Source organism: Elephas maximus, chromosome X, assembly GCF_024166365.1.
Source record: "Elephas maximus indicus isolate mEleMax1 chromosome X, mEleMax1 primary haplotype, whole genome shotgun sequence".
Taxonomy (NCBI): Eukaryota; Metazoa; Chordata; class Mammalia; order Proboscidea; family Elephantidae; genus Elephas; species Elephas maximus.
Genome location: NC_064846.1, coordinates 38,300,915 through 38,585,020, shown reverse-complemented (window position 1 = coordinate 38,585,020; position 284,106 = coordinate 38,300,915). Strand labels below are relative to the sequence as shown.

General features: G+C 40.0%; 1 protein-coding gene across 2 annotated transcripts; it reads left to right on the top strand.

The window, feature by feature from the left end:
• The first annotated feature begins 67,358 nt into the window (after positions 1-67,358).
• DOCK11 (dedicator of cytokinesis 11) lies at positions 67,359-257,710 on the top strand. 2 transcript variants are annotated; one of them, XM_049872651.1, is made up of 54 exons: positions 67,359-67,736; positions 119,692-119,808; positions 119,891-119,980; positions 120,393-120,475; positions 123,274-123,343; positions 123,978-124,073; positions 140,159-140,293; positions 142,985-143,162; positions 143,554-143,633; positions 144,916-144,999; positions 152,573-152,713; positions 153,937-154,149; positions 160,016-160,138; positions 161,571-161,653; positions 164,018-164,140; positions 164,325-164,401; positions 167,566-167,750; positions 167,844-167,909; positions 170,481-170,573; positions 172,756-172,879; positions 176,333-176,454; positions 177,152-177,238; positions 178,094-178,183; positions 184,415-184,533; positions 186,096-186,165; positions 186,247-186,372; positions 187,637-187,708; positions 188,575-188,721; positions 189,805-189,888; positions 190,711-190,822; positions 191,333-191,371; positions 192,973-193,151; positions 199,145-199,261; positions 200,288-200,363; positions 200,957-201,066; positions 203,228-203,339; positions 209,494-209,560; positions 210,901-210,948; positions 212,333-212,475; positions 214,005-214,120; positions 216,615-216,752; positions 221,090-221,272; positions 222,246-222,359; positions 227,930-228,145; positions 228,238-228,295; positions 235,236-235,342; positions 240,041-240,163; positions 245,000-245,113; positions 245,647-245,793; positions 248,140-248,350; positions 248,635-248,825; positions 249,291-249,391; positions 251,306-251,444; positions 256,220-257,710. In XM_049872651.1, exons 1-54 carry the CDS (start codon positions 67,635-67,637, stop codon positions 256,340-256,342), a joined length of 6,264 nt encoding a protein of 2,087 aa, XP_049728608.1. In that variant the 5' UTR covers positions 67,359-67,634; the 3' UTR covers positions 256,343-257,710. The 2 variants fall into 2 exon arrangements, with proteins under 2 accessions (XP_049728608.1, XP_049728609.1); XM_049872652.1 differs by lacking the exon at positions 191,333-191,371.
• The last annotated feature ends 26,396 nt before the right edge of the window (positions 257,711-284,106 follow it).

Here is a 284,106-nt window from a genome sequence, read left to right as displayed (position 1 = left end):
TTTATTTATCCATGTATGAGTTGATGGACATTTTGGTTTTTTCCACTCTTTAGCTATTTATGAATAGTGCCGTTACGAACATTTGTGTACAATATATTGTATGGACATACGTTTTCATTTCTCTTGGGTATATACTTAGGAGTGGAATTGCTGGGTCATAAGATAACTGTATATTTAACTTTTTGAGGAACTGCCAAGCTGTTTTATACAGCAGCTGCACCATTTTGCATTTCCACCAGCAATGTATGAGAGTTTCGATTTCTCCGCATCCTCGCCAACACTTGTTATTGTCCATCTTTTTGGTTCTAGCCATGTTAGTGACTGTGAAGTGGTATGTCATTGTGGTTTTCATTTGCATTTCCCTAATGACTTTTTAATGATTGCTGAACCCTATGGGACAGTTATACTCTGTCCTATAGGGTCGCTATGAGTCAAAATCTACTGCAACAGGTTTTTTTTTTTAATGAGTATCTTTTCATGTGTTTGTTGACCATTTTTATATCTTTGCAGAAATGTCTATTCAAATATTTTGCCCATTTTTAATTTGGGTTATTTGCCTTTTTATTGTTGGCTTGTAATTATTCTGGATATAATTGTAATTATTGTAGATAGAATTCCCTTATCAGATGTATGATTTGCAAAAATTTTCTCCAGTTCTGTAAATTGACTTTCCACTTTCTTGATGGTGTCCTTTGATGCACAAAACTTTTGATTTTGATGTCTTCTTTTTTCTTTTGTCACTTTTGCTTTTAATACAATATCTAAAAAACCGTTGCCAAATTCAAGATCTCAGAGACTTACTCTTAAGTTTTCTTCTAAAGTTTTGTGGTTTTATCTCTTACATTTAGGTCTGCGATCCATTTCAAGTTAATTTTTATGTATGATGTATGGAAGATGCCAAACTGTATTCTTTTGCACATGAAAATCCAGTTGTCTCAGCAACATTTGTTGAAGAGACTATTCTTTTCCCATTAAATGGACTTGGCACTCTAGTCAAAAAGTCTGTGAGAACCAAGTTTGAAATAGCTAATTTAGGCTAAAAACAACATAGAAAAATTTCCAAAGCAAATGTTTTTTAGATAATCGCCTTGGTTGCCTTAAACCACTTACACTATGCTTTGGATCCTGGAAATTCACCAAGGAGTTACAATTATGAGTTAAATCATTGTATTACATATTTTCTGAGTTCCAACTATACTGAGTACTATAGAGAATAGAAAGATGAATAGGGTATGGTCTTTCCTTCAAGTGTCACATTCAGAACACCTTTCATTGATAGAAAGCTTTTCCCACTATTAGAATCAGTAAATAAAGCCTATTCAGATTCATACAAGGACATAAACAGCTACTCCACAGAAGAAAGACCTGGAGATATGCTTCCATAAAGATTTCAGCTTAGAAAACCCTAAGGGGCAGTTCTACTCTGTCACCAAAGGTTGCCATGAGTCCCAATAAACTTGTTGGCACCCAATAACAACAAAAGTGAAGGAAAGAACATTGCAGCAGATGTCAGTGCATTGCTTCTCTTAGGACCAGAGGCTTGAGCCAAACAGAAAGGGAACCAAGCAGCTGGAATGAATTGCACTGATCTCCTGAACCCCAAAACATTTTAAATATTAAAATTTTATTGAACCACGAAACTCACCTGTTATTCACAAAACAAAACATTTAGTAAAGCAATGCAAACCAGAAATGAACCTACCTGTTTGCTAAACCTATTGAACATGAGTAAAACTCAACCATTAAAAAACTTAAATTGAACCTAGCTTTAATAAGTCAGAGTCTAGTTAGGAGAGTCTTGAAAAGTGACTTTCAGATGAGACAGAAATGAAACTTTTTGGCAAGAGTAGTGAACCCTGAAATGAGAGAGGGCCAGTACAGACAGACACAGGTGGCAAAACTGGGAATCAAGTTGAAATAGATACAGAAGACAGAAAATAATCATTCCACTTCTTTTGTTGATTGTTATGGCTTGACTTCGCCCGTAGAATGTATGTGAAAGTTGACCACAGAGCCTTGTAAATATCAGGTGCTTAACAAATGTTCAATCTGAATCTGAATTGAGTCTGCTGCAGTGCTCAGTACAATGAGAAAAAGGTTAAAGGAAGAAAGATTGGAAACTATGTGTGACTTCATTGGCTCAATTTTTTCCTTTGGCACAGGTATCACTAAATCAAAGGAATAAACCATTAGAGAGACTGGGTTCAGTCAGCCAAGCCCTCATGCATCTGCATTAGGGAAAGGATTTAGTTTAAGGTTGTAAACAATTACATGAAAGCCTTTCACTCTCATGCATCAGTGTCAAGAACAGAACATGTTGTTTCTCCTTTTTCAAGTTCCTTTCCCTTCAGTCCAATGGGGCAACCAGGGAGTTTGTCAAACATGCAGATTTCTGGGTCACACCCTAGACCCACTGAATCAGAATCTGGAGGAGGGGGGGGTAGGAATCTATTTTTAACAACTTTCTAGAACAGTCTTTTGCAGTTTCAAGTTTGGGAAACCCTGAACTAGGAATGGAAGTTCAAGGAGCTAACTCACTTGGGCAAATGGCAGGAGGCAGACAGGTAGAGACATGGATTGCCCAAGGCCTAGATACAACCAGTGGTATGCTGGTAAATGTGTAACAGTCAGCTCTAAAAAAAATGATAAATTGGTAGCATTTGCCAATTACAGTGGTATAATTACTCCCACTGTTATGGATTGAATTGTGTCCCTCCACAATGTGTGCCAACTTGGCTAGGCCATGATTCCCAGTACTGTGTAATTGTCCACCATTTTGTCATGTGATTTTCCTGTGTGTAGTAAACCATGCCTCTAACAATGTTCAATGAGCCGGAATCCACTCGAAGGCATTGGGTTTGGTTTTGGTTTTTATAATGTTAATGAGGCAGGATTCAATCTACAAGATTAGGTTGTGTCTTAAGTCAATCTCTTTAGGGATATAAAAAAGAGAAGTGAGCAGAGAGACAGGGGACCCCATACCACCAAGAAAGTAGTGCCAGGAGCAGAGGATATCCTTTGGACCTGGGATCCCTGTCCTGAGACGCTCTTAGATCAGGAGAAGATTGATGACAAGGACCTTCTCCCAGGGCCAATAGAGAAAGAAAAAGCCTTCCCCCTGGAGCTGACGCCCTGAATTCAGACTTCTAGCCTACTAGACTGTGCGAGAATAAACTTCTGTTAGAGCCATCCACTTGTGGCATTTCTCTTCTAGCAGCGCTAGATAACTAAGACAACCACTGTGGCCTATTTCAGGCTGCCAATGTGACATCACCAAACGCAAACTTGGGAAGAGATGTTCAGTAGCACGCCATTATACTATAATATTGCTGCCTTACAGATACAATAGAAGTAAATCTCAAGATCATAAGGAATAGTAAAATAATCAGGAGGTGATACATTTTGAGGATTACTTTGTTTTTATTATAATTTGTTGTAATTTTATACAATTTAAAGTTTAATAATGGCTGTGTTTAAAAAATGACTTGCAAATTTAACCACTGACTTGACTTTAAAAAGCCAGTATAAGCCAGCACCAGCGCACCACTGCCTGCCACCATTTCCAAAGTACACACAGCCTTCCTTTGGCCTGTGGACTGATCATAGCACCTGAGCAATCTCAGAGAGCCTGCAGTGTGCCAAGTGTGGAAGGAGCAGGGTAAGTGTGTAGGAGATGGAGGGGTTGTTTAAGGATGGATTTGGCCAGTAACCAACACCCATAAGAGCCCCCACTCTTATGGGGGCACGCAGAACCAACTAGGCAGCTACCTCAGCGTCCTTCTGAGGCCTGCCCTATAGCCTGAGCCAAGAAAAAAAAAAAGACCACAGGGCGTGTGTGTAAGCCTGCAGCCCAGAAGTACACTGTCCTCTGCATCTCATTCTCTAGCCCAAAATTTCCTCAGAGTGTCATGCACAGACAACCTGCATCAGGCAGGGGAGGTGTGCCTAGACTGCATATTTACAAACCCCAAGCAATACCAATAAGCACTGAAACTTGACAACTCCTGGGTTGGATCAGATGTAGTTAAAGAAAAGTACCCATACCCCTGAGGGTACATGAAGACTTTCCAAGGCATATATGGGCACAGATAGTTTTAAAATATTCAATTTCCAGATCCCCAACTTCCAAATATTCTCAGGTTTCCAAATATGCCTCAGCCCGAGGAGGAGGCTACCTACAGAATCTCCTTTCCCACCTTCCCTCTTAGGATCACCTGTCTAAAGAAAATCACGCTCCTCACCCATCCCAAAACTTACTATGGGACATGGCCCCAGAGTGTAAACACCTCCAGAAAAACTACCACCACCATTTGCCTTCAAGTTGATTCCAACTCATGGTGACCCCATGTGTGTCAAAGTGGAACTGTGCTCCATAGGATTTTCCATGACTGATTTTTTCAGAAGTGGATCACCAGGCCTCTCTTCCAAGGCACCTCAGGGTGGACTCAAACCTCCAGCCTTGCACTTAGCTTAACTGTCTGCACCAGAGAGATAAATAAAATTCAAAATTTTGGTGTTGGTGCTCAGAAAATAAGTGAATGTGATAACATATCTTATTTCTAACAACATATCTTTTTTGCAAGTCAAGTGGTTTCCAGTTTTTGCTTTCACCAAAATTGAAAGAGGGCCTGAGTTGTCAGCTAATCATTAATAAATAATTTTTGATAATAGACGTCTTAGTTATCTAGTGCTGCAATAACAGAAATACCACAAGTGGATGACTTTAACAAAGGGAAGTTTATTTTCTCACAGTTGTTGTTGTTAGGTGCCGTCAAGTCGGTTCCAACTCATAGTGACCCTATGCACAACAGAACAAAACACCGCCCAGTCCTGCGCCATCCTTACAATCGTTGCTATGCTTGAGGTCATTGTTGCAGCCACTGTGTTAATCCACCTCCTTGAGGGTCTTCCTCTTTTCTGCTGACCCTGTACGTTCCCAAGCATGATGTCCTTCCCCAGGGACTGATCCCTCCTGACAACATGTCCAAAGTATGTAAGACGCAGTCTCGCCATTTATGCTTCTAAGTAGCATTCTGGTTGTACTTCTTCCAAGACAGATTTGTTCGTTCTTTTGGCAGTCCATGGTATATTCAATATTCTTCACGAATGCCACAATTCAAAGGCGTCAATTTTTCTTCAGTCTTCCTTATTCATTTTCCAGCTTTCACATGCATAAGATGCGATTGAAAATACCATGGCTTGGATCAGGCGCACCATAGTCTTCAGGGTGATATCTTTGCTCTCCAACACTTTGAAGAGGTCCTTTGCATCAGATTTACCCAATGCAATGTGTCTTTTAATTTCTTGACTGCTGCTTCCATGGCTGTTGATTGTGGATCCAAGTAAAGTGAAATCCTTGACACCTTCAATCTTTTCTCCGTTTATCATGATGTTGCTCATTGGTCCAGTTCTGAGGATTTTTGTTTTCTTTATGTTGAGGTGTAATCCATACTGAAGGCTGTGGTCTTTAATCTTCATTAGTAACTGCTTCAAGTTGTTTTCATTTTCAGCAAGCAAGGTTGTGTCATCTGCATAACGCACGTTATTAATGGGTCTTCCTCCAATCCTGATGCCCTGTTCTTCTTCATATAGTCCAGCTTCTCAGATTATTTGCTCAGCATACACATTGAATAGGTATGGTGAAAGGATACAACCCTGATGCACGCCTTTCCTGACTTTAAACCAATCAGTATCCCCTTGTTCTGTCTGAACAACTGCCCCTTGATCTATGTAAAGGTTCCTCAAGAGCACAATTAAGCGTTCTGGAATTCCCATTCTTGGCAATGTTATCCATAATTTGTTATGATCCACATAGTCGAATGCCTTTGCATAGTCAATAAAACACAGGTAAACATCCTTCTGCTATTCTCTGCTTTCAGCCAGGATCCATCTGACATCAGCAGTGATGTCCCTGGTTGCATGTCCTCTTCTGAATTCAGCTTCAATTTCTGGCAGTACCCTGTTGATGTACTGCTGCAACCTTTTTTTAATTGTCTTCACCAAATTTTACTTGCATGTGTTATTAATGATATTGTTCTATAATTTCCACATTCAGTTGGATCACCTTTCTTGGAGATAGGCATAAATATGGATCTCTTCAAGTCAGTTGGCCAGGAAGCTGTCTTCCATATTTCTTGGCATAGACGAGTGAGCACCTCCAGCACTACAACTGTTTGTTGAAACATCTCAATTGATATTCCATCAATTCCTGGAGCCTAGTTTTTCATCAGTGCCTTCAGTGCAGCTTGGACTTCTTCCTTCAGTACCATCGGTTCCTGATCATATGTCACCTCTTGAAATGGTTGCACATCGACTAATTCTTTTTGGTATAATGACTCTGTGTATTCCTTCCATCTTCTTTTGATGTTTCCCGAGTCGTTTAATATTTTCCCCATAGAATCCTTCACTATTGCAACTGGGGGCATGAATTTTTTCTTCAGTTCTTTCAGCTGGAGAAACGCCGAGCATGTTCTTCCCTTTTGGTTTTCCATCTCCAGCTCTTTGCACATGTCATTATAATACTTTTGTCTTCTCGAGAGCCCTTTTGAAATCTTCTGTTCAGTTCTTTTACTTCATCATTTCTTCCTTTTGCTTTAGCTGCTCAGTGTTCGTGAACAAGTTTCAGAGTCTCCTCTGACATCCATCTTCGTCTTTTCTTTCTTTCCTGTTTTTTCAATGACCTTTTCTTCATGTATGGTGCCCTTGATATCATTCCACAACTCGTCTGGTCTTCGGTCATTAGTGTTCAATGCGTGAAATCTATTCTTGAGGTGGTCTCTAAATTCAGGTTGGATACACTCAAGGTCATATTTTGTCTCTTGTGGACTTGCTCTGATTTTCTTCAGTTTTAGCTTGAACTTGCATATGAGCAATTGATGGTCTGTTCCACAGTCGGCCCCGGTCTTGGTCCGACTGATGATATTGAGCTTTTCCATCGTCTCTTTCCACAGATGTAGTCAATTCGATTCCTGTGTCTTCCATCTGGCGAGGTCTATGTGTATAAAAAAAATCATTTGTGTTGGTGAAAGAAGGTCTTGCAAAATTCTGTCATTCTGTCTCCAGCATTTTTTCTATCACCAAGACCATATTTTCCAACTACCGACCCTTCTTCCTTGTTTCCAACTTTCGCGTTCCAATCACCAGTAATTATCAATGTATCTTGATTGCATGTTTGATCAATTTCAGACTGCAGCAGCTGATAAAAGTCTTCTATTTCTTCATCTTTGACCTTAGTGGTTGGTGTGTAAATTTGAATAATAGTCGTATTAACTGGTCTTCATTGTAGGCATATAGATATTATCCTATCGCTGACAGCGTTGTACTTCAGGATAGATCTCACAGTAAAGTAGGCTAAAAGGCCAAATTCAGGGCATAAGCTCCAGGGGAAGGCTTTCTCTGTTGGCTCTGGAGGAAAGTCTTTGTCCTCAATCTTTCCCTGGACTAGGAACTTCTCAGGCGTAGGGACCCTGGGTCCAAAAGATGCTCACTGTTCCTGGTGCTGCTTTCTTGGTGGTGTGAGATTCCCAATGCTCTGCTTGCCTCCCTTTCCTTTTATGTCTTGAGAGATAAAAGGTGGCACAGGCCACACCCCAAGGGAAACTCTCTTTACATTGGATCAGGGATGTGACCTGAGTAAGGCTGGTGTTACAATAACACCCTAATCCTCTTTAACATAAAATTGCAATCACAAAGCAGAGGACAGCCAAAGAATACTGGGAATCATGGCCTAACCAAGTTGATCCACACATGTTGGAGGGGACATAATTCAATCCATGACAACAGACTAATATTTTTTTGTGCATGACTTGGAAAGCCTTCAAAGAAATGAGGAACATTGCTATAATAAAACTTTCATTCTCGTCTACTTAAATTTATGAATAAGGTTCCCTTGTACTTACATCTATAAAAGGAAAGAAAAATAGAAATAAAACAAACACGGAACCCTGTCTCCTTAGAGAATAAGAAATATTCATCCACAGAAATATTAACTAATTAAAAAAGGCCTCTTTTACTTCATTTAGAGGTATATTTCAGTAAAAAAAAAAAAAGTACTTATTGTCGAAGTTGTTGTTGTTAGGTGCCATCAAGTCAGTTCTGTCTCATAGCAACCCTATGTCCAACAGAACAAAACACTGCCCGATCCTGTACCATCCTCACATTGTTATGTTTCAGTCCATTCTTGCAGCCACTGTGTCCATCCATCTTGTTGAGTGTCTTCCTCTTTTTCACTGAGCCTCTATTTTGATCTCATTCTCCAGGGACTGATCCCTCCTGACAACATGTCCAAAGTATGTGAAACAACATTTTGCCATGGTTCCTTCTAAGGAGCATCTGGCTGTACTTCTTCCAAGACAGATTTGTTTATTCTTCTGGCAGTCCAGGGTATAGTCAATATTCTCCGCCAACATCATAGTTCATAGGCATCAATTCTTCTTTGATCTTCCTTATTCATTGTCCAGCTTTGACATGAATATGAGAGGACTGAAAATACTGTGGCTTGGGTCAGGCACACCTTAGCCCTCAAAATGACATCTTTGCTTTTTAACACTTCAAAGAGGTCTTTTGCAGCAGATTTGCCAATGCAATATATCTTTTGATTTTTTGGCTGCTGCTGCCATGGGTGTTGATTGTGAATCCAGGTAAAATCAAATCCTTAACAACTTCAATATTTTCTCTGTTTCTCATGATGTTGCTTATTGCTCCAGTTGTAAGGATTTTCGTTTTCTTTATGTTGAGGTATAATCCATACAGAAGGCTGTGGTCTTTGATGTTCATGGGTAAGTACTTCAAGTCCTCTTTCAGCAAGCAAGGTTGTGTCATCTGCATAACGCAAGTTGTTAATGAGCCTTCCTCCAATCCTGATGTCTCCTTATTCTTCATATAGTCCAGCTTCTATTATTTGCTCAGCATACAGATTAAGTATGGTGAAATGATACAACCCTGACACACACCTTTCCTGATTTTAAACCATGTAGCATCCCCTTGTTCTGTTTGAATGACTGCCTTTTGGTCTATGTACAGGTTCCTCATGAGCCCAATTAACTGTTCTGGGGAGCCCATTCTTGGCAATGTTATCCATAATTTGTTATGATCCACACAGTCAAATGCCTTTGCACAGTCAATAAAACACAGGTAAACATCCTTCTGCTATTCTCTGCTTTCAGCCAGGATCCATCTGACATCAGCAGTTATGTCCCTGGTTGCATGTCCTCTTCTGAATTCAGCTTCAATTTCTGGCAGTACCCTGTTGATGTACTACTGCAACCGTTTTTTAATTGTCTTCACCAAATTTTACTTGCATGTGTTATTAATGATATTGTTCTATAATTTCCACATTCAGTTGGATCACCTTTCTTGGAGATAGGCATAAATATGGATCTCTTCCAGTTAGTTGGCCAGGTAGCTGTCTTCCATATTTCTTGACATAGACAAGTGAGCACTACCAGCGTTGCATCCATTTGCTGAAACGTCTCAATTAGTATTCCATCAATTATTGGAGCCTTCTTTTTTGCTGATGCCTTCAGTGCACCTTGGACTTCTTCCTTCAGTACCATCGGTTCTTGATCATATACTACCTCCTGAAACGGTTGAACGACAACCAATTCTTTTTGGTACACTGATTCTGTGTATTCCTTCCATCTTCTTTTGATGCATCCTGTGTCATTCAATTTTTTCCCCATAGACTCCTTCACTATTGCAGCTTGAGGCTTGAAGTTTTTCTTCAGTTCTTTCAGCTTTGGAAATGTGTGTGCATGTTCTTCCCTTTGGATTTTCCATCTCCAGGTCTCTGCACATTTCATTATAATGCTTTACTTTGTCTTCTCAAGCCACCCTTTGAAATCTTCTGTTCAGCTCTTTGGCTTCATCATTTCTTTCATTCAGTTTAGCTACTCTGTGTTCCAGAACAAGTTTCAGAGTCTCTTCTGACATTCACTTTTGTCTGTTCTTTCTTTCTTGTTCTTTTAATGACCTTTTGCTTTCTTCGTGTATGATATCCTTGATGCCATCCTACAATTTGTCTGGTCTTCGGTCATTAGTGTTCAATGCATCAAATCTATTCTTTGTGTGTGTGTGTGTGTGTGTGTGTGTGTGCTTTAGGTGAAAGTTTACAGCTTAAGTTAATTTCTCAATAATAATAAACTCAAAATTTTTTACACATATTGTTTCGTAATATTGGTTGCAATCCCCACAATGTGAAAGCATGCTCCCCTTTACAACCCGGGTTCCCTGTGTCCAATCATCCAGTTTTTGTACCTTCCTGCCTTCTCATTCTGCTTTTGGTCAGGAGCTGCCCATTTGGTCTTGTGTACTTGATTGAACTAAGAAGCAGTTCCTCGCATGTGTTATTTTTGTTTTACAGGCCTGTCTAATCTTTATCTTTGCATAATCAATAAAACACAGGTAAACATCTTTCTGGTATTCTGTGCTTTCAGCCAGGATCCATCTCACATCAGCAATGATATCCCTCATTCCACATTTTCTTCTGAATCCAGCTTGAATTTCTGGCAGTTCCCTGTTGATATACTGCTGCAACCGCTTTTGAATGATCTTCAGCAAAATTTTACGTGTGTTTTATTGACTATGCAAAGGCTTTTGACTCTGTGGATCATAATAAATTATGGATAACGTTGCAAAAATTGGAATTTCAGAACACTTAATTGTGCTCATGAGGAACCTGTACATAGATCAAGAGGCAGTTGTTCCAGTGGAACAAGGGGATACTGCGTGGTTTAAAATCAGGAAAAGTGTGCATCAGGGTTGTATTCTTTCACCATACCTATTCAATCTGTGTGGTGAGCAAATAATACAAGAAGCTGGACTATATGAAGAAGAACAGGGCATCCGGATTGGAGGAAGGCTTATTAACAACCCGCATTATGCAGATGACACAACCTTGCTTGCTGAAAGTGAAGAGGACTTGAAGTACTTACTAATGAAGATCAAAGACCACAGCCTTCAGTATGGATTACACCTCAACATAAAGAAAACAAAAATCCTCACAACTGGCCCAATGAGCAGCATCATGATAAACGGAGAAAAGATTGAAGTTGTCAAGGATTTCATTTTACTTGGATCCTCAATCAGCAGCCATGGAAGCAGCAGTCAAGGAATCAAACGATGCACTGCATTGGGCACATCTGCTGGTAAAGACCTCTTTAAAGTGTTAAAAAGCAAAGATATCCCTTTAAGGACTAAGGTGAGCCTGACCCTAGCTATGGTATTTTCAATTGCCTCACATCCATGCAAAAGCTAGACAATGAATAAGAGCCAAATAAGAATTGATGCCTTTGAATTACAGTGTTGGCAAAGAGTATTGAATATACTGTGGAGTGCCAGAAGAACAAACAAATCTGTGTTGGAAGAAATACAGCCAGAATGCTCCTTAGAAGCAAGAATGGTGAGTCTATGTCTCACATACTTTGGACATGCTATCAGGAAGGACCAGTCCCTGGAGAAGAACATCATACTTGGTAGAGTAGAGGGTCACAAAAAAGAAGACCCTCAAGGAGATGGATTGACACAGTGGCTGAAACAATGGGCTGAAGCACAGCAACAATTGTGAGGATGGTGCAGAACTGGGCAGTGTTCTGTTGTACACAGGGTTGCTATGAGTCGGAGCTGACTCAATGGCACCTAACAAAAACAACAACAATCTTTGTCTGAAAAGTGTGCTTCAGGAGTGGTTTCAGTTCTGGGTTAGCAGAGCATCTGGGGGCCATAGTCTCAGGGGTTCCTCCAGTCTAAATCTATTCTTGAGATGGTCTCAACTCAGATGACATATGCTGAAAGTCGTACTTTGGTTCTTATGGACTTGTTTTAATTTTCTTCAGCTTCAACTTGATATCAATTACCACTGATAGTGTTGAAAAAAGGTATTTCCAATGAATAAGTTGTTGGTCTTGCAAAATTCTATCATTCAATGTCCGCCATCATTTCTATAACTGATCCTTCTTCTTTGTTTCCAACTTTCACATTCTAATCCCCAGCAATTATCAATGCATCTTGATTTCATGTTTGATCAATTTCAGACTGCACAATTTGGTAAAAATCTTCACTTTTTTCATCTTTGGCATTAGTGGTTGGTGGGTAAATTTGAATATTAATTGTATCGACTGGTCTTACTAGTTGGTGTATGGGTATTATCATATCACTGAGAGCATTGCACTTCAGAATACATCTTGAAATGTTCTTTTTGACCATGAGTGTGACGTCATTCCTCTTCAATTTGTCGTTACTGACACAGTAGACCATATGATTGTCTGATTCAAAATGGCAAATTCCAGTCCATTTTAGATCACCAATGCTTAGGATATCGATGTTTATGCTCTCCATTTCATTTTTGACAATTTCCAATTTTCCTAGATTCATACTTCGTATATTCCAGGTTCTGATTATTAATGGATGTTTGCAGGTGTTTCTTCTCATTTGGAGTCGTGTCACATCAGCAAATGAACGTCCCCCAAAATTGACTCCATCCACATCATTGAAGCCGACTCTACTCTGAGAAAGAAGCTCTTCCCCAATCATGTTTTGAGTGCCTTCCAACCTGAGGGGCTCCTCTTCTGGCACTATATCAGACAATGTTCAGATACTATTCAGAAGGTTTTCACTGGCCAATTATTTTAGAAGTAGACTGTCATGTCCTTCTTCCTACTCTCTCTGGAAGCTCAGCTGACACCTGTCCACCATGAGTGACCCTGATGGTATTTGAAATACCGGTGGCATAGCTTCCAGCAACACACAAGCCACCACAGTGCGACAAACTGACATATGAGTGGTGGCTGTAACGATTACAGCCTAGGAAACCGTATGGGACAATTCTACTCTGTCACATGGGGTTGCTAAGAGGTAATATCAACTTGACAATAGCCAACAACAAAGAGTTGCTTGTCCACGTGTTTTTGAAAAGGATGACGGTAACTCTCAAATTGCTATGTTATAGGCTTATAGTATATGAATTGTATCTTAACAAAGATATTATTTAAAAAGAATATCATTGGAGGTGGGGCCAAGATGGCTGACTAGGTAGAAGCTACCTCGGATCCCTCTTGCAACAAAGACTCAGAAAAACAAGTGAATCGATCACATACATGACAATCTACAAAACCTGACCATCAAACACAGATCTAAAGAGTTGACCTGAGTGACAGAGACTGAGAACAAACAACCACAGGGACCAGCGACTGTTTTCGGAGCCTGGAGCCAGCATCCCAGTCAGGAAACCTTGGCGCCGGGCTTTGGACTGGGCGCAGGGTTGCTAAGAACGGCATCCTGAGATGGCACAAACACGGGATACGGCCCTACTCCCCAGAAGTGACATCGGGGGAAGCCCAGCCAGTGCACGCAGACAATGCAGCGACATGGCTGACAGGAGGAGAAGTCACCGGGAGGCAGCGAATGCTTTTGGAGGCGGGAGTGCGGCGTCCCAGATGCGGAACCTTGGTGCTGGGCTTTGGACTGGGAGCGGAGGAACTGACCACGGCTTCTGAGACAGCGCAAGTATGGGAAGCGGGCCTGACCCTCGGGGGCAATCTCTACCCAGCCAGCGCACACAGTCGACGCGCCCCTCGGGAATCTCAGATAAAACAGTCATCCCAAGCAAGATAAGTAACTTTGTCTATATTCCAGGGTGCTACTCTCTCCTATTTATCTGAACCCTCCCCTCCTCTCCCCATCCCAGGCGGCATCATTAACACTGGAATTTCCTGAGCCAGAGAGTGAACTGTGCTGCAGTTTTTCTTTCTTTCTTTTTTTTTTTTTTTTTTTTTTTGGTCTTTTCCTAACCCATTCTCCTGGCCTGAGAGAAGCAGCTACAAAAAACCCAGGGACCAAAAATCCTTCCCTAATTGGACTGAAAACACAGAACCAGCTCCAGCCAAGCATATGTGATCCATAGTCTTGGGCTTTCATCCCTACAGGGAACAAGGTGGCTATTATAATGCAAAGGCATTTCTGATACGGATCTGACTGTAATTGTTTTAGCGGGTTACTGGAAAGACAAGTTTCCCAGGTCTGATATCTCTGCATATTCAACAGAGCCCTCACTGACCCACAACAGGGAACTGAGGGCTGAAGCTCCCCCCAGACCACCTAGCCTCCTGCCTTAGGGGTCTAAGGAGGGTGACACCTATCAATCTGTAGAGGTATTTGCATTGGGGGCCTAAGGTACAGCTGCAGAGCCCACCCACCAAAGTGCTTTAGGAATAGAGACACACGTACCTCACTGGCACTTGGGGAAAGCCTGTCAGCATCCTGCCCCCCCTGGAGTGTGAACCCCTGCTGCTACTAGAATCTGGTGCACACAACTATCACCACTACTTCTCTAGGTGGATAGGTGACAGTCTGCACCACACACTTGATGACCCAAAATCAGATTCTACTCAAGAATAGTGAATGGACTCTTAGGCTTATATATCTGGTAACAGCCCAAACCAGCTGGTAATAGGACATAAGTGATTCAAGGCCTACAACAACCAAGACAGCGCAATCTAGTAGCCCATCTATGTATATTGAAAGAAAACAAAACAAGATAAGACTCAGTGAGCAAATGTAGAATAAATCACTACAATATCTTAGTGATGGCTCGGAGACAGCGGTCGATATCAAACCACATAAAGAAGCAGACCATGATTGCTTCTACAACTCCCCAAACTAAAGAATCAAAATCTTTCCCAAATGAAGATACAATCCTGGAATTGCCAGATGCAGAATATAAAAAACTAATTTACAGAATGCTTCAAGACATCAGGGATGACCTCAGAAATGAAATAAGGCAGTCTACAGAAAAAGCCAAGGAACACACTGATAAAACAGTTGAAGAACTCAAAAAGATTATTCAAGAACATAGTGGAAAAATTAATAAGTTGCAAGACTCCATAGAGAGACAGCATTCAGAAATCCAAAAGATTAACAATAAAATTACAGAATTAGACAACGCAATAGGAAGTCAGAGGAGCAGACTCGAGCGATTGGAATGCAGAGTGGGAGATCTGGAGGACCAGGGAATTGACACCAATATAGCTGGAAGAAAATCAGATAAAAGAATTTAAAAAAATGAAGAAACCCTAAGAATCATGTGGGACTCTATCAAGAAGAATAACTTGCGTGTGATTGGAGTCCCAGAACAGGGAGGGATAACAGAAAACACAGAGAGAATAGTTGAAGTTCTGCTGGCAGAAAACTTCCCTGACATCATGAAAGACAAAAGGATATCTATCCAAGATGCTCATTGAACCCCATTTAAGATTGATCCAAAAGGAAAATCACCAAGACATATTATCATCAAACTTGCCAAAACCAAAGATAAAGAGAAAATTTTAAAAGTAGCCAGGGATAAAAGAAAGGTCTCCTACAAAGGAGAATCAATAAGTTCAGACTACTCAGCAGAAACCATGCAGTCAAGAAGGCAATGGGATGACATATATAGAGCACTGAAGGAGAAAAACTGCCAGCCAAGGATCATATATCCAGCAAAACTCTCTCTCAAATATGAAGGCGAAATTAAAACATTTACAGATAAACACAAGCTTAGAGAATTTGCATAAACCAAACCAAAGCTACAAAAACTACTAAAGGAAATTGTTTGGTCAGAAAACCAATAATATCAGATATCAGCACAACACAAGGTCACAGAACAGAACATCCTGATATCAACCCAAATATGGAAATCACAAAAACAAATTCAGATTAATTTTAAAAAGAAAAAAACTGTCAAAACAAGTAATCATTGAAATCAATATGTAAAAGATCACAATAATCAAAAAGAGGGACTAAATACAGGTGACATAGAACTGCCATATGGAGAGGGATACAAGGCGATATAGGACAATACAAGTTAGGTTTTTACTTAGAAAAATAGGGGTAAATATTAAGGTAACCACAAAGAGGTATAACAACTCCATAACTCAAAATAAAAACCAAGAAAAACATAACGACTCAGCAAACATAAAGTCAACTACCATGAAAATGAGGAACACACAATTTACAAAGAAAAATGTCTCAGCACAAAAAAGTAAGTGGAAGAAGGAATTGTCAACAACACACATAAAAAGGTATCAAAATGACAGCATTAAACACATACTTATCTATAATTACGCTGAATGTAAATGGACTAAATGCACCAATAAAGAGACAGAGAGTCTCAGACTGGATAAAGAAACAGGACCCATCTATATGCTGCCTACAAGAGACATACCTTAGACTTAGAGACACAAACAAACTAAAACTCAAAGGATGGAAGAAAATATATCAAGCAAACAATAAGCAAAAAAGAGCAGGAGTAGCAATATTAATTTCTGAAAAATAGACTTTAAAGTTAAATCCACCACAAAGGATAAAGGAGGACACTACGTAATGATTAAAGGGACAATTGACCAGGAAGATATAACCATATTAAATATTTATGCACACAATGACAGGGCTGCAAGACACATAAAACAAACTTTAACAGAACTGAAAAGTGAGATAGACCCCTCCACAATTATAGTAGGAGACTTCAACACACCACTTTCGGAGAAGGACAGGACATCCAGTAAGAAGCTCAATAGGGACATGGAAGACCTAATTGGTACAATCAACCAACTTGACCTCATTGACTTATACAGAACACTCCACCGAACTGCTGCAAAGTATACTTTTTTTTCTAGCGCACATGGAACATTCTCTAGAATAGACCACATATTAGGTCATAAAACAAACCTTTGCAGAATCCAAAACATCGAAATATTACAAAGTATCTTCTCAGACCATAAGGCCATAAAAGTGGAAATCAATAACAGAAAAATTAGGGAAAAGAAATCAAATACTTGGAAACTGAACAATACCCTCATGAAAAAAGACTGGGTTATAGAAGACATTAAGGAGGGAATAAGGAAATTCATAGAATGCAACGAGAATGAAAACACTTCCCATCAAAACCTCTGGGACACAGCAAAAGCTGTGCTCAGAGGTCAATTTATACCAATAAATGAACACAGACAAAAAGAAGAAAGAGCTAAAATCAGAGAACTGTCCCTACAACTTGAACAAATAGAAAGCAAGCAACAAAAGAATCCATCAGGCACCAGAAGAAAACAAATAATAAAAATTAGAGCTGAACTAAATGAATTAGAGAACAGAAAAACAATTGAAAGAATTAACAAAGCCAAAAGCTGGTTCTTTGAAAAAATTAACAAAATTGATAAACCATCTTCCAGACTGACTAAAGAAATACAGGAAAGGAAACAAATAACCCGAATAAGAAACGAGATGGGCCTCATCACAACAGACCCGACTGAAATTAAAAGAATCATATCAGACTATTACGAAAAATTGTACTCTAACAAATTTGCAAACCTAGAAGAAATGGATGAATTCCTAGAAAAACACTACCTAATTTTTTTTTTTTTTTACCTAAACTAACACAATCAGAAGTAGAACAATCAGAAGTAGAACAACCAAATAGACCCATAACCAAAAAAAAGGTTGAAACAGTAATCAAAAAACTCCCAACCAAAAAAAGCTCTGGCCCGGACGGCTTTACTGCAGAGTTCTACCAAACTTTCAGAGAAGAGTTAACACCACTACTACTAAAGGTATTTCAAAGCATAGAAAATGACGGAATACTACCTAACTCATTCTATGAAGCCACCATTTCCCTGATACCAAAACCATGTAAAGACGTAACAAAAAAAAGAAAATTACAGACTTATATCCCTCATGAACATAGATGCAAAAATCCTCAACAAAATTCTAGCCAATAGAATTCAACAGCATATCAAAAAAATAATCCACCACAACCAAGTGGGATTTATACCAGGTATGCAAGGCTGGTTTAATATTAGAAAAACCATTAATGTAATCCACCATATAAATAAAACAAAAGACAAAAACCACATGATCTTATCAATTGATGTGGAAAAGGCATTTGACAAAGTCCAAAACGCATTTATGATAAAAACTCTCAGCAAAATAGGAACTGAAGGAAAATACCTCAACATAATAAAGGGCATCTATACAAAGCCAACAGCCAGCATCACTCTAAATGGAGAGAACCTGAAAGCATTTCCCTCGAGAACAGGAACCAGACAAGGATGCCCTTTATCGCCGCTCTTATTCAACATTGTCCTAGAGGTCCTAGCCAGAGCAATTAGGCTAGACAAAGAAATAAAGGGCATCCGGATTGGCAAGGAGGAAGTAAAATTATCTTTATTTGCAGATGACATGATCTTATACACAGAAAACCCTAAGGAATCCTCCAGAAAACTACTGAAAGTAATAGAAGAGTTTGACAGAGTCTCAGGTTATAAGATAAACATACAAAAATCACTTGGATTCCTCTACATCAACAAAAAGAACATTGAAGAGGAAATAACCAAATTAATACCATTCACAGTAGCCCCCAAGAAGATAAAATACTTAGGAATAAATCTTACCAAGGATGTAAAAGACCTATACAAAGAAAGCTACAAAGTACTACTGCAAGAATCTAAAAAGGACCTACTTAAGTGGAAAAACATACCTTGCTCATGGATAGGAAGACTTAACATAGTAAAAATGTCTCTTCTACCAAAAGCCATCTATACGTACAATGTGCTTCCGATCCAAATTCCAATGACATTTTTTAATGTGATGGAGAGACAAATCAACAACTTCATATGGAAGGGAAAGAAGCCTCGGATAAGTAAAGCATTACTGAAAAAGAAGAAGGAAGTGGGAGGCCGCACTCTACCTGATTTCAGAACCTATTATACAGCCACAGTAGTCAAAACAGCCTGGTACTGGTACAACAACAGGCACATAGACCAATGGAACAGAATTGAGAACCCAGATATAAATCCATCCACGTATGAGCAGCTGATATTTGACAAAGGCCCAGTGTCAGTTAATTGGGGAAAAGATAGTCTTTTTAACACATGGTGCTGGCATAACTGGATATCCATTTGCAAAAAAATGAAACAGGACCCATACCTCACACCATGCACAAAAACTAACTCCAAGTGGATCAAAGACCTAAACATAAAGACTAAAACGATGAAGATCATGGAAGAAAAAATAGGGACAACGTTAGGAGCATAAACAGAATACAAAACATTACCAAAAATGACGAAGAGAAACCAGATAACTGGGAGCTCCTAAAAATCAAACACCTGTGCTCATCTAAAGACTTCACCAAAAGAGTAAAAAGACCACCTACAGACTGGGAAAGAATTTTCAGCTATGACATCTCCGACCAGCGCCTGGTCTCTAAAATCTACATGATTCTGTCAAAACTCAACCACAAAAAGACAAACAACCCAATCAAGAAATGGGCAAAGGATATGAATATGCACTTCACTAAAGAAGATATTCAGGCAGCTAACAGGTACATGAGAAAATGCTCTCGATCATTAGCCATTAGAGAAATGCAAATTAAAACTACGATGAGATTCCATCTCACTCCAACAAGGCTGGCATTAATCCAAAAAACACAAAAGAATAAATGTTGGAGAGGCTGCAGAGAGATTGGAACTCTTATACACTGCTGGTGGGAATGTAAAATGGTACAAACACTTTGGAAATCTATCTGGCGTTATCTTAAACAGAAATAGAACTGCCATACAACCCAGAAATCCCACTCCTCGGAATATACCCTATAGAAATAAGAGCCTTCACACGAACAGATATATGCACACCCATGTTTATTGCAGCTCTGTTTACAATAGCAAAAAGCTGGAAGCAACCAAGGTGTCCATCAGCGGATGAATGGGTAAATAAATTGTGGTATATTCACACAATGGAATACTACGCATCGATAAAGAACAGTGACGAATCTGTGAAACATTTCATAACATGGAGGAACCTGGAAGGCATTACGCTGAGCGAAATTAGTCAGAGGCAAAAGGACAAATATTGTATAAGACCACTATTATAAGATCTTGAGAAATAGTATAAACTGAGAAGAACACATACTTTTGTGGTTACGAAGGGGGGAGGGAGGGAGGGAGGGAGAGGGTTTTTTATTGATTAATTAGTAGATAAGAACTGCTTTAGGTGAAGGGAAGGACAACACTCAATACATGGAAGGTCAGCTCAACTGGACTGGACCAAAAGCAAAGAAGTTTCTGGGATAAACTGAATGCTTCAAAGGTCAGCGGAGCAAGGGCAGGGGTTTGGGGACTATGGCTTAAGGGGACTTCTAAGTCAATTGGCAAAATAATTCTATTTTGAAAACATTCTGCATCCCACTTTGAAATGTGGCATCTGGGGTCTTAAATGCTAACAAGCGGCCATCTAAGATGCATAAATTGGTCTCAACCCACCTGGATCAAAGGAGAATGAAGATCACCAAGGTCACACGATAACTATGAGCCCAAGAGACAGAAAGGGCCACTTGAACCAGAGACTTACATCATCCTGAGACCAGAAGAACTAGATGGTGCCCGGCCACAACCAATGACTGCCCTGACAGGGAGCACAACAGAGAACCCCTGAGGGAGCAGGAGATCAGTGGGATGCAGACCCCAAATTCTCATAAAAAGACCAGACTGAATGGTCTGACTGAGACTAGAGGAATCCCGGCGGTCATGGTCCCCAAACCTTCTGTTGGCCCAGGACAGGAACCATTCCCGAAGACAACTCATCAGACATGGAAGGGACTGGACAATGGGTTGGAGAGAGATGATGATGAAGAGTGAGCTATTTGTATCAGGTGGACACTTGAGGCTGTGTTGGCATCTCTTGTCTGGAGGGGGGATGGGAGGATAGAGAGGGTTAGAAACTGGCAAAATTGTCAGGAAAGAAGAGACTGGAAGGGCTGACTCATTAGGGGGAGAGTAAGTGGGAGTATGGAGTAAGGTGTATATAAACTTATATGTGACAGTCTGAGTTGATTTGTAAACATTCACTTAAAGCTCAATAAAAATTATTATAAAAAATAATAATAATAAAAGAATATCATTACTGTGGTGTTAACTTTCCCATAAAAGAGTGATGTTTTATTCTGAAATATTTACAAAATGCCAGAATTGCATCTACTCTAGTATTTTAACTTATGATGTAAAAGTTTAGCTATCAACATAAAAATGTCAGTAGTTATTTTGAGCAATAAATGTTGAAGACTACTGGCTTAGAACATGAAGGATGAGGAGGAATGGCAAGAGATGAGGCCAAAGAGGTCAGCTGGAACTGGGTCATGACAGCGGAACTTTCAGGAATATGGGTATTGTTCTGAGAGCAATGGGCAGCCAGTGGGCTGCGGTGTGAAGAATGCAGTGGAAAGAGGGTATTGCAGAGGGGTAAGATCAGAGGCTAAGAGTCCAATTAGAAGAACATGGCAGTAATCTAGGCAAGAAATGATGGTGGCCTGGAGCAAAGTGGTGGCAACTAGAGGATAATTTCCTCACAGGATTACTTTAAGGATGAAATAATAATCATGAAAACGACAGAGCAGAACACAACTGGAAGCTGCTATTGCTATTAATAAAGAAAACCTCACAATGGAATATGACAGTTCATCTTGTTAAAGCAAGTTGCAAATCAACAAGATAAACAAACATCGCTGTTGAATAGGTTTATAGGCTAACAACAGTAAGGCAGTATATCAGGTGGAGAGTCATTGTTGTTGGTTTAAAAGTTACCAAAATTCATCCAGCTCCATCACCAGATAAAATAGCATTTCAAGTCTTTTAATTTAAACTAGTGCACATTACTTTGGGAGTCCCTTGGTGGTGCCAACTGTTAACATGCTTGGCTGCTAATAAAAAGACTGGATATTCAAGTCCACCCAGAGGTGCCTCAGAAGAAAGGCCTGGCAATCTACTTTGAAAAATTAGCCTTTGAAAACCCTATGGAGTACAGTTCTACTCTGACACACATGTGGTCGCCATGAGTCAGAATTAGCTGGACAGCAACTGTTTTAACACCGCTTAGAAGGAGGAATGGTAAGAGATGAAGCCAAAGAAGTGAGCTAAAACTGGGTTATCGAGGACTTTTTGGGAATTCTATATTTACAACTAGAAGTTCTATGAATTGTAGACCTTAAGCATATCTTTTTATAACCTCATCCCACATTCAGAACTACATAAAAATTCCTTTCAAGTAACAGAACCATCACTGGAATCAGGTCCATTTGCACCAACTTCCTTTCTTCTGCATGAAAATTTTTTGCTAATCACTTTTTTTTCACTAATTTTGAAAATAATTGGGGCGGGGTGGGGTGTAGGATATTTTGGAATAATTACTGACTGCATCACCCCATTCCTGCAAATGAAGCTCTGAAAAAAGTATGTTTGCTGACAAAGTATTACCAAATTTAAATAAATTATTCTGCATTCAAATGGGCTAGCTTTTTTCATAGCGAAGTTTTCAAGAATTTCTTTAAAATGATGGTGCAAGCCAGAGAGTGAAGTGTGTTCTGTCTGTGTCATTAGCTTCCTCCTTCCTGGGCCTTAATTTCTCTATCTGCAAAATAGCTTGGACACAAAGATATTTTAAGTTCTCCTAGCTTTAACTGTGGTGATCTCACCACCTAAATCCTCTAGTTCCCTCTGTCCCCCACCACCCGCCTTCGGCTCTCTGCTTTTAGGCCATTGTGTAATTCCAGCTTGTCTCCACTAGATGGCGGGTAGGGAAAGAAGATGAAGTTCAAACCAGCTACTTGTATTCTTTGCAGAAATGGCGGTTTTAAGGACAAAAATGGAATTGAGATTTCTGTTGGTTTCATTTGTCTTAGCTATTGTGCTCCTATATTATGAAAAGAAATTATGAGAGGCATTTTATGTGATTTTCTTTTTATTCAATATAAGGAACTCAAGTGTATACTTGCCTTGTCCGGACTGTCTCCAGCTAGTAAATCAAATCTTTATTAAATCAATCTTCAAGCTCACCTCTTGTCCATTTTTTTTACTGGGATCTCCAATTGAGAATTCTGTTCAATAACCTTCATTGTGCCCACTTGCTTCCCACAGACAATTCCAGCTCAGCCAACTTTCTAACCAACTTTGTTTTCCCATTCCAAATCCATTGCCATCGAGCCTATATTCTTTTCCCATTATTCCCCAGAAAATATCCCATACCCCAGAGATACACGTTTCCATAAAAATCCCAAAAGTGTAGTCTGGGTGTTTGCCACACCAGCAGTGAAGGTGTGATAGAAAGAGGCTGCGAGTTGAAGCCAAAGATCTTATTGCCCCAAAGCTCCTTGAAGAACCGGCTGATTCCAGGGCTGGGGCAAGGTAGGCACAAGATGAGCTCGGAAGTGCTCAGAATAAGTGATGGGCGTATGTCACGAGGACGGGAACCAGTTTGAAGGGCCCGTGGGCCGAATCTGGAACAAGTTGAGAAGCAAAAAATTAAATACAGTAATGAATTGTGAAACACGAAAAAATAGAAAGCCATGAGTCTCTACCAATAAAAAACAGATGAATGAATGAATGAATGGGGAGAAGGGAGAGGTCTTGCTTACAGAAGAATGTGACCGGAGTTGGAAAATCAGCACTGTACAACCTTCATCATAAATATTGGTTCAGACAAAATTTTTGTTTATTTTAGTTAAGGAATAGGATATTTGCATAGTTTTTTTTTTTTAAGGTATTACCCCCCGAAGACTGCTTATTAATTACCTAGTAAAAAGAATAACTACTCAGTGAAAAAGGTAGACAACACATTGACCAAGTGATCAAAGTGAACATCACCAGTGAGGGGCAGATGGACAACATCTGCCTCCAGGTATGATGCCTGAGAAGGACCTAGCATCACCTACGTAGAGAGAGTGCCTCACCTGAAACTAATCATGAGGAAACATTAGAGAAACGTTCTATTGATAAAAGAGAAGAATGGGAACTGTTTTCTTCTTCAAAAAAAGTCAATGTCAAAAAAGACAATGTCTGGAAATGTTCCAGGTTTAAGGAGTTTAAACGCATGAAGATTAAATGCATACCTGATCCTCAACTGGATCCTGTATGGGAGCAAGGGTAATGCTACAAAGGATGTTATTGGGTCATTTAACAAAATTGGAATCCAGGAGGTAGATTGTATGTATCAGGGTTACATTTACTGAAGTTGATAACTGGACTGTGATTATGTAAAAGAATATCCCTATTCTTAGGAAATATACACTGAAGTATTTAGGGATAATGGGTCAGAAGTTATGTAACTTACTCTCAAATGGTTCAGGGAAAAAATATATGTAGACACAGAGAGAGAACATGCACAATGAGCTGTAATGGTAATAGGCGAATCTGGGTAAGAAGTAATCCAGTATTCTTTGTACCATCCTTATCCTTGCCACTTTTCTATAATTTTGAAATTCTTTCTCAGTTAAAAAGAAAAAGACGTGGTTGCAAATTCTGTCCCTGCCCCTCATGGCGGAGGCAGTTAGCAATCACAGTCATTGAGCACTTATTGTGACTCAGACACTGTGTCAGCCATTTTACATGCATTATCTCAGTCCTCATAACACTCCTTCAAGAGAGATGTTATCCTGGTTTTAGAGATGAAGAAACTGAGGCTTGAAGAAAGTCAGTAACTTGCCCAAGATTCTCTAGTTTTAAGTTGCAGAGTTGAGATTTGAATCCATGTCTGATATCAACACCTCATTTCCAAAGAGGATAAGAGCACTTGTTGTTTGTTGTTAGGTGCTGTCGAGTTAGTTCCAGCTCATGTTTGGTTCCAACCCCATGTACAACAGAATGAAACACTGCCCGATCCTGTGCCATCCTCACAGTCGTTGTCCTGTTTGAGCACATTGTTGTAGCCAATCCCGTTGAGGGTCTTCCTCTTTCTTGGTGACCAAGCATGATGTCCTTCTCCAGGGACTGATCCTTCCTGACAACATGTCCAAAGTATATAAGACGCAGTCTCGCCATCCTTGCTTCTAAGGAGCATTCTGGCTGTACTTCTTCCTAGACAGATTTGATCGTTCTTTTGGAAGTCCACAGTATATTCAATATTCTTCGCCAACACCATAATTCAAAGCCATCAATTCTTCTTTGGTCTTCTTTATTCATCGTCAAGCTTTCCCATGAATACGAGGCAATTGGAAACATCATGGCTTGGGTTAGGCCACCTTATTCCTCAAAGTGACATCTTTGCTTTTTAACACTTTAAAGTAGTCTTTTGCAGCACTTAGTCTTATTTTTTTTTCTTTTTACATAGCACTTACCATATTCTAAAGACTACTTAAATTATTAATGTGTCATTTTAAGTTTCTTTTTTGTCTTTCCCTACTAGAGTATAAGCACCACAAGGGCAGAGATCTTTGTCTATTTTATTTAATGATATATCCCAAGCACCTAGAATAGCATCTGGCACATAGTAAGTGCTCAGTAAAATAGTTTTAATGAATACTTAAGTCAGAGTTGTATTGGGAGGATTAAATCAGATGATGTAAATAATGGTATCCTTTGCTGTAACTTTTGAATGAATAGGAGCCAAACAAGCCCAGGTGGCATGATGGTAAAGTGCTTGGCTTCTAACTGAAAGCAGCTGGAACCCACCAGCTGCTCTGCGGGAGAAAAGCCTGGAGATCAGCTCCTGTAAAGATTACAACCTTGGAAACCTCATGGGGTAGGGGTAGTTCTACTCTGTCCTACAGAGTCACTATGAGTTGGAATAGGCTCAACAGCACACAACAACAGGAGCCAAACAGAAGGCCTCCCCTTCAAAGCTTTGGGGAATGATGGACTTCTCTTCCTCACAGAACAGGAGTGGGGAGGACTCTACCTTGCATGCCTGTGATCAGATGGAACTTTCTGATAGCAAAAGGCCAGGCCATGAGGCATACTTTGTTGTTGCATCTATGAAACCCTGTAGAGGCACAAAATTACTGGAAAGTTTTTCATAACTGAAGACAGCATTTTGAACTATGGGTAGTTTTCAATCTTTTTCAACTCCTGGACACTGGCAAGGAAACCCTTTTTTCCCCATTGGAGAAAGATTTTCCACGCTGTGGGTAATGACAATGTGATAGTAACACCTCTGTTCTGGGAGCCCAAAAGACGCTAAAAAGTCTTTGGGGCGGGAGGGGTTGGCGGGATGTAGAAACTCAAGATCACAGCACACAACGTTGAGATCACAAACATGCTCTTACTCCATCTGTGCTGGCCCCATTTTAAGGCAGAAATAATGAGGAAAAAATATGTCAACCAAAAAAGTACAATAAGAGGTGGTCTGGAATTTTCATGAGAACAGTGTCTGCTTTTGCTAACCATTTAATCCCAGACTCTAGCCCAGTGCCTGGCATATGGTAAGTACTCAGTAAGTATTTGGTAGCTGATGGACTGCCGGCTTCTGCTGCAGTTAAAAAAAAAAACCATCAAGTTCAACTCATGGCCACCCCACTTGTGTCACAGTAGAGCTGTGGTCCATAGAGTCTTCCATGGCTGATTTTTGGGAGGTAGATCACCAGGCCTTTCTTCCAAGGCAGTTTGGGTGAACTTGAACCGCCAACCTTTTGGTTAGCAGCTGAACATGTTAACCATTTGTATCACTTCTGCTGCATCTCTTCTGCTGCAGTAACAACGCCCCAAATCCCTGACACGTACAACAACAAACCTTTACTTCTTGCTCACAGTTCTGTGGGTTGGCTGCGGGTCTACTAGGCTCAGCTACCCTGGTTTCTCAGGCTCAGGTTCAGGTCTGCTGTAAATCCAGAACTCGGACCAAAAGAGGAACGGTTACCTGTGGCATGCTCTTCTTTTACTGGATGGCAGGAGCGTAAGAAGAAAGCTGAAATACAAGACGCCTCTTCAAGCCTCTGCTCAGAACTGACACACTATCACTTTGGTCTACATTCCATTGGTCAAAATAAGTCACATGACCAGGCCCCAAGTCAGTGAAATAATGGAGAATAAATAGATCTCTGTTCATTCCTTTGGGGTCCCTGAGTGGTGCAAACGGGTAATGTGCTTGGCTGCTAACTGAAAGGTTGGAGGTTCAAGCCCACTTGGAGGCACCTCAGAAGAAAGGCCTGGTGATCTACTGCCGAAAAATCAGCCATTGAAAACCCTATCGAGCACAGTTCTTCTCTGAGACACGTGGGGTCACTGTGAGTCAAAATCAACTCCACAGCAACTGGTAGACAGTTACCCTGCCCAACTCTAGAATCGCAGGGTGTTTCAGAGTTCATTCAGAAATGCCCCAGAATCCACTTTGTAGAACAGAGGTCACTGTTTGGGTTTCGAAAAAACAATATTACAAAAAGACAACGGCTCGTTTAAGTGGGTCTGGAAGAGAAACCTACAAGCTGGAATGTAGGTCTGACTGCAATCACAGAAAGTTTTGATAAGAAAAGTTTGTCTGGTGACTGGCATCATGGAGTAAAGCTGAGTAGGGATAACACACTACTCGGTTTTTATTGATTGAGTTGTGTGCCCCCAAAATGTGTGTTGAATTCCTGGCCCTTGTACCTGTGGATGTGATCCCATTTGGAAATAGGGGTTTTCTTTTTGTTATGCAAATGAAGCCACACCAGTATAGAGGGGATCCTAAACCTAACCACTTTTGTGTTATGGAAAGACCAGGATAGAGAGAGAGACACACACACGAGGAAAGAGAGAGAGACACACACACGAGGAAAGACAGACACCATGTCAGATGATCCCCAAGCCAAGGAAGTAACTGACACAGCCAAAACCCTGTTTTGGAGCTTTAGCTTCCAGGACTGTGAGAAATTAAGTTTCTCTTCTTTAAAGCCTCACACTTGTGGTATTTGTGTTACAGCTGCTTAGGTAACTAAGACACCAGTCTTGCACAAAAACTCTAGGACATAAACCAAGTAGGTAAAGGAGAAAAACTTATTACAGAAGCTTTCAAGGGGAAAAAAAGAAATCATTACTGCCCCTCGTACTTAGTCATGTTGAATAAATCTTTAGTTGTTAATTAAAACGGGCCTTACTCTCAGTCATCACCCTGGGGCCCCCTCCACAGTCAGAGAAGTTCTGTGAAGAACCTAATCGTGCAGATCGAGGGAGAGATTGAATGTTTTACCTGACGGAAAAGCAAAGCTTGGCCCTTCTGTTCTTCCCACATTTTTCTACAGAAATATCCCAAAGCAGAGGCAGATAAATGCTATAAGCCTAAAATTTCATTGAAGTCTTGGGTTTTGTTGTAAAAACCCAAGCACATTTTGCTTTCCACTCCCTGATCTGTCCAAGTTTGTTTTAATATAAAAATACGATTTAAAAATACTCAGCTCCTAGTAAAGTACACACTCCAGGAAGATGCACCTTGTTGCTTTATGTTATTACCTCTTTCCCCACCCCACTCTATTCCTCCCCAGGCTCACTTAACTATTTGAGAAACAGGCCTTCCTTTGTAGAATTGTGCTGAAGCTTTTGACCAGATTATAGTATTCAGATGTGCCTCTTTAGACTTATGGGAGGGATTCCCAAAAGGGATGCCAGAGGGAGCCAAGAGGCTCTTTAGTAAATGAAAACCAAAAATTTAGAATGGGGCATTTCTCCAGGAGCTCTTTTCTGAATGGTAAGAAAGGACCAGTGAGCTCTATAAAAACCAAAACCAAACCCATTGTCATCCAGTCCATTCTGACTCATAGTGACCCTATAGGACAGAGTAGAACTGCCCCATAGGGTTTGCAAGGAGCAGCTGGTGGATTCGAACTGCTGACCTTTTCATTAGCAGCCAAGCTCTTAACCACTGTGCAACCAGGGCTCCAGTGAGCTCTGTACTGGGTTGAATAGTGTCTCCCCAAAATTCATGTCCACCTGGAACCTCAAAATGTGACCTTATTTGGAAATAGAGTCTTTGCAGAGGTAATTAAGGATCTCAAGTTGAAACCCCACTGGGTTTAGGGTAGGCCCTAAATCCAGTAACTAGTGTCCTTGTAAGGGGAGGAGAGGACATAGGGAAGAAGACCATATAAAGACAGAGGCAGAGATTGCAGTAATGCAGCTACAAGCCCAGGAGGACCAAAGAATGCCTGGAGTCACCAGAAGCTAGGAAGAGACAGGAAGGATTCTTCCCTAGAGCCTTCAGAGGGAGCATGCTCTGGTGACACCTTGATTTCAGACTTCGGCTTCCAGGGCTGTGAAAGAATCTTTGTGGAAGAGGCATAATGGGGGGGGGGGGCGTGAGGGAGGGAAGGAGGGTCGGTACAGCGGCATGCCCTGGGCGCTGCTTCAGGTGGGGCACTAATTAGCAGTTTCTCAGGAGGTTTAGTGACGCAGTGGTTAAGAGCTTGGCTGCTAACCAAAATGTCAGGAGTTCAAATCCACCAGCGCCCTCGCAAACCCTATGGTGGCAGTTTTACTCTGTCCTTCAGAGCCACTACGAGTCAGAATCCACTTGACTCAGGGGCAACAGGTTTTTTGTTTGTTTGTTTGTTTCTTGGCCGGCCATCAGGGTTTCCATCTCCACCTGGAAGAGATCATTCAGAAATGTAAGGTTAATTGCCCTAGGCGCTATTTTCTGTAGTCAGGGTCTCCATTTGTTGTTTTAAGCTACTATGGCTGTGGTAATTTGTAACAGTAGCCCTAGGAAGCTAATACTAACTCTCTTGCTATTCTTCTCCCCACCCCCCAGCCCATGGCCTAATTTGGGAAACAAAAAAAAAACAAACCCATCGCAGTCGATTCTGACTCATAGCAAACCTATAGGACCGAGTATAACCGCCCCATAGAGTTTCCAGGGAGCACCTGGTGGATTTGAACTGCCAACCTTTTGATTAGCAGCCATAGCTCTTAACCACTACACCACCAGGGTTTCCTAATTTGGGATGTCACTGTAAAATCCCATGTCTCTGAAATCTCCACCCCCACAGAATTCACCCAACATGTTGGCACAATGGAAACGTGCCTGGCTGGTGCTGTATAGGCCATCCAACAGGATTAAAGAAGAGGCTTCCTGTTATGATTACAAGAATAATTCTTGTTCACTGTAAACACAAAATGAGAAGTATAAAAAAGCAGGGGGAAAAATTAGCTGATGACCCAGGGCAATGCCATTTGGGCATATTTTCTTTCAGCTTTTTTACTTCCTTTTTTTTACGTAATAGAATTATACTGCATATATAAAATTTTGTATCCTGATTTTATCACTTATTATTATAGCATTTTACCATTTTCTTAAATATTCCTCTAACGATTCTACTTAATGACTGCTCAGTGTGCCAGTATCTAGATGTAACAGAATTTACTCAACCAGTCTCTTAGTGTTAGAGGTTTAGATTGTTTCCCCAATTTTTCAGTCCACTGAATAACACTTGGATCAAAGTCTTTGTGCACAAATCTGTCCACATTATAGGATGCACCACCCCATCAACATCGAGTCAATTCCGACTCATATTGACCCTATAGGACAGATTAGAACTGCCCCATGGGGTTTCCAAGGAGTGCCTGGTGGATTCGAACTGCCGACCTTTTGGTTATGAGCCGTAGCTCTTAACCACTACACCACCAGGGTTTCCATTATAGGATGCACTCTTTGGTAAGTGTCTTAGAGTGGGAACTCAAAGGATATGCACATTTTAAGGTTTTTGATGCACACTATCAGTCATGGTTCTTAGCTGCAAGCAACAGAAGCTGACTCTGAACTATTAAGCAGAAATAGAGTTGCTTCAAAGATATTGGGGTCTTTCACAGAATTGTTGGGAGTACTGGATAATCCAGGCTAAGCTGCCAGAAGCAGTGCTCCCAAACCAGGTCACAGAGCAGGCTTAATGAAGAAGATATTGTAGTGTATGCAAATAGCACTCCCTGGGGTTTTGCATCTGTGGTGGCCCTGAACCTCCAGTAGAAAAACCCACTGCCCTGCCACTGCTGCCAGCACCAGAACAAGCTGGACCCCTCCTTTTGTCTCCTGGGTCAGCCAAGATGGAAGCTGAGCAATGCAGAGAGCTGGTTTAAACATTAAACTCACTGCGGAATCTAAGTCTCCTAAAAGCAGAGCCGAGGTCATGTGCTTGCAGCTTAGCCGCAAAGGAGACAGAGAATCTGACTGAGAGAGCCATTACAAACTGGGAATCTCCACAAACATAGGAAGTAGGGCTGCCAGATAAAATACAGGCTGCCTGGTTCAATTTAAATTTCAAATAAATAAGGAATAATTTTTAATAGAAGTATATCCTAAACATTTATGGGACATACTTATAATAAAAAAAAAGTGTTTTTTATCTGAAATTTAAATTGAACCAGACAGACAATTTTTATTTGCCTGATCTGGCAATCCTAATTGGAATGTTGTTGAAAAGACGACAGCAGCCGTGAGTGGCTATTTCAAACATGCACCCCACTATCATGTTGCTTTAACAAAAGGATCCACCAAAAATTAACAGCTCCTAACTTAGCAATGGTCTCACTTCAAAAAAAAAAAAAATTGCTGACTTGATATGCAAGAAATAATATTTAATTATTATTTTAATTTACCTTTCTTTGCTTTTTTGGGAGGCTGACCAATTCCTTTACTATTTTTATGTCCCCCTTTGTGAACAACTCATTTGTATACTGTACATTTGCCCACTGGGGTCTGTCTGCCGTCATTATCGACGAGAGCACGAGCTCTCTGTATACGAAGTATATGAACCCTTTGCCTAATTTCTTGTTTATCTTTTAATCCATAATCTTTTTTATTTACAGAGGTTTTAGTGATCAAGTCTATTGTTTTTCCCCATACTTAGAAAAATGCTCCCTAAGATCAGAACAATATTCATTTATGTTTTCTTCTAGTTTTTTTATGGTTTGATTTTTTCTTTTTTTTTTTTTTAACCCTTTAATGTGTATGGCAGTAGGTGATGATTAACTACACCTTTTTCTAATAGTTAACTGATTATCCTTGCAGGATTTGTTGAATGATCAGAGAGGTATCTTTTTTAAAACACTTGTGAACATAGTTTCTCTCTTCCATTATCTGATAGCACTAAGTCCCTTAAATTCCTTCCTTTTAGCATATCCCTGTGACTTAACCAGTACATACCAATAAAAACAACAATCTTATTTGTACTTGGTGCTATTTGCTCACTGTACGCTTTTGGATTCATAAGTAAAGACATCCAAAATCTTTCTCTTTTCTCCTAAGAACTAGATTTGACGTTCAGATGGATCAAATGATGACTGGGTTATGTCTTTGGGGTCCAAATGGCCTGCCTCTATGTAGATATAGACAACAAGATCAAAGAATATGAATCCTTTTGACATAGGGATAATGCTTCTGGACCTAGTTTTTAACCATAGACTCTTTAGATATGACACTGAAAGCACAAGTAACAAAACACAAAATAGATAAATGGGACTTAATCAAAATAAAAAACTTTTGTTCATCAAAGAACTTTATTAACAAAGTAAAGAGACAACCTACAGATTGAGAGGAAAATTTGTGAACCATATATCTGATAAGGAAACCCTGGTGGCGTAGTGGTTAAGTGTTAACCAAGTGATTGGCAGTTCAAATCCGCCAGGTGCTCCTTGGAAACTCTACGGGGCAGTTCTACTCTGTCCTTTAGAGTCGCTATGATTTGGAATCGACTCCACGGCTGTGCGTTTGGTTTTTATATCTGATAAGAGTTTAATAATGAGAATATATAAAGAACTCCTACAACTTAACCACAAAAAGACAAACAATCCAATCAAAAAATAGACAAAGGACTTGAATAGACATTTCACCAAAGAAGAAATACAAATGGCCATCAAGCACATGAAAAGGCACTCAACATCATTAGTTATTAGGGAAATGCAAATCAAAATCACAATTAAATATCACCTCACCCCCACTAAGATGGCTATGATCCAAAGAAATGGAAAATAACAACTGTTGCAGAGGATGTGGAGAAAATGGAACCTACATCCATGGCTGGTGGGGATGTAAAATGGTACAGCCGCTGCGGAAAAGTTTGGTGGTTCCTCAGAAAGTTGAACATGGAATTACCATATAATCCGGCAATCCCCATTCCAGTTCTACATGCAAATGGATTGAAAGCAGGAATTCAAATAGAAACCTGTACATCAATGTTTGTTGCAGCATTATTCACAATAGCCAGAAGGTGGAAACAACTGAAATGTCCAACAACAGATGAATGGATAAACAAAGTGTGGTATACCTGTATATACACAGTGAAGTTTTACCCAGCCATAGAGATGAAATGCTGATACATGCTGCAACTAGGATGAACTTTGAAAACATTATCCTGAGTGAAATAAGTCAGTCACAAAGGGACAAATATTGTATGATCACACTTATATGAAATACCTAAGCTAGGCAAATGTATAAAGACCAAAGTTTATTAGTAGTTACCAGGGTGCAGGAGAGAGGGAGAAAATGAAAGTCATTGCTTTAGGGGGTACAGATCTTCCGAGAGATTAGAAACCCTGGTGGTGTAGTGGTTTAGTGCTACAGCTGTTAACCAAAAGGTTGGCAGTTCCAATCCACCAGGCACTCCTTGGAAACTCTATGGGGCAGTTCTACTCTATCCTATAGGGTCACTATGAGTCGGAATCGCCTAGACAGCAGTGGGCTTGGTTTTGGGGTTTGGCGCTTCTGTTAGGGTGATGGAAAAATTTGGAAACAGATTGTGGTGATGGTCACACAACATCATGAATATAATTAATATCTCTGAATTGTACATGTTAAAATGACAATTTTTTTGTATGTATATACTTACCACAATGCCATCCTTGTTAGTTTAGTGGTGAGTATCCTTGCTGTCATGTGGGAGCCCAAGGTTCGGTTCCTCAACGGGGAAGCACTCTCTTTTGGAGCCCTGGTGGTGCAGTGGTTAAGCGTTTGGTTGCTAACCAAATGTAGGCAGTTGGAATCCACCAGTCACTCCTTGGAAACCCTATGGGGTAGTTCTACTCTGTCCTATAAGGTGGCTATGAGCGGGAATCGACTCAATGGCAACGGGGTTTGGGACTTACCACAATAAAATAAATAAATATAATAAAGAATAGGAAAACTGTCTCCTATAATCTTGATTTATATCTAAAATAAAGCCCTTTATTACAATAACATACTAACAATAATGATTTAATTTCTATTTTGAAAGAGGCAACATACAATTTATAGTTAGATTTAAAGAAACACAAACACCCAAGCACAATTAAATATCGATTTCATTAAACTTCAAATATTATCAAGCACCACTTAAACTAACACTGGTTTTTTGTCTTCTTTTTGCTTACTATGTTTAGAGTGTTGTTCATCAAAGAACCTTATCTATAATCCTTTCTGCCAGACACAGAAAACATCCAAGTTGCTTTTTTTTTCTGCGCCCGTATCAGCTGTTTATATCTTTTCCCTCCCATGACCATAAACAGAAAGAACAAAGAAAAATCATTGTTTTATTATCATTGTGTACAGGCTCTGTCTTGTTGTGCCTGGATTTTTCCAGTCAGGAAACAAACAAAAAAATTATTCTTAATGGTATCCACTGATCTTGCCATTTGAAACACAGGTTGGTGTTAAATCCCAATTTGCAACATATATTCAATGATATTTCTCTTTTGGAATCTTTCCCAAATTCCTTCTAAGACTAGTTCTTAGTTTTGAAGAGATCAGACTATTCACCTGACTTTTTTTTTTCATTTCAGACAGTATGGTGGTGGTGTCATTGTTGCTAAGTGCCTTCGAGTCCATTTCCATTCATAGTGACCCCATGTGACAGAGTAGAACTGCCCCATGGGGTTTTCTAGGCTGTAATCTTTACAGAAGCAGACTGCCACATCTTTCTCCCCTGGAGCCACTAGGTGGATTCCAACTGCTGAGCTTTTGGTTAGCAGCTGAGTTCTTAACCGTTGTGCCAAATCTGGAGCTAGGCCTCATGGTTTCAAATCCTGATTCCTTTATCTACAAGCTCTCGGTCTCAATTTACTCATCTGTAACATCGTCATAATAATGGTACTATGCCATATGGTTGCCATGAAAAATAAATTCATTAATATTTGTAAAATGGATGGCATATTGTAAGTACTTGGTTATTCAATCATGTAGGTGATTAGAATTCACAACCCAATACAATGGAATGCCAAGGATCAAAAAATTTGAATGAAACTGGTAGGAAAAAAAATCTTCCTTCTTGTATGCTAATTTACAATTTTATTAGTTGGTATGTAATACAGAATTCAGATAAACCTCTACTCACAATTAAATGTATTGTGTTAATCTCTACTGAGAAACAACCTTCTAGAATATTCCTATTGGGTACGCAAATACTTATCTAGGAAAATATACATTTCAGTCATCTCTCACTCTCCTTCACCATTATTATATCTGTACATGGGAACATACAGGTAGGAACGTTGTCTTCTGAATTGTGTTAACACTGTGAGAAACGCAGCAGATATCATTATTTGGTAATGGTAAAAGGCATCTTTACATTACCATTTACATTTCAGAGAATTCTTACTTATGTGCGCAAGGAAACGTGTACAAGAAGATATTGTCTGTAATAGTGAAAAATAGGAAACAGCCTTAAAGTCAATAAGACAATGGACAAATTTTATTCTAGAATAAACTAGATATGCATGTGTTAATATGGATAATACTCAAAAATCATAATGTTGAATTTAAAAAGCTGCTGTAGAATAATATATACAAGATATATTTAAGTAAAATCTTAAAATATGCCAAACAATACTATATATGGTTTTTTGGATAAAAGCGTATGTGATAAAAGTGTAAAAGCTTGCACTGGAAGTGTAGCCACAGACTTTAGACAGTGGTTATTACCTGTAAGGGAGTGGAGAATAGATGGAACTGATGATACATACAGAGATTTCAAATGTACCAATAATGTTTTATTTCTTGAAAAAATACCTGAAGCACATACAGCAAACTACCATATTAAGATTGTCAAGTCTGAGCAGCGTTTATCTATTGTCAGCCAGTTGATTCCCAGGTGTTTATTCTCTGTACATTTTAAAGATTTCATAAATTCAAGACATTTTTTAAAAAGAATCAACAAGATTAGATGATTGATAGAATGCAGTGTGGAGTCAAGGGTCAAAGATGACTCAGTTTTCATGTCTAGTGATGACGTCATTGGTAGAAAAAAGGTGACTGGGGAAACTGGTTTTGTGGAAGATAATGAGCTTTACGAGGAGCGCTGGCGGTGCAGTGACTAAGCACTTGGCTCATAACCGAAAAGTCAGCAATTCAAAACCAGAGCTACTCGGCTGGAGAAAGACGTGGCAGTCTGCTTCCATAAAGATTTACAGCTTTGGAAACCTTATGGGACAGTTCTACTCTGTCCTATAGTGTCACTGAGTTGGAATTGACTCAATAGCAGTGTTTATTGTTTATTTGGTTGTTTTTTAATGAGCTATATCTTCAGACACACTAAGCTTGAGGGAATATCCAGCTAGAAATGATCGTTAGGCTATGTGAAGCCGGAGCGTGGGCCAGGGAATTAGCCTGCAGGACACTTGCCCTGGGCCCCACTCTTTCATCGTGTCACTGGGACCAGGCCATAAGCTTGTTAAATGGAGAAGAGATTCAAGAAGGAGGGATGAGGATTAATGAAGAGGTCAGGTAATGAGGATGGAGGAAGGGTTATCGAATACAGTGATGACCTTCAGATGAGCAGGTTTTGTTAAGCAGTGTCAATGAGAGGCCAGGTGGCAGGCAGCTAAGGAAGAAGTGAGTAGCAAAGGAAGGAAAAGTAGTGGTAGAACTTTCCTTTTAGAAGATGAGCAAAGAAATGGAGGGGAGGTTATATATGTATGTATGTATGTGTATATGTATATATATGTATAAAAAAAAGGTTGGTGGTTTGAACCCATTCAAAGAGTCTGCAGGAAAAAGACCTGGCTATCTGCTCCCATAAAGATTACCAAAAAACCAAACCAACCCACTGCTGTCGAGTCGATTCTGACTCATAGCGACCCTGTAGGACAGAGTAGAACTGCCCCATATGGTTTCCAAGGAGCACCTGGCAGATTTGAACTGTCGACCTTTTGGTTAGCAGCCATAGCTCCTAACCACTGTGCAACCAGGGCTCCTCTTAAAGATTAAAGATTACAGCCTTGAAAACCCTATGCGGCAGTTCTACTCTGTCACATGGGGTCACTATGAGTCAAAACAACAACAATATATACATATGCACACACACATACACACACACAATACATATACATACACACATTCATGTGTATACATATGTATATGCTCGTGTGCATATGTATAGTTATGTACGCATATATAATGGAATATATTTTAATCATTCACAAAACTAATTAACACACTATTCAAAATCTGTCACAGTGAAAAATATATGAATACATATGCAGAAATAAGATATGCATGATATACATGTATATTATATATCTGTATAAATTTTTAGCTTGTGTAAAGAGGATATGATGAAAGAATTTAGCATTTAAGATAATCCAGCCCCAGAGTTTTTCAAATGGACTACCAGTGAAAATTGCAGAAAAAGAGAAGTCTCAAAAAGCTTTTCCCACAGAGCACTGTGAGGAGGACGAGAAGTAAAACCTACACTGAAAAAACACTGAAGAGAAGTAAAAAATACACTGAGGAGAAGTAAAAAATACACTGACTCTGTGGATATTTTCAGCCATTTCAAGAGAAATGTGAAACCAAAGCCAATAGCCATGAAGGATTAGATACAAAAAATAAATCCTCCAAGAGGGGAAAAATTGAAAATAGCTCCGTAACTACTAGCAGAAATACAATGCAGTGGCAAAGCAGCTGAGGCGAAGAGATGTGGGCTCTCTCACATTCACAAATCAGGGGAAGAAGAGCAAGCTGTCCCTCTGAGGTAACTCAGCTGGAGGGAGCACAGAAAAGTAAATAAAGGACCATGGAGATGGGGTAGTTTCCACAGAATAATAGACTAAGCAGCATTTCCCACATGTATTTGACCAAGGGACCCTCTTAAAATTATTACATGTGAGTGGAACTTCACCAGGAGCTCAAGATATAATGCTCATTTGAATTAAAGTAGACAACCAAACAACAAAAATGTTTTATGGCAGATTAATTACTATAAGAAATTATTACAATTTTATTCACATGCTTTTAAAATATTATGATACCAAAATACCTACGATAACATATTTAAAAGATTAAAATATTTTTATCAAGAGCAGAACGTATTAAGAGAAATTCAGGTAGCTTGCATTTTTACATTTTGGTATAAAATGTGACATAATGAAAGCAATGTTAAAAATGAGAGCAGTGCTTTTGTGTCTTATTACAAACTTTGTTAAAATTATGAACAATTGTGCTAAATATGAATTATATATCATTCGGTAATTCGACAAATATTTATTGAGTGCCTAATCTACCAGAATGCTCCTCAGAAGCAATGATGGCAAGACTTCGTCTCACATACTTTGGACATGTTATCAGGAAGGATCGGTCCCTGGAGAAGGACATCATGCTTGGTAAAATAGAGGGTCAACGAAAAAGATGAAGAACCTCAATGAGATGGATTGACACAGTGGCTGCAATAATGGGCTCAAACATAGCAATGATTGTAAGGATGGCACAGGACCGGGCAGTGTTTTGTTCTGTTGTACATGGGGTTCTTATGAGTCGGAACTGACTCTACCGGACCTGACAACAACACTATGTGCCAAGCAGTGTTCTAGGTACTGGGGATGTAGAGATGTACAAAATGAACACAAAGTCTGCTCGTGCAGAGCTTATATCCTACTAGGGAGAGAAAAACACTAAACAAATACATAAGCAGTGAGTACTATGGGGAAAAACAAAACAGGGAAGAGGAAAAAATAGGTTGCCTGGGGATGGGGGTTGGGAGTGGTTTGCAACTTTAAATAAGGTGTTGGGGAAGGCTCCACTGAGAAGCTAGCATTTGAGCAAAGAGACTGGAGGAAGGTGAAGGAAGGAGACACGTGAATCTGGGGTAACAGCATTCCAGACAGAGGGGATAGCAAGCACAAATGCCTTGAAGAAGGAGCATGCCTGGCATATTTGAGACACAGCAAGTGAGCCAGTATGCCTGGTGTGGGGTGAGCCCGGGGGAGAAAAGAGATGAGAGCAGAGGTCACTGGAGGCAAGGGCTTGTAACCATTGTAAAGACTGCCTGTTACCGAATGAAACGAGAAGCCATTGGAAGCTTTGAGCAGAGTGATGTGACCTGACTTTTATTTTCAACAGGATCACTCTGGTTACTGTGTTGTAAACAAAACGAAGGGGACAAGGCTGCAAGCAGGGAGACCATTTAGAAGGCTGTTGCATTATGTAAGATATGATGACGCTTTGGACCAGGTAGTAGCAGTGGAGGTGGTGAGAAGTATTCTTATATTTTGAAGATAGAGACACCAGGATTTGTTCATGCGTTGGACATAGAGTATGAGAGAAAGAGAGAAGTTGTATTTATCTAGTGCTGCTATAACAGAAATACCACGAGTGGATGGCTTTAACAGACAGAAGTTTATTCTCAGAGTCTAGTAGGTTAGAAGTCCAAATTCAGGGCATCAGCTCCAGGGGAAAGGCTTTCTCTCTCTCTGCCGCCTCCGGAGGAAGGTTCTTGTCCTCAATCTTCCCCTGGTCAAGGAGCTTCTCAGCACAGGGACCCCGGGTCCAAAGGATGCGCTCTTCTCCCTGCACTGTTTTCTTGGTGGTATAAGGTCTCTCTCCTCTCTGCTCACTTCTCTCTTTTATGTCTCAAAAGAGATTGACTCAATCTCAACAGAGATTGCCTACTAATCCTGTAGATTGAGTTTTGCCTCATTAATATAACTGCTTCTAATCGTGCTTCGTTAACATCACAGAGGTTAGAATTTACAACGTATTGCATAATCACATCAGATCATAAAATGGTGGACAATCACACAATACTGGGAATCAAGGCCTAGCCAAGTTGACACATATTTTGGGGGACACAATTAAATCCATAACTGGGATCTAGAATGGCTTCAAGGTTTTTGGCATGAGCAACGGTACAAATAGAGTCACCATTCATTGAGATGGGTAAGCCTGTGGAGGGTTTTTTGGGGGGGAAATAAAGAGCGCTGTTTTGGACATATTATGTTTGAGACAGACGTCTATAGTAAGTCCAAGTGGGGATGTTGAGTAGGTAGCCTGGGCTGGAGAAATAAATGTGGGAGTTGTCAGCATATAGACCTACACTGTCCAATACAGTAGCCACTGGCCACATGTGGCTATTGAGCACTTGAAGTGTGGCTGGTCTGAACTGAGATGTGCTCTGAGTGTAAAATCCTCACTGGATTTCAAAGATTTAGTACAAACAAAAAAGAAAGTAAAATATCTCATTAATATTTTTTAATATTGATTTAAAAAACCCCATTGAAATTATAATATTTTGGACATATTGGGTTAAAGAAAACATATTATTAAAATTAATTCCACCTGCTTCTTTTTATTTTTTGAACGTGGATACTAGAATATTTAAAATTATGTATGTGGTTCACATAATATTTCTATTGAACAACACTGGTATAGACGGTATATAAAGCCGTGAACATTGGATAAGATGAAGGGGGTGAGAGAAGGAGCTAGAGAAGAGGTCCAAAGATTGAGCCCTGGGGCCTGCCAAAATGGAATAGAAATATTCATATTTATTAATATGAATAACTTATTGTAACAGCACTACTCTATAATAATTCATTATTATACAGATAGTCCTGTATTTACAGTGGGGTCCCCTTCCAATGGCTCCGACCTAAGTCAGTTCTGATATAAGTCGAATACCTAATTTTTTTTCGTTTTCATTTTTATTGCCTTTTATTGTCAGTATCTTTATAAATTCAATCTTTATTTGTCTGTGGATTGGGAACATTACATATAAACTTACAGATATATTTTAATATTGTATGTAGTACATATTACAAACGATAAGATGTAGAAAAAAAAGAAAACAGACGGTCATAAGTGCAGTTCATCGAAACTTGAATACATTGTAAGTCAGGACCATCTGTATATTAATAATGTAATTTTGGCTTTGTATGGTTATAACTACAAACAAAAAAGTACACCCATTTTGGCTGTGTAGTTCAATGAGTTTGGGTATATATATATACAATCACGCACCGCATAATGTCCATTCAGGCACCATCCAACGGCATATACGTATGTGGTCCCAGAGTTATGATAGAGTTTAGAAATCCCAATCAGAGGAAGGAATGTAGCAGACATAACCAGACGTAGCAAACGCAACTGCTTCCCACAGGCGATACATGTATCTTGTATACAAAGTAATTGTGCTGCCAGCCGTATAATGGTACAGTACATATATAACCTATAACACAAAAGTCTTGCTATTATAGTAAACGCCTATGTTACTGGCTTATGTATGTACTGTACTATACTCTCTATCATTATTGTAATATGAACTTTATCCACTTACAAGTAAAGTTTACCGTATAACAGTATGTGACTCATAGGCAGCAGCGTCCAACCTCATGTATTGGGCATCTCTTGAATGTTGTATCTCTCTGTTTAATCTTCCTTCGAAAATATTACCGTGAAGTTCGTCATGGCTCCCAAGCACAGCAAAACCAGTGCTAGTGATAGCTGCAGCAAGAGGCAAAGGAGGCGTATCAATTTGGAGTAAAACAAAACATATCCCACTTTTTTAAAGTATATAATATGGTGTTCACACACCGTCCAAATCACATAACGTCCTATTTCACGAAAATTATTGTGGACATTAAGCAACACATGACTGTATATCAAACCAGTTTCCATCAAGTAGATGCCGACTCATAGTGACCCTATGTGTGTCAGAGTAGAACTGGGCTCCAGAGTTTTCAGAAGTAAATTGCCAGACCTTTCTTCTGAAGTGTCTCTGGGTAAACTCAAACCTCCACTCTTTCAGCAGATGAGCACCTTAACTGTTTGTACCACTCAGGGACTACATATAAAAATTATATATACCACCCTACTATATTTTAACTGCAGCTTAATATGAAGAATCATTTTGATTAGATTCATTGGAGTAAAGGAAAGGACACAAATACCCTGTTTTATAATATTTAGGAACTTGAATTCAGCTATTTCGAAATCACTATCATTTCATTTTAGATAACTTATCTCCTGAGTTTTTAGAAATCAAAGGCTCTCGTTGTTTACATTCGCTTTTAATTATTCTGACTCTGTCCCTGTTAGATCCAGACACAGTTTAAGCTTCACAGGATTCTGGTTTTTTGTTTATAACTTTTCTTTCAGCCAAATATCCCTGAGCAATGAGGAGAATGAGTTTATACAGCACACGGCTACGTGCAGACGGCTGAACAGGCTGTCCCTGCACATTTCCAGGGGGCTACCATTCACATCGTCTCTGATGGGATTGGCATTCTCTAAAATTGTTCAGCGTGGCAGCCCTGGTGGTACACGTGGTTAGGACATAAAACTGAATGACACAGAAACGGCAATCACTGAGGAGATGATATATTCCAGTTTAGTTGGTAAATGCTCCCTATGTATTAATTCCCTGACCAACTACCAGGTTTTCATTCTCTAGGTGATATAGGGTCGCTATGAGTCAGAATTGACTCGACGGCACTGGGTTTGGTTTCTTGGTAGGTGATCTTTTAAGGAGCCCTGGTGTTGCAGTGGTTAAACCCCTCACCTGCTAACAGAAAGGTCGACAGTTCAAACCCACCAGCCGCTCTACAGGAAAAAGATGTGGCAGTCTGCTTCTGTAAAGATTACAACCTTGGAAACCCTATGGGGCAGTTCTACTCTGTCCTCTAGGATCGCTTTGAGTCGGAATCGACTCGACTGCAGTGGGTTTGGGTTTTGGGATCCACTCCAAATAAGCACACACCAGCAGTTTATCAGGGTGTGATTAACTTTCAGACTAGAGTAAGGGAATTTCTGAAAATAGACAGTATGTAGTATACTGCTGCAGTTTTACGAGTACAACTCTGTTTACTTTTTATTATGGAAAAATGTATATACAACAAATACAAAAGTGGAGAGAATAGTATAATGAACCCCATGTAACCATCACCCAGCTTCAATAATTAGTGACTTTTTGCTAATTGTGTTTCACCTCTGCCCCCCTTTTTTTAATGCTTCATTTAAAAAAATTTTTATTTTGCTTTAAGTGAAAGTTTACAAATCAAGTCAGTCTCTCATACAAAAATTTATACACACCTTGCTATGTACTTCTAGTTGCTCTCCCCTTAATGAGACAGCACACTCCTCCTTTCCACCCTGTACTCCCTGTGTCCATTCAACCAGCTCCTGTCCCCCTCTGCCTTCTCGTCTCTCCTCCAGACAGGAGCTGCCCACATAGTCTCATGTGTCTACTTGATCCAGGAAGCTCACTCTTCACCAGCATCATTTTCTATCCCATAGTCCAGCCCAATCCCTGTCTGAAGAGTTGGCTTTGGGAACAGTTCCTCTCTTGGGCTAACAGAAGGTCTGGGGACCATGAACTCCAGGGTCCTTCTAGTCTCAGTCAGACCATTAAGTCTGGTCTTTTTATGAGAATTTGAGGTCTGTATCCCACTGCTCACCTGCTTCCTGAGGGGTTCTCTGTTGTGCTCCCTGTCAGGGCAGTCATCAGTTGTAGCTGGTCTGCCCCCTTTTTTTGCTGTGGTATTCTAAACCAAATCCTAGACATCATGTTATTTCACCTGTAAGCATTTCAGTATGCATCTCAAATAGATAAAGAATAACCATCATGCCACAAAGCTAACAATTATTCCTTAATATCATATCATCTAATACTCCATCCATATTTAAATACCCTCTATTAGCAAAAAATTTCTTATAGTAGTTTGATTAAAATAGGATCCAAACAAGTTCCACACATTTGGGCACAGTTCCTTTCGTTCTGATCATATCAGTTAGGGCCTGAATCCCAGCTCTGTCATCTCAGGTGACAAGAAAAAGCAAGCATGGACAGTATCATCTTCCATTCCTGCTACTCACTGCTACCATTTCTTATTTTAATGATGGTGTTCCAGCTATGAATTGCTACGTAACAAGTCACTCCAAAACTCAGTGTCTTGAGAAGAACAACACTCATTTTATTGTCTCTCATGGTTTCTGTGGGTCAGGAATTTCAGGAAGGGCTTAGCTGGGAAGGTTCGGCTCTGGGTCTCAGGTGATTGCAGTCAGATGGTGATTGGAGCTGGAATTGCAGGGGCTGAAGGAGCAGAGGGCTGGCCAGACATTCCTGTCACTTCCTGTAGTCTCAGGGCCTCTCCACGTGACCTCTACACATGAGCTAGTTTGAGCTTCCTCACTGTATGGCAGCCTCAAGACGTTGAACTGCTAACATGGCAGCTCAGGGCTTCAAGCAGGTATCCAAAAGAACCAGTCAAGACACTGTAACACTTTCTATGACCTAGTCTCAAAAGCCACATTGCATCACTCTGCTGTAGTCAAGCCCACTGAGATTCAAGGGGAGACAACATAGACCCAGCCTCTTGAGCCTTGAAGCAAGGCTGGTCTCATGGGCATGTGACTTGTACAGAGGGTCCCCGTACTCAGAAGAGCCCCATGCTTAGTTTAATGCGCTGCTGCAATCTTGAAATTCTTAATAAATTTTGAACAAGGGGCCCTGCATTTTCATTTCAATTGTGGCCCATAAAACTACATAGCCATTCCTATCTTGAGAGACGTATCAAAGTAACATTAAAAGAAGAGCATGTGGGATGGAAAATGTTGTACCCATTTTTGGAAAACACAATCTGCTGCAGATAGCTAAGACTTATTAAGAACTTACTGTGTGCAGGTGCTTTGTTGTTGTTGGGTGCCGTCGAGTCAGTTCCGACTCCTAGCGACCCTATGCACAACAGAACGAAACACTGCCAGGTCCTGACCCATCCTTAGAATTGTTGTTATGCTTGAGCTCATTGTTGCAGCCACTGTGTCGATCCACCTCGTTGAGGGTCTTCCTCTTTTCCGCTGACCCTGTACTCTGCCAAGCATGATGTCCTTCTCCAGGGACTGATCCCTCTTGACAACATGTCCAAAGTATGTAAGACGCAGTCTCACCATCCTTGCCTCTAAGAAGCATTCTGGTTGTACGTCTTCTAAGACAGATCTGTTCTTTCTTTTGGCAGTCCATGGTATATTCAGTATTCTTCGCCAACACCACAATTCAAAGGCATGAATTCTTCAGTCTTCCTTATTCATTGTCCAGCTTTCACATGCATATGATGCGATTGAAAATTCATGGCTTGGGTCAGGTGCACCTTAGTCCTCAAGGTGACATCTTTGCTCTTCAACACTTTGAAGAGGTCTTTTGCAGCAGATTTACCCAATGCAATGCGTCTTTTGATTTCTTGACTGCTGCTTCCATGACTGTCGATTGTGGATCCAAGTAAAATGAAATCCTTGACAACGTCGATCTTTTTTCCGTTTATCATGATGTTGCTCATTAGTCCAGTTGTGAGGATTTTTGTTTTCTTTATGTTGAGGTGTAATCCATACTGAAGGCTGTGGTCTTTGATCTTCATTAGTAAGTGCTTCAGGTCCTCTTCACTTTCAGCAAGCAAGGTTGTGTCATCTGCATAAAACATGTTAACAAGTCTTCCTCCAATCCTGATGCCCCGTTCTTCTTCATATAGTCCAGCTTCTCGTATTATTTGCTCAGCATATAGATTGAATAGGTATGGTGAAAGAATACAACCCTGACGCACACCTTTCCAGGTGCTTTATCTCATTAAAATTCCACACCCATGTAAGTCAGGTCCTATTATTATTCCCATTTCGCAGATACAGAAAACAATCTGATCATGCTAATTCCATTAGGGAGGGGGAAAATCAGGATTTGAACCCAGTTCCTTTTGACTCTTGTACCCTACTGTTTATCTACTATGCTATCCTGCTCAAGTTGCTTGTAGACCTTCTCAAGACACTCTGACCACTTACTTGGGTTGTTGTGTTCCTATTAGTTTTCCAGGGTGGTCAGATAACAGAAGTTACCACAGTGCCTGGCACATCTTAGGAGCTCAATAAATTTTTGTTCCCCTCCTTCTTTCTCCTTAGTATATACCCTCCAGTCATGGTTGTGTTTCGTACCATTAGGACCTCTTTTTGCTATCATTAGAAAGTCCTTTTTATTTAATAGATGTTGATTGTATACCTGCTAGGTATCAGGCTGGGCGCTTTCCATCCTCCATCTCTGGCCTGTAATATGGCCCCATCTCCTAGGCTGTTGTTTTCCTGTGTCTGAATTAAACCCAGTCTTACCATCTGCACAATGAAGCAGTTTGAACCAGAATCTAGTTACTATATGATTTTTCTTTCTTTCTTTTTTTTAATTTTGCTTTAGGTGAAACTTTACAGCTCAAGTTAATTTCTCATACAAATATCTATACACATACTGTTAACGTGGCCCTAGTTGCAATCCTTACAATGTTACAGCACACTCCCCCTTTCTACTACAGGTTTCCCGTGTCCATCCAGCCAGCTCTTGTCCCCCTCTGCCTTCTCATCTTCCCTCAAGACAGGAGCTGCCCACATAGTCTCATGTGTCTACTTGAGCTAAGAAGCATACTCCTCACCAGTATTATTTGATGTCTTATTCTCCAATCTAATCTTCAAAAAGCTGGCTTTGGGAATGGTTTTAGTTTTGGGCTAGCAGAGAGTCTGGGGGCCATGTCTTCCAGGGTCCCTCCAGTCCCAATCAGACCATTGAGTCTGATTTTTCTACTAGAATATGAGTTCTGCATCCCACTTTTCTCACGCTCCGTAACGGACTCTCTGTTGTGTTCCCTGTCGGGGCAGTCATTGGTGGTAGCCGGGCACCATCTAGTTCTTCTGGTCTCGGTCCGATGGAGTATCTGGTTTATGTGGCCCTTTTGTCTCTTGGGCTCATATTTTTCTTATGTCTTTGGTTTTCTTCATTCTCCTTTGTTCCACATGGGTTGGGACAAATTGATGCATCTTAGGTGGTTGCTCACAAGCTTTTAAGACCCCAGAAGCCACTCACCAAAGTGGGATGCAGAACATTTTCCTAATAAACTTTTTTATACCAATTGACCTAGATGTTCCCCAAAATCATGGTCCCCACACCCCTGCCCCTGCTACTCTGTCCCTCGAAGTGTTCGGTTGTATTCAGGAAATTTCTTACCTTTTGGTTTAGTCCAGCTGTGCTGACTTTACCAGTATTGTGTATTGTCCTTCCCTTCGCCTAAGGTGATTTTTGTCTACTATCTAATTAATGAATTCCCCTCTCCCTCTCTTACCACCCTTGTAACCATCAAAAAGTGTTTTCTTCCATGTTTAAACCTTTTCTTGAGTTCTTATAATAGTGATCTCATACAATACTTGTCCTTTTGTGACTAATTTCATTCAGCATAATTCCTTCCAGATTCATTCATGTTGTGAGATGTTGCCAAGATTCATCCTTGTTCTTTATCATTGCGTGTGAATATACCATAATTTATTTATCCATTCATCCGTTGATGGGCATCTTGGTTGCTTCCATCTTTTTGCCATTGTAAACAGTGCTGCAATGAACATGGGTGTGCATATATCTGTTCCTGTAAATGCTCTTATTTCTCTAGGATAGATTCTGAGGAGGGGGAATTGCTGGATTGTATGCTCTATTTCTCGCTTTTGAAGGAAGTGCCAACTCGATTTCCAAAGTGGTTGTACCATTTTACATTCCCACCAGCAGTGTATAAGTGTTCCAGTCTCTCCACAACCTCTCCAATGTTTATTATTTTGTGTTTTTTTGGATTACTGCCAGCCTTGTTGGGGTGAGATGGTATCTTATTGTAGTTTTCATTTGCATTTGAAAATGGGTTTTAATGGCTAATGATCATGAGCATTTCCTCATGTATTTGTGAGCCACCCGAGTGTCTTCTTTAGTGAAGTGTCTGTTCATATCCTCTGCCCAATTTTAAATTGGGTTATTTGTCTTTTTTGTCGTTGAGATTTTGCAGTATCGTCTAGATTTTAGAGGTTAGACCCTGATCAGATATGTCGTAGCCAAAAATTTGTTCCCAGTCTGTAGGTTGTCTTTCTACTCTTTTGGTGAAGTCTTTTGATGAGCATAAGCGTTTGATTTTTAGGAGCTTCCCAGTTACTTAGTTTCTCTTCTGGTGTTTGTGCATTGTTAGTTACAATTTGGATTCTGTTTATGCCATGTATTAGGTCTCCTAGTGTTGACCCTACTTTTTCTTCCATGATCTTTATTGCTTGTATTTACGTCTTTGATCCATTTTGAGTTAGTTTTTGTACATAGTGTGAGGTATGGGTCTTGTTTCGTTTTTTTGCTGGTGAGTATCCAGTTATGCCAGCACCATTTGTTAGAGAGACTGTCTTTTCCCCATTTAACAGACTTTGGGACTTTGTCAAATATCAGCTGCTCATATGTGGGTGGGCTTATGTCTGGATTCTCAAATCTGTTCCATTGATCTATATATCTGTTGTACCAGAACCAGGCTGTTTTGGCTACCATGGCAGTATAACAGGTTCTGAAATCAGGTAATGTGAGGCTTCCCACCTTGTTCTTCTTCGGTAATGCTTTACTTCTCCGGAGCCTCTTCCCTTTCCATATCAAGTTGATGATTTTTTTCTCCACCTCTTTAAAAAATGTCTTTGGAATTTGGAACGGGATTTCATTGTATTTGTAGATTGCTTTAGGTAGAATAGACATTTTCACAGTGTTGAGTCTTCCTACCCATGAGCAAGATATGTTTTTCCACTTATGTAGGTCACTTTTGGTTTCTTGCAGTAGTGTCTTGTAGTTTTTTTTTTTTTTTTTTTTTGAATAGGTCTTTTACTTCTCTGGTTAGATTTATTCCTAAGTATTTTATCTTTTTGGGGACTATTGTAAATGGTATTGATTTGGTGATTTCCTCTTCAATGTTCTCTTTGTTGGTTGTCTTAGTTATCTAGTGCTGCCATAACAGAAATACCACAAGTAGATGGCTTTAACAAACAGAAATTTATTTTCTCACAGTCTGGTAGGTTACAAGTCCAAATTAAGGGCGCTGGCTCCAGGGGAAGGCTTTCTTTCTCTGTCGGCTCTGGAGAAAGGTCTTTGTCCTCAATCTTCCTGTGGTTGAGGAGTTTCTCAGGTGCAGGGACCCCGTGTCCAAAGGACCTGCTCTGCTCCTGGCACTGCTTTCTTGGTGGTATGAGGTCCACAACTCTCTGCTTGCTTCCCTTTCCTTTTATCTCTTGAGAGATAAAAGATGGTGCAGGCCACACCCCAGGGAAACTCCCTTTACCTTTACAACCCCACCCTAATCCTCTTTCGCATAAAATTAAACAAAAAAAAAAAACCCAATTCCAGTGCCGTCGAGTCGGTTCCGACTCATAGGGACTCTACAGGACAGAGTAGAATTGCCCCATTGAGTTTCCAAGTAGCGCCTGGCGGATTCAAACTGCCAACCCATTCGTTAGCAGCCGTAGCACTTAGCCACTACGCCACCAGGGTTTCCAAGTTACAATCACAACTTGGAGGAAAACCACACAATACTGGGAATCGTGGCCTAAACAAGTTGACACATATTTTTGGGGGTATACAATTCAATCCATGACGCTAGTGTAGGGGAATTCAACTGATTTTTGTATGTTTATCTTGTATCCTTATACTCTGTGGAACTCTTCTGTTAGTTTCAGTAGTATTCTTGAGGATTCTGTAGGGTTTTCTGTTCATAAAATCATGTCATCTCCAAATAGAGATACTTTTACTTCTCCCTGAGCAACCTGGATGCCCTTTATTTCTTTATCGAGCCTAATTGCTCTGGCTAGGACCTCAAGCACAATGTTGAATACGAGTGGTGATAAAGGGCATTCTTGTCTGGTTCTGGGTTCTCAGGGGAATGCTTTCAGTCTCTCTCCATTTAGAATGACGTTGCCTGTTGGCCTTGTATAAATGCTCTTTATTATGTCGAGGAATTTCCCTTCTATTCCTATTTTGTTGAGCGTTTTTACCCTGAATGGGTGTTGGACTTTGTCAAATGCCTTTTCTGCATCAATGGATAAGATCATGTGGTTCTTGTCTTTTGTTTTATTTATGTGATGGATTACGTCAATTGTTTTTCTGATGTTGAACCATCCCTGCATACCTGGTATGAATCCCACTTGGTCATGATGAATTATTTTTTTGATACATTCTTGAATTCTATTGGGTAGAATTTTGTTGAGAATTTTTGTGTCTATGTTCATGAGGGATCCAAAACCAAAACCAAACCCATTGTTATCGAGTTGATTCTGACTCGTAGTGACACTATAGGACAGAGTAGAGTTGCCCCATACAGTTTCCAAGGAGTGCCTGGTGAATTTGAACTGCTGTCCTCATGAGGGGTATTCGTCTGTAATTTTCTTTTTTTGTGGTGTCTTTACCTGGTTTTTGAATCAGGGTTATGCTGGTTTCATAGAATGAGTTTCGGAGTATTCCATCCTTTTCTTTGCTCTGAAATACCTTTAGTAGTACTGGTGTTAACTGTCCTCTGAAAGTTTAGTAAAACTATCCAGTGAAGCCGTCAGGGCCAGGGCGTTTTTTTTGTTGGGAATTTTTTACTTACCTCTTCAATCACTTCTTTTCTCATAGGTTTATTTAGTTTTTCTACTGCTGTTTGTGTTAGTTTAGGTAGGTAGTGTGTTTCTAGAAATTTGTCCTTTTCCTCTAGGTTTTCAATTTTGTTGGAGTACAATTTTTCATAGTATTCTGATTCTTTTGATTTCCATTGGGTTGGTTGTGATATCGCCTATCTCATTTCTTTTTTGGGTTATTTGGTTCCTTTCCTGTTTTTCTGTTGTCATTTCAGCCAATGGTTTATCGTTTGCTGATCTTTTCAAAGAACCAGCTTTTGGTCTTGTTATTTCTTTCAGTTGTTTTTCTATTCTTTTTTTCATTTATTTCTGCTCTAATTTTTATCATTTTCTTCTTGTGCCTGAAGGCTTCTTTTTCTGCATGTTCTTGGTATAGCATTAATGTTTTGATTTTGGCCCTTTCTTCTTTTTGGATGTGTGCATTTATTGCTATAAACTGACCTATGAGCACTGCTATTGCTGTGTTCCAAAGGTTCTGGTAGGATGTGTTTTCAATTCTCTTTTGAGTCTATGAATTTCTTTATTCTATCCTTAATTTCTTCTATAACCCGGTAGTTTTTGAGCAAGGTTTCAGTTTCCATGTATCTGATTTTTTTCCATGCATCTGATTTTTTTCCATGCTTTTTCTGTTATTGGTATATACTTTTATGGCTTTATGGTCAGAAAAGATGCTTTGTAATATTTGGATGTTTTGGATTCTATTAAGGCTTGCTTTGTGGCCTAACGTGTTCTATTCTGGAGAATGCTCCATGTGCGTTGATAAAGAAAGTACACTCAGCTGCTGTTGGGTGGGGTATTCTGTATATGTCTACGAGATCAAGTTGGTTGATTGTAGCATTTAGATCTTCTGTGTCTTTACTGAGCTTCCTTCTGGATGGTCTGTCCTTCACAGAAAGTGGTGTGTTGACGTCACCTACTATTATTGTGGAGCTGTCTATTTCTCTTTTCAATTCCGTTAGAGTTTGTTTTATATATTTTGCAGCCCTGTCATTGGGTATGTAAATATTTGTTATGGTTATGTTCTCCTGGTGTATTGACCCTTTAATCATTATATAATGTTCTTCCTTATCTTTTGTGGTGGATTTTGCTTTAAAGTCCATTTTGTCCGAGATTAATATTGCCACACCTGCTCTTTTTTGATTGTTGCTTGCTTGATATATTTTTTTCCACCCTTCGAGTTTTAGTTTGTTTGTGTCTTTGAATATAAGGTGTGTCTCTTGTAGCAGCATATAGACAGATCATGTTTTTTTATCCATTCTGCCACTCTCTGTCTCTTTATTGGTGCATTCAGTCCATTTACCTTCAGCGTAATTATTGGTAGGTGTGAGTTTAGTGCTGTCATTTTGTTGTATTTTTGTTGTTGACAGTTTCTTTGTTCCACTGACTTTTCTGTGCTGCATTGTTTTTCTTTATGCATTTTCTTTTCATTGTTGTTGATTTTGTATTTGCTGAGACTTTATGTTTTTCTTGTTTATTATTTTGATGTCTAGGATTGTTAGTTTCCTTTGTGGTTACCTTAATATTTACTTCTATTTTTCTAAGTTTAAACCAATTTTTTATTTCTTGATATTGCCTTGCCTTCCTCTCCATATGAAAATTCTATGACTACATTATTTAGTACCTCTTTTTTGTTTTAATGTCATCTTTTACATGTTGACATCTCTATTTCCTTATTTTCAGTGCTTTAGCTTTGACTTATTTTTGTGACTTCCCTATCTGGGTTGATATCTGATTGTTCTTTCCTGTGTTGTAGTCTAAGGTTGTTATCTGATATTATTGATTCTCCAGCTCAAGGACTCCCTTTAGTATTTCTTGTAATTTTGGTTTGGTTTTTACAAATTTCCTTAACTTCTGTTTATCTGGAAATGCCCTAATTTCACCATCATATTTGAGAGACACTTTTGCCGGATATGTAATTCTTGCTTGGCAATTTTTTCTTTCCTTCAAGGCTTTATATATGTCACCACATTGCCTTCTTGCCTGCATGGTTTCTGCTGAGCAGTCAGAGCTTAGTCTTGTTGACTCTCCTTTGTAGATGACTTTTCATTTATCCTTAGATACTCTTAAAATTTTCTCTTTATCTCTGAGTTTGGCAAATTTGATAATAATATATTTTGGTGATTTTCTTTTGGTATTTTTATCTACCCTGTGTGAGGTCTGATGAGCTTCTTGGATCAATATCTTCTCACCTTTCAGGATATCAGGGAAGTTTTCTGCCAACAGATCTTCAACAATTCTCTCTGTATTTTCTGTTATCCCCCTCATTCTGGTATTCCAATCATTCATAGGTTATTCCTCTTGATAGAGTCCCATGTAATTCTTAGGGTTTCTTCATTTTTTTTTTAATTCTTTTACCTGATTTTTCCTCAAATAAATTGGTGTAAAGTGCTTTATCTTCAATCTCATTAATTCTGACTTCCATTCCCTCAATTCTTCTCCTATGACTTTCTAATGAGTTGTCTAATTCTGCAATTTTATTGTTAATCTTTTGGATTTCTGTTTGCTATCTCTCTATGGATTCTTACAGCCTGTTAAATTTGTCATTTTGCTCTTGTAAAACCTTCTTGATTTCCTCTGTTGCTTTATTTGTGTGTTGCTTGGCTTGGTCTGTGTTTTGCCTGATCTCTTTCCTGATCTCTTGAAGATCTCTGTATATTAACCTTTTGAATTCTATCTCCAGTAATTCCAAGATTTTATCTTCCTCCGGGAGGTTTCCTGGCTCTGTTTTGAGCACTTACTGAAGCCGTCATGGTCTGCCTGTTTATGTGATTTGATATTGAGAGTTGCCTCTGAGCCATCAATAGTTATTATATTTATTTATTTTATGTTTGCTTACTGTGTCCTAGCTTCTTCTTTTGTTTTGCTTTGATATGCCCAAATAGGCTGGTCATGTGAGCTACTTTGATTATTGGTGTCTTTGAAACTTTCACATACTGTCACCAGGTGGTTAGAGCTGCTACTAGCTATGTGAGCCCAGGAGTCTGTTTACTTTTCTTGTGTGGATCCAGTTTCAGGTGTCCAGGTCGTTGGTCACTGAGCATGTAGTGCAGGCTCTCACCTACAGTCCTAGATGTACAGGGTTATATAGGAGTGATTGGAGCAGGCACAGGTATCTGGCTACAGTAGGGGGTTATGTGCTGAGCAAGGTAGGGGGCTGATGGCTGTCCCTGAGTGCTTGGGTGAAATGTGTGTCCCTATTCCCTAGGGTGTGTAGGTCAGTGGGTTTTGCAGCTGGACTTTGGGCACCCAATGCTATTGTCTATACAGACTGGGAGGAACCACTTATTCTCAGACCCCTGTCGTGGGAGGGTAGGTGGAGTGGGTGCAGCCACCAGTCCTCAGACCCCTGATGTGGGTAGGTGAGGACCCTGCTTAGTGGGCAGGGTGGTGTCAAATGTCACGAGTCTGCCACTCCCGCTTAGCTGTTACAGTTGAAAATAGGCTTCAGGTATATATCCTGTTGTACTGTGCTAACAAGGGCCTACACTGTTGAAATGGGCTCACACAGGTCTAGGCAGGAGTAAAAGGCATTCAAAGTCTGTGGACCCCTTATGCCTGTACCTAGGCAAAGAGATTGTGCCTGCCCTGAGGTCTCGGGTTAGTGAAGCTGGCAGATTATTTTTTCCTGTTTGTTATTTTTTCTACATGAAAGCCAGGAGAATGGCTTGGGCATGCGAAAGATCCCACTTGCGGCCCAGGGGATATGGCAGTTGCTGAAGCTGGACTGGACTGAAGCAGAGTGGGGAGGGGGAGGGTGAAGAGAAGAGAGGTACTTCCCAGAGGCAGAAGGGTCATTTTGATCCTGAGCAGTAGGTTGGACACTTGTACTTAACTTTTGCAGATCCAGCACCACTTCCCCCTGGTTTGGGAGGCTTGAGCAGACGTTCTGCCACTGGGTTTCTCCCAATGTGGAAAATGCATCCTGAGCACTAACGCTTGTCTCAACCCTTGTGCACCATCCAATCCAGTTTGCAGGGTGCCGGCCAGGTCAGTTCTGGCAAATCCTCGCTGCCTCTGAACTGTCTCTCTGTCCCTTTGGCACTCAGTCCGACTTCTCAACTTTGTCTTTGGTGTTCGGGGCTCCTAGACTGTTATATATAATCGATTCATTTGTTTTTTCAGGTCTTTGTTTTAAGAGGGACCACACGATGTGTCTGACTACTCTGCTTACTAGGTCCCACCTCACTAGATGATTTCTAAGGTCTGCTCCAGCTTCTAAGTGTCTGCCTTCCCTGGCCTTGTTTTTGCTCTGATCCTAGTCCCTGCAATTTTCTTGGTATAACCTATCTGTCCCTAAAGTCCTCCTTTGCTCTTTTCAACTCTGCCCCAGGAATAGCTTCTGCTCAACTTCTCCAGTGCAAAGTCCTCATCTCCTCTTCCAACCTGGACCATTTGGTCTCTTTATGAGTTTCCCATTCCGGAATACACACTGACTTACTAAAAAGTAACGCACTAATGCTTTCCACACTTTTGAAATATTTAGGGCTCCCACATTTGCGTTTTCACAGGCACATCATTAGCTTTCATGGGGCGGGGGGAAGGGTCATCCTTAAATCCACAAACACTTTGTGGGTAAGAGTATTTTTTATAACATCCTTTGGTGGAAGTAAGTTCAGAAAAAGTAAAAAAGAGCGTGACATAAGACTTTGACCGGGAAATAAGAAACCTTTCATTATTCCAAGATACAGTAGGCTATCAGTATAGATTCAATAAGGTTTATATTATAAAAATATCTTATAATTGCTTGAGAGCTTTTAACTTTTTTAAATACTCATATATTGGATATATTATTCTGTGCAGTCTGACACTATCAATGTAAATTCATGGATGATGGGAGCCATAGTGAGATAAAGAAAGTAAGATGGTGTTTCTTTAGGGGCCATTCAGGTTACTTGACACTATATGGTGTATCCGAAAGAAAACTAGAAGCCCTGGGTGTTATTGCTGGCTCTGCCAATTACTGTTACCTTTCTCAGTTTCTTCATCTGTAAAATGGGGGAAAAAAACATTGGCTTTTCCTACCTCTCCAGATTGTCCTGAGGATCAAAGGAGATAATGGATATAAATGTGCTTTGGTGACTACACAGCTCTCCACAATTACACAGTCTTGTCATCCCCAACCCTATTATAAAGGCCTGAACAGCCCACAGAAGTGGGCATGGCATACTGATTACTCTTGTTTTATTTACCCAAGTAACCATGGATATACCGTCATTGAAAAAGCCTCACACATCAAATATGACAACAAAAGCATGAGCAACAAAAGACAAAGTAGATAAATGGGACCTTATAAATTTTGTTCATCAAAGGACTTTACCAAAAAAGTGAAAAGACAATCTAAAGATTGAGAGAAAATTCTGGGGAACCATATATCCGATAAAGGTCTAATATCCATAATATATAAGATACTTCTACACTTCAACCACAAAAAGACAAACAATCCAATAAAAAATGGGCAAAAAGGGCTTGAACAGACATTTAACCAAAGAGTATATTCAAATAGCCAACAAGCACATGAAAAGCTGCTCAAGATCATTAGCCACTAAACCAAAACCAAACCCAGTGCCGTCGAGTCGATTCGGACTCATAGCAACCCTATAAGACAGAGTAGAACTGCCCCGTAGAGTTTCCAAGGAGCGCCTGGCAGTTCGAACTGCCTACCCTTTGGTTAGCAGCCGTAGTACTTAACCACTACACCACCAGCGTTTCCCCTTAGCCGTCAGGGAGATGCAAATCAAAACCACAATGAGACACCATCTCACCCCCATTAGAATGGCAATGATCAAAAAAACAGAAAACAACAGGTGTTGGTGAAATTGTGGAGAAACAGGAACCCTCATCCATTGCTGGTAGGAATGTAAAATGGTACAGCCACTGTGAAAAACAGTTTGGCAGTTCCTCAAAAATTTGAGCATAGAATTACCAGGTGACCCCAATCCTAGGTATATACCCAGAAGAAGTGAAGGCAGGAATGCAATCAGAAACCGGTACACCAATACTCATTGCAGCGCTGTTCACAATCACCAAAAGGTGGAAACAACTGAAATGTCCATCAACAGATGAATGGATAAACAACATGTGATATATACACACAATGGAATACTACTCAGCCGTAAAGAGAAATGAAGTTCTGATGCATGCCACAACATGAATGAACTTTAAAAACATTATGCTGAGCAAAATAAGTCAATCGCAAAAGGACACATGTGATCTCACTTTTAGGAAACAAGCAAATACATAGAAAACAAAAATTACTAGTGATTACCAGAGGTGGGAAAAAAGGGAGGGCGAAAAGGAGAGATTTTGCTTAGGGGACACTGAGTTTCTGTTAATGGTGGTGGAATAACTTCGAAAAGGATAGCTAGAGTGGTTGCACAAGTTGAACAATGTAATTAATGCCATTAAGTTATACATGTAGAAATTGCTGAATTGGTGTATGTGTTTCTGTATATATTTTCACCACAATTTTTAAAAAAGCTTCACAAATTGGCAAATTGGCAAACTCTGTGTTTTGACAACAATTAAAATAAACTCTCACACCACAAATTTGTATATATTAAATAATTAATATCTACTAATTAATTAATGTGTGACCCCTATGTACTGGGTACTGTTCTAGCCTGTGCTGTCTGATATGGTAGCACTAGCCAGATGTGGCTATTGAATACTTGAAATGTGGCTAGTGCGACTGAGAAACTGAATTTGTAATTTTATTTAATTTATTTTTAAATATAAAAACTGATACTTGATGCAGTTATTGGAAAACTTTTAAGTATGTAACAACTCGCCTATGTGAATCTACTCTTTCAACTGTAATTTTATGAAATTTAAATACATACTAAGAATTTCCAATGAAAATTTAGCATCTGAATTGCAATGTAAGAGTGAAATACACACCAGATTTCAAAGTTTTAACATGAAAAAAAAAGCAAAATATCTCATTAATAAGTTTTATATTCATTGCATGTTGAAATAATAGTATTTTGGATATATTGGGTTAGTGAAAATATATTATTAAATTAATTTCACCCATTTCTTTTTATTGATTTTTTTTAATGTGGCTGCTGTGGTGGTTGTGTGCTGTTGAGTCGATTCCTACTCACAGCAACCCTATATGGCTACTAATAACCCAAACAGTAAATATAAGATTACATACGTGGCTTGCATTATACAGTATTTCTATGGGACAGTGCTGTCCTAGTCATTGAAGATAAAGCAGACAAAAAGTCCTGCCCTCATGAATCTTAAATTTTAGTGTGGAAGACAGACAATAAAGAAAATAAATACATCAACATATATAAGTCCATCAAATGGTGACGAATGCTTTGGAGAAAAATAAAGAATGGCAAGTTAAATAGGAGATGGCAGGAGGATTACAGTTTTAAATATGGAGGTCAGGGAAGGTGACACTGAGAAGGCGACATTAGGCAAGCCCTGCAGGAGGCAAGGGAGTGAGCCATGAAGCTTCCTGGGGGAAGAGCTTTCCAGGTAGAGGGAACAGCAAGTGAAGAGGCCCTGTTGATGGACAGTGCCTGGCATTTTAAGAAACCACAAGGAGGTCTGTGTGGCTAGAGCACAGTGAGCAAGGTGGAGGATTAATAGGAGATAAGATACCAGAAGTAAAAGGAAAGGAATGTAATGGTGCATGGCGCAAGTCACAGAGACTGTGGTAGGCAGCTTCTGCCATGGCTCCCAGACATCCTGATATTAACACCTTGTGTAATCCCTACCTCTTGAGCTTGGAATGAACCTAGTGAATCCCTTCTAATGACTAGAATACCGCAAAAGCAATGGGATGTCACGTCCAAGATTAGATTCTAAAAGGCTGTGACTTCTTTTTGCTGACAGTCTCTCATTCTCTAGTCTGCTCACTTTCACAGAGCCAGCTACCATGTCGTGAACTGCCCCGTGGAGAAGGTCATGTGGAATTGAGGGCAGTCTCCAGTGAACAGCCAGTGAAGAGCTGAGGCCCTCAGTGCAATAACTTGCAAGGATCTAAATCCTGCCAATAACCAAGATTGGAAGCATATTCTGCCCCAGTTCATCCTGAGATGAGTGAGGTCCCAGTGGACAGCTTGATACAGCCTATGAGAGATCCTGAACTGGAGGACCCAGGTAAGTCACACTCAGGTTCCTGATCCACAGAAATTGTGAGCTGATAGATGTTTTTGCCACTAATTTAGGGGGGTAATTTTTTTCTTAATTTATTTTATTTATTTCCGTTGTTGTTGAAAATATACATGAAAAAAATACGCTAATTTAACAATTTCTACATGTACAATTTGTTGACATTTATTACATTTTTCAAGTTGTGCTTCCATTCTTACCCTCCTTTTCTAAATTGTTCCTCCCTTATTAACATGAATTCACCGCCCCCTAAGTTTCTTCTCTAACTTTTGAAGTTACTGTTGTCAGTTTGATTCCATATAGTTATTTAAAAGAGCACGATGATCAAGGCAAATTTTCTTAACTAAATAAGTTAATTTATCGTTCAGTTTCCACCACAAGTCTTTCAGTTTGTTGTACTGTGGTGGACTGTATGTTGCCGTGATGCTGGAAGCTATACTACCAATATTTCAAGTGTCAACAGGGTTACCCATGGTGGACAGTTTTCAGTGGAGCTTCCAGACTAAGACCAGAAGGGACCTGGTGGTCTACTTCGGAAAATTAACCAGTGAAAATCTTATGAATAGCAGTTGAACATTGTCTGATATAGTACCTGAAGATGAGCCCTTCAGGTTGGAAGGCACTCAAAATAAAAAACTGGGGAAGAGCTGCCTCCTCAAAAGTAGAGTTGTCCTTAATGGTGTGGATGGAGTAAGCTTTTGGGACCTTTCATTTGGTGATGTGGCATGACTCAAACTGAGAAGAACCAGCTGCAAACATCCATTAATAATTGGAATGTGGACTGTACAGAGTATGAATCTAAGAAAATTGGAAGTCATCAAAAATGAAATGGAACGCATAAAGATCGATATTCTAGGCATCGATGAGCTAAAATGGACGGGTATTAGCCATTTTGAATCAGACAATCATACAGTCTACTATGTTGGGAATGACAAATTGAAGAGGACTGGAGTTGCATTCTTTGTCAAAAAGAAGATTTCAAGATCTATGCCAAAGTACAACACTGTCAATGATAGGATAATATCCATACACCAAAAGGAAGACCAGTTAATACGAATATTATTCAAATTGATGCACCAACCACTAATGTCAAAGATGAAGAAATTGAAGATTTTTACCAACTTCTGCAGTCTGAAACTGATCAAACATGCAATCAAGATGCATTGATAATTATTGGTGATTGGAATGTGAAAATTGGAAACAAAGAAGAAGGATCAGTAGTTGGAAAATACGGCATTGGTAATAGAAATGACGCCAGAGATCGCATGATAGAATTTTGCAAGACCAATGACTTATTCATTGCAAATATCTTTTTTCAACAACATAAACTGCAGCTATACACGTGAACCTCACCTGATGGGATACACAGGAATCAAATCGACTACATCTGTGGAAACAATGGAGAAGCTCAATATCATCAGTTGGAATAAGGCCAGGGGCTGACTGCAGAACAGATTATCAATTGCTCATATGCAAGTCCAAGTTGAAGCTGAAGAAATTAAAACAAGTCTAAGAGAGCCAAAGTATGACCTTGAGTATATCCCACCTAAGTTTAGAGATCATCTTAAGAATAGATTTGATGCATTGAACACTAATGATTAAAAATCAGATGAGTTGTGGGATGATATTGAGGATATCATACATGAAGAAAGCAAAAAGCCTTTAAAAAGACAGGAAAGAGACTAAAATGTATGTCAGGAGACTCTGAATCTTGCTCTTGAATGTAGAGTAGCTAAAGTCAATGGAAGAAATGAGGAAGTAAAAGAGCTGAACAAAGTATTATAATGAAATTCGCAAAGACTTGGAGTTAGAAAACGAAAATGGAAGAACACGCTCAGCATTTCTCAAGCTGAAGAATTGCAGAAGAAATTCAAACCTCAGGTTGCAATACTAAAGAATTCCATGGGGAAAAAGGAGCCCTGGTGTCATAGTGATTAAGCGCTCTGCTGCTAACCAAAGGGTGGGCAGTTCGAAACCACCAGCCACTCCTTGGAAACCCCATAGGGGAGTTCTACTCTATCCTCTAGGGTTCCTATGAGTCAGAATTGGATAGACAGCAATGGTTTTTGTTTTTTTGCTTTTTGGTTTTACGGGCAAAATGTTGAACACAGGCAGTATCAAAAGAAGATGGAAGGAATACACAGAGTTACTGTACCAAAAAAGAATTGGCCGACATTCAACAATTTCAGGAGGTAGCATATGATCAAGAACTGATGGTATTGAAGAAAGAAGTCCAAGCTGAACTGAAGGCACTGGTGAAAAACAAGTCTCCAGGAATTGATGGAATACCAACTGAGATGTTTCAACAGATGCAGTACTCGAGGTGCTCACCTGCCTATGCCAAGAAATTTGGAAGACATCTACCTGGCCAAACAACTGGAAGAGATCCATATTTGTGCTCATTCCAAGGAAAGGTGATAGAACAGAATATGAAAATTATCGAACAATATCATTAATATTACATGCAAGTAAAATTTTGCTGAAGATTATTCAAAAGCAGTTGCAGCAGTATATCGACAGGGAACTGCCAGAAATTCAAGCCAGATTCAGAAGAGGAGGTGAAGCCAGGGATATCATTGCTGATGTCAGATGGATCCTGGCTGAAAGCAGAGAATACCAGAAAGATGTTTACCTGTGTTTTATTGACTATGCAAAGGCATTTGACTGGATAACATGTTGAATAACGTTGCGAAGAATGGGAATTCCAGAACACTTAATTGTGCTCATGAGGAACCTGTACATACATCAAGAGGCAGTCATTCAAACAGAACAAGGGGATACTACGTGGTTTAAAATCAGGAAAGGTGTGTGTCAGGGTTGTATCCTTTCACCATACTTATTTAATCTGTATGCTGAGGAAATAATCTGAGAATCTGGACTATACGAAGAAGAATGGGGTATAAGGATTGGAGGAAAACTCATTAACAACCTTGATGTGGAAATGACACAACCATGTGTGCTGAAAGTGAAGAGGACTTGAAGCACTTACTGATGAAAATCAAAGACTATAGCCTTCAATATGGATTGCTCCTCAACATAAAACAAAAATCCTGACAACTGGACCAATAAGCAACATCATGATAAACGGAGAAAAGATTGAAGTTGTCAAGGGTTTCATTTTACTTGGATCCACAGTCAACACCCATGGAAGCAGCAGTCAAGAAATCAAAGGACACATTGTACTAGGCAAATCTGCTGCAAAAGACCTCTTTAAATTGTTGAAAAGCAATGATGCCACTTTGAGAACTAAGGCATACCTGACCAAGCCATGGTATTTGCAATTGCTTCATATGAATGGGAAAGCTGTACAATGAATAAGGAATATTGAAGAAGAGTTGATGCCTTTGAATTACAGTGTTGGAAAAGAATATTGAATACACCATGGATTGCCAAAAGAACGAACAAAGTTGTCTTGGAAGAAGTACAGCCACAATGCTTCTTAGAAGCAAGGATGGCCAGACTTTTTCTCACATGTTATCAGGAGGGACTAGTCCTTGGAGAAGGACATCATGCTTCTAGAGTAGAGGGTCAGCGAAAAAGAGAAAGACCCTCAATGAGGTGGACTGACACAATGGCTGCAACAAGGGGCTCAAGCATAGAAACAATTGTGAAGATGGCGCAGGACCAGGCAGCGTTTTGTTCTGTTGTACATAGGGTTGCTATTAGTCGGAACCAACTCAAAGACACCTAACAACAGCAACAGCAATTAAAATACCCATTAGCCATACACGTGGGCATGTTGAATTGGATATACAAGTCTGGTCTTTAGAGCTGGAAATATAAATCTGAGAGTCTTACGATGATAAATGAGAAAGTCCCCTTGCTCTCCGCCCCCACTAGTTGCAGTTATCCTTGAGTTGATTCTGACTCACGGCGACACCACGCGTATCAGGGTAGTAAAACTGTGTACCATAGGTTTTCTTTCTTTTTTATTGTTATTTAAGTGAAAGTTTACAATTCAGGTCAGTTTCTCATACAAAAACTTATACACACATTGTTATGTGACCCTAGTTGCTCTCTCTATAATGTGACAGCACACTCCTCCTCTGTACCCTGTATTTCCCATGTCCATTCAACCAGCTCCTGTCGCCCTCTGCCTTCTCATCTCGCCTCCGGACAGGAGTTGCCCACACAGTCTCAGCTGTCTACTTGAGCTAAGAAGCACACTCCTCACCAGTATCATTTTGTCTTATCGTCCAGTCTAACTTTGTCTGAAGAGTTGGCTTCAGGAATGGTTTTAGTTTGGGGTTAACAGAAAGTCTTAGGGCCATGTCCTCTGGGGTCCTTCCAGTCTCGGTTAGACCATTGAGTCTGGTCTTTTTACTAGAATTTGAGTTCTGCACCCCACTTTTCTCCTGCTCCATCAGGACTCTCTGTTGTGTTCCCTGTCAGCGCAGTCATTGGTGGTAGCCAGGCAACATCTAGTTCTTCTGGTCTCAGGCTGATGGAGTCTCTGGTATATGTGGCCCTTTCTGTCTCTTGGGCTAATATTTTCCTTGAGTCTTTGGTGTTCTTCATTCTCCTTTGCTCTAGGGGGCTGAGACTAAGTGATGCATCTTAGATGGCCACTTGCCAGCTTTTAAGATCCCAGATGCCACTCACCAAAGAGGGGTGCAGAAAATTTTAATACACTTTTTTATACCAGTCGATCTAGATATCCCCTGAAACCATGGCCTCCAAACCCCCACTCCTGCTACTCTGTCCCTCAAAGTGTTTGGTTTTATTCAGGAAACTTCTGAGCTTTTAGTTTAGTTCAGTTGTGCTGACATCCTCTGCATTGTGTGTTGACCTTCAACCATAGGTTTTCAATAGCTCATTTTTTTAAAGTACATTCCCAGGCCTTTCTCCTGAAGCTCCTCTGTGTGGCCTTGAACTGCCAACTTTTTCAGTTAGTAGCCAAGCATGTTAATCATCTGCACCACCCAGGGCCTCCCCCAACACCCCCAAGTCCCACTATTAGCTCATATATAGGGACATATATATTGTTTTCTTAAATGGAATTGTTTTGCAACTTGCTTTTATCAATTAACAATACCTTTTGGAGCTTTGCTTATATAAGTACATACATATATATCTCATTCTTTTTTTAACAACTCTAGAGAATTCCTTATTATGGATGAATCATGTATATTCATTTATTTATTCACTATGTGCCCTGCATTGGTCTAGGGATTAAGGATAAAGCAGTCCCATACTGACTGACACTGAAGTAGTTTCTAATATTTTGCTATTACAAACATTAATACAATGAGCATCCTTATCCATGCCATTTGGGAGTTTTTATATGGCATTGATTCATAAAAGTGGGGTTAGTAGGTCAAAGGCTCAATGATATTTCTAACATTTGTATCTCAGATTCAGTTAGGACAGTGTTAATTTAACACACAGGTAAACTTGTGATAAAAGCAAGCGCACTTAACAAGTGTGGAAAAGAAATCACCCTATAAAATGCCCTATTGGAAGCTGTAGGATTGCCCCTACAATACCCTCTTACTATGTGAGTGTGGTGGAGCCCTGGTGGTGCAGTGGTTAAAAGCTTGGCTGCTAACCAAAAGGTCTGCAGTTCAAATCCACCAGCCACTCCTTGGAAACCCTATGGGGCAGTTCTACTCTGTCCTATATGGTCGCTATGAATTGGAATTGACTTGATGACCATGAGTATATACGGCAACGGGTATATGAATGTGGTAATGTCCAAGTGATACTCATTCCTTAAGGTCCAGCTCAAACACTCCTTCCTTCAGGAAGCCTTCCAGAGACCCCAGTTAGATGTGACCTCTACTGTCCCTTTACCTTGAGTATGGTAGTTATTATATACTGTTGTTGCTGTTAGGTGTAGTCCAGTAGATTTTGACTCATAGTAACCCCATGTGTGCAGAGGGTCCCACAGGGCTTTCTTCGCTGTAATCTTTACTGAAACAGATCGCCAGGTCTTTTTCCTGTGGAGTTGCTGGGTGGGTTCAAACAGCCAACCTTTTGGTTGGCTACCTTGTATCATAAATACATTCTCTAATAGACTTCCATTTTTTTCCTGATGGGAATGGATGGTGTTTAATTTATCCTGCATCCCCTCTCAGCACATAGCACAATGTCAATGCTTATGCAATTAAACAGAAGTCCTAAAGCATGAAAAAAGTGAAATTTACAATCTCAGGGATGAGCGTGGAGCCTGCACAATGGCTAGATGGTGTTCGTGCACCATGAGTGTAACATATGCTTTCAAGGCTCAGCATAAATTGCCTACTTTTCTGACTTCTTCTCATATCACTCCTCTTCCTTCACTCCTTGTGGTCCAGTCACACTGGCCTTTTTTTCTGTTCTTTGAACACACTGAGTTTGTCCTTATCTCCAGGCCTTTGTTCCTGTCATTCCTTCTGCCTAGAATGCTCTACTTCCTGATTGGTGATTTGCTGGCTATTTCCTTTCCTTCAAGACTCAGCTCAATTTTCATCTCATCAAAGAGGCCTTCCTTGACCACCCAATTTGGTCTCCAAGGCCAGTTACTCTACCGTATTGTCTTAATTTAATTCTCTGCATAGCATTTATCCCTTTCTGAAATTAACGTGTCCAGTTGTTTGCACTAGAATCTACATTCCGCGAGAAGACTTTGCCTGTCTTGTTTAGTGCTGTACCTTCAGTGCCTACAATAATGTCTGTATCAGTAAGGATGCTTTTGGCTGAAAGTAACAGAATACGTGACTAAAAGTGTTGTAAACCTTAAGAGTTTATTTTTTCTCACATAAAAAGGAACTCAGATGTAGGCAGGACCAGGGTTGGTTCAACAGTTCAGTGATGTCCAGACTCTGGACTGGCTTCTTTGTGATTCTTTTCGCCTTTTCTCCTGGTTGCAACATGGCTGCCAAGGGCCTAAGCATCACAAGAAAACACTCCTCTCAGAAAGAAAGGGGGGCAGAGGTCTCCCTGATCATCTCATTTTATCAGCGTACAAAAACTTTCCCAGGAGTCCTCCTCCCACATGTCCCTCTTATATCCCACTGGCCCAAACCGAGTGGATGTCTAGACTAACCCATTAGTAAAAAAAAAAAAAAAAAAACCCACTGCTTCCGTTAGTAAAGGCGAATGAAATTATCGTAATTTTTTTAACCAGTAATGATTCATCAGCTGGAGCTGGTTCTGCCTATACCTGGAGCAAATCTGGGTTCTCTTAGCAAAGAAGAGTTAGGGCTGTCGTGAAAATAAACAACAGTGCAGGCCACACAGGCATTCATGGAACGGAGGGCATGAACTCATACTGATAACACCTACATTTAAAAATCAACAAATTCTTTTTGTGATACAAGGCTTCTGCTTTAGGGTCCTTCCAGGTGCCAGATCCTCTATGCGCCTCCATCTGGCTTTATTAGGACCAACGTAATGGCTGCTGAAATAGGCTTGCTGCTAAGTTGTTGTTAGTTGCTGTGGAATCCATTCTGACTTGTGGTGGGCCCACATGTGTAAAGTAGAACTGTTCCATAGGGTTTTCAAGATTGTGACTTCAGAAGCAGATCGTTAGGCCTGTCTTCCGAGGTGCCTTTGGGTGGGTTTGAAACAGCCTCCCTTTTGGCTAGCAGTCCAGTGTTTAACCATTTACAGCACCCTAGAAGTCCTTGCTGCTACGTGGCGGTTGCCCTCTAGTCTATCCCGGCTCATGGCCATCCCATGTGTGCAGAGTAGAACTGCTCCATAGGGTTTTCAAGGCTGTGGCCTCTTGGAAGCAGATCACCAAGCCTGTTGTCCAAGGTGTCTCTGGATGGGCTCCAACCACCCACCTTTAGCTTGGCCTTTTCTGGGTTCACAGAAACCATCAAACTTGCCTTGTTTCCGTAACAAAGTCCCATATGTAGGTGTGACTGCTTGGATCTTGAAGTTGGGAAAGTGCCCTATGGCAGTGGTAGAACACTCTTAGAAGGGCTGTATGGTTTCCCAGAAAGTATGGGTCATCTTCAAACTCCAAACAAATGAAGTAACCAGGTAGAAAACCGCAGAGATAATGGAGCCTCTTGCTTTGCACTTGGGGAGGTTTTACAGGGTCAGTTCCATTCTTATTTCTGTCTTAAGGATGCTTTTTTTATGCCTAGTTATATGTTCTTTGATTCTTGGAAAACAATTTCTTAGAAGGAGAAGAGGATAAAGAAAGGAGTAGGAAATGGAGAGGTGATTGCAGAGCACGTGTAAAAACCTCTTAAGGACGGTTAAGTCTTTCAGACCCCAGGCGATGGTCTTCGAATGTTCCCCCCACTACAACCCCCCCGTCCCTGCCCCCAGACACAGCTGAACCTGCTCAGGCCCCACCAGGCAGGTCTCCCCCACCCGGGCAAGGGGTGCTGCCCCAGCGAGTTCCTATTGCTCAAAGCCGGCTAGCTCCCTGAGGCTGGCCCCGCGAGGAAGACTGACGGGGTAAAGAAAACGGCGTGGCTGCGGAGGGGACCCAGGCAAGGCGCCTCTGCCAGCAAACCTCTCTCCCTCCTTCGACACCAGCGCGACCCTTCCCCGGCTGAGCACACAATAGGCGGCCGCTCCACGTTGTTTCCCAGTCCCTCACCGCCCGGGCTCTGGGGGCTGGCGGGGTGGAGAGACGAGAGAGTTCCCAGGCCCTCTTGCAGGCACTACAGCCTTGGTATCAGGAGAGAAGCACTGAGCTAGAGCACGCCTCACTCTTGGGGACATTTCATCACCACCACCTTCGCACTCCACCCCCCCCCCTCCTAAAAAAAAAGCAGCAGCCTGATCTCCCTCCCGGATGCGGCTGCACCAGCAACATCAGCTGCGGGCGGAGCCCGAGCGGTTGCCACTTCCCCTCCTCCCTCGTGACCCTCGCCCCCCTCCCCCTGCAGCCCGACACACCCTCCAGCTCCAGCTAGTCGCGCTCGGAGCTCGGCCCTGGAGGCGAGGGAGCCGCTGCCTAGGGGCAGGAGAGTGAGCAGACGAGCTAGCCAGCGATAAAAGGAGGGAAGGCGGGAGTAGGGCGGAGCAGCCGCGGGCGGGAGGAGGAGCAGGGGAGCCACCACCTCCGAGTGCGATGTGGCCCGCCGGCCGGCGTGTAAACAGAGCGAGCAGCCGCGGCCGCCTGGGCCCGGGGCAGTGAGCGCACCCGCCGAGACCTGCCCGCCGCTGCCATGGCCGAAGTGCGCAAATTCACCAAGCGGCTCAGCAAGCCCGGCACGGCGGCCGAGCTCCGGCAGAGCGTGTCGGAGGCCGTGCGGAGCTCCGTGGTGCTGGTGAGTGGCCGGGGGCCCGGGGCGTCCCGGGGGACGCGTTGCGGGCGAGAGCGACCGGGTCGCTGGCCGCGCGCGGGGGCCGGGGCGGGAACGGCGCTCCGGGGCTCGGTGAGCTGCGCGCGCTCTCCTCCGCTCCAGTAAGTTTTCGAACCGGCGGCTGCCTGCCGGGGTCCAGTCCCTGGCGTCCGCTGACAGCGCTCGGACTACCGGGTGCGGCGGAGCCGTGCGCCGGGCTGGGCGTGGGTGGGCAACCCGGGCGCGGGCGGCCGCAGGGGCTCCGCGACGGAGCCCGGCGGGGGTGTAATTGAGAAAGCGGATCTCCCGCTGCCCTGGACTGGGCACAAAGAGCTGGCGACGAGGGCACGCACGAGATCCCGAGTCCCTCCTCATGGGCACCTGAGGCAGCTTGAGCGGAAGGATGCGATGAGCGTTTTTGCACACAAAAACGCCGCGCGCGCACAGACACACCGTGTACACAGAAAAGAACCCCACCCAAAAAGCCCCGGGCGCCCAAGCCGTGGCGGGCGGTGAACACAGAGGAAGCAGAGCGACTTCCTCCTGCTACTGGGGAGAGAGGGGGTGGTGGTGGGTGTTGAAGGGGTGCTGCTGCTGCTGCCGCAGAGGGAGGGAATTGGAAGCAGCGGGGTTCGGGGGGCGAGTGGGGGGCAGCCACAGGGAGAGGGGGTGTCCCTTGGGACCCGGGAGCGCTCCAGAGGCAAGGAGATGGGGCCGTGGGGGTTAGGGGGAAGACGGGGTGTGCCAGTTCGGAGACGGTGGGCCTGGGGTCAGAGCCCTACTGCTCAGGGCTGGGGGTGCCTCCGAATCCGGCAGGGCAGGAGGATGGGAATTGGAAAGCAAGCTGACCCCCTTGGAACCCTTCCATCGCCCCGCACACCCAGCTTCATCCGCATTGTCTGGATGAAGCAGACAGGAGGGAAGCGGACGCGTGCTAACGGGCACTTGCCCCTTGTCCTGTTTTCAAGACACTGCCAATTTCCAGGACTAGAGAAAACCAAAATCAAACCCGCTGCCGTGGAGTCCTTTTGGACTCAGCGACGCTGTAGGACACAGTAGAGCTGCCCCATAGGGTTTCCAAGGCTGTAAATCTTTACCGAAGCAGACTGTCATATCTTTATCCCCCCGGAGCGGCTGGTGGATTCAAACTGCCGGCCTTTTCGCTCGCAGCAGAGAGCTTTAACCACTGCGCCTCTAGGGCTTGTTAAATAAACAATCGGGCTGGTAAATTAGCGTTTTTTTTTGTTACTTTTGGTTTTTTTCCCTTTTGTTTATCTCTTCCCCTACTCCTCTTTCTTACACCATGTTGTTTGCCTTGTTCAAATTTCACCGTTTAAGAGTGGGCTCTTTTAGTTAAATCAACTTGTCATTGAAAGGGAACTTCACAGCTTTTCCTTGTAATTTTTCCGTTGATCTTGTAGAATCAGCAATAAAACCAACATTAAAGGGAGGCCGAGGGCCTGCTCCCAACAGTGGAGAAAGTTGACATTAGTGGGAGTTCTGGAGGAGGATCAAAGGTAAAATATGTACCTTTGAGATAAAGATCTGATCCCTAATAGCTACAACTGTGCAAGGCCCAGTGACTTTAAAGACATCTCTCTATTGAGACCAGACCCTTAAAAGTTTAATCCTGCTGTTTAGGAGAGCTAAGCCCAGACTTTTTATGTTATTTTAATAGACTTAGCTTATTGTGTGTTTCATTCTGACTTTGGAGTGAGGTCCTGCTGAGGTCACATTGGAGCCTTATTTGTCATCATAGCCAGTTAAGAGGAAGGCAGGCTGTGTTCGGGGCATTTATACCAAGGCTGTCATCTTAGATGATTGTTAGCAAGTGATTCAATCAGCCTAGCACAGGGAACACTTTCCAAAATTCAGGAAAATAAAGAAAATCTTCCTGGAGCAGAGGTGGCCTTCTATCACATGTGATCGGGGGAGCTGTGAGGTGGACAGATGGTCTCAAGAGAATAAAGAGGACTTTAGTAAACTCCCACTAGGGTCTGACCAGCATTTGACCTGCCACTCTTGGCAGCAAAAAATTAACATTAGCTTCCTCGCCCAGGCTTTTAGGTTTAAAAAAGAATTTTGTACAGCACAGGTGCACAGGTGCAGCTGCTTCTTTCTAACCAGCGACCGCAGGTGGCAAAGCTGGAAAAACTGTTCCTGGGAGGGGACTCTTCTAGCAGATGCTGCCAGCGGCCACTGTTGCCTTGTCAGCCTAGTTTACTTGGGGCCAAAGCCACTGATGTTTAGTATTTACGCCAGGCAATGAGGAGAAATGATTTTTACTTAGTCTGGTAGGTAATCCACACTGAGATTCTGGGGTTTGGGGCGAACAGATTCTACTCCTCTATATCAATCAAGATCTGTTGTGCCCCTACTATGTGCAAGACCTAATGCGAGATGCCATATCATTATACGTGAATACGCATGAGTTTTTTTTCATTACTTTTCATTAGTTTCAGTCTGGATTGTGTGTGTGTGTTTGTGTGTCCTTAGGACACCCAGATTATGTACACGAATCCACGTTAGGTTGTCCATAGCACCTCAGTGAATGCCATTTTGTAAGCAGTTGAATCAACTAAGAATAAAGTCTTAAATAGAGTATATGCTGACACTCTTGCTTAGCTCCTACTTCTCCCACATACAAGGAGCTGGTAGCCAAGCCCTGGATGTCTGGAGAGTGAGCGAACCATATTGCATCTGCTGCCATAACTTCTGATTCTTTTCTGACTGAAGCCCCAAAATGTTTAATATTAGAGACAGCTAAGGTAGAATTTACTCTTGCTGCTATAAACCCAAGATACTTCACATTAGGGCTTCAATATGAGATAGATTCGTGCCTGCAGCAGGTCAGGTTTTCCTCTGGGGTATCTCTCACCAGAATTTGGAAGACCCACTAAGCTGAACAAACATACAGTATTTCCTGTTCAGGGTTTTTTTTGCGGGGGGCGGGGGGCAATTATACCCTTGTCAGCTAGCATCATTCAGTTTTGCTCAGTGTTGGAAAAATTCAGAAGGCCTGGGCTATACATAGCATGTAGTTGTGTATTCAAACCTTTATTCAGTCATCAGTACCTCCAGGAATCTATTAACTACATAATGAAGCAGACAGAGACTGATTGCTGCATATTCATGTAAGTTCAGCGTGTTTTTGAAGGTCAGTTTTAACCCAGGGAAAGCGGTAATTACAGAATTACCACCGGCAGATATTTCCTGGGAGGGGGTTGAGGAAGGATATTATAACCTGAAAGTGTAGGTGATTAATGGAGAAGTGTCCATACATACGCATGCTTAAAGTGCAGAGTCTTACCACTGTTTTTGTTATAATTCAGGATATAGCTATTTGCCCCTCAGAGGGAACAAAGGCATTTGATAAACCTGTCGTATTAAGGCACTGTCAGACTGGGAAAGTCACCTGTTGTGTGCTGTCCATTCGGACTCATAGTGACCCTATAGGACAGAGTAGAACTGTCCCATAGGGTTCCCTAGACTACTGGAGCAGCCAGCCAGGTCTTTCTCCCATGGAGCCACTGGGTAGGTTTGAACTGCCAACTTTTGGGTTCGCTGCCGAGCGCTTAACCATTGCGCCCCTAGGGTTCCTGGAAAGTCACCTAGTAGGTGTTCAAATACTGTTTGCTGCTGCGGAGCTTGCTTGCCCTTAATGCCTTGTGTGCCAAAGGATCAGGAAAGAGTTGCTAGATATTACAGGCTGTAGCCCCTTGAGGCAGGGTAATGGCTTGCAGTGTCCCCTGGCTAGCATTGCCCAGGTTTTACATAATAATGAAAAGCTCCCCACAAGCTGACAATGGCTGAAAAGTGCCTGCAGCTGTTGACCACCTCCCTCTACCACCCCCAACTACCTTTTCATGAAATGTTTGTTCTGTTCAAATTTAGGGAAGGACTGAAAACGACTTAGCTATCCTGCTCCCTCCTCCCAAGGGAATTTGTGGAACATACTTAATATAGGATAAAACCCACAGTTCCTTTTGTAAGGAGGTGCAGATTTACACTGAGGAATAAGTCCAGTTTCAACTTGGGCTTCTTGACCAAGCATTTCCAGTTCAGAGACTTAGTTCATCTCTGAGTGAATTAAGAGTCAGAAGAGTTAAAAGGAGAGTTGGCCTCTAAACCTGAATAGTCTCACTACTTCTGTTGGCTGCTCTGAGTTAGGAGGGCCCAATCAAGCCACCGAAACCCTGGTGGCATACTGGCTAAGAGCTACAGCTGCTAACCAAAAGGTTGGCAATTCACATCTACCAGGTGCTCCTTGGAAACTCTGTGGGGCAGTTCTACCCAGTCCTATAGAGTCCCTATGAGTTGGAATCGACTCGACGGCAATGGATTTTGTTTTTTTGTTTTTTTTGGAAGCAAGCCGCTGTAAGAATCTGTCCAGTGCATAATTTGCTTTGAAACCCGAGAGGCCTCCTTACTGAATCCTCTTTTAAGCAGCACATGGTAGAATTTGTAAGGTTCTCTTGTAGCTCAAATGGTTTGCACTATTAACCTAAAGGTCAGTGCCTTGAACCCGCCCAGCTGTGCAGTGGAAGAAAGGCGTGGCGATCTGCTTCCATAAAGATTTACAGCCAAGAAATCCCTATGGAGCAGTTCTGTTCTGTAACACATGGGGTCGCCATGAGTCAGAATTGACTTGACAGCAACTGTTTTTTTTTGGGGGGGGGTGGTTTAGAAGAATTTGTTGTCTAAGAATAATGTATAAAAAATATTCTTCTAGATTGATTTTTTAAAAATTCTGGTCCTCAGTAAGCCTTCTTTCTTTAGACTTTTATTTATTAAGAAATGCATGTTTATTATAGGAGAGTAAGAAAAACAGAAAATAATCACCATCTCATCACTGAGAGGGGTATGCTGTTAGTATTTTGACGTATATACTTAGAGACTTTTTTTTATGCGTGTGTATGTTGTTAGTTGTTGTTGAGTTGGCTCCTTCTCGTGGCAACTTGATGTACAACAGAACAAAATATTGCCTAGTTCTGTGCCATCTTCAGGAACATTGCCCTGTGTGAGTCCATTGTTCCAGCCACTGTATGTTTTGAGTGTCTTTCAACTTAGAGGACTTATTCAGCACTATAGCAGATGATATTCTGTTGTGATCCATAGGGTTTTCATTGGCAAATTTTCTGAACTAGATAGGCAGGCCTTTCTTCCTAGTCCGTCTTAATCTGGCAGCTCCACGGAAACCTATCCACCATGGATGACCCTTGTGGTATTTGAAATACCAGTGCATTATAGCAACACATAAGCCATCACGGTATGACAAACTAACAGACAGGTGGTGAATGTGTATATATAGATATGAAAATATATGCATGGAAACAAATAGACTCTTTAAAAATAATTTTCCACTTATCAATATATTGTAAACATATCTTCAGGTCAATAAATATAAACCTATATAATCCTATGTAATGACTGCCAAAAAATTCCATTATGTATCATTGGTAACCACCCTTTGTTGTTTCATATTTTGATAGTTTCTAATTTTGTTGTGTTATAAACATGAGCTGTCCAGTATGGTAGCCACTAGCCACCTGTGGCTATTTAACTTTGAATTAATTCATTAAAAAAAATCAGTTCCTCAGTTAATACTTGCCACACTTCACATGCTCAATAGCCACAGGTGGCTAGTGGCTGCGGTACTGGACAGCATAGGTGTGGAGCATTTTCATCATTGCAGAAAGCTCTTTGGAATAGTGGTGTTTTCAACATTAATTAAATGAACCTCTTTGAGCAGGCATTTTCAGACTTGCTAGATTGTCCCCTTAGGTTAAATTCCTAGCAATGGAATTGCTTACTCAAAGATTATACACAAGTTTAGTATTAAAAATTCCTATTAAACATATTGGGTCACTATGAGTCAGAATCGACTCGACGGCAATGGGTTATTTTAATGGGTATTAAACATACTGCTAAATTGCTCTGCAGAAAGTTTCAGTTTACTCTGCCACCAGCAGAGTGTAAGGGTGCTCATTTCCCCTCTTCCATGCCAACACTGAGTGTTCATATTTTTTAATCTTGGTAGTCTGGTAGGAGATAAATGGCACATCACTGTCCTGATTTGCTTTGCTTTGATTACTCTTGAAGTTGAACAGTTTTTCATGTTAAATGGCCATTCATATTTCTTCTTTTGAGGGTTTTCATGCACCTTCTTACAGACTTATTTCCTTGTGTTTAGTTCTTTCCGTAATGGTCTCTACCCCAAGATTCTGTTTCACTAAGTCTGGGGTGGGGCCAGGCATCTATATTTTTTAAAAACCTCCCTGGGTGATTCTGATGTGTACTAACCGCTGGCCTATACCAGTTGCTCACTCAAAGCAAGAATGTCCCTACACACACCACTGGCAAATGGTTGTTCAGCTTCTCCTTAAACACTCTTGGCCTGTTAGAGGGCTCTGTTAGCGAGGTTCTTGAGCTGAAATTTACTCTTAAGTTCCACCACGGGCTAGGCCGAGCTCTGCCATTTGGAGCCACACACAATATGTTTGCTTCCTCTTTCACATGACAACCCTTCAAATATTTGGAAACAGCTACTGTGTCATTTTTAAATTCACTCCTCACAAGGCCAAAGAGTCTTCATTTCTTTCCTCCTTCCCTCACATGACTTGGTTTCGAGATTCTTCACCATCATGGTTACTCCGGTTTGGGCTCTTTTCCAAATTTTCAGTGTCGTACTTAAAATGTGAGAGCCACAACACAGGCTTTGGAGTCAGACTTGGGATTGAATCTGATCTCTTTTACCTGCTTGCTTGTGAACAGAGGCAAGTAACTTGGTCTCCTTTTCCTCATTTGTGAAATGCGGATAAACAATAGTACCTACCTCATGGGGTTTTGAGGATTAAAGGAGGTAACACATGCAAAATGTCTGATGTATAAGTGATTCATAAAGGTTCAAAAAAGAGATCTGGTGAAGTGAATGCGGTAGTCTCTAGAAAGGTCTATCACAGAATTCAATGTGAGAATGTTTCTCATTCTGGATCTGAACCTATGAATGCCAAGAATTCAGGGGCTATGTATTCATCACTATTCCCAGTGCTTTCCCCACAGTGCCTGGAACACAGTAGGTACTCAGTACTTGTCTCATGGGAATGCACGGGCAACAGTGTATAGGACGATATGTAGGGTGGATTGAATGTTGGGGAAAGAGACTGAGACCAGGAAACTAGTTGAAATATATTAGGTCAGGAGAGAGAGAGCAAAGGCTTTACCAGGCATTGAGACTGGAGATAAGAGGCAAGATGTAAGAGACATTTCAGTGATAAAATCAAAAGGATTGGTGACCCCTGAAAGGCAGAGGGGAGAGAGACAACGAAAGAGAGAAAGAAGACTTTGAGGTTTCTCAGCTTGGGTGAACGGGAGGAAAAGAGTGTTTGGTGAGAGGGGAAGGGAAAAAAGAATGAGCAACCGCCACTTGAGAGATTTTCAGTTAAGCAAGGCAGTGGAGAGAACATTCTAGAGTAAGGCTGAGCAGCATGTAGGGTTGTGTTTTGGCAAAAGACTACGGTTCTCGAGGGTACAGAGGAAGAGTGTTCTAAGTGAGATCAGGAAAGGGAGGACAAGCCAAGAAAGGGCAGGGCTGAGTAGATAGAGGTGAGATTGCAGGCGAGATTAGCTGATTGAAGAGGTTTGCACCTTTGGGGGTGATTAGGGAAGTGGGAGGCAGGGCGTGGAGAAAAGGTCTGGAGGCCAGCCCTAGAATTCCAGTCAGAATGGTGATGGGAAGTTAGTTCATCCCCTTGGCAGATTGACCTTCAAGTGTCTAAAAGGTGCCAAAGATGCAGCTGCCTTAACCGAGCAGTGGGGCTGAAGGACTGACCAAAGAACTTCCTTCCCCAGGTACCTGAAGAGACTGAATAGGATAGTTCTTGTTCTTAAGGGCCTCACAGCCAGAAAGGGAAACTAAATGAAACTAAATGCCGCGGAGTCGATTTTGACTCATAGCAACCCTATAGGACAGAATAGAAATGCCCATAGGGTTTCCAAGGAGTGGATTCGAACTGCCGACCTTTTGGTTAGCAGCCAGAGCTCTTAACCACTGTGCTACCAGTATGTAAATAACTAAAATAGAAACAATAGAAGCAAAATAGGAGGCAAGTGGTTCTGGCTGTGCCTCCTGTCTTCAGTTAGTGTTTATATATCATCTCTGACTCCCCCACCCTACTGGTTCTTTTTTGTGGTCTTTCATGTTTTTCAAGACTTTGGATCTTTCTCAGTTGAACAAGGTGAAACAGGCCTTTATTACACTAATGAATATTCTTAATCTCTACCTTTATATTACTCCAGAACCTTTTTATTTATGAGAGTGGGGAGAATGAATGTTAACATCTCTATATTACAACCAACTCTCTGAGAAATTCGTATATAGGGTTCATGGGTAACTCACCTTGGTATTCCCTTACTTGACCCCTATGGACCGTGAAAAGTGGTTGCTACTTTCTAAAGGAAACCTTGGTGACGTTGTGATTAAGAGCTACAGCTGCTAACCAAAAGGTCAGCAGTTCGAATCCACCAGGCAGTCCCTGGAGACCTTATGGGGGCAGCTCTGCTCTGTCTGGTAGGGTTGCTATGAGTCGGAATCAGCTCGGTGGCAACGAGTTATGGGTTAGCTTCTAAAATTCCTGGTTCTCCATTTCAGGAACCACCCTTGTTGTTTGTCAGAACTCATTTCAGAGAAGTTCACCTACTTGATTTTGCTTTCTGCTGAGATACAGAGTCATCAGCAAAACAAGTTGAGAATTTATTAGCTCCTTTGTTTTTTACAGAAGAGGTGGCCAGAAACCACAGGGGGAGAAGGAGGTAGAGCCATTTCTCCTTTTCTGTAAATCCTAACGGTAATTTTGTCATTTTTATCTTGGGGATTTAGAGCTCTTGATTTCCTTTAGTTTTGCTCAGGAGCACAGAGGAGTTTGTGGGTAACGTTGGTCTGTAATTTATATCAGCCTAGAGCCAGATGCCTTTTTGATTCTTGCAGGGTCCCACCCAGGAGGCTCCCAGAGAAGTAACTGGTGAGGGGCAGAGGGACAGTCTCATTTAGCTGCCATTGCCTGTAAGTTCTGCTTGGAGCAGAGTGGTTAAGAGCATGGGCTGTGGAGGCGCACTGCCCTGGTTCAAAGTTCAGCTCTGCTATTCACTAGCTGTGTGACCTAGGGCCAGTTATTTGACCTTCCTGTGCCTGGGTAACCTCTTCATGGGCTTCTTGAAAGTCTTAGATGAGTTATTACATGAGAAGCATTTGGAGCAGGGCTTGGCACATGGTGAGCACTCAATGACTTTTGGCTCTCATTATTCCCAGGCTTTATGGTACATGAGAGAAGTCTTTTGTATATGTGTTAAAAGTCAATAGACAAAAACAAGTAAACTGGCAGAAGGGAAGCAGGTACCTTTGCCTTTTCATTTCCTTGCTCCAGTTCATGGCTCAAAGGGCAAGCTGGGTGACTGAGCCAAGAATCATACCCTTCCTGGAAGAGTAAGCTGGCAGACCCCCCTCCGTTTGGTTCTTTGTAATATCCGTTCTCAGCCTGACTTAGTCATACTGAGAAGCCTGGTGGTTGTGAGATAGGGCTCTGGGTCTTTGACCATTCCTTGTCTTCAGACTAGTCTGAAGAGTCAGTGGGAAGGTAAGGCCTGGAAAGGGGAGGAGCGCCTCATCCTAAGCCTGAAGAGAAGGTCCTCTAGCTTCGGGGGAAGCTGTGGGTGTGGCTTTGGCAGCAGCACTCTCCATTATCTTAATGTTCAATGCAGTTTACTCAAAGGGATGGATAAAGGAGAACCAGGCTCCATATAGGAAAATAGAACTTCAGTGCTCTTTTCCTTTCCCCTTCCAAACTTAATTGACATCTCTTGCACTCATTAATCCCCACTTTTAAAAGCTAAATGAATATTTAAGGTTGAATGTCTTAATATTACTCAGCCATAAAGAGAAAGGGAGTCCATGTAAGTGTCCATCAGGGAATGAATTGGTAAACAAAATGTGGCACATAGAAACAATGGAATATTACTCAGCCATAAAGAACAGTGAGGTCCTGATACATGCTGTGACACGGATGACCTTTGAAAACATGCTGAGTGAAATAAGTCAGTCACAAAAGGTCACGTATTGTATGATTCTACTTATATGAAATTTCCAGAATAGGCAAATGCACAGAGACAAAAATTTTTTAGCACTATGGGGAGGGGGATGGGGACCTCATTGCTTAGGGAACATTGAGCTTCTTTTAAGTGTGATGGAAAATTTTGGAAAAGGATCATGGTGATGGTTACACAACCATCTGTGAAACCGTGATAAACATAATGTCACTGAATTATACACACAAAACATGTTGGATTGGCAAATGTCTTATATGTATTTTTACCACAATAAAGAAAATTTTGAAATTTTTAAAATAATTTTTATTGTGCTTTAAGTGAAAGTTTACAAATCAAGTCAGTCTCTCACATAAAAACTTATATACACCTTGCTACACACTCCCAATTACTCTCCCCACAATGATACAGCCCGCTCTGTCCCTCCACTCTCTCTTTTCGTGTCCATTTCGCCAGCTTCTAACCCCCTCCACCCGCTCATCTACCCTCCAGGCAGGAGATGCCAACACAGTCTCAAGTGTCCACCTGATCCAAGAAGCTCACTCCTCACCAGCATCCCTCTCCAACCCATTGTCCAGTCCAATCCCTGTCTGAAGAGTTGGCTTTGCGAATAGTTCCTGTCCTGGGCCAACAGAAGGTCTGGGGGCCATGACCACCAGGGTCCTTCTAGTCTCAGTCAGACCATTAAGTCTGGTCTTATGAGAATTTGGGGTCTGCATCCCACTGCTCTCCTGCTCCCTCAGGGGTTCTCTGTTGTGCTCCCTGTCAGGGCAGTCATCGGTTGTAGCCAGGTACCATCTGGTTCTTCTGGTCTCAGGATGATGTAGTCTCTGGTTCATGTGGCCCTTTCTGTCTTTTGGGCTCGTAATCGCCTCGTGTCCTTGGTGTTCTTCATTCTCCTTTGATCCAGGTGGGTTGAGACCAATTGATGCATCTTAGATGGCTGCTTGCAAGCGTTTAAGACCCCAGACGCCACTCTTCAAAGTGGGGTGCAGAATGTTTTCTTAATAGGAGAATTTTGAAATATTTTAATGCCTTTTACAAAATCTATTTTGGAAACATGTACTTCATTGGAAAATTTTAAAGCTTAAAGGTCTCCTAAGAAAGTAATGCACTTTTATATTCAGCAATTCTGGTTTTAAAGAGCCCTGGTGGCACAGTGGTTAAGTATTTGGCTACTGACTGAAAGATCAGCAATTCAAACCCACCAGCCACTCCACAAGAGAAAGATGTGGCAGTCTGCTTCCATAGAGATTATAGCCTTGGAAACCCCATGGGGCAGTTCTACTCTGTCCTATAGGGTTGCTATAAGTCAGAATCGACTTGATGGCAATGGATTTATTCTGGTTTTGTGATGGCAGGATAAATTCTATTAGATATAGTATGTCTACACGTTCCCAGCTTAGTAGATACCATGGGAAGCATGCCAACCCTTCCAGCTACATGTGGTTTGCCTGTTGTCTGTGCAGGACCTCATGCAAACATGCTTAAATTTGCTATTATTTCCTGCAGTTCTTCACCTTATTTTTATTACTTATTGAGTTTATCATTCACAGGAAGTTATGTTTATTTACCTTTCTTGACAGCTAATGTTGGGTTGCATATGTTTCCAACTTCTGAGAAATGCTTGAAGATACTCCGGCACTTCAGCTTTCTCATCATGTTGCTTTCCCTAACAGCTGAAATATTTTGCTGGGTGAGATTCTGAGACAAAACAGCTTTATTTGAAGTGTTTCAGTGAGGACCAAGTGTTCATTGTCAGGAGGCTGGGGCATTCGTTTGTGTAGAATGTCTCTAAAAGATGATAATGCCTTGTATTTTTAGAGTCCTGGTGGTGCAGTGGTTAAGAGCTTGGCTGCTAACCAAAAGGTTAGCAACCACTCCTGGGAACCCTTATGAGGCAGTTCTGCTCTGTCCTTTAGGGTCGCTGAGTCGGAATCGCCTTGATGGCAATGGGTTTGTTTGTTTTCTTTTTTAACCAGAAGGTTGGCAGTTCGTATTCACCAACTGCTCCTTGGAAACCCTATGAGGCAGTTCTGCTGTGTCCTATAGGATTGCTATGAGTCGGAATCAGCTCAACAGCAACAAGTTGTTTTTTTTTTTAATCTTCAGAAGTGGTAAAGATGCTGTTATGTCTATGACCTCATGTGTCCTTCTTAAACCTAAAAAACAAACCAGTTGTTGTCGAGTTGATTCTGACTCATGGTGACCCCAGGGGTGGTGCAGACGGTTAATGTAGTCAGCTGTGAACAGAAAGGTTGGAGGTTTGAGTCCATCCAGAGGTGCCTTGGAAGAAAGTCCTGGCAATCTACTGCCAAAAAATCAGCCATTGAAAACCCTATGGAGCATAGTTCATATGTCCTTACATAAACCAAACCAAACCCAGTGCCGTCGAGTTGATTCCAACTCATAGTGACCCTATAGGACAGAGTAGAACTGCCCCCATAGATTTTCTAAAGAGCGCCTGGAAGATTCGAACTGCTGACCTTTTGGTTAGCAGCTGTAGCACTTAACCACTACACCACCAGGGTTTCCTGTCCTTACATAAAAAAAAAAAAAATTATTTTTATTAAAAAAAAATTTTTTTTTATCGTCAAGATTAAATGCCTACCACATTGTTGTCACCCCTGTTTTACAAATGGGGAAACAGGCATGATTTTGAATGAGGCAGGCTGTATTTACCAAACAGCAGAATAAGTCATGAACTCCAGGTGTCTTGATTCTTTGGAAGCGATCATAAGAAGAAGCACTAACTCCTCCCAAGTTCTACAATAAATCAGGAGGAGGGGGAGAAAATGTGTACGTGTGTGGATTTCTGATGAGCTCCTTCTCTGGGGAAGCATTGTTTATTTCTGAACTAGCTGAGGTCTCTTTAGTGGGAAAGTAGGAGGTGAAGACCAAAAAAAGAGGGGGTAGGGTTGTTATTGAGAAATGTGGGCAAGATCAGTATAGATTTTTCCTTGCCAAAGTAAGCCTAAGGATTTTCAGAACTGTTTGTAATTGGCCATTCTTCCCTTTCTTTGCTATTTGAGTAACTATATGGAAAGAAAAAATCTCAAGAACACTGGCTCTACAGAGGTACCTGGGATCATTTTCATGGAACTGTTTTTATGATGTTTTTTTTCAAGTGGGTTAGTGCTGTCCAAAAATAACAACATAGATATTTTTTCCATACCTTTTATATTAAGTAGTTTAGATTTCCCACTTGAGCAACTGCCAACTTTATCCTTTCCAGGACCTGTTGTCACAGTGCTCATGGTGTGAATACAAGAGAGCTGTTGGCACAATCAGTTTATTTTCCTAAGTTAACAAGTTTCTAATGCTTTAGTGTATTAAATGGTTTCCTAGAGACCCAAAGGAGAAAATAAGAATACCACCTTCTAAGGTGCCTAAGTTACCACCAAGAAATACGTCCTGGAAGGCTCTGAATCCAATGTTGCAAAAATTGAACTAAGTCATTATTTAAAAGCTCGAGGGGGCCAAGAGTGCTCCTTGTGTCCAGCCGAGTGTTTATGATATCCTCTGTGGCTAGTGGAGCGAAGAAGGCTCTCCCTGTTAATTTGACCTCGGAGAGAATTGCTCCTTCACTGCTAGTGACCGACTTGAGTGCTTGTAGAGGAACTTTGCCTCTGTCTGCTCCTTCTGGAAGGTCTGCGGAATTCTCACCAGGAGAGCCAAAAGAGAATTCCAGAAGGTTCTCGCTTCAATTCTGTAATAACAAGCCCAACTCTTGCTCCCACCCTCCATCCCTCTGGTCTCTATGTAGCTGGAGCTACTCAGACAGTCTACTTCAGGTCATCACCTCCTGGAGCTCAGAGGCCAGCCGTGGCTTAAAATGGGACATTGAGCTCAGATTCTTAGCCTCAAGTCATCTAGGTTGCAGGTTCTACCCTGTCTTTAAAATCCATTTCCAGTCACTAGGCTTTTGTTTTCTTTCTTGTACTGTTGTATCATTGGCCCAGTTACTATGTCCCTGTCCCTTTTGCATATCTCAACCTCTGCCTCGATTTTCTGGTCAGTTGCCCAGCTCCTTGAGGTGTGAGTTCTGGTCCTGTTGCTGGTCCTGCCAAGGAGAGGTGCCCTACCTCACACCATGACCATATAACAGCTTGAGCTCAGCAAAGTGGAACTGTGGACTGAAGAGGGGGTGAGCGTCTGCTTAAAGAACTCAGGAGGCAGGGCACCCAGGATGAGGCAGGTCAGGAAGTGGCCTTGCTGAAGATTGAATTAGAGCCAGAGTATATTGGTTTCCTGGGGCTGCAGTAACGAGTTACCCCACACTTAGTGCTTAAAACAACGTAAGTGTATCACCCGACAGTTTTGGAGGTCAGAAATCTAAAATGGGTTTCACTTGGCTAAAGTCAAGGTATCAGGAGGACTGATTCCTTCTGGAGGCTCTAGAGGAGAATCCGTTCCCTTGCCTTTTCCAGCTTCTAGAGACTACTCCCATTCCTTGGCCCTTGGCCCCTTCCTCCATCTTCGGGCTAACAATGGCTGGTTGAGTCAGTCTCACATCACTTCACTCAGACCTCAGCTTCCGTCATTGCTTCTCCTTTTCTGCCTCTGAACCTCCTGCTTCTGTCTTTCATTTATAAAGACCCTTGTGATTATGCTGGGGAATCAGATTAAAAAAAAAAAAATTACCCAGGATAATCTCTCCATTGCAAAATCCTTAACTTAATCACATCTGAAGAGACCCTTTTGCTATGTAAGGTAACATTCACAGTTTCTGGAGACATGAACATGTTTGGGGGGCCATTGTTCTGCCTACCCCACAGGTCATTGCTGGAGGTTGAGGAATGGGGAATCCTAGGGTCAGATGAGTTCCCAACTTGGGGACTGACATTATGGTGGAGAAGAAAGGGAGATCCGATAGCTGGGAAACCACGAGCTAGGTGCAGAAGTCTTCAGAGAATTAGAACAGAGCAGCACAATCCCTTTTGAGGATTTTTCGCAGAAAGAAGGGAGTACAGATTGGCAGTCTGCAATTTCAATTTGGATATTTTCTTAAATTCTTCCTAATTAAAATTATAGTCCCACACAGAACTCCTTCAGTCTGGAGATCTTACAGTGGGCATTGCTTTCAGACTTTAGGTGTTTCAGGATACAAACTGGCCAGACACTTAGCAGGCACTTAGCCAGCTCAGGCCTATGGAATTTTCCACCCTTGACTAAAGAAAAGAGCAAAGAGAGGTGTGTACGTGTGTGCATGTGCGTGTCTTTAAAAGAGAAAGCAATGGTTTCCCATCACAGAGAATAACTCTGGTTGATGAGCCCCAAGCAAGATAGCCCTCATGTGTCTTGTGTGAGAGGTGCTTCATCTCTCCTGAAGGTCAGGTTAGACCGGGCATGGCCTTCCTACATCTTCAAGGTAATCACAGGGCTCCTTCCCAGAAATGGGTTTGTAAAGCACATGGTTGGAGAAGCAGAGAGAAGGACTGGAGTGTCTCTCCTAGTTCCTTCTGGCTTCACGATTATTTCAATTGATTGAGAGAGAAATTGAAACTTCCTCTCTCTACCGAACCCATTCACTGCTATCTTAAGAGACACACCACAAAAGCTTCCTGGCTGATGACATTTGCACACATTTGGACCCGCCCTCCTCACATGGGTCAGTGTAATATCCATGACGATCTGATGGCAGACAGCTTTTCTGCCCTGATGAAGCACTCAATCAGAGACGTGGATAGCATTTTCTATTTTTACATCAATTCTAATTGGCCATGGCCCTATTTCTCACAGACGCAGACTGTCTTTTTTCAGGCCCTTGGATAATTGACCTGGCCGTAATGTATTGAAAATCATCATGTAAAAGGTAAGGGGAGCCCCCAGAATTTGTTAAAACATCTATAGAGAAAAAAAAAATATATTAACCATCTTCACTTTCTCCTGTTCCTTTCTCCCTTTTGTTTTTCTGGATAGGAAAACGGTTCCAATTGTCCTTGTAGGCCACCTCAATTAAAAAAAAAATTCAGATGTGTTCCTGTAATTATGTTAAACATTTTTAGTAATGTATTTATACCTTACCTAATTTCTACTAATGTATAAAGTATGAAAGGGTATTAAGAGTAGTTGTGTTTAAGTCTTTAGAAACTAGTATGTATTTTCTCTAAATTATAGACTTTTTTCCTTCAACCTTGTGCGTGCGCAGGTGTGTGTTTTCTTGATGATTTACTACTTTCTGTTTTGAACGTTTCCTGTTTCTGCTGGCCCTCAGCTGAACTTCATGGCTGTGCAGGAGGTGCTCTGGCTGGGAATCGAACCTGAGTCTCTTGCATAAACTTCATCACTGAGTTGGTGCCTTAAAACTCTGGAACACCTGGGACTGTGGTATCGGGGAGAAGGAACTAGAATGCAAGTGTGTTGTTGTAGAGTGAGCTAGAGAAAGAGAGAATTGTATGCTGAGTTGGGGAAGATAGCTGTCCTGGCTGAGGGAGAAAATAGTTAACTTCCCTTGGTTTCCATGCTAAAGTCCCAAGGGAAGTGCTTTTAGAACTGTTGCTTGAGTTGAAAAGGAAGCAGAGAATCTGTCTCCACTGATTTCCCTTTTAATGGATTAAATCTACTTAGGGCAGTGTCGGGTGAGGAGTTGGGGGGAGGCAAAACAAGGACAGAGGGAACTCAAAGAGAGAAAGTTAAGACGAAAGAAAGTTTTTTTTTTTTGCATTATAATATTAACAGTATTTAATGAGGAAACAGTATATTTTTAGACTCAGACCAGAAGAAAGCAAACCGTTTAGAAACTGTACTAGGTAAAATGGAGCCGTTTTGTCTGGGACCAAAGGGGTGAATAGACATTTATTCAGTGGATGGAGGCGGGATACACTGTCAATTTACATAATTCAAGATCCCAAATCAGTTAAGGAATTTAGAAAATACTTGTATGCAGTTCTCCACTGTATGTGATAACTGGAATCCAGTTCTCCAACTTAGATAGAGGTCAGAGACTCACACCCATAAAAAACCTGTAGAGGCCAGATCTCTTTGCGGGGACAAGGATGGTGGGGTTCATGTGTCAGGTCTGCCTGGCCTTGTCTCCTCCAGGGTGGAAGAGGTCAACAGCTCACACCTGTTCCAGACCCATATTTCTCAGCGCAGCAAACCTTATTAGGCAGGGCTGCCCTTTGAGCTGCCCTCTGAACCCTTGTGACTTTCTCAGAGTGGCCTCCGCAGTGAGTCTTCTTCACCAAGCTGCTTTCTTCTCCTTTGCACCTTCTATTGTTGTTATCTGGCTTTGAGTTGGCCCCCTACTCATGCTGACCCTATGCCCAATGAACAAAATGCTTCCCAGTCCTGTGGCATTCCCATGATCTGACTTGATCCATAAGATTTTCATTGGTTGATTTTCAGAAGTAGATCACCAGGCCTTTCTTTCTAGGCCATCTTAGTCTGGAAGCTTCGCTGAAACCTGTTCAGCATCACAACAATATGCACGAGTGGTGAGTGGTGGCTGTGCATGAGGAGGAGCTCTCTGGGAATCAAACCCCGGTCTCCTGCATGGAAGGCGAGAATTCTACCACTGAACCACCGCTGCGCCCCCTTCTACCTTCTACTGCCCCCTAACTGCTCTCCTTCATTCTGGTTTTCCTCACCTGCTGCTCCTGGCGTTCATCTCTGCAGTGCTGCCTTCTGGGAAAATCTTGTTGTGTATCTGGCTCCCTGGTCCAGTCCCATCACCACAACTCTCCCATAGCCAGCCCTTTGCTTCTCCCTTCCATCATGCTCTGAGAACTTCATTCTACTGTGGGCAAACACCCATTCTCCCCTTCTCATCTTTTCCCTCATCTCTCCTTTCCTTGTCTTCTCAGTGTTTGGCCGAAAAGTGTTCTCCACGAGACAGAGCCACCGCTCTGTTTCTTTTATTTTTTTTAACCTATTCTTTAGCCAAGGATGGAAAATTCCAAAGGGCTGAGCTAGTGATGGCTGGGTGCCTTTTCTGGAAATCCAGTGGTCTAGGCGCCAAGGGAATGCTGTGGAGCTACGCATCTGGCAAGGTTGTCCCCTAAAATGTCCTGATTTGGGGTTTAGTTCCAACTAAAAGAAGGGGAGGTTTTATCTACAGGATTATGGAATAAGAATGAAGAGTTTAAGAAATGATACGATAACAACTCTAGAGTCCGAATTTTGTCACTTTGTTTTTTCTGCTGGGCTTAATTGGGAAAGAGTGGCCTTTGGTTTACAGGCCTTTCAAAAGTGAAATCTTTCACACCAGAGGCAAATGAAGTTCCTGCAGCTCTGTTTAACTGAGGATTTTGCTTTGTTCGGGTAATTATTTGAAGGAAGCCAGGTACATTTCAGAGCAACCCAAGTGGGCGTCCTGGGGAATAGTAGCATCCTCCCAGTTGTTACTAGGTGGAGTTGAGGAGGTCTGCCCTACCCTCATATTTCTTACCCACTTCCTGGAGAAATAATTTGGACAGGGCTTTGCCCAGATGTCCTTTATAACAAGTATAACAAGTCGGGAGTGGACTCCCACCTTGACAGTAAGCAAAGCAATTATCATCTTGAAATGTCTAGAAATTATCATTCTGCCACCTCTCAGGGAAGGGTGGGGGGGTGGGGGGGGGAATAATAAAATCTCCAAACCCATACAAATACTAGCTCCATCTTCACTGGCTCCAAATGAGCACCCAGATTTCCCAGTGGGACCTGTACCAGTAAGGCCCATCTCATTCTTGAATTCTCTTCTCCCACCATATCCTTTCCTGTGGCCTGTATACTGTATACCTTTGCTTATGCAGACTCCTCATCCTGGAATGCCCTTCCGGCCCCTTCCCTGCCAAAGGGAATCCTATTTGTCCCTCAGGGCTCAGGTGAAATGGCCTAGTCCTCCACAATCCCCACTATTTGGAATGAATTGCTTCTTCTGCAGGCCTAGGGCTTCATATTGTATTCCTTCCCTAAGGCTGCTGTAAATGTGGTGGCTTAAACCAACAGAAATTTATTCTTTGACAGTTCTGGCAGCCAGAAACCCAAAATTGTTATCACTGGACCACAAACTCCCTTCAGAGACTCCAGCTTGTGTCTTCCAGCTTGAGAGGCTGCTGGCATTCCTTGGCTTGTGGCCCATCCGTCCAATTTCTGCCTTTATAGTCACATTGCTTTCTCTTCTGTGTCACATTTCCCTGTTTTCTCTTCTAAGGACCCCTGTGATGGCATTTAGGGCTCACCCAGAAAATTCCGGGACGATATTCCCATCTTACGATCCTTAATCACATCTGCAAAAACAAAATTAAAAAAAAAAAATCCTTTTTGCCATGAAAGGTAATATATTCTTAAATCTTGGGGATTAGGATATGGGCATTTCCTAGTCTTTGTGGGGGACATCTTTCAACCTACCACACTGGTTTCTTAGTTTTTGAGAGGATTTCATTCTGTCTCACAGTTTTGACAGCCTCTTTTCTCCATTAGAATGTAAATACCTTAAGGAGCTAGCAGGAGAGTAATAAGAGCTACTGCTTCCTAGTCAGATCTCTGGAAGGGCCCAGCTATTCTACCAAGACAATCAACAGTCGTCATTCCCTTGCGCAGGCGATTTAACTTTTTGGAAGCTCTTTGTGCTCATTTGTAAAATGGAAATAACGTTATCAACCTCAGTGGGCCTTGAGGAGTTGTTTATAATAACAACAAAATTTAAACAACCCGAGTGTTCAAAAGTAGGGGATTGGGCAGATATTTAGCCATACAGCAGAAAACCACAGCATCATTCAGTTGAGATCTGTATTTTTTACTGACATAGGAAATGTTTAGATTAGGAAACAACATGTAAAGGATTATCCCATTTTTGTAAAATAATGCCTATGTGATATATGTGGATTTAGTCACATCATCACTCTATGCCTCAGTTTTCTCATCTGTAATATGAGAATAATAATAGTACCAACTCCACAGGTTGTTGTAAGAATGAACTAAAATAATACAATAAAACATTTAGAACAATGCCTAGCACCTGATAAGCCCCGAATAAATGTTAGCTAATTTTTTTTTTTAGTGTGACGGAGCCCTGGTGGCAAAGTGATTAAGAGCTTGGCTGATTACCAGCCAGAGCTCTTAACCAAAAATGTTGGCAGTTTGAATCCACCAGCCACTCCTTGGAAACCCTCTGAGGCAGTTCTAGTCTGTCCTGTACGGTCGCTATGACTCAGAATCGACTCAATGGCAATGAGTTTATTAGCAGTGTTATTGTTATATTCTAAGAAAGCATTCTCAAAGGGTTTGTGTGTATATGTGGGGGGTGTCGGGGCGTGTGTGTGTGTGTATACATATGTGATGTGTATATATAATGTTATAGTGCTTACCTCCAGATGGTGCGATTATGAGTAAATTTTATTTTTTGTATTTTAAAATGCTTTCGTTCATTAATTTATTTTACATTAAGCATGTAGTATTTTTATAATCAGAAAAAAAGTAGAGCTGAAGACAAGTCCCATACTTGCCTTTCAGGGTTGTTATATTTAGTTATGTGACATATAGTATCTGTATAGTAATTAGCGTGGAACTATTATTATAAAGGAGACCCTGGTGGCTTAGTGGTTAAGTGCTATGGCTGCTAATCAAAGGGTTGGCAGTTCGAATCCACCAGGCACTCCTTGGAAACTCCATGGGGCAGTTCTACTCTGTCCTATAGAGTCGCTATGAGTCGAAATGGACTCGACGGCACTGGGTATTATTATAAAGATGGTAATCTCCTGTAACCCTGCACCTTGTTGTCCAGTGCTTTGCATACCCCTCATTCTCTGTTTGTTGAATCAAAGATTAGGATGGTCTAGAGGTTAAAAAAATCCTTTGCCATAAAGTTGATTTTGCCTCCTAGTGACTATAGGACAGAGAAGAGCTGCCTCATAGTTTCCAAAGAGCAGCTGGTGGATTCGAACTGTTTTGACCTTTTGGTTAGCAGCCTGAGCTCTTTACCACTGCTCCACCAGGGCTGGGTCTAGAGACTTCAATTCCCATTTGCTTCCCATTCCTATCTGCTTAAGTATCATATCTGCATATATTTATATGTTTCATGTTATATTTATAATTTTTGAGAGGCAGAAATGCCCACCCTGAATTTTCTGAAATGTGAGTAAAGATAGCTGTCGTTGTTTTGCATGTGAAAGGTCTCAGGTTGTTGATAACTGGGTTTGCATGTGAAAGGTGTCTCAGGTTTGTTGATACCGGCGTTTGCATGTGAAAGGTGTCTCAGGTTGTTGATACTGGCATCATCGTTTGGTGCCATTAATAAGATTAATCACTAAAAAACCAAAACCAAACCAAACCCATTGCCCTTGAGTCAATTTTGACTCATAGCAACCCTATAGGACAGAGTAGAGCTTGCCCCATAGGATTTCCAAGGAGCGCCTGGTAGATTCCAGCTGCAGACCTTTTGGTTAGCAGCTGGAGCTCTTAACTACTGTGCCACCAGGGCTTCAAGATTAATCACTAGAAGGATTTAAATTTCAAATAAAGCTACAGTAGTGCAGGGATTTCTGCTTGCAAGTTTCCTGGTTTTGTACATGCTGTATCTTCTGTTTAAAAAAAAAAAAATCTTAGACGTCTTGTGAATTTAAAAACAAATAGATGGGAGAATTACTGATGAATTAAAAGCTTTGTAATAGAAGGGCTTGCTCTGACATTTAGGAATTAGATTATGGTGCACGTCTTGATAAGCAGGGTCTCTTTTCCTCTCTGTGCTCTGTATGCCTTTTTTTTTTCTATCAGTATACATATCTTTGAGTTCATTTCCTTTTGCTTCTGTTCTTCTGTCTTATTATGTTCCTCACTTTTTTCCCCAACCTTCACTCTGATCATAATAAAAAACTGGTATATAAGAAACAATTTGTTGTATATAAACTGAGTTTTGAATATTTCTTCATAATTTCAAAAAGTCAGATGCATGAAATGTTCTATTTTTCTCTTTGTAAAAAAATAAACTTATCCTTTTACGCTCAGATGATCCTTTAATTTTTCTGCCTGTCAGTGGTCCTAATAGTTAAAAAAAAAAAAAAAAAAGTTGTTATTTCCTCTCTTGTAGAGTTGTTCGGCATAATTATGAAGACTAACTAGGGAATGTGAACTGACACTTTGAAGGCTTTGGATGAAGGGTGCTATGTTAAAGCAAGGCAAATTTATTTCTAGAGTGGGGGATTATGAGTCAGAAGTTTTTTAAGATCTACTCTGCCTTGTGTGAACCTGGAGGCAATGCCTTGATGAAATGGGTTTGAGACCACCTAAATCACTGTGAGGAAGTGAGTGATAATCCAGTTCAGGCTTTGTTACTGCTGTGCTTGCTCAATGCCTCCCAAGTATGTAAATCAACTTGACCGATTGAGATCGTTTAACATACACGGTAGGAATCTGATTTTTGAATGAACTTTGTTGCAGTCCTTTGGCAAAGCAAAGAGTCCCTTTGTAAGGCAGATGATCACCGCATCATTTATATCTTTTGTTAGGTAAGATCTGATGATTTAAGTTTTTATAATACCCTGACATTCCTATGCCATTTAAAATCCAGTTGTTTTAGTGCCTGGGAGAAAAACGTTGCTCTGGGAAGGTGCATTAACTCTTTCAGGCCTGAAGAAGCTATTTAGTCGATTATTGTTTCTAGGAAATAAATAATACCCTTGTCACCTGAAAGATTTAAATTAGCCTTTGTAAGTGGCTCCTTAGTCTCTGAGAGAACATGACTCATTCTTTCATTGTAACCTGAAAGAAATCCAAGTGTCAGAAAACACCAGAAAATGGACTTCAGTTATGCTTTTGAACATCAGTACTAGAGGTTTTAGATATTAGGAAACCAATATGATATAGTTCAAATGCTGATAGTTGGAGCCACTATATTGGGATGTGGCTGAAAAAGGGCAAGAGGTGGACTGGCAGTCCTTTTAGAATATTCTTTGGAGAAATTCCTGCTGGCAGCATTAAAGGTCTTGAGCGCTGACTGTATATTCTGTGTAGCATCATGTGTCTTATTCTCTTGTCCTGTGAACCCATTCTCTATCCTTGTATTTCTGACTGCTTCATCTTTATATATGGCCCCGTGTTTCTTCTGTTACCTTTACTTAGGGTACCTCCCCGTCAGGCAGCCTTTGGATCCATCTTCTGCAAATCACCAGTGAAAGGAAGAGATGATGTGTATTAGAACAAGTCTTACATTAGCGTTGGGAGATAGATGACGTTTTTGTACCTCTTAAGACCCATGTTCTTGACAATATAAAATGGAGGTCTAGAGGGTGATGTTCCCCAAGTCTGGGTCAACCTTTGCCTTTCATTGACCCCAATGGATGCCAGTCAATGGAAAAATATGATCAGGGTTCACCCTATGGAATCATTGCTTAACATTGTAGATGACTCATTGGAATTAGTGTGTTAGAAAATCACTTCCAGATGTGTAGCAGAAGCTTTTCCAAAAGGAAGAAATAAACTCTGGAAAACTGGGTTCGTTTTCTTTTTATGATCTTAGGGTCAGAATCACATCTCCCCTACATGGTTACTCAAAATATATTTGGGGTTCTAAGTAGCATGATACAGTTCACTTACTTTTAGACTGACAGCGTAAGTTGGGGAGGAGGGCCACCTTTAGCCTGCCTTCTTATATTAACATCTGCCCTATCCATGTCTGCCATATTCTCACAATGATGAATGACCTGGAAGCCTCACCTACTCCTTCAGGATCTGGCCTCATTCCTTATCATTATCAGCAAGCATTCACTGAACATTCCTTTGGAGACATTTTGCTAGGTTGTGTGAAAAATGGAAGAAATATACAATCTAGCTGGAGAGCCGTAGAAATATGTGTAATCTAACAAAATGACTGAGGCTGTGAGCTCTGGTTGAAATGCTACTTTCTAGCTATGGACTATTGGGAAGGTTACTTAACCTTTCTAAGCCTCAGTTTCTTAGTCTATAAAATAGGAGCAATGGTGATAATACCTACTTCATATGGTGACTATGAGGTGTAAACGAGATAATTTGTGGTAAGTTCTTGGCTCATGCTAAGTGTTAGCTATTATTATTTTTTTGTGTGTGTGTTAGCTATTATTATTCATCTAGTTTGCCTCTGTAGTTTGTGTGTGTGTGTTCGTGTGTGAGGGGGAAACATGAGACATTAGTCGTAGATTTAAACCCTCCAAGAGGCAACCATGGTATTTGATTTGTTGGGATTCTCTTTGGAATTACTCCAGTAGAGAATTCACTGGCTTCTCATATTCAGGGACTTTTTAGTTGGGTCCTGATAAAAGAGATAATGTGTTGTCCTCTCGTTGGAGGCACCAGATGACAGATCTTGCAGCTTATACAATAGTCAGAAGGGAAATGTTTGTAAGCAGCACAACCTGGAGCCCTTGCAAAAGCCAAGTCTGCTCCACTAAGGTGTTTTTGGTAAATAAAATCTTATGTTTTCCATCCTACTGGGTTTCTCACAACTTATTTTTTTATCATGTTGTTATTTGAGCAGTTTTCTGTTAAACGTGTATTCTATCCCCAGATCTCAAATGTAACATTAATAAGTATGTTTCTATAATCTAGTATGATAAAAACATTTGTAAAACTTGAAAACTTCATCAGAAAGGAAAAGATCATTACCGTGACCGTTCCAAGGAGACATATGTCTCTGTTCTTTTTGAAGAGTTAAAAATGGTTAGGAATTTGTAAGAGCACACATTTTGGAGTCAGACAACCTTGGCTTTGAATCTTTACCATATTAGTTTTCTGTTGCTGCATAATAAATCACCACAAACTTCCCACTTTAAAATAACACACATTTATTATCTCATGGTTTCTGTGGGTCAGAAGTGTTGACAGATGAACAGGGTTCTCTGCTCAGGGTTTCACAGGACTGAAATCAAGGTGTTGCAAACTATACTCTCATCCTGGAGGCTCGAAGGCCTTTTCCAGGCTCATTCAAGTTGTTGGCACAATTCGGTTCCTTGTGGTTGTAGGACTGAGGTGCCCATTTTCTTGCTGGCAGTAAGTCAGGGGTCACTGGCAGCTCCTAGAGGCCACTCTCAGGTTCTAACCACGTGGCTCTCGCATAATATGACAGTTTACTTCTTCAAAGCCAACCAGTGAATCTCTCTTCAGGAAGGGCCTATTCTCTCTTTTAGGGCTCACCTGATTAGTTCAGGCCCACCCAGAATCATTTCCCTTTTGATTAACTTGAAGTCAGTTGGGAGCAGTAACACATAATAGTCACAGATCCTACCTACTTTCAAGGGGAGGGAATTATAGAGGATGGGTAGACCAGGGGCCAGGAATTTTAGGGGGCATCTTAGAATTCTGCCTATCAGACCGACTTTATCACTTACTTGGGCAAGTTGCCTCACTTAGTCTCAGGTTTTTCCTTGATAAAATGTAACAATTGTATTTTCTACCTCATAGGGTTTTTGAGAGGATTAAATGAGATAACAAATGTAATGCTTTTAGCATGGCACCTGGTACTTAGCAAGCTTTCAATAGTCAAGAGGAGCTTTTCCTCCCCCACTCCTACCGTTTCCCTTACCTCCAGTTGCTGTTCAATCAATTCAGACTCACGGTGACCCCATGTGTTGCAGAGTAGATGGCTCTCCATAGGGTTTTCATGGCGGTGACCTTCCAAAAGTAGATCACCAGGCCTTTTCTTCTAAGGTGCCTCTGGGCGGGTTTGAACTGCCCACCTTTTGGTCAATAGTAGTCAAGTGCTAACCATTTATTTACACCACCCAGAGGCTATCCCCTACCCCCAAATAATGAAACGGCTTTGGAGGTGGAGCATATGACATATACTAAAGGAGTTGAGGTAGATTTTTTTTTTTTCCTGTCGATGACTTAAGTGAAATATAAAACAGGGTGTCCTGAGAATAAAGGTTACTTAACACTGGAATTTCTAAACCAGTTATCTTGGAATGTCTAGGTGTAGGCTTTCCTAAAGCTAGCCTTCTAATTTGATTCTTTACTAAATGAATGTATGTGCAGAACCAATGATTCCATTCATGGTCTTCCCTGCCCTGGGATTTGAGTGTGTTTCCTAGGTAAGGTTTCAGACATTAGTCTATTTATGAAAAAACAGTTTGATATATCAGTGATCTATCATTGAGAATATTTTTGAATAAAAAATTGGTACCTTGTAGAGTGGTAAATATCAGCTTACAGGGCCTATAAAACCAAAGCCCAAACCAAACCTGTTGCTGTTGAGTTGATTCCAACGCATAGCAACCCCACAGGCCAGGGTAGAACTATCCCCGTAAGGTTTCCAAGGAGCAGCTAGTGGATCCAAACTCTGCCGGCCTTTTAGTTAGCAGCCGTATCACTTAAACCACTGCACCGCCAGGGCTCCTCAGAGCCTGATAGGTTTCTGATCTCAGTGTGAGGATATTCAGCGGTTCCTCCTCACTGTAGTCTTGAAGTTTAGCTTAATTTATTTGCATAAGCTAACCCCGGTGCCATAGTGGTTAAGTGCTACGGTTGCTAACCAAAAGGCTGGCAGTTCAAATCCACCAGGTGCTCCTTGGAAACTCTACGGGGCAGTTCTACACTGTCTTACAGGGTTTCTATGAGTCGGAATTGACTTGATGGCAGTGGGTTTTGGTTTTGGGACTGAGGCACAGCCATTTCAGGGAACTTTGAGTATGGTTCCAGGGCCATCCCTAGAAGAAAAATGAATATGTGTTACTTCTTCTCATTGCTTGTAGAAATTGATTTTGTTTCAATAATACTTGGCAAACAAACACCCACACGACAAACAGTTGTTTAGGAGCCCCATTTTGCAGGTGGGAGTGGTTAGAGGAGAAGGGAGGGAAGCTAAGAGAAAAGCAACTGAGGGAAGAGGGCAGAGAGACAAGAAGGGAATGCCTGTAGTTTACAAACGGGGAATCACTTTTGGGTTGAACTGAGCTTGGGTGTCACTTTTCAGAAGAATTACTTAAACATTCCACTCCATTCAGTAGTAACAAATCCGTAGGTTTATCTTCCACAGGAGAAGTTTGGAAGTTTGAGTGCATAGTTAAGAACTAGCCAGAGAAAGGGTAGCTTGTGAAATGTCTGCCTGGGAGAGCTGAGGAACCCTAAAAGCCTATCAGATCGCATGGCCCTCCTACCCTGCCTGTCCCCACTGGGCTTGGCAGCCACACCCAGTGTGGGTTTCCTTTCTGTGACTCTCACTAGTTCACAAGTGTCTTTCTGTTTAAGCTGCCTAAGGAGGGACCAAGTTGGGGGAGGAGTCATGAGTTTGTTACCTCATTGAGAAGACCTCTGTTCTTGTTCCTTTAGCCACAGAAGGGAAGTCTAAAAAGAGGTACAGTGAAACCTATGAGAGCCGAAACTCGAAGGGACTGCCTTGTTTTTCCGAGTCTCGCAAACTTTCCACCTTTGGCAGGGTAAAGTCACCGCTTTTCTGTTGCTCTGTATTTAGTGGAAAATATTTGAGTTTTTCTTTTCTGATAGGTTTCTGCCTTACACAGGTTCAAGCTTTCACAGGTTTTACTGTATAAGGCTTCCCTTCCTCATCTATAGTGTGAACAATTAATGCACCAAAAGATTGGCATTTTGAGTCCACCCAGAGGCACCTCAAAAGAAAGGCCTGGCAGTCTACTTCTGAAAAATCAGCCACTGAAAAGCATATGGAGCACCGCTCTACTCTGACACACATGGGATCGCCGTGAGTCTGAACTGACTTGTTGGCAGCTGGGTCCCCATCTATGCTTTAGGCTGTCTGCTTCCTCCCTAAAAATCTATACCTATACCTTCTTAAAAAATAAGGTCAATTATATATTTTTGGATTATAACAGCAATATTTGTTTGATATAGAAACATTTGGGGAAAAACAGAAAAGGAAGAAAAACGAAAAAAAAAAAAAAAAATCAATTCCACCACCTGGAATACAGAAACTTTTAACATTTTAATTTGAACATATTTACTTTTAACTACCTTACATTTGTCGGTTAAAATGACAGTTATTTTCTACCACTTCCTGTATAGGTGGTACAGTAACACCTACTTATTTCCCTGTCAAATTTCTGCACCTAAAACAATCCACAAACAGCAAAGAAATGAAAAAGGCCTCTGAGTAATGAAAAACGTGGCTGCTGTGGCAGGCGTTCTGTCGCAAAGACTTTCCTCAGCAGTGCAGTGGTTCTCTGGTCATGCCCACATCACGGGGGTAGCTGCTGAGAAGAGTGGAGGGACACGGAGTCAGCAGGTCTGACTTCCAGCTACAGTTTTAAGAAAAGTAAGGGAAAGGGCTTTAAAAGTCTTTGGTCCTTATGCTACAAACTGAGCCCTAGAGCAGCCTCACGTTTAGCTGGCGTTGGTTCAAGTCCTTGTTGCATGGAATGTGACTCTTGTTTTAAGAGACATTGAGGGCTCTTGTCTCTTGTGTCTCTATTCTCAGCTGTCCTGTCCACTGATGGGGCCTTCTGAAAGGCGCTGTCTGGCCAAGGGCCCCTAGGAGGAGAGAAAGATACCGGGGGTTGGCAAGGGGCTGTCTCTGCCTATTTGTCTGATGACCACCTTACTTACAGCCTAAAAACAGCTACTCACAGTTGTGGTGTTTGCAAGAACGCAGGGGGCAAGCCTATGACCTGGCCCAGAGACTGCAGCTTCTATAGTAGGTGCTGGAATGTGCCTGGGAAACTCTTATATCGGGTGTAGTGGCCTGGATTGCTTCCTAAGAGAAACCTCTGAAGGGTCAGCAAAGAGGGAAGGGCTCAGTGGTTTAGCAAGGAGTGGGGTGACTGATAAGGAAAGTTATTAAGCATTTCAATGGGCTCTGCCTTGAATTCTGGAAAGATATTTCTTTCCAATTCTTGAAGATGGCATAGTATTTAAACGAAGGATGAAAATTGGTGTTGGAGAGAGGGGACTTTAATGGAAAGAAATCCTTGTCATTTGGTCCATCCTCTGCCTATACATACATAAAGCCAAGAAGCAATAATTCTGTTTTGCCATAATTATCTTGCTTGTGAAATATGTAACCGGCAGTGATGATGTAATCACACTGATTATTCCTTCTTTAAACACATCAGAATTCCACATGCAAACAAGTGCTGTCCTCTGAATAGTCACCCACACCGGAAGTCACACACTCCCTAACATTGTCATTGTGCAGAACACAAGAAATTGCCCTTAGAATGAGTTTGAGTCGCACGAGATGACCTGGGCCTTTATTATATATACTAAGTCCCTGGGTTACGAATGTCCGGCTTGAATGTCACACATAGGGACAGTTTTTTTGCGCTTTAATGTTAAGTAAATTTGCCCACACTTTGAAATCCTCAAACTTGGCAACAAATTCTTTGTCACAATCACCTTCACTTGTTGCACGTGCAACTGTTAAATCACTGAAAACGGTTGGAGCCTTTTCTTGCACTAAAGCAAGGCCGAATAAGAACCATATGCACCTGTTCCAGCTTACCTGCAAATTAACTTAAAGACACATTCAGGAATGGATCTCATTCATAACACACAGACTTCCTCCAGTCAAATCGCATGTACCGTAGGTATTTTTATCGTTAGATGAGTATATTTTAGTAATGAAGGAAAACTATTGTTAAAAAAAAAAAAAATCTGACTTCTGATGGTTTAATTGCGTTTCTCATGCCTCCAGTTGTACCAGTGCTACCATCCGCCTTATTTTTCGGTTGATATAGGTCCAGTCATTTGAAGCTAAAAGGTTCTCTGAGGCTGGGGCTTCACATAGCCTTTTGAGATCCCTAGAATTTTTAAACACCTTGTGTGAGAACTTGGATAAAGATTTACCTCTTCTACTCTTGGAGCAGAGTGTCAGGCACATAGCAGGTGCTCAATAAATATTTGTTGGTGGGTGTATCTCGGAAAGCAAAGAGATTTTTGAATACTTGTCCCAAATTCTTTGTACTCTGAAGTTTCTGTTATCTTATTTAGAACAATGTAACAATCAGAAATTGACTTAATCAACAGTATAAATCCAATTTGGAAGGAGAAAAAAAAATGGAAAAGTGTTGGAGGAACATCGAAATGTTAATAGCGGTCACCTATGGCTGGTGGGATTCTTTTTATTTTATTTTATTATTGTTGAAAGTATAAACAGTAAAACATACACCTATTCAACAATTTCTACATGTACAATTCAGTGACATTGATTACATTCAAGTTGTGCAGCCATTCTCGCCCTCCTTTTCCAAATCGTTCATCCCCCATTAACATGAACTCTCTGCCCGGTGCTGAGTTGCTGTTGTCAGTTTGATCCCATATAGATAGTTCTTCAACAGAGCATGATGCACAAGACAAACATTCTTTACTAAATAAGCTAATCTGTTATTTGGTTTAAAGAAGACGTCAGAGGGTATTTTAGGTTTACCGTTTCTAGATTATCTCATAGCAAAAGTTTTGGGGGTTCGTCCAACCTCAGTGGCTCCAGAAAGTCTGGATTCCATGAGAATTCGGGAATGGAATTCTGTTATTCATTTCCCCCCTTTTGATCAGGATTCTTCTATAGAATCTTTGATCAAAACATTCAGTAATCGTAGCCAGGCACCATCTAGTTATTTTGGTCTCATAACAAAGGAGGCACTTGTTCATGGAGGCAATTAGCCACACCTTCTATTTCTACCTCCTATACCTGATTCTTCCTCTTCCTCTACTGCTCCAGGCAAATAGAGACCAACTGTCCTGCCTTGGATAGCTGCTTACAAGCTTTTAAGACCCCAGGCACTGTGCAAGGAACTAGGAGGTAGAACAGATGCACTAAAAACAATTATTGGGCCAGTTAACCTAGAATGTCCCGTGAAACCATGACCCTAAACCTCAAAATCAACAAACCAAATCCCACGAGGTGTTTGGTTGTATATAAGCTGCCTCAGCAGCTATACTTTTTTTTCTCTTTTTTACCTATATATTACACAGCATTTGCCAATTCAACTTTTTACAGGTATACAGCTTACTGACATCAAGGATGGTGGGATTCTGAGTGATTTTTATTTTTCTATTTCTTGGTTAAAAATTATTTAATGAACATGTATTGCTTTTATAGTCACACAAAACCAATAAACCTTTTATTATAATGCATTGTGTTTATATGAATCTAGTAAGGCAGTACATCTTAACCTTTCTTGGGTCACACACCCCTTTAGAATTCTTTAAGGCCCTGGATCCTTTTTCCCGAAAGATGTGCGTACAGCATTTTCCGTATAATTTCAGAGTTTCACAGATCCCATGTAACCCATCCAAGGATCACTTAAGACCCTGGATTAGGAACCCCCTTAGGAAATGGAGGAGGTGGCACCCAAAAAGGAGTTGGCTGCCAAATAAATGTGAAAAGATGTAGTTATGTGTGTGTGTTAATAGTGTGGGGACATCAGGCGATGTAAGTTAATCAGGACACTCTTGTAAGGAACTGGGGGTGTTTCCATTTGTGAAACCTCATGTGTCCTGTTCTTCCATGAGCCATAATGCCGATTTAGGAGTAAGTAAAAGCTTGGAGGGCAAGGCTGAGAGCCCAGCTGAGCCTGGGCTTGTGAATGTATAAATGAAGCCCCTCAATGCCCCCATCGGGATTTTCTCCGACAGCAATAGCAGAAGCAGCAGCAAAGGCTGGAATCCTTTTGGAGCAGCAGCAGAGAAAAATAAGCAAGGGAGTTGATCCAGGGCTAGGGAGTGGCAGTGGATGTGGTTCAGAATGACAAGGGCTTAGTGAGAGGGCTCTTGGCCACGGGGTCCATATTGAATTGCAAGTGAAAGCAAGACATGATCTGTCATATTGAGAAAATGGGCGAGGGTCATGTTAGTCTAGCTGGAAGATGTCTAGGGGAGAAGACGTAGAGCTTCTTTTCTAGGAAAGACATAGTTTTGTCATTATGAAAATGGTGTGGCTCAGCCAGCTGCTAAAGAGAGGCTGGCTTGCTTTAAGTCTAAGGTCTCTTAGGGGTGTTTACCAGGGATAGGGGTTAGCGTTGCAAAATAGGGATATTTCGGTTAGAGGTGGGGAGTGTTTCTTGGCTTAGCCAGCTGCCATAGAGAGGCTGCATTGTTCTAAGTCTAAGGTCTCACAGAGGTATTTACAAGGGCCAGGGGTTAACATTGCAAAATAAGGATGTTTTAGGTAAGAGGATGGGGGAGGGCTTCTCACTAGTGCTGGTAATGAAGCCAGACTCTGGCTTCTGGACATATGCGATATTGTATGCTTTGGAGTACTTTTAGGGAAGGAAATAAGAAAATGTAAATGTTGGCACATTTAGCACACAGACTGAATGTGAGCTTAAGGAAGGGAGGGATGGAGAACGACAGTTCATTTAGGGGGAAGTTAGGCAATGGGAAAACTATTACTGTACTTTTTCACAAACAGTGCACCCGTGTAAATAATGCTTCACACATACAACGCGCATAGTGCACCTAGGGAGGTAATGTGCGAGGGGGTTGTACTGTTGGTAAAAAAAAAAAAAAAAAAATGTATATTGCACGCATTATTTGCATATGGTACTAGTACAAGTGGAATTTTGCTTGAGGCATCGGCTTTTTTTCAGATGTAATCTGAATGCCCAACCAACATTATTTTCTACCTTCTGATTTTTAGCTTTGCTCTGTATAGGCATGCCTTCTTCTATGAAAACTTCATATATGACCCTGTGGATTTACCAAGAGGGAAATTAACCAGTGATGATTCATGTTATTGAAGTGTGTAATACCAGGGATCCTTTGGACAGCTTCCGTAATGTGTGTTTTTCAGTATTTTGAAGATTGTGGCTGTCTTGAAAGACTGCAGAGGCAGAAAATCTTAATGCTGAGGGTTAGGAAGATATTGACAAGAGATTTGTGGTTTGCTCATTCAATCATTTGGCATGTCATTTTGAGGAGCTGGAGTGGAGCAGTGAATAAGACAGACAAGGACTTCACAACCACAGATGTTTCATTCTAGTGGGAAGAGAGAAAAGAAAGCCAGCAGGCATTGTACTTCACACCTCCTGATGAAGTCTAGGGTGAGGAAGGAAGCACAGATACTAGTACAGTTAGTCCCAAACTTACGACGGGTCCTGTTACTATGACACCATCGTAAATGGGTTCTGACATAAGTCGAATACCTCATTTAAAAAAAAAATTTTCATTTTCATTGCTTTTTATTTTCAGTATATTTATAAATCTGATCTTTGTCTTTGGGGATGGAAATATTACATATAAACTTAGAGATATATTTTAATACATACATAAACACGTACAAATCATAAAAATTTACTTGGACTATGAAGGACAACCGTGTCATTTTGTCAGCTGTGGTAATAGCTCCATTTGTGGAAGGTTCCGGATCATCTGGATTATCGCTGGGAATAGCGATGGCATTTCCAGTCAAAATATTAGTGAGAATTGTCTGTATGGTCCTTTCCTTTTTTTTTCTTCATATATTTCGTGGTAACATCTCAGTGCTTCCCAAATCTGCCTATCGACTTTAGCAGAGCGATCAGCGTTTGAGTCTTCGTTGTCAAGCAACTGAAACCCCTGATTGAGTTTAGAAAACTAAATCCATACAGCAGTGTTTTGAACATAAATCATAAAATTGAACATCTGCGAGTGAACGTCTGAGAATAATAACATCAGCAAATTATGCTGCAATGTTGTATGTGCACCACTCGTCTGTCAGTTTGTAGTACTGTGATGGCTTATATGTTGCCGTGATGCTGGAAGCTATGCCACCAGAATTTCAAGTACCAGCAGGGTCACTCTGGTTGACAGATTTCAGCAGAGCTTCTAGGCTAAGATTGACTAGGAAGAAGGATCTGGTGATCTATTTCTAAAAAAAATGGCCAGTGAAAACTTTATGGATAGCAGCATAACTGCCTGATAATAGATAGTGCTGGAAAATGTGTCCCTCAGGTTGGAAGGCACTCAAGATACAACTGGGGAAGAGCTGCCTCCACAGAGTAGGGTCGACCTCAATGACATGGAGTAAAGCTTTCAAGACCTTCATTTGCCAATGTGGAATGACTCAAAATGAGAAGAAACAGCTGCAAATATCCATTAATAATTGGAACATGGAATGTATGATGTATGAATAAAGGAAAATTGTAAGTAGTAAAATATGAATTAGAATGCTTGAAAATAGATCTCCTAGACATTAGTGAACTGAAATGGACTGGTATTGGCCATTTTGAAACAATCATATGGCCTACTCTGCTGGGAATGACAAATTGAAAAGGAATGGCATCACAGTCGTTGTCAAAAAGAACATTTCAAGATCTATCCTGAAGTATATAACACTGTCAGTGAGAGGATAATATCCAAATGCCTACAAGGAAGACCAGTTAATATGACTATTACTCAAATTTACACACCAACCACTAATGCCAAAGGTGAGGAAATTGAAGATTTTTATCAGCTTCTGCAGTCTGAAATTAATCAAGCATGCAATAAAGATGCATTGGTAATTATTGGCAATTGGAATGTGAAAGTTGGAAACAAAGAAGGGCTGGTAGTTAGAAAATACGGCCTTGGTGATAAAAATGACACGGCAGATTGCATGATAGAATTTTGCAAGACCAATGACCTATTCATTGAAAATACCTTTTTTCAACAACCTAAAGGGCAGCTATGCACATGGACCTCACCAGATGGAACACACAGGAATAAAATTGACTACATCTGTGGAAATAGATGATGGAAAAGCTCACTATCACTCAGAACAAGGCCAGGGGCCAACTGTGGAACAGACCATCAGTCGTTCATATGCAAGTTTAAGGTGAAGCTGAAGAAAATTAAAACATGTCCATGAGAGCCAAAATAAGACCTTGAGTATATCCCACCTGAATTTAGAGACCATCTCAAGAATAGATTTGATGCATTGAACACTAATGACCAAAGACCAGACGAGTTGTGGGATGACATCAGGGACATACGTGAAGAAAGCAAGAGGTCATTAAAAAGACAGGAAAGGAAGAAGACACTAAAATGGCTCTCAGAAGAGACCCTGAAACTTGCTTTTGAATGTGGAGTAGCTAAAGCAAATGGAAGAAACAGTAAAATGAAAGAGCTGAAAAGATTTCAAAGGGTAGCTTGAGAAGACAAAGTATTGTAATGAAATGTGCAAAGACCTGGAGTTAGAAAACCCAAAAGGACATTTCTGAACATTCTATCAACGTTTCTCAAGCCGAAAGAAGTGAAGAAAAAAATGAAGTCCCGAGTTGAATTATTCAAGGATTCTATGGGCAAAATATTGAATGATGCTGGAAGCCTCAAAAGAAGGTGGAAGGAATAAAAAAGTCACGGTACCAAAACGAATTGGTCGAGATGTTCATCCATTTCAGGAGGGTAGCACATGATCAAAAACCAGTGCTTCTAAAGGAAGAAGTCCAAGCTACACTCAAGGCATTGCCCAAAAACGAGGCTCCAGGAATCGAAAGAATACCAATTGAGATGTTTTAACACACAGAATCAGTGCTAGTCTATGCCAAGAAATTTGGAAGACAGATACCTGGCTGACTGGAAGAGATCCATATTTGTGCCTATTCCAAAGAAAGGTGATCCAACAGAATGCGGAAATTATCCAACAGTATCAATATCACATGCAAGTAAAATTTTGCTGAAGGTCATTCAAAAATGGTGGCAGCAGTACATTGACAAGGAACTTCCAAAAATTTAAGTCGGATTTAGAAGAGGACATGGAATGAGGGTTATCATTGCTGATGGCAGATGGGTCTTCGCTGAAAACAGAGAATGTCAGAAAGATGTTTACCTGTGTTTTATTGACTACGCAAAGGCATTCAACTGTGTGGATCATAACAAATTGTGGATAACATTGTGAGGAATGGCAATTCCCGAGTACCTAATTGTGTACATAGACTAAGAGGCAGTTGTTCGAACAGGACAAGGGGTACTACGTGGTTTAAAATCAGGAAAGGTGTGCATCAGGGCTGTTTCCTTTCACTACAATTATTCAGTCTGTGCTGCTGAGCAAATAATCCAACAAGCTGGACTATATGAAGAAGAACCAGGCATCAGGATTGGAGGAAGACTTATTAAAAAACCTGTGATATGCAGATGGCACAACGTTGCTTGCTGAAAGTGAAGAGGACTTGAGGTACTTACTGAAGGAAGATCAAAGACTACAGCCTTCAGTATGGATTACACCTCAACATAAAGAAAACAAAAATCCTCACTACTGGACCAATGAGCACCATCATGATAAACGGAGAAAAGATCGAAGTTGTCAAGGATTTCATTTTACTTGGATTCAGGATCAATGCTCATGGAAGCAACAGTCATGAAATCAAAAGACGCATTGCATTGGGCAAGTTGGCTGCAAAAGATCTCTTTAAAGTGTTAAAAAACAAAGATGTCACTTTGAGGACTAAGCTGTGCCTGACCCAAGCCATGGTATTTTCAGTTGGCTCGTATACATGCAAGGGCTGGACTATGAATAAGGAAGAACGAAGAAGAATTGATGACCTTTGAATTGTGGTGTTGGCGAAGAGTATTGAATATAGCATGGACTGCCAGGAGAACGAACAAACCTGTCTCAGAGGAAGTACAGCCAGAATGCTCCTTAGAAGTGAGGATGGCGAGACTTCATCTTAATGTACTTTGGACATGTTATCAGGAGGGACCAGTCCCTGGAGAATGACATCATGCTTGATGTAAAGTAGAGGGTCAGCGAAAAAGAAGACTCTCATCGAGATGGATTGACAACAGTGGCTGCAACAATGGGCTCAAGCGTAACAAAGATTGTGAGGGTGGTGCAGGACCAGGCAGTGCTCCCGTTCTGTCTTACATAGGGTCTCTATGAGTCGAAACTGACTTGACGGCACCTAACAGGAGCATATTACTAAAGATAAGTTGTGCCAAAACGAACAAACAATAAAAGACAATTTTAAGTGCGGTTTGCCATAACTCGAATACCTCATAAGTCTGGGACTATCTGTATTGGGATTGTGGACGTGGGCCCATAGGAGGGAGAGGCCATTTCTACCGGATCATTTTAGACTGCTTCTTGAAGTCTTATAGTGAATAGTTGTGGGAAGGACCCAGGGACCCAATTTTAGATTAAAAAAAAAAAAAGTGCCGTTGAGTCAATTCTGATTCATAGGGACCACTCAGGACAGAGTAGAACCTGCCCCATAGGGTTTCCTAGGATGTGTGTAAATCTTTACGGAAGCCAACTGCCACATTTTTCTCCCTCAGAGTAGCTGGTGGGTTCAAACCTCCGACCTTTTGGTTAGCAGCTGAGCACTTAACCATTGCGCCACCAGGACTCCTTATTTTAGATTTAAATACCTTTAAAACCACAGTCTTTTTTTTTTTTTAGAACAGTAAGTTGTTGCTTCTAAATTAAATCTGGGATCTGAAAATTAATTCTGAATGTGTTAGCAATCGGGATGAGCAAAGGTGAGATAACATGGCCCATCAGGATAAATGCCCAGCATGGCTGGAAGGCAGGAGATGAAGGCGAGATTAAAAGGAGCCTTATAAACCTTGCTTAAAAATTTAGGCTTTATTTAGCAGGCTATGGTGAGCCATTGAAGGGGTTTGAACAAGGGAATACTGTGATCCAACTTTATGTTTCATCATTTGTATCAAATGAGCCATTTAAAAAGTGCTGGGAAAAAAATTAAGTGCCGGTTGGCAGCTAATCTCTTCAAAATAAAATGTCCAGGCTAATTACATCTTGGTCTCACAAGGAAGATGCAAGCATTTTCTCTGGTAAAGAAAGACTCTTCAAATACAGCTCTCACTTTTAAATTTTCCTCAGTAGTTTTGTATGCAACTGTAGTAAGTAGTTTTCCATAATTCAGTGTATTGCTCCTGGAAAATATAGACAATAGGGCGAATTTTCAGCCTCTGCTGTCATTTGGGCTGTCATTTTGTGGATTAATTTCCATTAGCACTGTAGTGTTTGACCTTCTGGCTTTCAGTACATAAATATGAGTAAAACATCTGTTCATGTCAACCCCCTGCATGAAAACCTTCACTGGCTCCCCATCTCTTCTACACTAGGAAACAGTCCAAACTCATTGCCATGGCCTACGTGGCCATCTATAATTGTGCCTTTCCAGCTCCTCTTGGCCATTGCTCCCCATCCCGTACATCCCCAGACTCACTGAGCACATGCTTTTATTCCTTCATGCTTGTTACTTCGGCTCTCTTCCTTGCCTTTATTCACCTTGCCTAACATGGGAGTTTTTCTTTGATCCTCCAAGGCTCAGCTCAGATGCTACCTCTTCTCTGAGCCTCCATCACCAGTGGAGTTCACAGCTCCTCCCCGCTACATTCCCTGTGTCCTCTGTCGGAGCCCTTACCCATTGTAGTCTAGTTCTCTGTTTAGGTGTCTGACTATCCCTCTAGCCCGTGAGTTCTTCAGGGGCAGGGTTTAGCTTTGTACCCCATTGTCTGGCACATGATTGATGCTTGGTGAATGTACAGAACTAAACTGTGTGTTATTGGATGTTTTGTATTTATGGCTATAAGAGCTCCAGGGGAAGGCTTGGAGAATGACAGATCCGCAAGCCAGTCGGTGGAATCTAGGTCTACAGTGTAGGATGCTCAGACATTGAAACCTAGGCATTCTAGTGAGGAGCAGCATGGGTGCTGTACTGGGAACTCCTTTCTTAACTAAATACTGGAGGGGATTTTAGGGATAAAGTCGTGCAACTGGGTAGGTTATTTAAGACTTTCACAAAAGCTTTTATATAGGGGTCAGCCTCAAAGACTATTTTCTTTCAAATGCTGTCTCTGGTGATAGGGGCTTTTGTCATGGATAAGGAGTTAGCTTAAAGAAGGAAAAAAAGATCACAGAGGCCAGCCATTTTTTTCTCGAGGAAGCTGTGTAAAACAGCTGAATACTCAAACAGTGCTTACTCAAGGGATGCTGGTCTTATTTAACACTCTTTTCAGGGGTATAGGGGAAGCCAGGCTATAGGAGCAGTACCACAGTGAGACTCTCTAAAGCTGGTTATGTGGACGGGAAGGCAGGATATGAGCTTCTGGATGGACAAGAGTTGTGAAAATAATTTAAACTTATGAAGCACTTGGCTGTCGGCGGTTCAAACCCACCAGCTGCTCCACGAGGGAAAGATGTGGCAGTCTGCTTCTGTAAAAATTTACAGCCTTGAAAACCCTATGGGGCAGTTCTCCTGTGTCCCATAGGGGCACTATGAGTTGGAATTGACTCGACAGCAGTGGGTTTTAACAGGATAGTAGGCTTTGAGCTAATTATAGCCTGCTAAAGCAACCTGGGAGGGATTGTAGACTGGTCACTGAGAAGAGTCCGCCCAGGGCGTGTTAGGGCCAATAGGACAGTAAAAATGCGTCTTCCAGAAGAGCTTCGGCAGCCATCTATGGAATCCTGCCTCACCTCACCAAAAAAAAAAAAAAAAAAAAAAAAAAACTGGCTAAAAAAGGTATTCCTACTTAATCGTAAAAAAAAAAAAAAAAAAGTTTTTTTTTTTTACTTAATCGTAAGCGGGGTAGATAGGTTAAGCATGGCTTAGATCACCACAGCCTGGAAAATTATACCAAGAAATGGGGCATCTTCTGACATTTTAAGGAGGTACACTGAAGAAAAAGTCAAAGAAACTATCACTTTATTTACTTGAAATAGCTTTAGAATATAATATCTCATGAAGTGGTATGGACTGAAAATATTAGTAGGTTAAAAAACAAAGTAGAAATAATTTCAGTTAATGGGTAGAGCCAATATAATTGACTATGAAAAATTCAAATAGTTGTGGAAAGATGTATTTTCATTCCTGGTAAGGATGATTTTTCAGAATAGGGCCTATCAATTTTCTTTACTCCATTATCAGGAGCAAATTAGTGGCTTGGGTATACTGATGGTTGGATACAGTGTGGAAAATGATGTGTGGCTGCTTTATAGATTACTGAGCTTTTGTAGGGGTCCCTTGGTAATACAAATAGTTAACACACTTGGCTGCTCACTGAAAGGTTGAAGGTTCGAGTCCACCCAGAGGCACCTCAGAAGAAAGATCTGGCTATCTACTTCTGAAAAATCAGTCATTGAAAATCCTATTAATCAGAGCTCTACTGTGACACACATGGGGTCACCGTGAGTCAGAATCAACTCAAGGGCAAAGGGCGAGGTAAGCTTTTGCAACTGGATAGGTTTATATTGCTGTGTTCAAATGGTACAAGCACAACCTTTAGGATTTTGTTTTCCTTGAATGTAAGTAATTGAGCTGGTTAAATTTTCATACTTGTAGAATATCTGTGCACTTTAAATTTTGTTCTGCTTAAAAGTGCAAGATATGTTATGGTTCTGTTTATAAAACTCAGGAAAGAGTCAGTGCAAGGTCATTTTTTGTTGCAAGTTTACAGTGAGACCGAGATCCAAGGCAGGATATAAGCTAGTTGATGAGCACAGAGTGGGTACAATCTAATTTCTACTTGCATGAATGAATTATGTGCAATAACTTCATATGTCTGTGTGAACTTTTTAAATTCTTTGATTGGTTAGAAAGTCAAGTATAATGAAGGCACTTTTTTTTCTTGTCAGTAATGGTGTTCCAAAGAATAGAAGCAAGGTTCATCTAATGTTAAAAGGGTACTTTGCCGTTCTCTCAATTTACTCAAGCACCTCTTCATTTTCTGCCACTTTTTGTCTTAACTTTGAGTCATTTAAATGCTTATTAGCACAAAGTGAATACAAAAAGCGAGGAGGAATAGAATTCAAATCAATTTTCCTACCTGTCAGCCAGCATGTTGAATAAAGATATAATTATTGGTTAAAAAAAAGCTTGGGGGTATAGAGTTCATCAAAATCCTGTTTATTCATTTGCAGATTCTCTTGGTTATTTGCTTAATATTTGAGTTGGCTGTAATTGAAAAACACTTAACTGTTCGATTGAACTAATCATACAGCGTCGACCAGTTCTTTTTGGTGCAGTGATTCTGTATATTCCTTCCATCTTCTTTCGATGCTTCCTGGGTCATTCAGTATTTCGCCCATAGAATCCTTCAGTATTGCAACCTGAGGTTTGAATTTTTTCTTCAGTTCTTTCAGCTTGAGAAATGCCGAGCGCGTTCTTCCCTTTTGATTTTCTAACTCCACGTCTTTGTACATTTCGTAATACTTTGTCTTCTCGAGCTGCCCTTTGAAATCTTCTGTTCAGCTCTTTTACTTCATCATTTCTTCCATTTTGGTCTTTTCAAACATTTTGGTCTTTTCTTTCTTTCCTGACTTGCTCTCTTCATGTATGATGTCTTTGATGTCATCCCACAACTTGTCTGGTCTTTGGTCGTTAGTGTTCGGTGCAACAAATCTATTCTTGAGACGGTCTCTAAATTCAGGTGGGATTTACTCAAGTTTGTGCTTTGGCTCTTGTGGACTTGTTTGCATTTTCTTCAGCTTCAACTTGAACTTGCATATGAGAAAGTTGATGGTCTGTTCTGCATTGGGCCCCTTGCCTTGTTCTGACTGATGATATTGAGCCTTTTCATCCTCTCTTTCCACAGATGCAATAGATTTGATTCCTGTGTTTTCCATTTGGTGAGGTCCATGTGTGTAGTTGCCATTTATGTTGCTGAAAGAAGGTGTTTCCAGTGGATAAGTCATTGGTTTTGCAAAATTCTGCCATGCTATCTCCCGCATCCTTTCTATCACCAAGGTCGTATTTTCCAACTACAGATCCTCTTTTGTTTCCAGCTTTTGCATTCCAGTCACCAGTAATTATCAATGCATCTTGATTGCATGTTGATCAATTTCAGACTGCAGAAGTTGGTACAAATTTCAGTTTCCTCATCTTTGGCATTAGTAGTTGGTAGGTAAATTTGAATAACAGTCATGTTAACTGGTCTTCCTTGTACCAAAAAAAAACCCCACTGCTGTTGAGTCGATTCCGACTCATAGCCACCCTATAGGACAGAGTAGAACTGCACCATAGAGTTTCCAAGGAGCGCCTGGCAGATTCGAACTGCCGACCTCTTGGTTAGCAGCCGTAGCACTCAACCACTACGCGACCAGGGTTTCCGGTCTTCCTTGTAGGTGTATGGATATTATCCCATCACTGATAGTGTTGTAATTGAGGATACATCTTGAAATGTTCTTTTTGTTAATGAATGCAATGCCGTTCTCTTCAAGTTATCATTCCCAGCATAGTAGACCATAAGATTGTCTACTTCAAATGGCCAATACTAGTCCATTTCAGATAACTAATACCTAAGATTATCTATCTTTAAGTGCTCCATTTCATTTTTGATGACTTTCAATTTTCCTTGATTCATATTTCATACATTCCACGTCTCAGTTATTAATTGATTCTTGCAACTGTTTATTCTCATTTTGAGTGGTGCCACATACGCAAATGAAGGTCCCAAAAGCTTGATTCCATCCAAGTCATTAAGGTCAACTCTACTTTGAGGAGGCAGCTCTTCCCCAGTCATCTTTTGAGTGCCTTCCAACCTGGGGGGCTCATCTTCCAGCGCTATAACAGACAATGTTCTGCTGCTATTCATGAGGTTTTCACTGGCTAATCTCTTTCAGAAGTAGACTGTCGGGTCCTTCTTCCTAGTCTGTCTTAGTCTGGAAGCTCAGCTGAAACCTGTCTACCAAGGGTGACCCTGCTGCTGTTATTTGAAATACCAGTGGCATAGCTTTCAGCATAACAGCAACACATTTCAGGAGGTAGTATATGATCAAGAACTGACAGTACTGAAGGAAGACATCCAAGCTGCACTGAAGGCATTGGCGAAAAACAAGACTCCAGGAATTGACGGTTTACAAATTGAGATGTTTGAACAAACAGATGCAGCAGTGGGGGTGCTTACTCATCTGTGCCAAGAAACATGGAAGACAGCTACCTAGCTAACTGACTGGAAGACAGCCACATTTGCGCCTGTTCCCAAGAAAGGTGATCTAACCAAATGTGGAAATTATAGAACAATATCATTAATATCACACCCAAGTAAAATTTTGCTGAAGATAATTCAAAAACAGGTGCTGCAGTACATCGACAGGAACTGCCAGAAATTCAAGCTAAATTCAGAAGAGGACATAGCATGAGGGATATCATTGCTGATGTCAGATGGATATTGGCTGAAAGTAGAGAATACCAGAAAATGTTTACCTGTGTTTTATTGACTATGCAAAGGCATAACAAATTATGGATGACGTTGCAAAGAATGGGAATTCCAGAACACTTGATTGTGCTCATGTGGAACCTGTACATAGACCAAGAGGCAGTCATTTGAAAAGAATAGGGGGTACTGCGTGGTTTAAAGTCAAGACAGGTGTGCATCAGGGTTGTATCCTTTCACCATATTTATTCAATTTGTACGCTGAGCAAGTAGTCTGAGAAGCTGGACAACATGAAGAAGAACGTGACATCAGGATTGGAGGAATACTCATTAACAACCTGCGATATGCAGATGACACAACCTTGCTTACTGAAAGTGAAGAGGACTTGAAACACTGATGAAGATCAAAGACTACAGCCTTCAGTATGGATTATACCTCAATGTAAAGAAAACAGAAATCCTCACACTGGACCAATAAGCAACATCATGATAAACAGAGAAAAGACTGAAGTTGTTAAGGATTTCATTTTACTTGGTTCCACAATCAATGCCCATGGAAACAGTAGTTAGTAAATCAAAGGACGTATTGCATTGGACAGATCTGCTGCAGAAGACCTCTTTAAAGTGTTGGAAAGCAAAGATGTCAGTTTGAGGACTAAGGTTCGTCAGATGCAAGCCATGGTGTTTTCAGTTGCCTCATATGCACGTGAAAACTGGACGATGAATAAGGAAGACCGAAGAAGAATTGATACTTCTGAATTATGGTGTTGATGAAGGATATCGAATATACCATGGACTGCCAGAAGAACGAACAAGTCTGTTTTTGAATAAATACAGCCAGAGTGCTCCTTCGAAGCCAGGATGGTGAGTCTTTTTCTCCTGTACTTAGGATGTGTTATTAGGAGGGACCAGTCCCTAGAGAAGGACATCACACTTGGGAAGGTAGAGGGTCAGTGAAAAAGGACGATCCTCTGTCTCATTAGGGGGAGAGTAATTGGGAGTGTGTAGCAAGGTGTATATGGGTTCTTGTGAGAGAGACTGACTTGATTCGTAAATTTTCAGTTAAAGCACAATAAAAATTATTAAAAAAAAAAGAAAAAGGACGATCCTCAATGGATTGACACAGTAGCTGCAACAGTGGGCTCAAACATAGCAAGGATTGTGAGGATGGTACAGGACTGGCGATTGTTTTGTTCAGTTGTACACAGGGTCGCTCTGAGTCAGAATCGACTCGACGGCACCTAACAGGAACAACCACAATCATACAGCATGTATAGATTTGCTTTTTCTTGATTAAAAAAAAAAAAAATTATAGGTTCGTGAGTTCATGTAAATAGCTAAGTAGAATTGGTAAAGGAAAATAAATTTGGTATTTTAAAAGGTTTCTTCACTTTCTAAAACTCTAAAAAGAAAAAAAATCAATTTTATCTCCCCCCCGTTTCTATTTTACATTTAAATACCTTTAAATCCTTATATTGTTGATATATATATAAATGGTAGGTGGTTGTTCCTATATTAAAGCTGGATATGAAGATTAGTTCTGCAATTGTTAGCAACGCCTTGCCCCATCTCTCCTTGTGTGCTGCGTTTTCGGCTTGGAAGGCATATGTGCAAGATCGGTGTCTATATTGTTCAGCCAGTTATCCCTCATGAGCCACAAAGCTTCTGGCTTTGTAGTTCTCACGGCTCTCTTCTAGGTTCTGTGGAGGATACTGAGATGAATTAGACACGGTCCCTCGACAATATCTTACTGTTGTTTTTTTTGTAATTTGATTCTTACTCACTTTGAGTTGAATTTGCCAACTCTTTTCCCAAAGTAAAGACCTAAGGTGCTAATCCCTACTCACTGATGGCAAATACTAAATTGGAAGCAACAGCCCAGAAATGCAAAATTTCTTATCCAATTACATTACAAGCTCCCGAAGCCAGCCATGCTCAACGGTATCAAGACAATGAGAAAGCCACAGAGTTCAGTCTGGTAAAGATGATAGCATTGAGTAAATTTTAGCGAATCCTAGAAGCAATTTAGCAATCCTAGAAGCAACGGGCTCAAATATAGCAATGATTGTGAGGATGACACAGGACTGGACAGGGTTTTGTTCTTTTGTACATAGGGTTGCTATGGGTCAGAACCAACTTGATGATACCTAACAACAACAGATACAATTTATAATGCAAAATCCATTTGAGGAAATAAAACGTGGTAGGAGCGAGGGAGAGGAAATGTTTTGTTTTCGTTAAACTCAGTGCATATAAGTTTATGTGTACGAGCATTGGCTCTGGAGTCCATCAGATACAGTATAGGTTTTAATCCCAGATCCCTTGCTTTGGACACTAGATAATTTACTCAGCCTGTCTGAGCCTCAGTTTCCTCCTCTGTAAAATGGGTATAGCAAAAGACCCACGCAGGGTTTTTGTAAGAATTAAATGAGATGGATATAAAACAGTTTGATACATGGTAATACTCAATGTAAGTGGTAAGAGAAAGCATAAGGCACTGTTCCCACTCTCCACGTGTTTACGATCCTGCTGAGGAGATGAAGCAAACTTCCCACAAAACAGTTAAATGCCAAGGCAAGGCTATATATGAGCACATGGCTCAACTGTTGGTAAAGACAAGTAAGGGCTGTAGGCGAGAGAGGTGGGAGGTCCTAGTAGCACAGGACTAATGTATGCCAAGCATGGACTTAGGAATAAGCATGGCCCAGTGATCTGCGACAAAGTATGATTTTTCCTTTAACTGTTTGATTTCTGAAAAAGGTCAGTGTTTTAAATGCAATTTGTATTTGCATTTCCGGCCAAAATTTGCCCTGAAAACAATCTTTTAAAAAATCTGTTCGTGTCTCTTTTTGCCAAGTTGGGCTGTACTAACTGAAAAGATGGCTTACCCTCCCCTAGCATCATCATCATCAGATTATATTAATTCAAAGCTCGTTCAGTACACGGAGTTCCTACTGGGGAAGAGGAAAAGAAATGAACTAGTGAAAGGGAGTCATATGATTTAGAAAAGACAGGGTCATAACAAAGTCAAATACTCTTTATGTGAACCTTATTAGAATTTTCCTTATAGTTATGGTTCCTTTGTTGCCACGTTGCATAGGATCCGCCTGTAGATATCTTTAGTCTACAGTGGTGAAATTTCTGTGTTGTGCTAATAGCAGCACAGATTTTGCTGCTCCTCACCCTTACTCACCACTCTCAAGAGTGACCTAGTGTCTGATCGTAGAGAGTTTATGAACAAAAGTAGAAGACAAGATAAAATGATCTGAGACCACATGTACCCAGACACATGAAATTCTCATAATTGATAGAAATTTGGATAGGTACACTCACTTCAGTGTGCAAAAAAGAGTTGTGTAATCACTTTGTTGGAAGATGTGGATATTGGGGGTACGATAGCTCTATAGAAGCCAAATGGAGCTTTAAGTTGTGGCAGCTGTGATCAACTTGAGCTAGACTGAGTTTCTCAAGGGCAGGGTCGGCTTCATTTTCATCTCTGTATTGCCAGGGACTACCCTGGACCTTAGTAGAGGCTCAATAAATGTATCATGCATGGAACTTACTTTAACCTGCTGCCAGAAATTGCATGCCCCCAGTGGCCATTTTGAGTGTAAAATGTTATTTTAAAGATATTCTCTGTGGAGAAAATACAGGGGAGCCAAGTAGTGCCAAGGGGGTCTGGAGAAACTTCCAAAGAGGGAGGTGGAGGAGTGACAGGAAGGAGAGGCTTCTTGAGTAATCCCTCCTTTTGGATGTGTTACTTCTTTCCCAAGACTGTTATTTTCAATAAGAAAATATTCGGGTACCATTGAAACTGCAGTCGGTGAGGATGAGCTTTTAACTTTCAGGCTAGAAGGTTCTTTCTTAGGCCAGTTGTTGCCATGCTCCTTTTTGCCCTGAAACTTAATTTGGAGGATGGGGTGGGGTAGGGGGTGGAGTCACAGAGATTTCCTCATTCTGCCTGCCTTCTGGGCACTTTCCCACTGTGATGCTACGGGAGGGATTCTATGAAGTTGATGTTCACATTAGACTTGTAGAAAGAGACATTCTTAGAATTCTTAAGGAAAACTGGTTTCTGAAATAAGAGATTTGACCGGTCAGCTGATGACCTTTGGTGTAATATCTAAGCAGAAGTAACCAGGCTGATTTTGTGCTGTTTTTACAAGAGGAATAACTATGCAATAATTACTGAATTTCAAATGGAATTAAACGATAAGGTTCAGTTTCTCATAATAGCATAAACAGACTTGTTAGTAATGGGTGCTTTTAAATCTATGAATGGTTGCATGGTTGAACACACACATGCATATATATTTGCATATTTAGGGTTACAAGCATGGTTTAATATTTATACATACATAGTTGAGTTGATGACAGAGCAGCCCTTCCACGCACTGGGTATACAGGAACCACCGTAAAATCATAAATTCAAAGTATTTGATGCCGTCAGTGAATCTCAGGAGCCAGTGTTTCCTTTTTTTGGACCAAGAAGCAGACTAATAGAATCTGTATTGATGAGTATCCTTTTTCAACCCCATGCATGCCCTTCCTTCCTGTTTTAGAAATCAGAATGTTATCTCACTTTGTGGAATTCTGCATTTCTTCACAGTTTTAGGGTTTACACATGGAGGTCCATTTAGATTCAGTCCTTAGTGGCTTGAGTAAGCTTAGAAGAGTGTACTGTGTCCCAGCTGTGGCACAAAATTTGATATTTTTTTGTCTGCCTTGAGCATTATGCTCTTTTAAGAACTATACGGGTTCAGATTGACAACAGCAACTGGAAAGTTAGATAGGAACTGTAGGGGCAGTGAGTTTATGTTAGTGGGGGAAGAACAACTCAGAAATGAAGGGTGAGAATGGTCGCACAACTCAAAGAATGTAACCAGTGTCACTGAGTTAGTTGTACATGTAGAAACTGTTGAATTGGTGTATGTTTTGCTGTGTATATTCTCAGCAACAACAAAATAAGTAAAATGAAAAAAACTGACATTTTGGGACATCTCGGTCAATTGGCATAACAAAATATATTAAAAAAACGTTCTGCATCCCACTTCGGAGAGTGGCATCTGGGGTCTTAAACTTTAGCAAGTGGCCATCTAAGATGCATAAATTGGTCTCAGCCCACCTGGAGCAAAGGAGAATGAAGAACACAAGGTAATTACAAGCCCAAGAGACAGAAAGGGCGACATAAACCAGAGACTACATCCGCCTGAGACCAGAGGAACTAGATAGTGCCCAGCTACAACCGATGACTGTCTTGACAGGGAACACGACAAACAAACCCTGAGGGAGCAGGCGAGCGGTGGGATGCAGACCCCAAATTCTCATAAAAAGACCAGACTTAATGGTCTGACTGAGACTAGAAGGACCCCAGTGGTCATGGTCCCCAGACCTTCTTTTAGCCCAAGACAGGAACCATTCCCAAAGCCAATCTTCAGACAGGGATTGGACTGGACTGCTCTACGGGGTGGGTCTACTCTCTGTCCTATAGGGTCACTACGAGTCGGAATTGACTCGATGGCAGTGGGTTTGGTTTTTGGTTTTATGGGACAGAAAATGATACTGGTGAAGAGTGTGCTTCTTGAATCAAGTAGATACATGAGACTATGTGGGCAGCTCCTGTCTGGAGAAGAGATGAGAGGGCAGAGGGGGTCAGAAGCTGGCGGAATGGACACGAAAAGAGAGAGTGGAGGGAAGAAGTGTGCTTTCTCATTAGAGGGAGAGCAACTAGGAGTATTTAGCAAGGTGTATATTTTTTTATATAAGTTTTTGTATGAGAGACTGACCTGGTTTGTAAACTTTTCACTTAAAAGCACAAAAAAAAAAAAAAAAAAAAAAGCTGACATTTTTGTTTTATTGTAATGGGTCTTAGGAAAATACTGATTTTTTTTTCATTCATAGGGGTGATATAAAGTTTTCTTTTTCACTAAATGTATTTCAATGAAGAAGAGATTTGATTTAAAGGAAAGTATGAAGTAAATGACAATTGAGACGATATGGCAAAAATCATGATAAATGTACACGAATGTCAAGTTTGAGAAACATTGCTAATGGAAGAAAAAGGACCAGGAGTTGAGAATCCTAGGTTTGAACCCTGGTTCTGTTACTAAGTGTAGACAGATGAACTTGAACCTCTGAGCCAGTTTCTTCCTTTATAAAATTGAAATGGTGGTATTTTCCTTGTCTGCCTGAGAGGCTTTTGGTAAGAAACAGAATTGCATATGAAGTATTTTTTGTTTTTGTTGTTTAGGACTGCAAAGTGCTCTTCAGATAAGACAACAACAAAACAGTAATAAATATTACTAGCAAGTTATTTTAATTCTGAGAAGAGCTTAAGGAGCAATGAATGAGAACTTTCAAAGGCAAACCATTCCCACCCACCCCCATCGTGAAAACTCAATAGATTGCAAATTTAGGTTGACAGTTTTCCTGTCACTGCTTAGGAAGAGAGGACTGAAACATATGGTTGCTCCTCTCCAGATTGCAAAAAAGCTCTTGCCTTTTCTTTAACACTGCTACAGAACTATATTGAAGTATACAGGGGAACTTCCCCATTATCTGAAAGTTTATAAAGTATCATTCGTTATAACACAGGTTTCTGGAGTTATGAAAAAGCACCTTTTCAGGCCAGCCAGTGTGCAAAATGATAGGAAGAATGTATTACAGATCTGAGAGAAAGACCCTTATTTGTGTGTGATAGAAACTTTATTGAGGGTAACCGGGAAAGTCTAATAATGAAATGATAAAGCTAATAGAAAACAGATAAGGAATCTGCCCTAGAGTGCTAGGCAGAGCCGCCGCTAAATCGTGATGATTCTTTCCTTTTGCTTGACCCAACTGAGCTACATCTTAATTCTACTGGAAGGGTAGGGTGTGCTTCTTTAGGGCTGACTTCTTCTGTAGCCCCTTTCTTCAACTTGCAGTTTGAATTGTGCTTTTAATATCTGGGAGAACAGTTGCCATGTAGTGGATTCTGACTCATGGCGACCCCATGTGTGTCAGAGTAGAACTGCTCTATAGGGTTTTCAAATGGCTGATTTTTCTGAAGTAGATCGCCAGGCTTTTCTTCTGAGAGTCCTCTGGTTGGCAGGGGGTTGGAGAAATGGTTGATTGGAGGTTGGGGAGTGGGGACTCAAGTCCATCTGTGAAAACATGGTAGGTATGGGACAAACGATCGAATTTTCCTATCAGAAGATCTCCGAGTTACCAAAACAGGAATGTTTTCTTCGATTTCAACTCGTTTTGCTCTAGTTTTCACAGACACAGTAGGGGTAAGCAGCTTGATTGGATCTCATTGAAAAATTTGGCTGCTAATAATCACGGGTCTACAAATCCAAACTCAAGACTTAAAATGAAGTATATCTTTGTTAGTTCACTTATTTTAGATTTGTTGAGCACATTCTCATTGGTTAGAGTGGTTTACTTTAGCCTTTCTAAGTAATCTGATAGAGGAAACACTGAGATGCCCTTGAGATATGGAACTTTGATATAGCTGTAGCCTATTATGGAAAAAAAAAATTTTTTTTTTTTTTGTGAGCCGTATATAAAAACTGTTCTCAAAGGATTGTGTGGATATAATATACTGGCTACTGCCTCAAATACTGTGTACACAAATATAAATATTATCCCGATTCTATTATTATATGATGTTTTACTCCATCTTAAATTTGAGTTTTATTTATATAGTTTTTACTATAAAATTAAGAAAAAATAAGTAAAACAGTGCTATTAGAAATCACTAAAATGTACCTAACTTGATTTAGAATAGCATGTGTAGATATGGCTGCGACTGAATCAGAATGTCTCAAAATTGACGCAACTATTAATGATTGGATGCCGACCATGTGTCAGGCACAGTCCTTGGCGCTGGGGTTAAACAGCAGTGACGGAATTAAAAAAAAAAATCCCTGTCCTCAAATAGAGTGATAAAATATATGGTATATCAGATCATGGTAAGTTCAAAGGAGGAAAAAAATGGTAGGAAGGAAGGTGTTGGGTTCCTAGTCCACGTTCTGTATCTTGCACACTAGTATCTTTGTGTATTTCTGAGGGAAGGAAGGGCCACATAATGTGGAAGGAGCAGAGCCTTTGCAGTACAGACCCAGGTTTGAATTCCAGCTCTGAAGGCAGGCAAGTTACTTAACCTGAGTCTGTTTCCTCATCTGTAAAATGGGGACAGTGATTAACCCTATTTTATGGGTTAAGCACTTAGCACAGTGCCTAGCATAAAGTAAGGGCTCAAGGCAATGCTGTTACTGTTACTCTTATTAATAAGTCAAATGCTTGGTGCCTCAGAGTCACTCACCCTGCTCCTTGCACCCCTCGCCTCAGGCTGAGGCTCTACTATCAATGATGGCCAGGTAGTCTGGAAACCCAACAGGGATCCACTGACTTTGCCCCCTGGAACCTCACCCTTTCATGCCCGGCCCACTGGATCAAGCATCTACCTCTACTATCATGTTTGCCCCAACTATGCTGGACCTAGACACAGCCTTTGGACAGTGTGCCTGCTATACAGTAGCACGCGTATGTTGATGCTTTCTCTTTCAATTACCCAGTGAATAGTGCATATTCAGTAAATCTCAACTGACAGATTTCTAAACTTTTTGTTTTACTTTAAATTCAACACATTTTTAAAGGCGCACAAATAAGCAGCATACAATGCTATTTCTCCAGAGCTCTTGTCTTTTAGCAAAGAGGGTTCTCTGTGTGTGTTTGTGTGTATGTGTTTGGTGTGTGTATCTACGAATGGAGAATATCTGTCTTGTGAAAGTGTCTCCTTTATTTAGGTACTTATCAATAATTCCCTGTACTGTGAAATAACGTATGTTTAGTAGAGAGAGGTTTATCTATTGTGAGTTTGACCATAATAACTTTTGTTTGTTTGTTTCTTATAAAGGAAAAGACCAAAGTTGTGGAGCCCCTGGACTATGAGAATGTTGTCACCCAAAGAAAAACCCAGATTTACAGTGACCCTCTCAGAGACCTGCTTATGTTTCCAATGGAAGATATATCTGTGAGTCCACAAGCACTGTTTTAAAGAAAAGAACTGCATTTTCCAAGTCTTTTCTTACAGCAAATTCTTCTTTGTCTTCTAGATCTCGGTGATAAGTCGGCAGCGTAGAACAATGCAGTCTACGGTACCAGAAGATGCTGAGAAAAGAGCCCAGAGTTTGTTTGTCAAAGAGGTAAGAGGCTCACAGGCCACAGAATATTCATCATCCATTTGAAGTATTTTCCCTTTAGTGTAAATGGAAAATAAACTGACTCTCACTTAATTGACTTAACAAATCTAGATAATGTGATACAGAGGATACACTTTAAATATTTTCCCAAATATTTAAGTATTCTTCGTCTTTTTCTTTTGGGTTTGAATACCTTCTGGACTTGAAGTCAGAGTTTTCAAAAGGGCATATGAATTGGGGTTTATTGAAGCCAGTTGGTTTAGAGAGAACACAGTTAGTGCCCAAAGGAAGAACACAGCACCAACATTTCCTAAATGGTTCTTAAAAGTCCGTCAGCTTATTACCAGACTTTTAAAAAGTAGATGTATGTGTACTTTCCCTGTATGTCAGAGTAAAAATTTGCATTTTCTTTCAGTGTATTAAAACCTACAGCACAGATTGGCATGTGGTAAACTACAAGTACGAAGAATTCTCCGGGGACTTTCGAATGTTGCCATGGTAAGATTTAAATTCAAGGAAAACAGTCAATAGGAGAATTTTTCAACTTTTTTTTTTAAAAACCACTTGTGATACCTGTCAGTTATAATTTATATTAAAACAAAACCTCAGATAACCAGCATGTTTGGTAAATGGAGTATTTTGGTTAATTGAATATATTTTAACCTTGCTCGTTGACATTCTTTCCAGAACGTCTTGAGTTCACCTTTTGGATTTGGTGCATCAGCATTGACTAGAAAATAATCTTTCTTTGATGCTGGATAATGTAGTAAGCATTTTTCAGGGTTTTGATTAAAAAACTAGAAGGTATTTGGCTAAATTTGACCCCAGGACGTTGCTTGGAAAAAATTTGTTAATTAATTTTTTTGTTATGGTGAGCACATATATAACAGAAATTGCCGTTTGAACAGGTTTACATGTACAATTCACTGACGCTTATTATGTTCATCACGTTTTGCAACTATCACCACTATCCATTTCCAGATTTTTTCTATCACCCTTAACAGAAGCTCAGTGCCCCCGAACAGTGACTGCCTCTTTGCACTGTCCTACTGCCCCTGGTGACCACTAATAAACTTTGGTCTCTATACATTTGCCTCTCCAAGACATTTCGTATAAGTGGGATCATCTAATATTTGTCCTTTTGTGTCTGACTTATTTCACTCAGCATGATATTTTCAAGGTTCCTCCATGTTGTAGCATGTATCAGGACTTCATTCCTCTTTATCGCTGACTAAAGCACCATTGTATGTATATACGATATTTTCTTATCCATTGAAAAAAGTTTTTAGACATTCTGATGGTAACATGTTTTATTGTTACTTACCACTTTCTCCTAAATTCTGAATACTGAAAACAAATCTTGATAACTGATAGTTCTGGTACAATAACTGCCAAGCTTAGTGAGCCCCCAAAGCGATCTTGCAGTCAACCTGTATGTGGCCCACTGATCATTCTTCAGGATCTGCAGTTGCAGTTCTAGCACGTGGGTGCCTAGTGTCTGCACCACACTCTTCAGAGGCATGTATCAATGGTAAATGCTTTCTGCTTCCAGCATCATCTGTCTCCACCCAGAGGTACAGAGATAATTACACATATATATGGGTTTTGCATCAGCTTGGAGGGCTCTTTCTGTTGTTAGAAAGACATGTCATTTTAATTCTTTGTCTCATAGTTTTGCCTTTTGTTCCTTTTGTCCTGGTAACTTCCAGTTGCCAGATTATGCTGTTCATTAAATCTTGTTCCTGTCATTGATTACTCATTTTGATGAGACACAAAAAACCAAACCCAGTGCTGTCGAGTCGATTCCAACTCATAGTGACCCTGTAGGACAGAGTAGAACTGCCCCATGGTTTCCAAGGAGCGCCTGGCGGATTCGAACTGCCAACCCTTTGGTTAGCAGCCGTAGCACTTAACCACTATGCCAGCAGGGTTTCCTATTTTGGTGATAGATGTGACAATATTTAAAATGCTACTTCCCTATGGCTTTTCATTTAGCATGCTGGTTTTTAGGCACTGAGGAACATGGCTCTCAGAAGAGCCTCTCTTTCAGTTGGGTTGAAGGACTGCTGTGAGCACGCTGGCCCAGGAACCCAGCTGTCAGGGTTCAAATCTTATTTTTGTCACTTACTAGCTGGATGGATGACTTCAGGCCAGTCACTCAACCTATTTGTGCCTCCCTTTCCTCATCTATACAACTACTAACCTCACAGAGTAGTATATGTAAAATGTTTGGGAAAGAATATTGAAGAAATAAGACATTTGTGTAGCTTTTGATAGTTTTGAAAGCACTTTTCTAGAGAAGAAAATTCAGTCCTAAAAAGCTAAGATGACCAGTCCAAGATTATACAGCAAACAAATGGAAGAGTTAGAATTACACTGTTGCTTTTTTAAAAAAAATACACTTTATTTTTTACTGCAGTTGTAGGTCTACAGAAAAATTGCTCAGAAAGCATAGAGAGTTCCCATCTACCCCCGCCCCCCAGTTTCCTCTATTAGCACTTGCATTTCTGTGTACATTTGTTACAGTCAATGAGGCAGTATTGATAATATTCATATTAATTAAATGCATAGCTTATATTGAGGTTCAGCCTTTGTGTTGTACAGATCCATAGGTTTTGACAAAGGCATGATGTCATGTGTCTAGCATTGTAGTATCCTACAGGATGGTTTCACTGCCCTAAAAGTGCCCTATACTTCACCGATTTGTCCCACCCTCCCTCCCCCTGATCCCCTGGCACCTCTGACCTTTTTAGTGTCTCTCTAGCCTTGAGTTTTCCAGAATACCATGTAGTTAGAACCATATAGTATGGTGCCTTTTCAGACTGGCTTCTTTCGCTGAGTAGTGTGCATTTAAGGATCCTCCAAGCCTTTTTGTATTTTGATAGCTCATTTCTTTTTACCGTGGAATACAACTACATTGTATGGATGGCCCATAGTTTGTTTATCCGTTCACCTATTGAAGGACATCTTGGTTGCGAATGTTGCTTTTTGACCTGGGGAAAGACATCATTCTGTCACTGCTAAAAGCTCTGGCCCACGTTCCTTGCCAACTTCTCTTCTCCCTGATTAGGCATTGACTATCTGAGCTTATTTCTTTGCTGCTGCCTGCACATGTGGAAGTCTTTATAAAAAGTAAGTTAATCAGAGGGGAGAATCTACATTGGGAAAGGAGAAAATGATTTCTCCTTCTTGTATCTTAACATTTTCTTGTGTGTGAAAGAATCAGGTCTACTCATCAGCGTTGTTTTGTGCTTCTGTTCTACTCATTGTCTGAGATAATTGTCTTATATTTTCAGCAAATCTCTGAGACCAGAGAAGATTCCCAATCATGTATTTGAGATTGATGAAGACTGTGAGAAGGATGAGGTAAGGATACAGGGGCAACTGCACTGGTTTCTTCAAGGTCACTCCTGCTGAAAGAGATTCCAAAGGGAATGAATGCCTTGAGAAAAGATGAGGAAAAGATTTTTTTTTTCCCCAGTGATCTGTGGCCAGCTTTCAAACTGAGTGTTTTATTATTTTTTTTAATTGTTGCATCTCCAAATGGGATTGAGGAAAACTCAAGTGAAATGGATGGTAATTTGTATATAAACACATTCCCCCACGTGTGGGACGTGCTTGTGGAGCTGCTTCTCTTGCATTGGGCATGTGGTGTGGTAATTCATCTGGACTCTCCTGCCTAATTCATCCCTCTTGGGACAGATGGCCTGGATTCCAGTGACATTTCACGGTGCAGCTTGACTGTTTACGTAATATAGAAGCCTGTCCCAGAAGAGAGCCCGTGATTCAGTAAATATTGGGTCCCTACTGTGTGCATAGCACAGAGCCTTTCATTGTGTAGTCAACAGTTTCAGGTTTAATCAGGCATTTTCGTAGGGAAGAGGGGCTTTGAGCTTTAATTAGGAAGTGGAGCAGGGCATAGTACTGTGTCCTGCATATGTTTGACTGATTAGATGGCTGGCTGGCTGCTGTTTTACCAATGGTTTTTGCTCTGTTTCAGGACTCATCTTCTTTATGTTCTCAGAAAGGTGGTGTGATAAAACAAGGCTGGTTGCATAAAGCAAATGTGAATAGCACCATCTCAGTTTCCATGAAGGTAGGAAGTCGTTACATAATATCATTTCATTATTTTAAGGGTATTGACATAAATAGCCTGTCTAGCAATGATACTTATTTTCAAATGAGCCCTAGTGTGTCCCCCCCAAATCTTTCTTTAATAAAAAGATGCATGGAATTTTCAAAATCTGAAACCTCAGGACGAATTAAGAAGTACAACTTTTTAGAGAAATGTAATTATTATCCTCTGAATCAGGACCTTAAAAAAGGAAGCTGTGAGTTGAATGAAGAAAATAGCTCTGGAAAAAGAAAAAGGACATCAAAGATTCCTGAGAGGAAAGAAAAATGTAATGAGTAGAAGGATAGGGTAACCCATATATTTAAAAAAATATATATATATATATTTAAAATATTTAGTAAATAGTAATTAGGTGCTTACTACATGCTGGTCACTATGGGGCAATATATGGATGTCTAAAGTGGGGTCCTTGGCCTCCAATACCCTCCAGCTTAGACAAAAAATGTACCAAGTTAACTACTATACAAAAATAGTACCTTAGTGCTTTCGGAATAGCCTAGCTAGAATGTTTTGTAGTCTGGCCAGAATATTGGGTTTGTGTAAAGGGTTTGTGCAAGACAAAGGTAGAAACATAGGAATGAAATTGTGCAGGGCCTTGGATATTTTGGATGCAAGTTGGCGTTTGTTCAGGAGGCCATGAAAAGCCACTAAAACCCAAAGGGAAAAATAACAAGCTACTTGATGAGCAGAAAAGCGAATTATCCTCTGATACCAAATAAAACTACTCTTTAAGATACTCAATATCAGATCTTGTGTTTCGCGGAGGATGATTCACAATTCCATTAAGTATTGAAGGTCATTCTTTCTTTCACACCACATGCAAGCAGAAACCATGGGCGTCTACCACGGGAAGACTCAAATTTTATCCTCATTTAATATTTCACCTGCAAGTTTCCCTATAGTGGTCATGACCTGTTCTCATTTTCATTTTCAATCCCTGAAAATAATGAAGTTGTTGAATGCTTAGCTGTATGTCGCCACCTAAGCGTGGGCCTCTTAGCATGTGCTGATACTAAGAGAAATCATCTATTGAGGACTTAATATGTACCAGGCATGGTATTTTCAACCACCTCATGTACCTGGGAAAGTTGGACAACGGATGAGGAAGACCAAAGAAGAATTAATGCCTTTGAATGATGGTGTTGGCCAAGAATATTGAATGTACCATGGACTGACAGAAAAATGAACAAATCTGTCTTGGAAGAAGTACAGCCAGAATGCTCCTTAGAAGTGAGGATGATGAGACTTTGTCTCACGAACTTTGGACATGTAATCAGGCGGGACCAGTCCCTGGAAAAGGAAATCCCACTTGGTAGAGAGTCAGCGAAAAAGAGGAACGCCCTCAGTGAGACAGATTGACCCAGTGGCTGCAACATGGGCTCAAACATACCTACTATTGTGAGGGGGAACTGAGGAATGTTTTGTTCTGTTATATATGAGGTCACTTTCAGTCGGAACCTAACAACAACAGGAACCATACTAAGTGTCTTATAGTTAATATTTAATCCTCATGGCAGCCCTATGAGACAGATGCTATTATTATTCTAAGTTTATACATGTAGAAACAGAGGCACAAAGTTCAGTAACCAACCCAAGGTTATATACCTCCAACATTAAGCAAATGTAATTGATGGAAATATGCATTGATAAAACAAGACATTAGGAAACTAGTATCGTTACAAAACAATTCACCATAGGATTCCTTTAAATACTGAGTTTCTCTCATGCCTTTAAATTATAATTTACTTTACATACAACTTTCTTTATATTATACAGTTATGATATGATATTATATAAGTCAAAATACAGTTACTTGTAAAAAGTGCGTACTTTAAATTTTCTTTCATAGTTCGTGAAATGCAGATTCATTGGTATGGTAGGCAGAATAATGCCCCCCAAAAGATGTCCATGTCTTAGCCCCTGGAACCTGTATGTCAATGATATTTCAGATGGCAAAGGAGAATTAAAGTTGCTAATCAGCAGATGAGGGAGCCTTGGTGGCGCAGTGGTTAACTACTCGGCTGGTAACCGAAAGGTCGGCAGTTTGAACCCACCAGCTGTTCTGCAGGAGGAAGACCTGGAGATCTGCTTCCATAAAGATACAGCTTAGGAAACCTTATGGGGTAGTTCTAATCTGTCCAGAAGGGTCGCTATGAGTTGGAATCAACTCAACGGCAAACAATAATCAACAGATAGGGAGATTATCCTGAATTATGCAGATCAGCTCAGTGTAATCACAAGGATACTTAAAAATGAAAGAGGGACACAAAATTGAGAGTGTGTCAGAGAAAGAGATGTGACAATGGAAGAATGGCTGGAGAGATGCTATGTTGCTGGCTTTGAAGATGGAGGAAGAGGCCATGAGCCAAGGAATGCAGGTGGCCTCTGGAAGCTGGAAAAGGCAAAGAAACAAATTCACCCGTAGAGCCTGCAGAAGGAAACGCAGCCCTGCCAACACTTTGATTTTACTTCGGTGAGACCCATGTCATGTTTCTGACCTCAGAACTATAAGATAATAAATTTGTATTAAGTCACTAAGTTTTTTGTAATTTATTACAGCAGCAATAGAAAACTAATATAACTGATTAATGAAAGATTGATTATTCAGTTTGTGTCTTAACTATCTCCAAGGTTGCAAATTCCAGTGCCTGCAAGACCAGGCAGAAACCATAAATTCATGAAGTGGGTAATGGATCTGAGGCAACCTGGTGACCACATGACCCAGCTGAAGGGACTGGTTTTCACTTGTCTTCAGCTAATTGTTGCTTTGCTGCTGCTGAGCTAGGCTCTTTGCTTGGCCTCTTTATGTCCCTAGCTGCTCGCATTTTAGCCACTGGTTTCTTTCTTTTTTTTTTAGTGAGAGATCATCCACATGCCATAAAAACACTTATTTCTTTTTAAAACTGCTACCAAACAGTAGGTAAAGGAAGGCAAAGGGCGATATACCAAATCGGTCATATGATAATACACAGTTTTTAAATTAATAGGGAAGAATTTGAAATGCGAAGCCCATAATGAGATTTGAGAATTGTCTCTGGTTAGGGATCTCCTTTATCCCTGATATTTTGATTACCGTGGATTTTGGGAGCTAAATAAAAATCCTATTCTCTTCTGGTTTCATCTGTTAAGCCATAGCAGTAATATCATATTTCAGGATTTTTCCTAGCTAGGATGGGCAAGTGTGAAAGGTTAAGCCAGATTCAGGTAGAAGTGTCTCAGAGATTTTGTCAAGATTATTTTTTTCCTTTAAGAATTGTGTGTTCACTGTTATTTAGTTCAGCATTGTTGAAATTAGTTGAAATGTGGAGTGGTTACTTGGTAGTTTTTCTGTGTTCTGTCTTTCTATATATAGAGGCTTTTCGAGTCAGGCAGGTGGAGGATTGGGCATGGATAGCAGTTTTGTAATCAGCAGGCTAGAACGTGGCATGAAGACCAAAGCCAGCAATCCAGGCTGTGCACCAAGGCACACTGGGGAATTGGACTTGTACTCTTAGGTCCCTGCTCCAGGGTCGGGGGTCATATAAGTTCTTCCTGCTTCAAGCCTGGATTGGTTCAAGCATAGAAAGACTAAACCTGAAGGTGGGGAGATTAGCAGACCCAGCTCTTAGAGAGTTGGGAATGGCAAAAGCAGAAGTGGGTCTCACAGAGTGTGTGAGACATTTCAAAAGGAAACTATCTATACTTTTGTTTCTACCAAGTTAATCTTTGAAGTGAAGAATATTGAATTCCGTAATCAAATGGGAAGATGATTTCAGTGTGTTGCTACTGAGGTCATTTTCCTGATACTGGTGGTGGTTTTACTCTTGGTCTATCTGTTGTCTCCTGCCTGCTATTGGGAAGCTTTGGTAACTTTAGCAGTCAGCTCCACAGAGCCAGATCTTGCAGAGTTGAGAGAAAAGAACTTCCGTTATTGGAATAATCCAAGCTTTGATAGCCCCAGCAAACGCACAGCCAACTAGCCAGAAAGCTACAATAGTTGTTGTTGTCTTTAGGTGCCGTTGAGTCAGTTCCTGCTCATAGCGACCCTGTGTATGACAGAACCACACACTGCCCAGTCCTGCACCATCTTCACAGTCGTTGCTATGCTTGAGCCCATTGTTGCAGCCACTGCGTTGATGCATCTCACTGAGGGCCTTCCTCGCTGACCCTCTACTTTACCAAGCATGGTGTCCTTCTCCATGACTGGTCCCTCCTGATAACATGTCCAAAGTACATGAGATGAAGTCTCACCATCCTTGCTTCTGAGGAGCATTCTGGCTGTACTTCTTCCAAGACAGATTTGTTTGTTCTTTTGGCAGTCCATGGTACATTCAATATTCTTTGCCAACACCACAACTCAAAGGCATCAGTTCTTCAGTTTTCCTTATTCATTGTCCAGGTTTTGCATGCATATGAGGCAATTGAAAACGCCATAGCGTGGGTCAGGTGTGCCTTAGTTCTCAAAGTGACATCTTTGCTTTTTAACACTTTAAAGAGGTCCTTTGCAGCAGATTTGCCTGATGCAATGCGTGTGTCAGTTTGTCATACTGTGGGGACTTGCGTGTTGCTGTGATGTTGGAAATTATGCCACCGGTATTCAAATACCAGCAAGGACGTCCAGGGTGGACAGGTTTCAGCTGATCTTCCAGACTAAGACAAACTAGGAAGAAGGACCTAGTGGTCTACTTCTGGAAAAAAAAAAAATTAGCCAATGAAAACCTTATGAATACCAGCAGAACAATAGTAGGATCTGCTATTAATCCTGACTCAGTGGCAAATAGTCATAGCCTACAGAAGCTGTGCTTCTTCCTTCCAGTTTCATCTGAGCATCTTTAATGTATTATGGCTTGACACTGGCCTACAGATCCCTTTGGGACTCATGATGTTGTTATTGTTAGGTGCCATCTCAGCTCTGACTCATGGTGACCTCATGCATAACAGAAGGAAATGTTGCTTGGTCCTGCACCATCCTCACAGTCATCACTTTGTTTGAGCCCATTGTTGCAGCCACTGCATCAGTCCATCTCATTGAGGGTCTCCCTCTTTTGCACTAACCCCCTACTTTACCAAGCCTGATGTCCTTCTCTAGAGACTGGTCCCTCCTGACAACATGTCCAAAGTAAATGAGACAGTCTCCCCGTCCTGGCTTCTAAGGAGCATTCTAGCTGTACTTCCTCCAAGACAGATTTATTCATTCTTCTGGCAGTCCATGGTCCATGGAATTGATAGGGAATGCAAACAGGACAACTTGCTGTCTTTTAGAATATGCTTTAAGTGCCTTTATTCGTTTAGAAATTTCTGAATTTTAAAAAATGTTTAGAATCAGTCCTTTCGAAAGGTTGAAATTATGCACAACAACTTTAAACTGGTTTTATAAATAAGTCTGAGTCCTTTTCTGGATATTTTCATTATCAGAAATATAGAGATTTAACAGGAAAGAAGAGAGAAATAAAATCTTGAGAGAAGATGCAAAAAAAAAAAAAAGAATGAAAGTGGATTAGAAGAGACTCAGCAAAGTACAGTTGATAAAAGGGTATCAGAAGACTCCTATTTTATAAGGTCTTTTGAGAAAGGATCCACATGGCTTATAATGTGATATAAATAATGTAACCAGAGTAATTTGTATATGGGCTGCTTTTGAAAGTTAAACCTCTCTAGGCAGCTGCCAGAGAGTTTTGCAAGAACATTCAAGTCAGTGGTGATGGGCTCTAGGGAAAGGAGGAGCTGGCATAGGAACTAAGCTGGAGTCTTCATATTGGAAGCTTATAAGACCCCATATTTCTGGAATAAAAAATTTGCATTTTCTGCAGTATGTACTTTTCCCCAGCTTTTATCAGTTGTTAAGATACAATATGCAATGATGCTATAGAAGAACCCTGATCTAAAGGGGAGAAATGCAGAACAGAATTTTAATTCTCATGGACTCCAGACTTTCTGGAGCTATGGAGGCTGAATGAACTCCGGAAACTATTGCTAGATCTTAAAAGATCTATCAACGGCACCTTGAAAGATTAGATAGGGACCTTAGGGAACTGTGAGTTTATGTTAATGGGGGAGGAACAACTCAGAAATGGAGGGTGAGAATGGTTGCACAACTCAAGGAATATAATCAGTGTCACTGAATTGTACATGTAGAAATTGTTGAATTGGTGTATGTTCTGCTATATATATTCTTAACAGTGACAATAAAAATAAATTAAGACACAAAAACAGAAACTCCAAGTTGAAGCTAGAAGCTGTGTTTTAGGGTAAATTGTTAGTATATTAACAGAGGTCCTTTCCTCTGGGGAACGCTTTTGACTCCTTAGTTGAAATGTTACCCTGATTGGCATATTGTATATTAAATCAACTTCAATCAATTTCTTAAAAAAGATATATGATTTTGTACTAGTTGTCTTTATTTTTCCCAGAAGTGCTTGCGGAGTATCCCCATTGTTGGTTGAGAAACTAGCCCCAAGGAGCCCAGGCTGCAGGAGAGCTGCTAATGGAGTCACCCTTCACGTGCCTGAGCACTTCCTTTGCTTGAGGAGGATGCTGGCATTGTGCAGCACTTGTAGAAGCTCTGTGGGTTGTCTGCGATCTGGCATTGTGCAGCACTTGTAGAAGCTCTGTGGGTTGTCTGCGATGAAGCGAACTGCAGTGACTGTTTTACTCAGAGCTTATAATTTGCTTTATTCTTGATGTTCATGTTAGAACAGGACATACCTTATCGTATGTGATTAATTTCCTTAATTTGTAATTTCTAGTTAATGACAGCACCCCTCCCCCCCAATGCCAATCTTCAATTCCCAGAAAAGTATTAGAAATTGAAGATATCATAGAGAATAAACAACTCCTTTGGCAGAAACTCCAATCTGAAGAGAAGCCTATTCATTTACAATCTCTCTTTCTCACGTAGCTGCTAGAGACATGTGGTTTCTTCAGCTTCTTTCCATATCAGTAAAGGAATTCAGTGTAGACAAGATAGCTATGATGTAGAACATGACCTTCCTCTGGTATTTAGAACTATTTTCCCTGAGGGATATAATGATATATGGAATAGGGAAGAATCTGATCTTGAGGGTTTTTTTTTTTAAAGTGATTTTTCATTAAAACAACAATAACAGTGACAAAACTACAGATTCTTGGCCAACCCCTAGGACACCCACCTTTATGCATCTTTTTGGCTCAGTTTGGCTACGTTCCTCTTGCTCCCTCCTCCCCATTCTCAGCAATTAAACATTGAAATGCCTTGGTATATTATCGGGGCTGCAAGTTCAACTGCTTGATGTATGACTCATTCCTGGTGCCCTTTCATATATATATGTAATTTTTTTTTGCACAAAAGAGAACCCTTTGTTATATATCCAGAGTCCAAAAGCCATCGCTTACTCTTTGACTGTTACAGGAGGGCTTTTTCCTCTCTCCACTGGGAGAATAACAAATCAAAAGAAAATTTTACCTAAGAAAGCACACATGACGTTAAAATAATTGCTGGAAGGCCAAGGTCACTATGTTTATTGGAACAAAAGGAAGAGAAAATACTTTATTTTTGATAACTTAGTCCAATATTCTTCTGAGCTCTAGCAGACTTCCACAGTTAACACATGGATTACACTCATATACGGGATTTCTCACTAATTTGTTTTTTTTTGTTTTGTTTTTCCTCATCCATGGATCACTGTTTAAAAACCATTTACTGGGTGTCTTCTGTGTGCCAGACACTGTTAGAAAACAATGAACTCATCACATATATATTGAATGCCTTATTAGTACAAGGTGTCAGCTTTGTGGAGAGTAGAAATAAGGGTAAAATGTGAAGCTCAAAATCTATTTGGGGAGGTAATATACACACAGTAAAAATAATTGTTTAAAGATGCTACAGAGACCAAGTGCTATATGAGTCCAGATCATTGTGCGAAGACTTCCTGAAGGAGGTGGGGCCTCAAAGGACCAGTACAAGTTGCCTCTCGAGTCAGTTCCAACTCCTGGGAATTCCACGTGTGTCAGGGTAGAACTATGCTCAATAGGGTTGAAAATGGCTGTGATATTTTGGAAGTAGATCACCAGGTCTTTCTTTGGAGGCTCTTCTGGGTGGACTCAAACCTCCCAACCTTTCAGTTAGCAGCGAAGTATGTTAACCATATGCACCACCTAAGGACTCCGCCTTGAAGGAAAGGAATCAGAAAGGAGAAGGTAAGTGTGGCAGGCAGTATGTGCGTCAGGTGAAGTTGGGGAGTCAGGGGAGATGAAGTTGGTTTGGTTATTTGGTATTTCTCTGTTCCTCAGTTTCTCCTCTGTAACACAGGGGTGATAATAGTACTTACCGCACAAGGTTGTTATGAGGGTTGAATGATACAATATGAGGAAAACTCTCAGCCAGAAAGTGCAACACAGTAAGCACTCTACAGAGGATTTTAGCAATTTTTATTTTATATTATTAGTAGGATTGTAGGAGGGCATTGGATGCCAGGATCAGGCATGTGCTCTTGATCACAGATAATTGAGGGTTGTTGAAAGTGTGAGCAGGGCCATGACATGCTGAAATCAATCTGATAGAATAATATATCTGCAATGAGCAAGATGTATTGCAGATTTCCCCTACTAGACTTTGCTACAAACTAAAGAGTTAAAAAATCTTCAGTGCCCAGAAATAGTAGAATTATTGAGGAAAAGAACAAGGGGACACTGTGTGGTTTAAAGTCAGGAAAGGTGTGTGTCAGGGTTGTATCCTTTCACCATACTTACTCAGTCTGTATGCTGAGCAAATAATTCAAGAAGATGACATATATGAAGAACGGGGCATCAGGATTGGAGGAAGACTCATTAATAACCTGCTATATGCAGATGACACCGCCCCGCTTGCTGGAAGTGAGGAGGCCTTGAAGCACTTACTGATAAAAATCAAAGCTATAGCCTTCATATGGATTACACTTCAACATAAAACAAAAATCCTCACAACTGGACCAAGAAGCAACATAATGATAAATGGAGAAAAGTTGTCAAGGATTACATTTTACTTGGATCATGATCAACACACATGGAAGCAGCAGTCAAGAAATCAAAGGACGTGTTGCATTGGGCAGTTCTGCTGCAAAGGACCTCTTTAAAGTGTTGAAAAGCAGAGATGTCTCCTGAAGGACTAAGGTGCACGTGAACCAAGCCATGGTGTTTTCAATCGCCTCATTTGCATGCGCAAGCTGGACAATGCATAAGGAAGACCAAAGAAGAATTGATGCCTTTGAATTAAGGTCCTGGCAAAGAATATTGAATATACTACGGAGTGCCAGAAGAATGAGCAAATCTTTCTTTGAAGAGGTACAGCCAGATTGCTCCTTAGAAGCGAGGATAGCGAGACTACATTTCACATACTTTGGACATGTTATCAGGAGGGACCAGTCCCTGGAGAAGGACATCATGCTTGATAAAAGTTGAGGGTAAGCGAAAAAGAGGAAGACCCTCAGCGAGGTTGATTGACACAGTGGCTGCAACAATGGGCACAAACATAGCAACTGTTTTGAGGATGGTGTGGAACCAGGCAATGTGTTGTTCTGTTGTACGTAGGGTCGCTATGAGTCAGAACCCACTTGACGGCACCTAACAGCAACAACATTTGATTTTTAAAACGTTTCACAGAGGTTAAGACTATGTAGAATACTAAAACTTGGTAGGACTGTAAAGTGATATGGTGGAGAGAGATGAATGAAAAATTAGGTTGCTAACCCAGTGATGGAGGTTCTTTAACAGGATGAAGTTTCTGACATTCCGGTATAATTAACTGCAACCCAGTTGTCTAGTAAGTTCTTGTGGTTTTCTTCCCCATTGTTTTTTTCATCCTTGCCTTGGAACAGCTCTGAGACCCAGTATGTCTCTTGCTCTGCCGCTCTCTCTTTTTCCTTGCTGACTTTTTTATTCTCATCAGTCTGAGACATTAGTCAAGTAAATCTCCCACCACCCCAATTCTACATTGCTCCTGGTCTGCCTACCCTACCTCTCAACCTTTGGAGCACCCTTTCTCAGGGCTTCTCGTTCATATAATTTAGCAGTAATGTCCCTCTAGGTAACACACTGGTACATACGATTAATGTGCTCTGCTACTAACTGCAAGGATGATAGTTCAAGCGCACCCAGAAGTACCTAGGAAGAATGGTCTGACAATCTACTTCTCAGAAATCAGTCATTGAAAACCCTGTGGAACGCAGTTCTGCTCTGACACACATAAGACCACCATGAGTCGGAGTCAGTTCGATGGCAACTGCTTGGTTGTCAGATGGTACACTTAGGTAAATACTCTGGAGATTTGTTATATAAAATGATAAAAGGCTTTCCTACTTTGAGGATACCACACGGTCAAACTTTCCTGCCTTTTTTTCATCTTTGATTCAACTAAGTGACAAAAGGCCTTCGTTTCTGCCTAAGAAAGGTAAAGGTTGAAAAGGTTACCATCCACAGACTTTGGGGCCTTCAAGAAACTTGGTGGGCCCTGATCCCAGAAATCATTGCTTCTGGCTTCCTCCTTGTTTTCTTCTTCTACGTGGACTGAGTAGGCTACTTACTTGTCAGGGTCCATGTTCCTCACTTTGAGTCAAGTGGGTAATTTTCAGCTGTATTCACCAGATTAGAAAAAGGAAAAATGATAAAGGAAAGGAAGAGAAGAAATATGGACATAAGAGAGAAACACCATTCTACTGGATGAAACTACTGGCGAATCTGGGTATTTATGCATTCATTCGTCATTCTTTTTGCAATTTTTGAGTCCAGGTGCTGTTAGAGGTACTGCGGATACAGCAGTAGATGAGACATGGACCTTAACAATCTACAGGAGACCGTAAATAAGTAAACATATAAATGAATAAGAATATAATTCTATGAAAAAGACAAAACGTATTGCTATTAAAAGGGCAGGTGATCATAGAAGGCCTCTCAGAGGAGGTGACATTCAAGCTAAAACCTAATAGAAGGGAATGAACTCTATGGATATGTAAGGGAAGAGGACCAAGAAGTACAAAGGCATTGAAGGAGCTTGCATGGGGCGTTTATGGAGCAGTTGATAAGTCAGAGGAGCCCTGGTGGCATAGTGGTTAAGTGTTCGACTGCTAACTGAAAGGTTGGTGGTTTAAGTCCATGGGAGAATGATATGGCATTCCGCTTCCGTAAGGGTTACAGCCTTGGAAACCCTATGTGTAGTTCTACTCTGACCTGTAAAGTCACTATGAGTTGGAATCGACTCGACAGCAACGGGTTTGGTATTTTGGTTTTTCGTAAGCTAGTGTAGCTGGGGTAGTCGGATGCCAGTTCATATGGAGCATTCCAGGCTATGGTGAGGATTCTGGAATTTATTCTAACCTTGATGATAAGCCAGTGGAGGGTTGGGTGAGATTCTCTTTGTATGTCACTGTGGTATGGTTCTGATCACAGTTCTACCACTGACTTGCCTGGGTGAACTGGAGTGAGCTCTTTGTCCCTCAATTTGCTGTTATGTAAAATGTAAATAATGATATTTATTTCCAAGGGACATTAAAAGAATTAGCTACTGGTTACAAACGACTTGGGGCCTTTAAATGAAAGATATGATGTAGAGTAAATACTACTGTTCCATATAGTCATTATTTTAACACCTGTCTTCTTTTTGAAATGCAAAAAAAAAAAAAAAAATGGTGGACTTATGCCCTAAATAGTTACATCTTGAAAAAATTTTGAATGTCAGGGAAGGTATGTTTCTGATTTCGCTTTTGGTTCCATATAAGAGATTTAGGATACTCTTTTCTTCTTTGAAAGGCACCATGAAAGCTTCCTAGAATTTGAAACCCAACATATATCATAGAATGTTGGAATGAGAGGAGATCTTAGAGATCTCACGGATCTGTTGTTGGGGTCAGAGCCTGATTTCTATATAAACTCATTGCCCTTGACTCGATTCCAACTCATAGCGACCCCAGAGGACAGAGTAACTGCCCCATAGAGTTTCCAGGGAGCGCCGGGTGGATTCGAACTGCTGACCTTTTGGTTAGCAGCCGAGCTCTTAACCACTACGCCACCAGGGTTTCCAAATTCTATAGAGAGGTGACTTATTGAAAGATTCTTTATTGTGTAAACTGCATGCTTTTAGTGTGTTTGAAATGGCTGGCGAGGGTAGCTTCTCTCCTAGCAAGACTGCTATGTTATTTGTTCAATTTTGATATAATTATTTATAGATTCTTAAAAAAAGATCTTACTATCTGGTCTGATCCCATAGTTTTACAAGTGAGGAAACTGAGGCAGGCTCAGAAAGAAACAGTCATGGGGACAGTTTCACTGCTGGTTAGGAGGAGAGTCCAGATGAGAACTGAAGTCTCATGCTTTTTCAGCCATCTGCACCCTCCATGTTTACTGTGCTGTCTCCCAGATCCATAAGCTGCCCACCTCAGTGTCACATTGAGATGTAATTGCAATTTTAGAGGAAGCGATTTACTGTAATTTCAGATCCCTTTCCATCTCTGTTGTAATGACATGCTTTGCTAATTCTTGAATCGTCGGCTCCTACAAAATGTCTCTGCTTGGTAAGGCAGCTGTGCATGAAAGAAAAAAAAATTAGCAGAGTATAATTTGACTCTATGCCACAAAATATTTTGCTCTCTGTTTTCCTTTCCTCTGCCCCTCTCTTTGTTGCTGGCTATGAACCCTGCAGATGGATTCTACAGATAATACCACTGAAGCTATAGATTTCTTTAGATTTGGTTATAGTTCAGATTCTAATCTGGTTTAATGTTTTCATATTAATTTATATCTGGAAAATGTGTTTGAATTTTTGTCATACATACTTATTGTAATAACTTTTTAAAAAGCAGTGTTTTGTATAATATATAAAAAAATATATAAGCACTCTGTAAATGTTTTGCTCATTTGAAATGAGCTCAGCATATAATTTTAGGTCTTTTATTCCCCTTGTTTTAATAATAGATGTGAACCACTGTCATGAAAAAAAAAAGCAAATGTATGTATATAGTCACCACTATGATTAGTATTTTCCTTGTATATTAATCCAGATTTTTTAAAATTATAGCTCCAGTAAACAGAAATGTGGGTAAATGAGATATGAGAAGTTATATATACGCTTTCTGTACCTTTGTATTGTAATGCAATAACCTTCACTCGATTGGCATTGAAAAACAAATTGATATTTTCTGCTTGGACTCTTTTCTGTTGATACCATATACCCATGTGGCCACTTCCTGAAATAGAAGCTGTAGCATTTACCAGTCTAACTTGTTAGGGTATTCCTCGCCCTGGTATATTTTTGTCATTCATTCAAAAATCAATGATACTTGGGATGCAGACCTCAAATTCTCATAAAAAGACCAGACTTAATGGTCTGACTGAGACTAGAAGGGCCCCAGTGGTCATGGCCCCCAGACCTTCTGTTGGCCCAGGACAGGAACCATTCCCAAAGCCAACTCTTCAGACAGGGATTGGACTGGACAATGTGTTGGAGAGGGATGCTGGTGAGGAGTGAGCTTCTTGGATCAGGTGGACACTTGAGACTATGTCGGCATCTCCTGCCTGGAGGGGAGATGAGAGGGTAGAGGAGGTTAGAAGCTGCGAAAATGGACACGAAAAGAGAGTGGAGAGAGAGAGCGGGCTGTCTCATTAGGGTGAGAGTAATTGGGAGTATGTGGCAAGATGTATATAATGTTTTTATGTGAGAGACTGACTTGATTTGTAAACTTTCACTTAAAGCACAATAAAAATTATTAAAAAAAAATGATACCCAAGTCAAAGATAACTACAAGCATCATTATTTTTACTGGCTTTCCCAAAAAGAAACACCCCCTGACATGTGTCTGTATTTTACTTGTCCATTCTATGGGGAGACAAATTGTTGATGTTTCATTTACTGTGCCAGAAGTTTAGTTTGCAAGAATGCCCTTGCCGAATAATACACTTTCCATACTTAAAATACAGGGATCATACTGGATAATCAGATGGGTGATTGAAAATGGCAAGCTTAAATCTTAAAGCAAAGTTCTGCGAGTAAGACAAGATGCTCAGGAATGCATTTCCTTTCTTTCTTTTTTTTTTAACTGTACTTTAGATAAAGGTTTACAGAACAAACTAGCTTTTCATTGAACAATTAGTACATACATTGTTTTATGACATTGGTTACCAGCCCTGCAACATGTCAACACTCTCCCTTCTCGACTTTGGGTTCACTATTAACCAGCTTTCCTGTCCCCTCTTACCTTCTCATCCTTGCCGCTGGGCTGGTGTGCCCATTTATTCTTATTTTGTTTTATGGGTCTGTCTAATCTATAGCTGAAGAGTGAACCTCAGGAGTGACTTCATTGCTGAGCTAAAACAGTGTTTGGGGGGCCATACTCTCAGGGTTTCTCCAGTCTCTGTCAGGATAGTAGATCTGGTCTTTTTTTTGTGTGTGTGAGTTAGAATTTTATTCTACATTTTTCTCCATCTCTGTCCTGGACCCTGTATTGTGATCCCTGTTAGAGCAGGCTGTGGTGGTAGCCGGCTACCATCTAGTTGTTCTGGACTCAGTCTGGTGGAGGCTGTGATTGTCCAAAGGTCCATTAGTCCTTTGGACTAATCTTTCCCTTGTGTCTTTGGTTTTCTTCATTGTCCCTTGCTCCAGATGGGGTGAGACCAGTGGAGTATCCTCGATTGCTGCTCACAAACTTTTAAGGCCCCAGATGCTACTCAAGTGGGTGGAATGTAGAACATTTTCTTTATAAACTGTTACGCCAACTGAGCTAGATGTTCCCCAAGACCATGGTCTCCTCAGCCCAGTAATTCAGCCCCTCAGGGAGTTTGGGTGAGAATGCATTTTCTTTCTTCTTCTTCTTTTTTTTTATTTTGATTTTCTTCTGTATCTGAGTTTATTTTTCCTCTCTTCCTTTCCTTGCCTCTCTTGTGTCTTCTTTGCTGTCTCTCCCCCCCCCTTTTTTTTTTTTTTGCATTTTCTTAATTATCACCAAGAGACTATTTCCTAGTCTTCCCTTCTGATCTAAAAATGGTTTTAAACTCATCATCCTGGGAGATTGCAACTGGAATAAGCTCTACCACTCACTACGACACTTGGCCATAGCTTGCTGTATATGACTTATTGAAAGAGAGGCATAGGTTCATCAGAGCATTCTTAATCACCTTCTCTCACCTCCTTCGTCAGGGTCCAGGGTTCTGTTTTTAGGGAGAATAGAGCCAGCATGAACACATCGGGTAGTGTTGGTCCTTTTCTCCATTCCTGTGGGCTTTGCTGAGAGGTATAGCAACAGACTGAAGCTTAACTACTGTGAATCCCTAACTCCCAATGAATGATACTGTCTTATTGGACCTACTGATTCAAATCTCAACATTTAGGCCACTCAACAACAACTGGTAAGCAGCTAATAACACTCAGTTTTCCCTGTGAGTGAATTATAAGCTGGACTTTCAGAAAGGGAGATGCTGCTACAGTGTAGGGGAGTGCAGGTGAGATGTAAATATATAATATGGGTGTGTGTGTGTGTGCGTGTGTGTATGTATTATTAGTATATATGTATATACACATCATACATTTGGATTTGTGGTCATGTGAACAAAAATAGAGTCCAACCACAGCTTGCAATTAAATGGTTAAAGTATTCTATAGTGAAATGGTCAGGGATTCAGATATAAAAATGCTTTATAAAGTGTTATTCTTTACCCCCTCCCCCACCCCCACCATTGCCACCAAGTCGACTCTCATATTTACCTTAAAATAGGACAGAGTAGAACTGCCCCATAGGGTTCCCAAGGAACAGCTGGTGGATTTGAAATGCCAACCTTTTGGTTACAGGCCATAGCTCTTAACCCCACTGTGTCACCGGGGCTCCTTTAAAGTGTTAAGTATCTGAATTATTGTTCTTTTCTAGATGTGTGATCAACTGAGGGCAAATCGCTTGGCTTCAAAGTCTCTATCTTAAAAGAAAAATGAAGATGGTTATAATTTTTAACAGCTTCTCAGGGTTGTCTGAAGAGTGTCCAGATAGAAAGCCTAATAGACTGTTTTTAGATCGAAGAAACTGTTTAAGTCCAATGTATATGTGACAAGTGGATCATTGGTGGTTTTTCCCCCGTAGGTATTCAAGAGGCGGTATTTTTACTTAACCCAGCTTCCTGATGGCTCATATATTCTTAATTCCTATAAAGATGAAAAAAATTCAAAAGAATCTAAAGGTTGCATCTACTTGGACGCCTGCATTGACGTTGTTCAGGTAGGGTTATGAAGGTAATCTGTTTCTCTTCCTTCAGGGAAAGTATTGATGGACTGTTAAGAACCTCATCGTTGTTCTGTCTTGGTTAATGCCATCTTCATCCACCAAAACATCCATACTAGTAACCTCAGAATCCCCTTTGATGCCCCACTCTCACTCATGTTTACCAAGCGCTTTTGAGTCTGGCTCCAAAGTTCCTCTTGAATCTTCTAACCTTCTTTCCATTCTCACTGTCGTTTTTCTGGGTCTTCCTTTTATCCCCTTTTACCTAGAGCCTTGCTTTTTGATTGGTTGTTCTGGTCCAATCCATCTTTTACGCTGTCTTCCTAAGACATAGATTGGCTTCTTCACTTCTTTACTCAAAAGCTTCTGGCTCTTGATTTATTGTCTTATGGGGTGAGATCTAAAGATTTTAACATGGCGTTTTAGGCCTGCAGTGATTTGGCCTTATCCTACTCTCTAGTCTCGTCTCCTTTGCATTCTTACGCTCTGTGATCTTAGCCATACCAAGCCAAGCACTCCAGAGAGTTTCACACATATGTGGCTTTCCTGCCATTGTTTTTTTTGGGGGGGCTTGGCATATACTTTCTCCTTCTGTTCCTATTTGAACCTTATCTTTTAAGACTCTGCTCAAATGCCACTTCTACATTGAAATGTTTTCTATTTCCTTCCTCACTCTTATGCCTACCTAGTTGGAATTTAGCTCCACTTCCCTTGTGCTACCACTTTGCTTTTTCCTTGATCACGTTAACTGAATCACACTCTAATTTATGGTTCATTACGCACATTCTATTTTGAATTACAGGGAGCACGTATTATTCATTTCTGTGTCCCCCATAGTATTTAGCCATGCTATGCACACAGTAGGGCTTTAACAAATGTTTGTTGCTTCGAATCAATAGGATACGGAGGGGGCATGAACAAAGACAGGGTGAGAAACAGAGCAGAGAGACTACCCAAATAAGAAGTTGATTGACCAAGAGCTAGGAGCCATTACTATAGAGCCAGGGTGGCATAGCAGACTAGAAAGAGCACTGAGCTGATTAGGAGTATGAAGATATTGGTTCAACACCTTGAGGCTACCTGAATCTTAATTTTCTGAACTGTATAAAAAACTGTAGAGTGGGGATTAATGAAGTCTATATACTCTTTAATAAAGTCTGTATACTCTTTTTGGTCCCTGGGTGGCACAAACCGTCAGGGCTCAACTATTAACCTAAAGGTTGGCAGTTTGAACCCACCCAGTGGTGCCAAGGAAGAAAGGCCTGGCAATCTGCTTCCCTAAAGATTACAGCCAAGAAAACCCCATGGAGCAGTTAAACTCTGTACCACATGGGGTCGCTATGAGTTGGAATGGACTCTAGGGCAATGAGTTTGGGTTTTGTTTTTTATGTACCTGTCAAACAAGGGAAACCCTGGTGGCATAGTGGTTAAGAACTACGGCTGCTAACAAAAAGGTCAGCAATTCAAATCCACCAGGCGCTCCTTGGAAACCCTATGGGGCAGTTCTACCCTGTCCTATAGGGTCATTCTGAGTTGAAATCAACTCGACGGCAGTGGGTTTGGTTTCGTTGTTTTGGAGCAAACAAGTGTTCTGAGGATCAAATCAGAAAGCATTTTAAAAAGTATAAAGATCTACTTGAATAGAAAGTAAATTTTTAATTTAGAACAGCTTTCTTCTCTTATTGGAAGAAAGAGGGCACAACACAACTTTCAGATTTTCTCCATTAGCTTTAGTCACAATTGACCTTCCTTTATAGTTCTCCCAAGATCTGCTTTCCTGTCTATTTTTATGATTCCCCTCCCAAATGTTTCCAAATTCATAAATCTTTATAGCTTACAAGAGCAGCTTAATTTCATCCTTCACTATACTTTGAAGATGAGAGGAGGAACTTTCCAGAATTTGAATAATGACCATGCGTGGAAAATTATTGATTCATGAGCCTTGTTTTGAAATGAATGCTGAGCTGTTTGGGAGGAGGATAGGGTGTCATGTCTTTTGACATGACAAAGGAGGTAGTGATGTAAAAGAATGTATCCTTATGTTTGAAGAAAGAAGATGCTTTTATTTTTCTTCTATTTGGGATAAGCCACTTCCATATTATTACTGCGAGTCACAATTTCACATAACCAAGTACAGCCTTTTAAGCTATTAAGATATATTTCATATTATGCATGTGAATTAGATATCTGTAATTAGGTATGCATGTGAATTAGGTATCTATGATGCATTTTATGGTGTGATATAAAGCAAGTATTAGATTTGTTTCAGGTCATGTTTAATTTTGTTTTGAAGAGCTGATTTTGAATTTCTACGAATACTCAAGGAAAACTTTTTAGACGGGGTGTAAATAGTAAAACGTTTGTTTCCTTTTATGGTGGTAGTTTGATCTTCTAAATGTGAAGGATGCCAAAAGGCCATATGTGATAATACTTACTCAAAAAGCAGTATTTTATGCCAGCTTTGTACATATTACACAGTCCTCAGTACCAAGGCAAACAAAAAAAGATGTGTTTACATGGCCCATCGTCATTTTGGAGCTTATGCTTCTTGGTGAAAGAAGCAATTATTTCATGAAAGTATTGACGCACATATGTGCTGAGCTGAGGTAAAAATAAATAAACTAATGATATCTAATATTAAGATGGCAACTAAACTAACTGAACACATGCTTTTTTTCCCCCCTCTAGTGCCCCAAAATGCGCCGTCATGGTTTTGAACTCAAGATGTTAGATAAGTATAGCCATTATCTGGCTGCTGAAACTGAGCAGGAAATGGAGGAATGGTTGATAACTTTGAAAAAGATAATTCAGATCAATACCGACAGTTTAGTGCAAGAGAAAAAGGAAACAGTAGAAACAGCACAAGGTCAGAATTTTTCAATGATTCATTATTGAAGTAAAACCCTTGTCTTTAATCCATGGGAATGTCCTTTGTGCAGGGTAAATATAGAGCTCTGCACCTTGAATGCTGACCTGCTTCTTCATTACAAATGACTCTGAAGGTTGATGGATATTTTCAAAGAGTTGATGCTGCATGGACTCTGACATATGAAATATGACCAGACTAAAACGGATAGGAAATTCATGGCAGATTTTCAAAAGTCCATTAAAGTGTTCCCTATGCTTTCATAATCAAAATTCTTTGCAGTAAATCCAGTCGGGGAGGATGGGGGTGGGAGAGATAGTTAAGATGTTCTTCTTAGGTGATTAGTAACGGCCTGTATGGTTTGGAACATCTGCTTTTAATGAATTTACAGATGATGAAACTGGCAGCCAAGGAAAAGCTGAGAACATCATGGCCAGCTTGGAGAGGAGCATGCATCCAGAGCTGATGAAGGTATATCTTTCTTGTGGCAACTTGCCTTCAACGGAGACAGTGCAGGATTAGCTATTGAAGTTTTAATGCTGGACTCCCTTTGGCAGTATCAATTCTAAGTTCAAAACCACAGCAAATTAGTGAAGGAAGTAGAAATTGTAAAAGAAAAGTTATAGTGCTAAAGCCAGATTTGTAAGTGCCAACTCTCAGTTTGGAAAAGCTTTCTTTTCTAGATACCAGAAAGCCCTTCCAAGGTTTTGTGACTTCATTAGTTTTATCTGCTTCTTGGGCAATTTAATTACTGTATGTCATTCATAAAATAAACACTCTTCTTTCAAGGGGCTGTTGATGAACATGATATCAATCTAATGATTTACATAAGTTAATTTCATATGTAAATCAAGTATTCTCTGTCTATATGAATATATATGTATATGTATATGAATTTCACCACATAGAGATTTGGGTGAGCAGATGTCATGTATACTATTTATATTTACTCTGCTCTTTGACATTTGAAATGAGCCAATTTTAAAATTTTAGAGGGTCATTATCAGGGATATTTTACTAGGATATGTATTTTACTGTGTGAACCCTGTTTTATAATCGATGAGGAGGTTATGGCCCATTTATCCATGTAAACCCTTGTTGGGCCTATTTATATTTTTATTTTATTCCTCTTTCTGGACTACTAAATTACACACATTTAACAATTCCTTTTTTTCTATTTTGAATGTACACCCCTCTCTCAAGTGTCAACAATAAGCTTCAAAGGTGTTTCCCAAAATTGAGGTGCACACGCATGGCCCCTGATCTAGGCTTTTTATGATTTTGTAGATTTTAGCCATATGCCCTCTTCAGTCTTTTGTCATTCCAGACCGTACAGCCCATTATGTCTTTCCTGAGGTGAAGGAATCAGAATTATATAGAACATTCCAGGTGAACACCATGGATCTATGGAAGCATCGTGTTTTCTCTTTCGTTTATTTCTCCTTTGTATCCAAAGTCTGTTGGATTCCTTTTTTGTACCTACTGCATACAGAACAATATTCTTGGTGTTATGAGAGACATAGAAAGTATAAGAGTCCGATCAGTAGCTTATCATGGGTCATAGTGACCGCAATATATCACTCCTTAGCCAAATAAGTATCTTAAATACATGGAAATGGAGAATGGTATATTTTTGAGGTTGTCTATTGCTAGTTCACATAAGCTATCTATTTAAACAGTGTTTAGTACTGTTTTGAAGAAAATAAAGTACTATTTGGCCGACTTTTGCATATTCTTTTTTTTTTAATTTTAGTATGGAAGAGAAACTGAACAGCTGAACAAACTCAGTAGAGGAGATGGAAGACAGAATCTCTTTTCTTTTGATTCTGAAGTTCAGGTATTAATGATACATGTCTTTAAGTACTCCTAGAATTGTTGCTTATTTAAATAAGCTACATCTTTGAAATGTCGAAGCACTGATTTTTGCACCATTGGGGAATATGGATTGCTTTATATTTGTCTAATTCACTTTGAACAGATAGCTTAACAACTAACTCTTCACTCAAGAGTGACTGTCACACATGCAAATAGTTTTTGGACCAAGTACATATCTGTTTTCTCAGTTCCCTGTACTCTTTTCACTTTGTTTCGCTCCTCAAAATATAGAAAGAACCCTTAAAGATGCTTTCAACACTCTTTTAACCCGTTAAATACAACTGATCTAGTGGCAGTATGTATCTGCAGGATAAAGAATACCAAGCCTTATGAAATGTATGATTTCTTTTTCACTTTTCACGTAGGCGTGTAGAACTGGGATGATTTTCATTTCTAGCTTTATCCTTCTTTAAAGGGAGGGTGGTGCAGGAAAGTGCAGGTTCATGGGGCAGTTCTACCCTGTGCTATGGGGTCGCTATGATTTGGAATTGACTAGATGGCATATAACAATGACAACAACATGTGCATATGTGTATTCAAACCTCTTTCATGACTGCTAGGTACTTTTTGCACTAAAATATATTCAGTTAATGTTTAATTCCATGATATTTTCTAATTAATTCTCCAGTGTTTTTTAAATGCAAAAAGTATATAGTGTGTAAGTATTATAAATATTTTCCTAACTGAAAATATTTAGTGAAAAAGTGAAATTACTTGAAGAAGACAGATTTTTTCTGTTTTCTTCTGTCTTGTTTCTATGTGAGATTCCTAATTTAAATCATTTTTTTATTTGAAATAGAAAAGTATGCATTATGTAAACATCGGAGGTTTTTTCCTTAATGAAAATTTTGAATAATTTGGAGATAAGTGATATTTTTTGGTTGTCATTTCTTTTTTCTTTGCTTTATTCAATTTCTTTTTTTAATAATTTATTTTATTTTGTGTTGTTGAAAATATACACAGCAGAACATACACCAATTCAGCCATTTCTACACACATACCATTCAGTGACATTGATTACATTCTTTGAATTCTACTACCATTGTCACGTTCCTTTTCCAAGTTGTTCCTCCTCCATTACCGGCAGACTCACTGCCCCCTAAGCGTCCTGTCTAACCTTTTGAGTTGCTGTTGTCAATTTGATCCCATTTAGTTGTTTTTTTTTTTTTAAAAAAGAGCACAGTGCTTAAGGCAGACACTCTTTGCTGGTTAAGCTAAACTATTGTTTGTTTTCAAGAAGACTTTAGAGGGGATATTTTTGGTTTAAGGATTAGGGTTTAAAGGTGATCTCAGTGCATTAGTTTCGGGGGTTCATCCAGCCTCAAGCTTCATAGTTTCTTAATTTACATTTTATTTTGTATCAGGTGGGAAAGTAAATCATCAAGAAGTAATTGCGGACATTTTTCCTTTGTAAAAATATCACATGGAAAAGAAAATCATTCAGAGAAATGGATTTTTGAAGTTTAATTTTTCTACCACAGTATTATATTGTTTTAGTGTGAGTTACATGATTTTTTAAAAAGTGAGAGTATAGCAGGCCTTGGGAATGTTAGTTCTAAGATACTACTCATTCAGAAGTGTACTTGTTCCAAGCATGTCTGAGCCTTTGATTTCCCCCAGATGATTGGGCTCTAATTGGACATGTCAGGCTCTTTCATTGTACACAAAGGAGCCAATTGACTGTGGTTGAAACTCAATCCACTGTCTTTAAAAATCTGTGGTGTAGTATTTTTGTGGTCATGGAGCTGAACTGATTTTATATTTGAGTTCTTTATCAATGAGCTACAGTGAGGGGAAAACTCAAAATTGTGATGAAGTTGTAAGAACAAGAAATTTAATGTTGATCATGAAAGGCAGCCTTGCCACAGAGAAAACCATATTGTCATGTATTGAGGACCCTTTCTAAGTGAAGTGTCAGCCTATAATTTCAGCCTTCTCTTTTGGCCACAGTTCAGTGTTTAGGGACATGTTTTTTAGCACTGACCTTAGAGATTAAGAAACCCTGACTGATGGGACAGAGGACTCAAACTTTGAACTACTAGGGAAGGGCCATATGTCCCAGAATTTACATTTGTAGGCCTCAGAAGGGAAAGGATTTGGGTGCTCGGGTGGTTTGATCCAGTTTCTCTTCACATTCCACTGTCTAAGACAGAAAGGAGAGCAGATAAATGGGCAGAAATAAGAATTGATTTCCATGGCAGTGAGTTGCCTCCAAGAGGGAGCTATCGAGCCCCACACAATTGTTATTTCTTTTATAGATAAATAGACTTGGGTGGGAGAGGGCTGTGGGGGAAATCATGATTTTAGGTACAAATATTATACTTTAGGCTTGTTTGAGGAGGATTTTGTCAGTAATACAGAGTAGGTCAGAACAGCTATAATTATCCACGATTCTTCAGGTACAATACCTGTTTTGGCTTGAATTACCTAGGTAATTGAGAAAACTCCTTGTGTTTCTTGGCTGGAGTTTCCCATTTTTGGCAGTATATTCTGCTCCAATTCACCCAATCACTTCCCGCCTACCATGTCTCTGGCCTTAATGAAAGTATTGTAAGTTGTCTCACAAGCTACACTTTCCTTCCCATTTGTGAACAGAATAAAAGCCTCTTCAGACATTCAGAATAAGCAGACGAACTTAGGTTGCCTTAGCCTTGCGAGCTAAGAAGATTTCTAGGAGTTTCTTTGAGGAGGCACAGATCCTCCCCTGCTAAAAGGAATTCCTTAACTCTCAAGACATTTTTAACTTTTTATTTTGAAATACTTATCATTTAAAAAATACATCTTTTATGGCAGCCAGGATACATCCCCCAGCTCTGTTAGAAACTGAGTGCAGTGTTTATCAGTTTCCTAGGCAGATGCTTCTCCCTCTGTTCATCATTTAAATGTAGGTGGTCCCCAGGGTCCCACCCTTGTCAGCCTTTTTACCTTCGATGCTGCCGACCCCCAAATCCAGATCTCCAACCCAGCCCTCTCCCATTTTTTCAGCCACCTACCTACATACAGTACCTTAAACTCAACATGTCCCAATCTGCACTCACCATCTCTACTCACCCTCCCCCCAGATCTGCTAGTCATTCTTATTTCACAACTAAGTGCATAACATCACTATCTACCCAGTCTCCCCAGTGAGAGGCCGTTGTGTTGTTCTTGACACCTCCCACTCCCATTCATGTCAATTTTGCCTCCTGCGTAGCTCATACAGGAAACAAACTCCCTCCCATCACAGGACATATGTACTCTGTACTATAAACAACTGAAAAAAAAGTAATGTCAGAAAAGTAAATCTGGGAAAGAGGACATAGTCTGTCAGGAAGTGTGCAGTTTTATAGGGAGTTAGGGATGGTCTCTCTGTGGAAGTGGGAAATGATCAGAGACTTGGATGAAGTGAGGAAGCAAGTCAGACAGCTATCTGGGGGAAGTTGTTTCTGATAGAGAACAGCAAGTGCAAAGGCCCTGAGGTAGCGTCCTGGAAAAATAACAAGGAGGCCAGTGTGGCTGGAACAATTGTTGCGTGACGTCGAGTTGATTCCAACTCACAGTGCCCTATAAAACAGGATGGAACTGCCCCATAGGGTTTCCAAGGCTGTAATCTTTTCAGGAACAGCTTTGCAGGTCTTTCTTCCCACGGTTCATGGGATGGTTAGAACCGCCAGTCTTTCAGTTAGCAACAAACACTTAACCATCGCTCCACCAGAGCTCCTGGCTGGGACAGAGGAGAAAAAAGGCAGGAGTGAGTGGTAGGAGATGACTTCTGAGGGGTGCGGGAGTTAGGAAGTCATGACATTGAGGGCTTTGTAGGACATGGTACTGACTTGTGGTACATTGACTTACATCAGACTCTTATCATCCCCCTCCACGATTTCACCATGAGTGTTTGAACCTTATTGCAAGAGCTCCACAAATGCTTGTTGAAAGAACAAATAAAAAAAAGTTTAAATGAAGAATGGCCAGAGCTGCCATTTTTACTTACGTTGTTAGGTACAGTCAAGTTGGTTCTGACTCATAGCGACCTTGTGTACAACAGAATGAAACACTGCCCGGTCCTGTGCCATCCTCACAATTGTTGCTATGTTTACAGAATGAAACACTGCCCAGTCCTTTGCCATCCTCACAATTGTTGCTATGTTTGAGCACATTGTTCCAGCCACTGTGCCAAACCATCTTGTTGAGGGCCATTCTCTTTTCCACTGACCCCCTACTTTACCAAGCATGATGTCCTTTTTTGGGGACTGGTTCCTCCTGACAACGTGTCAAAAGTATGTGAGACAAAGTCTTACCATTGTTGCTTCTAAGGAGCTTTCTAGCTGTACTTCTTCCAACACAGATTTGTTCATTTTTCTGGCAGTCCGTGGTATAGTCAATATTCTTCACCAACACCATAATTCAAAGGCGACAATTCTTCTTTGGTCTTCCTTATTCATTGCCCAGCTTTCCCATGCATGTGAGGTGATTGACAATACCATGGCACGGGTCAGGCGCACCTTAGTCCTGAAAGAGACATCATTGCTTTTGAAAGAAGTCTTTTGCAGCAGATTGACCCGATGCAGTATGTAGTTGATACCTTGACTGCTGTTTCCATGGGTGTTGATTGTAGATCCAAGTAAAATGAAATCCTTGACAACTTCAGTCTTTATCTTGATGTTGCTTATTGGTCCAGTTGTGAGGATTTTTTTTTTCTTTATGTTGAGGTGTAATCCATACTGAAGGATATAGTCTTTGATTTTCATCAGTAAGTGCTTCAAGTCCTCTTCACTTTCAGCAAAGAAGGCTGTGTCATCTGCATATTGCAGGTTGTTAATGAACCTTCCATCAATCCTGATGCCACGATATTCTGCATATAGTCTGACTTCTCTATTTGCTCAGCATACAGATTTAATAAGTATGGTGAAAGGTTACAACCCATACACGTACCTTTTCTGATTTTAAACCAATCAGTATCATCTTGTTCTGTCTGAATAACTGCCTCTTGATCTTTTTACAGGTTCTGCATGAGCACAATTAAGTGTTCTACAATTCCTATTCTCTGCAGTGTTATCCATAATTTCTTATGATCCACACAGTCGAATGCCTTAGCATAGTTAATAAAACACAGGTAACCATCCTTCTGGTATTCTCTGCTTTCAGCCAGGATCTATCTGACATCAGCAATGATACCCCACGTCCTCTTCTGAATCTGGCCTGAATTTCTGGCAATTCCCTCTTGATACACTGCTGCAGCTGCTTTTGAATGATCTTCAGCAAAATTTTGCTTGTGTGCAATATTAATGATATTGTTCGATAATTCATGTATTCTGTTGGATCACCTTTCTTTGAGATGGGCATGAATATGGATCACTTCCAGTCACTTAGCCAGGTAGTTGTCTTCCAGACTTCTTGGCATAGATGAATGAGCACTTCCAGCGTTGCATCCATTTGTTGAAACATCTCAGTTGGTGCTCCGTCAATTTCTGGAACCCTGTTTTTCCACAACGCCTTCATTGCAGCTTGAACTTCTTCTTTCAGCATCATCGGTTCTTGATCATAAGCTACCTCCTGAAATGGTTGAACTTCAACCAATTTTTTTTTTTTTGGTACAGTGACTCAGTGTTCATGCCATCTTTTTTTTTGTTTGTTTTTGTTCCCTTGCTGGGAGACAAATCCTTCCATCTTCTTTTGATGCTTCCCATGTCATTCAATATTTTGCCCATATAACCCTTCAATATTGCAGCTTGAGACTTGAATTTTTTCTTCAGTTTTTTCAGCTTGAGAAATGTTGAGTGTGTTCTTCCCTTTTGGTTTTCTAACTCTAGGTCTTTGCACATTTCATTGTAATACTTTGTCTTCTCGAGCCACCCTTTGAAATCTCCTTTTCAGCTCTTTTACTTTATCATTTCTTCTATTTACTTTAGGTGTTCTGTGTTCAAGAACTAGTTTCAGAGACTCTTGACATCCGTTTTGGTCTTTTTTTTTTCTTTTCTTTCATTAATGACCTCCTGTTTTCTTCATATATGGTGTTCTTGATGTCATACTGCAACTCATCTGGTCTTCGGTCACTAGTGTTCAGTGCGTCAAATCTGTTCTTGAGATGGTCTCTAAATTCAGGTGGGATATACTCAAGGTTGTACTTTGGTTCTCGTGGATGTGTTTTAATTTTCTTCAACTTCAGCTGAACTTGCATAAGAACAGTTGATGGCTTGTTCTGCAGTGGGCCCCTGGCCTTGTTCTGACTGATGATATTGAGGTTCTCCAGCCACTCTTTCTACCAAAAAAAAAGACAAAAAACCAAACCCAGTGCCGTCGAGTCGATTTCGACTCATAGCGACCCTATAGGACAGAGTAGAACTAGTTTCCGAGGAGCACCTGGCAGATTCGAACTGCCAACTCTTTGGTTAGCAGCCGTAGCACTTAACCACTACGCCACCAGGGTTTCAACTGTTTCTACAGATGTAGTCAATTTGATTGTTGTGTATTCCACCTGACAAGGTCTGTGTGTATAAAAATATATATATATTTTTTGTGTGTGTATAGTCGCTGTTTATGTTGTTGAAAAAAGATACTTCCAAAGAATAAGTCATTCGTGTTGCAAAATTCCATCATGCGATCTACAGTGTCATTTCTATCACCAATGTCGTATTTTCCAGCTACAAATCCTTCTTTGTTCCAACGTTCATGTTTCAATGACCAGTAATTATCAATTACCAGTGCATCTTAATTGCATGTTTGATCAATTTCAGACTGCAGGAGTTGGTAAAATCTTGAGTTTCTTTATCTTTGGTATTAGTGGTTGGTGTGTAAATTTGAGTAATAGTCATATTAACTGGTCTTCCTTGTTGGTAATATGGATATTATCCTGTCACTGACAGTCTTGTATTTCAGGATAGATCTTGAAATGTTCTTTTTGACAATGAATGTGATGCTGTTTTCTTTTCAATTTGTCATTCCTTGCATGGTAGACCATATGACTGTCCATTTCAAAATGGCCAATACCAGTCCATTTCATCCTCACTAATGCCTAGGCTATCTACAAGCATTCCATTTCATTTTTGATGACTTCCTGTTTTCCCTGATTCATACTTCATACATTCCATGTTCCTGTTATTAATGCATAATTGCAGCTGTTTCTTCTCATGTTGAGTTGTGCCACATCCCCAAACGAAGGTCCCCAAAGCTTTACTCCATATATGTCATTAAGGTCGACTGTACTTTGAGGAGGCAGCTCTTCCCCACAGTCATATTTTGAGTGCCTTCCAACCTGAGAGGCTCATCTTCCAGCACTGTATCAGATTATGTCCTGCTGCTAGTCATAAGGTTTTCACTGGCCAGTTGTTTCAGAAGTATATCACCAGGTCCTTCTTCCCAGTCTTTCTTACTCTGGAAGCTCCATTGAAACCTTTATACCAGTGGCATATCTTCCAGCATCACAGCAACACAAAAGCCACTACAGTACAAAAAACTGATGAATGAGTAGTGGATTTTTACTTATATAAAAAAAAAATAGGTCTACATTAATACTTTTTTTTTTTTCTTTTGGTCATGATTTATTATCTGTTTTGTAGAGGTTGGACTTTTCAGGAATTGAACCTGATATAAAGCCATTTGAAGAAAAGTGCAACAAGCGTTTCCTCGTAAATTGCCATGATTTAACTTTTAATATCTTGGGTCAAGTTGGAGACAATGCAAAAGGACCACCCACAAATGTACGTATGACCTTTTTCTTTTACCTCCATTCAACCAATGCATAAGGAAATGCCTTTTTTTATATAGCTATATAGCTGAGAATTAATTTGCTTTGTGAAAATTCTCCTTCTACATAGTATGATCAATTTGGCATGAAAGGATTTCATCCATCTCTTCCTTTTGCCAAAATATGCATATGTTTTCATCTTGAGAGGATTCATGAAAGTCTTACCTAATTGGAATAGCAGATTAGGGTAGGCTCTTGATCAAGAGGGGCCTGTCCCCAGAACCTGGAGAATCCTCAGATTTGTGAATTCTACCAGAGGTTCTGTTTTCTTCTGTGAAACTGACTCATATCCATGACCAAGGAACACCAGAGCTGTGCTTGGATGTAGATGCTGTGCAGTCAGCTAGGCTCCCTCACTATTCTCGTTGAGTGGGATCCCATTTGTTCCGCAGAGAAAACTCTTATTATTACCTGTTACAGGTTATTTGAGTTGCTTAGAAAAGGTTGAAATATAAATATAAAATCTTCAAAGAGATGTGTATTTTACGTTCACCTTTAATTTTGGTCCTAGTTTTGTCTTTTAACAATACCAACGGTGATGATAAATTCTCTTACAGATTGGCTGAAATGCACTAGTGGACTCTCTGTATGCAAAGGGTTAATCTTTATGCCATCTGGCATGAAATTGCTCTTTGTGATCAGCTTCCAAATGCCATCTGTAGAGAGGAAGCATGTCTTCCAAAACTGCTGGTGGGACAAAGCTTTTGTCAAGTAATTTGATGTTGGTTGATGCTAGCTTACATAAAACGTACAGTCCTGTAAGTTGTAATGTAGCTAATGTGAAGATTCAGTTTTGCTTTAGAATATTGGCATCAGCTTTTTAGGTAAATTCAATAGACGTGTAGAGAATTAAATTTCATTCATTGAGCGATTGATGTTCTTTAAACATAAGCTTATGATTTCTACTCAGTGTCGTGTTTCGAATTTACAGAGCGTGAAATTATTTACGCCTGATCAAAGCCAAAATTTGATAAAGTCTGTTTGAGTGCTCTTTTTTATGCAAATGAACCATAATGCAATTTCAGCTAGGGGTTGAACTTGGAAAGGAACTGTAATCACAAAAGCTTGAGTGATTTAAAAAAAATTATTTTGCAATTGGTGTCCCTCCTACCTGAGCCCCCCCAACACCCACAAAGTATTGCAGTAGTTTTAAAATATAACTGTATTCATTTTCAGGTTGAACCCTTTTTTATCAACCTTGCTGTATTTGATGTAAAGAACAATTGTAAGATTTCAGCTGACTTCCACGTAGACTTAAATCCCCCATCTGTCCGTGAAATGCTGTGGGGCACTTCAGCCCAACTGGCCAGTGATGGAAACCCAAAAGGTTCTTCACCTGAGTCTTTCATTCATGGAATTGCTGAATCTCAGTTACGCTACGTAAAACAGGTAAAGAATAATCTTTAGCCTATGTAGCACATTCAGAATAAGAAGCAGAAACACCCTTGGGTTTTTTTCATGGGTTCAGGCCGATGTTTTCATTTGCATTCCAGCTCTTATAAAGTCTGTCCATAGTTAGTTTTTTTTCTGATGACTGAAGGTAGAAGAAAAAAAGGAAACGAAGCAAACATGCTAGTAATATATTGGGGAAGTGACATTTTCAATAGGACCATGATGTGAGACCCAAAGGAAATATTAGTAAGGTGGAATGCTAGTACACACACACACCCCCATTCGCATAGTTCTTAGCAAGGTACCAGGTTCTCAAGCTATTTGAAGAAATAATAGCCCTACGATAGCTTTCGCATCCCTAATTCCCACATCCATTATGAAGTAGACAGTTTTCAGGAAGCGTAAAGATCCTTTATACACATTGTCAAGAGAGTTGAAAAGCAATAGAAGGGAACTGGTTGTGTCATAGCTGTAATGCCACCCTCTTCTGTCCTATCAAGTACAAAGAGCCCCCTTTAAAAAGACCCTAACAGTTCCCTGGTATTTTGACCAGATTGGAGGCCATAAGAAGTTAAGGGAAGCAGGACTGATAGGTCTTCCCTCTAGAACTCTGCAGCTGAAAGGAAACTAGAGCATGGCATAAAATTAAAGTGGGAAGAGGTATAAGAACAAAGCAGATCACATTGTAAGGAGACCTATTTTTCCCAAAATAAAAACGTTGTAACTTTTTTCTTGATTATAAAGGTAAGTGCATACTTATGTAGAAAATTCAAGCAATAGAAAAAGTGTAAAGAAGAAAGTAAAAACTACCACCCATTGACAATAACTATAAACAGTTTAGTGAAATTCTTTCTAGATATCTCTATTATATTGCTAAACACATACTTATTATATATGCTTTTATAAAAATTGTATCATATTCATTCTGTTTTAAAGCTACTTCATTCATGTAACAACATCATGTTAAACAGATGTTAACATCTTATATCAGTATCTATAGGTGAGCCACATTATTACTGCTAAACATGGTATTCCACTGATTAAGCTAATTAGGCTATTTCTATTTTTTCAATGTCATAAATCACACTGCATTGAACATCCTTGTGCATACATTTTACCCCTTTTGTTGGATTATCTCTTTAGAAGAAATTCTCAGCAGTGGCATTTTCCTGGTCAAACATTATGTTCACTGATTCAGATTGCCAAATGGTAGGGAAAATTTCCACGTGCCGTCACTACCATTTTGGGAGTATGGATCTGTGGTACCTTCCCGCACCCCCAGTTATGCCTCATTTCCTATAGCCCCCTTATTTTGCTATCCAGACTACAATGTTCACTTCTATGATGGCATAGGCTTCTAAAAAACAGGTTGAGCAAGTACAATATTATTCAAGAACCTGCTATTAGATTATGTGTTAAAAAAATTTCCCCCAGAATATTAAATAAGTCATTTTAAGCCAATGATGTATTTACTTGTATTATTTCAATGTAGTCAACTGTATGTTTGGTGCAAGGAGTTCAAATTTTGGTTTCAGGTTTCATCCAATTTATAATCAAGACCAGGAAGAAAATCAGCACTTTTTTAATATCTCCTGTGTCCATTGTTTTCTCACGGTAAACATGAGAGTCTTGTGAAACGGTATAACTGTCATTGTTTTAACAGATGAGGAAACTGATGCCCAGGGCGGTTAAGTAACCTACCCACCATTACATAGCTAGTCGTGGTGAAGGTGGAATTTGAACCCAGGTCTGTTTGAAGGAACTCAGCCGACAATACTAGACAGAACATGCTTAGGTGCTGAAATACATGACATAATGATTACTAGAGGAGTTTGGAATTTGAGGAGAGGTCGTTGGTCAGGAATTAGAGGACCACACAGAAGATGTTGGACTTCAAGGAGGCCTCAAAGGGATAAATGTGAGCTGAAAAGGTGAAAGCAATGAGCAATGGCCTCAAGTGGCTTTATTCTGTACCTTTTCTTCAAATCATTTAAAGACACCAGGAAGTGACCTTTTTTTTTCAAATAGGTGAGCGTTTTATTTTCAAGAAGCCTTTTTCTGAGCGTTTTCCTATGTTGGACTAGGACACAATACTATGTCGGAGTGAGTCTAAAAGTTAGATCTGATCTTAGCTGATTAATTTTACAGTATTTATTGATTTCTTACTGTAGCAATAACGACAATTTGGCAAGGACTTATTATTGCCATTGCCATTGTATTTCTCTAGGTACTTTATCTGTATGAAGTCATTTAATCCTCATGACAACCCAGTAAGGTTAGGTAGGTATTGTTTACGATCCCCATTTTACAGATGAGGAAACTGAGGTGCAGAGCAGTCAAATGACTTATCTAGCCTAGCAGACTCCAAACCCAGGCTTTTACGTCTGTACTGTACTGCTTCCTGTGTCACCCTAGAGAGGAAAAATAGCCCAGTTCCCCAGTGTTCCCAGAAAGGGCCGCCTGGTGGCCCTGTCCCTTCTAGACCTAAGACTACTCAAGTAGCTGTGTTATCTGTAGGAAGAGGCAGTATGGTAGATTAGATTTTGAGGCTGCTTCTAAGCTACCTGTTCCCTAGAATCATGCTCTCCAGTAGCTTCCTGAGGAACAACAGGATGACCACAGGAAAAGAGAAAGTTGGTTCCATCACGGAATGGTTTGACCTCCCTGACACCAAACAGCCACTGTGACCACTTGCTTTACTCTCAGTTGTCTGGCATTTCATTCCCAGATGCCCTGACAGAGGTCAGTCTACTCATCCCCCAGTGTTAGACCTTGGATGACGTTGGCTTGGGGATGTTAGGGGGGCTGCTTGACTCTTGAGGGTCTGTCTACCTGTAGCTCTGTGGGCACCCAGTCAGGAAGCAGCAGTTGTTTGGCTGGGGAGGGGGTTCAGAGGCCCCCCACCACATGCTCTGCCATGCCTTGGAGGCTGTGTAAGTGCTGGGGGCCAGGTGGGGCCAACATGTTCCATTCTCTGGGGGGAGAGGGCAAGAGTCACTCTGGGGGGCACAGCCATGCATCCTTGGTGGGAATGGAGGGGCAGGCCAGAAACCTGGCCTAAAGGGCCAGTCTCCCTGCCCGCATAGGATTCCTCGACTCTGTCTGCTACCCTTCTGAACTCTGGGGTCAGGGGTAGGGCAGAAAGCTGATGGGACAAAAGGCAAAATAGCTCCCAGGAAGTGTCTTCCCACACTGGAATCCCTGGTTAGTTAAAAAATGAACATCATCTCAGCATCTTCATCTGGAAAATGTCAATAATGATGGTACCTGCATCCAAGGGCTGTTGTGAGCTCAAACAAGGTGTGTTATCCTCAGAAAGGACTCAGCATTGTGCCAGGCACACTATGTGCACTCAGTACAGCTTAGATCAGCAACAAGTGAAAATGACATGCCTTTGGCTATTATCAGCTTTAAAATTATAATACTCATTGCTGTCATCATTGTGAGGAAATGCCTAGAGTACTGGGAATGGTGAACAATAAGTGCTCTGAAAATGTTAGCCTTGGTAATAATCATTATTACTATTCTAATCCAGCCTCATCTGTGAGAGGTGAGAGATGGATGTACCACAAAGCTAAGAGGCTGTATGGCATAGGTTCTATAGTCCGGAAGCCCCAGCTTCTATCCTTGTCAGCCACTTAACTCTCTGCGTAATCCTAAGTAAGCGATAAAACCTGAGCCTCAGTTTCCTAATCTGTAAAATGTCTATATAGTAGTGCCTGCATACAAGGGCTTCTCTGAAGACTAGGTGAGAGAAAATGCATGACAAACATCTAGTGTAGATACGTGGCAATTAGTAAACATAAGATTGTGTCAAGATGCACTGCTCAGCCTACATTCTGCCAGCTGCTGCTTATAGCTTTCACGGCATGTTCCCTGCAGTTGCAGAAATCAACTTCTCTGACATTGAGACACTTTGACCACAATTGTAACCAGGTAGCTAATGTGCATTATTTGATTTAAATTTTATAAAAGTCTATGAAATAGCTATTTTTATCATCATCCCATTTTCATCGATGAGAAACCTGAGCCTTAGGGAGGTCATGATTTGCCTTAACCCATAAATGGTAGAGCCAGAATTTGAACCCAGGAAATTTGACTCCTGAGCAGTTTTTAACCATTTTGTTCTGTGCTTGTTGCTTGGGGATTCAGAGCCCAATCAGCCGTTGCCCAGCTCATTCCAAGCTGTTTGACTTGGTGGGGAATTACTTAGCCATTACACTCAGTTTTCTATTCTGCCCTGTCTACTTTAAAATGTTCTATCTGGAACAAATGAGATAATGTGTCTGAAACTCTGAAAATTGGAAAGCACTATCTTAGCATAGTTGGTAATATACCAAGTAGAAAAATCAAACTTGGTAGAGCCCCAGTGATGGATTTTTCCACTCCAATCAATTTGTGTGGTGCTTCTTTAAATGGCAGACATAACCAACTAACAGGCTATTTAGAGGATATTCTATTTGGAAGGAGCCTAATTGGATAGAGGGTGACATGGTTGTTCCGTATACATTCAAAGAAAACTTATGTAACATTGGTTGTGTCTTTCTGGATACCCTTAAATAAGTGTATGGGAACAAAAAGAGTTTGGGATCCTCTGTTCCCTACCTTGTCATTGAAAGCAACAGAGCTCTTTAATATCAACAAAGGAACTTTTTTTGTAGGTTGATTTTGTTTTTATATTGCACAGAGCAGTAAAATTTTCTTCTTTCTTAGCTGCAATTAGTATTAATTAAATATGAGTGAATTACTCTGGAGTTACATGCATATGTATTTGAGAGATGTACACTATTTTAGTACCTGCCAGTGAAGTCAAACAATGCACATGGCATTCATTAGGTCAAAGAATGCACCAGGGCTACAAACATGTTCCTTCTGGTTGGAACCCCTGCTGAGAATTTGCCTTTTCACTCCAGATATACCGAATCAGAATCTGTAGTTTAACAAGCTCCTCGAGTGGATCTTACGTATAACTTCCTCGGAACTTGTTAGAAATACAAATTCTCATCTGGGAACTTGTTAGAAATGCAAATTCTCAGCAGGGATGTTAACCTGAACACACCTGTCCGAAACCCTGGAATGCACCTTGCAAACCGAGCCAAATAAGAGGTTCAGCAGCAGTAGTGACACTTGCACTTTGGGACTAATGACGTGAAATTGTTGAGAAAAAGTAAAATCCATTTTGAAAGGAACATTGGAAGCTTTGACAACTGTATGAAAAGGAATGTTATTCTAGGGTCCTAGGGCAGAGGGTCAGTGAAAAAAAAGAAGACCCTCAACAAGGTGGATTGACAAACTGGCTGCAACGATGGGCTCAAACATACCATTTGTGAAGATGGCCCAGGACTTGGCAATGTTTCATTGCGTTATATATAAGGTCCCTATAAGTCAGAGCTGGCTCAGTGGCAACTAACAATAATAACAAGATATGATCCTATGTTGAATATCAACCTCCACCCACTGCCATCGAGTCAATTTCAACTCATAGAGAACCTGTAATAAAAGAATTTTTTTTTTTAATTGTAGGACTGAGTAAAACTACCCCATAGCGTTTCCAAAGGGTCTAAATCTTCAAAGAAGCAGGCTGCCACATCTTTCTCCCACGGAGCGGCTGGTGGTTTCAAACTGCCAACCTTTTGGTTAGCAGTTGAGCGCTTTAATCACTCAACATTCTATAATAAACACTGTAGAAACCCCTATTGAGCAGTAATACACATGGGTCACCACGAGTCAGAATCGACTTGTTGGCAGCAAGTTTGTTTTTCTGGTTTATACTCAACACTCTACTAGGAATCATTAACCAAACAACTGTATGTATGTGGTTAAGTAAAATTAAAAAAAATCTAACGGAAGCAATTTTTTACAGGGCATTTTCTCGGTGATGAATCCACATCCTGAAATTTTTCTGGTTGCACGAATTGAAAAAGTACTACAGGGCAATATTACACACTGTGCCGAACCCTACATCAAAAATTCAGACCCAGTGAAGGTATTCATAAAGATTGTTTGTGAGCATTTCAGCTTATAATGTAGAATCTGCCTTTTATGGATGTTTTAAATTACATTGTCAGTGACCCACTAGGAGGGAGAAAAACATATGTGATTTTTTTTCTTTTCATTTATGTTCTGTTTATGTGACAATCTGATTTCTGCTTATCAAAATAAGCTAAAGGCTTTTAGGCAACATCAGTTAATTGACACCAAATCCTTGCCAATAGCCACTCTTTCCTCACTCCCAGCTCCACGTAGCACAGCTAGGATGTCAGAGCTGGTAGGGTAGGGATGATCCAGTCCTGTAATTCCCAGATGCCAGTTCGTACCCATATTTTACTCCTGTCCCTGCTGAAGTAAAGACAATAAAGACAAGCTAGTGAGTGTTTCAGCAAACTAAATGTATTCAATTGGCAGGGCTGTCCTTTAGTCAGAGATTTTTGTCCTTCCTATTCTTAAATGTTAAACCCCTCTGTCATGAAATGTTCACATATTAAATAGTAGGGTTTTTTTAACGTATTGTTTTATGTCCTTTTAAACCCCTCTGTCATGAAATGTTCACATATTAAATAGTAGGGTTTTTTTAACGTATTGTTTTATGTCCTTAAATGGCAGAATTAAAAGTTAGAAACCCTCTAATCAATTGTCTGAATTTCTGGACCATGAGCTGCAAGTGTTTGGAAGCTATTGATCTAGCCCCATCCCCTCATTTCATAAATGAGAAAACTGAGACCCAAAGAAGGGAAGCGTTTGTGACGTAGTTCATTAGCAGCGCTCTAGCTACTACGTATTTATGAAGAGTTGGTCTGTTGTACGTGGCATTTACTAATGTATCTAAATAGTGTTTATGAAGTGGAAGATGCTGAGGAGACATGTGACTAATTTGTGGGGGAATAAAATGTCTTCACAATGTAGATAAAACCCTCCAGCATTCAGCATCCCTAGGGAGGAGCATCCAGCCAGCATTTCACAGACTGTTTAGACTCCATAGGCTGTTTATCTCCTTTGTCATCACTCAGTGCCTGTGCAAACAGTTCCTGCCTACATTAGACTAATTGTATTGACTCTTGGTCACTTGTTCCTTTTCTTGGGAGTAAAAAGACCAAGTGTATCTACAACAAGCCAAATACAGGTGAAAACTACTTTAAACTTTCCAAGTTAAGGTCTTTGGTGCAAAACATTGCCTTCCTCCGTTAGCAGGTCTTCTGCTATATTGACGAAGACTCCGTTAATGAGAAAACACAAAGCCTTTAAGATAAACTTTGGTCTTGGAAAGTTGGTAGCTGCTGCATGTTGTGTTTCATTTGTGGCTATTTATTTTTGTTTTAGAATTTTGATGTTTCGTGTCATTTAGTTGGGGAATAATTTTTATATGTGGGTCCATGGCAGTTTGAACAAAAATGAATCTTTCTTCTTATTTCTGACCTTAGACGGCCCAGAAGGTACACAGGACAGCTAAGCAAGTGTGTAGCCGGCTTGGACAATACAGAATGCCCTTTGCTTGGGCTGCCAGGTTTGTATAACTAGAATCTTGACCCTTCTCTTCATTCTCAGATGTGAAGTTGGGGGCTCTTGCCCTGACCAGCGTTCAACAGTATGTTTCTGGCAGACCAGTTGTATCTTGGGACACTTGGGATGTAAGACTTCTTTCTTTCAGAATGTTCTGTGTATCAAAGACCCTGTCATTTCTTCATATGTCTTGCTTTGGAGAAATTTTCTTTGGCTTCAGTTTCCAATCTGAGTGACACCACTTAATTTGATTACATTTGAAAGCAGAGCTTATTTGCTAAAGTGTTGGAATTTTTTTCTCCCCAGAAAGCCAGAAGTTGTAGTGAATTATGTACAGTATGCCCACTATTTCATAGCTGGCTGGGTTTCTGCTGTGAAAAACTATCATAGAGTAATTCTGGAAAATGCAGTAAAAATTAAAAGGCAAAAGATTCAGTCATTAGTTGAAAGTGTGTAATTAATTAATAGATTTTCTTGCTTCCTGAAGACAAATTCAGCGAACCTTTCAGGGGTGGTGTATATGAAAGTGGGTGTTATCTGTCTGTCTGTCTAACTATGTATCATCTATCCATCTATCTGTATCATATCTTATGCTGGTTACATTATTTTGACCAAATCTTACAAGTCTATCTACGGTGATGACTTAGAACATGTTTCTTGCTTCTCCTCCCTTTGAAGTAGAGGTTCCCTGGCTTGTTTATAAGTACAGCCTGTACAGCTCACTGGAACTTCTTGGGAAAGGGCAACATGTTCTGAATAATTCAATCAATTATGTTCAGTGGGTGCTAGGGAGTAGCATAAGGGTAGGAGATTCTAAGTTAATTAACTCTTCTATCTATCTGTCACTATTTATAATCATTTCATTTTTTAGAAGGTCTCAAAATGCCTTGTACGTTGATAGATGAAAAGACACATTGTCCTTGTTTTGCAGACTGGTAAAAAAAGATAGCCAAGGGTAGATGAATGGCAAAAATATAACAGAGGTTGGTATATTTAGACATTATAAAAGGTAAACTACCACTTGCAAATATTAGCATGCTTTTTGATGCCCTAGCCTGAGAAGTCAAGTGCTTCACATGTATTTTCTTAAGGGGTAGGCACTATTATTCCCATCTTGGAAATGAGGAAATTCAGGTGCACAGGTTACAATAAGCCAGCCTGTGACCTAGCAGAAGTCAAAACCCATGTCACCTGACTTCAGGACCCTCCCTAGAACACTTTGCGGTAGTGTTCTCTTTCTGGCCATAGCAGTAACTGCTCTTGATGATGTTTTGCCAGTAGAGAAATTAATTTTAAAGTCTTCAAAGTAGAGGCTTTGATCCCCAGTTCTGATGAGGAATTTTGATTTTTTTTTTCCTGAATTGTTTTGGTTGTTAGCAATAGCAGGAACCTACTCTAAAGGCTTGGCTGGGATATTTTAAAGATGTACGATAAACCCCTGTTTATTGAAAATACAAGGAGGTATGCTTAGAAGTAGTAACTGGTTAATGACTATAACCCCATCTTCAGAGGTTCTGCCAGGGGAAATTGTTTCTGGCTCTTGCCCTTTCTAGTATGCTGGGCGCTTGTACATTGCTTCCCGTATTAGCAGTAGAATAGCTACTTAAAATTGGGAGGAGAGGAAAAAAGGGGGAGGGAATAGTTCAAATTTATATTGGAAACTCTACACATAGAATTTCCTTAAATATATAATTTATCAACTTTGAGGTATACTTTAAATTTGATAAAATGCACATACTTGAAATGTTCAGTTTGATGAATTTCGCAAATGTATACAGTTGTGTAACCACCACCCCAAACAGGTTTTGGGACATTTTTATCGCCCAAGAAAGTTCTCTCATACCCCTGGCTACTTAGCCATCCCAGCCCTGCCCTCAGGCAATTACTGATCACATTATTACTCTTAGATGACTTTTCTCTAGTCTGGAACTTATAGAAATGGAATCCTACAGTATATACTTTCTTTGTGTTTGGCTTCTTTTACTGAACGTGTTTTTGAGATTCATCCATATTATTGTATGTATTAGTAGTTCATTTTGAGTAGCATCCAGTTGTGAATATCCCTTTTTTTTTTTTTAATCTATTCCTTTGTTGATGGACATCGTGTCATCACCAGTTTGGGGCTGTAACAAATAAATCTGATGTGAACATTCATGGACCAGCCTTCGTGTGGACAGATATTGTCATTTCTCTTGGGTAACGACCTAAGAGTGGAATCGCTGAGACATAGGGTGGATGTATACTTCATGAGAAACTGCGAAACCATTTTCCAAAGTGGTTTCACCATTTTACACTCCCGCCGAAACTCAACTTGTTTTAGCTTATCAGTACTTTAGAATTTAAAATGATCTGTCTGTTGCTGTTTCAGACCTATTTTCAAAGATACTCAAGGCTCTCTGGATCTGGAAGGGAAAGTTTCTCCTTTGTATAAACAGGACAGTAGCAAGCTTTCTAATGAAGATATTCTCAAGTTGCTCTCAGAATACAAGAAGTGAGTATATGGCGTTATGGCAGTAGATGAATATAATAGATGAATTGTAAGTTTCTTGAAACGATGAATGTGAGTCATATATGGGAAAAACTGAGTGCTTAAAATTTTAAGTTTGGACCTAGGGTAAGCAGTGTGTTTAGTTGTCATAATTTTAAAATCTAAAATATTCTTGTTTTACACCTAGGCCAGAGAAGACCAAATTACAGATTATTCCTGGGCAGCTAAATATCACGGTAGAATGTGTTCCTGTGGATTTATCAAGTAAGAACTTGGCATATTACAAATAAAACTTAAGTGCCACGTTTGACTCTTAGGTTTTTATCTCTTCAGTATTTCCATTGACATTTCCATGGTGAATATTTATGGAGAAGGAAGTAACTTGATTAAATTGGTTTTATCAGATGCCTTCTTCATATGTAATATATGATGATGTGAGCGTGTCTCCATCAGTTTCTGCTGCCTTTTGTCTTGCTCAGGTTTCTGCTTCTGCCATCCTGGTTCTACAGTGGTTAAGAGCTACATCTGCTAACCAAAAGGTTGGCAGTTTGAATCCACCAGCCGCTCCTTGGAAACCCTATGGGGCAGTTCTACTCTGTCTTATAGGGTTGCTATGAGTCGGCATCAACTTGACAGCAATGGGTTTGGTTTTTGGTTTATACCACTATTGGAGCCCTGGTGGCGTAGTGGTTAAGAGCCCGGCTGCTAACCAAAAGGTCGGCAGTTCGAATCCACTTTATTTATTATTTAACTACAATTTGTTTAAACATGAAGAATAATGTGTACTAAAGTGACAAATGTAATTATTTTCACTGTCTACTCTTACACATTAACTGTAATATATGGTTAAGTTACAGAATAAATAACGAAGTGAGATGGGAGCATCTATAGCTTTAAAAGTGGGTAGGCTCCGTGTATCTGATTTTAGGCTTCGCTGCATTTTGATTTTGCATTGCTCTGGTGCCCAATCATAAGGTCATTTTCTCTTATGACCTGATAGTTTATAAGGGTACCATCAGGGGGCTCTGAACTCCTTTCTCCTTGAAACCTGAACAGGCTTTGAGCTGACAGAAGTGGAACAGGACTGTTTTGATCTGAGATAGGACTTCTCCTCTATGGCTGGCCTGATGGTGCCTCCTCACTTGGATTTGTGGTAAAGGAAAAGTATAGTCTGAGAATTATCTGAGACAGCAATCCTTACATACCTGTCACTTTACATTTTCATTCTTTATAGCTAGTTTTGGAAGTAGATTGCCAGGCCTTTCTTCCAAGGTACCTTTTTGGTTAGCAGCCGAGCGTGTTAACCATTTGTATCACCCAGGGACTCCAAGCCAATATTGGTACACAGATACCATGAAACTTTCTGGTAGCCATTAAAACTGATGTTTAACAGAGTTCGTGGAATAAGATATTAGATAAAAATGTCAAAAGAATCAGGCGAAGTTCTACATCCAGTAGGATTTCTCTTTTATTGCTATGTAAAATGTGCAAAAAGACTAGAAGATGATTAATGTAAGTGCTGTCAATAATTTGTTCACCTATAAAAAGTTAAATAGGCAAAGGTGTGTGACTGATATATTTACAACAATGACAAAAAAGGGGGGTAGCTGCTGAGGCTGCTTATGTCGTACAACCAAACACCTCATGGGATTTGGTTCCTTGGTTTGGAAGTTTAGGGTCATGGTTTCATGGGACATGCCAGTTAATTGTCCTAGTAATGTGTTTAGTGCTTCTAGTACCTCCTAGTTCATTGCAGAGTGCCTGGGATCTTATAAGCTTGCAAGTGGCCATCCAAAGCACAACAATTGGCCTCTCTTCAGCTGGAGCAACAGAGGGAGAAGGAGAGTCAGGAATAGGAGGAGGAAGTGGAATGTGTGGCTAACCGCCTCCATGAACAACTGCCTCCTTTGCCATGAGACCAGAAGAACTGGATGGTGCCCAGCTACCATCCCTGAACATTTTGATCAAAGATGCTATAGAAGAATCCTGATTTAAAGGGGGAAAATGCAAAACAGAATTTCAAGTTCTCATGGCTTCCAGAATTTCTGGAGCTATGGAGGCTGGATGAACCCCTGAAACTATTGCCCTGAGATAATCTTTTAAACCTTAAACCAAAAATATGCCCTAAAGTCTCCTTAAAAGCCAACAGTAGCTTAGGTAGTAAAGACTGTATGCCTGGAGCATTGTGCTCTTTTGAGATCAACAGCAACTTGAAAGATTAGACAGGAAATTCAGGAAATTTAGGGGACAATGAGTTTATGTCATTGGGGGAGGAACAGCTAAGAAAAGGAGGTGAGAATGGCTACACTAAGAATGTAATCAGTGTCACTGAATTGTACATGTAGAAATTGTTGAATTGGTATATGTTCTGCTGTGTATATTCTCAACAACAACAAAAATAAAATAAATTATATATAAAAAAAAAAAGGCGAGAAGAAAATGTGCCAAAATGTTAACAAGCAGTTATCTCTGGGTAGCGAATGATCAGTTATTTTTGTACAGTTTTATACCTCCAGATTTTCTATTTACATTTGTATCTGTATCGTCAGAGAAAAACAAACCCAACAAAAAAAAAACACTGGGTGCTCAGGTTCAACTCTCCCTTCGTCTCCCTTCTCTATTATTACCTGCACCTGTGCTAGAGCCCCTTGTTTTGATTCGTGGTGTCGAGTTGGTTCCAACTCATAGTGACCCTACAGGACAAAACAGAACTGCCCGATAGGGTTTCCAAGGAGCTGCTGGTGGATTCAAACTGCCGACCTTTTGGTTCACAGCTGTAGCATGTATCCACTAGGACACCAGGGCTCCTTAGTATGTAAACAACCTTGTTCACAGCGGCTACTTAAGTAACAAATGCTGCTCAGCTCTTCTGGGGCATTGTATTTTTCACCTTCGGAGTATCGAATTTGTTATTGGGTAACACATCATAAAATCTGTTGTTTCAAAAGGCTTCCATTCTTTCTTAAGTGAAAATTTGCACCTGCACCCAGTTAACTTTTGCAGAGCGACCCACCATGAGCTAATTGGAGCCATAAATTTCCTGTTATTTCCCTGATACCAATAAAAATTTGCAGTGAAAGCTAAATTGCAGCCACAGGAGGAAAAATGTAATGGATTTCTTTGCAGAGTTTAAATTTGTCAAAAATATGATGTATTATATTTGCAAATCACTCCAGTTGACATGGAGAATGAAATATCAATCTCTCGTTTGGAGGGTTCCACTAAAAACTAAATCAGGCTACTACCCTCTTGTCCTTCTTGTAGGTTCTTAAAGTGGATGTATGGCGTTTTGTCACTAAGAATGCCACTTTCTTAAATCACTCTTTGAGAGAATGTCATCTATTTGAGCGTAGGATATTTTTATAAAAACAGCAATGTGTTAATAATTGCTAAATTATATTGTCTTTGCCTTCCCCCTCCTACTGTAGATTGTATTACTTCTTCATACGTGCCCCTGAAGCCTTTTGAAAAGAATTGTCAAAATATCACTGTGGAGGTTGAAGAGTTTGTTCCGGAAATGACCAAATATTGTTCCCCATTTACTGTTTACACAAACCATCTGTATGTATATCCCTTGCAATTAAAATACGATAGCCAGAAAACATTTGCCAAGGTAAATGGTGTCAAGTATACATTTTGGGGGCATAAAATGGGTATTCATAATCTTCTAATTTTGGGACTCATTCTGAATCATTAATCATTTTAGGCCAGGAACATTGCTGTCTGTGTGGAATTCCGGGATTCAGACGAAAGCGACGCTAGTGCGCTCAAGGTTTGTTTCTGGTATTCACATGCATCTATTTTTAGTAGAGGTGGAGATTTTAGTGCTTGGTAGTCTCATACTATACTTTGTTTAAACATGAAGACTAAAGTGTACTAAAGTGAGAAATGTAATATTTTCTTCATCTGCTCTTACACATTAACTGTAATGTACCCCCCGCCAATAAAAACCCAAACCCGCTGCCATTAAGTCAATTCCGACTCATAGTGACCCTATAGGACAGAGTAGAACTGCCCCATAGAGTTTCCAAGGAACACCTGGTGGATTTTGAACCGCCGACCTTTTGGTTAGTAGCCGTAGCACTTAACCACTATGCCACCAGGGTTTCCAAATACAATATGGGGTTAAGTTAAAGAATAAACAATAAAGTGAGATGGGAGCAGCTATAGCTTTAAAAATGGGTAGGCTCTGTGTATCTGATTTTCGGCTTCACTGAATTTTGATTTTGCGTTGCTCTGATGCCCAATCACAAGGTCATTTTCTTTTATGATCTGATAGTTTATAAGGGTACCATCGGGGGCTCTGAACTCCTTTCTCCTTGAAACCGGAACAGGCTTTGAGCTGACAGAAGTGGAACAGGACTGCTTTGATCTGAGATAGGACTTCTCCTCTATGGCTGGCCTGATGGTGCCTCCTCACTTGGATTTGTGGTACAGGAAAAGTATAGTCTGAGAATTATCTGAGACAGCAATCCTTACATACCTGTCACTTTACAGTGCCTTTACATTTTCATTCTTTATAGCTGGGTTTTTACTTTTGCTCTTTAGGCCATTAGTCAGCGGCCTGAAAGAAAAGTCAGAGAACATCTAGCTGTCACAAAGTGTTTATCTGGCTCCTCCCTTCTCTAGATTGAGCTTAAATCAGACCGATGAATGGCTAATTTGACTTTCAAACCACCAAGGGAAAGAGGCTAAATGCCCCTGACTAAAGTCGTCCAATGTTTAATAGTTCTTGCTTTTGAAAGGTTTTTTCCACCAAGAAACTGAAGTTAAATTAAGGATTAGCTGGCTCACATTAGGTGCATTTTCTCTGGTTCGTCCTTCTGTGGAGATGAGAATAACTGGTTCTTTTGCTCCATGCAGTATCCTTTGTATACATAAAGATTCTTAGGTTACCTGTCAGCAATTCCTACAAATTGCCTTAGTAACCATATTTCAGGAGAGTTGGATATGCACTCATACGGAGTCTCAATTTCATCTCCTGGCTGGCCGAGAGGCTTGCGCTGAAATAACAGAGGCAATTAGTACCATAGCGTGCTGACTCCATATTCATCCTTGAGCTTATTAGGCCTATGCAAGTGAAAAACTCGCACTAGAATTGAAATTGGATCTTCCCATGGAACTGTAGAAAGCATTGCATTTACTATATTGGTATAACAGAAAGCTAGTGTTTTTTTTTTTTTTTTTTTTAATGTGACTCAGAGTGAGAGAACAGTAAACTGTCTGGAGCTGAATAGATATTCAGTTTTAGATTTTTTAATTCCTAGACTAGGGATGTGTCTAAGGTCCTTGAGTGGCACAAATGGTTTGCTTTCAGCTACTAACCTAAAAGTTGGAGGTTTGAACTCACCTGAGCAGTGCCACGGAAGAAAGACCTGGCAGTCTACTTCCATAAATATTTAAACCCCTTTGCCATCAGGTTGATTCCAACTCATGGCGACCCCATGTGCTTCAGAGTAGAACTGCTCCATAGGGTTTTCTTGGTTATAATCTTTACAGAAGCAGATCACTAGGCCTTTCTTCCGTGGTGTGACTGGGTGAGTTCACACTACCAATTTTTAGGTTAGCAGTCAAGTGCAAACCATTTACACCACTTAGGGACCCTATGTAAAGATTACACCCAAGAAACCTCTATGGAGCTGTTCTACTCTGTAACACATGGGGTCGCTATGAGTCAGAATCAACTCCAAGGACTGTATCTTCTGGGGAGAAACCCTGGTGGCATAGTGGTTAAGGGCCACGGCTGCCAACCAAAAGGTCAGCAGTTTGAATCCACCAGGCGCTCCTTGGAAACTCTATGGGGCCATTCTACTCTGCCCTATAGGGTCACTATGAGTCGGAATCAACTCGATGGCAGTGGGTTTAGTTTTTGGTGTCTTCTAGCTGTTGTGTTGTTGTTTTTAGTTTCTCATCTTGCCCACTGCTCAGTGAACATTCAGCAAACATTGCTGACTGGCTGGGGGAGGAGGAGATTCCCTCTCCTATTAAGAAATGTAAATAACATGGAGAAGTAAGCTTTTTGTGTCTGGTATTGGTGGTGTTTTTCTTCCAAATGATTAGAAATATTCAGCTTCTTCCCATCAACTAATTTGGGGTTGCATTTCTTTGGTGGCATTGGATTTCTTCAATTCAAAAGCATCCACACCGGCAAGTTAGGCATTATGTAGAGTGGCGTCCGGGGAGTAACTGTGTCAGTGATCCTGAATTCACAGGCTCCTGGTGAGAACCAGTTGGGCTTGGCTGTGGCTTTGTACTCACAGATGCCTCCATCTGTATGTGGTTCTGTATCATCACATTTAACGACGTGCGTTTAGAGCGGTGTCTCTGTCTCCTTCTTTTGCAGTGTATTTATGGAAAACCTGCAGGATCTGTTTTTACCACAAACGCATATGCTGTTGTCTCGCATCACAACCAAAATCCAGAGTTCTACGATGAGGTAAAAACACATTATTCTGACATTTATAAAATGCCATGGTTGCTATTCTTTTTCTCTTCAAATCATTGACATCATTTTATCTGTACTTTAAACCCCTGAATGTTTTGTTCTATGAAAAGAGAAAATGTCACATCAAAACAAAGGGCCACCGCCTGCTTGGTGTGCTTTGATGGCAGTGGAAGATTTGCCCCCAAGTTTAAGGGACTCTGAGTTGAGATATTAAAAAAAAGAAAGCCAAACCATTGCCATTGAGTCAATTCTGACTCATAGCGACCCTATAGGACAGAGTAGAGCTGCTCTATAGGGTTTCCGAGGAGCTGCTGGTGGATTTGAACTGCCGACCTTTTGGTTAGCAGCCAAGCTCGATGTAGGACACAAACACCAGTCCGAAACTAGGATTCTAGCCGTAGCTTTGACAACAAGTGGCCCTGTGGCCTGAACAAGTCACTTCCCCTTTTTGAATCTCCATTTCCTCAGCTTTAAAATAAGAAATTCAGAGGACGTATTCTGACGGCCCTTCTAGCTCTTTCCCCTGTGTGGCAGGAAGCCCCTTTTCTGTAAGTGAAATGCTTCAAAGGACGCGGTGGCGCAACTAGGTCCCCAGAATTCCACTGGCTGCACTAAACCCCTCAGCGCAAAGTAGATAAAGGGGAGTGGGGTGGTTTCTAGTCTCTGTACCTCCCGTCCTGAGTCTGCTGCCTTCTGTGTCTGTCGCTTTGGTCTGTCTGTGCCTCTCTTCGTGCTTCTGTATCTCTACATCTCTACGTGCTTCTGTGTCTCTCTCAGTGTGTCTGGCACAGCCACTTCTCATCTGTCTCGGGCTTATCCAAATCTTTAGACTGCTTCCAATTTCTCCACGCCTCTGTGGAACCTGAAAGTGCATCCCCGGCCAGATGCCCTGCTGGTTCTGCTCTCGGTCTTCACATTTCTATTCCTGGCTTTGTCTGAGACCGTTCCCTCTGCTGTCTTGATTTTGCAGGGCCACCTGCTGTCATATGAAGTCCTTACATCCCAGCCTTAGGCCTCATGCACTGTTTTCATAATCCAGTTTATCCTTTGTTTCAGGGAGAGGGCATTGTGGTGCCTTTCATTTTTGCCACCCAGGGAGGGAGTCTGTCCATATTTACGTGCAGCAGAGCATTAGATACCCAGATGGTCTGGATGCTGTGAATAGGCATGTTCTGTGGGGAATGTATACCTACAGCAGAAGTTAGTTATAACAGCAAAACCCTGCCTTGTGTGAATGATAATTGGACCAGATGTCCACCACCGAGCAGTTGAATTTGTCCACGTCTGTAACCAGCACCTGTCACTGCTATAAACTTAAGCATGTCGTCAGTAATGCACATTGTTTTTAGGATATGAAAGAACAGGCTTCTCAATCCTTCACTGTAAATTGACCAGAATAGATAAAAAGAAAGAGTATATGCGCGTGTGTGTATTTGTGTGTACTTGTGCGTATACATGCGTCTGTATTACCATCAGTATCTGTGATTTGTCTTTGACATACTTCCAGCAGGTATTTCAAACCTCCATTTGGGTTCTGATTGGAAAATCACTTGATATTCCTTAATACACGCATTGATTTTTAGGATTAAATTCACATGTCATGGGTGACAGTTTTTCTTTCTTTACTCAAGAGTAAAGTTCTTTTCTTCCTCTAGAAAAAATCTATATGGCTTGTCTTTTGTGGATACCATAATATCGTAGTGACTGTTTTGCACATTTATTTGTAAAGATTTAATTTTTTTTTTTTTTTTTTTGGTAAAAACGGTAACAACTTATAAAAAAGTAGCCCTTTAAATTCAGTCTACTTTTTAAGTAGGTCGACATTGCTGGACTCAGACTGAGTTACACAGCATCCCTCGGCTGTGAGGATGTGGTTTTCACCCAGTGTTTTAGAAACTCCTTCTTCAATGTTGAAACCAGTCAAATCTGTTGGGCTCTCTGGCCAAAAGTAATAAATCAGCCCTCACAACCTGGGAGAATATTCTTGTCAAACTGACGCTGACCAGAAAAGCATTTGCAGCGTATTGAAATGCTATCTATTATTTGGCCACTTGTCCTGCTCTTTAGGAAGTTTTTGGGAAAAGTATCTTGAAATGGAATGAAATGTCTGAACAGTCCAGCTTGACAATTTAAACAAAACAAAATTCCACGTGTAATTTTGCTGTCATTTCAGGTTAAGATTGAGCTTCCCATTTACCTTCATCAGAAGCACCATTTGCTTTTCACTTTCTATCATGTAAGTTGTGAAATTAACACAAAGGGAACAACGAAAAAGCAGGACACAGTTGAAACTCCAGGTATGTGTGGTCTTTCAATGTCTCTGTCTACAGTTACTTGAAATAGAATTGTGTGCTTCTGAGTTATAAAGGTCATTGCTGAAAGATTGATCATATGTTCGTTTTATCATCATCTCTACCAAATATCACTGTCCAAATGCTTGCCACTGTGCTTAGGCTGCTATAAACAACGTAAAGTAATATTGCCTTTCTCAGGGAGAAACATAACTGCAATCCAGCATTTTTGTTCTTTAAGTCGAGTGGCCCAGCAACCAGGATTTTCCAGTTCTGCTCACTGAGGAAAAGAGAAGTGAGCCCAGAGCCAGGGACATCTGTAAGCCTGAGAGAAGTTGGGAGCTGTCTGGTTCTAATGAGAAGAGAACAGATTTAACAAACTTGAATAAGCTTTAGTGATGAAGGCACAGTCACGGTCCCACTTAGCAAGGCTTTAGATAAACCGATGGGGGAAGCATCCGTAGGAGAACATAGATTGCCCTGTGAACATGGCCTGTGCCACGCCCAGTATAGAAACGTCAGCATGCCCTGGGATTCAGGTCCAGGCTAGCCTGGATCAATCTAGAATTCGTTCATTCATTTAGAATATATTTCTACATATTTATTATGTGCAAGACATTGTAGTAGGTACTCTGAAGAATACAGAGGCAGATGAAACCCAGATCTCACCTCCAACGAGCCTATGATCTAATAGGGGAAGTGAGTCCTACCTAAATAACTGTGATGCAGGCTAGGGTAATGATAGGTAGAAAGTTAGGGTTAGAGTTAGCTACAGGGTAAATTAGAAAGGGGTAGTTACCAAGCAAGTGGTGCTATGTGTATTCAGAAAATAGCAAGTTAGTATTTCAGCTGGTTAAGGGAAGGGTGGCCAGCAATCAGGGATGGCTTCCTGGAGGAGATGGTGTTTGAGCTAGTCCTTCATGGGTGGGGTAGAGTTTGTTAATGCACTTATGGCAGGAAGGTAGGAGATTCTAGGATGAAGGAACCACTTGAACAAAGGCAGAGTATTAAGGGATATGTACAGGAAACCTCAAAGTATTAAGTACACCTGGAACATGGGGTGCTTGAAGGGGAATCATGGAATGTCAGGTTGAAAAAGAGGAGTCAGACTGTGGAAGACCTTTAATACGCCAGGCTGGCTTTGATTTGATTCTGTCAGCAATAGGGAACTACTGAAGGGTTATAAACACCAGCAATAGCTGTTTTGAAGGAATATCAATCAGGCAGCAATATAATGAATCAAGTGCGTTGGAGCAAGAAAAGACTGAAGGAAAAAACAGCAGCTAGGTACCTACTTCTAAGGCTCAGGAAAGGAAGACCTACACAATGGCAGTAGCAGGAAGACAGAAAAATTGAATTGCAGAAAAATATGTTGGAGCAGGCAGATGATTGGCTACTAGAGAGATCATGCAGTTAGCACTGATGTTTCAAAACTCGATGATGGAAAGATTGCCATCAGCAGCAGAATTACAGGTGAGGAGGATAGGTTTTGGACAGATACTGAGCATGAAGTGCTGGGGAAACATCGAAGTGGGGATGCCTAGCAGCCATCGGGACTGGATTTTAGAGATTTCCCTTTGTGGATAGTTGTGGTCCTGTTCTGGATCTCATAAAGGTTAAAGTTAGTTCAGGTCACGGACTTTGAGGGTTGAGAAGACAACTGGCAGAACAATGAGGACCCATGACGGTGCACCTCCTGAGAGATAAATTATGGGTTTCAAGATCCAAATCCTAGACAGAAGAGGGCAGGCTGCTCAGTAGAGCATGAAGCGGTTATTCTGTGTGTCACTAATCACTTTAAACTGTTCGTCCTTGAAGTGGCTTCACACCTTTGAGCCAGATGGCGTGCTTGCCATTGTACCTGTACAGCTTCCAAGAGCTCTAGATGAGTTTTCACTAAGGGACACACTTGGCCATGCTCTGATTAATTCACAGTGCAAAAATAATTGCTTAAACAACTCCGTATTAGTGGTTTGCCAGGGGCTGCGGGAAAGAGGGAAGGAGAAGTAACCTAACAGGTATGGGTTTTTTTCTTGGGGGGGGGCGGGGGCGGGGAGGTTTGATGAAAAAGTGGTCATGGGTGCACAACTCTGAACACACCAAAAGCCACTAAAGGGTACACTGGATGGTACGTGAATTATATCTCACTACAAAATTGGATGAGAAAATAATGTCTAAAAACAAGAAATATCTTTTCCTTTCTTGTTCCTATTTTCTGGGCTGAAAAGCTTTTCTCGTTTGTCAAATTTGCAGTTTAACTACTCTGACAGAGTTGTCTTGAATGGTTCTTCTGCTCAAGTTACTTCCCTTTGCTTTTTATAAAAGCAAATGTCTGGGTAAACAGGTCCTGAAGTTGTACTAGTGAAGATGCCCTTCAGGCATGTGCTGGAGTCAGAGAAAGCCGTTTAGTCTACTTAGAGAATGCAACATTTTAACTTTCTTTTAAAAATTAAAGAATTTGCCAAATCAAACACGTGCACGAAAACATTCTAACCAGATTTGTGTTGACTTCTGTGTTCACAGTATAAACACACGGGCACACACACGCTCACGCAAAGAATTTGAAGGACTCAGAAAGCTGTGGCTCTAAAAAGTCCTCTCCAGCCAACACCCTCTCGCATATGCCAAAACTCGGTCCAGAACAGGCTTTTTTACAGCTGAGTTATAAACACTTGATACCCAGAATAATCTCTATAATGGAAATACTGACACCACGCAACTTGAGCAACACAGATGGCTCTGGCTTTTTTGCTAGAACATGATGAGTTTGCTAATAGAAAGCCAAGAGGCTCTTTTGGGTAGAACTGTTAAGAAATGGAGAGATTGGAAAAAAGCCCTCACTGGATTCAGGTCATAAACACAATACTCTGGCTTCATTCTCCTACTACACGTCTTCCTCCTGTAATCAGGAAAACTGCCCAACTAAATCATTTGTGCCTACTCCCTTGTATAAAGCTGGAATGTAACCTTGACTTAGGATCTTAATTTGTCAAACCTCCTTACCCTAGGGTTGCCATAAGAAATTCAAGAACATAGTGATTGCTATCTGAGATAGTCTCAGATATGAGACTCTGCACCCTTAGTGTAAAGATGGATGAAAGAGATCTGAATGTTTAAAAAATAAGTAGTCTACTAAAAGATAGCTCTCACAGTGTAAAGATAATGATATTGGTGGACTTTTAAAATTTGAAAGTGTTTTCATATATTATCTCACTTTGGTCTCTCGTTAACTCTGTTAGATGGAATAACTATGTATTGTTATTTGCATTTTTGTAATCAAGGAAATAGAGTGAATAGCTTCTTAGTGGCCAGGTTGGAATTAGGAAGCAGTCCCAACCCATTGTTCCTTCCCCAGTACTGGGAATGTCACCACCCTGCCCTGGTCTCCACTAGTCAGACATTTGTGTAGCTAATTGCACTTGGACTTTCATTTTTCATTGTTGATTATTGTCTCGGCAGTTGGGTTTGCCTGGGTACCTTTGCTGAAGGATGGTAGAATCATCACATTTGAGCAGCAGCTGCCGGTTTCAGCCAATCTTCCCCCAGGCTACTTGAATCTGAATGATGCAGAATCAAGAAGGGTAGGAAAATATCTGTATTTGTTGGAGTACTCATGATTAAATGTTTAAAAATGGAATTCTGTTGCTCCAGTTGATTATTGGGGAGGATGTTGTTGTGTGCCATCAAGTGACCCTATAGTGTAAAGTAGAATTGCCTCATGGGGCTTAATGGGAGCAGATTCACCAGGCCTTTTCTCCCAGGAAGCGGCTAGTGGGTTTGAACCACTGACCTTTCGATTTGTGGTTGACTGCTTAACCATTGCACCACCAGGGCTCCTTCAGTCAGGGATAGTGTCAATCAAAGTGTGGTCTGAGGACTAGTTCTGGTCCACAACGGAGATAAGCATAGAAAATAAGAGTGTTTAGAAACGTTTATAACAGTTTGACCATGTAAATTTAGTCTGTTGATTATAATACTTTTTTAAAAAAATTGGGGCTCAGACTTTGTGTGTAATTGTTAGTTCACTTGTTTACTAATTTATTTTTATTGTAATTTACAAAAGTATTGGTAGGCAAAATTAAAAGTATTGGTAGGCAAAGGGTTAGATTGGAAATTCAATTGGAAATGAAAAATGGCTTGAAAAAAAATTTTTTTTTTTCCCAAAACTAGCACATTTATTTCTGGAAAAAATGTTGAAATGCGTAAAGGTGTTAATATGTTGTTCATCTATCCATTGCTATATTATGGAAACTCATGTCCTATATTTTCTATTTACAGCAATCCAGTGTGGATATTAAGTGGGTAGATGGTGCAAAGCCTTTGTTAAAGGTTAGAAGCCACTTAGAGTCTACCATTTATACTCAAGTAAGTTGAGTCATTTGAATTTGCCAACTTTAATACTCAAGTATATTTCTTGATTAAAGTGGATTATACTTGATTCCTACAGCCTTAGAAAAGTGGAGGCCTATTACTTCTAGTTAGTATTGTTAATAATAATACTTTAAATTTTATCCTTCTAAAATCACAAAATCCTTTGTATTCCCATTATCTGATCCAAGCCTCACAAAACTCTGAAAGGGATTGGGGAGGCTATTTATCTCGATTTTATAGATGAAAAAACTGAGGCTCAGGCAGGCTAGGTGACTTGCCCAGGATCACACAGGTAATGGAGGGAACCAGCTCAAAATCCCAATTTTTGCTATTTCAATTCCTGATACAGTCCATGGTGTCCGTGAAATCAGCATACATAGTCTGTATAGAACAGCTGAACTCACCAGTGAAGAGATGTGGTGAAATTGGGTGGACATTGAATGCCTGAGACTATTGTTCCGGAAACTAACTCCCTGCTGCTGCTTTTTCTTCACCTGCCCGTTAGACCTCTGTTCTTGCTCATCTCGTTAAGATATAGAAGCAGCCCCACTTCATAGAATATACTTGTCAAAAGAGGAATTCAGTGAATGCTTGATTTCGTGGGCATGAAGTGTAGCCTACCTGGTATGCTAAGGGCCATGCCAAATTTACCTGGGTTTACAGCTTTATGTGGCGGTCAAGACAACTTTGGAACATGGACACGTACATAGGTAGCCACCGCTGCCGAGTCTCGGCCTTGGAATACCTAGCTAGATAGGTTTGCAAGATGTGGGAGGAGGGAGAGGTAGAGAGCCTGCAATTGTGGGTAAGGAATCAAATTTCCTCTGGCTGTTTCCATCTGTGTTTCAGGATCTGCATGTGCACAAATTCTTCCATCATTGCCAGCTGATTCAGTCAGGCTCTAAAGAAGTTCCAGGGGAGCTCATTAAATATTTAAAGGTAAACGAGCAGCAGCTTTCTGCAAAAGCTTTGCTTTTCATGAGTTTCTGTTGCCACATTTTGATGTGGAAAAAAAGTTACACTAACTCTTTAAACTACTTTTGGCTGTGTATCCTCAGGAGAGCATTTTCTGTTATGTACTTTTCCATCAAGTGGTTATTTAGAAGCAGACAGCCGAGTTGCTACATGAGGAAGAAAATGTTTGAGCCAGAATTCGACATTATATTTTCAAAATCTCAGGAAAATGTTCATTTCAGCTCCCTGAATTGATTTTTCAGGCCTTTTCTCTTCCTGTTGACTGTCCAGTAAAGGTGGAGTATGCAATGGGGAAAGGGCCGGGATGAACAGAATCACTTCTGCTTGGAATAACATGACCTGGCTGCTGTGTCCATGAGTGAAAGATTATGAAAAGGGTTAGCTACAGAGAAAAAGAAACATATTTTCTGCATGTTACATAGGGAAGGGTCTTAAGGAATACCGTGTTTTATCAAGTGTGTAGAGAATCTAAGGAAGCCTTGGCGGCACACTGGTTAAGGATTCAGCTGCTAACTGAAAGGTCAGCGGTTTGAATCCACCAAACACTCTGTGGGAGAAAGTTGTGGCAGTCTGCTTCTATAAAGATCACAGCCTTGGAAACCCTATGGGGCAGTTCTACCTTGTCCTACAGGGCTGCTAGGAGTCAAAATTGACTCGATTTATTCCCTGTGTGCTAAGACTGAAGTGCACATCGGAGGGCTTAGCTGATAGGTGGCTCTCTTCTGTTGATTGTTCCTTTAGAACATTAGCTATGGCACATCTGAGGAATTTTGATTTTGAATGAAGCCGCTACAGCATTTCCCTTTACACATAGACTATTGTTCATTTCGTTCAGAAATGTAGTATGGCCTTAGATAAAATGTATGTGTTCTGGAGTCATACACTGAGTTTCTGTCCCAGATCTGTCACTTACTAGCTCTCTGATTGACCTTGGCCAACTTACTTACCTTCATCCAATCCCTTATTTTTCCATCTGTCAAATGGGAATAACAATACTCACAGGTTGGTCGTGAGGATTAAACGAGTTAGGGTATCCCTCATGGTACTGTAATTATTCATTCATTCAGCCCTTATTATAGACTGTCTCCTATGGGCCAGGCATTGTCTAAGCATTGGGAATATAAAGAAAAAAACAAACAACATTCCTCTCATCAAGGAGCTTACTTTCTTGTTGGGACATATGAACAATAAATAGATGGATACATATGATAGGTCAAGAGATAATAAATGCAATGAAGGAAAAACAGAAGGAACAGGGAGTAATAAGAGGAGTCCTTCATTTAGTTAAAGTGGACTGAGAAGCCCTCTCTGGTAAGATGATTGAGTAGATACCTTAAAGGAAATAAGGTAAATTTAGGGGGGGAAGTGCTGGGGACAGCAAGCACAGCCAATACAAAGGCCTGGAGGAGTTTGCTTGGTGCGTTCAAGGGAAAGCAAAGAATTCCAGTATGGTAGGAACACAGAGTGATAGGGTATTATGTTGGAGAGCTATCTGGAGAGTTAGCTGGGTAGGGCCTCATAAACCATGGTAGGGAATTGCAATTGTACTCCAAGTGAGATGGAAGCCTTATAGGGCTCTGAACTGAGGAGTAACATGATCTGACTTTGTTTTTAAAAGTATCATTCTGCCTACCATACAGAAAATACAGGGTTGCAAAGCAAGGGGGAAGCAGGGAGTTGGTCAATAAATGGTAACTATAAGAACAATAAAAACCATTGTTTTTGCTGTTGTGTGCCCTTGAGTCCATTACAACTCATTGCAAGCTTATGTGCAGAGTAGAACTGCACCATAGGGTTTTCTAGGCATAAATTTTTCTAGGAACAGATGTCCAGGTCTTTCTCCCACAGAGCTGGGTGGGTTTGAACTGCCAACCTTTTGATCAGTAGCCCCGTGCTTAACCATTGCACCACCAGGGCTCCTTCAATTATCATTTAATTTTTATTACTGTTGTAATTTAGATGAATGTTTACGGAACTAGCTTCTCATGAAACAATTAGTACACATATTGTTTTACAACGTTAATTATCAACCCCACAACATGTCAACGCTCTCATGGCTTAGCAAAATTGATAGATTTTTTTTTTCCTTTTTTTTTTTAATTGTATCTTAGATGAAGGTTTAGATGAAGGTTTACAGAACAAACTAGTTTCTTATTAAACAGTTAGTACCCATATTGTTTTATGACATTGGTTAACACCCCCACAACATGTCAACACTCTCCTTCTTGACCTTGGGTTCTCCATTACCAGCTTTCCTGTCCCCTCCTGCCTTCTTGTCCTTGCCCCTGGGCTGGTGTGCCCCTTTAGTCTCGTTTTGTTTTATGGGCCTGTCTAATCTTTGGCTGAAGGGTGAACCTCAGGAGTAACTTCAGTATTGAATTAGAAGGGTGTCCAGGGGCCATACTTGGGGTTTCTCTAGTCTATTTTCAGGCCAGCAAGCCTGGTCTTTTTTTGTGAGTTAGAATTTTATTCTACATTTCTCTCCAGCCCTGTCCAGGACCCTCTATTGTGATCCCTGTCAGAGCAGTCAGTTGTGGTAACCTGGCACCACCTAGTTGTGCTGGACTCAGTCTGGTGAAGGCTGTGGTAGCTGTGGTTCATTAGTCCTTTGGACTAATCTTTCTCGTGTGTCTTTGGTTTTCTTTATTCTCCCTTGCTCCAGATGGGGTGGGACCAGTGGAGTATCTTAGATGGCCTCTCACAGCCTTTTAAGACCCCAGATGCTACTCACCAAGATAGAATGTAGAACATTTTCGTTATCAACTGTGTTCTGCCAATTGACCTAGATGTTCCCTGAGATCATTTACCATTAATTTTAAGTATAATGGTCATCTTTCAAATCCTTCCCTCAGTGATGTCAAGGAGACTTCAGCTGTATGTATGAATGTTCTTTCTGTTAAGTTCATTGGCTTTTACTTCCAATGGGGAAGCTTTGTAAAAGTTTTAACAGAATGGAATAGAACAGAACAGTATTTTCATATACTAATGTTCTTAAAACTAACCAAAAAAAAGTACTCATATTTGTGTTTTAAGGGTGTGGAATTTCTGATAGTTGTATGACCTACGCTTGCCCTCTAGTGGCAGAGAGTGAAATGCCATAATGGTTACAGAAATAGCCAAGTTCTTGTATGGAATATTAGTGCTGTAAGGGGTTTTTTAAGGGCTTCTAGAGGTCTTTACAGAAGAGGAAAGTAAAGCCCAGGTAGACATGACTTGCCTGTGGTCATTCAGCTGGTTAGTAACAGAGCTGAACCGGGCCTGTGACATGCATCTCTTGACTCCTAATCCTATGTTCTACCCAAACCTTGCAATCTGTTGTCCCTATAAATGACATTGATTTATCAACTCATTTAACATGTATTTGTTGAGTTCTTAGTATTTATTTACTATTTTCTTAGATTCCTGAGGAAAAGGATATCTTAGGGTCATTTTCCATAGGGATCTTACAACCTAATCGAAGAGACAAAACACACCGAAGTTAAATGGAAATATAAGAGCAATACAAATGATATTCCAAAGCAATATGCAATTAAAGGTCAAATGTGTGATATAGACTGTAAGTCCTAAGGGCTTGGTGAACTGAGGAACCACTGTAGGCTAGAGGGTACCCGTCTTTGTTTTACGCCTTGGTTCCTTATTTCATTAGTATATTCAGTCATTCACCAAATATTTATTTTGAGTGCCTACTATAGGCTAGACATTGTTCTGGGTGCTGGGAATATAATGAGGGAAAATTTAGGCAACATATCTTCTCTTGGTGTTGTAGACAGATAATAAACTAAAAGGTAATTTTAGGTAGATCTGAGTGCTGTGAAGAAAAGGGAACAGGCTAATGGGTCTAACATGACTGGGAGTGCACTCTGGATAGAGTTGTCAAGGGGAGCCTATGTAAGGAGATGGCACTTTAAGCTGATAAGAAAGTGATCAGAGGAAGACTGCCACAGGTGACAAAGCTGTGTAAAGGGATAACAGGCTATTGTAGCAGGTGCAGACACCTCATGATGGTAATGAACATGGCATGTTTGAAGGACAGAGAAAAAGACCATGTGGTTAGAGCACAGTGGCAGGGTGGGGCATGGCATGAGATGAGTTTGGAGAGGTAGGCAGGGTACATGGAGGCATGGGAAGCCCTTAACAGTTTTTTGTCATCAGTTTGTTTCGTTTTGCTTTTAACAAGGTGAAAATGGCATTATCCAATCTGCACTTCAAAAAAAAAAAAAAAAAAAAAACCAGTCTGGCTGCTGTATTGAGAGTGAATTATAGAGGAGCAATACTGGTAGCAGAGAGAGATGAGTTCTGTGTGGAATGGCCATCTTTCTTTTCTACCTGGCATTATCCTACCTATCCTTTGACCTTTCTTTTCTCCAAAGCCTTACCCGATGTCTCCTACTCAACTTGCAGACTTAGTTGCTTCTGCTTTGGGGTATTTTGTACCTAACACTATTGCACCCTTTACTGATGTTTGATTTTGTTCCCTGCCTTTTTCTTCCCTGTGAACTGCTTGACAGTAGGAACCAAATCTCTTTGATGTGCTTGACACATTGGCAGTTTGGTCAGTACAACTTTGTTGAATGAGTGAATAATGACTTCACTGAGTCGGGGTTTGAACTTGACTTGGAAGGGAGGCTAAGATTTGGCTAAACTATAAACAAAGGCACAAATGTAGGAATGCATATTTTACATATATATATATATTTAAGGAGCAGCAAAAATACCAGTTTGGCCTTGTGAAGAACGATGATGAGGGTTAAGGCTGAAATTGTACGTTGAGTCTTAAGTAACTCGGACTTAATGCCCTAGGTGGAGGTTTCTCAACCTTAGCTTTATTGACACTTAGGGCAACATTTTTTTGTTGTAGGGCGCTGTCCTGTGGATTGTATGATATTTGGCAGCATCCCAGCAACAGTAGCACACCCCCTTCCCAGCTGTGACAACCAAAAATGTCTCCAAACATTGCCAAATGTCCCCAAGGATGGGGTCAGGGGGAGCAGAATGGCCACCGGTTGAGAACCACTACCCTGGGTAATTGGGAGGCATCAAAAAATCTTGGCAGGAGACGCTCTAATGTAACCAGTGTTTCAGGAAGATGAATTTGGACATGAGAGGTGGATGCACTGGAAGTGAAGGGAAACTGTACAGAGACCTACTAGAAAACTATTAGACTACTTTGATTATAGATTAGAGGACCCTGAAAAGATGTGATGGCAGTAAGGAGAGAGGAGAGGGTAGACTCACTTCCTTGAGCCAGGTATCTTGCCTCATGCATCTGATTGAGAAGAGGCTGCACAGAAATCTAAGAGGTCATTGTTGGAATAATTAGCATGTATATGATAGAATCCTGGGAGTGTTGGGAGTAAGGTTGGAAAGATGGGGCAAAAGTGAGGGAGACTGTGAAAAATAACTCAGGAGCTCCTTAAATGCAGGGAGTTGTCTTTTTATCCATCTCTGTATTTCCCACTGTACCATACATTGAATTGCACGTAGAAGGTTCTTAGCAAGGTTTGTTTGGTAGACTGGTTGGTTAAATGAATGAACAAGAAGGAAACAAAGACAAGAGATTTTTTTAATAAATTTTGCTGTTTGTATCATTTATGTGTATGCATGAACACAGTTCTCCTTTTTGATGTTAATCACACACCTATCAGTAGAGATAATGTGAGCATTTTGAAGCAATGTGTTATGAGAATGTCAGAATGCAGAACTACCTCAGTTTTGTAGATGGTGGTGGTGTAAGGCCAATTATATATAGGAGCAGTCTTCACTGAATCCTGTTTCTTACCAGATTAACTGATGGCCCACATTCCCTTCGGAAAACACACCGAATGCCGAGGGCCTGTAGGCTAGTTTCCTGTACCTCCAAACAAGCCTGCTCCTCCCACTCCACCTACTCCAATTAAGTGTTCGATTACCAAGACTCAGTTGTGTTTACTCCAAAACCTGTTTATCCCAGTTGTACTTTGTTATCTTAGGTAAAGTATTTAATTAAATATTAAATAAACTAATAAAACCTGAGTGCAAGAATAGAGGTGTGCATAAATAAATAATAAAACAGTCTCCTGTCCCATCGAGCTCACATTCTAGTGAGCTTATATTCTAGTGAATATAGTTTTCCTTACTTAATTTTGGTTGTGTTTCACATGTGCAAATTATATCATATTTCTGTTTGTTTTCATAACTAATAATGACTTATTTTAGTGTTTGCATGCCATGGAGATCCAAGTCATGATACAGTTTCTACCTGTAATTCTTATGCAACTCTTCCGAGTTCTCACAAATATGACCCATGAAGACGATGTCCCTATCAACTGCACCATGTGAGTTTTGCTGTTATACACAGAAGCAAATTTTGTTTTCTTTTGAGTTTCTTCGTTTCGAATATAAATTTATCTTCCAAATGATAACCCAAAAGTTAGAAACCTAACTTCAGCTTTCTCTATTTTCATGCTTCTCAGACTTGGGGATTTGTATCCCCAGGGATAGATGATACCAGAAGCCATAGGATAAACTTGATATACTTAAAACCAAGGGTTTTTAACACTTGCTGCACGTTAGAATCACCAGGGGAGTTTTTAAAAATGTCTATGTCCGAACCATACTTCGTACCAATTAAATCAGAATCTCTGGGGGTGGAACTCAGGCACTGGTATTTTTCCAAGTTTTCAAGGTGATTCCATAATGCAACAGACTTTGAGAATTATGGTCTTAGACCAGTGATGCCCTATAGAACTTTCTGTGATGATGGAAATGTCCAGTGTAGTCGCCACTAGTCACATTTAAACTGAGTTTTTAATTGTATTCCATTTTAATGTAATTTAAATTTAGGTTAACCGCATGTAGCTATTGGCTCTTGTAGTGGACAGAGCAGCCCTAAACCATCAACTTTTACATGAAAGAACAAGGGAGTATTATTTTTATATGAAAACAAACATGGATGTGTTATAGAGTAGAATGCAGGATGCACCTGAATTTTGAAATTAAACCAGAAGAATTCAAAGAAATTGTGAGCTCAGTGCTAGATGTGGCCGGCTTTGCTGCTTCTGCTGTTGCCACAGCCTCTGCCACCAGGCTTCAGCCTACCCACAGTTCGAATCCACAGGCCGCTCCTAGAAAACCTTATGGGGCAGCCCTACTCCGTCGTATAGGGTCGCAATGAGTCGGAATCGAATCGACGGCAACAGGTTGGCTAGCTCAGTGGGTCTCTGAGTGTGTTTCCCAGACCATCAGCATCAGTACCACCTGGAAACTTATTAACAATGCTAATTATTGAACTTCTCTCAGACCTACGTAATCGTAATCAGAAACTCTGGGCGGGGGGCCGAGCAATCTAGTAACAAGGCCTCCAGGCGATTGCACCCTAATGTTTGGGGACCATTTCTAAGTTTCTTAACTTTAAAAGTTTCTGTGAATTTTATATTTACCTCCAAGTTTAGTTCACATCATTCATTATACCTGCCATGTCTCTCCCTTCCGTTTTCCTCACGTGTTGACATGCTTTTCATTTTATCTTTCTATGCTTTTCCTTTTATTCTCACTAGAGGGGATTTCAATATTGTCCGTACTCAAAATCTTTTCCCACATAGTAGCTGTGACCATATTTACAATGCATACAGAGATCTAGAAAAGAGATGAAACCTCTGAGTTGCCAAAATCAGGTATCCTTTTGAATCAGGAAATATATTTTACAAGTCCCTGAGCGTGTAAGATGTGGAAATCTTCTGTTAGAGCCACCCCACCATTACATCTTAGGCAATTATTTCACTTTTTAATATCCAGGCAGTGTTAGATATTCTTAGGGGTTTGGAAATGATGATCTTATTTAACAGTTAACTTGTGGTAATTGTTGCGTGACACACAGACTTTGTGAATGTTGTTTCAGGGTTCTCTTACATATTGTATCAAAGTGCCATGAAGAAGGCTTGGATAACTATTTAAGATCCTTCATAAAGGTTTGTGGAGTAAGCTTTCTTTCTGAGCAATTTATTTCATGTGAAAATTTGGTTTCATGGTTCTCTCTTTTTTTTTTTTAGTATAGCTTTCGACCTGAAAAGCCAAGTGCTCCTCAGGCCCAGCTGATACATGAAACCCTGGCTACTACGATGATAGCAATACTGAAGCAGTCTGCAGATTTTTTAGCAATAAACAAACTGCTAAAGGTAAGGAAACAGAACACGTGGGGAATGGAAGCAGTGGTAGACACACTCATGAGATACCCGCCCGTTCTAGTCTTTCATCATTCTTTCCTGAGACCCTCCCTCTCCCCACCACTTCGCTTACGCATCCTTTTTCCTCAGGTTCTCCACACAGCCTTCTCTACACATCCTTCTCTACCTTCCCCACCTCCTCCTCCCAATCAAATGTGTAGTAGAAAGAATTTTGGATCAGATAACCCTGGGTTCGAATCCTGGACCTACCACATACTAGCTCTGTGACATTGAGCCAGTTATTTAGCATCTCTGAGCCTTCAAAGGAGCCCTGGTGGCACAGTGGTTAAGCAGTCGGCTGCTAACCAAAAGGTGAGCCAATCCAGCAGCTCCACAGGAGAAAAGACCTGCCGATCTGCTCCTATAAAGATTACAGCCTAGGAAACCCTATAGAACAGTGCTGCTTTATCATACAGGGTTGCTATAAGTCAGAGTTGACTTAACAGCACACATCAACAACAACTGATCCTCTAATTTTTCATTTCTTAAATATATGTGAAGCACTTAACACAGTTTCTGGCACATAGCAGGCACTCAGTATATGGTAGCTCCTATTACTGTCAATGGCACTGGGTTTTTTTTGGTTATTACTGTCAAGCTTTTTACTATTTCCATTATTAATGGTAGGGTTTCAGGAATCTTAATATATATCTGCTTGAGGCTTCTCTGCACCCTTCACACTATGTGGGCAAATACCTACACTACTTAGGCTGGCCCCAATGTTGTACCAAGAGGGGAATTGGATTCACTGCTGACTACAGGCAGTAATAAGATTCATTGTCTATAGAGAATTAAAAAATAGCAATAAAATCAACTAAAAGTTGGTCTCTTCTTTAGTAGCATGATGTATTGTCAATTCTAAACAACGCCAGTGATAAAATAATCCCTCCCCACTGGGGCACACATTCCTACCACATGCCCTTTGTACATCATCTCGAGGTACAGTATTACATTCCTCTAAAACAATTTGAGGTGCCCAGTGGTTAAGTGCTACAGCTGCTAACCAAAGGGCCAGCAGTTCGAATCCACCCGGTGCTCCTTGGAAACTCTATGGGGCAGTTCTACTCTGTCCTGTAGGGTCACTAGGAGTCAGAGTCGATTGGACTCACTTTAAAATGCTATTGAAGTTCAGAAACAGGATCCATATTGATTTGTCAAACTTTGCTAAGCTTCAGATATTTGGGTGACTATTAAAGATTTGTTTGTTTATTTTTAGTACTCGTGGTTTTTCTTTGAAATTATTGCAAAGTCTATGGCCACATACTTGTTGGAAGAGAATAAAATTAAGGTAAGTAGACTCAAGAATATTTAGCATGGACAAAGAACGCTAATTTTACAGATAGCCATGGTATGCAAATCCTCTTATATTAGCCCTTCACTTTTTCAACTTAGCTTATTAAAAAAATACATGTATTGCATAAATATTCGGTCTGACAGTTGCTATTTTTCAGTCTAATCTGCAGAAATACTTCTCATAGATTCTTTTCTGTAATGTTTGCCACATAAACTAATTACCTTTGAAGCTTTGCCTTTGTCTCGTGGTTTAAAAATGTCTGTTGAAAACATTCATTTGCAAGAAGAACAAGTATCAGATCAGAAATAATCTTTATCTTAGAAAGCTCAATGCCATGTACAAAGTTAAAAGTACTTTATGCAACAGAGGTGTTTCTGAAATGTGGTGTATATGCTTAGCTGATTTTTAAAATTGCTTTAAAGGTACAAAGAAATGTTCTCAGTTATAGGAATCCTAAAGCTAAGACTTGTGAAATAAAAAATATATATATTTATCTTTTTTAGTAGATTTTTCAGAGAATGGATTTGCAGAAATTGAGATGCATGCGTACTCTTGTGTTAGGAAAAAAATGGAATGAAAAACTGGGATATGTCTGTAGCTCAGGAACACAGTATTCCAACGTTGGGACCTAGTTTTGCTGATAATTTTAGTCCATTATATTATTAGAGGTCCAGGTAGTTCCTTGTAATGATGTAGAGTAAAGTATACATTGAATTAGCGATGTCCTTTTTTTTAAGTTGGGAGAGAGTACACCCCAGTTAAAAAATATGCTTATATATGGAACGTATTTGAAAGTGAAAATGGCAATTTATTTAGACCTTTTGGAACTCTGACTTTTTTCTATGCCTGTTTAATTTAAGCTTCCCAGAGGCCAGAGATTTCCCGAGGCATATCATCATGTCTTACATTCACTGCTTCTTGCAATCATTCCCCATGTGACTATTCGGTATGCGGAAATTCCCGATGAGTCCAGAAATGTCAATTATAGTTTGGCTAGTTTTCTCAAGGTGAGTTAAAGGCAGCCTAAACATGGTAAGCGACGATTCTTCACTGATCATGGTCTTGAAAGCCAGAAAACAAATAATGCACTTTCTAGAGTCTCAGCTAGGTCTCAGAAGGCTGCTGGAGAAACTCTTTTGACTGAATCATCCAAGTATTGACTGATTTTCTTCCCCACTGAAATGGCTGATTAATTAAATCAGGTTCCACACAGGTGGCTTGGCCAGCAGACATGTTTTGTTTGTCTTACATGATGTTTTAAAAAATATTTTATTTTGAATGCATTTAGATGGGGCATGTACTTTCTTGTTTGCAATAGTTCTCAGAACTCCTTGGTGACCCCTGATTCTCTTTATACATATAAATCACTTCTCTGATCCCTGTGGGCTTTTGAGTTTGCAGTTCTTGAACTAAGGCAACCTGTTGGCTGATGTAACTGCAGTCTGCATGTTATTAATATATGTAAATAGAAATTGTTAATTTTGGCCAGTGAGGTTATTTTAAGAATAATACATTGTCTCAAACATAGTAGATTCTCAGTGTTTGTTGGATGAATGAATAAATGAATAGAAACCTACCTCAGTAATCCAGGTGAAAGGTGAATAGGTTCTGACCTAGAGAAGTGGCAATGTACTGAGTGCCTTAACTAGGAGAATGTCGCCAGGCAAAGATGACCAACTCCTAAGATTATTACAGAGGAAGAGTAATGGTAGGCCAGGATTTCACTGGGCACAATAAAGAAAATCCTCTTTTGGTGTATATTGTTTATATATGCAAACCTCACTTTCAATACCTGAGAACACTATACTTCACTTTGGGGGTTTGAGAGGTGACCAAAATGGATGAGGCAGTGTGTGTTTATGTGTGCACGCACACTTAATCTTTTGAAAATTGTATCCCAATTCCAGCAATAGGTCCCTTGCCCTTTATCTCTTTCTTCAAGTCCACCTGAAGCTAGGAAAGCTATTACTCTTTTATATGTAAAATAGGAAGGGTCATCACCTTAGTATGGAACAAGTTTTAGAAACTCACACTTGACAGACTTTTAGAATTATTTTAACTAAGAGTTCATTTTTGTTTGGTTTCTCTAGCGCTGTTTGACACTAATGGATAGAGGATTTGTTTTCAATCTGATAAATGATTATATATCTGGATTCAGCCCCAAAGATCCTAAGGTGAGTTATGAAAACATAATTGACAGGGACATGAGACCTTAGAACGTGAGACCAAGGGTTTCATTTGTTCTCCTCTGGAGGGTTTAGAACTGTTTTTACTAGATAATTTGAGTATAGCTGTACCTCAAAGCAGAGAATACCGGATAGTGTTTTTGGGGCCCCCAAGACCACTCACGTGTTTGATGACTTGCTGGAAGGACTCAAAAGACAGTTATACTCATGGCTAAGATTCATTACATTGACACAGTAGGGACACCCAGACAGATCAATAAAGACAAAAGACATCAAGCTGAGTCTGTAGGAATCTGTGTGCAAGCTTCCTAAGCTCTTTGCGTCCTGTGAGGGATCACATAGAGCACACCCTCCCTCCAGCAGGGAAAATGGAACCACACACATGCAACGTTTTTCCTCAGGGCAGTCTGTTTGAGACTCAGACTTTTAGGGTTTTTATTAGAGACAGCCCAGGTAGGCACCCCTTGCCCTTCGAAAGTCCAGACTCTCAGAAGGAAAGCAGGTGTTCACCATAAATGGCATCGTTTGTACAAGTAGTCTAAACAGACTGGCACAGAAAGCAAACCTTATCATACAGGGACTGTTTCAAAACCCAGTTTCCCAAATGCTAGCCAAGGGACAACCTTGCAAGCAGGCGTTTCTAAGGATAGCCATCTCAGGCCTGCTACATTAACTCTGCTGCGCAGATCACACCTGAAGGTATGCCAAGGATACTAAACACTTCTGTTGTGAAAATTAACGCTCTCTATTAAATTATTATAAGAGTAAATGCCTACTAAGTATGAGTCAATGCATAATTTTTCCATTTAGGTCCTGGCTGAATACAAGTTTGAATTTCTACAAACCATTTGCAATCATGAACATTATATTCCTCTAAACTTGCCAATGGCATTTGCAAAACCTAAACTTCAGCGAGTTCAAGGTACGTACTTACATGTTCCATCATTTGGAATGGTTTCTTTTTTTTTTTTTTTTTTCTCTTTTTAGCTAGTGCTAGTTTAGCATAATGTTTTCTGGTTAAACCTGTCAACTTGAAGGTAGCCTCAGAATTTTTACTATCTGAAGATAGGCTCCTTAATGGTATTCTGCATTTCCTTCCTAGCGACAGTGGTAGTATTCTTAGAATGAAGAAATCACAGGTCTGTTCCATAGAGTGTTGCTTAAACACAGACGTCAGGTACTAGTAGGATTGCTCTTTGTAGTAGTGTTTGGCATTTTAAATGAGACTAAGTTAAGAAAAAAAAAATTCTGCTGAAAGGAACACCAAAAGAGAAACGCAAAGGCAGAGTAAAATAGTAATATGTATGTATGAAATTTATGAAATGCCTTCAGTTATCTCCATTGCTAGTTTTATTGAATGCTTTGTTGTGTAGCACTATTCTTATGTTACTGTGTTTTTTATTTGTTCCTTTTCTTTTCATATATTAATTAGATTTTTTTTCATTTGCGGTGGACCGTTTGACTTCAGTAGGTAGGTTTAACTCGGTTCACTCTACGGTAGTTTGCTTTCTTTAAAAACAGTTGGTTTGATGAATGGCTAAGATGAATGGGGGTTTTGTTTGCTTTTCAAATCCTCCCTAGCCAAAGCAAAGCTTTAGTTAATGTACTCAGAAAACCTAGGCAGCAGTGTGTTGGTTTACTCTTAAAATAAGCTTGAGTGTTGGTAGCAGAATCATCTTTAAAACATCCCACCATCAGAAAAGAAGTTTCTGCTGCAAGCCAGCATGAGAGCAAGGGCTGGGGGTTAGAGGGTATCTGCTCTTTAAGTACGTCATCTCTCTCAGGCTTGCCTCCCTTCTCTCTGACCCTCTTTAATGATTACTTGGTCACAGTTTGAAGGTATGGATGAAACCACCTGATTAGATTTATTCAAATCACTGAAAAAAAAAAAAATGACCATTTGCAAAATCTACCCACATGAGGCCACCTGTGTTAGTCCTTGTGCATTATAAGTGATTGGGACTCACAAAGAGCACGTCCAGTGCTCAGGAGAAAATCTTCCCACCTTGGTCTCTAGAGAAGTATCTCCTGAGTAGTGGAATCACAGCCAGTGAAAGTGGAGACAAGATACTTAAAAGCCTGAACACCCCTATTCAACTAACCCCCCCTTATTCGATGCTGACCGTATATAGCTCACACACTTCCCCAGTGTTTACTGATAGCTAAGAGGAAGTCAGGGAAAAGAAGAGATGTGGGCAGATCACCAGGATTTAGGATTAAACCTGACTATTCAGTGAGTGTTTATGAAGCCCATACTGAATACATAGCATTATATTATGTGCTGAAGAGGCTAAAAAAGAAAAAACCTATCCTTCAGCTTTATGTGCTAACCAAATTAAATGATAGGATAGAGAAAATAAAGATAGTAGAAATCTATTCTGGAAATTATTAAACTTGACCACAATCCCATCTGAGTAATAGTTAGAAGGCAAGTCCCAACCAGGATACTAGCACCTGGTATTGAAAATGGAGTAAACACCTAAAAGAGAGTGGAAGACATAGATTGAAGTGGTGATTTTATGAAATAAAAGATTTGTGTTTGCATGGTGATGAAGTGGAGTGAGATGAGGCTTGTTTTTCTTACTGTTCTTGTAGCCCATTAATATATATTCAGGCCAATCTGTAACTTTTGCTAAAATAGTCAATGGTAAAGTTAGAATGATTCAGTCGTGTAGTTTCTCTTCCTTTCCCCACTTAATAAGTATAAACAGAAATGTAAATCATTTGTGGTTGTATAGAATTATTCAAATTTATAGTTGTAACTAAGTCTCTTGAGATACATAGAAATGTGTTAAGAATATTGCCAAATATAGAATTCTTTCATTCCAAGTTCTATGCTAAGATTGAAATTATCATTAAGGCTACTACCTAAGCCTAAGGATAAGAGTGTACCTATCTTGGAGATATTTGCATGCTCATTCCATATGAAACAATTGTTCAGATTCATTCATAATCAAATTATAAGCCCTGCTAGCATGATCATGTGTTATTAGTAAAGAATAGAGCATTTTATTTTTTAAGTAATTTTGGTATATGTTTTACAAATGGGTTTTAAATTTCATTATACTGCAGATTCAAATCTTGAATACAGTTTATCAGATGAGTATTGCAAGCATCACTTCTTGGTTGGTCTACTTCTGAGGGAAACCTCCATTGCTCTTCAAGACAATTACGAGATCAGATACACAGCTATCTCTGTCATAAAGAATCTTTTGATAAAACATGCGTTTGACACTAGATACCAGCACAAGGTAAGGATGTCCATGCAATCACCAGTATGGTAAAACTAAATTTTCCACTAACATTTCTCCTGAAAGATGAACTTTTCAGTAAGGAATATAACACGAGCACTGAGAAAACCTTATTTTTACAAATCAATTTTGTTTCAGTTACTCATCATTAAGTTTTAAAAATACTGTTCAATTAACTGTTGAAGGAAAACACTGGTTTTTTAAATCATGTTTAAAGAACAACATAACTGCTCCGTGAGTTGTTACAAAAACTCTTGATTTTTAAAAACATCTCAGGGTTCCAACTGTGCATGTTGTCTCAAATATATACCTCAATTTTGGCTGACTGAATATTACCCTGTCATAGAAGCATCCTCTTTTTAATATAAGAGCTGTTGAGTATGCTTATATAAAATATATAATAGGAAGTTTCTCTTCTTAACTGAAAAAATGTTAATGCTGATGGTGTCACCGTCCATAGCTGTGGTGTGGCTGTAAACCTTATATCGATTACACATTGACTGTGTGCGAAGCGAAGCCCACAGCTGTAGTTGCTGTGTTCTGCACCTTTTGCGTACATTCAGATCCTATTGACATTAAGTTTTACAAACTTGAAAAAAAAGTAGACTTCAGACTATGGCTTTGGAATAACCTAACTTACTTAGACTTCAAACTATGGCTTTGGAATAACCGAACTTACTTACCTGGCATTAAATGGCTCAAGGACACATCATATTGTTTCAAAATTAACTACTTGTGCTTTTGTTTTTATATTTAAGTATGAAAAAAATCATGATGTCCTTTATCATTGTAATCACTTTGGAAAACTGACTCGGAGATGGATTTTATTCTTTTTATACTGTATTCCTATTTGTCTTTTTATAAATAGAAAATGCCAGCTACTTCCAATCATAGTTTTTTAATTACTAAGTTTTTTTACTTACACATTTTCATGTGATTCTATCCTAAAGTCGATTTAAACTCCTTAGCTTTAAGATGTATTTTTTTTTTGCTTATTGCATTTGATGTTATTTTTGTCACATTTTAACTTATAATAATATATCCCACTTAGTATAGTTTGCTGTATTATGTGTCATTTTCTTTTCCGTGGATGCTGATGTTGACTTAACACAAGTTAAACAGTATAATACATCCACATTAAGAGATAACCTTAGAAGTCGTACAGTCCAACCACACTCGGCCAAGCCTTTAAAAATGCCAGTTACTGCTGGGTCCTGGTTAAATTAACTGCTGCTTGTGCCTATTAGTAGGGAGAGGGTTTTATACAGTGTGGAGGAAAATGTCTTTAGTTGTTATCTCAAAGGATTCATAGGAAAAGTACAAAATGAACTTTACGTCCCTGAAGCAGGAAGGTATATTTTTCTTAATTTTCCCCCTTTACAAAAAAGTGAAGGAAACGTGGGATTTCACCAGTGACTTACCTGAAGGTGGAATTTTAAATATTTTGTTTTATAAATTTGGACATTATTTACTTTTTAAATTCTGAGAGTATGTTTAAGGTTTCAGATGATGGGAGAGACTGAGATGCCCTTTCCTCTTTGTTCAGAAGCTTTAGACAGGCATGAAATAAGTATAGGGTTTTTTCCAAAAGAACTTTGTTTGCTTCATAAACCTGGTTAACCCAAGTTTCAATTCTAGTATATTGGATGAGGAAGGAAAATGTCCTCTTTCTTTGTTTGACACAATGAGTTCACAAGTGGCCTTTGTAGGAGGTCATTTGTTGAATACATTTGTGTAAAACATTTTCCCAATTAATGATGATGCCCTAATTTCCATCAGGCCCCCAAAGTGACCCCAAATAAGTATATAATCAAGTGAAAAGAAAAACAATAGAAAGACTGCTTTGAGATTAGGCTCCCAGTCAACCCCCTTCCACCCAGATTGCTACTCCAGAACCTCTCCTCTAAGGGAAAAACACTAACTAGACGATAGATAAGTGGTAACTTTGATGAAGAGTAAGACAGTACACAATACTGGGGAAGCCAGCACAACTTTTACAAGGCAAGGTCATGGAAGCTCCAAATCTAAACTCCCTGAGGGACCGAATTACTGGGCTGAGGGCTGTGAGGACCATGGTCTCAGGGAACATCTAGCTCAATTGGCATAACATAGTTTGTGAAGAAAATGCTCTACATTCTACTTTGGTGAGTAGGGTCTGGGGTCTTAAAAGCCTATGAGCGGCCATCTAGGATACTCCACTGGTCTCACCCCTTAGGGAGCAAGGAAGAATGAAGGAAACTAAAGACAGAAGGGAAAGATTAGTCCAAAGGACTAATGGACCACATCTACCACAGCCTCCACCAGACTGAGTCCAGCACAACTAGATAGTGGCCGGCTACCACCACAGCCTGCTCTAACAGGGATCACAATAGAGGTTCCTGGACAGAGATGGAGAAAAATGGAGAACAAAATTCTAACTCACAAAAAAAGACCAGACTCACTGGCCTGATAGAGACTAGAGAAACCCTGAGAGTATGGCCCCCAGACGCCCTTATAGCTCAGTACCAAAGTCACTCCTGAAGTTCACCCTTCATCTAAACATTAGACAGACCCATAAAAGAAAATGAGACTAAAAGGGCACACCAGCCCAGGGGCAAGGACGAGAAGGCAGGAGGGGATAGGAAAGCTGGTAATAGGGAACCCAAGGTTGAGAAGGGTCACGCGTTTACATGTGGTGGGGTTGGCATCCAGTGTCATGAAACAATACGTGCATTGTTTAATGAGAAATTAGTTTGCTCTGTAAATGTTCATCTAAAGTACAATAAAAAATAAAAATAAAATAACAACAACAAAAATCCCTCCTCTAATGAAATTGTGGAGATGTCACTGGTCCTTATTATATGATACTCATTAAACTGCTTTGAGAACTCTTCTACCTTTATAATTACCATTAGACGTCTTTCCTAATCAGAACAAGAATGCCCAGTGTCTACCATTTGTCCTGGGGTCTGTATCAGTTCCTGTACCTACTGCCAGTGATGTTGGCACCTAAGAGAACTACAAGTTGCTACTGCTAGTTGGGCTGTGGGCAAATCTCACCCATCCCCCTTTTTTGCTGACCTTTTGGTTAGCAACCATAGCTCTTAACCAGTATGCCACCAGGGTTTCCTTAAAAGTAATACATAAGAAACTGGTAACTGTAGCTGTTTCTGGAGAGATTAACTGGGGGATGGAGGTAAGGAAGGAATGGGAGGGAGAGATTTTGGTTTTCCTTTTTTTTTTTTTTATCACCATATGTATTACTGTATTAAAAAAAAAAAAAGAGGAAAATCAAAATCTCTCCCTCCCATTCCTTACCTCCACCCCGCAGTTAATCTCTCCAGAAACAGCTACAGTTACCAGTTTCTTATGTATACGTCTGTTTCGTGCACATACAAGCCTATTTGTGTTCTCTAGTTTGTGCATGCAGAACTTTTACTCTATTTTGCAATGACTGTGTGCTTTCCTGTGTTCTGTTCATCTGAGAGAGTCGTACTATCGCCTTCCCTAGAGATCACTCACTGTCATGGATTGAATTATGTCCCCCCCCAAATGTGTGTATCAACTTGGTTAGGCCATGATTCCCAGTATTCTGTGGTTGTCCTCCACTTTGTGATTTTAACTTTATGTTAAAGAGGATTTGGGTGGGATGTAACACCGTTGCTCAGATCACATCCCTGATCCAATGTAAAGGAAGTTTCCCTGGGGTGTGGCCTGCACAGGGAAGCTAGCAGAGAGGGGGGGACCTCATACCACCAAGAAAGCAGTGCCAGGAGCAGAGCATGTCCTTTGGACCCAGGGTCCTGGGGTGCCTGTGCAGAGATGCTCCTCGACCAGGGGAAGATTGAGGACAAGGACCTTCCTCCAGAGCCAACAGAGAGTTGAAGCCTTCCCCTGGAGCTGACGCCCTGAATTTGGGCTTCTAGCCTCCTAGACTATGAGAGAATAAAGTTCCCTTTGTAAAAGTCATCCACTTGTAGTATTTCTGTTATAGCGGCACTAGATGACTAAGACACTATCAGAACTAAAATGGACTCCCATCTAGAAAGCATAATATTAATAATAGCAGCTAAAATTTGTTGAGGACTCACTATATGCCAGTTGCCGTGTTTAAATACCTTACCTGAGTTTATATCATTATTTCTTATCCCCATTTTACCAAAGAGAAAACTGTAGTTAAGTGATTTGCTCAGAATCAAGTAGCTAGTAATGGAAGAACTGGGATTCAAGCCTGCCAAATTCTAAAACCTATGCTCCTAACCACTGGTCTTATATAAACCAAAAACCAAGCCCAGTGCCGTCGAGTCGATTCCGACTTATAGCGACCCTATAGGACAGAGTAGAACTGTCGCATAGAGTTACCAAGGAGCACCTGGCAGATTCGAACTGCCGACCCTTTGGTTAGCAGCTGTAGCACTTAACCACTACGCCACCAGGGTCTCTGGTCTTATATACTGCCTCTCAAATCTTAAGTGGGACACTGAAAATTTAGAGAATTGCAAAAAAAAGGGTGATCACACTAATGAAAAATCTTGACACCAAAGCCATGTGAGGAATGAAGGGCTTCTTAGCCTTGTGAAGAGTGAATCGAGATGATTCATGATAACCATTCCCAATATTTTAAGGGCTGCCACATAGACATGGAAGCAGACTTATTTCTAGCTCCAAAGGGCAGAACTGTACCTAGCAGGTACACTTTATAAGGTCCTTTATAAAAGAACCCTCCAGAGGGCTGGCAGGGCTTAAGGAGAAGCTAAAAACACTAACCATTTATTAGGGATGCATGTAATGTCCGTTTCTGCCTTGCAATCAGTGGTCCTCAAACCTATATGTACATCAGCATCATCTAGGGGTGGTTCCCAGTCCCCAGCCTAGACCTATTGAATCAGAACCACAAGGTGTTAATGACTGTTGTTGACAGGGTCATATGTTAGAATTAAGTCTGTTAAGGGTTCCTGAAATTCACAAAAGAAAAAATACAAATGGCCAAATAACATAAGAAAATTCTTCAACCTCAAGAATAATAAATGCAAATTAAGACAACAGTGAGATACTGTTAATTTTCTGTATTCTATAGATTGACCATTGTGCTGTAGAGGCCTTCTCTTAAGACTCCAGACAAACCTCCTAAAGTCCTAAAATATGGAGGGCAATTCTTGTGCCATCACAACCACTGTTTTCTCTGATTGAGTGTATGTACGTATCGGAGAGGGATGCCTATAGCTGAGGAACCCAAAAACCAAACCCGTTGCTGTCAAGTTGATTCCGACTTATAGCAACCCTATAGGACAGAGTAGAACTGCCCCACAGGGTTTCCAAGGAGTGGTTGGTGGATTCGAACTGCCAACCTTTTGGTTAGCAGCTGAGCTCTTAGCCACTGCGTCACCAGGGCTCCATAGCTAAGGGAAGCAACAAATAAATTTGCATGAGGTACCACATCAAGACCACTAGAGGCCAGTTTTATTTACACATTTACAAATATATCAGTCTCCCAAGTCTTGTAATTAGCATGCCAAGATCACATTATTTTAACTGCAGCTTTAATCAAAGTAAAAAACGTTTCTTGAGTGAATATAGTTATTCACTGTCTTCTCACTTCTTCTTTTTATTCATTCAGCTAGTGTGTATTGGCCATCTGCTTTGTGCCAGGCACTGAGGATGCAGCAGTGAACAAGACAGACATTCCCTGGTTTTATGAATCTTAACACTCACTGGAATTAAAGAACAGGACTAATACTATCTACCTGATAGGTCAACTTCTATTAAAAAAAAGTTTTATTCATGTGGTTGTGTTTGAGGGATGTGATTTGACTCTCTATCATATATAAATCCAAATTCCAACAGTTTTATGGTAATTAGTTCTGAAGCTATAAGTTTAAATAAACTCAGCTTCACTAATTTGTTGTGGATATTATCCAGCTTTTAGTCTTTAAACCGATATGTGGAGCCAACTCTGTTTATTGTGGCGTATACAAATCATATACCTATTATAACTTTTGATAATTATTTTTCAGAACCAACAAGCCAAAATAGCCCAATTGTACCTCCCTTTTGTCGGACTGCTTTTGGAAAACATACAGCGATTAGCAGGTCGAGATACCTTGTATTCTTGTGCAGCCATGCCTAGTTCTGTAAGTAGTGATTTGTTTCTGTTGGAATCTTGACAGTTTATCCTGTTGTACTGAATGTACTTGGAATTGGGGTCATACGCTATATGGTCTCAACCTTAATAGTTCAGTGTTTTACTCCATTTTCACATTTGCACAGTCTTCCCTAGAGCAGTGCTTCTTAAACTTTAATAGGCATGTGAATCACCTGAGGAATTTGTTCAAATGCAGGTTCTAATTCAGTAGGTCTGGGGTAGGGCTGGAGAGTCTACATTTCTAAAAAGCTTTTGGTTGCTTCTGGTCCTAGGACCACACTTTGAGTAGCAAGGTCCTAGAGAACATCAAGAATCCCTTATACCCCATGTTTGCTAAGATTTGCTTTTGTTATATGCCTTCATATATTTATCCGACTTGAAAACCAAACCAGAATTTCTTAACTTTCAAATGTTAGGTACCAGGGACTAAACTGTATTCCTTTACTTCTCCCCTCCCCTGACAGCCTCCTTTTGGTACTCACTGGTGAGTCACTTTTAGCTCATCACAATTGGTTTCGCCTCCTTTTTCTCACCTTAGAATCTTAGACTTGGAAGGAACTTTGGAGGTGATCAGTCTCCTATTTGGTAAAGTAACCTTTTGCCATCATAAGAATTAAAATATTCTTTCTCAGATTAAACCTAAAAGGTCAGTGATTTCTCTGCGCTGGTCCTAGTTTTGACCTCTGGAGACACATACATAGAACACATCGGTTTTCGCCTCCACAGGATATCCCTTCGCCATGTCCCTTCTAATTTTTTCTCCAGGCCAGATATCTCCATTTCATCATCTGCACTCCAAACCCTTCCCTTTTCTAGTTACCCTCTTCTGGACATGCTCCAGTTAAAATGCAGTGCTCAGAATTGTACACTTTATATGTAGCCTGCCCAGTGGAACTGTTAGCTCTTGAAGTGAGCTTTGTTTAAAATCAGGATACCAGCTCATTCTGGTAATTCAGATTTCTTATCCTAATATACAAATTTGTTTAAATGACATGAGTATCACATTGTGTTACAGGCATCCAGGGATGAGTTTGCATGTGGCTTTACTTCACCTACAAGTAGAGGAAGTCTAAGCGCTGACAAAGACACTGGTAATTAAGTCCTTTAAGGGTTATATAGTCAATCACATGGGTGTTTAGAAATGTACCCTGTACTTCTCTGTATATTTGAAATATAATAAAAACTATACATAGTTAGCATGATCTCTACTAAAGTTTAGTTAAAATCTGGCTGACACTTGGAGGTACATTTTGTTTGTTTTGTTTTTGCTTAGATTCCCTTGATTAAGCTTGTTTCAAACAGGAGCTTGGTATACTGAAAAAAAAGAGGATAATGAGAAAGACACTGATTTCAGATCCTCTTCCCTGTCATCATTCTTTAGCAAGACACTTCCCTTTTCTGGGCCCAAGCTTCCTTATCTATAAAATAATCTCTTGAATTATGTGGCTGTATTTTACAACTTCCAAGGAATTTCTTACAGTTTCATATACAGCAAAGTGTTTTTAAGGTATCAAAATAAATGGTTTATCGTATATTAACTTCTTACGGTGTTTTGGTATAACTTTCACCTTTTAGATAACCTAAATCTGTTCCATAAAATATACCTTAAATTAATCCAGTACTTATTTTTAAAAGTATTTTTGACAGTGCTTCCTGTTGCTAACAAGCACTTGGCCTTTTCCAGTTTATGGATCATTTCAAAATGGACATGGAATTAAGAGGGAAGATTCAAGAGGTTCCCTCATCCCAGAAGGAGCAACAGGATTTCCTGATCAGGGCAACCCTGGCGAAAATGTAAGAAACTGAATATATAGAATAACCCTATTTATGTGTTAGGCTATTGCCATCTTGCTTTGTTGTGTAAATATGAGGCTCTCTGCTCTCCTGCAGTTAAGTGCTACCATGCTACCTCTGCTAACCAAAAGTTCCGCAGTTTGAATCCACTGGCAGCTGCTTGGAAAACCTATGGGGCAGTTCTACTCTGTCCTACAGGGTTGATGTGTATCAGAATTGACTCAACAGCAGTGGGTTTAGGTGTTCGTTTTTTTTTTTGTCTACTCTCCTATAATCAGTCCTAGATCCGTAAAAAGCATTCCATAATTCTTGAATATGTTAGCATTTCCTTCCTTTTCTGGATTATTTGTAGAGAATGAGGCACTCATCTTCAAGAGTTCTATCTATCTCCTTTAGCCCTAGCACACTGTAAAATGTTTCAGAGAGGGAAGGTTCAAGTTTAAAATCTCTAATAAACCTTGTCATTTAAAAATTTTAAAATCTCATCATGGAGAATTAATTTAACCTTTCATTCTTTTGTAATAATGACATTAACCAGGGAGAAAAATTTTCAGTTCCAAAGTTGGTGATCTCAGCATCCCAGCATCAGTTGATCAGAATATATTCTCCAGTTCTTCTACCCATTTGTTTCAGGTTTTTGTATGTACCTGCCTTGAGGCAGAGAGACCTCATTTTCGACTAGCAAAGCCTGACCACCATGATGCTATGTAAAGTCATAGATTCATATAAAATTAGGAGTTAGAAGGGTCTATAAAAATAATAAACTCCAACTCTCAATTCCCAGGTAAAAACTGGGACTGTGACTCAGGAGAATCACACAGTTAGTGGGCAGGGTCAGAGCAGAACCCAGATTTTCTACTTCAAGCACTCTGTCTCCTGTCTCACCACGTTCTTAGTGCATCAGAATCACGTAGGAGGCTTAATAAAAATTTATTTCTGGGCCCCACTCCCAGAGTTTCTCATTTGGTGCATCTGGGGTGAGGCCTGTCAATCAGTATTTCTAACAAGCTCCCAGGTGATGCTGATGCTGCTGGTCAGGGACCACTCCTTGAGAACCAGTGGGCTATAGTGTACTTCCTTGAGCCTTTGGGTAACTAGTTGATTCATAAAAGTTCTTACATCACACCATTCAGAATGACAGCAGACACTGTCATAAATAAGGCAGGTAAATGTCAGAGAGATTAAATGACTTGCTGGTAGTCACACATGTAGTAAGCAGTCAGAACCTACTTGTTTTGCTCCAAGTGAAAGCGCTTTCTATCCCGTCTGAGTAAATGTGTATCCACAGTTTAGCTCAAATGAAAGTGATTTTTAACAATGGTAAGTTCTTAGAGTATTATTACTCTATTCATACAAATCCTCTAGTAAGTCAGATCTCATCATGCTTAACTTCTGATATTTTAATACAAGTCATTAAATAGGAACATCACTACTTTATAGAGGCTCTAGTTTTGAATTACTACTGCACCCTTTCTAGTGCAATTGTCTTATTGATCTATGGTTAGTCCATTTTTAGATCAATTTTTTGACCTATGATTTGGAGATTGGATTTTGATAAACTCTAAGGAGAGACTGGAAACCCTGGTGGCGTAGTGGTTAAGTGCTACAGCTGCTAACCAAAGGGTCGGCAGTTCGAATTCACCAGGCACTCCTTAGAAACTCTATGGGGCAGTTCTACTCTGACCTGTGGGGTCGCTATGAGTCGGAATCGACTCGACAGCACTGGGTTTGGTTTTTGCAAGGAGAGACTCCTTAAAGGGGTTTAAAAGATTTCTTAAGCTTCCATGTACCAGAGGTTCTTCTTCCATGTAAAAATTATTTTTCTTGTAATAGCCACATTATTTAAAGTTCTTAATACCAAAAGATAGGGCATATGGAAGTGAAATGCAGAGTTATCTTGATGATTCCCCAAGGTAATTCCCAGTGATGTTATAAGTACAGTAGCAACAAAGATTCAGCCCATTTCTTTCAAAGTGTGACATAAAATTTAGATTCATGCTTAGAATTTTCCCACAGAGGACTAAGGATAAAAATAGTTACTGAGTTAAAGGTTATAGAAAATTATAGTACTAATAGGGTCACCGTGAGTCAGAACTGACTAGATGGCAATGGGTTTGGTTTTAATATGGTTTCACAAAAGCGCCCTGTTTTTATATTACAGACCCGGCAGAGTTCTACAAGGAGTAGTGTATCCCAGTATAACAGGCTGGATCAGTGTGAAATCAGAAGCCTCCTGATGTGCTACCTGTATATTATAAAAATGATTTCAGAAGGTTAGTTACCAAGCATATTAAATGTAGACTGTATGAGATGTTCAGCTTCCTAGATTCACAGGTTCATGAGATAAATACTGTATGTAAAGCAAGGAGCCCTGTGGCGCAGTGGTTAAACACTCAGCTGCTAACTGAAAGATCGGCATTTTGAACCCACCAGCCTTGCCACAGGAGAAAGATGTGGCAGTCTGCTTCTGTAAAGATTACAGCCTTGGAAACCCCATGGGGCAGTTCAACTCTGTCCTAGAGTCACTATGAGTTGGAATTGACTCGATGGCAGCGAGTTTGGGGTTTTGGCGTATAGAGCAAATGCGCAATAGAAACAGATCTTTGAAGACTCTGACTTTAAAATGTTTCTGTATTGTAACTTAAAATAGGTTCATTTCAGTCTGAATCAGGTTTGTTTCTCTGAAATCATTTAAAAGCAATTTTTAAAGTGAGGCAGTCATTTACAAAATACTGAATACCTTTTCAATGTAGAGTATATAATACATTAAATGACCAATGTAAACAGAAAGAAACCATAAGCAGAATTGATATTTAATACTTTAACTTTTATTTGACCCAGGATTTGGAAAAATCAAAAACAAACAAAAAATTAGGAAGGGTGCTCTGAGGGTGTTCCCTTTACATTACCACTGTGGTGTGCTAAGCAGTAGCTGGTGGGGTCAGGTTCTTGTCGGGCTGTTTGTCTCCTTGGTGTATTCTGTCAAGACACTAGATCATTTATTGGTGTTACCAGTTCCCCGTTTACATTATGATGGAATATAACGAAAGGATTTTCATAACTGCACGTCTTCTGGAAGTAAAATCAAAGAGTTATCATCTTATTCCCAAATACCACATTTAGTTACAAAATTCCCTCTGTGCTTTCCCTTTTCTTCCTATTTTTGCTCAGAAAATGTATCCAGGAATGAAGAACATAAAAAGTTACCTGGGTTCTTATTCATCATAATCATTGTTTTTTTTGTTTTTGTTTTCTATTTTTAATTTTTTTCTTTTCTTTTTTTAAATTTTTTTTCTATTTTTTAATTTTTTTTTCTAAACACTGCTAGCTTTAAATCCTGTTTGTAGTAATACAAAGTATAAAAACAAAGTCAGTTGATAGCTAGCTAGCTAATGTTAAAATGAACAACTAACCAGATATGAGCAATAAAGTCTCAAATGTGTTCATAGAATAAAACAACAGAACAGATAACTGGAATCTTTTAAGTTCAACGAAAGTGTAACTTAGAGTAAAAGTTAAAGATTATAATGACAATGTGTGAGGGGCCTCTGTGTTTTGAGAAAGAAGTAAGGGAGATAATTTTCAACCCTGGTAGTATTTCTTTCCAGGAGATAACAGATCCAATAATAACTGCACACACAGCTCACTCTTTTTATCTTCCCACAAGGTTAAACGTGGGGGAACATGACGAGTGACTGCTAGTGTACATGGGGTTTCTTTTTAAGGTGATGAGAATATTCTAAAAATTAAATTGTGGTGATGGTTTCACAGCTCTGTGAATAGATTATAAACTACTGTATTGTGTACTATTTGAATGAATTACTTTTAAATATGTGGATTATCTCAACCAATTTGTTTAAAAAAAGAAGAGACCCAAGCGACACATCAAATAAAATAAAAATAGAACGGTCCAGGGAAAGTAGGATGGGGAAGAGAGAGAAGAAAGTGGGGAGGAGGGAGAGTCATTGCTGACTAGCTCTCCCCTCCTCCACTCCTGTGTGCAAGTGAACACAGACGTGCATGCATACACACGTTGCACAACATACATGCAAGCATACATACCATGCAAACCAGTGACAAGTCACTGGCTGCCTTTTTTTTTTTTAAGATCTGTAACGATGACTGTTTTGTTTCTTGAGAACTTGATAGTTCCTCCTCCCTCTTCTTGTAAATGTTGACCTTGCTTCCTCAGCGATGGTACTCTCTGCCAAATATTTAATCTTTGTTAATTAGGTTTTTCTTTTTCTGCTCTTCATTTTTAAAAGCACAGTTTCAGTAACCAGTATAGTCTGTCACATCTCCTCTTTATCCTTTGTAAGTATAAAGTCATGTAATATGATGTCTGTAAAGCATTTTATTCTGAGAAATGTGTTTCTGGATCTATACTCAATAGATGTACTTTAGTTGCTTTGTCTTGTCCGGTAAATATTTTAAGTCATAGAGATATGGGTTTAAATATTGAACTTGTACAAGTCCATACCCTTCAGGTCTCAAAATATTGCCTTTTTTATTGGCTCATAAACAGTAGCAACATGAATGTCAACAAAAAGATGGTCCATCTCTACACTTTTATATATAAGTAGAGGGATTCTGAAGGCTGACATTTTCTTCTCTATTTATAGCTGTATTTTTTTTTTTAAACAGGCAGTAATTAAATGTTGCAAAGTCTTAGTCATTTGCTTAGCCTTTTTTTTAGGCTTTAGTACCTTGTTTGTTGTATCTTGAAAAAAGGCATTAGTTAAGAGTCAGAGATTATTGGTTACACAGTCTGAATTAACAGGACAACTGTCCTCTTGAAAAACAAAAGCGTTATTCTTCTCAAGAGCAATGATGAGGGAAATCTACTTCCTCTTTTTTTCTAACTGGGTCCTGGCTCTTCTCTTCAGTGTAGACCTCAATAAGGAACTCTCGGTATCATCTTGAGTTTTATCAGCAGCATACCCTGTGCTTGTAGAGTCATTACTCTTCTTCTTCAAAGTAGATCGCTCAATGGAAGGTTTCTCGAAACTGACATCTCTCACTCCAAATCCAGTGTTGTAACGAGAAATCTCAAGCACCGATCCTTTCTCACCAGATCTTAAAGTACAGTCAAATACATTCAAAGGGAGCGTTTCCTTTTTCTGTGTAGAGCTTAATAAGGCCTTATTATAACCAGGCATTTTTTCCTCTGAAGTTTCAGACACTAAATGACTGTCCTGCTTTTCTCCTGAAGAAATACTGGAAAGGCTCCAAGAGAGGTCAATCTGAGTTCTGTGCTTTTGTGTGGTGTTCTGTGTGGTCTTCTGTGTAGAGATTTTTTCACATTTCGTTTTTGCACGGCAAAGCGTGTCTTTAGGAGTGTCTGAGACATCTTCAAATCCAAACCATTTTTTAGCATCAAATGTAGATTTTAAAGGATGTACAGGTGATTTCTGGTCGGCTTTGCCTCCTGTGATAGGTTTACTGCCATTAGAAGAAGTTTTCACAAAGGAAGTCTCTGACATCTCAAAGACATCCTGAACATAAAGTGAAGTTGAAAGCTTTGAACTTTGTTGCAGTTCCTTTAGTCCTGCTCGTTTCATCAACTGAGTATGTGACTGCGTCATCACTCTTATGGGCAAATTCACCTGAGTTCCTTGTGGAGGGTCCCTGACAGAAAAAACTGGCAAAATCCTTTGAGAAGAAGTAGTGGTGTCATCATCACTATCAGAAAAAGAAACATGAAATCGTTCTATATTTGGTTTTAGTCTTGCAGAAAGCTTTTTATTTTCTTCTCTTAATTTACTCTTTTCTTTACAGAGTTCAGTAATAAACTTAAGATTTTGTTGGTGGATATTATAAAATTCTTGCTGTAGTGCTCTCCTATATGCTTCGTTAATTGAACAGCGATCACAAGTTTTTGAGCTTAACTGCTGTCTCAAGTTGTCAATGGTGTCATGGAGGACTTTCTGTTGTTCAGTCAACTCTCTAATTTTGGCTATTAAACCGGTTCGTCTGCCGTCTGCCAGTCGTTCTTTCCTCAGATTAGTTAACTTCACCTGTAAACGGCGTAGCTCTTTATCATGGAGCTCTTTCAGTATTAGCCAGGTTTTTTTAAAATCATCAGACGACAAATCACATACACTAAACTGCCACTCATCTCCTACTGAAGATTTCTTAGCACCTTCCTTGTCTCTCCCACCCGTATTCCCTGTCTGCATCATGTCTCACCAAGGTTTAGACAGCTGACTGGCTGGACAGCGCCACCTAGAAAATGGCGGCGATGAATCTGACTAGAGCAACGCCGCGGCAGGGATGAGCTCTTTTTACAGACCTTTTGCGAAACTGCTGGCTGCGAAGTTCAGGAGTAGACAGATAGGCCGAGCTTTCTGGCTGGAAGGAGGTACCGGCTTCTTTGTGGAAAGGGCCGGCAAAACCGGGCGGGCGAGGGCGGACTGCACAGTCCGGCGATGGCGATGGCGGCGAAGATGGCGGCAAGCGGCGGAGGAGCGGCCGGAAACCCAGTGCCTTCTGGGAGAGCTTTCCGGTCTTTGTGAGGAGAAACGAATCTGAAGGGGGGGAGACCGGAAGTCACCTCCAGCTTAATTTTTTTAACTATTGTAACATTTTTGTTTTTGATGGTTAATATCTTACAATCTTCAAGCCCTATCTGCATTCGTTGTCCTTTAAAACAATTGAAAGAAGTAAGTAAAAGCTCCGTTCCCCCCATCCCTGTATAGCCAACATTGTCTAGTCGTCCATCCCTATCTTCGCGAACCTCTACCTCAGTTTGAAATCGAATCATTTCCCTGCTTTCATGTTAACTGCAAGTTTTTTTTACTTGTAGAGAAGGGCCTGCTGGCACCAGTAGTTGTATTAGAGTAGGGTTTTAAAAAAAAAAGAAATGGAAAGTTAAGTGGCAGTAATATTTTTCTTTTTTTAAATCTCATTAACAGTGCGTTGAGAAAGTAAAGAAAAAAAGTAAAAAGTATATGCAATACACTTAAGAGACTTTTATATCAGATATAAATCTAAACCAAACCCGTTGCTGTTGAGTCAATTCCGACTCAGTAAAGACCCTATAGGACAGAGTAGAACTGCCCCATAGACTTTCCAAGGAGCGCCCGGTGGATTTGAACTGCCGACCTTTTGGTTAGCACCCGTAGCACTTAACTGCTATGCCACCAGGGTTTCCATATCAAATATAGTTCCTATTATATTACAACTTATTTTACTCAGTGTTTATTTTGCCATCTCATATCATCTGACACCAAAAACCAAAAAACCAAACCCAGTGCCGTTGAGTCGATTCCGAGTCATAGCGACTCTATAGGACAGAGTAGAACTGCCCCGTAGAGTTTCCAAGGAGCATCCAGTGGAGTTGAACTGCTGACCTTTTGGTTAGCAGCCCTAGTACTTAACCAGTATGCCACCAGGGTTTACAAAGAGCCAGTTTATTTTAACACTTTCATTAACAATGGCTTGCCTGGATTATCCCAGTCCCATGAATTTTTTTTTTTTTCATGAAATAATAAAAACGAAATAAATCGAAGCAGGCAAGCACATCCCAGACCAGACATAAGAAATCCCTTGGAAACACATATTTATTATATGTATAATAATACTTGAGCTTGTCAACAGTTTTATAGAAAGTAAATAGGAAAATATGAATAGGAAAGGTTAAAATTCACTAAGCTATAGAAGGCAGAATTACAGATATACTATTGATCTTGAGGTAGATTTTTAAAATCCTTAGATGTCAGATTATCAAGTCTGAATTTTTTTTCTCATAGGCCACTGGAGCAACAGTGTAGTCCCATTTTTAATACACTGTTCAACCACAAGTTTATCTTTGTTACACAGTTACTAAGTACCTAACAAAAAAAAAAAAAGTACCTAGAATGCCCCAAATATAGGGATACCTATTGTGTACAGTACATTCTTCCAGGCCTTCATAATTTATAATCCAAAGGCAAAGAGGAAGGAAAAAAAGGAAAATTATTCATCTCTTCTTCTAAAGCAGTTCTTAAACTTTTTGGTTCACAAACCCCTTTGAGTAGCATGCAAAGGCACTTAACGCCCTCTTCAGAAAAATGCATATAAACACACCGTCTTGCATAAGATTTCAGGGAGTTCATTAAAAGCCCCAGGTCTAAAATAAAAATGCAACAACCTCCCTTTCTCTATCTTCAGGGATGATACGAAGATCGGGATGAGCCATCCAACAGAACATTTACAATGTAAATGAAAAGAATTGTAGCTAAAATAATTATAGACTAAGGAATATATATGGTATTAATTTAAACAATACAGTGTATATATTAGACAGTGAAAGGAGAGAGGGGAGGGTATGGATGAAACAAGATTGGCCATGAGTTGACGGTTGTTGAAGCTGTGTATTGTATTTGGGGATGCATTATGCAATTTACCCTATTTCAAGATCTGACGCTTTATTTATTCCATTTTCAGATACTCTCTTAACTTACTGGAATAAAGTATCTCCTCAGGAGCTCATAAACATTCTCATACTTCTAGAGTAAGTTACATTAACTTATTTTCATAAACTTTGCCTGATTTGGGGAAGCTTAATTTCCAAATATAATAAAATATTTTCCTTTTTCAACAGCTTATTTGCTAAGAATTTAGGGAATTGTTAATTATTACATAATTTGATAATATAGAGGCTGGCGTAGATGCTCTTCACGTGTAGATAAACGTGGCTGAAGTATTTATGATAGTATAGAAAACTAATAATAGACCATATTTACAGTCCAGCATTCTTTCTGTGATCTGGAAAACTGAAAGTGGCATCAGCTGTCACAGATCATTCATTTGGAGCAGATGTTGGATTAGTGAGCTGCTTAAATGATGGGAATTTAGAATTTGTGCTTTTATGTAGAGCTGAGTAATCCCACCCACTTCAGAAATGCATATACATCCATACACACACACGCACACACCCTCCATTTCAAAGCACTTGGGGAAAAAACCTAGTCTGGAGGTGGGAAGTTGTTGTATACTATATGCAGAACTACTTTTACATCGTTGTTCAAAGCTTAAAGAAAAATCAGACTTAAAAGGAAATGTAAGAAATTTTTACATTAACAGTATGCATATATGATGTCTGCCAGAAAAGAAAGAGGATAATCAATGCATAAATATTTGATTAAAGTCTTTCGAAATTTTGCAGAAAATGTCAGCTGATTAAAATAGCTGTTTTTGAGATAAAAAAAACTATTGTAATTATACTGAAATATTTACTGATGAAAATATATGATGTTGGGGATTTGCTTCAAAAAACACAGGAAATGGGGGGTGGGAGATGGGGAGACCAGGAGACCTGTTGCGAATAGAGGTTAAGCAAGAATGAGTATGAGTTGATAATCGTTGAATCTGGTTGGCGATGGGTACCTGGGGATTTAGTATGCTTTCCTCCTTACTTTTGTCTAGTTTGAGATTTTTGATACTAGAAAGTGCCTTAATACCATTAGAAAAAAAAATACTGCAATTGCCCCAATTCTTAAGACTTCAGACCCTTTTTTGGGTCCTAATGTTACAGAATGCATGTGGGTATATGTTATAGAACGCAAAGGATGATTTGCGTCGATAGTTGTTTCTTAAAAATCAGTAATTAGAACGGTATATGAAGAAGCATACTTTTCTGGTGCTGATACGACTGTAACAAATAAATGTAGAAAGATGTAATATGGCAAGCTTGCAAGTAGTTGTGTGTATATTTATTTATGTAAACCATAACATATTATGTAATATGGCATTAATAGATCGGTCTTTGTCATTGATGATTTGTCAAATATTACTTGTTAAGTTGTAGAGTATAGTAATATATCACTAACGTCCTATTGTTTTTCTTTCTAGAGTATGTTTGTTTCACTTCAGATACATGGGGAAAAGAAACATAGCAAGGTAATTTCCCTAGTACTGCGAATTCTATTTTCCCCTTCTCTTCCAACAGAGGGCAATCTTAACCATCCCGTGTAATCTCAGGATAATCAATGCATAAACATTTTCATTAAAGTCTTTCAAAATTTGCATGATTTATTTAACGTGTCCCAACATAATAAAGTTTAAATTAAACCAGTGTGAACTTAAAATATTTTTAAGTTTCTTAAGAAATAATGGTTAGACTCATAGGCAGGGTTTCTATCCTGTGAGATTGCACAAATCCGAGAACAGATGCTTGTCTTCCCTGAAGGATGTAAGTAAGGGCAACATCCAGGGGAAGTCAGGAATTTATAAAATGAGGACACCTGTGAGGCTTGTCCCTTTGTCTACAATCTAGCAATACTCACCTCAGTTACTAAGGTAAATAGAAATCCCCAACAGCGATTGGGAGATACGTTATACCTTATTTGCTTCTTCTTTTTGCCATTTAAGTCCTAGTGAAATAAATACCTAAAGAAGTGTTTCAGGGACCCTAAGGCAAAGGTTACTCACTTGTTTCAGTAGGATTTATTTTAAGTGTAGACTTAGTTAAGTAACTCAGATACAGTTGTTGTTATTTTTAAAGTTCAATTCCATGGCACTTCAAAAAATCGAAAAGGCTGTTTGGGTAGGATTTCTTGCTTTGTCTCTGGAACATCCCAGAACAGGTGGTTGAGATGAAGAGGATTCCAAATTCTACTGTTTTCCCCCATATCTTAGAGCCAGTATGGGTACTGCCACTATGAGCCTTAGCTGCTAGGATTCTGCTGACTGGCTCACTATGTTTACTAGAGGATAGATAAACCCTTTTTCTTCATTAGTTCATGTAAGACCCGATTGTGACTTTTTTTTTTTTTAATGGAATCTTAACATTAAAGAAAAACAAAAGCTCATAAATTTGAAAAATAGACATGTTTACAGAGTACAAATTTCTCATCCACAATTATCTGGCACCCAGAAACAGATTAGTTTAGCACCTTGAACATCTCAGTTCAGGGATTTTTTTCCCCCTCGTTTCAACACTGAGTGTCCCTTGCACTGTCTTCTCGGACTCTTGCCCTCCTACGAAAAGGCTAAATCTTATTGGAGTATTGGCCACCTAACTCAGATATTTTTGAGAACGGGGGAAGTGGGAAGCTCTTTCCAAGTTCCTTAATTAACCTTCTTATAGTATAATCTATTTTAAAGATACAGTAAAACTATGTGATTTCCAGCAATGCCTCATTTAACCCAAGTAATAGTTGGTAGAATGTTGACAGTAGCATCATGTTTTCATGGAAACCTAATTATTTTCTACTTAAAAAGAATCTAACATTGAGATACATTATTGGAGCACTCCATTTCCTAACTTTAATGTTTATTTTAGGGTGCATGATGCCTGGCTGTCTAAACACTTAGGAATAGACCGAAAATCGCAAACCATGCCGGCTCTTCGAAACAGATCAGGAGTGATGCAAGCTCGGCTTCAGCATCTAAGTAGCCTGGAAAGTTCATTTACGCTTAATCACAGTAAGTGAAAATGTGCGTAGGGTGCCCATTTGAAACAGCCAGGTAAATGCTGTTTAACTTTAAAGAAGGCCTGGTTTAAATCACCAGGATGGTTGGAAATGATTTCACATATATTTGTATATTGCTACTATGTTTTTTATATAAAACTATTTTATGTGTTAATACATTATAATAAAATATACATGGGTTTTTTCAACAATTTTAAGTAACGGTGGGTTTTTTTCCTAGCTGAGTATTTAAAGTTTTTTTTTCAGTAAATCACTATTTTCATCATATTTAATATTGGAAATCATTCTTACTGTTACACTTTAATAATGCAAGTAATGGCATGCTTCATGTAATAGTATAGATAATATTTGTTTAGAGTTAACTATTCATTCAATGAACATGCTGAGCTGAGTGCAGAGAGTAATTAATTCTAAATACCATTTTGGCAAAGTTGTATTTCAGACAGGTTGCAGTCTGGAAAAGGCAAATAGGACCAGGAGAGAAACCTTGCCTAGCTGGAGAAGCTAGAAGGTTATATAAATGGAAACTATCCTCTGAAAAGCAAATATTAATAAGAACTCAGAGTAAGAAAACATTAATGTCCATAAAGTCCTCTTGCGGTTGCAGGTAGAGAAGCCAGCAAAACTGGCTTTGTGGTAGAGAGTAATACTAAAAACAAACGTCTCAACCAAATGAACTCTGAGCTAATAGATTCAGGATCTTGAAAAAAAAAAAAAAAGCAAGTTTTACAGCCTTCATCTTTGCCCCGTCACTTGTAAAAGTATAATGAATCAACTTCCTTCAGTTGGCCCAGATACCTTGTTTTCCTTCTAATGTATAAACAAGCATCACATGTCTCTGGCATAATTGTCAGCTGCTGTCAAGTCGGCCCCCTCCTCATGATGACCCTATGCACAACAAGATCAGACCAGTGTGATCCATAGGGTTTTCACTGGCTGATTTTTCAGCAGGAGATTGGCAGGCCTTTCTTCCTAGTCTGTCAGCTCCACTGAAACCTGTTCAAGCATCATAGCAACACTCAGGCCCCCACTGATAGGTACATCGGCTGGAAATCTAACCTGGGTCTCCCACGTGGAAGGCGAGAATTCTACCACGGAACCACCACTGCCAAACCACCATTGCCCTCATATTTCTGTATGTAATGTGGCTGAATTTCTGTGGATTTCTCATTCTTGCACACAGAATTAGCGGCATGGGCTAAAATGCTTCGCCATTATTTCCTAGTTACATCCCTGTAGTTTATCACTGAAATCACTGAATAAAATGGGTCCCTTATTACCTGCTGCGGAGCCGTCGGTACAGAGCTGAAGTGAAAAGTAGTAGAATCAATTAACCATCTTTGATTAATGAATTAAGACAGTGAAACTTATTTGGGCTATAGGAATTGAGAGCCCCCTTTCTTCTTTTTTTTTTTTTTCTTCTTGCTCATCACTTTCTGAGTCTTCGGGAAAAAAAATCTTGGAAACTTTCGTGAATCTCTGTTTTGGGCAAAGTTTCAATTAATTTATTTTTGATCCTAGGTTCTACAACAACTGAAGCAGACATTTTCCACCAGGCACTTCTTGAAGGCAACACTGCTACTGAAGTTTCCCTCACAGTCCTGGATACCATATCTTTTTTCACCCAGTGCTTCAAGGTAAAAATGAAGGGTTAGAATTCAAAGGTAGCATAATTGGGAAACTTGGATGGCAGAGCAGCGTGGCTACTGTGAGACCTTGGAAAGTCACATGAGACTCACTTGCCCCATTCATAAAGTGAGGGGATTGGACCGTTTTGTCCTTAAGCTCCCTTCTACCTCTTAAATTCTGTTGTTTTATTTTCACGTTTAATAACAGTTCTTTCATATTTTTATAAAACTGTCCAATAGTTTTTTGCCCAAAACATGCCTGGATCAGCTTGCCCAAATGCCTATTCTGATGAGATATTTTGTCAGGCTAGATGATGTCCAGGTAGGCTGTTTGATTTCCTAATCAGGCACTTAGTATTTTTTCTCGGCTATTTGTCTCTCCGTGTGAATCATCATTGCCATAGGAAAAAAAAAGAAGGTAAAAACAGTTTATAATGTAAGGTAAGATTAAGGATAGAACTCAAAGGTGAAAAATCATGCTTGCATTTGCCTGAGTTACACAGATAATTTTTTCCCTTAGTAATTCAATTCATTGCTTTAGTCCTCCAGATTTACTATGGAAACCTGGCCTGTGTTTTTTGCAAAGATGCTTAAGAGAAAATCAAATTAGTTACTAATAAGAAATAGGCTACAGAATCTCTTTATGAAGTTTGTTCTGATTAAAATGCCACGTGAGTTCATTTTTCATAGTGCCAATAAATAAGAAGGGCACTTGGCCTCATGGCTTGCATTGTATTCCTATTCTGATACTATGTAACAAACATTTATATATCTCTTAGTAGATGTCAGGCACTATCCTAACATCGGAGTCCTTGGGTGGCACAAATGGTTAAGTGCTCAACTACCAGCCGGAACGTGGGCAGTTCCAACACACCCTTGAGGCGCCTGGAAAGACTGGCCTGGCAACTTGCTCCCAAAAGATCACAGCCTTGAAGACCCTGTGGAGCAGTTCTACTCTGCACACATGGAGTCGCCATGAGTTGGAATCGACCCAGTGGCAGCTAACAACAGCACCAACGTCCTAAGTGCTTTATAAGTATTAACTTACTTTTTGTTTGGATTCCCTGGGACTGAGGAGGGACTGCAGATGGGCACAAGGGATCCTTTTGAGGTGATGGAAATGTTCTGAAATTGGATTGTGACGGTTGCACAACTCTATAGAAATTTACTAAAAGTAATTGAATTGCACGTTTTAAACAGGTGAATTTTGTTATGTAAATTATACCTCAATAAAGCTGTTAAGAATACACACATAAACTCATCCTTCATCCTTATAATAGCCCTATGTGGTAGATACTGTTATCATTCACATATAGAATGAATGAGAAAACAGACTTACAGGGAGGTTAATATCACATAGCTGATCAGTGGAAGAATCCAAATTCAGACTTAGGCCAGTTATCAAGAGTCCATGCTCCTAATCACTGTACTATGCTTATAAGTATAGTGAGGAAAGAGCCAGAAAAATTTAACATCATCCAGGGATTTCTGCTGTCACTGTCATGTACCATTAGATCTGTCACACTTTGCATATTGTTTTGGCCCTTTGCAGTTTTGAGGTTTTTTGTTTGTTTTTGCCACACTATAATAGGATGATTAGTTCTTGAGGGGTATGAGGATTGGGCCGAAAGGTAGGATATGAAACAAGTTTACAATGTAATGAAGTTAGCCATTCCTTTTTTTTTTTTTTTTTTTAAAGGTTCACAAACCAATAGATATTTTTGTACATCTTATTGTTTCCTTTATGTCTCTCTTTGCAAGGGGCATTTGAACAGTTTACATAGTCTGTTGAATTGAGATGGCTGCCGTTATCTCTACTCACAAAGGGTTATATTTATCACCAGTGACTACACGTCTTATTTTAATCATATTTTTAAACGAATTAGATAATAGATTTCTAAAATAGAATTAATATTTTCTTTAACTCTTCATCAGAGAAATACAAAGTCTGGTTGCCTTGTACCCATTTCTAATATACTGATTTCTTAATTGAAAAGCAGTATAGTAAGATTAATATAAAATACTCTTTCCATACTAGTTCTGTATTGGTTGTGTTGCATTGGAAAATGTATTTTTCTTATCTATTTGGAATTATGGAATTAAATATTATAGATACAGTTTAGGAGCCCTAATGGCATAGTAGTTAAGAGCTCGGCTGCTAACCAGAAGGCCGGCAGTTCAGATCCACCAGGTGCTCCTTGGAAACCCTATGGGGCAGTTCTGTCCTGTCCTATAGGGTCACTATGAGTCGGAATCGACTATACAGCAGCTGGTATACTGGTAGATATAGTTTATGTACTATTTTGAGCTTTCCAAATTGAAAGATGACAGAAATATTTTAAAATTATATTAAAGGCTTTATATTTTTTTGGAAACTTCCAAACAATCATTTGATAAACAGGTATTGTTGAAGTCAGTTTTCTCATTATAGCATACGGGGGGGAGGAAGGATGGGGGAGTAAGCTAAGTATTTCTGCAAATCTTTTTTCCTCATGTTTTATAGACCCAGCTTTTAAACAATGATGGCCACAACCCATTAATGAAAAAAGTATTTGATATTCATCTTGCTTTTCTTAAAAATGGACAGTCTGAAGTGTCGCTGAAACATGTTTTTGCTTCACTGAGAGCTTTCATCAGTAAGGTAAGGAAAGAAGCTTTATATCTGCTAGTGGGCTAACTCTAGGGCAAGAAGGAAAGGAAAGGGAGGGGAGAGAGGATTATTGTGACGTGACATCTACAAACCTCACATAAGAAAGCCATAGGTATTGCCTTTGTAATATATAAGTATAGAACAACAAAATACATCAAAAAGGCCTGACGTGATTAAGAATCTCCTAAGATCAGAACCTGACCCTGTCATACCTTTCCTTTTTCAATAGGCTCCTTTGAAGAGTACCATTTTCAAATTACCAACTTTACTAATTTTTGTTCTATTTTGATTCTTTTTAAAGTATTATCATGCTGAAGGTATATAAGCTATTAGTGCAATCACGTAGACATGTTTTGAAAGCAGGAACCAAGGTTTATAACTGCAGGCTCTTGCATAATATCTTGCCAGTGATAGACGGTCAATACATACTCAAATGAATGAACTTTTCCTTTCAATGCTGATTTTACCTAAGGGTCCTAAATTTTTAGACTACTTACCTCATTTAAACAGTGATGTCAAACTTGGCTTTGAGATTTAAATTTGACTGAAACAGACAGCAAAGATTTGTTTCTGGTCTCTTCTTGATAGCTTTGAAACTTAAGAATAAACATAATAAACCAAGATAGAGTTAAGATTATAGAAAGGCACAGTCCAGGCCTTCCATTCTGCTTTGTATGCAAGCAACACAGCATGTTGTTGTGATGCTGGAAGCCATGTCACCGGTATTTCAAGTACCAGCAGGGTTACCCATAGTGCACATGTGTCAGCAGAGCTTCTAGACTAAGACAGACTATGAAGAAGAACCTGGCGATCTAATTCTAAAAATATTGGCCAGGGAAAACCTTATAGATAGCAGTGGAACATCGTCTGATGTAGTGCTGGAAGATGAGCCCCTGAGGTTGGGAGGCACTCAAAATATGATTGCGGAAGATTTGCCTCTTCAAAGTAGGGTCCACCTTAATGATATGGGTGGAGTCAAGCTTTCGGGACCTTCATTTGCTGATGTGGCATGACTGAAAATGAGAAGAAAGAGCTGCAAACATCCATTAATAATCAGAATGTGGAATGTACAAAATATGAACCTAGGAAAATTGGAAGTCATCAAAAATTAAATGGAACCCATAAAAGATCAATATCATCCTAGGTATTAGTGAGCTGAAATGGACTGGTATTAGTCATTTTAAATCAGACAATCATATGGCTACTATACCGGGAATGACAAAGTCAAGAACAGTGTCTCATTCATCATCAAAAAGAACATTTCAAGATCTATCCTGAAGTACAACACTGTCAGTGAGAGGATAATATCCATACGCCTACAAGGAAGACCAGATAATACGACCATTATTCAAATTTATTCACCAACTACTAATGCCAAAGATGAAGAAATTAAAGATTTTTACCAACTTTTGCAGTCTGAAATTGATCAGACATACAATCAAGATGCACTGATAATTACAAGTGATTGAAATTCGAAAGTTGAAAACAAAGGAGGATTGGTAGTTGGAAAATATGACCTTGGTGATAGAAACAACGATGGAGATGATGTGATAGAATTCTGCAAAACCAATGACTTATTCATTCGAAATACTTTTTTCCACAACATAAATGGCAGCTATACACGTGAACCTCACCAGATGGAAGTTGGAGACAAAGATTTGTATTAAGAGAACCGGAGTGGGCAGGGTTTAAAAAAAAAAAAATAGTGTGGAGGATAGATTAGGGGCAAGACTAAAGGCAGGGGCACCAGTAAGGAGACTCGTTGCAGTAAGCTAGATAAGAGATGAGGGCCTGAGTAAAGTAGTGATTGTGGAGATGGAAAGTTAAAGGCAGATAGCGACTGCTGACAAAAAGGTTGTCAGTTCGAATCCACCAGCAGCTCCTTGGAAGCCCTATAGGGCAATTCTCCTGTGTCCTGTGGGTTTGGTTGGTTTGGTTTGGAATGAGATACAATTTATAGAATTTGATCATCAATTAACTGACTAGATAGTGGAGTGGGAGCTGATGTGAAATTTAGGGAAAAAACTATGTTTGGGATAAAAGTTAATGAGTTCTGTTTTTGTGGGCCTGTTGAATTTAAGGTGCCTTGTAAGACATCCTTGTAATTTAAGGTGCCTTATAAGACATCTAGAGCCCTGGTGGCATAGTCATTAAGCATTTGGCTGCTAACCAAAACGTCAGCAGTTCTAATCCACCAGCTGCTCCTTGGAAACCTTATGGGGCAGTTCTGCTCTGTCCTGTAGTGCCATTATAAGCTGAAAGTGACTCGACGGCAATGGGTTTGGTTTTTGGTTTATAAGACCTCCAGGAGCTCTGGTGGTGCAGTGGTTAAGAGTTCAGCTTCTAACCAAAAGTTCAGTAATTTGAATCTACCAGCCACTCCTTGGGAATCCTATGGGGCAGTTCTAATCTGTTGTATATGGCTGCTGTGAGTCAGATTCAGCTCAATGGCAACGGGTTTGGTTTTGGTTTTTTGGTATAAGACATCCAGTTAGAGCTGTACAGATATTTGCTCTAGAGAGAGATTTAGGTTGGTGAACTAGTCTCAGAGTTAACGTCCATTCATCCACACGGTATTTATTGAGCACATACTCTGTGTCAGGCATTGTGCTAAGTCTTGAATATACAATGGTGAAGATAGAAAAATAAGCATAGTCTCTGCTCTTATGAAGCTTTCAGTCTCGGGGAGGGGGGTGGGAGACAGAAAATAAATAAGTAATTAGAAATTATGATAAGTTCTAGAAAAGAAACGAACAGTGTGCTGAGATAGACTATGATAATTTGTGGGGGGTACCTTACTTTAGATACGTTCGTCACTCTTAAAATGAGGCCTAAAATATGAAAGGGGACAGTCACACAAAGAACTGCAAGAAGAACATTCCAGGGAGAGGGACGTGCGTAGAGGCCCTGAGTTGAGAAAGAGCTTGCCATGTTCTGGGAGCTGAAACCCAGTATAGCTGGAGCCTATAAGCATATAAGTGGTAGTTGAAGCCGTGGGGATGGTTTAATATCCTCTGGAGAACGTGTGGAAGAACAAATGAATGTCAACAGCAGAACCTTGGAGAAAAACAACTTAGAAGGAGGATTGGAAGAGGAATCTGTGGAGCAGATGAGAAGTAGTAGTCACAGAAGTAGAAAGAAAGGCAAGAAGGAAGGATTATTATGAAAGCCAAGGGAGAAAGGAGTTTTAGCATTGTCATGCCTGTATACCAAAAGCAAACCAAACCCAGTGCCTTTGAGTGGATTCTGACTTAGAGTGGTCAAATAAGGGGGAAAAGAGTCCATTGAAATCGGCAGTTAGCAGGTGATCTTTGCCATTGTCTGTTCAAAGAAGTGGCTAAAAGACTTAATGTAGTGGTTTAACTACAATATAACTCTGCCATTAACCTTTTATTTTCATACTAGAGTATCTTGCCCAGCAAGACTTGATTTAATCTATTGATGAGATTTCTCAACCGTCTGATAGAAAACATTTATTAAACATTCATTACATGCATAGCATTGTGTTTAGCATTACGGTGAATTAAAGAGAAGATAGATTCCTGTAAGTGGGTTTAAATTCAGGGTTCCCAAGAAATAGTTTTCAAAGGGTGTCCCTCTAACTTCACACTCCCTGGAAAATATCCATTATATATCCTGAAGCAGCTTGCTACTTGCCTAGACTTGTAAGTATGGCTGAGATTATAACAGGTGTATGTTAAATGTACAGTTTTTCTTCCACAAAGCAGACTGTATGCTCAAAATAACAGGCCACTTGGTTTTTTGAGGATTAGGTAGTCACTTTTGTACTCTCTATGGAAAAATTAGCGCTATTTGTGAGTAGAAGGTATGTGCATGCTCGCACGCGTGTGTATGTTCATGTCATCTATGCCCCGTTTTGTTAAAGATCGGCTTCACTTGCTGTGTGGATTCCACCTATAATTTTCTCAGCACTTGCAAGGTCATAATACAAGGAACTGCTTAAATACAAAGCAACAGAATATATGCAATGCAAATTGTCCTTCTCATTTTTAAGGCCCAATTTGAGACCCATCATTCATTCATCAGCTCAGTCATTCATTCATTTAACACATATTGTTGAGACCATCTTGATCTCTTCTCAAATCTATAGCAATTTTTTTTTTTTTTTTGTATATGCTCTTGAATTGTTCTCTCACATTCTGTCACAGGCTGTTCTTCTGTTTTTAACTAGCTCATGCTTTCTTGAGAGGAGACCCCTAACCCTTATGTTGTTTTTGTATCCTCAGAGCACCCAGCACGATTTTGGGTCCTTGATACTTGATTTTCTGATTGGGTTTTCAAATACTTTTGTTTTCCCTGTTCTTTAGTTTCCCTCGGCCTTTTTCAAAGGAAGGGTAAACATGTGTGCCGCATTTTGCTATGAGGTTTTAAAATGCTGCACCTCGAAGATTAGCTCAACTAGGAATGAAGCATCTGCACTTTTGTATCTTTTGATGAGAAACAACTTTGAGTATACCAAAAGGAAAACCTTTTTGAGGACGCATCTGCAGGTCAGTGAAAATCAAAGTGCCTCTTCTCCTTTCTTTTCAATTTTAGCCTCTTGATCAAGATCTAGAGCTGCTGTGTCCGACAAGGTAGCCATTAGCCATAAGCGGCCATTTAGCACTTGAAATATGGATAGTCTGAATTCACATGTGCTGTAAGTTTAAAAAAAAGGAGCCCTGGTGGCACAGTGGTTAAGCGCTCAGCTGCTAAGAGGTTGGTGGTTCAAAGAAGAAGATCATTTATTCCCAACTTGGCCCATGGCCACTACCTAGCAAATACATTCAAAGTGGCAGCCTGACTGCCACTTTTTCTGATCACTATTATGAAAATAGTTTTAGATCTAGCGGTATTATGAATTTTGAAAAGTTGTTCACATGTAGCCAAGAGGGGTCCCAAATGAAAAATGTAGAAGAAAATTCTAACTCAAAAAGAAAGACCAGACTTGCTGGCCTGACAGAGTCTGGAGAAACCCTGAGAGTATGGCCTCCAGACACCCTTTCAGCTCAGCAATGAGGTCACTCCTGAGGTTTACCCTTTAGCCAAAGAGTGGACAGGCCTATAAAACAAAATGAGACTAAAGGGGCACACCAGCCCTGGGGCAAGGATGAGAAGGAAGGAGGGGACAGGAAAGCTGGTAATAGGGAACCCAAGGTTGAGAAAGGCGAGTGTTGACTTGTCATGGGATTGTTAACCCATGTCATAAAACAATATGTGTACTGTTTAATGAGAAACTAGTTTGTTCTGTAAACCTTCATCTAAAGTACAACAACAACAACAAATCCCAATAAAATTTGAAATTGTGACCTTTGAAGTTATTTCAGTAGAAAAATTTAAACCCCTCATGGATGAGAAAAATAGGTTATGATGGAACTGTGTAGAATCTTTTAAAGAAGTATTTCATATGAGTGTCTATGTGCTTATAAAAATGGTGAAAATTTGTCAAAGTCATTTGAAAAACAATTTGCTTCTTCCCCACAGATAATAATTGCTGTGAGCCAGCTGATAGCTGATGTAGCGCTCAGTGGAGGATCAAGATTTCAGGAGTCTTTATTCATTATCAATAATTTTGCAAACAGTGACAGACCTATGAAGGTATGTTCTAACTGCAAGTGAAAAATGAGAATCATCCTCACTATCAGAGAAGTTTACAGTCCTAGAGTTAAACTATCTTTGGATTTACAACTGTTGATAGTATAGAGTATGAAGAATGTGAGATCGATGAGTCTCGAGTGCTACTGTATCTCTAGAACCTAGAACACTGCCTGGTACATAGCAAATGTTCAGTATTGAATGGATGGATAGATAAATACATGAATATACTGTGTATATGTGGAGCCCTGATAGAGCAACAGTTAAGCACTCAACTGGTAACTGAAAAGGCTGGCGGTTTGAACCCACCTGGTGCCTCTGGGGAAGCAAGACCTGGCAATCTGCTCCCATAAAGATTATAACCTAGAAAATATTATGGGGCGGTTCTACTCTGTCATGAGTCCACTATGAGTCAAAATCAACTCAATGGCACCTAACAACAACAACCCAGTTGCTGTAGCTATTAGAATTCGACTTTTTTCTGGGCTTGATTTCTAAACTTGCTCAAAAAATAAATGGGTCCTTTCTTTCTTAACAGTTGTTACCATTTATAATATTAGCTAATCAAGCACCCTGGTTTTGTGAGTTACAAGAATCATCTGTTAACTGATTTTGACTTGCCATAAATACTGATTGGCAAATCCAAGTCCAAGGCTGTCATTCTTAGGCACCAATTGGCTGAGTCCTAAGCCCAACACCCTGACCACCATTCCTCCTCCTTACTTATCTGCGAAAAAGCTTTAACATTATAAAAATCTATCTGTTGCTTCATGACGAGAAGTGTACGTTCTGATCTTCAGTGATACATGTGTGCGAGGGAAGAAGAATCCTTCGGTGAATAAGGAATTTTCCTCCCAGAGGAATCATCTCCATTCTTGGGAAAGGTCATTTTCCAGCATAATTTGAAAATAATATGTAAAATCTGAAAGAAAAAAAAATTTAAAGCTCACAGTCACAGCATACTTGATATTTGGGGCATGTAGACTTTATCAACCAAAAAAATATTCCCATAGGAACATTGCTTAGGCTGAGGGGAAAAAAAAACAAACACTAACTAGTGCCAGCCGCTCTGAGGCTGGGAAAGTTTGCTTTTCAGCCAGTTCTACTGGTTCCCCAGGGGATCAGTATATGCTTCAACTAATCCCATGAGAACGTTGTTGTTAAGTGCCGTCAAGTCGATTCCATCTCATAGCGTCCCTGTGTACAACAGAACAAAACGCTGCCCAGTCCTGTGCCATCCTCAAAATCGTTGCTATGTTTGTTGCAGCCACTGTGTCAATCCATATGTTTGAGAGTCTTCCTCTTTTTTAGTGATCCCTCTACTTTACCAAGCACAATGTTCTTTTCCAGGGACTGGTCCCTCCTGACAACATGTCGAAAGTGTGTAAGACGCAGTCTTGCCATCCTTGCTTCCAAGGAGCATTCTGGTTGTACTTCTTCCAAGACAGATTTGTTCATAATTTTGGCAGCCCATGGTATATTCAGTATTCTTTGACAACATCATAATTCAGAGACATCAATTCTTCTTCGGCCTTCCATATTCATTGTCCAGCTTTCACACGCATATGAGGCGATTGAAAGTACCATGGCTTGGGTCAGGCACACCTTTATCCTCAAAGTGCCATCTTTGCTTTTTAACACTTTCAGGAGGTCTTTTGCAGCACATTTGCCCAATGCAAGTCGTCTTTTGATTTCTTGATTGGTGCTTCTACGGGCGTTGGTTGTAGATCCAAGTAAAATGAAATCATTGACAATGTCAGTATTTTCTCCGTTTATCATCATGTTGCTTATTGGTCCAGTTGTGAGGATTTTTGTTTTCTTTATGTTGAGGTGTAGTCCATACAGAAGGCTGTAGTCTTTGATCTTCATCAGCAAGTGCTCCAGGCCTTCTTCACTTTCATCAAGTAAGGTTGTGTTAACTGCATATTGCAGGTTGTTAATGAGTCTTCCTCCAGTCCTCATGCCCCGTCCTTCATATAGTCCAGTTTCTGGGATTACTTGCTCAACATACAGATAGAATAAGTATGGTGAAAGGATAAAATCCTGACGCACACCTTTCCTGATTTTCAACCATGCAGTATCCTCTTGTTCTATTCTAACGACTGCTTCTTGGTCTATGTACAGGTTCCGCACAAGCACAATTAATTGTTCTGGAATTCCCATTCTTCACAATGTTATCCATAATTTGTTATGACCCACACAGTCGAATGCCTTTGCCTAGTCAATAAAACACAGGTAAACATCTTTCTGTTATTTTCTGCTTTAAGCCAAGATCCATCCTGCATCCTAACACACGCAATGATAGCCTTCATTCCATGTCTTCTTCTGAATCCAGTTTGAATTTCTGGCAGTTCTCTGTTGATATATTGCTGCAACTATTTTGGAATTATCTTCAGCAAAATTTTACTTGGGTGTGGTATTAATGATAGTATTCGATAACATCTGCATTCTGTGGGATCACCTTTCTTTGGAATGGGCACAAATAACAGATCACTTCCAGTCAGCTGTCTTCCAAATTATTGGCATAGACAAGTGAGCGATTGCAGAGCTGCATCCCTGTGTTAAAACGTCTCAATTGGTATTCTGTCAATTCCTAGAGCCTTGTTTTTCTCCGTGCCTTCGGTGCAGCTTGGGTTTCTTCCTTCAATACCATTTATCCTTGATCATATGCTGCCTCCTGAAATGGTTCAACATTGCCCAATCCTTTTTGGCACAGTGATTCTGTGTATTCCTTCCATCTTTTGATGCTTCCTGTGGCATTCAATATTTTGCCTATAGAATCCTTCAATATTGCAACTCAAGGCTTGAAATTTTTCTTCAGTTCTTTCAGCTTGAGAAATGATGAATGTATTCTTCCCCTTTGGTTTTCTAACTCGAGGTCTTTGCTTATTTCATTATTTTTGTCTTCTTGAGCCACCCTTTGAAATTTTCTCTTTAACTCTTTTACTTTATCATTTCTTCCATTTGCTTTAGCAACTTTGTGTTCAAGAGCAAGTTTCAGAGTCTCTTGTGACATCCAGTTTGATCTTTTCTTTCTTTCCTGTCTTTTTAATGACCTTTTGCATTCTTCATGTACGATGCCATTGATGTCATCCCACAGCTCCTCTGGTCTTTGGTCATTAGCGTTAAACAAGTCAAATCTGTTCTTGTGATGGTCTTCAAATTCAGGTGGGATATACTCAAGATCGTACTTCGGTTCACTTGGACTTGTTTTAATTTTCTTCAGCTTCAACTTGAAGTTTCATATGAGCAACTGATGGTCTGTTGTGTAGTCGGTCCCTGGCCTTGTTCTGACTGATGATATTGAGCTTTTCCATCGTCTCTCTCCACAGATGTAGTCAATTTGATTCCTGTATATTCCGTCTGGCAAGGTCCACATGTATAGTCACTATTTATGTTGTTGAAAAAGGGTATTTCCAATGAATAGGTCATTGGTCTTGCAGAATTCTATCACGCAATCTCTGCCATCATTTCTATTCCCGAGGCCATGTTTTCCAACTACCGGTCCTTCTTCTTTGTTTCCAACTTTCACATTCCAATCACCAGTACTTATCAGTGCACCTCGATTGCATGTTTGATCCATTTCAGCAGCAGAAGTTGGTAAAAATCTTCAGTTTCTTCATCTTGACATTAGTGGTTGGCAAGTAAATTTGAGTAATAGTCGTACTGACTGTCCTTCCTTGTAGTCATATGGATATTACCCTATCACTGACAGCATTGTACTTCAGATAAATCTTGAAATGTTCTTTTTTGATGGTGAATGTGACACCCTTCCTCTTGAATTTGTCATTCTTGGCACAGTAAACCATATGATTTTCCAATTCAGAATGGCTAATACCAGTCCATTTCAGCTCACTAATACCTCAGATATCTATCTTCAAGAGTTCCATTTTATTTTTAATACTTCCAATTTTCCTAGATTTGTAGTTCGTACATTCCAGGTTCCAGTTATTAATGGATGTTTGCAGCTGTTTCTTCTCATTTTGAGTCATGCGACATCAGCAAATGAATGTCCCCAAAGATTGACTCCATCCACATCATTGAGGCCGACTCTACTCTGAGAAAGAAGCTCTTGCCCAGTCATATTTTGAGTGCCTTCCAACCTGAGGGGTTCATCTTCCAATACTGTATCAGACTGTGTTCTACTACTATCCATAAGGTTGTCAGTGGCCAACTTTTTTTAGAATTAGATCACCAGGCCCTTCTTCTTAGTCTGTCTTGTCCATCATGGGTGACCCTGTTGGTATTTGAAATACCGGTGGCATAGCTTCCAACATCATAGCAACATACAAGGCACCATGGTACGACAAAACTGACAGACAAGTGGTGAGCACAGAAACAACTTGTGCCATTTGTGATCATGAACTTAATACTCTAAAAGTTTATTTTGCCAATTGCTACCGTCCTTAATGCCATGTCATATAGTTGGATTAGCACTTTTTCATAGTAAATGGGATTTGTATTGGCTCTCCACGATAGAAAAATCTTTTTCCTGACTTTTTTCTGAAATGACTTTGTGTTAATCTGTTAGGGCAGTCATTTCCAATAAATTCTATTACAGCAAGCTATTGCCTTTCCCTCAGTAAATCTAATTCCTATTAATGCATAATGCAAAATTATTTAAAGGTAATGATTGTTTAAAGGGGTAGAGAAGGTAATTTATAAAACCAATTTTTCCACATTTTATTATATTTACATTTAAAAGCTTCCTAATGCCTGTACTTGTCCCTGCCTCATCTTCTCCTAATCATAGAGATAATTATGATTACTCTAGTAGGGTTAGAAGGAAGTAATATGACTGTCTTAATAGTTGCCACTTTAACTTAGTATTTTTGAAGTAAAAAATAGCTCTTTGAGAGAAACTAATGAACTCTTGAGACTCTTAAAGTGTTCTGTGATTCAAACCTCTTGTTTGTATGAGTAGACATTTATACAGTATGGTTTTTACCTTTGTGTAAGTAGTAGTTAGTGGATGGGGCAGGTATGTCTGCCAATATAGAAGAGTGGCTAAGAGCACTAGCTCTGGAGCCAGGCTGCCTGTGTATGAATCCTGTCTCTGCCACTTACCATCTTGGCCAAGCTATTTAACTGCTCCATGCCTCGATTTTCCCATTGGTAAAACAAATTATGATAGTATTTAATTCATAGGGTTGTTGTAAAAATTTAGCTAAAACGTGTAAAGCACCCAGACCAGTGTCTGGTACGTAGTGTGCTGTCACTAATTTTCAGTTACTGTTATATGTCCCCACAGTAACGGGGAACATAATATTGCTCTCCTGGCTATGGAATTCACCCTGGAGCAACTAGAATTCTAAGCCAGGCAGACTGTCTACAGAGCCCATGCTCTTAAGTACCATGAATGTACTGCACCTCAAGTTTAGAACCTTTGAAGTGTGGACTGGTTCTATGTATATGTATATATAATTGATTTCAGTGTCTTTAGACATGCCATATGCAGTATACCTAGAAGCGTAACATAGAATAAAAATCATATGTTCTCAGGATTGGATGGTGAGGCTTAGAGCGCATCAATAATATTGTTAAACGTATCTTTTTGTTTGTTTCAAAATTAGGCAACTGCTTTTCCCACCGAAGTCAAAGATTTGACCAAGAGAATCCGTACTGTTCTTATGGCCACTGCTCAAATGAAGGAACACGAGAAAGACCCAGAAATGCTAATTGATCTCCAGTATAGCTTAGCCAAGTCCTATGCAAGTACTCCAGAGCTCAGGAAAACCTGGCTTGACAGCATGGCCAAGATTCATATAAAAAACGGAGATCTTTCAGAGGTGACTACTTAAGGTTTTGTTCTAAACACAACCCTTCTGTACACCTTGAGCACATTCTGACAGTTTTTTTTTTTTTTTCCTTCCCTTTTCAGGCTGCAATGTGCTATGTTCATGTAGCAGCTCTGGTTGCAGAGTTTCTTCATCGAAAAAGTAAGATATTTCTGTTCTTTGTGATGGGGAAAATTTCAGTTAACACAATAGTTTTTACCTTGGTAGTTTATAACTATGAATATGATATAATCGAGCTCTGAAAACCATGCCCACCTTGAGACTCATTCGGTGTTTAACAGAAATAGTTAGGAAAGAAGACTAGATTGTTCATTTGCTTTCGGCTTTCATTAGGGCTTACAAGAATAAGTTACATAGTACATGGGCAGGCCTGATGGCCAATGTTTATTTTCTAAGGCTGTCTCCGTTTGGAAGACTACGACAAATTTCTTTCCAGGGCCCGTGAGAAGCTCAGGAATAAATACCAGCCACTTATTTTCCCCTCTTCTGCCTCAGCTCCACCAACAACTACCCACAGACCATGTCTCTGCAGCTACTGTAGTGCAACAGTACCTGGGTATTAAAAGGGAGTCATGCTGTCCTAAGGCATCAGGATCCAGCAGCTCTAATTCAGGATTTTGCCAGAAAGCTTTCCTGTTCCAAAACAGTATTGTTGACAGCTATAACTAACTACTCAGTTAGTAAAACATTTGAATTAGGTTTTAAAAATTTGTTTGGCAGTAGAGATTGCCATCAAGAAATCTCCCACTGAGCAGGAGAGCAGTGGGGTACAGACCCCAAATTCTCATAACAAGACCAGACTTAATGGTCTGACTGAGACTAGAAGGACCCCGGTGATCATGGCCTCCAGACCTTCTGTTGACCCAAGACAGGAACCATTCCTGAAGCCAACCCTTCAGACAGGGATTGGACTGGGCTATGAGATAGAAAATGATACTGGTGAAGAGTAAGCTTCTTGGATCAAGTAGACACATGAGGCTATGTGGGCATCTCCTGTCTGGGGAGGAGATGAGAGGGCAGAGGGGATCAGAAGCTGGCAGAATGGACATGAAAACAGAGAGTGGAGGGAAGGAGTGTGCTGTCTCATTAGAGGGAGGGCAACTATGGGTACACAACAAGGTGTATACAAATTTTTGTATGCGAAACTGACTTGATTTGTAAACTTTCACTTAAAGCACAATGAAAATTATAAAAAAACAAAAACCTCCCACTATCACAATATCCAAGCTATTTCTTTCAAGGCAGTCCAGTGAGTAGCATTAGGGCAAAATGAAACCCAGCTTGTGAGACTCATAGTCATTCTGGCTTTGGCTGTGGAAATACAACCATGTTTTGTTTTGGTTTGGTTTTTAATTCCAGAATTCCTAAGATTATTTATTTATCATTCATTTACGGAAGGCTCCACAGTAGTTAAGCGTTTGGCAGCTAACCAAAAGGCTGGCAGTTTGAATCCACCAGGCACTCCTTAGAAACCCTGTAGGGCAGTTCTAATCTGTCCTATAGGGTCACTATGAGTTGGAATCACCTCGACGGCAACAGGTTTGAGTCTTACGGTTTTTTACCTGAGGGTCAGTGTTTGTTTGCTTCACATACTACTCCCCATATAGAGAATCTTTTTCTGAAAAGATTCTTCCCAAATATAATATCATGATTTAAATGTAGATTCATTTTACTTATATTTTAAATTAATGTTTTATGTTTGACACCAAAATTCTTTTGACTAATCAGTGTGTTTTTAACTGACTTATTTACTCTAGATTGTCCCCCACCCTTTTGAATGTATCCAGATTTAAAATGAAGAAGGAGATTATTAATAAGGCCATGTTACAGGGTTTTTTTTTTTTTTTTTTTTTACATCGCCTGCATACCTGTGCAATTATAAATAAATGCTGAAATTGCACACCTGCAATCCAAATACAGGGACAAATATGAGACCCCTAAGTGCAGTACTAAATATAATTTTAGGAGCCCTGATGGTGTTGTGGTTGAGAGCTCAGCTGCTAACCAAAAGGTTGGCAGCTCAGGTCCACCAGCTGCTCCTTGGAAACCCTATGGTGGCAGTTCTGCTCTGCCCTGTAGGGTCGCTGTGTCAGAATGGAGTCGACAGCAATGGGTGTGGGTTTTTCTGTTTTTTATTAGCAGAAATCAAAAATTACTTATATCATTTATGAATCCTTAAGTCTTAGAAATATGGTTGTAAGATTGGACAAAATAACAATTAAAATAGAGTATACATCTTGCTGTCATTTTGAGAGCACCAGCATGAGGGAGCTAGCCTAAACATCAAATACTGTGACATGCTTCAACAAGTGGAAATAGCGCTTTTACCTAGTCATAGAAACCTTTATTTCATAATACCATCAAGGTTTGTTTTTTTTTAATAATTTTTATTGAGCTTTAAGTGAACGTTTACAAATCAAGTCAGTCTGTCACATATAAGCTTATATACACCTTACTCCATACTCCCACTTACTCTCCCCCTAATGAGTCAGCCCTTCCAGTCTCTCCTTTTGTGACAATTTTGCCAGTTTCTAACCCTCTGTACCCTCCCATCTCCCCTCCACATCAAGGTTTTTTAGAAATCATCCTTCATGGAAATCAAAGAGCCCCTTTCTCTGAGGAGGAAAAAAGGCTGACTTTGCACTTTAAATTAAAAGAATGGTAAATGTAGGAGAAGCTTGCATATTCATTTATAGGTGCCATCTCTTTTTAAACCTAGAAAATTCTACTTGCCTAAGCTACATAACCTTATTCTAAAATGGTGGCAGTAGTACAACCCTCAGGAGGAAAAAAAACCACCTTCTGTTTCAGTGACCCAAAACACCTTCTTTTGTTAATTTGCTGAGTAAACTATGATAAGTATACCAAGGTAGACTACTAAAGACCTCATACAAGTCAAAAGCGTCATCTCTTAGCCTGCCATCCAGCGCTGAGAACTTCACAATTCACCAGTTAGTGGGGTTTTGACATCTAGATAAGACCTGGATGTTTACAGAGTAAATAAAAATGTATCTGAGGTAGAACTAGAAAAAAATGTTTTATTTACAGTTGACACCAACTTATTTAACAAAGTTCGTTGGGTAGCTCTAGAACCCTTTTTTTTCCTCATAAAGTGTGCTTTGATAATGAAGACAAAGGGGAAAGAGAATTAATTTAAAGTATATTTTAAATCTGTGGTATATCAATTGCCTGAAGTTTTGTTTTCTCAAATTCCTAAGCTATTTCTCTTGAAGTCCATTAGAAAACGTTTCTTTAATGGAATAGAGCTGACATATTGGAGGCAGGTGTTCTTTAAGAATTTTTAAGAAAAAAAAGTTTGTCCTGTTGGATAGTTGCTTAATAGGACAAAGGCTTGGGCCCCTGCCTCCCAGTGGTAACTACACAACACCAGTGAGGGGCCATTTCTAGATCATTTTCTTCATTCATTCAGGCACTGGGATTAGAGGGAAAAGGAGAGAGATATACAGCTCTCCTGGCCCCTGGCCCCATCCCCACCCTTGAGCTTCTTTCAGGCAGCCTGAGCTCTTCCTCTTTCTACAAGAGAGACTTCAAGGACTATCATTCTCTTCCCTTTACCTAAATCACCCCTAAGTGGTATTACTGGGTATTAGTTATTCTTCCTGTCCCTGGAAATATAAAATAAAAACCAGATCTGAATTTCCTCATTCTTGTTTTGTCTGAGAACCTCAACATTCCTAGGCCCCACACTCTGAAGGCTAGACTGTGTGTATTTGTCTCTCTTTTTTCTTTTCCTGGAAGAGGGTACAACTGTTTCCCCTAGGGAAGACAAGAGTTAAGTGTCTTCTGCATTCTTCCCCCACCACATACCATATGAGGTCCAGCAAAACTTCAGGCCTGTAGGTCTGCCCTGTCAACCCAGAAAATGGAAGTTCCTTTCCCATAGAGCCTATCCTTTTCATTCTTTATAGGGTAATGTTGCTCCCTTTCCCAAGTCTTTTTACTCAGGATCTGGTCACTTAAATTCTGCAAGGCTTTCTTTTCCCCTAGTCCTTTCTAATCCCAGACTTTTCTCGCCTTCCCTCAGGGCTCCTACCTCTTATTCTTCTTTTGACTAGCAGTCTTATTTTCTCAAGGATTAGACTGCTTCCGCCCACCCCATCCTCCACTGTTTTGAAGGAATAACTTGTGCTTTTTATTTGGACAGTTTGATTACCAACCCCTCTCCTTAGCATCTTTCTCTCCCCAAAGGAGAAGTCCGAAATATGGAAGCTATAGTTATGAAGGGCGAGGTCAGAGATCCAGGTCAGATACCAGAGAGAATGATACCCGTCTCTCCGGGAGCACCTTATACAAGGCCACGTAGGGCTACATGAGGTCTCTCAAACAGATGGCCTTCCTTGGTTGGAATATATACACTGGCCAATTCTAGACTCAGCAACTTGTTTCATCTGAAAATCTTTCCAGGACTAAGGAGAGTCAGAATTTGCCTCAAGCATTTTAAAGACCCTAACAAACAAAGGCTGTTGATAACTTAACAAGGGAATATAGTCTTCCTGTAGGTAGATCCCATCGAGATACATCATCAGGCATGTGAATCAAGATCACAAAATAATGGCCTCTGAGGCTGAAATTCCACAGTAGTAGTCATTACACTAGATGATGTTGACAACAAATTCCAAAAGTGAGTGTTGACCTGTTTGTCTCTAAGACAAAATATAATTTACCCTACTTATACCTAAGGTGAAGCCCTGGTGGCATAGCGGTTGAAGAACTCTACTGATAACCAAAAGGTCGGCAGTTTGAATCCACCAGTCCCTCTTTGGAAACCCTACAAGGCAGTTCTACTCTGTCCTACAGGGTCACTATGAGTCGGAATTGACTCAAAGGCAACAGGTTATAGGCGTTATACCTAAGATACACATCAGAAGACTCTTCCCCAAGATGGTTTTAACCTCATCTGATCTCAGGCATTAGATTGTACCTTTCTTTGTCTGCCCCTAAATCATGACATTCTAGAAAAATTCTAGGTTTGAGAATAACTTAAAACAATAATCGTCTCTAAGCAGACAGGGATTTTTTCCCAGTCATGGACCTAGCTGTCTGAGGCCATCAGGAATTGACCCTCCTCTTTGATCAGGACTACATTTCTTTATCTCTTCACTCAAGCCTTTGAGGCCTTCTTCCTTGCTGCCTGGCTCTTGACTTCATAGAGGCGACCGAGTGGGACATTTTCTCATAAATTCTAATGCACTACTACTCAGGGGCTGTCCTGTGGACCAGCTGCCGATCTGAGAACTGTTTGTTGCTGATTCACAACAAGATGAGGGGCATTTTCATCATGTAGATAAACTGTCACTAAGCACACTGTCTCGTTCAGCTGACTTTTTCTTTTCATAGCAAGACTTTGTTGAAGAAGGAAATGATGAGTTGACTTACATTCTGATACAAGTTCCTTATCTTGTTGTGGTCCAGCTTTTTGAATAGAATTATCCTAGAGGTCTATAAGAGATCATTAGGCATGCTTAACTTCAAAAACGAAGTGTCATGCTAGATCTTCAGTGCCTTTTATTGCCTATTTTCTTTGAACAAAAATGGCCCTAACACCCAGTGGGTCAAAGTAAATCTCACTTTGATTTTGGCCTCTCCTTGTTGGAAACCCACTGGCTGCTTCACATGGATTTCTCCCTTCTTGAAAAAGTACTTCAAAATAACCCTGTCTTCTCCCACTGAACTTTCAGCTCTCTGTCATAAGAAGTGTGGTGACCCATGTTTTATCAAGCATCTTACCTATAAGATGTATTTCTAGTTAGCTTTCATTTAGACAAGAAGAGTTGGCAAAACCTAAGCCCTGATACATGACATTTTCTCTATCAGACGTCCCAAAAATCTCAGCATGAGGTCTGGTTTTCTTAAATCTTCTCTTCCCAGCCCTCTAACCCCACAAAGATTACTAGATACTTAGGTCATTATTTCTAAGTGTCACTATTAGAGAAGTTGTAGAACAATAGATTATAACAGCTATTTGTTCACTTTGTGACCAGCCATTATCAGAAATAAACGTTTTCATTGGCTAACAGATTTCTGTTATAAGGAGGATGAATTTTCCTTGAACTCGAAAATTACAGCACGTTTAGATATGGGTACAGGTAACTGTTAGACATGTTGCCCTATCCATAATCTGTAGGGCCTTCCACACCTAGACTCATGCTTGACAGAAACACTGTTATTCACAATCCTACAGCAGCTGTTCTCAGCCTGAGCTCACTTCTACTTCTCAAGGGGTCCAGCTGCAGAGTCACGTACTGTACCAACTGGCCACAGTTATTTTATTCTGTCTTGGGGAAACTAGTTTATTTATTGGTAGACTTGTTTGGTAATAATAATTTATTGAGTAATTTTTATATGCTCGGCTCTGTTCTAAATACTTTATATAATTCTCACAAGATAGCTATTATTACCTGTGTTTTACAGGTTGATGAAATTTTTACAGTTTCAGAGAGATAAACATTTCCAAAAACACCATCAGTGATAGAGCTGGGTCTGTCTAACTCCAAAAGCTATGGTTCTTCTAATGCCCTGTCCTGTTTCTCTAAGGATGCTTTGTCCCTGCCATCAGTTTTATTTCCTGCCTCTTTTACAAGTCCTAGGCTAGTCCTCCTCCAACAATACATTTCCATTTCCACTTCTCCAGTGAAATTAAGAACTGGAAGTGGTTACAAAAGATCATTCAGTGGTTACCTGAAGAGAAAGTGCTTCCCATCCTTGTTTGGTGATAGGTCACAAACATACACGGGGTCAAAGCGTTACTAAAATTTCTTAGATCGCACTAGGGAAATATCTAATTATACTAGCCATTGAGGATGAAGCATTGTCAGAGAATGAAACTTGCTCATAAGTAACTTGAACTCCCTTTTCGGGAAAAAGACTGGTAGAATGTGTAATAAATAGAAATAATTTGTAAAAAAAAAAATTTTTTTTGGCAACTGGAAACTGCACCTATGATTTTTATCCTTACAAAAATACCTTTTTTTTTTTTTAAGGGTGACCAATCCTTTAAGGCTATCCATTATTTATAAAATTCTTTGTAATAAATTCACTCCACTGCTTTTTATTCACATAGAATTATTCCCTAATGGATGTTCAGCCTTCAAGAAAATTACTCCCAATATAGATGAAGAAGGGGCAATGAAAGAAGATGCTGGAATGATGGATGTCCATTATAGTGAAGTAAGATTCCAGGAATCGCATTAGCAGTTATATAATTTAACTTCTTAAAATGTATTTATATAAAACAATGATTTACAATTAACTTAATTCTGAAGGTTAATGAACTTTTAAGCATTAAAATTGCCCAGGATAAAGATGCCCTGTATAGAATGTAAAGCCTGTCTCTGGAACTATTCCCATTGCCTGGTTTTATAAACAGCATTTACCATCCTCAAATCATCCCAGTAACCAGATCTGGGTCAATTTACTTGGGGGAAAATTTTTTTCCATAAAAAACAGAGTTAAGAGTCTGCCACTGCCCGGCTCTGCTTTTAGCCTTCTACTATCACTTACTGATTGTCCTTCTGGGTGATCTGAGTGTGACACAGCCCACAGAGACTATCGGGTCAGTTTGGCCTATCAGTACCTGGGATAGGGCATCCCTCTGGGGCCCAACCCATTAAAAACCCATTGCTTCCAAAAAAAAAAACAAACAACAAAACAGAGTTAATATTGTCCTTAACTTCAGTTGAACACAGTATGCATGCAAGTATTTTAAAAAATTGAAAATCTCTGCTTTAAACTTCCCATGGATAGGAAACAGCTTCAGCTGTCAATCAACAAAAATGTATTGAGCACTCACTTAGGATCAAGGCTCTGTACTTGGTCATTTAAAACAAAAACTCAGTTGCCATCAAGCTGATTCCTACTCATGGCAACCCCATGTGTGTCAGAATAAAATTGTGCTCCATAGAATTTTCAATGGCTGATTTTTTTTATAAGTAGATGGCCAGGCCTTTCTTCCAAGGCACCTCTGGGTGGACTCGAATCTCTAACCTTTCGGTTAGCAGCTGAGCACGTTAACCATTTCCACATGGTCCATGATCTCCAAGGTCTACCTGAAGAGATAATATACCTATACAAAATGAAGTAAAAGCAAGACAGTGTCATGTGAATGATACAGACACTAGGTGCCATGCATAGTCAAAGGTAAGAGAGATGCCTTTTAGCTGAGGTATGACAGAGGAGTAATAACTAGAGAAGGGTTTGAAGAATGAGAACACCCTGAAGGCATTCTAGCAGAGGAGGAGAATAGCATGGACAAAGAGTAAGAAGTGGGAAGGTAGAAGGCATGTTTGGAGCGCAGTGAGTGGATCCTTTTGGCTAGATCAGTGGGTTCACAAAGTGAACAGTAGTACTTCAGGCCATATTTTGAGAAACTTGGTTCAGGCTTTATTCAGTAGAATGTTGAATTGCTGTTAAAGCTTTTTGAGCAGAATAATGACAAGACAAAAGCAAGGAAGTAAGAAAGGTCATTTGGTGGCAATGTGAGAGATGTATTGGAGGTAGATGGATAAGGAGCTGGAGGCACCAGGATAGTGACAGATTCAGGAAACACTATGAAGAAAGGAGGAGACCATCCTGACTGTGAGAGGGGAAAAGTCAGTGGTGTCTCTGAGATTTTGGATTTAGATATTATGGGAAAATGATGCCCGGATGGTTTGCAGGGAAGATGATGAATTCCATTTTAGATACGTGTTAAATTTTAAGTGAAAGGTTATTGAAAGGGAAATAACCATCATGCCATTAGAAATGCAAAACTGATTCTAAGGCAAGGGATCCGGATTGGTGATATACATCTGGAAATCATATCTATGTGAGAACCAAGGGAGAGTGAATCTAGGAAATATCCAAGAGAATATAGCAAGTGAAGATCAGAGAAACAAGGGCTGAACCACAGAAAAGTTCACCAAGAGTAGGAAGCAGGAAAAAAAAAGAAACAAAAAAGCAGAGCAATCGAAGGGGTTGTCGTCCTGTAGAAATCATTTTTTTTAAGTTATATTAAGAAACATATGAAGCAATCAGATTAAACTCATAGTGACATACTTAATATTTTATGAATGTATATTTAAAATACAAGCAAATCTCAATGCTGTTTCAGTTAGCCAGAAGAATAAGTCTAGAAGCTTTACCTACTATTTTTATATGGATCTCTCTCCTCATCAGTAAAATAAGGACAACAGTGCTATTCTGGTGACTTCACAATATATGAGAAAGCTCTTTATAAGTCATTAAGTGCTATGTAAATGTCAGGCTTTGTCATTGGCAGTAAGGTTTCTTAAAGGCAAGTTGGCTTCCCTTTACCCCCAGGACCTAGGCGAATAGATGTTTAATACATGTTTGCCGAATTATCATAACAGAGAATCAGGAAGCCCTGGTGGCATAGTGGTTAAGTGCTACAGCTGCTAACCAAGAGGTTGGCAGTTCAAATCCACCAGGTGCTACTTGGAAACCCTATGGGGCAGTTCTATTCTGTCCTATAGGGTCGCTGTGAGTCGGAATCGACTCGACGGCAGTGGGTTTTGGGTTTGGTTTTGTAACAGAGAATCATGATACTTGAATTTTAAACCCAACTCAGTTTTTGACTGTGAAGCCTCGGATAAGTTAATTTACTTTTCTGGGCCTTCATTTGCCTTCGATGATTTCCCAAAGACTGACTGCCAGTTTTTACTGGCTAACAACAGGAAGTTTTAGAGAATTTCTGAGAAATAAGTGTTTCAGCGCAACTGGAGTTACATCCTTGACTTCTAAACAGCAGCTTCAGCTTGTTCAAAAAATGACCTGGAGCCTGGTCCTTTTTTATACTCTAAAGGAGAGGAGTAACATTTCTTACTAGTCAATAACTGTAATTAGTTTTCTATATAAACATCCTTGTTGGGATTATTTCTATATACTTTTATTTAATGTGTACAGATAGAATCATGTTTCAGTTTATATAATAATGCTGCCTCCTCATGCCCTAGCCAATGGAAAAAAACTGACATTGATTTACAAGTTATACTTAAATGAAAAATACAAGTTCTTGTCCATTTATTGCTTGTATTTAAATATGTGAGTTAAAACATAATAATGAAATTTATTTTGTTTTTTTAAAATGTATTTCTGACTTTTGGTTAAGACCTCTGGCTACTGACCAAAAGGTCAGCAGTTCAGATCCACCAGGCACTCCTTGGAAACCCTGTGGGGCAGTTCTACTCCGTCCTATAGGGTCACTATGAGTTAGAATTGACTCGACAGGCAACGGGTTTGGTTTTTGTTTGTTTGTAAGATAAAATTAAAACTAACATGCAATAAAATGTGTACATTTTAAGTGAACAGTTCAGTGAGTTTTGACAATTGTATACACCCATGTAACCTACCACTTGACAAGTTATAGAAGTTATCATATAACTTGACAAATCTCCAGAAAGTTCCCTTGTGCCCGTATCCAGTCAGTCTCCCCACTACTATTTGATTTCTATCACCATAGATTAGTTTTGCCTTTATTTTGAGGTCATAAAAATGGAATAATTTGTACATACCCTTTTTATCTGGCTTCTTTTGCTCAACCTAATGTTTTTGAGATTCATCCATGCAGTTGAGTATATAAAAAATTTTTTTTTTCTTTCTCATTACTAAATAGTATTCCATTGTATTGATAGGCAATTTGTTTATTTATTCTCCTGTTGATGGATTTTGGATTGTTTCCAGTTCGGGGCTGTTATAAATAAGGCTACTATAAACATTAGTGTACAAGTTTTTACGTGGACTTATGCTTTCATTTTTTGGGGTAAATACCTAGGAGTGGAATTGCTGGATCCTAGGGAATATATATATTTGAAGGAAGTTGCCAAAGAGTCAAAGTGTTGGACCATTATACACTCCCACTACCAGGGGATGTGAGTTCTACTTGCTCTGCATCCTAGTCAACACTTGTTATTGTTTGTCTTGTTTTTTTTGTAACCACCTTAACCCAAAAAACCCACTGCCATCAAGTCAGTTCCCAATCAGTGACCCTATAGGACAGAGTAGACCAGCCCCCATAGGGTTTTGTATACATAGGAATCACCTGGGGAATCTTGTTAAAATGTAGGTACTGATTCAGTATATCTGAGGTGGAAATGCAAATTCTCAGCAGGGGGTAGAACCGGAAAGAACTAGTTCGAAGCCCTGCTACAAAGTGCATCTCTCTAAGATAGAACCAAGCTGTAAAACTTAGGGATAGCATCAATAATTGGTTGATCAGATTATGGTTCACAAAATAGTTTGTTTTATAGCAGCTATTATAATTTTGGCAGGGTTGAACTGTTACTTATCATTCTCACTAACCTTAGGCCCAACTGTCAGGAAGAAAGCATTCTTTACCAAAGCAGTATCATTTTAATAAACACCTAGATCACTAACAACAGCTTGAAAATGTCAAATTTTCTTAAGTCTCTTATATGTAAATATAGTATTAATATACGGGAAAATAATGGACATTTATAGGCTTAGTAGAATTTACGCTGTTAGGCATTTTCAGACATACACAATTTGAAGCAAACGATTATTTCCTTTTAAAAATACTTCTCAATGTGTTACCATTTGCAAGTACAGCGAACATCTCTATTATGAGAATAAACAAAATAAGTAGACATAGTTTAGTATCGTAAGCATTCATTTCAGATTTTTAAGAATGTACAGAAGGGGTGTATTTGTGTGACTACATTTTCTAAATCAAACACTTCAAATATTTGAAGTATTTTATTTAGAAAATGTAGTCACACAAATACACCCCTTCTGTACATTTTATTAAACTTAATATGTTCTGTTAGCTCTTTAATACCTCAAACTGGTACAAAGTTTATTTGTACAAAACTTTAAAACTATACGTTTTAATTGGATTTTTCTTTAACTCAGGAGATTTTGCTGGAGTTGTTAGAACAATGTGTGGATGGCTTATGGAAGGCAGAACGTTACGAAGTCATTTCTGAGATTTCCAAGTTGATCATTCCAATTTATGAGAAACGTCGTGAGTTTGAGGTAGGCAATTTAAACATTTTGGTCATTGGCCTATATATTTTATTTTGGTCTTGGAAAAACCAGTAATATAGTTGCATTGCTGTCTCTCTACTGTGTGCCCTGTTAATAGAGGGTAGATTATGACATTTGTATTTTATCATAGACTGTAGATACTTAAGTTAGTATATCATTTTGACACGTTTGTCCCAATTTGCAATGCTGTTAAATCCGAAGATTAAAATCCTCTTATAGTTATATAAAATTTCCCAATGAAATTCAGTGTAAAATAACCCAAAATAAAAATTGACGTTTAGATTAGACCAGTGTCTTAGTTATCTAGTGTTGCTATAACAAATACCACAAGAAAAAAAAAAAAAAAAAAAGAGGGTGGCTTTAACAAACAAATTTATTTCCTCGCAGTTAAGGTGGCTAGAAGTCTAAAATCAGGGTGCTATCTCTAGGGGAAGGCTTTTTTTTCTCTGCTGTGGGGGAAGATCCTTGTCTCTTCTGAGCTTCTGTTCCTGGGCAATCTTCATGTGGCTTGGCATCTCTCTTCCTCCTTCTCTGCTTCTTGCCTTCTGCTTTAATCTTTTTTATATCGAAAAAGAGATTGACTCAGGACACACCCTATACCAGTCATGTCTCATTAACATAACAAAGACAACCCATTCTCAAATGGGATTATAATCACAGGTTTAGCCGTTAGGATTTATAACACATATTTTGGGGGGACACAATTCAACTCCATAACATTCTACCCTTTGTTGTTATTGTTGTTACATGCCATCGAATCAGTTCTGACTCATAGCGATTTCTCTCTTTGGCCCCCAAAATTTATATCCTTGCCACCTGCAAAACACATTCGCCGCATCACATCATCCCAAAAGTCTTATATCAACTCCAAGTCCAAAATCTTATCTTCTGTATCATCTAAATCAAATACGGGTGAGACTTTAGGCATATTCCATCCTGGGACAAAATTCCTCTTCATCTGTGATCCTGTGAAATCTAGACTACAAGTTATCTGTTTCCAAAGTACAGTGGTGGAACAGGCACAAGGTAGGCATTTCCATTACAAACAGAAGAAATCGGAGGAAAGAAGGGATTACGGGTACCAAGCAAGGTCAAAACCAGCAGAACAAACTACATTAGCTCTTAAGACTTGAAGATAATCCTCTGTTCTCTGAGACCCTCTGGGCAACGGCCTTGCCCTCCAGACTCCAGGTGTTGGTCACACTCTCTGGATTCTGGATAGAGGCCCTACCCCTCAGCTTTGGGCAGCAGCCCTATTCTTTTGGCCAAACTGAATGGCAGCCCCACACTCCAGAACCGAACTGATGAAGATCTGACTCTTTGAAACCTAGGAGGCTGTGGCTCTCCCCTTTGAGACTTTACAGGCTGTGGCCCCACCGTTTGAGACCAAGACAGCTCTGCTTTGGTGCTCCTTCCAACAGTTCTGCTGATTTCCAGGCTGCTCCAGGATTGATCCCTTTTCTTTTCTTGGAGGACAACAGATACAGCTCCTTTGACCTGTTTTCCTGCCGTAGAATTCCAAGAGGCAGACAACATTCTTTCCTTTTATTCTTTCTCTGTCCTCTTCAGCCTAAGCCGATGGGTTTTCTGCTGTGGTAGTTGGTTAGATCCATCAGTCACAGGCTTAATCTCTTTAACAAAAGATTGTGTAGCCACATACTTGGAGAAGATTCTGGGACATGTGTCCTTAGTTCGTACACCAGAATTTTTCAAATACGTAAGTTTTGTTTTCACTTTACATAGTTCATTTTTAAGACCATCTGTTTCATCTCACATTTCACTGTCAGTGGAAAGGAGAAACCACACAGCCCCTTTAAGATCTTGCTTAGAAATCTCCTCAGCCACATATCCAAGTTCGTTCCTTATAAGTTCTATCTTCCACCAAACATTTGAACATAATTCAGATAAGTTCTTTGTCACTCCATAAAAAGCATGCCCTTCCTCCATTGCCCAATCCCATGTTCGTCGTTTCCTTGTAAAGCCTCACCAGAAGCACACTTAATGTCCACATTTCTAGCAACATTCTTTTGCTGGCACCATATGTGTTCTCTAAGATTGTAGAGACTTTATAGCTTTCCTCACTTCCTTCTGAACCCTCACCAAAATTGCCCTTGACATCAATAATTCTACCAAATAGTTTTTTCAAGACAGTCTAGGCTTAAAACTCTTCCTGCCTCTACCCATTACCCAATTCCAAAACCACTTCCACATTTTAGGTATTTGTTAGAGCAACACCCTACTCTTCCGGTACCGACCAAATTCTGTCTTTGTTATCTAGTGCTGCTACAAAAGAAATACCATGGGTGGGTGGCTTTAACAAACAGAAATTTAGTTTCTCACAGTTTAGGAGGCTAGGAGTCTGAAATCAGGGTGCCGCCTCTGGAGGAAGGTCCTCGTCTCTTCTGCTTGAGCTTTTCCTTGAGCTTCTGCTCCAGTGCGATCTTCATGTAGCTTGGTATCTCTCTTCCCCCATCTCTGCTTCTCACTTGCTTATTTAATCTCTCTTCTATTTCACAAGGGATTGACTCAAGACACACTCTTCACTGATCCTGCCTCTTTAATATAACAAAGATAACCCATTCCCAAAAAGGATTATAACCACAGGCATAGAGGTTAGAATTTATAACATATTTTCAGGGGACACAGTTCTCAGCCCATAACAACCAATGGTTCTCAAAACATTTTCAACCAGCAACTTCTCTTCTCCCAAGAGCTAAAACATCAGCATTGCCTTTGCTAAACCTTCCCCCCACAAAAGCTGTCAAATTACCATTTTGCCCAGGAAAAAGGCATAGATGTGATTCTATTCACAATTCTGTGGGGAGATTAAAGATCTGGCAAATAATAATGGGGAGGTAATAAGATGCTGGTAACAGCCCTATTATGAGAAGCTTTCTCAGTGTTGGCCTGCCAGATGAAACTGTTGATAAATGGTAGTAAATAAGGGTAGTAGTATTCTGAACAGCTGTTGTCCCCAGCATTGAAAGAAATTTTACACACTCAAGTCTCTGGTTCAGTATCATAATTTTTACCCCTACTGTGTTTCGGAAAGATGATTTAGGATGCAGGGCATTAAAAAAAAAAAAAGGCATAACAATTTAACCTTAAATATAAAGGCAGGCAGTCTTTGTTGTTGAAGAAGTTTCCAAGAATGAAAACACATACACTTAATATTATCTGAGTAGTGTTCTAATCTCTGCTCTAAGATGGCTCTGCTCAAACTCACTTTTTCTTCCCAGGTCTGGGTCCTCCTCTCTTTGTCATCCTTTTAGGGCATGCCTGAAAAATCATAGTGGCATTCAGGTGATTATGTTAAGGTGAGAGTTAAATAATTAAGTCTAGGTCATATAGATGTCTTGTCTCATAGGCTATTCTTTGCCAGGAATTGCCATTCTTCTATCCAAGGATTACATCCTAAGAACCTTTGTAAAAGTTTCAAAATAAAGGCCCCCATTTTCTAACTCTTAGGGTTAAGACCAGGCTATTAGAACCTCATGTTACTACTCAACCAACCAATGAAAGGGAAGAAAGAAAACTGTATCTTCTCTGCACATTAAAGGAAATCTGCCTCAAAAGAACTCTTTAAAGTGTTGAAAAGCAAAAAAGCAAACATGTCACTTTGAGAACTAAGGTGTGCCTGACCCAAGCCATGGTGTTTTCAATCACCTCATATGCATGTGAAAGCTGGACAATGAATAAGGAAGACCGAAGAAGAACTGATGCCTTTGAATTGTGGTGTTGGCGAAGAATCTTGACTATACCATGGACCGCTGAATGAACAAACAAATCTGTCTTGGAAGAAGTACAACCAGAATGCTCCTTAGAAGCAAGGATGGTGAGACTGTGTCTTACATACTTTGGACACGTTGTCAGGAGGGGTCAGTCTCTGGAGAAGGACATCGTGCTTGGCAAAGTACAGGGTTAGTGGAAAAGAGCAAGACCCTCAACGAGGTGGATGGACACAGTGGCTGCAACAATGGGCTGAAGCATAACAACGATTGTGAGCATGGCGTAGAACCAGGCAGTGTTTTCGTTTGTTGTATATAGGGTTGCCATGAGTCAGAACCAACTCGATGGCACCTAACAACAACAACCTTGTAAGAGTGTAGGAGTGTATGTAGATTGCCCAGCATTCTGCTTCAAGTCAAGTAATTGTTTCGAAGACACTGATGAATAATTTTTCTGTGTATCTCTATGGGATGAGCTGAAACGTGTCAGAGATAGCAGCCATAAATGTATGGAAATTTTCCCCTAGAACTGAGATCAACTATAGGAGATAATATGTAAGGTATTTTAGAGAATGAACTTTTGCTTCTGTGGTACCTTTTTCTGGGTGTGCAGAAGAATTTTTTTTTTGAAATGTCAGTGAACTTGTATGAAAGCTGTCTTCGTTAAGGCTTATATAATTTTGTAGCTGTATTTTATTTTCATCTCCAAAAATCTTTGCACAGATTGTCTGTTCTCATGTCTTACTACTTGAAGTCTCATTTTTGTTTTCCTTTCAGTTAAGATAAATCCGATATATAGAAAATAGTCAGTAGTAGCTGAATATTAAAGTATAAGTTGCCATTGAGATATGAATCAAATGAAGCATGGTATTTTAGGAATGCGGCATTATTTGGCCATTTTAAATTCTAACCTTAGACCTAAGTTGTTGAGGACTTCTGTCTAATGTGACAAATCAGGGAAGGAGATAGGGAATGACCCCACCAAAACCATTTCACAAAGGAAATATTGGTGGTGTTTTTTCTTGTGCATTTATCTTGAAGGCATTTGGGAATCTTCCAAAAGACGAAGCTAATTTTGTGTGTTCTCATTTTTCAGAAACTTACTCAAATTTATAGAACGCTTCATGGAGCTTACACAAAAATTCTGGAGGTTATGCAAACCAAAAAAAGACTTTTAGGTACTTTCTTCAGAGTTGCCTTTTATGGCCAAGTAAGTATGGTCTAGTTCATAAAGTTGTTTTTCATTTTAAACATGCACGTTTGAATTATTAGATTAGTATACCAGCAGTTATTGGGTCTGGGTTTCTGTCTAGATAGATTGCCTATCGCGACAGCAGATAACCGCTTTCGTAAGTGTAAACTTCACTTGGGTTCCCATCTCTAAATCCATTAGGTCAGAGTACAACATATAAGATTTGAATTTTTTATCCATTTCATTTTCTACTAAGCCTGTTAAAGTATTTATTTAATATCAGGTAGAGCTTTTAAATTAAAACAAACAACAGGTATCAGGGAATGAGAAAAATCTGGTATGGAAATCTGCAGGCCAGTATTTGTATGACAATGAATTTGGAAATCCTCTATTTGAAGCTAACAGGGTGAATATATGCATATGAATTTTGATAATATTTTCTTCTTTAAAAACAGCATCAAAAATATTGCTAGTTTCTTTAGTAGGTTTTCTTTGAGTGCTATGTTTGCTGCTACTATTTAAAAATCATTGTGTGCTTAACTTTACAATAGTCCTTTTTTGAAGAAGAGGATGGAAAGGAGTACATCTACAAAGAGCCGAAGCTTACCGGCCTCTCGGAGATTTCCCTGAGACTTGTTAAACTTTATGGGGAAAAATTTGGTACGGAGAATGTGAAAATAATTCAGGATTCAGACAAGGTAATACATGCCCTGCATTTTGAAGTCATTATTTGTTAGTTCTACGCATGGTACCTTGCCCCTGACTTCTCTTTTTAGCTGGCAATGGAGAAGTGTAGAAATAGAGCCTGCCAGATAGTGAATGGAACAACAGAGGCTTTGGAGTCAGAGAGACCAGGATTCACAGCTCCATTTTCTACCACTCACTAGCTGTGTCAACATGGAGAAATTACTTAACCTCTCTGTGCCTAATTTTTCTCATTAGTAAAATGGAGATGGTAATAATGCCTACCTCATGGACTTGTTATATGGATTAAATGAGTTAATATATGGAAAGTGATTAGTAGAGTTCCTGGTACATAAAAAATATTCAACAATAATAATAGAGGCTAGCATGCTCAATACAAGTTAGCTATTATTGTAAACCCTGTTTTACATCATAATTTTTATTACATATATCATGATCAGAATCATCTTGGAACACACATTTGATCCTGAGATATCCTTAGTTCAATGATAGTGACTGTCATTAAATCTGCAATGAACTAGGTTTAGGAGAGGTGCCTAGGGCCTTGTCGAAGTAGGATTTTTATCAAGGGCTCCTTCCTTGGTTGAACCCAGCCAGATTAGTCGTGCCCAATAAGACTATTGAGGGAGCCTGGAGTCATACAAACAAGTTTATTTTGCCAGCAGCTAACAAAAGGAGACAGTAAGGGCTAGAACCTTTAGAGAGACTGTCTCACTGATTTGTATACGAGCCAAGTATTTAAGGGTTTCATAGGGGGTGGAGGGGAAGGGGTTTTTAATGTTTATTCATGAGGTTCTTGGAGGGGAAGGACAAAGATTCCTGAGAAGGGGTTGGGTTATGCAAATACAGATGCCTACACAGGATTTTTTCAAGATGGAAGCCCTTCAGTTCCCCTTGACATAAATTGTTATGGGATGTGACACAGGCGCACTGGGTCCCTTTGTCACTGCGCCCTCTTTGGCTGGCACGGGAAGGACAGCGGTCGTTTTACTCAGCTCCTGTGGAGTCCTGCAAGAACTATGAAAAAAAAAAGAAAATTTTTCTTTTTTTTGTAACAGTTTATTTGCAACATTTTAGTTCCTACCGCCCCTCAGCCCAGTACCTCTTGCTCACAGGGGACTGTGTGTTCAGTTCTGATCGCCCCCGGGGTAGGCCAGGTTGTTTACTCAACTATCTGTCCTGCTTGTCTTTTTCCCGGCCTATGTGCAAAAAGGCGGGAGCGGGGGAGCCCAACTGGTCCTGCTCTAACTTAGTCCTGCCCCAATGTCTCAGGATGAGAAAGGTTCCAGCAAGAGGAGCCCTTTCCTAGGAAATCCATAGTTCCCTATAGATAGAATTTTGAGAAAGCACAGTAGTAGTACCTAACGATCCTTAGTTGCCAGGGGTGTGTCCAGGATGAGAGCTGATTTTTAAGGTAGGAAGGACCCGTACAGTTCAGGATTGTAGGCCATGGGCTATTGAGTGACTCTGATGTCGCATGGTGTTATGCAAAGCACTCAAAAGCTAGGGTAAAAAGCCCATGGCAATGATAAAGACATTTCATTGTCTACCATGAAAATAACCTCTTCACCTTGGCGACTTACCCGTATGTCAGTTGGAGACCATGGTGCTTTCCTCTGGTCCCCTTCCTCCATATTAATGTAAGTAGGATTAAGATAATGCAGCCAAAAATACTCATCCTTACAATGTCAAACACTGCCGGTAGCCGTACAAATTGGTAAACTTTTCTGTACGGCAGCTGGTTATTATCTATGAAAATCCTTAAAAACATGCAACTCCTTTAGCTAAGCAACTTCTAGGAATTTATCTTTAGAAAAAAAAATCAGAAAGATACACATAGTCTTAAATACAAAGGTGTTCATTTATAATAGCGGAAAGTTGGAAAACAACCTAAGAGTCTGTTAATAAGAATGGGTCAACCAATCTTATTTATCCATTCATCCATTAAAAGTCATGTGAATGACTATAATACTGAACTATAATAACTGTATTTTTAAGGAGTCAGATTACAAGAGAATGTTCAGCATGATCTCAGTTTTGTAAATAGAAAAAAAGATTAGAAGGAAATACGTGAATAAAGGTCATTCGGGGTGGTAGTATTACAGTTTTTATTTTGTTCAGGCATTTCTGTAATCTCCAAATTGGTTTCTGTAACTTCTTTATAATCAGAAGGAAATGATATTTCTTAGAAAGAGCAATGGTCTCCTTCAGGTGTGTATTCAATTGGGGATATAATTATGATGACAGTGTTCTTAAATTGGTCTTGAAAGAATAGCTTACCTATGCTCTCTTTTCCCTTTCATTGAGTTTTTTTTTTTTTAATCTTCCATATTTCATAGGTAAATACCAAAGAACTTGATCCAAAATATGCTCATATCCAAGTTACTTACGTGAAGCCCTACTTTGATGACAGAGAACTCACAGAAAGAAAGACCGAGTTTGAAAGAAATCATAATATCACCAGATTTGTTTTTGAGGCTCCTTATACTTTATCAGGCAAAAAGCAAGGCTGTATAGAAGAACAATGCAAACGCCGTACAATCTTGACTAGTAAGTGAGACTGCATGTTAACCTTATGTTTGTCTTGGTCGTCTTTAATACACACAGATAGCAGCTGGCCAGCAGGAAAATGTAACTGAAATCTTGATCATTGATTGTTCTGCTGTTCAGTCACTAGTTTGCACAAACAGGTCCGTCTGATAAACCATAGTTTTCCCATATGTAATTCATGATTGCTCAGCGGTGTCTCATAAAGGGTATTTTCTTTTTAATTTGGCTGTTTTAACACGTGATTTTTTTTTTAAGATAGTAAATCAATCTTAACTTTTTAATAGCTTCAAACTCGTTTCCCTACGTGAAGAAGAGGATCCCTATAAACTATGAACAGCAGATTAATCTCAAACCAATTGATGTTGCTACTGACGAAATAAAAGATAAAACTGCAGAGCTGCAAAAGCTTTGCTCCTCTGCTGATGTGGACATGATTCAGCTCCAACTGAAATTGCAGGGCTGTGTTTCTGTGCAGGTATGTTGGTCACCAAACATGTATTAAATGTTTCTTGATATTTCTCTTGCTTACATAAGGGCAGGGAGCAAGCATTAATTGTAATTCCGCGTTATTTTTCTTACAGCGTGCAAAAACCTGGGCATTATTTTTTATTAAGTTAATAAAGAAATTCAGTTGATTTCTAGAAATTGTGTTATGTCAAAGGACTTTACAATAAATTCCTATGACTGCAGCCAAACCCTATATTTATATATCAGAAATCATTAACTAAATTATTCAAATGTTATCTTTACAGGTTATTTGCTTTAGTTAATGATTTCCCAAATAAAATTGTAGTAAGAATAATAAATATGATTCTCAGATACGGGTCTTTTATATGTGTGTGTTTTTTTTTTTTTTTTTTTTTTAACAAAAAAGAGAAATGCAAAAATGATTTTATTACATTCTGACAACTCTCATTTATTTTTTCTTTTTATAATTTAGGTCAATGCTGGTCCATTAGCATATGCAAGGACTTTCTTAAATGACAGCCAAGCCAGCAAATATCCACCTAAAAAAGTGAATGAGCTGAAAGACATGTTTAGGTAAGCGCTTTGTAGTCTTCAGATTAGACCACAATTCTTTTTCTACGTTTTCTTCTTTAAAAAAAGGAAAATATTCCCCAAATAATGTTGTGGTTAGCTGCCGTCAAGTTGGCCCCTGAGCCGTGTCGACCCCTTGCGCAACAGGGTCAGATCGTTGTGATCCATGGGGTTTCACTGGCTGGTTTTCGGTGGTGGATCACCAGGCCTCTCTTCCTAGTCCGTCCTAGTCTGGAAGCTCTGCTGAAGCCTGTTCAGCATCATAGCAACCTGCACACCTCCACTGACAGACCGGGGATAGCTGCACTTGAGGTGCATTGCCTGGGAATCAAACCTGAATCTCCTGTGTGGATGGCAGGAATTCTGCCACTGAACCACCACCGCCCCCCACCGCCAATAATACTCTTCTTTAAAAAGACTTTCTTAGCAGACTGTTCTCCTTTACAATATTTAAATGACATCCTATTGGTACTTCAAATAGTGAGGAAATGTGTGATCTCTTTCATGCTTCGGGGCATTAATAATGCCCTGGTGACCCAAGAGAATGAATATGCTGACTTACCATATTTTACGCAAATAACGTGCGCGTTATTTGTTTTTTGCCAACCACTCAACCCCCTCACACATTACTTTCCTAGGCACATTGTACACGTTGTGTGTGCATGCACGTCACTCACACGGACACTTTATTTGCAAAAAATATAGTACTTGATTGCTTTGGATATTTGAAGTGACACAAACACAAGCCTACATTCATTAAGTGATTTTCTTCATTGCCTGACTGACCTCATGTTAGAGCATTTCAGACCACATATGGTAGAAATAAAAGTGGGACTGGAAGGGTTGCATAGGCTTGCTCCTATATCATGTCCTTACTTGGAGTCTACCAGTCTAAGGAATGTAATATCTTCAGTGAGCATCTCTGTAAACTAAGGCATGTCTGAATGTTCTTGCACTAGACACGTTTTGTTTAATATGTAAAACTATTTTACATTCAGAAGGAGAGAGAGATTTGGGTGAAATAGACGAAGGAGAAATATGATAACCTATCCACTCATTTGCTCCCAATTTACTTCTCCTGTCTGCATGTTATCAGTTGTTTCAGGTTGCATAGTAACCAGTAGTCATTCATTCACCAATATTTATTAATGCTTGACATGTACAAAAGACTCTGCTAGTTGCTTTGACAGGAATATAAAACAAATGGGCAATGAAGTGCTTTGTCTCTTAAGACCTACGTTCTAATTGTGAACATTAAACATAAACACATGAAACAATGGAAAAATACTTTTATGATGGATCATCAGTTTGTTGCTACCCCCACTCTTACCAACCCAGAGCAGATTCTTAACACCTATAGCACCCAACACTGTTCTGGGTGCGTGTTGTTTTTAGTTGCTGTTGAGTCGATTCTGACTCAGTGGCAACCCCATGTGTACAAATAGAACCGCTCCATAGAGTTGCCAAAGCTGTGACCTTTTAGAAGCAGATTGCCAGGCCTGTCTTCCAAGGCACCTCTGGGTGGGTTCAAACTGCCAACCTTTTGGCTAGTAGTTGAGGACTTAACCATTTGCAGGAACTCCTACTGGGTACATAGTAAGCCAGAAATAAATTAGGTTTGACTGAATAATTATCTACAGGTATAAATTAATATAATGCAAATTTAGTTTCTTTAATACCAAATTAAAAGGCTTCCTAGAGGATATGTGTTTTGAACTAGGTTTTGAAGGAGGTAGGAAGCCAAAGAGCAGAGATGGAAAAGAAAGGAGAAGGTATTTCAGACTTAGGAAGTGGCTTTGGCAAAAGCACGGTGAGAATGTATAGGATTCTCATCTTCCTTCTACGCAAGCCGTGGTTAAAGTGACCATCAAATTGATGGTCAAAAACAAAACCTCTGTCTTTGATGTTCATCCACAGGAAATTTATACAAGCCTGCAGCATTGCACTTGAACTAAATGAGCGGCTAATTAAAGAAGACCAAGTTGAGTACCATGAAGGGCTAAAGTCAAATTTCAGAGACATGGTGAAAGAATTGTCGGATATAATCCATGAGCAGGCAAGTATTAGGGTGGTTGAAGATGAGAACATGATCTGGGATCCCTAAAGTGTTACTTAGCAAAATCCATTAAGGTGAAACCTGTGAGAGCTGGAACTCGACAGGGCTGCCTTGTTTTTCTGGATATCACAAGTTTTCCACCTTAGGCCGGGTGCAGTCTTAACCACTTTTCTGTTGCTGTTTATTAGTGAAAAGTATTTGTTTTCCTCTGTGAGAGGTTTCCACCTTACACGGGTTCCGGCTTTCTCACAGATTTTACTATAACTTTAAATTCATGACCTTAAAATTGCTCAGTCTGTATTTAAAAATTTGTTCATATGACCCTTAGTCATTTAAATGCTATAATCCAAACTGAATTTGAAGCAATTATCTAAAACAATTACTGAAGCAATTATCAGTAATAAACTAGCCTGTTCTTTGTGCCACAATGTCAATGAGAAAGGACTAGCTGAGCAAGTCTGAATTGATCTACTGTGAACATGGATAAGAGTCTCTCAAGAAGGGCCCTAAAGAAGTGAAATGGTTGGCTCAAGAATTATGTCCCAAAATGGGTATCCCTATCTTGACTGTAAGAAATTAAGTGAGATCCTGAGTGATTTCCAAACATAGGAGATTGTTTTCATATCCATACAGCTTGCAAAACTCTACTTTCCTAGAACATCTTAGCAGTTTAATCTATAATTGAATGTTAATGACAATTACAGCTAATTTAGTAAAATCTAACCTGAAAAATACAGAAGCCAAGACCTGATCCTCACTTACAACCAAATTATGTCATAATCAAGTAGTTAGACCTTTTCTATGCCTCTGACCTTTAGGAAACCTGACTACTCCTGGATTATCCTGGTAAATGTCATCCTGTGTTGGAGTCCTGAAATTTGTGTTTACCACCACCCTATATATGAATTGTCAATTATTTTTACATCTTAATCCTGTTTGTAAAAATCACAGCGTGATGGTCCCTTAGTGACTAAGCCTCTTGCTTATTATAAATTTGCCTTTATTTTCTTACTAATCTGAAACCACCCAATAAGATAAACATTTGCTTCAGGAACACTTCAAACTCTCAATTTTTAAGAATTTAAAGATTTTTAAAAGAAACAAGGATGATTAGAACCCACTAGAGAACACGTTCTTAAAGCTGGTCCCTGAAAGAGCCTGATTCGTCCCTGGCATCTGTAGTTCAGTGATTGATTGAAGGCAGTCCCCTGTTCGAGATTCTTATGCTCTCGTGCAAAGGGTGTACTTCTAAATGAGCTGACAGTGGTTAGTATCCAAGAAACTGCAGTGTGAGAATAGAGAAAAGAGGAGGGATGCTCCTGGAAAAACAAAAGCCAGTTAGTTGACTTTGAATTGAGCTCTCTCGCTCTGAAATTTCTTTTACATGCTTTTTCTTAGAGCTGTGGAAAATTTAGTTACAATTAGCCTGTGGTTGCGTGGAGTGACCAGGAGTCTAATTTTCTAACCATTGTGATCTTTTCAGTGTAGAGAATCCAGTCAGCTGGGCTTTCATCCTACCATCTGTTTAATGAGACTAGTTACCCCAGTTTTCTACTTGCCCATCCTCAGTGGCTAGGAATCTGGGAATCTTGCTAGCTTGAGGAGTCTGGAGTCAGTGTTGTGTGTCTCCTTTTACCATCTTTAATTTACATTTATTAGCTCACTTCAGAGTGACTGCAGACAAATCTAAGGTGCCTCTCTGCTGCTCAGTTTTCACAGGCCCCTTTCCCTCCTTCCTAAAGCAGCCAGGTGTCAGGGCAGGGAAGGTAGGAAACCATTCCATTTCCTTTATTGTCTGTATCTCAAGCCCAGCTCTTGAGTACAATGGGGATATGTCTCTCCACAACATCATCGTCCTGTTTATCAAATAGACTACATAGTTTGTTCCTAGACACTGTTGCATTTATGGCTTTCTGTTCCTTGCAATGTATAGAGAAAAACAGCAGAAACTCCTCCTACACAAAAGATATAAAACAATTACACATGTCATTTTAAGCCAGTGTGTACTGTATTTTACAGTTATTTAATTTGCATTCAGCCGCATGACCTAGACTTGAAATTTAAATCATTCAAATTGAAAGCAGATTATTTAATGTGCTGTTATTACCGTGAGCAAGATATTTTATAAAGTTTTTTTTTCCCTGAAGCTCTGTTTTTAATCTGTACTTCCTGTCTGTACCACTTAATTCCCATAAACCATGGCTATTTTGTTTAGTTGTGGAGATGAATATTTTAGACCCTTGCTACTCTATTATTGAGGGAGCCCTGGTGGCACAGTGCTTAAAGTGCTCGGCTGCTAACCAAAAGATTGGCGGTTTGAACCCTCCAGCCGTGCTGTGGGAGAGCGATGTGACAGTCTGTTTCCGTGAAGATTACAGCCTTGGAAACTCTGTGAGGCCGGTCTGCTCTGTCCTGTAGGGTGATTATGAGTTGGAACCAACTCAACAGCAATGGGTTTGGTTTCTGTTGTTATTTTATTCTGTATTGAAAGCTAACCAAGAGTTCTCTTAGTTTCTTTTTTTTGTTTTTTTTTTTTTTATGTGAGCTTTCTGTCATCATGCACCATATTCAGATGTGCCCTCCTTTGGGCAAATGTTGACTTCAAATTGCATTTTTGTAAATCAATTAATATTTTTCATTAGATTCTCTTATTAGATTCTCATAGTCACACACTTCAAGGAGACACATTATTTCCCCAAGGAAAATATAGTAATGCCAAAGAAGAAGACAAAGTCCAAATGTATACTAAAATATGAAATATTCTTTTAAGCTCCATAAATGATACTTAACAAAAAGATATAGCCTGGATATTCCTCGGCCCTTTTAAATGTAATCTGTTAAAGTATCCCAAAGTAAATAGTTCTTTTAAAAACTTCTACCTTTTAACTTTTTTTAAAAGGGATTTATCTTATTTTAAAGCTAATTGAAAAGTGGCAGATTTCTTATAGATTGGGTCGATGGTGGCCATCGTAGTGTCTGTTTAGTATGTTTTATAATTTCTTCAGAATGAGTATCCTGTTTCTTGTCACATCGAAGGGCTGTGAATAATCGATTGTTGTGTGCTGTCGATTCCGACTCAGCAACTTTTCTAGGTCAGAGCAGAACTGTCCCATAGGGTTTCCTAGGCTTTAATCTCCGTGGGAGTAGATTGCCAGGTCTTTTAAGCCACTGGTGGGTTTCAACTATTGACCTTTCAGTTACCAGCCAAGCGCTTAAACACTGCACCACCAGGGCTCCTATGACCATCTTAAACCTCTGTTATGCTTTCAAATCAGTGTGTCCTGAGTTATGATTTTTGTAAGAGGAATTTTCTCTGTTATGGATTTCACTTAAGCCTTATCATTGGTAGCAACACAAATGGTATGGCTCAGAATAGCTACCGTGGACCAATTTTTAGGCTCAGTATAAGAGTTTCAGAGCTAACTTGAGAATCAAATATTGAAAGCTTGGGAACAGAGCTGAGACTTTAATAGTAAATATACTGGATGTAACGTATATGCTGTTCTTTTCCTCTGTCTAACTCAAGCATAAGATCTCTGTTACTTTTGCTTTTGATCATGCTATAGTGGAGAATCTTTCTATATTTATAGTAATGTAAATATGTTGTTGTTAGGTGCCGTCGAGTTGGTTTCAACTCATAGCGACCCTCTAGGACATAGTAGCACTGCCCCACAGAGTTTCTGAGGAACGGCTGGTGGAATTGAACTGCCAACCTTTTGGTTAGCAGCTGTAGCTGTTAACCACTGCACCACCAGGGCTCCAAAAATATGAATATATATGTGTTTATGTAATATGAATATGTTTGTATATGAGAATATAAAATTTATGATTTTCTTCATTACCAAGAAAAATCTTTTGTATAGATTACCTTACATAATTATACTGTGTCATAAGAACATGCACTTAAGACTTTTTATCTTCATTTAATATTATTTCCAAGTCCCTGGGAAAGGGACGTGAGTATCCACATATTTGAAAAGCCCCACAGGTAATTTTGAGAAACACTGTGTGTCTTAGTTATCTAGTGCTCCTATAACAGAAATAACACAAGTGGGTGGTTTTAATAAACAGAAATTTAGTTTTCTCACAGTTCGAGGCTAGAAGTCTGAATTCAGGGTGCTGGCTTTAGAGGAAGCCTTTCTCTCTCTGTCACTCTGGAGCAAGGTCCTTGTCTCTCCTGAGCTTCCGCTCCTGGGCTATCTTCGAGTGGCATGGCATCTCTCTCCCCCATCTCTGCTTCTCTGGCTTGCTTGTTTAATCTCTTTCATAACTCAAAAGAGATTGACTCAAAACACCCTACACTCATTCTGTCCATTGACATAACAAAGACAGCCCATTCCCAAATGGGGTTATAACCCCGCAGGCACAGGGGCTAGGATTTATAACACATATTTGGGGCAGGGGAGGGACCCAGTTCGATCCAGAAACTCAAATGAGAGTCTGCTGTTGAGAACTCTTATTAAGACCATCTGTTAAAACATTTTAAAGATTGCATTACCTCTTACTTTTTATTGAATTTTACAGTTGGAAATCCTTTGTTTTTCTTAATCAGTAACCAGATCTTTTCTGCTTTTTTGATATGCTGCCTTTGTAATACAGCTATGAAGACCTAAGTCGGTAATGTTATCCTTTGCTCCTTCTGCCTTTTGTCATTTTAAATAGCTATGTGTCAGTGATAAATTAAAACATGCCTGTATTTTTTTTTTATATACGCATTCTTTTTTGCCAGTGGCTGTTTCACTTCATGATCAACATGCAGGCTTCTTTTATTTTAGATATTACAAGAAGACACCATGCATTCTCCCTGGATGAGCAACACATTACATGTATTTTGTGCAATCAGTGGTACATCAAGTGACAGAGGCTACGGATCCCCAAGATATGCTGCTGAAGTGTGAAGACATGCAGACGTAAAATGACAACGAGACTGACCTTTCTCAGGAATATTCGGAGCTGTGCAAATGTTAAAATTTAAAGATTCATTATTCATGGAGTGTTCCGTCCACACACCAAATTGTTCATGCTTTCAAACAGGGTGCTTACATATTTGTAAATATTTAAGCAACTTGAAAGTGCCTGGAAAATTGCACCACTGTGCTTGGTTTGTACTTTTTTAGGTAAATCTATATACTGAAAAGTAGAGCTCAAACACATTAATTCAGTTCGTTTGCTTAATGTTTGCTTCAAATGATGATGGTACTATGTAAAATTGTATAATGGAACACAATAAAAGGTAAAACTTATTTGTAATTAGAAGTGAAGGAAAAAATACTTTGAACTTAGCATTTTTATTATCAGGCTGAATTCAGTATCACACTAATCCTTTGAAAAAAATATTGCTAACATTCCCATAAAACATGGATATTTCAAATCACAGTGATAAGTTGAATCCTTGACTAAAAAGCAACCAAAAGCATTATTTAACCAGTAGAATTTCAAAAGGGAATGACGTATGTAGAAATACCAAGCTTACAGTTCCTTGAAGTTGCGATGTGATGATACTAGATAATTGACTTGGTCTATCTTCCATATAGAGAGATGAGGGGTTCATATGTGGCGTAGGTTTCCCTAGCAGGCAGTATTCATTGCCAAAGCTTGATCGGCTGGGGCGATCCTTAGAGCTAAAAACATTGCTGAGAATTTGCTGCCAGTACATCCTATGCTGCTACAAAGTTTTAGCAGCAGGGTCTGAGGTAGGCACTGTATAAGGCTTCTTTTCCTCAGTTACAGGGTTAACAAGCATTTTGATAGGATCTGATGGTTGCAGCATGCCATGGGGCAGTGCACGTGACCATACGAAACAGATTTAGCACCTGCCAGCTAGTGATTAAGCACTGCGGCCGCTGACCTGCTAACCAAAAGGTCAGCAGTTCAAATCCACCAGACGCTTCTTGGAAACCCTATGGGGGCAGTTCTACTCTGTCCTGTAGGGTTGCTTTGAGTCGGAATTGACTTGACAGCAATGGGTTTATTTATTTATTTATTATTTAGCTAGGGATTACATTCTATAAGAAACCTCACATTACCGAAATAATTCAAGAAAAACCAAGGTGTGGCTAACTGTTTTTGGCTTGAATTATCCATATAATTTTACATGCCTTCATGTAAACTTTAAGTTCTAGGCTTATTTTCCTTATGTAGTTTAACCTCTTTTGCTGATGAAAAAACAGAAGCACTGAAATATAAAGGGATTCCATGGGTCCTTGGCTTTTTGAGTACTTTATGATCATGTAAATCTTAGACATTATTCTCCTGGCTTGATCATTTTTCTTTGCTTGTCCTTTTTAAGCTTTTGGGGGGGGGGCAAAAATCAATTTTGTATCTTAACAGGATATTCAGAAGTATTTCAGAGGCAGTTTGTAATTCTTTAATATTTGGGAGTAACCTATAAAGTGAGTTTCCCCTTTCAAATGATTATATTTGACATGTATATGAAAGGAAACATCTCCTAGAGTGAGTGCTGCCATCTGAGAATCAGTCATCTTGGGGAAACCCCAGCGCTCTTTGGTCAATAAGGAGTATCATACATTTTTTTTTTTTTTTTATCACTTCCCTCAGCATAGTGTTACGCACTGTGGGTAATTTTCGGAAAGTACAATAAATGGCCTCTGCCCTCAGGAGCTTGAAATCTTGTTGAAGAGACAAGATACACACACAATTAGTTAATAAGGGTTCATATAAGACATGAAAAGTTGTGTATGAGTATTACCAAATGAAAGGATATTCCATGCAAGAAAAACATAACGAGCAAAAGTACAAAAAGAATTAGCAGAAGTTCAGGAGATGGTGAGGAGACCAGTTTTGTTCATGGGAATAGTAGATGATCCACCTAGAAAACAGAGTTTGGAGCAGATTTTGGAAGGCCTTGAATGCTAAGCTAATAGTGTTTGGACTTTGTTCAGTAAGCATGAGAGAGCCAGTCAAGATTTTTATAGATTACTTGATTAAATATTCTCTTATATTGCTGCCAGTTGTATGTGAGACAGAGAAAAATGGAAATGGAAACCAATTAGACAGCTATCGCAATAATCAAGTAACGAGTCCATAAAATCCTAGAGTCAGGTGATAATGAACAGCAGTGGAGAAGGCAAGTACAAAAGACATTGTACGGAAAGACTAGACAGGACTGATTGAATGGCTAAGGAGAAAAAAGGAAAAGTCAAAGATAATTTTGTTTCCTGTGGCCAGTGAATTTTCCAGGGCATGGGACAATTTCACTAGATTTGTTTAGCCAACTTGCAGACTAAGGACAGCAAGCTATGGAGAATAGAGGGAGCTGGACTAGGGAGAGCCTGGTGTTTCTAACCATTGCACATATTGGGTATTACCATTTATATAGTTTAGTGATGTCAGGGAGTTGTTTGGCCTCCACAAATTAATTCACATCATGGAATACATTTCTGCTTTTGTAATTAAACTTGAGCCCAGTTTCCCTTGGAAACTATTGTTTTGATAGTCTTTGAACATACTGTAAAATGTGACGAAATCACAATTGGTAGAGTTAGTTTATGCAAATTTTTTAAGTAACCAGTTGTCACCAATTCTGTGGCATGGTGTCTGCAGATTGGATTGTTACTGTTACCATCATTATATGGTTTGGCTGCATACATAAATACTGTAAGCATCTTTTTAAAAATGAAAAGAAGGCAGCAGTGGTGGCAATAGCTTTGGAACCTCTACTAACACATCATCATAGAACTAGCAATGACTCACTGGTTTATAAACTAAATAGGTCACAATAATAAGAATCCAAGCTTTTTTTTATAAACATTGGTTTTATCTGAGATGAAGAATATGAGCAATGTGTTACAATAATAGGAATTTCCAAACTCTTCCAAATACTAATAATTAGATACATATTTCAGGCTCTGATCCACAAAATGTCAGGCTACTTTCAGTCTCAGTCTTATGGGAACATAACCCTGCTTCAACTATCAAAACACAAAGGGAAAGAAATAGAATAAAAGCTGGTTGGTGATGGGGAGTGGGTTTGTGTAACAAGGCTATTCCTCTGTCCTGGGTCTGGCCAGTAATAGTATTTTGTTTATCTGGGTACAGTTATAATAAGTGCTTCTTCTAGTGCCTGACCACACAGTGGTCACTCTCTAGGAAAAGTATCTGTATCCAACTCCTGATTGAAGATGTGCCTAAGTTCTTCAAAGAGTTTGCCTCTGTGGAATGGCATTTTAAAACTTTCTCACATGCTTTTATTTTTTTTCCCTTCTGCTTTTCCTCCTTATGAGATACAGTTCACTCATTTAAAGTATACAATTCAATGGTTTTTAATATATTCACAGAGTTGTGTGACCATCACTACAATCAATTTTAGATCATTTCTATCATCTCAAAAGAACCCCCCCCCCCCACCCCCTGTAAGCATTAAAAGTCACTCCATGATTGGAACTTTTACACACTGCTGGTGGGAATGTAAAATGGTACAACCACTTTGGAAATCTATCTGGCGTTTCCTTAAAAAGTTAGAAATAGAACTACCATACAACCCAGAAATCCCACTCCTCGGAATATATCCTAGAGAAATAAGAGCCTTTACACGAACAGATATATGCACACCCATGTTTATTGCAGCACTGTTTACAATAGCAAAAAGATGGAAGCAACCAAGGTGTCCATCAACGGATGAATGGATAAATTATGGTATATTCACACAATGGAAGACTACGCATCGATAAAGAACAGTGATAAATTTGTGAAACATTTCATAACATGGAGGAACCTGGAAGGCATTATGCTGAGTGAAATTAGTCAGATGCAAAAGGACAAATATTGTATAAGACCACTATTATAAGATCTTGAGAAATAGTATAAACTGAGAAGAACACATAGTTTTGTGGTTACGAGGGGGGAGGGAGGCAGGGAGGGAGAGGGTTTTTTTACTGATTAATTAGCTGAAAAGAACTCCTTTCAGTGAAGGGAAGGACAATACTCAATACATGGAAGGTCAGCTCAACTGGACTGGACTGGACCAAAAGCAAAGAAGTTTCCTGAATAAACAATGCTTTGAAGGTCAACGGAGCAAGGGCGGGGGTTTAGGGACTATGGCTTCAGGGGACGTCTAAGTCAATTGGCAAAATAAATTAAGAAAACATTCTGCATCCCACTTTGAAGTGTGGCATCTGGGGTCTTAAATGCTAACAAGCAGCCATCTAAAATGCATCAGTTGGTCTCAACCCACCTGGATCAAAGGAGAATGAAGAACACCAAGGTCACAAGATAATTCTGAGCCCAAGAGACAGAAAGGTCCATATAAACTAGAGACTTAAATCATCCTGAGACCAGAAGAACTAGATGGTGCCTGGTCGCAACCGATGACTGCCCTGACAGGGAACACAACAGAGAACCCCTGAGGGAGCAGAGATCAGTGGGATGCAGACCCCAAATTCTCATAAAAAGACCAGACTTAATGGTATGACTGAGACTAGAAAAGCCCCAGCGGTCATGGTCCCCAAACCTGTTGGCCCAGGACAGGAACCATTCCAGAAGACAACTCATCAGACACGGATTGGACTGGACAATGGGTTGGAGAGAGATGCTGATGAGGAGTGAGCTACTTGTTTCAGATGGACACTTGAGACTGTGTTGGCATCTCCTGTCTAGAGGGGAGATGGGAGGGTAGAGAGGGTTAAAAACTGGCAGAACGGTCACGAAAGGAGAGACTGGAAGGAGGGAGCGGGCTGACTCAGGAGAGTAAATGGGGGTATGTGGTAAGGTGTATATAAGTTTATATGTGAGAGACTGACTTGATTTGTAAACTTTCACTTAAAGCACAATAAAAATTATTTTTAAAAAAGTCACTCCACATTTCCCCCTCCCTCCAGGCCCTAGCAACCACTAATCTACTTTCTGGCTCCATGGCATTTGCCTATTCTGTGTATTTCACATAAATGAAATCATACAATATGTGCTATTTTGTGACTGGCTTCTTTAGTATAATGTTCTCAAACTTCAATCGTGTAGCATGAATCAGCACTTCATTCTTTTTTATGAAGAAATAATATTCCATTGTATGGGTAGTCCACATTTTATCCATTCATCTATTGATGGGCATTTGGATTATTTCCACTTTGGGGCCATATAAATAATGGTGCTATGAACATTCATGTTTGTTGTTTGAACACCTATTTTCAATTCTTTTGAGCATATACCTACGATTGGGACTACTGGGTCATACGATAACTATATGGAGCCTTTTGAGGAAACTCCAGAGTGTTTTCTAAAGCGGCTGGAATAATTTTACATTCCTACCAGCAACGTGTAAGAGTTCCTATTTCTCCGCATCTTCTCTCACTCTTGTTATTGTCTATCTTTTTTATTATAGCCTTCAAAGTGAGTGTAAACCAGTATGTTATTGTGTTTTTTATTTGTATTTACCTGATGTCTAATGATGTGCGTTCTTCCATGTGCTTTTTTTTGACCATTTTTATGTCATTTGGTTATACCCATTTTTAATTTTGTTATTTCTCTTATTGTTCAGTTGTAATAGTTCTTTATATATTCTAGATACAAGTCCCTTATCAGATACATGATTTACACATATTTTCTCCATTCTGTGGGTTGTCTTTTCACTTTATGGTGGTGTCCTTTGAAGCACGAGTTTTTAATTTCCATAAAGTGTAATTTGTCTGTGTTTTCTTTTGTTGCTTGTGCTTTGGTGTTTTATGTAAAAGTCTTTGCCTAATCTAAGGTCATGAAGATTTATACCTATGCTTCCTTCTAAGAGTTTTATAGTTTTATCTTTTACTCTTAGGTCGTTGATACATTTTGAGTTAATTTTTATATATGGTGTGAAGTAGGGATCCAACTTCATTCTTTGGCATGTGAATATCCATTTGTCCCAGTACCATTTGTTGAAAGGATATTCTTTCCCTATTGAATGGTCTTGGCCCCCTTGTTGAAAAGCAGTTGATCATAGATGTATGGGTTTATTTTTGGACTCTCAATTCTATTCCACTGATCTCTATGTCTGCATGCCAGTATCATACTGTCTTGATGACTGTAGCTCTGTAATAAGTTTTGAAATGGGGAAGTGCAAGTCCTCCAACTTTGTTCTTCTTTTTCAAGATTGTTTGGGCTATACTAGGTTCTTTGCATTTCCATATGAATTTTAGGATCAGCTTGTCGATTTCTGCACACACACAAGAAAAAAAGCAGTTGGGATTTTGGTAGAGGTTGCACTGAATCTGTAGCACAGGGCTGTCTTCCTATTAGATCCTCTTTAATTTCTTTCAGCAGTGTTATGGTTTTCAGTGTACAAATCTTGCATGTCTTTTGTCTAATTTATTCCTAAGTATTTTTTCTTTTTGATGCTATTGTTGTTTCTTAATTTCATTTTCAGATTGTTCACTGCTAGTTTATAGAAATAAGCCTGTTTTTGTATACTGCTCTCATATCCTGCAACCTTGCTGAATTCATTTATTAGCTCTAAAATTTTTTGATGAATTCTTTTAGAGTTTCTAATATACAAGACTATGTCATCTGCAAATAGATATCATTTCACTTCTTCCTTTCCAACCTGGATGCCTTTTTTTCTATTTCTTACCTAGAACCAAGCTAAGACTTCCAGTACAATGTTAATAGAAGTGGTGAAAGCAGACATCCTTGTCTTGTTTATTATCTTTGAGAAAAAGCTTTCAGTCTTTCACCATTAAGTATTGTGTTAGCTGTGGGTTTCTCATAGATGTCTTTTATCAGGTTGAGGAAGTTTCCTCCAACATGCTTTTGCATCTGTTTTCTAATTCAAGTCTCCCAATAATGATATGATCCCTATATGACGTATAAGGAAATAGATGTGCAAATGTTTGAGAAATGTGCTCAAAATACACATCAAATTAGAGATAAGACCAAGGTCCTCTTATAGTCCACATTGTTTTCAGCTATTCTATACTAGTTCCTATGGTCTCCTGCTGCAACTTTCTAGAGGGAGACTAAAATAGATTTATTTCTTTCACATGTTTACTAAAAAGGTAAGCTGCATAAGGATAGTCTGTGTCAGATTTGTTCTTCTGTTTCCCCAGCACCAAAAAAGTGTCTGGCACTGAATAAATGTTCCAGCAATCTCAAGGAAATACAGCCGGCTTAGATAAACAGATGCTTCAGGAGTCTTTACTATGTGTAAGGCAGCAGTGGGCAGAAATTCTTGCCCTCAGAGAGATTGTGGTTGGGGGAGATAAGACATATTCACATAAAAAGATAATATGAAGAGGTATGATAATACCAAAGCAGTGATAATGACAAGCACTTGAAAAGGCAGAACCTCTCTAGATATGGACCTTTAAAAAAGGTTTAGTGGAGAAGACAGGGCCTGAACAGAACCTTGTAGGATGGGTAGAAACTAGCGCGTATGTGTTGAGGAAGTACCTTAGGCAGAGTTTTTAAAAACAGGAAGTTTTAAAAATTAACTTCTTCATTTTTATTGTTATTTGAGCTCAGACCGTTAAAACCGATCACTACTACAAGGGGCATGCAGAGCAAAAATAAGTAATAAGTGCATATAAAATCAGGTGACATTTCTCTAGAGTTTCTCAGACATGGATTCCCTCATCCCATTTTAGTCTTAGACTCAGACTAAATAAGCCTTTTCTTTTTGTCCAGAAAATGTATGCTCAACCTAGCTTCATTTCTCTGATAGAAAACTTTTCCAGCCAACCTCAGTCAATTTCTGGTCTATAAGTCCCATTCTTTATGTACCATAATGTTTTGTAATAATGACTGCTTCAGTAGCTCTCCTAGGGTGGAGAGTCTTAGAGGCTCTGACTCCTCATCCTGTATGCTGACTGCATGTGCCTTTGGCAAAAAACAGTTGAAGCTACCATATGAGCAGGTAAGGGCTACGAAACTGTAGACCATTCATTCATCACACATTTATCGATCGCCCACTGAGAGCTGGTTATGTAAATGATCAAAGCAGTATGCAGTGGGCAGATAATGCAGACGGGATATTGTAATTTAAGAGATAACCCAAGGGTAGTCTTTTTCTGTCATTAGTAGACTGTCAAATTCTGTATTCTTGAAAAGAAACAGGTTTCTCTGAGAGATGCGAATAATAGTACCTAAGACTGATATATTTGGACATTTGATAGATTGATTAAGAAGCAAAAGCAGAACCAATATAGATGTGGAGTCATTCAACACAAAGCTGACCAGCTCCTATTATACAGTGAATTGTGGGAGAATTTTTCGGTGGTATAGTCAGGGTTTGAGTAGACCAGTGAAGGCCCAAAGGCCCAGGGCCATTTTCAGTGTAGTCTGTGCCCGCACCGTCTCTGCTGACATGCAGAAGGTTTTCCGTGAGATAAAGTCCAACAGGTCAAGCTGGTCCTTCTTGGCTGCCTAGACTTCAAAATAGTCTTAGAAAGGTCTCTTTCATGCCCAGCTAAAAACTGGAGTCTCCATTTTTTAAAAAAAGTTTTTCACAGTACATTTTTGCTTTGCTGTGATCACAAAACAAAAGCCTGAACACTGGAATGATGGAAGCCATGGAAGAAAATGAGCAGCATCAGGCATCATATCGCCTGAGGAAGGTTTCCTTATCATTTGGTCCTGAGCTACAACAAGGAAGGATAATACTGGCACACTATATTTAAAGTTGACTTGGTTTTGTACTCATCGTGTCAAAGTCTGGGTCACAGGCCACACAGTATTCTCTAACCCACGTTGAGATCCTTCCAAAGCCACTTGTAATAGCATAATTACTCTGCCCTTTCTCTCCCATCCCACTCTAACTCTAGATACCCAAAAAGCACACACTAAGAGGGGATGAGAGAGGAACAAGGACCGAGTTGACAAAAGGAGCCCTACCAGAACAAGTACAATGAAAAATAAAAGACTTCCAGAAGGAAATTTGCTGCACTCTGTTCTACATCATGGCAAAAATCTAGGGGTAGCCCTAAGTAGTTAGAGAATCAGCTGAATACAATTCAGGTCACATGTAGGAGAAATTATTTTCACGGAAATAACTTTCGATATTTATACGGAATGTTTTGTGTTCGTGAAAATAAGATAACACCACAACCACCACTACCACTTCCTTCCTTATTGAAACAGAAGCCAACATCGAAGTGTTAGCCCCAGAAAAGAAGCTTCAGGAGTGAAAATTCAACACTACCCACATTGGCTCAACCATCTTAATTTTTCTTATTTATATTAGAGCCACCACCACCATGATAACCACCAGGGCTGTTTCACCATGGATCTATGCTTCTAGGCAAGAATCTTTGGTGGGGAGCTAGCTAGGGGCCCCCACAGCTTACCCAGGGGCTTTGGCTGCCCTCCCTCTAATGGTTATTCTTATTTTGAGAGTTTTGGCATTCCTTCTATATAGCATCGTGGTCAAGTCCACAGACTCTAAAGGCCTAATCAGAATCCCAGCTCTGTCATTTACTAAACTATGAAACATTGGGCACATTACTTAATCCCTCTGTGCCTTTGTTTCCTCATCTGTAAAATGGAGGTATTATACCTACCTCATAAGGTTATTGTGAGGATTCAGTGAGGTAAAGCATGTAAAACAGAACAATGCCTGGCACATAGAAGTGTTAGCTGTAAGTATAATCTTTCTCCAAAGCACAGGAGAATTTTGCCAGCTATCACATCCTCTAACATATCTGGATCCATCCCTCCATTCCAGATGGAAGTGAGGCAGGGGCAATGGATGGATCAAGGTCAGGCCATTTTTACCATTTGATAGTCTACATGTCATCTATGGCCTCACTATATCTCACCAAATGATGGCAATTGTTCCCCCATGCAGGGATATTATACCCCTCATTTGGATTTCTGATGTCTATACTCACAGATTAACTGTTTTACGGCTCTCTTGAAAGAGATTGAAAAGATTTTCAAAGTTCCCCTTCCCCATCTTTTACCTTTTATAGCTATAGAAACCCTTTAGGGGAAACTGCCCAACTGATCTTGTTTAAAGACATTTCATTCTCACTTTAATTTTTTTTTTTTTTTTTTAGGTGATAGGCTTGGAGTTGAGACCTACCTTCTCATTCCTTTCCAGTAAATTGCTGGCCACTACCTCCTAGTGACCTGCTAGGCCTTGTCCTCCCCCCCCTCAGTTCTTTCATCCCTCCAAATGCACCCCAACACCCCTTTGCTTGTGCATTCTCCTCACACTAGGTTCCCAATGCCCATTGTTAGGCTGGGTCAGTTCCCCTAACTCTAGCCCATACCACCTAAGAGCTTTTCAACAAGTCTTTGCAGCTACAACTCTTGGAGAAACTAACATTTAGCCAGGATCTGATGAGTCTCCTCCACTAGGTAAACAGTCTTGAGGTGTAAAAAGGTAAACAGTCTTGAGGTGTAGCTGACTGTAATTTCCCTCTCTCCAACCAAGATTTGTTTTCTTTCTGAGAGATGGAGGCCTCTCTGCCCTCAGTCTCTTTCCCTGCCAGATGTTCTACAGCAAGGATTTCTTCCTTTAGGTGGCCTTGAACAAATCAGTCGCTGCCTCTGCTTTGATGTTGGGACATCCCTAGGAAGTCAGCTACCTCACCATCCCACCCTGTCTACCAGGATGTGGCAGAGTGGGGGTGGGGTGTCTTGCACTTCCCCTTTCGAGAAGCCAACTGGCCAAGACATGCAATAGCCTAAACCCCAAGCTTCACCAGTGGCATCCCACTGGCTGGCCTCACACACGTATTTGTTTGGTTATTCGTTTACTCTATGGTCCCTGCCATGGATTGAATTGTGACCCCCCAAAATGTCTGTCAATTTGGCTGGTCCGTGATTCCCAGTATTGTGTGATTGTCCACCATTTTGTCATCTGATGTGGTTTTCCTCTGTGTTGTAAATCCTACCTCTATGATGTTAAATGAGGTGGGATTATCGGCAGTTACGTTAGTTAATAAGGCAGGACTCAATCTTCAAGATTAGGTTGTGTCTTAAACCAATCTCTTTTGAGATGTAAAAGAGAGAAGTTAGCAGAGAGGCAGGGAGACCTCATACCACCAAGAAACAAGAGCCAGGAGAATAGTGCATCCTTTGGACCTGGGGTCCCTGTGCTGAGAAGCTCCTAGTCCAGGGGAAGATTGATGGCAAGGACCTCCCTCCAGAGCCGACAGAGAAAGCCTTCCCCTTGTAGTTTTTCTGTTATAGCAACACTAGATAACTAAGACAGTACCTAAGATCTTAGAAGAAACCCTGGTGGCATAGTGGTTAAGAGCTACAGCTGCTAAGCAAAAGGTCAGCAGTTTGAATCCACCAGATGCCCCTTGGAAGCCCTATGAGGCAGTTCTATTCTGTCCTATAGGGTCATTATGAGTCAGAAACGACTCGATGGCAATGGGTTTGGTTTTGTTTTAAAGATTTTTGAACAATGGTTCTTAAGCTGGTGCAATTATGCCCCCCAGGAGAAATTTGGCGGTGTCTGGAGATATTTTTGTTGTCATAGCTAGAGGAGGAACTGCTACTTACACCTATTAGATGGAGTCCAGCAATGCTGCTAAACATTCTACCACGCACGGGTCAGCACCCCCCACCCCCACCCCCACACACACGACAAAAATTTATCCAGCCCAAAATGTCAGTAGTGCTGAGCTTGAGAAATGCTGTCTTGGAAGGCCTGCCTACCTCACTGAACTCCTTGATGGCTACTCCACCAGCTGGTTTGTCCTCAAGGACCCTTTTCCTAATCATTCCACCAATTTGTCTACTAGGAGATCTCTGCTTCCAGCTAATGGCTGGTTTTACCCTCAGTTGCAACTACCTTCTTCCTTGCTTGCCCACATATCACAAGCAGTAGTGGTCTGTCTGACCTTCATTCCTAACTCTGTACTTAGTTTGCTGAAGGACATAGAAATAAAGTCCTGAATCAAAGGAGAGATAACATTTGTTACAGTTATAGAGATGTGACTTCTCACCTAAATACAAATTCAATGCCACCTCAATCAAAATCCCAAAAGGATTTTTTGAAACTTGATAAAATGATTCTAAAGTTTATCAGAAATAATAAAGATGTAAACATAGCTTTAAAAAATACCAAAAAAGAGTAATAAGAATCAGAGGCTTGCCCAAGTAGATACTAAATGAATAATATAGCTAATTAAACAGGGCATTTACTAACTCTGAAATAGGCAGAAGAATGTAACATAATAGGATACAGAATTAGATCCATGTGTATATGAAAATGTATACGATAAAGGTTTTATTTCATGAAATAAATCAATAAACAGTATTGAGCTTATTCAACAAATAGTGTTGGAATAATTGGCCAAGCATTTATGCAAAAATTAAGGGGTCCCTCCCTTACTACTTCTACTAAAATAAACAGAAAATTGATCAAGAATTTTAATGTAAAGGAACAAAAAACCCTTAACGAACTAGAACGTGTATGACTATGTATACAATCTTGAGGTGAAGAAGGTCTTTTTAAGGAAGACTCAAAATCTATATGTCAAAAAGAAAAACACCCTAATTAATCCAAATTAATAAATTTGATCACATAAAATGTAAGTTTAGAACAAAGTCAAAAGAAAAACAGAGTAAAATATTTGCAGCACACGTGATAAATATCCTTAATATAAAAAGAGCTGTTAGAAATCAATAAAATGGAATTCCCCAATAAGAAAATGAGTAAAGGATCTGAATAGGCAATTTGCAGAAGAAAAATGCAAATGATCAATAAACATATGAACAAATATTCTTCTTTATTAATAAAGAAATGTAAATTAAAACAATAGCCAAAGGAGGAAGAGGAGACATTTTTATTAAACTCTAACTCCTTGCCTTTAAGTTGATTCCGATTTATAGCAACCTTATAGGACAGAGTAGAACTGGCCCATAGGGTTTCCAAGGCTATAATCTTCATGGAAACAGATTGCCACATTTTTCTCCCACAGAGTGGCTAGTGAGTTTGAACTGCCGACCTTTGGGTTAGCAGCCGGGCACGTCACCATGGTGCCACCAGGGCTTCTTTATTAAACTCTAAGAAGGAACAGAAGGGAAATAAACATCTGAGATATCTAGACTTAAAAAAAAAAAAAAAAGCTGGCACAACTTAAGAGACATCTCACTTTTTTTCCTAGCTTTTTCTCTCTGCTTCTCGCTACCCACAACTTATCACTCACCTCAGGAGGTTCCACCTAGACATCTTCTTGGTGAAGATGGAGAGAGTCAGAGCCTACTGGGCAAGCATGCTATTGAGAACTCTCCTTCCCTGTTGGCTTGTTTTTTTGCTTGAGAAATAGGCCTTTTACCAAGGTGACTGACACTGGGAATTGACTTGTCCATGTGAGTTATAAAGGTGCTACTTTTCTGAGGTTGACCCAAACATAGACCCATATCTAAGCAAAGTACAACTGCAGCATTCATAAAACAAGAGCCACACTTAGTAATACAAGTGGGCAAGACAGTAAATAAAGAGGAAAGGAGAAAAAGGGTGTAGAAAGGTATGATGATAATAATAACTCTTAGTGCTTAAATATGTGCCTTGACACAGTTCTAAGTGCTTCACATACATTAACTGATTTAATCTTCACAACAACCATGTGAGGTAATTATTAATATTATCCCCTATTTTAAGGGGAAATTGGGGCACATCAAAGTTAGATGTTGTTGTTGGGTACCATCGAGTCATTTCCAATTCATATTGACTCCATGTGACAGAGTAGAACTGCCCCCATAGAATTTTCTTGGCTGTAATCTTTACAGAAGAAGATTGCCAGGTCTTTCGCCCATGGAGCTGCTGGGTGAGTTCAAGCCACCTTTCAGTTGGCAGCCCAATGTTTAACTGTTGAGCTCGCCTAAAATCACACAATCAGGAAGTGGCAGCCTGGGATTTAAACCAAGAGAGTGGTGCAACAATTCACACTCTTAGCCACCACGCTGAGAAGAATCAAGGGAGAAGGAAGAGAGGTCCAGGAGAGCAAAAAGAGGAGGAAGCAAGGGAGGAGAAAGAAAATCTCAGTTCTGTCGTTACCAACACTGGGAGGCAGTTGCTAGGTGGCAGCCTTCTTCTGCCCACACCCACGACCTTGCAATCCCCACCTCTGTGTCTGTTACCAAAGTGTCCTAAAACGATTTGATTTGGGCAAAAGGGTTCAAATCAATGAAATAACTGGTGTCCAGAGGAATCAATGTTATTTTTATATTGTGAAAAGCAATTGTCTTCGGAATGAATCATGTGAATTCAGAAATACAAAAATGCTGCCTTTTTGTTTTTGCTTTTCTCCCCTCTGCCTAAACACAACATCGAGCAGCAAAATCACAAGATCTGCTTATGCCCTTTCCCCCAGAATTTAGCTGTAATTTAAATAAGGCAAATTCGCAGTTTTTGAACAGCAATAAATCTTTACATCCTAGGAAGGTTGGAGACTAAACTGAAGATAATGCCAACTTCTCAAATTCTTGAAAAAGCCCTCTGGTCTTCATCCACGTGGTACCAAGTCTTTGAGATTCTATAAGGAAATGAAACCTTTATTTCTAAGGCAAACACTGAAATTGAAGATAAAATTGGAGCTCTGAGCCCCTTCCTGAAATAGTGAGAAGAGACTAGGAACTTTTGAAATTTACTTCTGGAGAGGGGAAAAGTGCCAACAATCACCTTCTCAATCTCCAGCCAAGTCCTCTCTCCTGAGCCTAGAGCTTTATATCCAGGTGGCAGCTGGACACCCCTGGATGACACACAGACACTTCACAATCACTATGCCCTCACTGGACCTCCTTCTCTTCCTTCTCTAAACCTGTGTTCTCCATCTCAGTGATGACTCTGCCTCCCATTCAGTCACCCAGGCCAGAAACCTACAAATTATCTAGACTCGTGGTTGACAAACTTTATCTATAAAGGGCCAGATTTGAAATACGTGAAGCTTTGTGGGCCATGCTGTCTCTGTTGCAACTACTCAACTCTGCCGTTACAGGATGAAAGCAGTCATAGACAATATGTAAGAAACAGGTGGGGTTGTGTTCCAATAAAACTTTACGCACACTGAAATTTGAATTTTATATAATTTTCACATGTCATGAGATATTACTTTGATTTTTTAACCATTTGAAAATGTAAAAATCATTCTTAGCTCGTGGGTTGTACAAAAATAAACCAAAAAACCAAACCCATTGCCATCAAGTCAATTCTGACTCATAGCTACCATACGAGCCTTAGTTTGCCAGTCCCCGCTCTAGAATCCTCACTCTCCCTCCTGGGCCACAGAGATTTTACTTCTTAAATAGTCCTTAAATCTGTCCCATCTCTTCATCCACACTGACACCATTTTAGATCAGGTTCTTATCCATGTTGCCTTCTGACATGGACAGTTAAGCAAAATTGAAGACAAACTACAAGAAAAGATCCTCTACCGTGATGGTCCGCAGAAGTACGTGTCCTTTCCATGTATTTTAAGTTCAGTATATTGTGAAACATAACCTACAGGTTAATTTGCCTCGTCCTTCATCTGGCACTGAAGAAACAATATGTTAGTGATGCCCCTTGAGCGCATGCTGGCTCTGTCTTGCCTTGGGGGCTGGTTGGACTAGGTCTGGTAGCTTCTCTACAGTGGTCCCCAGACTGGACACTCAGACTTGCTTTAATCTGGAGCCACACCACCTGCATGTGGCTCGTTGTTAGTTGCCATCGAGTCAGCTCCAACTCATGGCAACCTTACGTATAAGAGAATAAAACATTGTCTGCTTCTGCGCCTTCTTTATGATCATTAGTACGTTTGAGTCCATTGTTATGGCTATTCTGTCTATCCATCTCATTGAATGTCTGGAATACTCCTGCCCAAAATAACACCACAGCTTTCTTCCTCATTTCATTCAGGTCTCTACTCAAATGTCAACTTACCACAGAAGCCCTACCTGAAATAATAACTGCTCACCCCACTCCCAGCACACCCTACCACCTAAACCTGCTTTATTTTTCTCCATACCAGTTCACACCCTCTGACATTATGGTATTGAATTCTGGTTTGCTTATGGTCTGTCTCCCTCACCTGGCATGTAAGCTTCATGGGGATAGGCTTGTTTATGGTCTGTTTCACTAAACTAGAATACATGCTTCATGAAGACAGGGCCTTTGTCTTATTCACTGCTGTATCCTCATCTCCTAAAACACTTCCTTGCACATACTAGATGCTCAATAAATATTTGTTCAATGAAAAGCATAACTGATAGTGAAAAAAAGTAAGGTGCCAGAAAGGATGTGCAAACAAAAAACCAGAGTGGTATACAGGTGACCTGTGATTTAGTGACTTGGGATTTAACCCCTGTGGTCAAGACTGTTAAATATCCCCCAATGTCCATTATTCTCTACTTTTCTACAGTAATAGAACTCCTGATTTTCAGGCCACCCAGAAAAAAGACTACCACGACTAAGATCGGACCAATGGAATGTAAATGGAAGTGTCATGTGAAAGCTTCTGGAAATCTTTAAAAGACAGCTGCCACGTCCTTTCTTCTTTTCCCCTTACACTTTCCTGCTGCCTGGAATGTGAATCTCATGGCTAGAGCAGAAGCAGCCATCTTGGAGCACGAGACGACCTGAGAAACAGAAACTACACAGAGTGAAACAACAAGATAGAAGGAGCTTGGGTGCCTGAAAACTTTGTGGGAACAAACACTTCATACCAGCCTTGTAATGTCTTTCTCTGGAATTTTGTGTGAGGGACAAAGAATTGTTGGTCTTATTTATGCTGCTATTATTTTGGAGCTCTGTTGCTCTCAGCTGAATGCCAAACTTACCAACACAATACACATACAGAGAGGAGCCCAGGCCTTGGAACCAAGAACCCCATATAGAGCCTAGACCCTCAACTGAAATGGTGAATTAGAAAAAAGGCTGTCCACTAACAAAGGAGACTAAATGAAATGTTGTCTGCCTTGGCCTCAATTGTAGGCGGACAAATAGGGCTTTCTTTGAGAATTTATAACACTATACAGTTTTTTTTTATACAGTAGGGTAGGGAGGAGTGCTGGTGGCACAGTAGTTAAGAGCTCGGCTACTAAGCAAAAGGTCAGCAGTTTGAATCTACCAGCCGCTCCTCAGAAACCATATGGGGCAGTTCTACTCTGCCCTATAGGATCACTATGAGTCAGAATCTACTCGAAGGCAACAGGTTTAGCTTTCGGTTTTCTGGTAATAGGGAGTTCTTAAACAAGATATAAGAAGCACCAACCATAAGGGGGAAATGATAAATCTGAGTACATTAAAATAAAAAAATATAGTTCTGAATGACAAAAGACATAAGCAACAAAGGATTAGTATGAGAAAGTATAAAGAATCCTATAAAGCAATAAGAAAAAAGACAACCTGGTTTAAAAAAAAACAAACAGGAAAGGATACGCAGAAGTACTTCACAGAAGAGGAAATCTTAATGACCAGCAAGCAAACAGATGAAAAGATGTCTAACCTCCCCATTGGTCATGGAAATGTTAATTAAAATAATAACTCGCACATATTGAGCCCTTACTGCGTGCCAGGCAACTCTGAAAGTGCTTTATATATGTGGTTAATATAACTGCTGTCAATAAGTTGTATACGTTTAAAAAGTTAAACTGGCAAAAGTTGTGTGATAGATACATTTACAGCAATGACAAAAAAAAAAAGAGTAGCTTCTAAGGCTGCTCATGTAGTACAGCTGAACATCTCATGGGATTTGATTCCTTGGTTTGGAGGTTTAGGGTCAGGGTTTCACGGGCCATCCCAGTTAATTGGCCTAATAATGTGCTTAGTCTTCTGTTCTACCTCCTAGTTCATTGCATAGTGCCTGGGGGCTTAAAAGCTTGCAAGTGGCCATTCAAGGCACGACAATTGGTCTCTTTTCTCCTGGAACAGAAGAAGAAGAAGGGGAGTCAGGAATAGGAGGAGGATATGGAATGTGTGGTAATTGTGTCCATGAACAACTGCCTCCTTTGCCATGAGACCAGAGGAACTGGATGGTGCCTGGCTACCATTATGGAACATTTTGATCAAAGATTCTATAGAAGAATCCTAATCAATAGCGGAAAATGTAGAACAGAATTTCAAATTCTCATGGACTCCACACTTTCTGGAGCCATGGAGGCTGAATGAACCCCTGAAACTATTGCCCTGAGATCCTCTTTAAACCTTAAACAAAAAATACCCCCCCTGAAGTCATCTTAAAACCAAACAACAGTTTAGCTTAACTAGTAAAGAATGTCTACCTTGAGCATCATGCTCTTCTAAGATCTATCTATATGAGATCAAATTGACAATAGCAACTTGAAAGATTAGATAGGAAATTTAAGGGGCAGTGAGTTTAAGCTAACTGGGGAGGAACAACTCAAAACAGAGGGTGAGAATGGTTGCACAACTCGGAGAATGTAATCAATATCACTGAATTGTACATGTAGAAATTGTTGAATTGGTGTAAATTCTGCTGTATATATTCTCAACAACAAAAATAAATTATTTAAAAAAGGAAGTACTTTACATAGAGTATTATTTCAAGTCCAGCAAATCGGCAAAACTAAAAAGCACAACAAATAACACACTTTGGCAAGAATGTGAAGCAGTGGAACTTTTCAGGCACTGCTGATGGGAGTACAACCATTTTACAAGGCGATTTGGCAACATCTCATCAAGTTGAAGGTGCAAATAACCTCTGAAATTCAGCAAATACCACTTCTACATGGACTCCTAGAGAAACTCTTGCGTATATGCCCAAGAATGCTCATAGCAGCCCTATTTGTAATAGCAAAAAAAAGGAAACGATATAATTTAAATGTCTTCCATCAGGAGACTGAAGAAGGAAGCATATATACTCTGGAATATCCTACAGCGAGGAAAAATGAGTGAACTAGAGCTACGTGTATCAACATGGGTGAGTCTCAAACAACATGCTGAATGAAAAAGGCAAGTTGCAAAATGATATGTAGAGATTACCATTTGTATATAGTTTAAAATATGCAAAACAATCCTATATATTATTTATGAATACTCTCATTATACAAATAGTAGAAAATATTCAAGATAATGGTACCTCTAGGGAGAGACAGAGTAAAAGAGAATCTGGGAAGTGTGCATATGGAATGTCAACCCTGTCTATAATGTTTTTAAAAAGAAAGGAAACAGATAAATACGACAAAGGGTTACAGTTTGTTAAAGCTTGTTGTTGTTGTGTGCTGTCTAGTCGATTCCGACTCATAGCGACCCTATAGGACAAACTAAAACTGCCCCCTAGAGTTTTCTAGGCTGTAACTTTTAAGGGAGCTGATTACCAAGTCTTTTCTCCCACGGATCCAGTGGGTGGGCTCGAACCTCCAACCTTTCCGTTAGCAGCAGAGTGCTTAACCATTGCGACACCGGAGCTCCATTGCTTAGTGGTGAGCATGTGTATGTTCATCATGTTCTCCCTTCTTCTCTGTATGCTTGAAATATTAACAACGAAAATATAAAAACAAATAAAAGTAATCCATAGTCTTTTTGGAAAAAAATAGAAAATAGCCAAAAAGTTTACATAATCTCACCACCAGAAAATGTTGACATTTTGATCTAAACCTTTTTCATTCATTTCAAACATTCATTGAACCCCTACTTTGTGCCCAGTCAGGATAGTGGACATTTTAGATACCTTGAACCAATAATACTGTGACATTCCTGAATGACACTTTGCCATATGTGCTTTAAATTGCCAAAAGCTCTGTTAATAAGTATCTTTATACTGTATGTTTAAGATTTTTCACTGCTCTAATAGTCAATATTAGTCAAAGGGATTACCCATCATTTTCTGGAAATAACAGTAACTAACACTATGCGCCAAGCCTTGTTCTAAACTCTTTACATTATTAACACATTTAATCTTCACAACTACCCTCAGAGGTCAATGCCATTACTATCATAACCATCCCTATTTTTGAAAGGAGGAGGCTGAGGCCCAGAGAAGTTAAGTAACTTGCACAAGGTCACACAGCTAGTAAGTGGTGGAGCCAGGGTTCAGACCAGGAAATCTATCTCCAAAGCCCTCGCTCTTAACCACTGTGAGACTTTATTTTCAGTATCACTAATTATACAGTAATAATATTTGTTGTTGTTGCCGTTGTGTGGCAAATGAAATCATTAGTATGAGTTAATCATTGAACTCTAATGTGGCATTGCCTTAATTCATTTCATGTGTGTATGACTTGTCTTCCTAATCAGGCAGCAAGCTTCCCCAAGGAAGAGCCCATACTGTAGATCACTACGTACCTTCAATCCTGTTATTTGCCTATAGAAGGTTTTCAATAAATACTTACTGAATGATTGAAGAGAAACACAAGAAAATCCACCAACCTTTTCACACTGAGGCATAAAAGCTTTAATTTCCGAGTTCAATCGGGAAATACATACCTCAAGGGAGTCTTTTCTATTATTTCGGTTTTCATTAATTTTTTTTGTTAATAACAGGTTTATTGAAATATAACTCACCCATTTAAAGTATTCAAATCAACGACTTTTAGTATATTCAGGGTTGTGTGACCATCACCACAATCAATTTCAGAACACTTTCATCACTCCCCTAAAAAGACCCAACCCCATTAGCACCATTAGCATTCACTCCTCTTTTCCCCTTCAGCCCGGTTGTTGTTAACTACGCTCATATCACCCCAGACTCATGGTGAGCCTGTGCACAATGGGATCAGACCTTTCTGATTCACAGGGTTTTCAATGACTGATTTTCAGAAGTAGACTGTCAGGACTGTTTTTCTAGTCTGTCTTAGTCTGGAAACTCTGCTAAAACTTGTTCAGCATCACAGCAATAGTCAAGCTTGCACTGACAGACAAGTGGCGGCTGGGCTTGAGGTGCACTGGCAGGGAATTCTACCACGGAACCATCACTGCCCTCCCCCGCCTCCACCCTAGCCCTAGGCAACCACTAATCTACTTTCTGTCTCTATACAGATTTGCCTATTCTGGACATTTCATATAAATGAAATCACACACTATGTGGTCTTTTGTGACTGGCTTCTTTTACTTACTATCAGCTTTTCAAGGTGGTATATCTATACAATGGAATATTATTTGGTAATTAAAAGGAATGGTTTGTTAACTTTTTTATGCAACCAATTTACTAAGTCATTGCAGGGTTTCAGACATATTTATACCTGATTTTTTAACTAATCAGATTATCTGTTAAATACTTTAAGAGACTTAAAGAATCTATTTACAAAATGAACAATCTACGTGTATCTAGAATATTGAATTTAGTTTGTTTAAAGTTAAGTATGCCAGTACCTGAGGAAATTAATTGCATCAATATTTTAAGAATAATCCAGTAGGCACTGTGCTAGGCACTTTCACAGGTGGGTTCCCCAGTAGGTAAACTCTGAGATAGAATTTAGCATGCAGGCTGATTAGTAAGGAGTGCCACTGGGATGAATGCCTATGGGAGAGAGGAAAAGTTAGGATTGGAGTCCTCAATATTTTTTAAGAGTTTAAAGGGGTCCTGAGGAGCTTCCAGACTTAGATGGAACAGGAAGAAAGGCCTGGTGATCCACTTCCAAAAAACAGCCAGTGAAGACCCTATGGATCACAACAGTCCAATCCCGTTGTGCATGGGGCCGACTCAATGGCACCTAACAACAACAAGATCAAAAAGTTTGACAGACACTAGTCTTGAGCATACTAACCAAAAAATACTAAAGGAAGTAAAACTCCTCAGAGTCACTTAAAACCAAACATTTATCTGATTGCCAAAATTGAAAGGCCCTCTTTCCCATTCCCCAACACCCCCTCCCTCCCCACCCCCCACCCCCGCCTTTTTCTCTCTCTAAAGTCTCCTTCCCTTCTTTTCTAAAATTCTTTTACCCTCCTGGATGTGTTTCACTCTACTCGTGTGTGTCTGTCTTCAGTGTGTGTTCATCTCACCTTCTACACCTCATACCCTTTGTATGGATTGCAAGAGGATAAATTGCTCCTGTTCCCATGCTGACAACATGCTCTTGGATGAAAACAGATAAAATAGATTACATAAAAAAAAAAAAAATAGAGCTTGTTAATTAGAACTTCTGAATCTTAGAGAGGCATTATTGTGCATGCTAACAGGAATATATTGCATTTCATCTACAGTGTAAATTAAAATTGCACGTTTGTAATAAAAATTTTAAAAAGTTGCCGTCGAATCGATTCTGGCTCATAGCGATCCTATAGGACAGAGTAGCACTGCCCCATAGGGTTTCCAAGGAGTGGCTGGTGGATTCAAACTGCTGATCTTTTTGGTTAGCAGACATAGCCCTTAACCACTGTACCACCAGGGCTCCGTTTAAATCAAAGAAACTTTTAAAAATATACACCAACAGTGTCTTTTTACATTTTGTCTTGAAAAATAAATGTGTATGCTTAATTGCCATCAAAAGATTACCCTCTCATATCTGAGTGAGACCCATTAGAAACATGGAAGTTCAGTACCTCTGTTTATTTCTATCCAAGTGCGGAAACCACCGGAGAACAGAAAAGCACCCAAAAGTCCACCAAATGCCAATGTTCCTCCAGTGACACTCTATATATTGAAAGAATGTTATGCTACAAAGGACACAGAAAAAGTAAAAATCTGAATAGCGGGGGTAAAGAATCTCCATGGCAATCAAAAAGCAAATTGGAAGAGGACTTCTTTTTTGCTTTGGGGAGTTTTTGCTTTTTGGAAACAAAATGTATTGCTTTTTCCAAGCATCATTAAAAAAAAAAAAAAACACAGCTTGCTAAATTTAGTTGCAGCTCTGTCACAACAACGATGACAAAAAATTTTCCTCTGACCACAATGTGTTTGAGTACAAATGGTTCCTCTTTTCAGACTCTGGCTTGTACATATACAAATTCCTAACGAACACACTCTCCCACAGATGGACTTTCTTGAGAGTAGAAATCGGGGCTTTGAACTGGTTCAAATCCCTGCTGAGAATTCGCTTTTCTAAGAAGTTCCCAGGCAATGCTAATGCTGCTGGTTAGGGACCAATCCTGAGAACCACTAGAGGAGAAGCGGTTCTCAAATTTTATTGTACATAAGAATCACCTGGGGATCTTGTTAAAATGTACATTCTGGCTCAGTATATCTGGTGTGCAAATGCAAATTTTCAGCAGGCGTTCGAACCGAAAGGAACCAGTTTGAAGTCCTGGTGGAAGATGAGAATCGCTGGACTCTACAGATAAAGGTGCTAAGCAATTAAACTATATCCTAGCTGGTGAGCTCCACAGTTTTATACCCATTTCACAGAAACTGATGCTCCCAGCAGATCCAATTTCACCTCGGTCAGCCTAGAGTGGCACCCAGAGTTGGCTGTGTGTTGGGCAGTACCTTCATCACTCCATGGAATGGAAATCAGTGGACTAGGCACAGTCTCTCCTCCTGACGCTCCTGTGCCATCACGCCCCTCCACACTGATTCTCTCCCCCAAAGGGCTCCAACATTGCAGCTTGCGCACATGGCTGGCCTGGGGATGAAAGGGTAAGAGGAAATAGGAAATTGAATGGCAAGAAAGGAGAAATGAAAGAGAAGGGACTGAGAACAAATGGGACAATATCGGCAGAAAGGAGAACAACAGAAGCGGAACAGCGAAACACAAGGGAAACCTAAAGATGAAAGAATACTAGAAAATCTAATAATAGTCCCAATTTATTAGTGTTTACTATGTGCTAGGCACTGGACAAGAATTTTATGTGAATTACTTCATCTCATCTAATACTTACAATAAACCCTGTTTACAGGAAGCACCATCATTATGCCTATTTTACAAAAAATAAAATAACGCTCTTGTCATGAGAATAAGGAAAAAAAAAACATAACATTTAAGAGAAGTCAAGAGAGGAGAGGGTAAAAAGAAACAGAAAGCGTGGAACAAATAAAAAGCACAAAATAAGATGGTAGAAGTATGTACAAATATATTAGAAGTAAATATAAATGCCTTCAAGTCGATTCCAACTCATAGCAACCCTATAGGACAGAGTAGAACTGCCCCACAGGGTCTCCAAGGAGCAGTTGATGGATTTGAACTGCTGACCTTTTGGTTAGCAACCTGAGCTCTTAACCACTGCTCCACCAGGGCTCCTAACTCTACAGTTAAAAAGATAGTCTTATTGAAGAGCAAAGCAAATTTGCACTATATACTGTTTCTAAGAGCACACCTAAAACATAATGTCACAGAAAAGAAAATAAGAATGTGGGAAAATGTACCAGGTAAATATTAACCAAAAGAAAGCTTAGGTAGTTAAAATAATCTTAGTCAAAATAGACTTAAAGACAAGAAGCATTACCAAATTTATAAAAGTCACTTCATAATGATAAATGGCTAGGTTCACCAAGAAGATGCTGTTGTAATTAGGTGCTGTCGAGTCAGCTCCGACTCATAGTGACCCCGTGTACAACAGAACAAAACACCGCCCAGTCCTGTGCCATCCTCACAATTGTTGTTATGCTTGAGCCCATTATTGCAGCCACTGTGTCAATCCATGTCATTGACGGTCTTCCTCTTTTTTGCTGACCGTCTATTTTACCAAGCATGATGTCCTTCTCTGGGGACTGATCGCTCCTGATAACAGGTCCAAAGTCTGTAAGACGTAGTCTTGCCATCCTTGTTTCTAAGGAGCATTTTAGTTGTACTTCTTCCAAGACAGATTTGTTTGTTCTTCTGGCAGTCCACGGTATATTCAGTATTCTTCACCAACACCCCAGTTCAAAGGCATTAATTCTTTTTCAGTCTTCCTTATTTATCGTCCAGCTTTCGCATGCATAAGAGGCGATTGAAAATGCCATGGTTTGGGTCAGGCGCAGCTTAGTCCTGAAGGTGACATCTCTGCTGTTCAACACTTTAAAGAGGTCTCTTGAAGCAGATGCTGCTTCCATGGGCGTTGATTGTGGATCCAAGTAAAATGAAATCCTTGACAACTTCAATCTTTTCTCCATTTATCATGATGTTGCCTACTGGTCCAGCTGTGAGAATTTTTGTTTTCTTTATGTTGAGGTGTGATCCATACTGAAGGCTGTGGTCTGTGATCTTCATCAGTAAGTGCTTCAAGTCCTCTTCACTTTCAGCAAGCGAAGTTGTGTCTCTGCATAACGCAGGTTTTTAATGAGTCTTCCTCCAACTCTGATGCTAACTTCTTCATATAATCCACCTTCTCAGATTATTTGCTCAGCATACAGATTGAATAAGTATGGCGAAAGGATACAACCCTGACACACACCTTGCCTGATTTTAACCACTCAGTATCCCCTTGTTCTGTCTGAACAACTGCCTCTTGATCTATGTACAGGTTCCTCATGAGCAAAATTAGGTGTTCTGGAATTCCCGTTCTTTGCAATGTTATCCATAATTTGTTATGATCCACACAGTCAAATGCCTTTGCATAGTCAATAAAACACAGGTAAACATCTTTCTGGTATTCTCTTGCTTTCAGCCAGGATCCATCTGACATCAGCAATGATATCCCTGGTCCACGTCCTCTTCTAAATCCAGCTTGAATTTCTGGCAGTTCCCTGTCAATATACTGCTGCAGCTGCTTTTGAATGACCTTCAACAAAACTTGCCTTGCATGTGGTATTAATGATATTGTTTGATAATTTCCACATTCAGTTGTATCACTTCCAGTCAGTTAGCCAGGTCTTCCAAATTTCTTGGCATAGACAAGTGAGCACTTCCAGTGCTGCATTCATTTGTTGAAACATCTCAATTGGTATGCCCTCAATTCCTGGAGCCTTGTTTTTTGCCAATGCCTTCAGAGCAGCTTGGGCTTCTTCCTTCAGTACCATCGGTTCCCAATCATATGTTACCTCCCGAAATGTTTGAACATGGACCAATTCTTTTTGGTATAGTGCCTCTGTGTATCCCTTCCATCTTCTTTTGATGCTTCCTGTGTCGTTTAGTATTTTCCCCATAGAATCCTTCAATGTTGCAATGCAAGGTTTGATTTTTTTCTTCAGTTCTTTCAGCTTGAGAAATGCTGAGCATGTTCTTCCCATTTGGTTTTCTATCTCCAGGTCTTTGCACATGTCGTTATAATACGTTGTCTTGTCAAGCTGCCCCTTGAAATCTGTTCAGTTGTTTTACTTCATTGTTTCTTCCATTCTCTTTAGCTACTCTACATTCAAGAGCAAGTTTCGGAGTCTCTTCTAACATCCATTTGGTCTTTTCTTTCTTCCCTGTCTTTTTAATGACCTTTTGCTTTCTTCATGTATGATGTCCTTGATGTCATTCCACAACTTGTCTTGTCTTCGGTTATTAGTGTTCAATGCGTCAAATCTATTCTTGAGATGGTCTCTAAATTCAGGTGGGATATACTCAAGGTAGAACCCTGGTGACGCAGTGATTAAGAGCTACAGCTACTAACCAAAAGGTTGGCAGTTCAAATTCACCAGCCACTCCTTGGAAAACCTATGGGGCAGTTCTACTCTGTCCTATAGGGTCACTATGAGTTACTCGTCAGCACCTAACAACAGCAACATACTCAAGGTCGTACTTTTTCAAGAAGATACAGTAATCCTAAATTTCCATGCATCTGATAAAATAGCCCCGAAAATACATATATAAAGCAAAAATTAACAGAATTATAAGGAGAACTTGACAAACCCACAATCATGGTATCATAGTGTGAGATTTTAACATGTCTCTCAGTAATCAGTACGTCTGATGAAAAGAAATCAGCAAACACTGATTTGACCAACAGGATCCAGAATTTAAAGATTTAACGGACACATTCACAACACTGTACCCAAAAATTGAAGAGTATACAGTTTCCTCAAACATTCATGGAACATTTACAAAAATAGACCATACACTGTGGCAGAAAGCAAACTCATCACATTTGAAAGGATTGGTACCGTCCTAGAGACTGAGGAGCAGGGAGGGTAGATGGCTGCCTCCTCTCAGCTTCTGTGGCTGCGAAGCAGTGAGGCAGACCTCTGGTTCTTAGCCCAGAATGGATTCAGCCACAGCACAGCACTAATGATGCTACTACCAGCAAGGCTGTACTGCAGTCATCTTGCTGTAATTAGGGCAGAGTCAGAAAAGGCAACCCAGGTGAAGGGCTGTGGGGAAAAATGGGGACTGTGGGGACTAAATTGGGATGCTGCTACCAGTCTGTCAGTTTGTTGTACTGTGGTGGCTTGTGCATTGCTATGATGTTAGAACCTATGCCACCAGTATTTCAAATACCATCACGGTCACCAATGGTGCACAGGTTTCAGCAGAGCTTCCAGACTAAGACCGACTAGGAAGAAAGGGCTGGCAATCTACTTCTTGAAAATTAGCCAATGAAAACCTTATGGCTCACAGCAGAATATCGTCCAATATAGTGCTGGAAGATGAGCCGCCTTGGTTGGAAGACACTACACAATGGCTGCAGCAATGGACTCAAACATGCCAGTGATAGTGAAGATGGCACTGGACTGGGCAACATTTCATTCTGTTGTACATAGGGTCGCCATAAGTCAGGGCCCATTCGAGGGCAACTAACAACAAAATAATTTGGATGGGTTTTGCCGCTCCCTGAAGCCTTATGTTTTCATCTTACACAACTGTGGCACAAAAAGTGAGACTTCAATTCTACCCTTGCACAGGCATCTGTCGAACAATCAAATATGCAAAGTGACTTCTGGGGATGAGATTGGGATGTGCAAATTAGAGTGCTGATTTCTAGGGTAGAGTCACAGATATACAAAGGGCCCCTTCTTCAGAGAGGCATTGTAGACTGAGGAGAAAATTCAGAGGCAAGAGG

Coding starts and splice junctions, on each gene's coding strand:
- DOCK11 (XM_049872651.1), top strand. CDS start 67,635: ATGGCCGAAGTGCGCAAATTCACCAAGCGGCTCAGCAAGCCCGGCACG. Junction 189,889..190,710: donor TCAGCCCCAAAGATCCTAAG/GTGAGTTATGAA, acceptor TTTTCCATTTAG/GTCCTGGCTGAATACAAGTT. Junction 201,067..203,227: donor AGGGCAACCCTGGCGAAAAT/GTAAGAAACTGA, acceptor TTTATATTACAG/ACCCGGCAGAGTTCTACAAG.